The 288,358-nt window shown below is 37.2% G+C and overlaps 3 protein-coding genes, 1 non-coding gene and 1 pseudogene across 4 annotated transcripts; 4 read left to right on the top strand and 1 right to left on the bottom strand.

Moving 5' to 3' along the window:
- Positions 1-11,734: 11,734 nt before the first annotated feature.
- On the top strand, positions 11,735-42,051 carry GORASP2 (golgi reassembly stacking protein 2). The gene is made up of 10 exons (XM_019727409.2): positions 11,735-11,980; positions 28,856-28,936; positions 30,012-30,215; positions 30,674-30,760; positions 31,505-31,635; positions 35,098-35,230; positions 36,909-37,032; positions 37,973-38,059; positions 39,358-39,468; positions 40,918-42,051. The coding sequence occupies exons 1-10, from the start codon at positions 11,918-11,920 to the stop codon at positions 41,256-41,258; spliced, it is 1,362 nt and encodes a 453-aa protein (XP_019582968.1). The 5' UTR covers positions 11,735-11,917; the 3' UTR covers positions 41,259-42,051.
- A 13,432-nt stretch (positions 42,052-55,483) lies between these two features.
- Positions 55,484-180,662, bottom strand: TLK1 (tousled like kinase 1). Its single transcript, XM_019727410.2, has 21 exons — positions 179,767-180,662; positions 140,725-140,843; positions 128,236-128,307; positions 112,100-112,175; positions 109,099-109,145; positions 106,915-107,010; positions 105,450-105,539; positions 103,544-103,636; positions 99,656-99,766; positions 99,405-99,541; positions 96,164-96,352; positions 85,416-85,482; positions 74,728-74,825; positions 73,045-73,126; positions 68,352-68,443; positions 68,178-68,267; positions 67,852-68,021; positions 67,430-67,565; positions 63,578-63,689; positions 62,501-62,608; positions 55,484-57,277 (listed from the first exon to the last, which is right to left on the bottom strand). The coding sequence occupies exons 1-21, from the start codon at positions 179,903-179,905 to the stop codon at positions 57,101-57,103; spliced, it is 2,301 nt and encodes a 766-aa protein (XP_019582969.1). The 5' UTR covers positions 179,906-180,662; the 3' UTR covers positions 55,484-57,100.
- Positions 104,211-104,576, top strand: LOC109445214 (cytochrome c oxidase subunit 6B1). The gene has a single exon (XM_019727413.2). The coding sequence runs from the start codon at positions 104,211-104,213 to the stop codon at positions 104,463-104,465; it is 255 nt and encodes an 84-aa protein (XP_019582972.2). The 3' UTR covers positions 104,466-104,576.
- LOC141568167 (U6 spliceosomal RNA) lies at positions 114,583-114,689 on the top strand. Its single transcript, XR_012491208.1, has one exon. It is a non-coding gene; the product is annotated as a U6 spliceosomal RNA (small nuclear RNA).
- LOC109445247 (mitochondrial import inner membrane translocase subunit Tim23B) lies at positions 132,262-132,956 on the top strand (annotated as a pseudogene).
- Positions 180,663-288,358: the final 107,696 nt, after the last annotated feature.

Consider the following 288,358-nt stretch of genomic DNA (forward strand, 5'->3'; position numbering starts at 1 on the left):
TTGAACTTACTTTGAAAGATGAACAGTAGTTCATTAAAGAAAGAACCAGTAAGGCATTTTCTCAGCAGGGTACAGTGAGAGCAAAGGCACTGAGGCATGAGACCAGATGAAACTTTCTGGACATCACAAAAACCTGAGGACAGCTCAAGCTAAGATGGTATGTGTAAACTGTCTCCATCATCACTGAATTCTGACATTTATGGGTTTACAGGCGGGATGGTTGGTCCTATGTGTCTGTACCACTTTGCATTCCCACCAGCAATGTTTGAGCATTTCATGTTACACTGCATCCTTGTGAGTACTTGGTATTGTCAGCTCCTTTTATTTTAGCTACTCTCATAGTTGTGTAGTGGTATCTCATTGCAGCCTTAGTTTTCGTTTCTCTAAAGCTAATATTAAGCATTATCTCATGTCCATATTTGCCATCTCTACATCTTTTTGCATTTGTGTGTGAAATAACTGTTTATTTAAGCCTGTTGTCTATTTTAAAAATTTGGCTGTTTTCTTATTACTGAATTATGAGAGTCCTTTATATATTGTATATATATTTATTAGATACGTGTTTTGCAAATATTTTCTTCAAGTATGTGGCTTTTCTTTTTCTTAATAAGTATCTTTTAAAGAGCCAAAATTTTAAACTTTGATGAAGTGTTATGTACCAATTTGTCTTTTATGGTTTATATTTTTTGTGTCCTATATAAAAGAAAATCTTTGCTTATGTTTTCTTCTAGAAGTTTAAAATTTGTAAGTTTCATTTTAGGTTGAGATTCTTTTTTTCTATGTTTCTTTTTTTTATGTATATATGGATGTCCAATTATTCCAACACCATTTGATGAAAAGATTATCCTTTCTCCATTGAATTGTCTGAGCACCTTTGTCAAAAATCAATTAACCTTACCAAATGATCTTACATATATGGAATCTAAAGAACAAAATAAATGAACAAACAAATCAGAAACAGACTCATAGATACAGAGAACAAACAGATGGTTGCCAGATGGGAGGGAGGTTGGGGAGCTGGGTGAAAAAGGTGAAGGGATTAAGAAGTACAAATTGGTAGCTACATAATAGTCATGGAGATGTAAAGTACAGTACGGGGAATATAGTCAATAATATTGTAAAATTTATGTATAGTGTAAGGCAGGCACTAGACTTATTTGGGGGGCATCATGTCATAAATTATATAAATGTCTAACCACTAGCTATACACCTAATATAAATTATTATTGAATAAATAATTTTTAAAAATATAACTAACCTAAAAAAAATCAATTAACCTTATACATGAGCCTATCTATTCTGTACCATTTATCTGTGTGTCTATACTGTAGCCAATACCAGCACTGACTTGATTACTAAAGCCTTCTATTAAGTGCTTCATGCTGCTTTCACTATACGATGGCAGAGTTGAGTAATTGCTATCAAGGTATAGGACACAAAAATATTTGCTATCTGGCCTTCTACAGAAAAAGTTTGCTATCCTTAATCTGGTTCATATAGAAAAATGAGCAAGCAGAACAGAAGGAAAATTCTGAAAAGAAAGAATGCTGAAAAGTGACTAGTTCTACCAGCTATTGAAATATATTGTAAAACTATTCAGTTATGAAATGTGGCACTGGATCATGAACAGACAATGGGACACAAAATAGAAAGACCATGAGTAGAATCAAATACATATAAGAATTTAGTATTTGGTAAAGATGGTATTTCAAATGATATTTCTTCTGGGGAAAGTTGGATATTTCACTAAACAGTTTTAGAATAACTGGGTAACTATTGGGGAAATAATTAGGCTGGGTCTATACTTACTACTCACAACAAACTAAATTACATCAATTGATTCTAACAGTGAGGTCCCTAGTCTACCCTTCTCCACACAGGACTGTGAAAACATGACAAACCCTCCAAGCTGCCTCCAGTGTTCTCTTGCATAGCCCTGGGCTGGATTCTCCAGCTTGGCCAGAGAGGAGAGGGTGTAAATGCAGGTACAACCTTTTAGTTCCACTTACATTGCAGAGGAGGCAGGATGGTGTAGCCAAAGGGCATGAACTTGGGAATCATTGGGTCTGGATTTGAACTCTGATTATGCCATTTACTAGCTGTAGAGTCTTGGACAAATCACTTAACTTCTCTGCATCTCAGTTTCCACAAAAATGTAATTAATATCTACCTTGCGTTAACAAAGTTGTTTTGACATTTTATAGGCACTAAGGCAAGTTCAAAGTTTTCCTGTAATAATATCACTCTCACTTACTTAACATTTCAACATACTTTCTTAAGAAAGGACTTGAATCACAGTTATCAAATGGAGATTTTGCATAATCCTAGATAGGTCCCAGGTGCATGTCGTCCAAGTGAATATAATTTAAGTGTCCTAATCGGAATGTTTGTGTTCCCCCTCAAATTTATATGCGGAAATCCTAACCCTCAAAGACGATGGTATTAGGAGGTGGGTGGGGCCTTTGGGAGGAGCTTAAACCATGAGGGTGGCACACTCCTGCATGGTATTAGTGTCATAAAAGAGGCTCCAGAGAGATCCTTGCCCTTCCCATCATGTGAGGACACAGCAAAAAGGTGCCAGCTATAAACCAGGAAGAGGGCCCTCACCAAAAGGCGACCGAGATGGTGCCTTGGTCTTAGACTTCCACCCTCAAAAACTGGGAGAAATACATTTCCATTTTTTATATAAGCTACCCAGTCTCTGGTATTTTGTTATAGCAGCCAAAATGCACTAAGATTGAAAATTGATACCAACAAGTAGGGGTGCTGCTGTAACAAATACCTGAAAATGTGGAAGTAGCTTTGGAACTGGGTCATGGGCAGAGACTGGCAGAGTTATGAGGTGCGTGCTAGTAAAAGCCTATGTTGCTCTGCACAGACCGTTAAAGGAGAGTCTCCTGAGGGCTCAGAAGGAGGAGCGCTATAGAGAAAGGCTCATCTTAGAAAATACCTAAGTGGGATGAATAGAATGTTGTTAAAAATATGGACAGCAAAGGCCATTCTGATGAGGTCTCAGAAGAAATGAGGAACATGGTATTGGAAATGGGAGGAAAGGCAATTCTTGGTATAAAGTGGCAGAAAACTTGGCTGAATTTCGAATACCAGTGCCGGGCTCTTCTGCTACCCCCAGGTGCAGCTTGGAGGGCACAGGTGCTAAACCTTGGTGACCTCCATGTGGCATGCAGAGGGCACAAACCATGGCTGTCTCTCTGTAGATTTTAAAGGGTGCCCAGGCAGAGGGTAGCCATGGGGGTGGGGTCACCACACAGAGCCCACACTAGGGCAATGCCCAGCTGAGCCTTGGGGCTGGCCCCCCACCCCTGTGTGTGAGTCCAGCCCTTGAGAGCTACAGAGAGGCCTGTGCCCGGTGCTTTAATAACATGCTTTACATTGTCCCATGGTACAGAGCAGGGGCAAGGAGAAATAGATTGCCTGGGATGGCAAGATAGGTTCCTCTCTATCAGCCAGGACCCTGTGAAGCTCCACCAACTTCTTCCACATTCTGAGGAAGTATAATTTGATGCAGCTCATGAGTTTCCATGTCTCCACAATAACAAAGAAAAAAAAATCATGCAAATAAAGCAGATATTAAGAGGTCAGTATTGTTCTTACTACACTTATTTTACTACTGGCCCTGCCAGCACCTTTCATCTTCAAAGGACTCACAGGTAATAATTAACCTAAGCACTCATTTCCTAAGGTTAGACGCCCACTAAGTTGCTAGAAGGACTCAGCTGCTAGGAGACAGTTGAAAGAAGTAGACCTGGGAAAGCTGTCTAAGCAGGTTCTTTTATCTGCAAAAAACAGATAGGCGAGCTACCTTGAGTAATAAAGGTTTTAGTTAAAAATACACATGATGATAAAGGCGATGAAAATGTCAGAGAAATGCAAGAGCATTAGTACATTTGGGGCCTTACTACAGTAGTCCCCCCTTATCTGCGGCTTCACTTTCCATGGTTTCAGTTATTTGTAATCAACTGTGGTCTGAAAATATTAAATGGAAAATTTCAGAAATAAACAATTCATAAGTTTTAAATTGCACACCATTCTGAGTAATGTGATGAAATCTTGCTCCATCCCACTTGGGATGTGGATCTTCCCTTTGTCCAGCATGTCCACACTGGACATGCTGCCCATGAGACACCTATGTAATTAACCTTTATCATAGGTATGTACATATAGAAAAAACATTTTATATATATATGGTTTGGTGCTACCTGTGGCTTCAGGCATCCACTGGGATCTTGGAACATATCCTGTGGATAGGGTAGAGGCACTACTATATAGAGTTTGTTTGCTGGGAAGATCGCACCCAGCTCTAGAGAGTCTCTTTGACAAAGATGCAAAGACAAGTCATGGAGAAAGGATAGTCTTTTCAACACGTGGTGCTGGGACAATTGGATGCCCATATGCAGAAGAAATGAGCCTCAACATACACCTTACATCTTATACAAAAATTAACTGAAAATGGATCATAGACCTAAATGTAAAATGTGACACTATAAAACTTCTAGAAGAAAACATAGGAGAAAATCTGTGTGACCTTGAATTTGGTGATAAGTTGTTAGATACAATACCAAAAGCACAATACATGAACAAATTGATAAATTGGACTTTATAAAAATTAAAAAATGTTTGCTCTGTGATTGACATGGTTAAGAGAACAAAAAGAGAAGCCAAAAGCTGGGTGTATGTCACATATTTGGTAAAGATTCATATCCAAGACATATAAAGAACACCTAAAACTCAACCATATGAAAATAAATAACACAATTTAAAAATGGACAAAATATCTGAATGGACACTTCATCAAGGAAGCTATACGGATGGCAGATAAGCATATGAAAAGATATTTGACAGCATTTGTCATTGGAGAAATTCAAGTTAAACCACAAGATACCACTACGTACCTAACAGAATGATTAAAATCCAGAAACTGACAACACCAAATGCTGGTGAGAATGCAGAGCAATAGGAATGCACATGCATTGCTGGTGGGAATGCGACATAGTGCAGCCTCTTGGGAAGACAGTTTGGCACCTTCTTACAAAGTTAAACATAAACTTACCATACCACCCAACAAATCCACTCTTAGGTATTTGCCCACATGAATTAAAAATGTATGTTCATACAAAACCTATATATGAATATTTATAGCAGCTTTATTGATACTCACCACAAACTGGAAGAAACCAAGATGTCCTTTAACAGGTAAATGGAAGAACAAACTATAGTGCATCCATACAATGGAATACTGTTTAGTAATAAAAAGGAATGAGCTACTGGGCCATACGACATGCATGAATCTTAAGTGCATTTTGCTAAGTGAAAGAAACTAGACCCAAAAGTCTACCTATTGTGTAATTTCATTCAGATGACATTCTGGGAAAGGCAAAACTATAAGGATGGAAAACAGATTAGTGGTTGCCAGGGGTGCAAAGAAGGGGGAGTGGTTTATCACAAAGGGGACACACAAGGGAACTTTTAGAGTGATGGAAATATTTTGTATGATAAGGTGGTGGATACATGCATTTGTAAAAACCCAAAGAACTGTATATCACAAAGAATGAATTATAATGTGTGCAAATTAAAAGAAAATCAACCGGGATGTCAGGGATCCCAGGATGAAATGCACTAATCTAACTGTATTGCACAGGTGAAGATTACCATATATCTTCACGTTACTGAAGAAGGTGTGGAGGAAAAAAAGGAGCCAACCCAAGTAACTTTGGAAAATAGTGTTTTAACTCAAAACTGTAAAGCTAAATATAAAATACTGTACATAAATATGGTGCTCCCATTAGTAAATTTGCTTCTCACAAGTGTACATGTTAACACTCCTGAAACTATTTTGTATATATACTAGGTTGAAAAAAATAAGGAAGGAAATGGTAGATAATGGAACTAGGTTTCTCACTGTCAGAGAAAGAAGTGACATCTAATCAAAGGGAAAATGCTAGATGAATACTGTGGTGCTCAATTAGAGTTGGAGACAGTATAAGCTCATATTTAGTTTAATATATATACAGATGGAGAGATACAGAAGTAATTATAGATGTGTGTATACATAGATCAATATATATTCACATGTTTCCTAGCTCTGTCTGCTGAGAAGGCCTGAAGGCAATACACTTCAGTAGCAATGAGTACACTCAGCACCCTGTTCTTGGTTTCTAAATACCATTCTCCAAATAAAGGAATCAGGGCTCCTGGGAGAGTGGCTGATGCAGGGGCCGGTACAGGAAAAATACTGGAACATTTTGTAGAGCCAAAAAGTACAAAAATGCTCAAATAACAAAAAAATGCACAACAATGTGAATGTACTTAATACCACTGAACTGTACACTTAGAAATGGTTATGATGGTAAATTTTAAGTTATGTGTTTTTACCATACATACACAAAAAAAGATGAGAGCCAAACAGGGCACACAGAAGTCAACCTGCAAGAGGTCCCAGTCGGCAAAACTGGAAAGATTTGACATTTTGCATTCCCACCAGCAATGAATAATGTAGTATTAGGTTATAATTAAAGTACAAAGCAAATACACATGAGTCCATACCGATATATATAAAATGATTAAATAAATATGGAGGAAAGAGGCAAAATTTCTCCTCCAGGAAGTGGAGCGTCAGGGTGAGCTTGACGTAGTGACTTGATTCCAGGGGAAAGGGAAAAATAGTCACTTTACTGTTAAAGCAGACAGCATCTTAACAAAGTGATCAAGGTTAACATCCCCAGCAAGGAGTCATGTTACTCGTATGTACTCCTGATATGATGTAATGACAAGAGCCCTTTACCTCTGTGGTCTTTCTCCCCAAGACTCACAAGCCCATTCTAATCATGAGAAAAATATTAGATACACCCAAATGCAAGTGTATCCTGCAAAATACCTCACAGTGCTATTTGAAACCATCAAGGTTGTGAAAACCAGGAAATTCTGAGACACTGTCACAAACCAGAGAAGACTAAGGCGATAGGACAACTAACTGCCATCTAGGATCCTGGATTGGATCCTGGAACAGAAAAAAAACATTAGTGGAAAAACTTGTGAAATTTGCATAAAGCTTAGAGTTTAGTTAACACCCATGTACAAATGTTGGTTTCTTGGTTTCAACAAATGTACCACGGTGATGTAAGATATTAGGAGAAACTGGGTGAAGGACATATGGGAATTCTTGGTGCTATCTGTAACTTTTCTGTAAATCTAAAATTATTCCAGAATAAACATTTTGTTTAAAGGAAAACACTAAATAAAAGTTTGACAATAAAGGTGATGGGAACTTCACAGAAATGGTACCATGCTAAGGGTCCAGCTGCCTGCCTCTTGAAAAAATTAAGAGACAAGGTTTGTGGAAAGAAAAGCAGGTTTATTCAGAATGCTGGCATTCCGGGCGGATGGCAGACTCCTGTCCAAAGGCCATCTCCCGGTTCCTAGACTCGGCAGAAGGTGTTCTAGATACACAAGAAGAAGAACAAAGGAAATGGGGAGCTGGTCTGGCAGGTCTGAGAGCTGACACGCTTTCTGGGGTCAGGTCTTTTAAGATAATGTTATCTCTGGACTCGGCCACTGCACCCTGGGGCTTTATGCGTCACCAGTAAAAACTGCAAGGGAGTTGCAACATGGATTCCGGTGTCCAAGCATCTGAGGATTAAGAAATTGCTCTTTTCAGATTAGGATTCTGCTGATTAAATGGATTAACAAAGTATGTGTAGCCTTAAGTAAAGGAACAAAACAGAGTTCTTAATCATTGAGGGAGAAACAAAAAACAGCTGAATATCAGGGTAGATCAAACTGCAAACTAGCTAAGTCTAACTACATTATTGATTCCCCAAGTTTCGCCCTTACAGAAACACCGGAACATCGGCACAAATTGAGCCTATGGCTGAGGGAGGATCCCTCTCAGCTCTAGAGCTTCTCATTGGTTACCTGATTGCCCACAAATTGCAGGGCTTCATTGGGCATCGCTCCAGTGTGGTAGTTCTCAAATTTTGTGTGCATCAGAATGACCTGGAAATTAATAAAGACTTCTAGGACCCCGGCTCATTGAAGTAAAGTAGCTCTTGGACTTCTGCATTTTCACAATGTTCCCTGATTATTCTGATACTTATCCGAGCTTGAGAACCACTGCTCTAGTGCTTTTCTATTAACATTATCATTCATTCAACAACCATTCATTAAACAACTATTCTATGCCAGCCCATTATCAGTACTACTAAGTATACAGTGATGGACACACAGGCAAAGATATCATGGAGCTAACATTCCAATATGCAAATAAATATACACTAACTGACTCTCTTCTTGTATTTCCCAGTTCCATGTCCCCATAGAGAAAATCTGATTGGCCTAGCTAGTCACCATCGTCTTGTTTGTTTTGGGGAACTGGGGGCAGAGCTCTTCTTAACAGGCCACTTAATAGGTTATTCGTTAGTGTAGGTATTAGTGGACAGAAGGTCAGGGGTTCCCCTCTACTCCAGTCTGCTGTGGCCTGTGTTCCATGGGACACTGACTCCTCCTGATGTTTGCCCCCTGAGCAAAACAAGCTAGGTCAGGAAGAGACCCATGGATGAGGGAGGCCCTGCTGGCTGACTATGCAGAGTGGCTATCATGCAAAGGCAGCAGGAATCAAACTTTCCCAGGGCAGTCTGGAGGCAAAAATGTTAGGCTGCACTACCGTGTTTCCCCGAAAATAAGACCTCATCGGACAATCAGCTCTAATGTGTCTTTTGGAGCAAAAATTAATATAAGACCCGGTCTTATATTAAAATAAGACCCTTATATTATAATATTTTATATTATATTATTATATTATATAAGACCCGGTCCTATATTATAGTAAAATAAGCCCCTGATATACTATATTATATTATATTATATTATATTATATTATATTATATTATATTATATTATAAAGACTCGGTCTTATTTTACTATAATTTTTTTCTCCAATGGACATATTAGAGCTGATTATCCAGCTAGGTCTTATTTTCAGGGAAACATGGTAGCTGTTACGATACAAATGACCCTATCATTTACACTCATTTATGGGAACTCAGAGTTCCCAGGACACAGAAAATTGTGTCTCAGATGCTTCTTCCAGAAAAGTAGATTTCTTCTGGTTTGATATTTTTAGTCTGTAAATATTTGCTCTTGCTGGGTTTTATTTTCCTGCTGCCTGTGATGTTTCAAAATACCAACTTGCCTGCAGCAGATTCCTACTTGAATGGAGACTGACTTAGACAGTAATCTCCCATGTCTTCCCCTCCATCATGTTATATTTGTTTATATTAGCTTTGACAACATTCTTGAGATTTTATTCTCTGTCCTCAAGCACATTCCCTAAAAGAGGAAAACTGGCACCATAAAAACTGGAGCAATGGTTATCACAGTTTTTTAGTCCCAAATCAGGTGAGCCTTGTACATCATCTACGAATTGCCACTAAAGAGATAACACAGGTTTTGATGAGGCACAAATAGGAGCAGCAGAAGTAACTTACTAACTGATCCTGAAAAGAAAAGGCTTTGAAGCTATTCATTACACACACTCAATTCAAATCGACAAACATTACTACTATGTTCCCAACACTCAGTCAGGAACTGGAGATCTAAAGATGAAAAGATCCTCACCCTGAATGAAGGGACCAGAAAGAGTGCGAGATAGGCCTGTGAGGATGATGATGTTACCAGAAAAGAACTATTTTAGGAACTCGGAATGAGGAGAGTCGTTCTGAATTTAGGGATACATAACTAATATTTGAGATGGGCATTAAGGGACAGTTAAAATTTTTCTAAGAAAAATGTAGGAAAGCATTCCAGATGTCTGGATTAGCATAAATAAAGTCAAGAAGGTAAGAAAGTAAATGGTATGTATGGGGAATAGCAGACAGTACAAACTCTAGGTTAACTAAACTCTAAACTTTATTCAAATTTCACAAGTTTTTCCTCTACTTGTGTGGTCAGAACACAGTACAGTTCTAAAGAAGGGCAGGATTTGCTCATGGACAGCCAACGGCCTGCAACCTGGGTTCTGCAAACAAAAATTTTGACCACTGAACACAGCAACAGCTTATTACACAATAAGCTGAACACAGCAACAGCTTATTACACTACCATGAAGAGAAGTATAATTGCCAAGCAGAACAAAACATTATCATCAAATCAAGTTCTTATATTTATTCCTTTGCATTAAATTAACTTGTTGAGTTAGCGGCCCGGTGCTCTGCTACGTAAGTATTAGGAACACAGAGTTGACTCCACTGCAGTCCCTGTCCTTGAGGAGTCTAATAACTGGAGATTTGATTCCTGTATTTATGCATTTGTTAGGCCTCCTAAAACCTGATACTGGCTTATTGACAGCACAGAAAGGTAAATACTTTTTTATATTTAAATTTTAAATACTGTATTGTTATAGAAGCAGTCGATGAGCACTAAAGAATATAGCGTCAACAAAAACAAAAAATAAAACATCTCTGTCACTACCCAGAGATCACTACTCTAACCCTTGGTTCATATCCTCCCACATCTTCCTATACATACATACGTATTAATATGTATTTTAATTTACGAAAATGTTTTTATGTTTAGAGACATTCTATCTTGTAAACTATTTTTTTGTCAATAATTTCCACTTTTCCATGTCAATAAATGCTTTTCTTCTACTACTCAGTACATATTCAAATTTCCCAAATTGAGCCAACAATGTCCTTTACAGCTAATTTCTCCAAATCAGCCCCCAACTCAAGACCTTACTTTGCATCTCGTGGTTATGTCCTTTATATATCTTTTCATTCAGTATAGTCCCTTTCTTATTATTCTAACTTGATGAAAAGAACTGGCCAGTTGTTCTGAAGGACAGTCTAACTCGTGTTTGCCTGGTTGCTTTCTTGCCTGTCAGTTTCCTTGTTGCTCTGTCCTCTGTATTCCTGTAACCTGGAAGATCTAACTGAAGATGTGACCGAAACAAGTTAAACATTTTGGGCTAGAATACTTCATGGGTGATAATATATATTTCATGTTGCTTCACATCAGAACATGCATATTCTGATATCTATTTGATCCACCATAGGTGATAGTCAAATTGAACCTGGGGCAATGGACGTAATTGGGGGTTTTAGAGGGAACGGGGCAAAAGGAGGCAACAACGGAGTAGGAAAAGTGTGACTACAACTTGGCTACCTAAAGGAAATGGGGAATCCAGCAGCAGGCCGTGGAACGCCCAGGGCATCCAACTGTACTGATCTTGTTCTATTAGGGAAGGTAAAAAAAACAACACACACACCCCCGCCCCCTCCGTGGGTCCTCCATGACTCTTTGGGGAAGCTGTTTTATAAAGAGAAATTCCACTTTATAAAACTGAGCTGAGCAAACGCGTCTCCAATCTACGGAGAGCCACTGTCACACTCCTCTGTACAACCTGGGACAAGACCCCGAGAATTGGGGATAAGTTCAGTGTGTTTGCGTCCGCCTCCACTTTTTTCAACAGCAGCTCTTTTCTTGCCTCTGGCCACCAGGGGGCGCTATAACCAAGCAACCGCTCTTTCGGGCTAGCGGGAACGAATCTAGATGAATCTTGTCCAACCTAGGACCCCGTAGCAAGGTGCCGAAGCCGGATGAACCGTATTTCTGCTCTCTCGCGAGCAATAGTGGGCCCCTCCCCGCTATCCGCCTCCGCCCCTTCCACCCCACCCGCGCATGCTCAGGCCCCTCCCCGTGGTTCGCGGCAGGTGGCGCTGTCTGCGGCGTCGCAGCGGCCCTGGCAGCAGCGGAGACGATCTCCCGGCGGGCAGTGCGGCCCGGCTCTCCGGCGGCAGCGAGTGCCACGTCCCAAGTGCTACGCGGAGGAGCGGAGCGGGCGGTACGCGGGGGGCGGGGAGCTGCGCGGAGCCCGGTTCGGCCACACTGATCGCCCGCCGCCATGGGCTCTTCGCAGAGCGTCGAGATCCCAGGCGGGGGCACGGAAGGCTACCACGTCCTGCGGGTAAGAGCTCCGACGGCGACCCGAGAACGGTCGGATGGAGGCGGGGCCTGGCCACCGGGAGGCCGCCGGAGGCCCCCGACGGGCCCTTTCCCGAGGCTGCCAGGCCTGACCCCGCGAAGGAGCGGCGACCGTGGGCTCTGCTTTGGCCGAGGCCGGCTCGGGAGGCCGCTTGGATCCCCGCTCCCAGGGTGGCCTCGGGGCCCGGGGTTCCCGGCTTTGGGAGGACGGGCTGGAGCCGGAGACGGCATCCCGCGACTTCGCCGGGGGGCTGCCCAGGCAAGAGAGGGACATCCTTGGCTGCTTTTTTTCCCTCGCGATGTTCTCCGCCCGGTTCCCTTAATTGTTAGCTTCCAAAGTTAGGAAAGGCTTGGGGACAAAGTCTGCAAAGAAGTGATGGTGAAGGTATCCTTTGAGTTTTTCCGAGAAGAGGAAGCCTGGAACCTGCAGACAAGAGGCCGGGGGGTGGGGGGTGGGGGTGCCACGGCAGGTGTTCACTCACCTGGGCGCTGTCTGAATGTCCGGAAAGGCCAATTAGGCAAACAAAACAAAATGGCCTTAAAGTAGGTTTGACGGACTTAACATTTACTGGAATGGGACAGTTTTTCCTCTCGTGTAGCTCCTAACCTTTCAAATCCTCCTCTTCAACATTTCCTGGTGGGGGGGAACTTCCGTTCTGTTCTAAAAGTATTCAGGGTGTGGTGGGGATTAAGGTCTAGAGCCGCAGTGATAAAAAGAGGTGATGGAGAAGAATGTTTAAAAATATCCAGATAAATAAAGGGGAAAAAAACCTCAGGCATCAGGAGGCAGAGAAACAGTATTTCAAAAGGCGTTAGCTAAGTCCCTGCGTATGGACAGCCTGGGTTGAACAAAACATGTGGTCCTTTCCTCATGGAACTAGGAGTCTTTAAAAGTAGCATTGATGGTTGTGTGCTGTGACACCTACGTGTGTGGTAACATGGTTGACTGTCAACAGAGTGGCCCCAATCTTGAGTGCCATTTCAGAACGTAATAGAGTGTCACTAGATATTAGCTTCTCACAGGCCAGAGCATTTTCACTGAAAGGGAGAAAGTGCACTTCGTGCTGCTACAATCATTTTCTGCCTTAGGTCCCATGTTTTAGGAGAGACAAGCTCTTAAACTAAATTACCCAGATAGCTGTGCAATAGGGCTGTGATCGATCACCTTTTGGATCTTCAGGATTATCATGTCTGGTTGCCTCTCTACTAAAAATCCCTCTTGAAGCCACACTCTTGGCTGGAAAGGATGACTCTCCGGGAAAATAAAGGGAATCTATAAATCATATTACCTTCCTGTTTCCTTCAGCTAAGCCAGCCCCCAGGTACCACACTGATGGGGGAAATGGAAAAAGTGTCAGATCCCAGATGTGAAGTGAAAGCGGCAGTACTTTTCTCTCTATTACCGTGTTTCCCTGAAAATAAGACCTAGCCGGACAGTCAGCTCTAATGCGTCTTTTGGAGCAAAAATTAGTGTAAGAGCCAGTGTTATGTTATGTTATGTTGTATAAGACCCGGTCTTATTTTACTTATTTTATAGTAAAATAAGACCGGGTCTTATATTAATTTTTGCTCCAAAAGACTCATTGGAGCTGATTGTCTGGCTAGGTCTTATTTTTGGGGAAATACGGTATCTGGCTTGATTTTTGAGTTCTCTGCTCTGGGGTATGTTACCCAGGATTACCAGTTGATTCTTATAGGGACTGATTTTGGCCATAAATCTTTGGGGATTCATGATATTTTTGTAATACATGCACTCAGTGAAACAGTGTTAATGAGTTTAAGAAGTCTTCTAGAAAGCTGTACACATCAAAAGGATTCCAATTCAGTGACTTCTGTTAATGACTACTTTTGCAGTTAGGCAACAAGCTAAAGTGTATTTTCTTTCCATAGGTGCACCTCAGTAAATCAGCGCTTATATTAATACATAATCTGATTTTTAGAAGCACTAGGGACAGCCTTACTTTCCAGTCTGCGTCTGGAGCATAAATATAGCAAAAGATGAAGTAATTCTTTTGTTTGACTTTTATTAGATAGAGCTTTAAAATAGTAATGATCATCTAGTTTAGGAGGATTTTTAAAATGTATCTGAGTTTCTAACCCACTCTGCCCCCATTCTGTAATTGGTTTTGTCTTTGTTCTTAAAGAAGGAAGTACATATTAAATCTCAATAGATAAAAATATCTTCCTTTCATTTATTATTACCTAAACGTACAGCGGTGTCTTCTACTGCTGGCTTACTGAGCTTGTAAACCAGAGTTAATATGACAGGATAACATTGGAATAAAATCACCCATGTTTAACCATTCTAGAATGATTTCATTAGAAGTTTATTTTCTTTTATAATTCCCTGGCCATTTCCTTGTCTGTAATGAAAACTTGTATGACTGGGTTTTGAAATACCAAGTATAGTGACAACCATATTCACTGCTGTTTTATTATTGTTATTTCAAAGTCCCTACAATTCAGATAGGTTGCACTTTACATTTTTTTCCATTTTTCCATATCCATTGTTAGAGTCTGCTTAAAAAAAAATCTTTAGGGACAACCTTGAAATGGTTCCAGATTTTCTGCTATGAGCAGTGTGCTTTCCCCTTTGTGTTTTATATGTTTGTGTATTAATGCACATTTTTAATTTTGTGATCATTTTCTATACCCAATTCCCCACTCAGGAAATAACCACCATAGGTAGTTTCTTATGTATCCTTTCAAAAATGTTTTATGCAGATAAAATAATCTACCCCCGTCTTTCACTCTCTTCTCTCTTGTTTGTTTGTTTCCTTTTTTAACTATTGAGATCAGATGATACATACTGTTACACACCTTGGTCTTCTCCTTTGATAACCCATCCTGGCAGTCTTTCCATAGCAGCACATAGCGCTCTGCCTCTTGTTTCACTTTGCTTCCAATAGTCTGTTGTGCCATAGTTTGGTTAAGCAGCACCTCCTGGCGTTGGACATTTAATTTTTCTAATCTTGCTGTTACAAGTACATTTCTACAACCTTACATCCCACCTTTTGTTTTCACTTAAAATACACATTTTTTCCCAAATTACTGAATTTCAATTTTGTCTATTTATATAAACATTGATCTTTAGTAAATTAATACATTGTTTTCTGATTATCAGCACGTGTTCATTAGAGATCATTTGGATAAATTCAAAAAGTATAACAAAGAATCAAAATTACCTGTAATCCTACCAAGTAAAGGTATTACTGTTGAAGTATTTTCCCTGGTGTTTTTCCTGTGCCTAACATTGCCCCTTAGCCATGTTTCACAAAAGAATTTGAATGATATGACATATTCAAGTACAGTATGGTCAAAAGTTACCATAAGATGTTAGCTTTATGACCTAAATATGTACTAGCTGAGGAATTGTTAAATAAATCCAGGCCTAACTACAGATTCGAATACTCTGCATTCAGTGAAAATTGTGTTTCAAAACACTCTGTGGACATAATTATGCCTCTCCGTGTATGTCCATGTATGTTTGAGTGCCCAGGAAAATAAAATGGAAAGGTAATAAGCCAGGATATTAGAAAGATTATTGGTGGGTGGTGGCATATTTATATTCCTTTTAAACTTGAATGTATTTTTTACAGTGATCATGAACATTTATATATTCACAAAAATATAGTTATAAAAAGTTATTTCTAAAAAGTGGACTCCTAATGGAAGATTTTTTAGTTTGTTAAGTCTTTTAAAAATAACGTATTTTAGATTCCCTTTTGCAGTGGGTCCAAGTCCATGTTTACCATGAATACCACTTTTATTCCCGTTCTGTAATTCTAACATAGACAGGAAAAATGTTATTCAAGGCTTCTAGTTTTGTTAGCAGCTACTGTGAGTTGCTACAATTCAAGTATATCAAATACAGAATTCTTGCCTAGATTTTCCACTGATTATCAAGTGAATCCAACAGGGCCATTTTCAAAATTATATTTTTGGAGTTTCTCATGGATGCCCACTATGAGATCTATTTCTAATCTAAATTAAAGTATTCAAATTAATTCCATTGTACACTTAATACTTTTTGAGATTAGGCTGTCTGAGGATATTCTGAAACCAGTGTTCATACCAATCTGGAGACATGGAAAATGTCATGTTCACTATTTCTTATAATTTCCTCCAACAGAGATTTTGAGGTGATAGATTTTTGTGGGAAAGGACATTGAGATGAAATGTGTCTCCAGTGTGATAACAGGCTTTTATCTCCTGAGCCATTTGCTGCAGACTGGGCAGTGTTAGTTACTCTCCTTACAGGAGAAAGTGACAGTAAGTGAAATTATTTCCATAGAAAACAGAATACCTAGACCATATCTCTTATTATGTATATCTGCTCTTTTAAAATAATGCTTCACTAATCTACATGAAATCCTGTAGGATTTCAACTTAGTATTTATTTTGAGAAAGTGAATTCCCAATACTTGACAGTCATATTTTTTATCCTACTAACACAGTGTTTCTCAAACTTTTAAAACTCATGCTTCCATTTGAAAAACACAAAAATTTCACTACTACCCCCTTCTCTTCTCACTCATTTTGAAAACAATGGGTGAAAAGAAAACTTTTTTTTATGTGTTTTTCCAAATAAAAACTTATAATTGACAAAGCTTTATAAATACCACCTAAAGATTCTGACCTGCTCCCAAAATTAATCTCTTCTAATAAAAGGCTGTGGAGTTTAAGAAACATCCTTGAAATTGCTTTTAAATGTAGGAGTCAGAATATTTCAGTTTATTAACACCATAGAATACAAAGTATGTGAACCTTAGGACACTTTTAGGTATTGTAAGTACCATCAGAAATAAACGTTTCCTGATATGTTATAAATAGGCCTTGAACAAATACAAACTTCCATATTTTTGTGACGAAGTGTGTTTTACTATATGGAGTGTCGTCTTCAGTCTCCTTATTTGGGGGGACCAGCTGGCGGTATGGTTTCTGTCGCTGGTCCCCTAGTGTGCGCAGCACTGGCGCAAGTGCCTCCTGGGTCAGATGGTGACAGGGTTTTAAAAATAATTCCCCTGAAATTTTCATAGGAATTGAACTTCAAATAACCACTAATATCAGTACATTGATTTTGCTGGTTTTAATATTCTACTAAAAGGATTATATTATTTTGATTCACTAATAAAATATTAGTTAACCTAAACGAGAAAACATTCATAAAGGTTTGATATGTCCTTGGAATCTGATTATAGATTGCTTTGGGAGGTGGGATTGATTATCAAGTAATATGGTTTTTTTTATCCCCACCCCCACCCCCACCCCGAACAACATAGTATGCAAAACCAAAGTAGTTACTTTGAGAGACTGTACACATCCCTCTTGGCACTGCAAATAACTGACGGCAGCATGAAGAGAATGATGCTGGGGTTTTTTGTTTGTTTCTTTAAAGCACCAGTGAGAGATCATTCAGGCACGTTATCAGCAATAAGGAGCTTTGTCAGCTTGCGGGCATGAATGTATTGAGAGACGATCAGACCACCAGAGACCACTTTGGGACCACTGGATTCTAGTCTCAGCTCCATCCCTTCATTGTGTTTCCTTGGACAAACCTTTGAACTTCATTCTTTTTATCGAAAAGGGGGGCTAATAATAGTGCCGCCTCCACCTTTTTTACTAAAACCCATATTAGATACTACATATCAAATATTTTGGAAAAAGTTGAGCACATTAACTTTCTTGATTGAAACTGCTGCCCACCTCATTGCTTATCCTGAGGAATAAATGAGATATTGCATGTAAAGCACTTAGCATAGGCTCTGGAATGTGATAAAAATTCAATAAATGTTAGCTGATACCTTTATTATTAGTATTTGTACTATTGTGTCATCCATTAAAAACCACTATCATAGTGGCAATACTAGTTAAAATATACTTGTAAACATTTTAAGAATATTTCCATTTAATCCATCATTCAGTAGCTACTTTTTGTCCACGTGCTTAACCCTGTACTTTGCTGCTGTTTAAAACAAGTTTTGGATCAGCTCTGACCCATTCATTTTATAAATGTGCCTGCTAATTTTTAAGGATCCTCATTTTTAAGGAAATCTTATGTGTTTTTTAAAAAGTGAGTACCAGTGTTCTTTTTTTCATTGCTTTGCCACGGTGTGACTAAACACCTAAATTAAAATGACTAATACAAGAGTCTGTGTTATTAAAATGGTCTTGTTGGGTTTGATCTACACCATAGAATCTATAGATAGCAACAGTTAGACTTATTTCATGGTGAGTCGTTAAATCTTAGGGACTATCTAGTCAGCCTCCTCACTTTACAGCTAACGAAAGGGAGCACAGAGATTATTGCCCAAGGTTACCCAGCAAGTTTTCTTTCCCTGAGAAACAAATACCTAAGTTGGTATTTGAAGAGTATAAAATGAGGTGACAGGTTGTCAAAGTCTTTGCTTCTTTTGGAGCAGACTTCAGTTTCTTTCAACATTGATTTACTAATATACAAATCTTTTTCTAGGAAGCTACTATGTAATGATGGGTTTTTATTTCCTTTTAGTTACCATTAGAATTTCATTTCAAATTGCTTCATATGTTACAAGTTACATCATATGTTCAGTGTCAAGAGAACATGCTCTTTTGAGTTATTTTGGTAGAACATGTGAGGAGAATGTTTTAGCAGGTGAGGCTTGAATTCTTCTAGTCTACTGCATAATTATTTACCACATATTTGTGGTCAAGTCCCAGGTAGGAAACTGGACCTTTTTAGATGTAGAAGAGCTCCCACACTCTAAAAGTGTGTTTCTTATCTTTGAAGGATTTAGAATTTATTTTATTACCTCACATTCCCAAATCTTTTCCCATTGTTTCAGTCACCTAAACACACTCATATAACACGAGGCTTTATGTGTATATTTAAAGTGAGTCCTTTAGGTGTTACTTGTATTGAATTTTGTAGTCTTATTTAAGATCTCTACTGTTTTAAAAGCATTACAAAAGTGAGAGTGTTAATATTAAACTGAGAGCTAGAGGAGATGATGGTGTAGACAGAAAGTCAAAGGGACATTATCTGTCTTTTACGGGTGAAGAATGAATTGGTGGTGCAGTAATAGAGAGGAGAGAATTCCATTGAGTCAATTTTATGGAAACATCTCCATGGTCAGAAAACTTAAGGAACATAATTCACATACCAGCCAGAAACTTGGATAAGTTTATCTTTGTATATCACCTTATAAAATACCTAGTCTGGCGATATCCTGTGTTCTGAAAGAAAGCTTGTGGTCTCCTTTTTTGTTACTTCAAGGTAGCAGTTCTGTATTCATTCCTCAGCTGGAAGTACACAAGTAAATGGACCAATGCAATTGGGAAAATGCCTTCTTCCCTGCCTCCCCCCACTCCACCGAAACTTCTTTCCTTCCGCCCTGCTGTCCCTCTCTCCCCTAAGTCAAGATATAAAAGAGAGAGAGGGCTTCATGGGAAATGACCCAAACCTAGTATAAAGTGCTACTATACTTTTAATTCCAGAAGAAGAAATGGATGCTTCACTGTTTCGAAAACAACCAATATAGAACTATTAGGTCTGTGCACAAAGAAAATTTCAGGCTAAATCTGGTAAAACTTTTTAATGATCCAGAATCAGGTGAGGGAAAAGTCAAGAGTTTAATTACTCTTATTACCTGGAATTTGAATGGACAAAACAGTTAATGGTATCTTATAGGGTATTTTTTTCAAACTTTGTTACAGCTCAAAGTAAACATATATTTGCATTGCAACTGGTATGTACTACTACATTTCATGAAAAATACTGACCCTTATTAAGACATGAATTTTTTATATTTGTCTATTCTGATTTTTTTCTATTTTGACATTGGTCTATTCTATCATAATCTACTAAATTGATTATTTCAGAACCCACTGAAACTTCCCAGAGTAGTTGAATGACTCCACTTTGGGGATTAATTTATGTATAGTTAGTGATTCAAAAATCCAGCTTCTAATCATTGGTGCTAATTTACGTAATGGGGGTGCATGCCCTTTCACTGTGCAGTTTCTATCATAAATTCATTTTTTGCTTCTTGAGGAGTAAAAAATGTCTAGCAAGTTTCATCTTGCTGTTTTTTCAAGAATGCTTTTGAAAGAAGTATTTCTTTCATGTTGTGATTTTTATTTTGGTAAGATAACTTCAAAATGTAAAATTTGAACTCTTGTGTCAGTAACTGTGTTCAAAATTTCATCCACCTACTCATGATTTGGTAACATTTCTTTTTGTAATTATCATTTCTTTTTGTAAGCATCATTGCTCTTAGTATTTTCAGCTGTTTCATTATGTTTCCTAATTGTTCAAAGTAAATCATGTGGCCTGAGGAAAATTGGAAAAAGTGCAATTTCAACATGCTTGTTAGAACTCTCAGGGAAAGGGTTTGCAAAGAATCAAAAAAATGTTTTAATGGAGTGTTTACTGCTTTAAATATCAAAACTGTGTTATATGAAAATCCATTTTTAAAATGTATTGTGTGCTTCTCCAGCATCATAGGTAAGTTCTGAATATATTTTTAACCTCTTCATGTCTTAATTGTTATGATGACTGTCAATTAATGTGCCATATTGGAATACAAGTCACATAGTTATCACCTAGACCTGTGCTATCCAGCATGGTAGCCTCTAGCCACATATGGCTATTTAAACTTAGATGTCAATTATTAAAATTTAAATGAAATTAAAAATTCTGTTCCTCAGTCACACAAGCCACATTTCAAATGCATCATAGTGACGTGTGGCTAGTGATTACTGTTTTGGACAGCACACATGCAGATTTCCATCATCACAAAAAGTTCCGTAAATAATGGCAAAGACTTTTTCCAATTTTTGTATTCCATACAACAAGACAGTCACAATTACACTTTTTATATAAGTACACAGTAAATACTCACTAGGTGGAATTTGGTAAGTGGCTCAAGACTATTGCTTTTTTCTTTTGATTTTTGACACTTTTATTTTTTCTTTTCTGCTAGCTATCTTTTTTTTTTTTTCTTTTCTGTTTTTCTTATAATTAAGTGGCAGTGGCATCTATTTCCTCTTTCAGTTCTTTTGGCTATTACCCTGCCTCTTGGTGGCTTGAAAATCAAATAGTCAAACTATGTAAAATAAATGTGAGTAGAATCTAAGAGTGATCTTCAAGTTTTCTTGTGAAGAAGAATGATTGTAAGGTATATAAATATCTAATCATTATGTCATATACCTGATACTAATATAATGTATGTCAACTGTAATTGAAAAATATAAAAAAAGAATGAGCAAGTAAGTTACTTTGTAACTTTTACATTGCCTGCTCGGAGTCCTTTTAGACTTAATTGTTTTCAAATTGTGTTCCTTATAGGTGAGGTGTTGGGTATGTTCTTAGATTGTAGTAATTTCATTTCTATTTTTTGGATAGAGGGAGCATGTCTTAAAACGTTTTACATTAAAATGCACGTAAGTGTACAGCTTAATGCATTTTCACAAACAGCACACTTGTGTAACCAGCATCCCATCTCCTTCCATTCACACCCCAGAAACTCCCCAGCCCCCCCCCCCCCCCAGAGTAAATACTATCTGATTTCTAATGGCATAGATTAGTTTGGCCTGTTCTTACACTTTATGTACATGGAAGCATGAGATATACTCATTTGTGTTTGGCTTCTTTTGCTTGTGAGATTTTTATTGCTTGTGAGACTTACCCATGTTGTGTATTGCTGTAGATCTTTCATTAATATATGTTATGTCATTGAGAGCATATATGAAAATTTATTATGTTGATGAACATTATGTAGTTTTTAGTTTGGGGCTATTACAAATAGTGCCACTAAACATTACACTGTATACATCGTAGAGAACATGTATACCCATTTCTATTTGGTATACTAACGAACAGAATATTTGGTCAAAGGCGTGCATATTTCAACATTAATAGATATTACCAAAAAGTTTACTAATTTACATTCCCACCAGCAGGTTTCTGGTTGTTTCGTATCCTCATTAACAGTATTTTCCATCTTTTTCATTTTGGCCATTCTGATAGGTGTGTAGTGGTATTGCAGTGTGGTTTCAATTTGCATTTCTTTGATAATTATTGAAGTTGAGCACATTTTCATATTTATTGGCCACTTCAGTATCCCCTTTTGTTTAGTGTCTGCTTAAATCTTTTCCACATTTCTTTATTAAGTTATCCTTTTTTAGCAGTTTTATTGAGATTTAATTTACATACCATTAAATCTAACTTTTTAAAGTATACAGTTCAATGACTTGTTAGTATATTATTAACAGAGTTGTGCATCCTTCACCAGTGTCTAATTCCAGAACCTTTTTTTCATCCCAGAAAGAAACTCAGTACTCATTAGCAGCTACTCCCCATTCCCCCAGCCCAGACCCTGGCAACTACGAATCTTTCTGTTTCTATTGATTTGCCTTTTCTGAACATTTAAAATGGAATCATACAATATGTGGTCTTTGTGACTGGCTTCTTTCACTTATTAAAATGTTTTTCAAGGTTCATGCATGTTGTAACACGTTTCAGTACTTCATTTATTTTATTGCCAAATAATATTCTGTTCTGTGGGTGTACCACGATTTGTTTATCCATCATCTGAGGAACATCAGCCGAGTTTCCATTTTCTGGCTATTACGAGTAATGCAGCTGTGAAATCTGTGTATACAAGTTTTTATGTGGACGTGTTTTTATTTCTCTTGGTTATATACCTAGGAATGGAATTGCTGGGTCATATGATAACTGTGTTTAACATTTTGAGAATCTGCCAAACTTTTCCACAGCAGCTCCAACATTTTACATTCCCACCATCAATGTATGAGGGTTCCAGTTTCTCCACATTCTTGCCACCCTGTTACTATCTTTTTTTTTTTTTTTAAGATTTTATTGGGGAAGGGGAACAGGACTTTATTGGGGAACAGTGTGTACTTCCAGGCCTTTTTTCCAAGTCAAGTTGTTGTCCTTTCAGTCTTAGTTGTGGAGGGCACAGCTCAGCTCCAGGTCCAGTTGCCGTTGTTAGTTATAGGGGGCGCAGCCCACCATCCCTTGCGGGAGTCGAGTTGTCCAACCGGCAACCTTGTGGTTGAGAGCCCGCCCTCCAACCAACTGAGCCATCTGGCGACCTGGGAGCTGAGCGGCAGCTCGTTGACTTCAGTCTAGTTGCGGAGGGCGCAGCTCGCTGGCCCATGTGGGAATCGAACTGGCTGCCCCATTGCCCAGAGCTCACGCTCTAACCAACTGAGCTACCCGTCCGCCCGTTACTGTCTTTTTTGTGTTAGCTGTTCTTGTAGATACGAAGTGGCATCTCATTGTGGTTTTACTGTCTATCTTAATGATTTGCAGTATTCTAAATTTGTTCTGAATACAATTCCTTTGTTGAATAGGTATTGTACTTTTTCACTCTCTTGTCTTTTGATGAGCAGAAGTTTGTAGTTTTAGTATAGTTTATCTTATCATTTTTTAAGTTTATGGTTAGTACTTTTTATGTCCTGTTTAAGAAGTCTTTTCGTACTTGAAGACCTCAAAGATATTCTGTGTTTTCCTCTGTAAGTTTTAATTTGCCTTTGATATTTAGACCTGCAATCGATCTAGAATTGATTTTTGAGAGACAACACTTAAAACAATGATTTCTCACCTCCTAGCTGGCTGACATTTTAGGTCCTTTTTTTTTCAGGAGTAAGAGATAGTTAATACATAGTTGGAAAAATAATGCAGTGTTCAGGAATTAGATGGTTATAACGATTTGCCCTCAGGTGGTGATTGCAGAGTTAGGATGATGAGCTTAAGATTTGTAGGACTCTTATCATATGTCAGAGATTTAGCTAAGCATTTCATAAACTTAAACTCATTCAGTCTCTACAATATTCTTGTCAAATAGATAACATTATCGCTTACAGATGAAAAACTGAAACCCAGAAAGGTAAGTAAACTTTCCCAAGCTCACACTACTATTAAGTAGGCAAAACCATGACGCAAAACCAAGTAACTCTTTCTCTAAAATTCTATCTTTTCACTGTACATTTTTTCAAAATCTTGTAATGTCTTAATTATTAAACTTTCTGTCTTAACCTGTTCATCTTAAATTGCTCTACTATTTGGCCCAATAATAAATGTTAAGTAGCCTATGTAGCCAGGTGCACGCCGCGCGTGCGTGTGTGTGTGTGTGTGTGTGTGTGTGTGTGTGTTTTAAGATGGTTTAAAGGAAGCAAATGATGAAGCAACAATCCAGAGATCTCATAGGGGACAGAAAATATTGAAGTGGTAATCTGATGCTTGAGAGATTAGGTGCCTGAGAGATTCTTGTCAGTGGATTATATTGCTCGAGAAACTTACCTGTGTGGATGTTTAATTTGTTGTGTTGTAGATCTTATTTTCCATACTATGAAATGTAGAAAATTTCCTTTTAAATGTATTAGGGTCAAAGGAAGCATTTCCCTAGGGCTCCCTCTACTGGCTTCCTAACTTCTCTTCCTAATGAAGAGACCTAGTTGCTAGAATTGTGCTGGTACTAACGATATAAATACATTTAGGAAAGAAATTAATTTCAAGGTCCATTAGAAACAGGAGATTGATGTTTGTAGCAAATGACAATGGAAAAATAGGATTAGAGAAAGATTATTTAAGTTTACTTTAGAACTCAAAGTTTGTTATTGAATCTTTTTTGAGTTACTGGGAAGAATATATCTAATGGTATTAGAAACTTTACATTTCAAACAGATGGTGGTAAAAACTTTATACTCGGAGGGTGGCATGATGAGGATTGGCATGTGAGATCAACTAAGTTGGTGATGACATTACAAAAGCACTGTCTTTAGTCCTTTTTTAACTAAAAGGTAACCTTTTGGCAGCCTCACTGGAGAATTCTGAAATTGATCAATGGACTAACTGGTTTCTAAATAAAATGGTCGTTTGGAAACAGATTCAGAGATTAGACAAGGACACTATTAAATAAGAAATTTCACTCTGAGGGAGCTCCTCGGGTCTATGTTAATTGTCCTCTTTTCACACCTGAGGCACTTTACACCTAATTGATAGACAACTAATAGGCATTTCACACCTACCATGTTTCCCCAAAAATAAGACCTAGCCGGACCTTCAGCTCTAATACGTCTTTTGGAGCAAAAATTAATATAAGACCCGGTCTTATTTTAATATAAGGCAGGTCTTTATAACATAATGTAATACCCGGTATAATATAATGTAATGTAATGTAATGTAATGTAATATAATACTGGGTCTTATATTAACTTTTGCTCCAAAAGACACATTAGAGCTGATGGTCCGGCTAGGTCTTGTTTTCGGGGAAACGTGGTAGTAGATTCTGACTCTTTTTCAACTGACTGTGACTTGTCCTCACTTTTCTTCTCATAATAGCTCCAGGCAGCCACCTTTTTCCTTCCAGAGCTGCCACTTGAGAAGAAATCTTACCTGCTATTTTAGGTTCTAGACATTTTACTTGATGATATATGTAATATCTGCCATTTAAGAAAACAGAAACTAAACAAGCGTGTACTGATTATTTTTTATTAGATTTAACACTTTTAAGTTCCTTTGATATTTAACTTTAATTTACAAAAATTAATTTACAAATTTGCAGGAAATTTTTCATAAAGCAAGATCAAACAGTTTTTTTTTAATTAACATTTTTAAAATTAGTTTCAGGTGTACAAGACAATGTAATAGACGTTTATCATTTATATCCCTCACACAGTGGTAACCCCCCTCCCCCCACCCACTACCCCTCTGACATCACACACAGCCATCACATTTCCACTGTCTGTATTCTTAACTCTGTGCTCCGCTTCTTGTAACTGTATATACATATATATATAATTGTAGTTGACATTCATTATTGTTCAGCTTCAGCTTCAGGTGTACAGTGCAGTGATCAGGCATCTACATCTTCCCTGAGGTGGTCTCTCTAACGAGACAAGTGTCCATCGGATACATGCTGAAAACTGCTGATTCATACAAAATGTTACATATAATTTCAGGAGCTGCAGTGTTCCCTGAAGCCACCGACTGACCTCTTGGATTAGAGGATTTCTGATTTTGAAAATCTATAATTTTGTATTTCTATTCCCCAGCACCGTGTTGTCTAGCTGTATTATATTATGAGCCTCATTTTTCAGACTCCTCCTTTTGAGTTTTTACTCATTTCAGCTTTCAGGTATCCTTCTTTATCTCCTCGTCCATCTTCATCTTTGCAAGTTTGTGTGTGTGTGTGTGTGTGTGTGTGTGTGTGTATGAAGCTTCGACAATCAGAATCTTTCCCTTAGAACTTTGTACCTCCATTTAGTCCTTACCTGTTTGGTCTTGTGTTACACTTATTAGGTTGGTGCAAAAGTAACTGCGGTTTTTGCAATTTTTTAACCTTTTAAACCGCAATTACTTCTGCACCAACCTAATGTTAGAGGACTGTATACCCTCTGGCTCCCCTTTCTCTTCTTTCCTGTTCCTCAACAGATTGTAAATATTTTGACATCAACAGCTATGTTCCGATATTATTACTTTTATAATTGAATTGTGTCTTGCTAGTAGTATTTATGGAATAAATGCTAATTTTAATTTGTCGCTCAGTAGTAATAATTAACTGCTATGTCATGTGCTAAATGCTGGGAGGATTGCCCCACTTCCTACCTCCAAAAAGTGAAAAGTGGTGTGAAATAAAACCATCGAGGAAAAACTTCACATAGAAGATGAACTTAAAGACAAAAGAATCCAAAAAAATGAGAGTTTAAGAGGCCTCCGGGACAACATCAAGCATACCAACTTCTGCATTATAGGGGTGCCAGAAGGAGAAGAGAGAAAGCAAGGAATTGAAAACCTGTTTGAAGAAATAATGATGGAAAACCTCCCTAACCTGGTGAAGGAAATAGATATACAAGCCCAGGAAGTGCCAAGTCCCAAACAAGATGAACCCAAAGAAGCCCACACCAAGACACATAATTAAAATGCCAAAGGTTGAAGACAAAGACATACTCTTAAAAGCAGCAAGAGAAAGGTAGTTAGTTACCTACAGTGGAAATCCCATAAGGCTATCAGCTGATTTTTTAACAGAAACTTTGCAGGCCAGAAGAGAGTGGCACGAAATATTCAAAGTGATGAAGAGCAAGGACCTACAACCCAGATTACCCTACCCAGCAAAGCTATCGTTTAGAATCGAAGGACAGATAAAGAGCTTGCCAGACGAGAAAAAGCTAAAGGAGTTCATCACCACCAAACCAGTATTACAGGGAATGCTAGAGCGACTCTTAAGATGAAAAATATAAAATATATGAATAATAAAATGGCAATAACTACATACCTATCAACAGTTACTTTCAATGTAAATGGATTAAATGATCTGATCAAAAGAGAGGGGCTGAATGGATAAGAAAACAAGACCCTTACATATGCTGCCTATAAGAGACTTCAGATTGAAAGACACAGACTGAAAGTAAAGGGTTGGGAAAAGATATTTTATGAAAATAGAAACAAACAAAAAAGCTGGGGTAGCACTACTTATACCAGACAAAATAGACTTTGAAACAAAGCCTATAATGAAACAAAGAAGGACCTAGTGATCCCACTTCTGGGTATTTATCTGAAGAAACCTAAAATGCTACTTCAAGGGGACATGCTCATCCGTATATTCATTGCAACATTGTTGACAGTGGCCAAGATATGAAGGCAACCTGGGTGTCCCTGAATGGATAAATGGGTAAAGAAGTGGTGGTACATTTATACCATGGAATATTACTCAGCCATAAAAAATGAAATCTTGCCATGTGTGACAACATGGATGGACCGAGAGGGTATTGTGCTGAGTGTAGTAAGTTAGCGAAAGACAGATGTCATATAATTTCACTTACAAGTGGACTCTAAGCAAAATAAATGAAACAGAAACAAACTCATAGATACAGAGAACACTTTGATGGTTGCCAGATGGGAGGGGGTTTTGGGGATGGGTGAAAAAGGGGTCAGGATTAAGAAGTACAAATAGGTTGTTACACAGTTGTCTTGGGGATGTAGGGTATAGCATAAGGAACATAGTCAATAATATGGTAATAACGAGGTATGGTGTCAGATGGGTACTAGATTTATCAGGGTGATAGATGGGAGAGGGGTTGGGGGCAGGGTGAAAAAGATGAAGGGATTAAGAAATACAAATTGATAGTTATAGTCATGGGGATATAAAGAAAAACATAGGGAATATAATCAATAATATGGGAATAACTAAGTATAACGCCAAGTGGGTACTAGTCAGGGGGGGATCACTTCATAAATTATGTAAATAACCACTATCCTGTACACCTGAAATTAATATAAAATAATATTGAATGTTAATTGTAATTGAAAATTTTAAAAAGTGGAGGAAGGATAAAGGGCAATAAGAGGTTCAAAGTTCCAGGTTTAAAACAAGTCTTGGGGATATAATATACAACATAAGAAATATAGTGAATAATATGTGGTAGTGTAGTATGGTGTCAGATGGTTGCTGGATTTATCATGGTGATCACTTCTTTATCACAGGGAATGTAATTAGTAATATGGTGATAACTATAGTACTGTTGAATAACTATGATGTACACCTGAAACTAATATAATTTATGTTAGCTATGTTTTAATACAAATCTTTAAAAAATAATAAAGGTTAAGAAAAAGTTTTTAAAAAAACAATAAAAAATGTAAATAAATAAGATGAACTTGAATGAGTAGAATTTAGGAAGCTGCAAGGGTACTATCTGGGAGAGATGAAGAGAAATGAGAGAACGAGTCTGTATCTATTTCTTTATCAATGAAATTAATCTATTTTTACAGAAAGGAGATAGGTATTAAAATTTTACTTATGATTTTTAATTAAGCTTTACATTTTTTATTTTGGCATTTTTGTTTTTACAGGTACAAGAAAATTCCCCAGGGCATAGAGCGGGACTGGAGCCGTTCTTTGATTTTATTGTTTCTATTAATGGTTCAAGATTGGTAAGTTCAGCTATTTGTAGCTTTGGCTATAGTGTTTTGTCATCTTTTGAAAATGGAATTTTTCAGATTATCTGGGATGGGTGTTTACTCATTAGCCACATACAATATGATAACAGTTTATAAAAATAATCGTGTTAGTAAACATACGAAAATGTCAAATACAGAATACTATACCTCCCTCTCCATTGGTTATTTTATGGGAATAAAATCACTGGAGACTTACTTTATAGGTTAAATATTTAAGTTTTTTAAGCAGAAATAAATAATTAAGATGAAAAAGTTTGCCTAGACTTTTGTAGGTTATTGACAAATGGATTAGTAAAGCTTCTCAAATAATTTGTCAGTTTTCTTGGAGCTAAGTTCCATGATATACAAATAATGTTATCAGAACCATACAGAGAGATGTTCCCAAAGTGCAGAATTAAAACCACTTTTTATAAGTTGCTTTCGGTTTACCTATAGTAAGGTCCTATAGGAAGGAAATTATATAATTTCAGCAAAGGAAATTGTTACAACAATGGCTATTTGGTTGACTTATTTTTTTCACAACAATCTTAAGTTTTTGTTTATGACTTATCAACAATCTCCTACATTTTGGCCTTTATTCACTTCTGTAATGAAATATTTAACAAACAGCTTCCATTTTCTTTTCCTGTCAGTTCCTAATAAATAAATAAAATGTATATTTAGGAGTAGAATCCAAAATGAAACTTCAACACCAGCAAATGTTTTAGATTTTAAAATCCATGTCATTCCAACTCTGTTAGTAATATGATTTACGGAGTATTTTGGGTTTTTCACGGAAGCCCAAGATCAATTTATGTTGGGTTGCAAATTCCACAGTCTGTAATTGGCTATCAGCAAAAAGTCCAAAGTTGTTGTTAACGTAAGAGTTGTTCTTAATTTCTCAACACTCTTTTGCTGGGAGGAACATTTGAATGTTAATGAAACCTTTGCCTGTTGAATGTTTTGTGTTGATTATTAATGTTACTCCAACAGGGCCATAGGATGCGTAAGCTAAGACAGTTAACATTAAATTTTTATTTATTAAGAAAAAATAATTTTGTGTTCACAGAATAAAGACAATGATACCCTTAAGGATCTACTGAAAGCAAATGTTGAAAAGCCTGTAAAAATGCTTATCTACAGTAGTAAAACACTGGAGCTGCGCGAGACCTCGGTCACACCAAGTAACATGTGGGGTGGCCAGGGCTTGTTGGGAGTGAGCATTCGTTTCTGCAGCTTTGATGGGGCCAATGAAAACGTTTGGCATGTGTTGGTAGGTATCAACTGGTAGCTGTTACTTGGAGTTTAAGAAACCGTGTGGAAAGGTGTTTTAACAGTGATTGATTGCTTCCAGTTTGGTGAGATTGTAGGGGTAGTAATATTTTTAGTTCCTGAAAATCAGAATTCATTGCTTTTAAAATAAGGATTAATTTTTAAAAAAACATGAGGAAGAGGAGCAAATACAGATGCCTAAGAACTATTTTTCTAATGATTTATCCATTAGAAGGAGATATGTTAAAGCAGATAGCTACAGAAATATTTTAAATATTTATTAAATGTTACATAATTTTTATGCTTGGGAAATTTAAAAATTTATATTCTGTAGTTTCTGACATCTCTAAAAAGACAGAAATATAGGAGTTTTTATCCACTATAATTAAGGACTATGAACTATAAAATTTGGAAGACTATTTTCTATACATTAATTTTGGGGTGTTTTTGTGTCCTTAGGAAGTGGAATCAAATTCTCCTGCGGCACTGGCAGGTCTTAGACCTCACAGTGATTATATCATTGGAGCAGATACTGTCATGAATGAGGTAATTAGTGTGTTTATTAATAATGAAAATTACATAACATTTTTAAATCAATGTTTCAAGTAAAAGTATGTTTGCATACTTTACATTTAGAGTTGAAATTTAGGTCTTTGCTGTTCAAGATAGCTTATGCCTCGGGATGTTAAACATCTGGGAGGTGTCTTATTAGGTACAGCTGTGAGGAAGAACACATACCAGGTAACAGTTCTACAGAGTTTGTGTGTGGTTAATATCAATCTCTGTGTACCTCAGGACTAAATCAAATCCTCATTTTGGTTATTGATTTCATTTTCTCTTCCCTTTTTAAGGTAACAACATTGGCTCAGCTATGCTAGTCGCATCCTTTTCCTTGCCTGTTAATTAGTAGAAATGTATATTGCTAATCAAAAATGAGAGGAAAAAATAGGGTGCTCAGATAACCACCTCTTAATAATGGAAAGCAAAAGCAGAATATGTAGAATTTGGGTGAGAAAAGTTTTACTAAAATTGAGGACTAGGTCTCAATGGAACCGGATATAAGCCCTTGCACATAGTAGATAGGTAGCATATTAAATTAAACCTTGTTTGGAGTATTGGTTTTAACAGTAGTTTTTCTGTCTGGGGCAGGGACCAGAATCTGTGTGTGTGTTTTTGTTTGTTTTTTTAAGTTGTTTTTTTTTTTGAGTGATTATGATGTTAGCCATGTTTGAGACCCACTGTTTTAAAGTTCAGTAATGTGAAAATACTTTTCTCCTGTGATGCTTGCAGTCTGAGGATCTGTTCAGCCTTATTGAAACACATGAAGCAAAACCATTGAAACTTTATGTGTATAATACAGACACTGATAACTGTCGAGAAGTGATTATTACACCAAATTCTGCATGGGGTGGAGAAGGCAGGTAAGGTCATTTTTTAGACTGTTACAACTACTTAAACTTAGTTTTGTTGTAAATGTTGACTGTTTTTATTTCAAAACAAGTTAATGGTTTATTATAAGACTTTTCTTGAGAATAGAAAATAGCTGACCTAGAATATTGAACCTAGTAATTCACTTTTTAAAGCACACATTTAGGGAGCGTGGTATATACAAGGTCTAACAATTGAGTTCGGGAACTCATCCTAGAAAAAGTGCTACATACCTCATTGCTCAATATCACTATGGTCACCTTGAAAGTACCCTTGGGAAGCTATGTACCCATAGCAGCACCTAGTCCACCCTTCAAAGCAATTTTGGAACTTTTTATCTGGAATGGCCATCATATTACCCTTGATGTCCTGGATGTCATCAAAATGTCTTCCTTTCAATATTTCCTTTATTTTCTTTGGGGGCCAGATCAGGTGAGTAGGGAGGATGTTCCAGTACAGTTATTTGTTTACTGGCTAAAAACTCCCTCACACACAGTGCTGTGTGTGAGCTGGTGCATTGTCATGATGCAAGAGCCATGAATTGTTGGCGAAAAGTTCAGGTCATTTTCGTCTGACTTTTTCATGCAGCCTTTTCAGCATTTCCAAATAGTAAACTTGGTTAACTGTTTGTCTTGGTACAAATTCATAATGAATAATCCCTCTGATATCAAAAAAAGGTTAGCAACATCGTTGCAACAAGTTCGTGAACAATTTTAATTGTCTGACCTCATATACTATAGTCCTTTTCTTTATTGATATAAGAGATAAACAGCCTTTTTTGGTTTTGTTTTTCTAGTTTAATAAAATAGTTTTCAGTTTTTTATTTTCCCAATTCCCCTGCCTAGCAGTGGGACAGTACAGTGTAACTTTATGTAGCTACTGGGAAAATTTCTTAGCACTTTGTGGAAACCGTTGGCTTTCAGAAATAGACTGATTTCAACCAAAAGTTAGACAAAATTGCAACAATAAAAAAGCATTTCGAAAGAGGATCAAGCCAAGCAGATAAGCAGACTTTATAAAATCAGATTTTTGGGACTGTTCATTATGTCAGTTCTCTAATTTCAAAAAGCCAGACCATAGCAAAGCATGCTTATTTACATTGCTTCTTTAGGTCTTTCAGCTGTTGTTTAGATTGTACAAATTTTTCACTATTTTTGAAAGTTCTAACAGCAGCCTTTTTTAATTTAAGGAATTATTGAACATAAGGCATAATTATAGGAAAGCCTAGGGTTTGGAAACTTCCAAGTGATCTGAAAAAGTTCCAGCATTTGCTGGGGAAAGGATGACTTAGTTTGCTCACAGTGTCTTTACCCACACTGCCTGAGATTCTACAGCTGAACATATGTTACCACCAGAATGCTAAGTTGTTGCAATTTGAGAAAATGAGATAGAGGTGTCATCTTAAAAATCTGCCCTGTCTGGGGCAGTACTTGATCTAGTTATCACTGTCCAGGTTTATAATCACACAGAAATACGATCCTCTCGAGGCATTTCAGAGGGACTGTCTCATGCAAACTAAATTTGCAAAGAAGCTGTTGTATTCATTAGAATGACAAATTTTCAGTTTACAGAAGAAAATACCCCTTCTCCAGGTAGAACGCTGAGGTCAGATTAGTAGCACAAGAGTGCTTGGTGAACATGGAATCAAAGTGCGAGGAAGAGATTCTGTGGATGGTGAAGTCATCACTAATTCTTTCAGTTTTAATTACACTGACGAAATACCACTGCATTGTTCTTGGAGCCCTTCTTTTCTAGACTCTCGTAATTACTTCTTTTCTTTGGAAGACATTTTTCCTTTTGACATGGTTTAGTACCGTTGATCAGTCATTGCATTAGACAGGCCCATCCTGACCATATTCCTGAGTCTACCCTCACTTGGCATATGTCTGCCTCGGGTTTTCATTGGTTCCTCAGAGGCTGACCACATTTCATTCATTACAGCACATTTCTCTTAGTTTCATTCTTTGGCTAGCTTTAAGTTTGCAGAGGGTCTTGCTGTTGCCTCAGTGTTGTCTCTTCCACCACTTAGTTATTTTGATGAATAAGCACCTCATTTTAAAATGCAGCTACCTCTGAAAGGCTAACATTGATCACTATAAATTATTTAATCTTAACTGACTTTCTCCAAATTTATGAGATCCAGTTCCATGAGAATTGCAATTTTGTCAATAGAAGGGAGGAAACATGAGAGAAGAGGAAACAAGTAATTTTGTAAAGTGAAGCATCATTGTGAAATCAGAATTGGATAAGGAAGAGCTGAATTTGGCCACTGCCTGGTCTCCCAGCTTTGGGTGGTAGTAGTACCCATGGAAATAATAAGTGCCTTAGCAGGGGAGAGGCACAGAGACATCTGTGCATGGCCTGCTCAGAAAGTGTCAAGTCCTTTGGGAAATAACGATCATGGTAGAAACACACTTAGAACCTGATTGTGCAGGGCCTTAAATACTGTGGTCAGGAATTTGGATCTGCTTTGCGCAGTGGGACTGTGAAACTGTATCATGGCGGTTGTTTGCTTACAAATGGTAAAAACCAACTCACTGTCATAAGCAGACATGAATTGATTGCTGTGGAATCTTTCATACAATCAAAGAAACAGCTAAAGAATCAGACTTGGAAAGGCCAGGACTCCGAACACCTACCTCTAGGGATTTAGAGAAGAAGGACTAATTGGCAATTTCATCAGTATTCTACTGAAGGGATGTGTCGTTTTTGTTTTTTCTGTCACTCCCAAGATTTGTAGCCATGGGCAAGAAAGGTGGATTGGCCTGGCTTAGCTCATTAGCTGCTCCTTGGTTTGGTGGAGACAGGCCCCTGATTGACAGTCTCACTAGCACTACACACACTGTTATAGAAGTAATTCTCCAAAGGAAAGAAGGAAACGTGAAGATTGGGAGGCCAACAGGCTATGGAAAGAAGCAATGTGATCAGGTCTTATTAAAAAGATGGATTCTGGTGGCAGTAGGAGGATGAATTAGGAAGAATCTGGATTAATTTGGATTGATTTGTGTCAGGTTCTCAAATAGAACTACGGGATGTATAAATGACTTCACTATAACAAAGTGTTTGGAGCTCTTCAATGGAAACACTGTATGTCATTCGTTCCGCAAATAGTTATTATTAAGTGGCTACCATGTGACAGGAACTGTCAAGGCAGTAAATAAAACAAGGCCTCTGCCCTTAAGGACCTTAACATTTTATTGGGGGAGACAGAAAATAAGCAAATAAACATGCAGTGTGTTGGATGGTGATAAATGCTTGAAGAAAAAATTAAGACAAGTAAGGGTTGTGTCTATGGTGGAGGGAAGGATGCTGTTTCATAAAACAGTGGTCAGAGGAGACCCCTGATAAGATGACATTATTTAAAGAATGGAAATTTGTTTTTATATTTCAAAACCGCAACAAAATGCAAGCTGTGATTGATGACAGTAACTTTAAATATATATATATTTTCATAGCCTAGGATGTGGCATTGGATATGGTTATTTGCATCGAATACCTACACGCCCCTTTGAAGAAGGAAAGAAAATCTCTCTTCCCGGACAGATGACTGGCACACCTATTACTCCTCTTAAAGATGGGTTTACGGAGGTAAGATGGTGACCTGATTATATCACAAGGTTTTGACCAAAATGAGTCAAGTGTTGTTGTGTGTGGTAGTAGCACTGATTGAGGTAGGGCAGATGATGAGGTAAATGTTGACTGTGTTGAATGTGAAGTTCCTATAGGATATCCAGCTGGATATCCTGTGGGTCTAGATTTCAGGACAGAAAACACGGCTAGAGATCCAGATGATCAGCAGAGAGGATCATTTAACCAGTGAGTACTGATAACAGTTGTCAAGGAATCGGACCTGGCTGGGTCGGAGGACTGAGGTCGGAACCGTGAACATTCCTTGTATTTAAATAGATGGGCAGAAAAAGGGGATCCAGCAAAGGAAGCTCAGAAGTCCACGGGGAGAACAAAGCTTCAAGAAAAAGGGCATAGTCAGCTATGGGAGGTACTGCAGAGAGTCAGTGAGAGGAGTGAAACAAACCTGTCCTGTGCTAGAGCAATTTCAGAGACTTGACAGGACGCAGACTTACAGGAGGTTAGGGTGAATGGTGACTGATAAGGTGATCATAGCTGGTGCTTACTATTTCAAGAAACTTGACTGGAAAAGCAAAGAATGCTAGGTGTGTGGGGACTATTAACAGGATCAAAGTAAAGCTTTTTAAGGAATAAGATATTTATGCACAGGATTATAGGCTTTTAACATGTTTTCTGTGTAGGCCTCACAGGACAGTTAACGCTTGTCTGCATGACTAAATAAAAACCAAACATGCAAAAAGAAAAAGATACAGTTGTAAAGAAAGGGCTGCTACCACTCTCATTTTATGGTACACAGTTTGGCCATCCCCGATTCTAGAGGAACTATGGAGAAATGTAACCTCTACTCCCTCCCCGTCGCCACCTTTGGCTCATGGCCAGAGGCAGCGTAGTTATACGTTCAGACTCCTATGACCGTATCTGCAGCCCCTAACCGGATGAGCCTCTCTGGGCAGTCTGAGAAGACCAGCAGGTGAAATGGCAGCGAGAGAAAAGGGCCAGAATGCAAATTATGTTGGAATGTGCCAGAGGGCACTGGAGTTGGCAGAAGTTGGAGTATTCAGAGGTGAAACCACTCATCCACCACCCATCTGTAAAATCCACATAGACTCATTGATTTTCCCTCATTGGAAGGTAAAGGTCTGGCTGCCATATTCATTCATTGATGAGAAAGGATAAGATGGACTTAGGAGGTCAGATATCTTGAGAAACTTCTAAGGGATTTACATGGTATTAAGACTTCCATGTAATTTCTTCCATGAGCAGTGAAAGTTAAAAACAAAAACTCGCTGAGAATTCAGAGATGAGAATTCAGAGAAGAGGAAAGCGGTGGTCTTATGAGTTGACTAAAATGATTTGGGGATGGCCAGGAAGGAGGAGGAGGAGGAGGGAGTAGAATCTCCTCCTAGGGTGGAAGTAGCTAGAACAGTGTGAAACAGGGTAGATGCCATGTGTCGAGAGACTGGAAGTGGCAGGATGGGGAAATTGTTTACAGTGCTACCTGGTCCTTGGCATGTATCAACATTAGGAAGGAGTGTGTCTGAAGGCAGAAGTGCCAAGTGAAAACTTTGACAGCTGGTATATGATCAAGAAAAGTATCTGCAGGACTGTTGAGAGTCTGTATTTATATTTTCTTGTAAGTAAACTTGAGTAATTTTTTTTTCCTTTCTTTTTTTGGAAGGTCCAGCTGTCCTCAGTTAATCCCCCATCTTTGTCAACACCAGGAACTACAGAAATTGAACAGGGTCTGTCTGGACTTTCTATTAGCGCAGCTCCGCCAGCTGTCAGTAATGTTCTCAGTACAGGTATATAGAAAAATATATTCTGAGTCTATTTGTTTTAAATGATACTCTTTTCTATCTCAAGCTGTAGAATTTAAAAAATTAATGCCAGTATACCTTGAAAACTAATTTGCTCTGCACTGGCAGGCCGTGTCTGTGAAAGTTAGTACTAAATTACACACAGCCAGCATTCAAACCTCTTCCCAATGCACTTTAGACCTTGGGGCTTCTCTTAATATTGTACAAGTTGTAGAGTCAGGACTCGACCTTTAAATGCTGTTTACTTGCTCTGTTTACTCAACCCATGTGTGCATATCCCTTAGGTAGTACACACGGGTACAAAAGTGAGCAGGATGCCATTCCTTTCCTAGGGGCTCAGTCTTGCTCTGGGGACGTGCGTCTATTTCCTTCCTTTTTTTATTCCTTGTTCTACGTAATATACATAGTCCTTTTTCTTTTTTTTTAATAGCTTTATCAAGATCTAATTCACATACCATGGAATTCACCCATTTACAATACACAATTCATTGTTTTTCTTTTAAATATATTTGCAGAGTTGTGTAATCCTCACCTCAGTTAATTTTTGTTCTTAGTTCATGAGCCCAATAGTCATTGACTAGAATTCTTCTGTCCCGTTTCCCAATATCTAAAACAGTTTGCTAATCTAGCCCTACTTAGGTCAAGTATACACTCTCTTCCAGGGGCCTTAGCTGGGTGGCTTTGCCGAGCCTCCCACCCTCGGCCCAGACCCTGCTAACCAGTCCATTAAGGGCCCTGGGCAGAGTAGCTGGACCAGCTCGGACGCACAGTGGCGTGGCCAGGAACCAGACCACATGAAGTCCCACTGAATGAAGACCTGACCATGGGGGAGGGAAGGGGACTGAACACTGTTTTAGTATCATCTGTTCATTCTTTGTCAACTGAATTTGTGAGACATTTTTTAAAGACTGTGCTTTTATTCTAGGTGTACCGACAATACCGTTATTGCCGCCACAAGTAAACCAGTCCTTCACTTCTGTGCCATCAATGAATCCAGCGACTACATTACCAGGTGAGCAGCAGAAGACTAGAGATGTTCGTTATAATGATAGCGTTACTGATATTTTGCATCTTAAAAAAACTACGACGAAAGTCTGACATCTGTGTGGTAACTTTTGCCTTTTAATCTAATTTTATCTCTGCTGCAACTTTGTGATAAATGAGAGCAAATGTCAACAAGCTGTTAGTCACCATCTAGTTAGCTGCTGAGCCTTGGGCTCCCTACCTACCCCCAGCCAGCGCACCCACACCCTGCGCTCACCCCCACCCTCGTGCAGCATGAGGCAGGAATAAGGAATATGTAGAAGAACAGCTTCTTTTCTTTGGGGCTTTCTAAGTTGTTTATGTGAATACATAGTGTCCTGGAAGAGAGTAGTCCTGATTGGAGTTTTCAGTAGCTCTAACTTTAAGTTAGATTTTAGTTTATTTCTCTTACTGTTCTCAGGGAAGACCAAGGCCCTTTATCCAGTAGATAACGATCAAATATTATGTCAGTGATCAAATATATTTGCATTGTGAGAGCCTTTAATTATATGGCTAAAGATGTCATTACACAAACGATAAGCCGTTAACCCATTAACCAAACACACAGAATGATAACGCAAGTATTATAAAATGTCAACATTTTGGGAATTTGAGTGAAGGTACTGTTCCCCGAAAATAGACCTAGCCGGACAATCAGCTCTAATGCATCTTTTGGAGCAAAAATTAATATAAGACCAGGTCTTATTTTACTATACTATAAGACCTGGTCAATATAATATAATATATAATGTAATGTAATGTAATATAATATATCAGATCTTATATTAATTTTTGCCCCAAAAGACGCATTAGAACTGATTGTCCATCTAGGTCTTATTTTGGGGGGAAATATGGTATATATGGGGATTCTTTATACCAACTGCTTTTTGTAACTCTAAGTCTGAAATTATTTCAGAATTAAAAAATAAAAACCAGAGAGACTATAAACCTCAACCATCAAAGAAATACTCATTTCCTTTCACTATCATACTTGCTGAGCTAAATCAGCCTTCTCTGAAACACTCAGGCCCGATCATTCCTACTCTCGGGTTTAGAAGTATTTGTTTCAACCCTTACCCACTTAGACATCTGATCACTTAGATATAGAAAGACATTGTGCTGAAGTGAGATTTTGTTGTTGTTAATGTTGCTACTGTGTTACCTGCCACACAGTAAGTGGACTTCCAGTTTTCTCACTTGGCAGCGGGTAGTATTTTTGTCATTCCACAAAGATTGAATGTGTTCCGCAGGGGAAATGGTTTACCTCCATTTTTGCCTTCTCTTCAGGTCTGATGCCTTTACCAGCAGGACTCCCTAACCTGCCCGCTCTCCCCAACCTCAACCTCACTGCGCCGCACGTCTTGCCCAGTGTCAGCCTTCCGGAACTCGTGAATGCGGGTATGTTGCCCATCGTGCCTTCCTAGGATCTGTCTAATGAAAGCTTTATCCAGGAAAGCCAATCCTCTATCTCAGTTTTTTTCTGGAAAAGGCAGATCAGTTTAATAAATTTCAGCTGCTTCAAATAAATATTAATCTTTTTTCTTTAAAAAACTTAAAAAGGAAGAGGACGAAGTATACCTTTGCGATTCTCCTCTACCTGGCCGCCTCTCCTCCCCCTTTCTCTTCTCCCTGCATCCTCACAGCTCAAACACCATAAAGGCCAGTTGTAGGAATAAAGACCCATTGTGTCGCGTGGCACTGCTGTAGCTAAATTGAATGGAAAGTGTACGGCTCCCCCAGTGCAGGTGAATGAGCTCCTGTGATTCTCCTTGTTTGAGGCTCTGCCACCCATGGTGTCCATCTTACGTAGCCCAGGCCCAGAAACTTAAGCTGTGAAACTACTACCGTTGCTCATCTGTCTGGGCTTGTTATTTAATAGATATTCTCCATTATTAGCAAATATTATTATAATGAAAACTAGGGAGATTTTAGCGGAAATAGTTAAGTTAGCAGATGTTCAAAGTGTTTACACTCAGATTTCAGGCACTGATGCAAATGAGGCAGCAGAGTCTGCTCTTCGAGTTAATGATTACCCAGGTCCCTTTGACTCTGAGATGGCCACATGTCAGGGCTGACTTTTAATTGCTGCTGTGAACTCTAACGTTCACTGTCTCAGCGCTCCCTTTGTCTTTTGTGCCCTGTATTCTTGACTTCTTTATCCTTTGCCCAGATTGAGGGTTTCACCAGCCCAGTGCTTGCCCTGAACCTGTTATACAATCTGCCTTTCCTTTGTTTCTTAAAAAAGTAAAACTCTTTCCCTTTATTCTACATTTTAAGATCATCACAATAAACCCACCAAGTATAATATAAATAGTTATCAATCACAGGGCTTGAGCAGAGGCCGGGTACTTATGGGAGGCTGACGCCGGACTACGTGACAAGCCCCTCCCTCCCACAGCTTTCCCAGGAGGGCTGACTTCTGTGTCTCTTGCTGTCTGTCCCGAGGGCAGCCCTAGCCCAGCTTGCAGCTTCCCTGGGTGAGCAGGAAGGCTCCTGTCCGACACTCAGTGGAGCTGCACTGTCCATCCCCATTGGGAGACTCAGTGCTTCCCAGCACTGCCTGCCAGGTGAGGCGCAGTCCATCCCCACTGGGAGAATCAGTGCCTGAGGCACGGCCTGTGCACCTAGGAGCCTGGAAGCTGGAACCTTTCCTTTGGGCCAGCTGGTCTTACAGTGACCATTTAATTCTGTCCTGGCCTCCAACTGAGGATAAGCAGAGGTGGTGATGTGTTTTCTCTCCTTGGCTTCAGTTTCCTTAATGAAATACAAATAAAAATAGACATGTGACAATGACTACTTCTCTTTTAGTGCTGGGAGGATATGTGATCTATGCCATTTTTGTCCTAGGTTTGCCACCTCTTCCTTCCTTGCCTCCCCGAAACTTACCCGGCATCGCACCTCTCCCCATGCCGTCCGAGTTCCTCCCATCATTCCCTTTGGTCCCAGAGGTGTCCTCTGCAGCAGGTACCGGGGAGCTGCTGCCCTCCCTCCCCCCCACCGGCAGCCTACCCTCCGACTCTGTCACGACCACTGCAAGAGCCGACACCGCCTCCGCACTCACTGTGGATATGATGCTCCCACCTTCCAAGGCGCCCACCGCCGCTGAGGACAGAGCCAGCGAATCTGCCCCAGCCGGCGAGAAGCCTGTGTCTGCGGTAACAGCGGCAAAGGCCTCGGAGTCACCTTAACTGGGAACCACCGTTGCAGTTGGCGTGGTGTGCCGATTTCACCACAGGAGCCAATCTGGAAATGAAAACTAGCATTAATTTCATCCTAGTTTGTACTGTATCTGTAGGCATCCTGTAAATAATTTTAAGGGGAAAACGAAGCAAGAGGACCGGGCCTGTATCCTGCTAAGTCAGGGCAGGCTCGTAGGCCGAGGAGGAAGATGTCGCAAAGTGCTTGTATTTTAAAACAACCAAAAAGAACTGTCCGGGTGGCTGGCTGCCAGGTGTCCACTGCCGTTCTTGGGAGTGTGCCTCTTTGGGAAGGGTGGCGACAGGGCGTCTGCAGTCTCCCTGTCCCCCTGCTGCTCCTCTGTAAGAAAGCGACATGTTTTATGCCTAGTACTCATACACCACATTTCTTGTATTTTGTAAATTGTTTGAGATAATGCGGACCACCTCCCTAACCCCTGAAAGGAAAAGATATTTTCTTTTGGTCTCTATGAGTCACCTCTCTATTAAGGTTTACACGAAATTTCCAACTAAAGATGTTTGTTAAAGTTACACAATGTGCACTATTAATTGAACATCTTTTTATTCAGCCTATATATAGATCCTTGTTTCGAGCTCTCCAAATGACTCAGACAACATTTTGTAACTGCTGCTGTTGCTTTATACGTCCACCATCAAATGGCATTTAAAAAGAAATAAAGGAGACGCTGCGGTTTTAAACCAGAAGGTGGCACTTTGTGGCTACTTAAATTATGATAGCTCTACTGGGAAAGAGTAGATACAGCAATAAACGACAGTCATTTGACTTTTCTTCTTGTGATCCATTTAAATTGCAACTCCTAATTGCCGTGTGTGCACTTTTTACTCTCCCGGATGTCGCATATCTCTAATGTAATTTTTTGTGTCTTAATGTTTGCTTTCTCCTAACTTTTCTACGAGATAAGTGAAATTGATCTATTGAATGAAATTAAATGCGTATTATATCTCTGTTTTGTAACTAAGACGAAAGAGGCTCATCCGTTGCTGACCTGGTGCTGGCATGAGCATCGCTAAGAGAGCAGCACACGTGACTGGCCACCAGCGCTCAGCTGGAAACGAGTGACCAGCAAGGACCCAGAGCCTCCAGTAGGAGGCCCCGCGCCAGCTGATTTTAGATCATAACCATTTCTGGGCCAGGTTTATACTTAAAGCGAAATGACACAAGAAGGCTCCAGATCTAAACAAACATAGTTTCTTCTGTTTGCGTTGTAAATATTTCTCAAATAATTCTCTCAGTTAAAAATCCTATTTTTTGAAAAGGAGCTTATAACAGGTAGGGAAAATATTCACAAATATATTTAAATGTAATTTTTCCAGGACAGGAACAGTTGAGCAAGTTGTTACTACTTTCGAAAAGATGCTCGTGTGTGTGTGTGTGTGTGTGTAGGAGCTAGATAACCTTAGTGGAAAGCAAGTAATAAGATTTAAAAAACGATTTTTTATAACAGCCAAAGCAATGAGTCTTACTCTTCTGAGATGACAGTTCTCATTTGAAAATGATGACAGCCTTGGGCCATCGTCTTCCCAGGATTATGGCCATACGCACATGTATTAGGTGGGTGCAAAACTCACTGTGGTTTAAAAAGTTAAAAATTGCAAAAATCACAATTATGTTTGCACCAACCTAATAAAACACTAAGCTCTGAGGAGAGAGGGATTCTTAGCACTCACAAGATGGACAGATGGACATGGACTCAGCCTAGCTTGGATCACTGGGTCTTCCTGAGATGGAAAACACTTCTTTTAGATATTCTCTGCTTCTTTCAGAACAACCACCTTGGAGTTTATAGACAGAAGTAGATCCTGTACCAGGGCCCAGAAATGTAATGTAAAAGAGTGTTCCTACCAAGATGCCACTCACTGTGGCCTCGTAGGGGGAACAGCCTGGGGGTCCGGCCTCAGGTCACTCCAGGATAAGTGCTCTAACCATGAAGAAGAGCTCCGCTGCCAGCCCGTGAGTTGAGGGTCACATACAAACAGAATTACCTTTAAACCCTCTTATCACTCGGCGTGGGCTCAAGTTCACACAAGATAGGTATGAGGCAATGATGGGGGAGGTCATTAGTTTGGAATAGGCTCAGTTATCACAAAAATTCTCAATAGTGGCTTAAATAAGAATATTTATCTCCCACGTTCAGGTACTTAGAAGTAGCCCGGCTGAGGCAGCCCTGGCACTGCAATGTCAGAGACCTCAGCTCCCATCTTGTAGTTCTAGGTGTGGTTTTCATTTCCAGGGTCACCACGTGGACCCAGATGGCAATTGGAGTCACAGTCATACCATTATCGTTCCAGCCAGAAGTGGAAGGCATGCCCCCTTTGGGGACAATTCAGAGAAGTGGCACACAGCACTTTGGTTTACATCCTCTGGCCAGTGGAGTCACGTGGCCACTTCTAGCTGAAAGGCTAAGAAATGAACCCACCACGTGCCCAGCCATTAGAAGGAAGAAGAGCAATACCTAGTGTGGCCCACCATTTCCCCAAGCTCTAATGGGGCCAGGGCACTGGGGGGGGGGGGGGGGGGGACAGGGAAGTTTCTGAGAGATGACATTTGACAGCAAGAATTATACAGGCATACACCTGAAACTAATATATTGAATGTCAACTATAAAATACATATATATGGACGTGACCAGTGACAGAGGTGTGCTGGCAGCTGCGGAAGGCTGGGACAGAGTTTATACCTATTAAAAGAGCAGCTGAGGACTGAGAAGTGCAGCAAAGCTACCCCTCATAGGTGCCCTCTGGCCACTCTAGTTCAAATAAAACTAGAGAAAACACACTTACTTCATCCACTGGTGGAAGTGGCCCCCAGGGACTTTCAGTGTTACCAGAGTTGAGTTTCCTGGCAACTGATAGAAACAGGCCCCTCCCTGCTCAAAGACCACTGGGCCTTGAGATAATAACTGGCCAGGGTTAGTAAGTGCTCACTGGTCTTGGGGTGAATAATGAAGCAAGGAGTGACCTACTCTGTGCAAAGCCCTTTGCAGAACAATCTGCCCCGTCAACAAGATGTACCGAGTTGGCTTCCCAGCAGACGTGGTTCCTTTGATCTGCCCTGTGTATATTAAACTGAATTCATTGCCGACGTTTGAAAAGCAGAATGTCTCCCATAAATCCAGATTTATGGTTTCTCTTGAGTCTCAAGATCTGGCAACACTGGATCCTCAGTCCCACAGGGAAACAAGTGCCCCCTTGAGCCTACACCCTCCAGTTTGCCACAGTCCCCACCTGGCCCACTGGTTTTAACCACCTGCCTGGCACACAGGCATCTGAATTTGCAGTGTCTCGAGTATTATCCTGATAGGGATGCTTGGGAAACTGGGTCTTCAAAAAGTTGGAGCATCGAGAGCCCAGGAGATCCAGGATCAGAAAACAAGATCTGTCATGGATTTCCTTATTTGGGATCCATAAATCATGGTGAGATGGGCACTGAGGTTGATAAATTTGAAGCAGTCCCTGACTATAAACCTGGTGAACAAATGGGTCTCTGGACAATGACTGGGATGGCGACAGGGTTTGGGTTTCACCAGCCTCCTCCTCAAGTCATTGCTGTGACCCCAAACCCATTAGTTATTTACCTTAACAACCAACTCTATTGAAATTTATCATCAGTTATCTGTCTTAGGGACCAAGGAGTACGTAATAAGAAGTCCTGAATCCCTGAAGGACTTTCTTGTCCTGTCATTCAGCGTCTCTGGTTCCACTACCCGCATATGAACGCAGGATATGGTGAGGCCAAAATGGAGCACCCACAGAGCCATGGATAGGGAGCCACTATTTTCTCGCTGGCAGCTGGGTTGGAGACACAGGAAGCAGGAGCCACACTATCCACAATCCACCGTCTGCTTCTCTGCCAACCAACCCACCCACCCACCAACCAACCCAACCATTTGCTAACTGCAATCCACTGCCTGCTTCTCTGCCAACCAACCAACGCAGTTATATCAGTGGCCAGTGGCTAACTGGTTACAGCTGATGGCCATTTGATCACAGCTGATGGCCATCTACTACCTGAGCCAGCACCTTTCCATGTGAGGCCGAGAGACTGGAAACTGCTCTCTGGGACTCTGTCCCCACACCCTCCACTCTATATGGCCTCAAACCCTGGTAAGAGGGAACCAACTCATATTTGCCCAGCTCTGGCCAGGCTGGGCTGGTTTGACACTGGAACTAGTCAGTCTGCCGGAAGTTGTGCTTCTTTGAGAAGCACTTGAGTTAGGGTGGTTGGGGATGGGAACTTCTGGTTTCATCTCTTACACATGATTGTGTATTGCCAGAATTTTTAAAAACATATTTGAATTATTTTTTACTCAATAAAACCAATAGAATTATTTCCATGTCGGGGGAAAATGGGAGACTTACAGGGTCAGGACTACTTAGCCTGGAGGGGGCGGGAGGAGGTGCTGGCGGTCTCCAGCAACACTTAAAAACAGCGTATGACTGGTCATATACACAGGAGGCTCTCTACTAAGAAATCCCTAATCATGGCCATAGCTTAGAATTATCAGTGCTGTTTGCCTCAATAAACTGCGGATCAGTCACAATACAAGTCCACGTTGTGTTTGTAAATCAGTTCGGCCTGAAGTGTGCTGTGTGTTTCAGACAGCTCTGCTGAGCGGAGAGGCCTGGAGACATGATGGCAAGAGTCCACACAGTCTGAAGGCATTGCTTTGGCATTCGGATCTCCAGAAATAATGTTAGCTGTCAGGTACATGAAGTACACACAGCTCTAACATTATTTCATTTTAAGATCAGCAGCTGAACAACCTGTGCTCTTTTGGGCAATGGGGAGCATGAGTGTGAGAGCAAACTCCATCTGTCTTGATAGGTTGCTGAATAACAGCAAGAAGAAATCGGCTTCTGTTGCATGAGTCCAGGGGCTCAGACAGAGCTCATTTTCATTTTAATAAACAAGGCATTTACCCACCTCGGTCTCTGCCAAGTTTTTGTTTTTCTTTTCTTGGAATGATCAGCAATGAAAAGGGCATGAAATCTTAGAGACAATGAAATTCATTTTTCCAAATTCAGATCTCTACTAAGCAAATAGTGTAACCTGAGGGGGGGAAAACCCCATTGGGGTCTTTGCATCCTGATGTTGCTGTGTTTCAGAGGCGACAGGTGTTTCAGAGGCGACAGGTGAGGAGGGACTGCGGTTGGAACGTGGAAAGAGGCAGAGAGAGAAAGAGGAGGGGCCCCTGGGCGTGTGCAGGTTCTGGACTAGATACCATGATCTCATGTTCCCGAATATGGTACTCGGAGGAAAATTTGTTTTCTAATTTAATACCTATGTATTTATTTTAACATGCATTGGGGGAAAAATAGAGTTGCCTCAACGAGGCTAAAGTTGCTTCCTTTGCAAATAAACTTCAGTGAGAAAAAGGAATCAATTTAAAGAGAAGTATTAGTTGACAGCAGGTGCCAAGCACCGAGGTGGGCGAGTTTTTCTGTTAATTCTCCCTGGCATCGCAATAGGTTACACCGATATCTCCAATTAACAGATAAGAAACCACCTGCAGTTCACGCAGCAGGAGAGCTTTGGGCCAGAGGCTGACTCCAGGCACATCTGTCGGGTCCCAAGCCTCAGTTCTGTACCCATATGACGGGCGGCTGCAGTGCCCAACGCTGACTGTCACCCCGGGACTCCTGTTCTCTCCACCAGGAGAAGGAAGGGAACCGGGGCAGGTAGGGCTCCCGAGCGGGGCCCGCAGTGCGTGCTGCGGCCACCAGGTGGCACCGCGAGCCCGGGAAAGCTGAGCCCATCGGAGGCCGCGGGGTCTCCGGGCCGGCCTCGCAGGGCCCCTGGGCGGGGCTGGGGCGTCGTTGGGGCGGCCCCAAGGATGGGGACGCTTTTTGTTCTTTGGAAAAGAGCTTTGGGACTTAGTCCCCTGCTTCCCTTGCACCGCAGGCGTGTAGCTGAGTGGGGATGCAGAAAAGCCTGGGTTCATCCACCAGAAGGAGTACCTTTTCAACACAATTTTAAAGTAAACATATCAACCTGAGGATTGTTAAGATAAAGATGAAAAGCCCTTCAGGTGAATCCTTCAGATACTTCAGGAAACATCATGAGTATAAGTACCTGGTGAGGAAGGTTCAGGGGTCTTGCTTCCCACCGCTCCCAGCCCCAACCCTCCTTGCACCCCCTCCCTTGGCTCCCCAAGGCTTCCCCCCCGAAGTTGGAGCCTAGCTGTGATGTCACGTCTCCTACCGCCCAACAACCGCTCGGTGGGCGGACCAGACTCCGGGCCTGGCCCTGGGCTGGGCCCTCCCTTCTCTCTGCATCCTCCCCTCAGCTGCTTCACAGACACAACCAAGCGCAACTAAGTGGGGCACCTGGGTTTGGCCCCAGGTGCCTCTGAACCCAAAGGCTTTCCACCACACTGCTTGTAAATTAGCAATTTAGTAACCAGTGTGAGGCGTATAAGGAACAGAAGAGCGCAGAAGCAGGACGCTTTCCCACTGAGGAGGTCGGGGAAGGCTCTGCTTTGAAGGATGGATAGAGACTCCCTCAGGCTGTCAAAGTGGAAGGACACTGTAGACAGAAGGAACAGCTACAATGACATGAAAGTATGGCGCACACAATGTGTCCTGAAAGTACGAAATGCTCTGGGAGTCTCGAATATGGAGGGTGAATATGGAGCGGTGGGAGTTGCAGCTGAAGGGGAAAAGGCCAGATCATGAAAGGTCTTGGAGGCCACGCCACGGAGTCTCAGACCATCATGGGGAGTTGATAAAGGGGTTTTTGTTTTGTTTGGGGCAGGGGAGTAAAGAGCTTGCCCTTTGTAAAAGATCAGTGATTTGAAAATCCTCCCTTTTAGCAAGGAGACAGCTTTTTGAAAATACAATATATGAAACACAGACTTAAAAAACCAGATCCAGGTGGAGCGGCTGGCAGCTGCCCTCTGACCAGGAGGGAAGGCGCGGCATCCCCGAGGAAGGCCATCCGGTCAACTCAGAGCTGACAGACCTCATCCCCCAAGAACCCTAAATCCAGACAAAGGATGTGATGCCCCAGGTCTCCCACCGCCCAACCCACTTCATCACCCACACAAGACCCTGCTCTTGACGGGACAGTGGAGCCCCTTCAGGTCCTCCCGGTCTTTAGGGGTCTGGGAAGAACCCAGCGCCGGATGCGGTGTGACCTCTGCCTCTTCCCTCTCCAGCCAAGGCAGCCCTTTCCGCCTGGGGCTTGGTAAAGCAACTCATGCACCAGTGCTATTCAACCCTGGTTGCTTTTTAAAAAATACTGATTCCTATGGATCAGGGAAAGCAGCTTGGGGGGCCTTGGAGATCATGTCCCTCAAAGTGAAGAAAGTGAAATCCATTAAGTGACTCTCCCTCAGGCCCATAGCTAAGGGAGTGGTAGAACGGGACCCAGTACCCAGTTCTATGAATTAGGAACCGTTCATCGTTCTTTCAACGGGGCCACAACCTATGCCACGTGGGCTGGGGTGGGTGGAGCAGCTCACAGCCAGACCGGTGAGGCAGCTGGAGGGCAGGCAGAGGTCAGTGCCAGGGCCTGTGAGCGCTGGGAAGGGATCCCCTTAATACGCACCAAAGCTAAGAGCACCCTTGCTTATATTAGAATTTAAAATGTCTGAGTTTCCTTTTTGCCAACAATAAGACAGTGCAGTCATCTGTGCAGGTCTCTTAGTTGTGATAAGAACCCAACTTGAACCATAATCTAATGGTGGCCATTTAATGGCAGGCTCCTGGAGGAGTTTCTTTGGTTGGAGGGGACCCGTGCGCCTGGGCTGCAGCTCTCCTGGCACTGGAGTAGTTTGGCTCCTGTGAACCCTGTGGAGTGGATGGCTCAGGTGAGAAAGGGCTGCAATGTGACATTTGAGGAGGGGAGCCCCGCCCCCCGGGGGTTATACCCATTTGTCTTTGCGCCTTGGTGGCAGGGACCATGGTTTTACTGTGTCTGCGGCACATAGCACATGCTTAGCTCACAGCAGGCACTTAACATCTGCTGAATGAGTGACCATCAGGACCTGTCCTCGTTGGGTTGCAGTCTAGCCATGGGACCCAGATGAGAGTGTGTCAGTGTGGTGGATGTGCTCCTTGCGGTGGTGGGTCCCATCCCTCCACGTCCCTCTCTAGCCCACGGCCCTCTACAGGGATTTGAGGCTGGAGGGACAGAATGGGGGAGGGGAGGAGTGGAGAAAGGACCTCATTCCTCCTCCCCGCAGAGCAACAGCTGTAGGTGGGGACAAGAGCGCGTGCCCTAGGGTGACTAAAGGGCAAAGGCTGCTCACACCTGCCTCTGATACCCAGTCAAAGGCCCTGTGTTCTCTTGTTCATGGTTCCTGGTCTAGGCGGTGGCGGGGGGTGGGGGGGTGGGGTGTGTTAAAAACAATAGGGTTTTGGATTAGGGGGCCTACCTCTCTTGCTCAAGAGTAAATGATTAGTAAGTTAGGGGGAGGAATTGAGTCTAAAGAGAGTTTTATTTGGTAGGATCTCGCGTTCAGAAGTCCTGTTCAGAGACTCAGTCCTGAACTTACAGATTGGGACAACTAACAGTTCTCAACACTGAGAAAAAATGAAATACTTGAAATACCTGAGCATGTCAGAAACTAGCAACTCTTTGCTTTGTCTTAGGAAAACAGAACGGTATCTGGGGAGAACTGCATGTGATAAAACATTGGCAAAAGTATTCATAAAGTATGGTAGTATCAATAATATAATCATCTAGGGGTTTAAGAAGTTCATACATGTAATAAAAATGGCAAGAATTATTTCAGAACCTCGTTAGAGAATTACCAAGGAAGGATTTTTAGCTTAAGTGCTCTCCTATTTTTCAGGGCTAGCATTTGTCCAAGTTTCTCTTTTGAAGAGTCAAGGAGAACGGACAGGGTTAAAGTCGATGAGCGTCTTCAGATCGGAATTCCCTAAATACCTGGAGGGTTTCCAGCTATTATTGCCAATGTTCTCAGTGCGTCTCCGGGTTACGTTTGTGCGTCTGATAATGGGGGGTGGGGTGGGGGGGTGATAATAATGACTATGTCGTATTATTTCATCTCCAAAGTGAGGAGTTTTTACAGAATGATTTTAGTTTTTTCTTGAACAGCATAGACCTTTGACGTTCTCTAGCTCTTTTTATTTTTCAGTAGCACGTATCACAGTGTCTTACCACAACGTAATTTCATTTATCTGTGTGATTCTCTAACTGTTGTCTGTCTCCTCTATTGGACTCTGTGCTCCCAAAGGACACTTTCCTGCTTCCTTCTGTATCTGTGGAACCTAGAAGAGTGTCTGGCATAGAATACATGCTCTGTAAATTTTTGTTGGCTGAATAAAAGGGACATTGAGGGATTTTTATACTAGATAACCCATCTTACAGTATCCCTGGCTGTGTTATCTAAATGCTCAAAAAACATATAAAGGATGGACTTTTTATTTAGCAGCCTATAGATTTTAAATAACCTTTTCCCATTTTGAAAATCCTTCTTGATTTACTTGAATTTATTCGTAAGTAAAACCACTTAGATATGTTGACCTCTTGTCCGATTTTCCCACCAAACTTTTACTTGAAGAAAATAACATAATATATATCAGACACTTTTGTCTATATTTGCAGATTAAGGTGAAGGAAATTAGGGTGAAGTAATTTTGAGATATAATTGACATATCATATTACATTAGTTTCAGGTATACAGCATAACGATTTGATGTTTGTATACATTGCAAAATAATCACCCCAGTAAGCCTAGTTAACATTTGTCATTAAAAAAATGCTCCAGCCAGTCTTTTGGAGAATTTAGTACATTTACACTTAATTACTGATAGGTATGTACTAACCGTTTTATTTTCCATTTTGTAGTTCTTCCCTTGCTCGCTTCCATTGTGATTTGATGATTTGATGTCTTGTGCTTAGATTCCTTTCTCTTTCTCTTTGTATATCTACTATAGGTTTTTCTCTGTGGTTACCATGAGGGAAGCTCAATTTCTTATAAAGCTTTTTACTAACATGTACGTATGTATTCTATATGTCTGGGAAGGAAGCTCAAGGAATAAAATTTTAAAATATTCCTGAAGTTAAAATCATAAGGTAACATTTTATCATAAATTGTTACATTAGCCCATAGACCACCATGGTGTTAATATTCATGGCTTGAACATATTCTTGGGATCCAAATAGCATCCCTAAAATGAAGAAAAAAGGGTAGACTGTTGCTCAGTCTGCAGTCCACAATGGTTAGCTGCCTTGTCATTGAAAGTGCATGTACTGGAGAGTGGAGACATTTATGGAGCTTATCACGTGGTTGGTGACCGGCACAGCTCATATTAAGTAATGAATATGAGTTAAAATAGTCTCTTCAGTGGTTGATAGATGGCTGCTGCCCCAAATCACGAGCACCTCATCCCAACTACTCCTACCCCTTCATCAGCGGTGTCCCACAGTGACCCCCTATCTTGGGTCAAAATCGGGGTGTCTTGACCCTCTCTTCTGCAGGACGGCCAGCATTTGTCCTGACTGATCAGATCCCATGCCATCAGTTGGAGAAACTTCTGAACGCACTCCTGGTGCTGGGTGCCTGAAAGGCAGGTACTATTAATAGAGTTTATAGATGTGGGCGGTAAGCCAAGAGGTTAGTGACTTTTCTCTAAGGTCAGAAAATTATTAAGTAACAAAACTGGAAAATGAAGACAGGTGTAACTTCAAAACCCATGCTTTCCCCTTTTAATCCTTCCTCTGAATACCTCCCTAAAAGGAAGTGATGAATTTGGTCCTCGTAGAGATGTTCTAGGATGCTGTATGAATGGCATGGTTTGAAATAACCAACATGACGAATACTAAATTAGCCCTACTCATTCTTTGGATCAAGTCATTTTAGTATCTAAGTTCATCTGTTATATTCTAGAGATAATACCTCTGATCACATCAATGGTATTTAATCCAAATATACCACATACTCCACTGACAGTGGGGTGTTGCTCGTAACATCTGTTGTTTGGCTCATGGAAACAGCCTAAGGTCCTTCAGATGGACATGGGGCACATACTTAAATAAAAATGTAAACTTAATTATTTGGGAGATTTTTTAAACCAACGAACAGTCCCTTGAAGTCAGGATTACTCATTTGTGACCCGGTGCCGAGGCGCCACACATGGGTAGTCTCAGCAGATGTGGAAGACTTTTAGAGATCAAGTTCAGGGGGCCATAGGGACAACTACTGAAGTTTCCCTAAAGATCCAGGGCCTCTTTTGAGAAAGTTATGGACTTAATAGTCAGTTTTACACATTTTTATTAGCTACCTACTGGTACCACTGCAGGAAGACAGGATGTACATCATACCGCCTGTGCTCGCGAAAGTGGGCCAAGAATCAGGATGGTGAACAGATCTCTAAGTCAGGCAGAACCGGATCTGATCTTTGACTCACAAAACGCAATGAAAAACCAATGTGAAAATGGGAAAAGGTTTGTGACCCACTCTCCCTGACCTAGAATGAGTGTGGGACCTTTGACAGGGTCTCACAGCCAAGGCATGGCTCAGACACTCCTCATCGTTCTTTAGATTTGCTCTTTAATGGTAGCAATTATGTTTACATCTACTCAGTTTTGTGTCCCCTTTGAAAAATGATTTAACACACTATAAACAAGGTTTATACTAAAGAGGCAAGACGTCAGCATGTTGAGAACCCTGCACCTTAGTTCTGATGCCACCACTTACTCATTATGTGGCTTTATCCAGTTTCTTCTCTTCTCCAAATATTTCTTTTTTTCTGTAAAACTATAATACTGCCTATTCTACCCCAAATGGCTGTTACTAGCAAGAAAACAATACGGCAGACTTGTCTCTGATGAAATAGCATAAACCGTCAGGGTGTGATCCTTGTGGTGACGACCGTTGACACGAAGAGTTACCATTTTTTGTTTTCAAATTGTTGCACCTTACTTTCCATTTTCAGGTAATCTAATCATTGTTTGAAATTTGAGTCTGGCAATGTTCTCATAAAACTGCTATTTCTTAAAAGAAATTTAATTATCACAGGAAGCAAAGCATACTGCATCATGTATGAGGTTAAAAGCAATGGAATAATCACTGAGTCGTAAAGAACGGTAAGAGCAGCTGATTAAATGTGGCAACACAATGCGCTCGGAATAGTTCTAAGTGCTTTATATACGTGAATCATTTATTCCTCACAACCACTCTGTATGGTACTATTATTCTCATTTTCAGACGAGGAACCTGAAACACAGGTAATAAATGGCAGTTGACATTTGAAGCCAAAGAATCTGCTTCCAAAATATGAGTTTTTAACCAGTATATTGTACTGCCTTTCTTAAAACAGTCATACGTATGCAGTTAATCTACATGCCTAATATTTTGAGGATTTCTAGGTGAAAACTATGCATTTCCTAAAAATAATTCTATTAAGTTCTCTGGTTCTATGTAAATTTTTGAAGTTGGTTTACACACATTTACTCAAATCTTTTCCACTCAAAAAGTAAAGAATTCCCAGGGGTGGGGTGGGGGGGTAGGGTCTTCAAAAAAGGGGGAGGAAAGGGAAAGTAGGGGAAGGTAGAGATATATATGTGCTGGGAAATAAAGCTAATTCAAATCGACAAATTATATAAATTCTAGAGCTATTGTAGAGTTCCTGAAACCCAGGAACAAAAATTCTAATAATTTAAAATCTAGCTGATAAAGCACTTTTTGAAATGCCTTCAGAACATTAAATTTTAGTATATTTGGGAGGAAATTTAAAATCTAAAGTGGGATTAGAGAAAGACTGGTATATGTGACTTTAAAGGTATAAAGCTGTCTTTTTCACACACAAATCAAACAGCTATGTTATTAAATTCTAAGAGAAAACTGACACTCTAAATGGACAGTCTGCATTACCACTAAAACATAGGTGGTAACATCTGATGATAATACTATTGCATTTAATAAGTAACATTGAACAGCAAAACACAAATATACTCTTCAAATGTTTCACTGAACCTTTCCACCATTTTGGCTTCATGTAATGAGATATTTGTAGAAGTATTTGTTTATATTTCATGTACCATTTAAACTGAAAGAGTTCTTTTTTTAGGAGAAGAGGATGGTGGCCAGTAAGGAAAAAAACAGGTTATTTTTGAAAGACCACCAAATATCTACCCAATTCCTGACTTACAAATTATTAGGGTGCTTTCTACACTTACTTCCTCTCAACATGCACACACTAAAGCTATTTTACATTAGAGAAAGATTTTAAAATTATATGCAAAAACTGCCTTTTACTGGGCCTCATCAGTGCTGACTTTTATAAGGAGTCAGACCGGCAAGAGAGCCAAAGAAGACCTCAGCTATTATTGTCTTATGGATATAAGACATGCTTTAATTCGGAGTGAATTCAGGAAACCAGAAACAATTTAAGCTTCAAAAGGTATTAGCGCCAAGGCTTACCAGAGTGACTGATATTATGCAGTGATAGATACCAATTTCCCATGTGAGGACAACAGTAAATTATTCAATTTGGCTCAATTAGCCATCTTCTACCTGCTGGGTTACTGGCATATTGTCCAAAATCTATAGCATTTGTTTGGAAAAACTTGAGGAAGAGAAGGCCTGTGAGTTTACTCCTTTCCTACACCTCTTTGATTCTAAATGATTACCTACACCCAGGTCAGAGAAGCAGTTTCACTTTTATGGCTTATTTTCTTTACTTTTTTGCTTTTTGACGCTAGCAGTCACTTTCATTCATTTGAAAAGAATAGGGTAGAGCAGTAGTCTCAGTCTGCACTATTTATTCAAAGCAATCTCAGATTTATATGTCCACTTAATATCTCACCAAAATTTTAAATAAAGCTGGGCATTTTCTTTTAATGCAGGTCTTCAAATAAGAGTTATTACATGAACATAGTACTTTGATTCAGGGACATGAAAACAACAAAATAGAAAGATTTGTGGGTAGCACCTAAAGCACTCGGGCAATGTGAACATTTCATTACCATGTCAGTATTTTTTATAGTGTTTCCATCTTAATCTCCAGGGGAAGCAGGCACAGCCCTTAACCCACTCCTGATAGTGCTAAGTGGTACCCAGGATTAACCTTGATGATGGTTATTAGGTTTACTTTAACAGCTTGAAACACTTTATACTTGTCTTGAAGTATACTTAAAGAATTTATTTAGCTGATTCTTAAGGAACCAAGTCAGAGGCGATATCCTAAATCTTAAAAGCTTCCTTCGAATATAATTTTCAGTCTTTAAATTTTAACTGTAATTGTTTATTACTGTTTTGGCTATATCCTCTACAATTTCAGCAGCATCTTAAAGAGACAATGTGTGTATGTACAATGAAAAAACAAAACGTTTTGCAACATCAGAAGTAAGAGCCACAGTTTAACTGTACAATATTAAGGAGAATCTGTGGTATGTATAGCCTCCTTTTTCGGCAAAGTGGACAACTTACATGTAAGTATCAGCATTATGAATGTAACAATAAAGAAATAATTCTTACAGAAGTAAAATACAGCATCCTGAAAAATAATGGTTTCTACCATACAAGGCAGTTAGAAAATGTTCACATTTTAACAAATCTATACAAACCACAAGAAACTTGTTTATGGGACCATCATCCCACCTTGCTGATAAGAACCTTCTAGAAATGTAGAATAACCATGAACAATTTATAAATCTAGTCTCTATGTGCTCCACAGCCCTAGAACCCAAGAAACTGATTTAGAGAATGCTGTATGTCCAACATGGGTCATTTTTACATGCCTTGATTGTTAATGAATGCCTGCTTTTAATATGTCTCTGTGATGTACAGTCAATTTGCACCTTTAAGGAGGTCATTTGATTTTTTTTTTTTTTTAGCAAAGAAGCAACATTTAGCAGCAATTAAAGCGCCTTCAAGACTTAAAAAAAATACAATATCCAATTAGAAAAGCCATATTTTTAAACATTTGTACAAGAATAAGCTGCTGAAAACCTGGTAATTGAAATACGACATATGTACAACAATTTACAACAGAGCTAGAAGGGAATTTATCATTATCCTGCATAGAACTGGTCTGCATTTGGTTACATACTGTCACTTGTTTTAATGAACAAGGCCTGGTAACAAAATGAAAATATTTGTTAACAATTCTAACATGTTGAAAACACTGGAGATATTACGATTTAGTGAATTCAACTGATTTCAAAATAAGCAGCTCATTTTGTCAAAGGTGTAAAGTAACTAGGAATAAAGGCTCTCCCTTTAACGTAACCAGTGAAAAAGAGGACATGTGATTTCGAGGTACAATATGGTAAAAGCCAGAACAGGCAAATGACAAAGTCTAACTTTGTCCAAAGCTCCTAACTCGCACATTCTATTACTATACAAACACAACTGGCACTGCCATTCAGTTCTTACTTTGGTTTCAGCAGACTGACTGCCGAATGCTGAAGAATGTATCCAGGCACTATAGTTCTTGTGTTAGAAATATGTCTCATTTTTTCCAAGTGTTTTTAAATAATGAAAAACTACCCTTCATATTAGAACTCTCTAGTAACAACCAAACGTATTTAAGTATTATAAACGTTATGTACAGTGTTCCCCCAAACAAACAACAAATTATTTTTCTATCTTAACGTGGTATTCCTGTCTCTGTGCAACAGGCAGTCATCCTTCACTGCTCAACATTATGGTCAGAAGTGAACATTTATTCTTGTCCATGATCCACTCTCATACAAATGACGCTACGAAGAACTTCAGTTTACAAACAGTTCTCAACCATGTCCTGTGTAAAAAAGAAAATGAAAACACTCAAATTCTTTCAAACTCAAGTGTGCATCTGGAAGCAATCAAAGGTATCATGCCCATTTGGGAGGAAAGTCAGTAAGTAATTATGCTGGAAGAAGGGGGTGTCGGGGATGCTGTCAGCCCAGCCATGTGTAAGTTCCCTGAAGAATTGGATCTTCTCATGTGTGGGAGAAGGTATGGGTCATTTGCCAGTTGGTGCACATCAAATCGATCTTCTTTCCGGTATGCCAAACAGCGTCTTATAAAGGCCTTAAAAAAACAAACAAGGCAGCAATTAAAATCTTTTCCCCTTCTAAATATCAATCAACTTAATACCATAGAAGGATGGACACATCAAAGACAATAGATTTCTTTTTACTGGAAGTTCAAATCTTACAAACAAATTTTTTTCTGTAGCAATAAAATTCTCACCCCAAATTCCACTCCCAACTCACAGCCCCTAGTGGTTCACTGTACAGTCTAAATTATTATTGCTACCATTTAAACTTGTTACAGGAAAGCTATACTTTTTCAAAAAAATGTATTGAGGTAAAATATCTGTAACAAATGAACATGTTAACCCTTTGAGTATACAATTCAGCGACATTAAGTACATCCACTCTGTCCCGCAACGTCACATCCGTCTCCAGAACCTTTTCGTCTTCCCAGACTGAAACTCTGTACCCATTAAACAATAACTTCCCATTGCTCCCTCCCCAGCCTTTGGTAACCACTATTCTATATTTGTTATGATTTGGCTAGTCTAGGTACCTATATAAGATACCTAGAATATAAAATAAGTGGAATCATATAATATTTGTCTTTTGGTATCTGGCTTATTTCACTTAGAATAATGTTTAAGAGTCACCCACGTTGCAGCATGCATCAATTTCATTCCTTTTTAAGGCTGAATAATATTCAACTGCATGTATATACCACATCTTATCCATTCATCTGCTGATAGACTGACACTTGGTTTTCACCTTTTTGCTATTGTGAACAATGCTGTTATGAACACTGGTGTATACATATTTGTTGGAGTCTCTTTTCATTGCCAATGGATTCTGTTGCTGTGCAGCTTTTTCATTTGACATAGTGCCACTTGTTAGTTTTTGTTGCCTTTGTTTTAGGTGTCAAATCCAAAAAATACTCGCCAAGACCAATGTCAAGAGCTTACTGCCTAGGTTTTCTTCTAGGAGTTTTATGGTTTCAGGTCTTTACACCTTCAAGTCTTCCATCCATTTTGAATTAATGTTTGTGTGTGGTCCAGTTTCATTATTTTGCATCTATCTGTCCTGTTTTCCTAACACTATTTATTGAAAAGACTGTCTTGGGTGGGAGATGAGGGTAAAGGGGATCAAATATATGGTGATGGAAGGAGAACTGACTCTGGGTGGTGAACACACAATGGGATTTATAGATGATGTATTACAGAATTGTACACCTGAAATCTATGTAATTTTACTAACAATTGTCACCCCAATAAATAAATAAATAAAAAAGACTGTCTTTACCCCATTGTATTTTCTTGGCTCCTTTGTTCATAAAATAATTGACCATTTAAGCGTGGGTTTATTCCTGGCCTCTTGATTCTGTTCCATTGATCTATGCGTCTTGTTTTTATGCCAATACTATTTTGATTGCTATGGTTTGTAATATAGTTTGAAATCAGGGAGCATGATGCCTCCAACTTTGTTCTTTCTCAAGATTGCTGTGGATATTTGGGGTCTTTTGTGGTTCTGTACAAAATTTAGGATTGTTTGTTCTAGTTCTTTGAAAAAAAATGCCTTTGGAATTTTGGTAGGGATTATATTGAATCTGTAGGCTGCTTTGGGTAGTATAGACATTTTAATATTAATTCTTCCAATCCGTGAGCATGACTCTCTTTCCACATTTCTTTACTTCCTTTTATTAAAGTCTTGTAAGTTTTCAGTATACAGGTCTTTCACTTCCTTGGTTAAATTATTCCCAGTATTTTATTCTTTTTGATGCAACTATAAATGGGACTATTTTGTTAATTTCTCTTTCTGATAGTTTGTTATTTACTGAATTCACTGATTAGTTCTAACAGTTTTGGTGGTGTCTTTGGGGTTTCTATATACAGTTGACCCTTGAACAGTGCACGGGTTGGGGAGCTGACCACCAGTGCAGTCAAAATCCACATACAACTTAAATCGGCCTTCCACGTATGTGATTGCCCCTGGCCACTTGACCCTTGAATAACACGGGTTTGAAGTACGTGGGTCAAAGAAAAATTCTGTGTCTAAGTGGACTGGAGAAGTTTGAACCTGAGTTGCTCAAGGGTCAACTGTATAATATCATTTCATCTCTAAATACTGAGAGTTTTATTTCTTCCTTTCTGATTTGGATGCCTTTTATTTCTTTTTTGCCTAATTACTCTGGCTAGGATTTCTGACATTATGTTGAATATGGGAGCTGCATTTATACTTAGAAAATTCTGGATCCCTTTTTTCTAGAATTTTTCTTCTGCTAAAATAATCCTCTCACCCTCTATCAGTTTAGTTTGGCTAAAGGGAATGCCATTTTTAGCCATAATATTTTTTTTCTTATTGAGCATAAGGAATTTTAGATGAAGGGAACACTGAAGAACACTTCTATTGGGGTTTTTGTTTCTTAGGTTAAGACTGTGCATCAGTACACTTTCGAAAAAGCTAAATAATGGAATATAATCACTATCATTTTTCCTTCTCAAACTGGTATTATGTATCTTCTTGAGAATAGCTTCTTATAAAAAAATCTACTGAATTACAACATTTACAAAATATATAAATCCTAAGTGTACAGTAAAAAAGTGAATATATCTATGTAACTGGCGACCAGATCAAGAAAAAAAACTTTACCAGAAACTCCTAAGTCTCTTCACACCCCTTCCAGACATGGGCTCTGCCTACAACCCACCTGTATCTTAACTTTTAACACCAGAGTTCAATTTTGCTTGTTTTGACCTTTATGTAAATATACCCCTTTATCTAGCTTCTTTCACTCAATATTATATTTGAGAAATTCATCCACTTTTTGTAAAATAAAACATTCTCAAGGGGTAATTCATAATTCTTTCCATTTCTTACTGCTGACACTAGAAGTAACTTCAGCTTGTCTTGAGATTCATAACTGCCACATAAATTCATGAATTAAACCATTTGCAGGAAAATTATAACTAAGATACATACTTTATAATGTGATTAAACTTCAATTTAAAGTTAGCTGTTGCGCATTCTGCTTTGAAATTCATTGGAAGTAATTTTTTCTCTAAAAACGAATCTAGCTCTTATCATTGTACCACGGTTAGCTTACTAGTATTTATCAAGTCTTTCTGATCCCTTAGGTCTTATCTTTTTAAATCTTTAACAAATAAAAATTTCAGAGACCACTCTAAATATGATTTAAGATACAGAAAAAAAATCAGGAGTGATTGACATGTTGAAGGCGGAGATTGAAAGGAAAAGCCATCACCAGCAAGATTCAGAAGCACACAAGGAGTAAGTGTGCTTCCGATGGCCACACCGAGCTGCAGAGGCACCCGGCGTTCTACAGGGACAAGAGGTTAGAAACCAAACAAGCAATAATGTGACCTCCTCCTCTCCACGTTCCAAAATGGTGACTGTGGCTCCTATAAAGGGCCGAAGGACAGAACCAGATAGATGGTAGATGCGACTGTCTTTTGGCACACTGCATTCACTCCTGGCCACTTTTGTCAGTATTAAAACATAAATGGATCTTCCGCTGACTAAATTTATTTAGTTCCTATTCCCACTGATGCTGTATGTAGAAACAGAAGACAAATTTAGATATTAGCACTGTCAAGATCTTTTTAAAGGAGCCATAATTACCTTATGAAAATAACTCATTATGCTTTAAAATAAGAATGCCAGTTATCTTTTCAATTGTCAAAATCTTCTCAAAGTCATTCAAATAATTTGCAAAAAGCCAATAAAGATGTAATGGATAAAATGAAATATGGAACAGTTCCAATAAACAACATACTTACTGAGATTATCCCAAAAGCAGAACATTTTCAATTCTGAAGGCCGTTCTGACCTCAGCCAGGGCCATGTAGCAGTGCTTCTCTGTACTCTAAGAATATGGAAAACTACATAATGCTTATTTATGAATTATTATTAAGGCCTAGACTATTCCTATCAGGAAAATGAAATGCGAATTTCATGGGGTTTGTCTTAGGAATTTCACCGGGTTTAAAAAGAACACTCCCACAGGGAGGTCACAAAGAAATAAATTTTGTGATGAGAGCATAACAAAGCAGGAGTGAAAATACAAATGTGAAAGGCCAACAGGAAGAGGGAAGATAACAAGCACCATAAAAGTTCTGCTACTAATTAGAAATAGCTATTTCATGTTATCATGTAGACATGGATTACAACTATAGGAAGCCATTTGTTACGGAGTCACAGACTCCTACATGCACGCAGAGCTGAAGAAGAGGTCAGGCTTTCTCAAAAACTACTGTAGGGCAGCATAACATCAAGCAGCGCTGCTACTTACTAGCTGGTACGACTCTGGACAAGATACTTTTGCTATGGCTTGGCTGGTTTCCTATTTTATAAAATGGGAATAACAGAAATACCTACACCCTCATAAGGATGTTAAAAGATAATGTATATCAAGTATCAATACAATGCTTTTATTTCTTACACAGCTGACCCTTGAACAATTTGGGGGGTTAGGGGCACCATCCCCCCCTGCAGTTGAAAATCCAACTTCTGTGCAAAGCCAATTAAGACACATTTGTGTGTTATATATTGTAGTCTTAGAATAAAGCTAGAGAAAATGTTAAGAAAATCATATGGAAGAGAAATACGTACATACATTTTATGTATTCATGACATACCTTTCTCTTAAATTTTTTCAATATTTCTAGGCTACATGTTTGGGACTAACTGACAATGTATTCCCAGAGAAGTCCCTTAAGTTCTCTTTCCACACTGATGAAGGGACAGGATGGGATGGGAAGCAGATAATATCTGTGGTAGTTTGTAGTTCTGACTTCAGTATAAAGAGAGGCTTGGGGTTCCTCTGCAAGTTTTTTCAAATTGTTGTAAATCTCCAAAATATTTTCTAACATATTGAAAAAAAATCCATGTGTAAGTAGACCCGTGCAGTTCAAACCCATGTTGTTCAAGGGTCAACTATATATTTAAATATTAACTGGTAAACTGATATATAAAACAAAGGTAATGATGGGCCCAAATCCTGTGATTTTCCCCCTAATTTTCAAAGCAAGCTGGAGTGAACAAAGAATCAGAGATTATATTTGGGTCCTTAAAAGATGAAAACTATCACAACCAAAGAAAGGCCTAAGCAACTCTTTTTTCCAGAGACAATTACCAGTCCCCACTGGACAGATTTTCCTGCAGCAGCAATCCCTTTTATTTTACTGACTAATAAGTAATTACTTTGTTTAAGCACAATTTATAACATAAAATTTCACAAAACTTATTTATATAAATTTAATACCTTTGCTTCACTGCTTACAACCGGTTTTACAGGGAACTGGACTTCTGTGGCTTTCAATATTGTATTTTCTTGAAGAATGTCTTGTTGCGATTGATTGTGACCAAATGGCTTTAAAAAAAAATGAATAAAATGTTGAGAAATTTATCTCACAAAAACTTTAAACAGAGATATTATCAGTGAATTTCCAAGATATAAATGATTTGTGTTCTAAAAAATCTAGTCCTCAGTTGTATGGAAGTTTGGATACATTATCATAGCAACAAGGTAATAATTGGTAGCAGGCCAGAAAGCCTTTCTACTCAATCCTTGGAGTAGCTGAAACATTGTGAATGAGCAGTAGAAACAACGTTGTTACAATATACGTAATTAAGATAAAATAAAATAAAAACATAAGAAATTTAAAAATTTATTCTGAATATTTAAAAAAATGAAGTTTGATTTAGAGAAGAGATGAAGAAGTGGAAATGTGAAAAGACCGAAGAATAAACTACTTGGAGCACAATACGCTAACTTAAATGAAACAGCTCCGGGTTTCGTCCTAACTGGCAGTGTATTCCCAGAGAAGTCCCTTAAGTTCTCTTTCCACACTGATGAAGGGACTTGATGGGATGGGGAGTAGATAATATCTATGGTAGTTTGTAGTTCTGACTTTAGTATAAAGAGAGGCTTGGGGAAAATGAAGACTAAGTTTAGTGGAATTTCCCTGAGGAAGTACAGGGGGAAACTATGCCCAGGCCAAACTGTGTGTGTGGTGGGGTAGAGAATGTGAGGAATTGGAGAGAAAGGAGGATAATGAAAAGAGTTTTGACTCCAGTGTTCTTAACAGTAGAGAATGTCAGCACTGTTGACAGATAGTTACTTCTTTTCCTTAAGTTAAAAAAAAAAAGGCAAAAAGCAGGTCAAATAAATTGTTATGACATTAAAACAATTCTGATCCATGGAAATTTTAGAAAGAAACCTGGATTGTCTTGCAAGAATCTGAATTGACCTTTAACTTCAAGTTAATGAAACTTTGTATTTAAGAGGGGAAATTTCAACTTATCTATATACACCTGAATCTGGTGTACTTGAACTTACCTTTCTACCGTAAAGACACTGAAAGAAGATGACTCCAACTGACCACACGTCAACCTTGTTGGAAATCTTTGGTGGTTCTTTTCCAACTACAAAACACTCAGGAGGTAAATACCTATAGTTTTTTGGGGAGAAAAAATTGTTCATAGGATACTATTAACAATCTATAATTTAAAACCTTCTAAATGTAAAATCTCAGAACCCCAATTTTATGCATACATAAACCTTAGGATTTCATCAATGAAAATCACCAATCAAACTGTGAAGCATTTACATCTGGTATCATTTGACTCTAGAGCCAAAAGATACAACTTTGTGATAAAGTATGCAACACACACACATACACAGACACACGGGGGGGGGGGGGGGCGGCAAAACAAATGTATACACATGACTTGTATTCATCTTTTGTTATAGATATATATTGAGTATTACAACTGTAATACAGTTTTTTCCTTTCTTAAAACGTGTATACATTTTTTGGCACCCTCTGTATATCTAAACTGTACTATATATGTATATTGTCTACAGAAATAAAAAATTATCCTTAGAAATTACAATGTTCTAATTTGAGTACTAATAACAGAAGAAATGCTCTCTCATCCCCACCCCCTCACCAGCATTCAAACTGTAGGCAGGTCTTTTCCTAAAACACATGTCTGCTTAGGTGGTTCTTTTGCTTAAGGAACCTCACCATAACTCACTGCCAAGGTTAAGACCCCCTATCTCTTGTTTGTAACACAAGACCCATCCTAATCTAGTTCCAATTTAAATATCCAACATTTGCACTCACTCTTCTCCCCCACCCCCTCAAACTGGCTAGGCAAAGCCAATTCACCTGGTTCCCCACACTGCTCTTTTGTCCCCAATGCTTTTGAATATGACAATCTCTAGTACCGCCCTACCCACTCCAGCTCACTTAGAAAGCACCTTTTCTTCTTTACAACCCACCCAACCTCTATTAGCCTTCTCCGCTTCCCTCTAGGCAGAGCGTTGCTTCTTCCCCTTGTAACCTACCACCAGATGTTATGGTACCTCTATTACAGCATTAAGATAAAATCATACTAGACTAGGAGTAGCTCAAGGAGCTCTTAGTCACTGTGCAGAGTTCAAATAATAGCAGCATCTGCAATTAGTCAGTATTTAAAACTACTGTTTTTTATTTGTAAGTGCTATTTATAAGTTCATAATTTTAGATAAAGTAAAGGTAGAAATAAATTTGTCACCTTAGGCTATAAGGAAAAAGATACACCAGGAATGCAAGTACCTTATACCTCAAACATTTAGATAAACTGAAAATCCTGAAAAGGAGTAATACAGCTAACTGGGCATCTACTCTTTTTTTTTTTTTTTTCCTTTAGTTTCATACTCACTATGCTGAAATCATTTGTATCACTAGGATGCTGACAGATCTCTTAAATTATTTGTGATGTTAACCCTTTCCTACAGCCCAACTCAAGTAAAATGCCAGATTTGTTTTACAAATAAAAGTGTATTTTGTGTAGCTTAATGTCTATGTAACTGAAACAAGAATACCTCTTAAACACTATGCTATACCATCTCTTGAGGCAAAAGGATATACCAAAAGGAACAGATACCAAAGGTATTTTTTAAAAATGTATTTATTTATTTATAATTTTAAAAAAAACTTTTATTGGGGGCCGGCCCGGTGGCTCAGGCTGTTGGAGCTCCATGCTCCTAACTCCGAAGGCTGCCGGTTCGATTCCCACATGGGCCAGTGGGCTCTCAACCACAAGGCTGCCAGTTCAGTTCCTCGAGTCCCGCAGGGGATGGTGGGCTCTGCCCCCTGCAACTAGGGTTGAGCACAGCACCTTGAGCTGAGCTGCCGCTGAGCTCCTGGATGGCTCAGTTGGTTGGAGCGGGTCCTCTCAACCACAAGGTTGCGGGTTCGACTCCTGCAGGGGATGGTGGGCTGTGCCCCCTGCAACTGGCAGCGGCAACTGGACCTGGAGCTGAGCTGCGCCCTCCACAACTGGGACTGAGGGGACAACAACTTGACTTGGAAAATAAAGGGTCCTGGAAGTACACACTGTTCCCCAATAAAGTCCTGTTCCCCTTCCCCAATAAAATCTTTAAAAAAAACCAAAACTTTTATTTAAGTTTGTTTTTCCAGGACCCACCAGCTCCAAGACAAGTAGCTGTCTCAATCTAGTTGTGGAGGGTGCAGCTCACAGTGGCCCATGTGGGGATCAAACTGGCAACTTGTTGTTAAGAGCACCGCGCTCTAACCTACTGAGGTAACTGGCCGCCCAATACCAAAGGTATTTGGGAAGAAAAATGTCGATCAGTATTTATTTAGTAGACAATTACATTTGAGACCTGGGAGGGATAAAACTGATTTTCTTCTAAGTGATACTGACAAACAGTTTAAGCTTCCGGGGATGCAAAGTAATTTATAAAAGCACCATAGACAGGTATTCTATAAGTTTGTACAGGATATCCCAGTTTACCAAATACATAACCAAAAAACTAGTATGACTGTAGAAAACGAACCATTTTTGGAATGGTTTCTATGGGAAATATATTCCAGGTTCCTACAGGGAAATGCCACGACTGTATCTCTTTCCTGCACAGCTCAGCTCCCTAAGCATAAGCTTCCCTGTCTCCTGCTCACCTGACAGAGGTAGATCCCCTCGCCCTGCCCTGCCCTATTGAAGCCAGAGTGAGAGGGAAACAATATAGTGGGAGTCTCTGCAGGGGAAGAATGATGTATTATTTAGAACACGGTTTTTAAGCTGTCTTCCAGAGTCCAGGGATCTACCAAGAAGCCTTGTTCTTATTGGTTTTATTTATTAAAATTCTAAGACTTTGTTGTGAAAAAAGGAGGCTTGTTGTTAAAAAAAAAAAGTCTAAACACTACTGATTGAAGATACTGACTTTTAGGGGGCTATTAGTCTGAATGACAATTTTCTTTAAAAATGAAAAAGAAATTCATGACATTATCTTATGTATACTCCTAGAAAATGCCACAAGCAGAATTTGAAACTTTATAATGGTTTTAAAAGAATACATGAACATGACCAATCCCTGTTTATGAAAAGTACAGTCCACACAGACCTGTGGTATCTTATGGAACTGGCCTAACTGTGTGAAGACTGTTCTGGAATCCCTAACGTCACATTTATGTTTGTAGTCACCATCCTGTTCAATGAAGTTAAGTACAGTTACTTCTCTTCCAAATAAAATTTCATTCCTTTTGCTCAGCTACTTTATTCTGAACACTAAGATTGTTTTGAAATTTTATAGTCTATGTTCTCCACTTTGGTGAATTTGACAAGAAGTGTGACAATTTACACTGAAGTAGTTCTTGTCCACACCTAGGTAACTCTGAAGGCAATAACATTCATTTAGACTTACGTCTGTGAATCTATATTTCTATCTAGAGTTGTATCTATATGTATGAAGCCAATAAAAGGTATTTTTGAGAGGCAAGTCTAAAGGCCAAGAATATGCCAAGTACCTCTCCCACCCATGATCAACAAAACATCCATCTCCACAAAATCTCTACAGAGAGGACTTTGTGCTTATTGCTTGTAATAATTAAGATGCTATATTGATATAAGTATTATTTGCATGATAAACGTCACTCTAACATCATAGAAGAAAATCCTCAAATTCTCCATGTTGGGCGTTTCTGGGTAGGTACTGAAGTTACTTGCTAATGCCCTGTTTCCCTCTAGTTAAGACCAGAGGAGAAAAGAGGACTGGCGAGAGTAGACTTCATATTAATCCCTCACCACGACAATTTCAAAGGTATGTGAAAGAAAAACTAAACTCTCAAAAAAGCCTTGTCACTAATTTAGACAATTTTCATATATTTCATAATACATTTACCAGTAAGTGCCTGCCCCTTGGGAAGTTAGGTCCATTCCATCTACACCATAGCTATCATCATCCATAATCTTGGACAGACCAAAATCAGTGATCTTGATTTCTCCACATGCTGTTCCATCTACCAGAAGGATGTTTCCTAAAAACAAAATATAAGGTTCTTTTAGTGGTACATAGGTGAAAAACATTATCTTTACTACCTAAGCTAACTTTTGGGAAGTCAATATATATTTAAATTTTTAAATATAATTAAAATGTAATTTTAAAAGGTGATTATTACAAAAACACTTTAAAATCTACTAGTATTCCATTAACTTTAAAAAACTAAACCAAAAAGCATATTCTTAGGTAACTTAATAAATACGACTTTTAAAAACTGTACTCTTTAGAGTGTAAGAATTATTTAGACACATTTTGCTAATTACCTGGCTTAAGATCATAATGTATAATAGGGGGTTTGATTTCATTGAGATATCTTAGTGCATTTACAATTTGCATTACAATAGACCTAGCTTCTTTCTCTGTCATTAATTTATGTTGCTTCAGATAGAAATCCAAGTCATTGCCTTCACAATATTCTAACACTGTACAAAACCTAGAATGGAGAAAAGAAAAAAATTAGACATAAAATACTGTCCAATAATTCAGAATCACAATGGAAAAATGAAGATACTTATACTATCACAACAGAATAGGAAAAGCAAAAGCAAACATATCTTTATTTAAAAACTAAATCCTTATATTTACTTACGTATCTGTATCCAAGGAGAAATAATCATAGAGTTTAACTATTCTGGGGTGATCCAGTTCTTTATGTATTCTATACTCTCTGCAAGCATGTCTGCGGGAAGAGAGAGTATATTAATTCCCCATGACCCTTAAATGTATTTTCAATTGATAAAAACCATGAAGTATTAATATTTACTTGTGGTAGTTTTCCTTTTTTTCATCCCTCCAGGTTTTATTAAGCTGATGGATCTTCACAGCAGCATATCTTTGTTCATAAAGGTCAAAAGCCTAGGATTAAGTCATAGAAGAATTAGGACCAAAGACCACTGAACAGCTAAAGAGATCTAAACAAAAATTTTGGTGATAATTTTTGCAATAGGGAATTAGAATATATACTACAATTTTCAGTGACCATCTCTGCTAAAGTTGTATATAGTTCAATGACACATTATCAGAAACAAGATACAAATTCCATGGTGCTAAGTCAGAGAAAACTTTAAAGTCAATTTCACATTCAAATTTTATAAATGCTAATATACTGAAATCAAGATAAAATAATAAAGTTATTTTTTGTTTTTAATATAAACTTGCCCCTCTATTCTGGCAGTAGCAGTAAGTAACCAGGAAAACAGATGGCTCTAATGCTTTTTTTGTGGGTTGGTTTAAGCAAACCTTTTTTCTCTAGCTTTTCCTAGCAATTCCCCACTTCGTTGAAAATTAACAAGTTCCTAACAATTTCCCAACTGTTTTAAAAAATTCTAAGTTTTGACTGTGAGACTGTTCAAACAGAACATAACCATTAACCATGTATCATTATCACACCTAATGACATCAATAATTCCTAACCTCATCTAATATACAACCTGCCTTCGATTTTCCTTGATTGTCTCAAAAACAGTGTTTTATACCGGTTCATTTAAATCACCAGCCTATTTCTTAAATAACAAAATAAAGAATGAACAGGATTCTTTTAAGGCTTCAAGTGATTTTTAACCTTTAAAAAAAAAAAAGGAAGTCATTAAAAAGAGATTTAATAATTTAGGTTCTACTGTGATTTATATACAAAGTGCCCCTTTAAGAAAACTTAAACGCTTATACATTTATTAGAAAGAAGGTCCCCAGTCTCCATTCTCCCCACCAATTTAACCTAAAAAATAAGCAGTAGGTATAAACTGCTGGTCACAAAATTATAAAAGCATGAGATCAGAAATAATATAGGATGGAGTAATGAAGAATATTAATTTTGGAGTCAGATAAACTTATCAGCTGCATGACTTTGTGCTGATATTCTGTCTCAGCCTCAGTCTCATTTATAAAGCTTGGGTTGTGATTGAACTATATGTAATTTTAGCAGAGATGATCACCAAAAATTGTCGTGTATATTCTACACTAGAGGATTAAATGGGGTGAAACATACACAGTGTTTAGAATAACACATGACTCATAGTAAATATCCAATAAACATTCTATTATTAAGCATTGGGTTTAAAGAAATAGAAAATAATTTTAAAAGTTCATGTGAGAGAAAGAAAAAGAGCATAAAATATAAAATTCAAAGGCAATCATAATAAAGGATAACAGATGAAAATAAAAATTCAAGTATACTAATAAAAAGTTATTATCAATGATATTGATTATAATAATTATAAATTGACATATCTTTCTCCCAAGATTGGGAGAATTGAAAGAATACCTTTCAATAAAGCTAACACGGTACTCACTAAGCAACTGATTCAGTATTTTCCACCTTGATATAAATAAAAGTCTATACATTTTGGCTTACAACCTGTTGCTTTGTTTCTCAATGGACCTGGGAACCAGGAAAGGGCTTTATGAGGGTTGGAGTGAGTCGTTAGTATTTAGGTCAGTACTGAAGGTCCAAGTCATTTGGCCCCAATCTGCATTTTCTAATTTCTATAAGCCTTTCTTCAAAAAGAAAAAGCTGCTTTTAGCCCCTATCTGTGGGGCTAAAAACAGTGGAAGTACTATTGGGTAGTGGCAAAGGGTTGTTGTGATTAGTGGGCTCGGAAACTGGGCAACTCTCCGGCTGAGCTATTAGGGTCTTTTTTACCTTGTGATCTGGGTAAGCCTACTTCAACCATTACAGTGCATGAGATGATCTACGATTAGAATCAGAGATACAGAAACTGGAAGAGCGTTCACTCATCACTCCTGATGGGTGAGGCCCATGATGCTGATTGCTTATCCAAGTTCAAACAAAAACAAAACATAGTTCATGGTTGAACCAGAATCAGAATTGATGTTCTCTGAATTGGAATTCCGTAATTTTTAATTTTTCCCAGTCAGAATAATCCAGGATGTCTTTAGTAAACCCCAAAGGCACAGTCCTTGTCTGACTGAACAGAGAGAACTTCTAATAATAATCTGATGAGCTTACATTTACGAAGCACCAATGTTCTACGTGATTTACTGGTGACAGCTCATTTAATCATTACCAGTATCCTATGATGCAGGTACTGTTACTAGTCCCAGATGAAGACAGTGAGGCAGAGGATAGTAAGTAATAAGCCCAAGTTTATACAGTTAGTTAACAGCAGTCAGAATTAGTCAGGATTCAAACCCAGCCAATTTGGCTTCAGAACCCAACCTCTTAACCGCCAACTACACTAATATATAACGAAGCACAAAGTATCACAAGGGGCTTATAAAAGGCAGACCAACAGGGAAGGCTTCTTTAGGAACTGAAGTTTAAGGGAGAGTCTGACCTTAATCCTAACTAAGAGCAAATAGGAAGTGGCTGGGCTTATAAGCAGGGGCATGAGATGATCAGATTGCACATTACAAAAAGGCTCCTACCGCTGCAGCATACATTAAGTGACCTGGGGAAACTTAGTGCCCAAAGGAAGGTGATCAGCTAGGAGGCTCGGGCAGCGATGCAAATGAGACAAGGAGGCCCTAACAGGAAGGGTCATTGTGGGATTTAGGAGAGTTTAACGACATTAATAACAGCGGGCACCATGGTGATGTGCTGGGGGAAGGGAATTAAGGGAAAGGTCAGGTGAAGGATGGCTTTTATGTTTTTCACTTGAGGGACTGGGCAGGTGAATAGCGATGCTATGTACTGAAGTAGGGAGCAGTGTGAGAAGAAGGGGTTTTGTTTTGGAGAAGAGGAAAATAACTTCTAATTCAGATATAGGTTTGCAGGGCCTATGAAGCACCCACTTAAGGTGAACAGACTAAGTCATGTACATCAACAGGCATGGAGCTCAGAAGGAAAGTATGCGACCCACACACATCTGAGGGTGAAATCAAATAGATGATAACTCCGGGAATGGGAGGGCATATATTTGAAAAGGAGAATACAGAATAAGAGACCTTAGGAACTACAATATTATTAAAGGTTGGGCAGAAAGATACAATGTAAAGTGGAAAAAAAGTAAAGTATGAAACATTGAACATGGTGAGTGTGGGAACAGAGCTAGGAGTGCAGTTTCCAGGCTCTCGGCCTCACGTGGAAAGGTGTTGGCTCAGGTAGTAAATGGCCATCAACTGTGATTGGATGGCCATCAGCTGTGTCTAGTTGGCCGTCAGCTGTAACCAGTGAGCCATGGGCCACTAACATAACTGCTGTGGCTTCGCTAGCAGAAAATGGGGGCTAGCAAGAAGATGGTGGCTGAGCCTGCAAGAGCGATTGCAGTTAGCACAGCAGATTGCAGTTAGCAAGTGGGGTTGGTTGGTTGGCAGAGAAGCGGACGACAGGTTGCAGATCGTGTGGCTCCTGCTGCCTGTGTCTCCAACCCAGCTGCCAGTGCAACCATAGTGGTGTGACTCCCCTATCCATGGCTCCATAGATGTTCCTGTTTGGCCTCACCATATCCTGCGTTCTTGTGTGGGGAGCAGGACTAGAGACCCCGCCTGAAACCCTGCATGACAGTGAGTAAAAATGTCTACACTTACACATACACATTTGAGAAACACTGGCCTTAAAATGGGTAGAAATTTGAGTAAATTCAGGACATGTAACACTTCTGACATATACAGTGTACAGTCTTCCCACAAATGTGTGATATTAAGTGACTCTCTGCCTATCTTGATTCCAATGGCTGTTATTATTTGGATCGAACTGGCTAATGGTAACTAGGTACCAAATGCCAGCAGGGCTGGGCAGATGCCAAGGACAGTCCTTAGATTCTAGAGATAAGACAACATAAGCCACCAGAGACTCTTTTGTAATGAGAGTCAGGACAGAAAATCTGTCAAAACAATCATAAAATCAATAAACAAAAGACAAGTACTTCTTAACCAAACACAGGTACCCCCCACTTTTGATAGTTTGTGTTACGCCCCTTTGCTTTTACAAAAGACCTACATTTGTACTGTTTTCGCTAACTGAAAGAAATCTAAAGAGGATTTTCGCTTCTACGAAAAAAGGCAAAAAGCGTACACAGCACTCAGTGTTTGCTCTGCAGCAAGGTATTACAGAGGCAGCGCACATCCCGCGCAGCAAGAAGGGCCCCACCAAGCTCCGGCCCCGGCACCACACTCAGCATCTCAGCCTCCAGCCGCCATAGCTGTGAACTGTGCCTGGGAGCAGCTGTGCTTTACTTTGATTTACTTTGTGCATCTGTTAGCAAGATATGTCCTAAGGTATCAGAAAAGCCTAAGAGAGTTCGTAAGGGTGTTACACTTAACATAAAACTGGATGTAATTAAGCGTATTTGGTGTGATTTGGTAGGTTAATTTTTGGGGCTGGGAACAGTTGAAAAAATTTCCATATAAATTAATGGTAACTGCTTCTTAGCTTTATGCTACTTGGGCTCATGAAAGCTTTCACAGGAAAGCTTTCTTTTGGATAGCAGGGGAAACCTGCACTCCTGTATCTTTGCTATACACATTTCATGTGAAGAACAGAAAAAGATTTACATTACCTTATACACTTCACTAAAGCCACCTCTACCAAGCAGATGAAGTAATAAATATCTTTCATTTAACGTTGGGTGATCTTTGAACCTTAAGGGTGGGGAAAAAAACACTCAGGCACATGAAAACACACACAAAAAGGTTCCCTCCACAATAAAATTCTACTCTCTTATGTCTACTCCTAGCTATTTCTTACTCAACTGCTAATTTCGAATTCTGTCCCATACTTCTGACCAATTATAGCACTGTGATATAGACCTAACAACTACTGTGTTGCCAAGAGCTTTATGAAAACCCCTATCTACTCAGCAGGAGTGATTTCCCTTGCAAAACTGTACTTTTATATTAGGAGTTATGGTTAATCAAAACTTTACAGTATTGACATGATTAAAAATAATTATATTTATAAACTGGCCTTCAACCACGATTAAATTTTACTGTTTTTGACTTCTACAAATAAAATTTAATTCCTAATTAAAAAAAAAAAATTAAAAAAAAAACACCACTCACAGACAATACTATTACATATCCAAAAAAATGTTTGAACATAATTTTCAGAATAACAAATTAATTAGTTCTGTTCTGTTCTACTAGAATTTTCATCTGGTACAATTTAGGTTATTCCATAACTACATTATTTTATCACCTTATACACTGGAATGATCTGTATATGTATGAATTATACAGACCCAGATTATCACAAATAGGCCTTTTAAGTAAGATATTAATATTTCACAGCTGAAGGTGGCCACTTTCAATTCTGATATTCTCATTAGGTCACAAAGCTGTAAATTACATTAAAGATAAAGTGTAAAAAGACACGCTTTCTCTCTTCTACATCGATTAAACCCAAGCAGTGCCTTGCTTAATTTCTATCTTTTCATAAAGCTCCCACCAGCCCACAAATATTTTCCCTTCTTTGAATTTCTTTAACATTTAATATCTATAGCACTCGTTTTTATAACGAGGGATTAAGGACAGAGACTGTAACTTCAACTTTTCCAATTCTTGTCGTTTTGCATAATGCTGAATACATGGCTTACTGAAATCCCTTTAGTTGAAATAATTTCTCCTTCACTATTGTCACATTAACCTTGGTATTCTGTCAACAACTGTTAATGGCATGCCAGGCACTGGTCTAGGCTCTGGGGATGCAGCAAAAATGTAACTAGTCCCTCTTCTCATGTAGCTTATATTCTAGTGGGAAGACACAGGTAAGTAACTGAAATATAAACTTATAATCAGATAATGATAAATGCTACGAAATAAAGCAAGGTAAGGACACTGAGAGGGAACGGTGTGAGGTAAGGACTGCTACTTTAGGTAGGGTCGCTGAGGGATGCTCTCTCTAATGACCACTTGGGGGGAAATAAGGAGTAAGCCACTCAGGTACTTAGAGGAACATTTCAGGCAGAGGCACTGGCCAGCACAAAATTTCTGAGATGGGACTGTGCTAGACAAGTTCAAGGGGGCCAGCATGTCTATGACATATAAGTGAGGGGAGAATGAGAGAGATGGGGTGGTGAGCTGGCCAGACAAGACCAGGAAACACCTTCTGAGCCGTGCAAGGACTCTCTGGATCTTTTTCTAAGTGTGACAAGAAGCCCCTCAACAGGGAATCTTTTGTTTATGCTCTGCACAGAGGAGAAAGACTTTTATCATGTAAAACTGAAATACAAATAATGACTTACTGTGAATTATCTTCATTATTTATTCTTTTGAGCTCTCGAATGTGAAGATTTCTGACTCTTTCCAAACGTTCAAGTTCTGCCTGGATTTCTGCCTCTTCCTGAAAGTGAAGAGAGGGGACTATAACAAGCTCAATTTATTTGTGATATAAAAAAGATATTTTTACCCATGTATCAATTTTTTACAGTGACAAGAAGAATAGTGTATTATAAAGTACCACTGAGTTAAAAGACCAAAGTGTTCTTCTTTTCAATGCCTGAAAGATAGAAAAAGATCAGGAAAAAGCCTATTTCAAGAAACCATCCTCCACATAAAAATCTATATGTAATGAGATGCTGAATTTTATTCTGTACTATAAGAAATCTATTTTTATAATGTCTAAACTGAAAATGACTGCAAGGTAGTCTGAAACTGACTTAAAACACAAAATGAGCTGAAAGTTTTATTTCTGGCATAAATTTTAATTCTAAGCGGAAATAATTTACTACTTTGGAACAAATGAAATGAAGATATTTTAGAATAGCTAAAAGAAGAAGGAAGGAGGAAGACAAAACTGATTATTCCTAGACCTTGCAACATCTGGAAAACACACACACACACACACACATAAACACACACACACACACACATAAACACACACACACACACACACACACTTATAATATGACCACTCACTGGATAAATCCCACTATAATCTTAAAGAGACTCTAAAACTTTTATGGACAGCTGTGACAGATCCTTAGGTATCAGAGCAGATCTAGGCAAATCCTAAAGAAATTTAACATTCATTTAATATAAAAATTTTGATAAATATTTTCAGGTCTCAAAATGTAATTCTTACACATGTAGGAAGCTACTAAACATTTGATAGGCTGGTGGAATTTTAAATAATCTGATGAAATTATGAAATGCCTATTAGAATACCAGCCAAAATACTTGTTTTAACTTTATGTAAAATTGTGGTATGGGTCCTATTTCAAAAGTGAATTTATAGAAATTAAATTTTATTGAGTCATAAATTTATAATTATGAGATTCAACTAGATTGTTGATATACATAATTATATTTGTTTTATAATTGTTGGTAATCTTTAGATGTTTATATAATGGTAGTAACCAATATCACAAAAGAAATACTTATTTAAAAAAGTAAAATGTATATCTGCATCAGTTAAAGCAAGCATTCTTTTTCCCTCCACAAAACATGACAAATATGCCCTATAAAATCTTACAAGACAAAAGCACAGACAAGCTGCATTTCAGTTTGAACTGTAAAGTTTACAGGAAAAAAAACAAAATGTCAGAAGCACTACGGGAAAAAAAAGCTGGATCCTAGTTACTTAAGAAGAAATGTCAAGGGAAATAACTATAACCAAATCTTACATACAGACAAAAATCCTCCATCGTTAGTGAAATATATTTACAAACTCCATATTGTAATTTAGTATTTATTCCACAATATCTTCGACCTTAAAACAAAGTGACACACCCTGGGGGAAAGATAATTCTGCAACTCGTAAAATCTCTCTCAAAGCCCACCAAGAAAAAGTATACATACTGTTATGGACTGTAGGTATGTATTCGCCCCAAATTCATGTTTAAGCCCTAAACCCCAACGAGATGGGATATGGAGATGGGGCATTTGGTAGGTCATGAAGGTGGGGCCCTCGTGATGGGGTTAGTGGCTCTGTAAGAAGGACAAGAGAAAGCTCCCTCCCCCTACACCCACTTTCTCTGTGGAGGAGCACAGGGGAAAAGGCCATGGTGAGGAGCTGAGAAGGCAATCTACAAACCAGGAAGAGTCTCACCAGAAACTGAACCCTGCCAGACCTTGATCTTGATCTTCTAGCCTCCAGAAAAATAAATTGGCGTTGTTTAAGCCACCCATTCTATAGCATTTTGTTATGATAGCCCGAGCAGAGCAGATCAATACATATACTTTTAGGTGCAAATGCTAGGGCAACACTGCCTAGAACCCTCTCCTTACAGAAAAGGGCACGGCTCAGTTTTGGTCTGGCTTCAGGGTACAATAGTCTGGATACAGTTGTCTCAGTAACTAATTTATCTTTAGTGCAGATCATTTCCAAACATCTATCCTGTAGGCTACACCTCCTTGCCTGAGATTGACATTAACTTATGGGCCATCCTCAGAATAGTTTTCAGAGAGTTAGGGAGAAGCAAAGATGACTTGGTTCTAAATTTAGGTTCAACTGACCTAAATTCATTCAAGAATGGAATTCTCAAATGCAAGGCAAAACTAGACCAGATCACTAAAAATCAAAGAGAGAATCCAACCCGCTAGATCTTGCTTAGTAAGAACACCAAGTTTCAATCCTCTAGTCACCCACTAGCTGAGCAGCTGACACACAGAAGGTCTAGAAGAAATGAAGAAACAATCTCTGGAAAGGAACTGGAACTGGAAATTACGGTGTAGAAGGCACATGAGTAAGAACAGATGGTATTCAAGAAAGGTAGGTTGGGTGATCACGCACAATAAAAGGACATGGCTCCTTTCTGTTTAAACAATTTAACAGCACACACTGTAGCTATTTTAACAGTATTTTTAAATAAGCTCCAATTGTCTCCATTATATTTTAAAAACCAAGTCACACCAGTATACAACAACAGATCTTGGTATTGCCTCATTGTTTAAACAACCTGCAAAGCACACCACCTTCCAAAATTTTTAACTTAAAATTTGTATGAGAGGTAAATTTCACAGCAATTTAACCAGAACAGTTTGTCCACCAGAGTTTAGCATAGAAATGCTTTCTATTTGTAATTAAAGTCTCTTCTGGAAACTTAATATCCCTTTGGCTCAACATTCTAAGGCAAAAGTTAGTTACAGCAATGTATAATTTCTGTAAAATGCCAGATTAAAACTGCGAGGCAGATATGGGGTATTTCTGAGCATTTCCCATAATGACAATTTTTAAAAAACAGGTGGGTGTTGTAGGCATTAAGCTATACAGCTTTCAGAGAGTTATAAAATGCATTTTCACATGTAAAACTGATACATTTCCTGTAAAAATTAAACATAGTAGTTTAAACTTCTTTAGCAAATCTTGAATGTACGTTACATGTTATCCCCACAAAAATAAACTCTTATTTCCAAGAGCTGCCTTTATATAAAGCCAAGATAAGATAAGAAGAACTTTGATACGACATTCTCAGCTTGCCTGTAATCGATGAGGATTGATAAAAGAAATTCTATGTGGTATATTAGGAAGACGGTGGAAGCAGAGAAACGCCTATCATTTTGAATAGTCTATTCAACTCCATAACAACATTATTTGGTCTAGGAAAAGTAGTTCAGAATGAGGTTTTGAAAAGTTTAACACCAAATTCATTTTAGTAACGATCAACAGCAATCCCTCAAAAGTTAGCATCTCTAGGTTTTAATTTCAAATTAAGTTTTAATTTCATGAACTATTTATAATGTCATTCTTAAAAGTTCATCACCAGGAAAGTGAAAGCTGAAATTAACAAAAGCCACTACTAAAAACTAATGGAAACGTCAGTTCAGAAAAGGAGAAAATTATAAACAATTTACTTCAAATTTATCTTTATTATATGTCCCCAGATTATTTCTATGATACGCTTTCACATATCTTAAATATGGGATATGAACCATTAGAAGTATGAACCAACCAACCAACCAAAAAACACCTAGAGAGCAGGTCTAACTTTGTAGAAATTAGTTTTGAAACTACGTGCCCACAATCTTCTGTTTTTGCTTGAGCATGATCGTGTAGATTGAAGACTGGGGTAAGAGGAGGAGAAGGGACTAAAATTACGAAATTCCTGGGTGGTTTCTTTCCTAACTATATAAATGCTCCCTCCACTCCCATTCCCAACCACTGAGCTGGTTATTATTGGCAGGAGCTACTTTAGCTCCCTCAGGTGTGTTTAACTGGCTCAGATAATTATTTTAGAACCTTAATGTTCTCCCCTCTCTGCACTTCATTTCCTTTTCGGGGGGCAGGAGGGTTGTAGTGATGGAGGTGGTGTTTTATTCTCTCTTCAAATGCATAAATACTCGTACATACATTAAAACCCCTAATGGAGAATAACTGTTAAAATGGGCAGGTTTTGATTCTCAGATCCCCCACTGTATTAAAATAAAACCTTACCTTACCAGCAGCAAATAAATATAACAGTTCAACTGACTGGTAAAATTTAACTATTTAGCACTTCTTGAAACAGCAATTACAGCAGCTGTATGGGGTGAGGGAATGTGAAATTCCTTGACATTAACACTACCCAAGGTGCTGACACCTGCCTGATCAAATACCATGTTTCCCCGAAAATAAGACCTACCCCGAAAATAAGCCCCAGTTAAGATCTCAGCCAGATGGACGCATTTAGTACGTTATGACGATGTTCCAGAAGAACATGGCATGACTGTATCTGAATAAATGTCAATTGTTGTATATGAAAAAATACGACATCCCCTGAAAATATGCCCTAATGCGTCTTTTGGAGCAAAAATTAATATAAGACCCGGTCTTATTTTTGGGGAAATACAGTACAGGTCCAATGCCTGACTACAGTGTATAGTAGCCCTTCTCCCGGCTTTCTGCTTCCCTTTAACCTGTTTCAGGATTTTGGTAGATTCCAAGGATTTTTTTTTTTTTTTAAGTATGAAAAGATTTAATTTTCAACACAATAATGGAAAAAGCCTAGTTTTCTCGACTCCCTTAAAACATACGCACATAAATGGAGTTACAGTTCTGATTGGGAAGGGCTGGTGGCCAAGCAACGGTTTTCTCCTTTTTTGGGAAAACAGTGATCTCCAGACTGAACTCACAAACCTAAATAAAACCCTGCTCTAACTAATGGCTAATATGACTCCTGAGATTCTTTCCAAATTTCCATTGCCTATACAACAACTGGATTACTATTAAACACCACGCAAATAAAACACATTTCACCTTTAAATTTTCCTTTTGGTAAGTGAACATCATCTACTACCGAGTTAAGATGTATGATTATAAATAAGGAAACACAGAGCCAGGAGTATGTTTACAGGTCCATAATGAGAGTAGGAGGTAAAATATAAACATGGGGAGTTTTTCTATCTAGTTAGTTCCATGTTCTCTCAGCACAGTCATCTTGTATAGAACACTATTCATCTTTAAATGGGAAGTAGTAGTAAGGACAAAATGTCAAGTTCAGAATTCCAACACTCTTCTTAGCACTGTTCTTGCCCACACGTGCCACGTCAGGAACCTCTAACGTTCTTCACGGGCTTAATCGTGCCTTTTCCTAGTACAGTGCATTTTTACCACACTTCCCCTGAAAACTATTGCCTACACAAGTAGCATCTTGTGTTATGTTCTAGAGAAACATAATGTACAATACGGTTGGCTTTAACTGACAGAAGAATTCCCCAAAGATTTCTTCTAGTCATAGCCGTGAATATAAAAGTGTACACACAGATTTAAAGATTAAGCCCTCTAGCATTACATTGTTCACTATTTTTGTATTTTTATTCAAACCTAAAAAGTGACAAGAAATGTCACATACGCAAACTTATTCTTTGTGGTCATACTAAGGTTTTGATAAATCAGATGACAATGGTATTCTAGAAAGAAAGACTAAAGGAGGTATTAAACTTCAAGAATACTTGGGGGTCAATTCACCTAAAACCAATGCCCTGTATTCTCCACTGTTCAAAAGGCTTGTAGACAATCCATTGTCTTCCATTTCAACTAGTTGCATGGTCCACTGTGAAGGAGTGAGAAAAGAGCTGTGTGCTTGTTCTTGACCTGTAAAGATTTCATCATGGAAGATTAATACTGATGCTGCTGCTGCCTGTTACTGGTTGTTTCTCTTTGCAGGTGCCAATATCGGTCAGAGAACAGGATTTCTGTGGCTGAGTTGTTGCTATACTGTTATCTCTTCAGAACGGAGGCACAAGGAGAGATGAATGCCACATCGCAAGGAGCAAAGGAGAGAGAGAGAAAGAAATGGTGTCAGGTGGCATGTTGGATGCGATTTTTGTTTTAGTAGAGACTGAGATGACTGCAAATTGTTTAGCTGATTCCTTCGGTCTGCAAAGACACATTTGTGTTGGTGCTGATGATTCTTGACTAATCCTGTTTCAATTACAAATTGGTTATGTTTTTCAAAAAAAAAAACCAAACCTACACCTTCTAGCACTTATATTTAGGGCTTATAAATCTCTCTCTCTCGCTCTCTGTTTCTCTCTCTCACACACACACCCAACACCCCAAAACACATACACTGGAGCCAATCTCTACTACACTACTTAATATCCCAAACTGAGATGTCAAATCTTCTACATGCATTTTCTCCAATTAATCAAATATTTAAAATCTAGAAGATGACAAACTTAATTAGAAACTAAAGAGCAACACATATCCACATGCTGTTCACATCACAAACTTGAGTAAACAGCAGTGGCAAGACATAGTTATTAGTCCTAATAACTTTAAAATTTTTTATTTCTTCTTCATTTGGGGTATTTTTGGTAACTTGTACCTTTAAAATAATATTATGACTACAAAGAGAATTTATTACAAGAAAAATGGTTTTTCAGGGATTAAAAAACTTATTTGTGTTAATTCAGTAACAATCCGTGGAAGGCACACCCACATAGTCTTGAATTCCAGAATAATGATCTGAAATATATAAATAACAACCTAGCAGAACTCCTCAAATCAAAGATAAACTGCTTTCCCATAACTGTAATTTATCAAAGACTGGAATTAAAAAGGATCAACCATAAAAGCTAACTGGTATATGGTTTGTTACTTTCCTTAAATCCACAGATTCCACATGTGGCACAGGTACATAAATAGGATAGAGCAGTTTGCCTCAAAGGAATAGTGTTTTAAAGGCAGGAAATTACTCCCATTGCAAATATAAGCTTTTAATAACTGATAACTGGGAAGGGTGTACATAATTACAAGTAGCAAAAGTTTTAGGAGTCACTTTGTATAGTCTCCATATATTTTATTATTATCATTTTTTTCTGTTTTAGTCTGTTAAATTCTTAAGATATACATAAAAGGCAAAATTATTTTAGAATATTTACACTTTTTACAAAAAAATGTGTTTTCTGTTGACCTCTAAAAATAAATTAAGAGTGAAAAACAATATACCAGCTAAAAATGAAATATTCAAGCTGACACAACAGTTACTACAGAATACCCAAGGAAAGTAATATGTGAGAGAAAGAGAGTATGTGTGTGAAAAACTTAACTGCTTTATCTGCAATGAAAATGAAATAGCATGAGTCTGGGGGGGGAAAAAAGCAAACATCCCCACTACTCTAAAAGAATTAATTCTTCTGAATACTAAGAATCAACTTGCTGTCCATCTACAACAAAAGAATGTAGGAATAAAGCGCATGGGCATTGCCACTGAAATAGAAGAAAAAGTTCAAGAGAAAAGGTTGGCTTTGCTGGTTACTAGCTGTTATTAATTTAGACAAAGCATATACAGATCTTAGCATTTAAAGTTAACATTATGGTCACTCTAGAATAGTTAAAATTTCAAAGTTCATAAAATGTAATATTATATAATTCTCTTGAAATGGGGGCTTGAATTATGCTTGTATAAGGCAGAGTGTAGAAATAAATCACTTAGTGAATGAGTAAGCAATGATTTCATAAACTGATAACCATAAATACTAAAGAATTCTTGATACATTTAAAAAGTGATACTACACGGTGATTTTCATAATCTCAGAAGACAAAACTAATAAGCCTTAGGTAAGTTTAAATTTACTATTTGGTGGTAACCAGAAATATCTATTTATTTTAGCCACAGCCTTACTTTTGGAAGTTTCTACTTAACTCTCATTTGCTACTCTATCACATTAACAGTTTTGAATTTATATTTCTAAGCCTACAGAATAGCACAGAATGCGAACTAAACTTTAGTAAATACACATTTCATATTTCAGTTTACCTAGTAAGTATTATCTTTATGAAATAAAACACATGACATAAATTATTGATTTCAAATCAAAAGTAAATAGTCCTTCTAGTTCTGTATGTCCAAATGGCCTGGGCTTCTTCAAGGAAGGAAGTTTTCTCCTCTGTGCCAACAAATTTAATCTAATAATTCTGTTTACTTTGAAGAGTTTTTGGTAAAGGGAGAATGGAAGCAAGAGTTGCCCTGGCCAATGCACCTGTATGTGGGGGGCTCCAAAGCTAAACCCTAAGCTGACACGCCACAGGTTAATTCCTGTGCAGGTTACATGGACATCAAATATTCACAGATCAGATCCTGCCTATGGCAGAAGCTATATAGTTACAAATTGGGGTACAGTTCATGTCCGCTTAATAAACCCAGGAGTGTATGGAGCTCATAAGACAGAAGTGATAACATCTTTTCTCTTACCTCAAAACTGTTCTGTGTTTAAAATGTCCAATCTACCTCTTTTTTAGAAAACAGACCTATTTTAAGGACCTGTTTTTCAACTGTGCTTTAGAATGCCAAATAACTTATTTTTAAAACATGTAACAATGCTTATTTTTTAACTGTACAATTCAAAAACTAAAACCCAGTGGTAAGCAGGCAACTGCTTTTATTTGTGTTCTAAGGTGACACTACTTACTCAATTTTGTTCTTATATGTACTACTAGCAACTTTCTTTATAATGCATTCAATTCTTCTCACCCAAAATAGTCTCTCAGAAGAAAATGTGAGAATTCAAAACATAAAGAGTATGTTTCAGCATTATTAGTTCATCCAATCTCCCAAAATATTCCATGATGGAGGTCAAAGAACTGTTGTAAATTGGTTAAGAAGAAGATAAAGTTAGAAATCTAAAACTGCTCAGTAAGTAAATCTGATTTAAGCTGGAAGAAAAAATTAAAACAGGAAAAAGATTATGGAGGGGACAATTATTAGAAAGAATGAGTAAATACAAAAAATGGAGAAGCAAACACTGGGAAAGAGGATAATATGGAGGTAAGAAAAGAAGGTGCAGCATTCTAGAACAGTTTACACCTATTTATATAATACCTAGACATTTACATATACCTTATTTTAGAAAACAGAAGTGTTTCAGAGAAATGGAATATATTCAAAGTACCAGGAACACTTTAAAATAAACCAAGAGAAGACCACCAACCAACTAAAAACAAAAACAAACCCTCCTCAGAAGACTTTTAAAAAGTGAAGTATTTTTTTCTAATACAAATAGCTATTCCTAATTTAACTGCTTTATAGTTTCAGATTTTATATAACAGGTTTTTACAAAATAAGACATGTCAACTCTCATCATTAGAAAGAGTAATTAAAAATTTATTATTATATGTGAAAATAATAACCCTCCAAGTTGAAGCTCTAAGTATATACTCTAAGATCTAAGTATATACTTAGTGTCCCATTATCATGAAAGGTTGATTAGAAAAATAATTTATAAATCTTTATATGGGACATCAAGCATAGGTCTCTATGTATGAATTGATTATCAAAATAGCTTCAGGTGGGCACTCAAATACTTGTACTCAGTCTGTACTACAAAATCCCCTCTTCCTTCTGTAGTCCCATTACAATTCCATGTGTTACAGAGAATAGACTGAAACTGTCTACTGTATCTCAAAGAACAGGGGAAAGTCAATAACTACAACAGAACAGAGTAGAAGAACTGAAAAAAAGAAAAGAGAATAAATTTACTGTTCAAATAGCTTAGGTTGAAACTTTTCTGAGCAGGGGCACAGACAGATATGGCACAGTAGAGAACACTAATGCAAATTATGTATATACACATACATATACACTATTTATAACTTTTTTCTGTTCCCTGTAATTAAATGGCAGGAGTCTGAAGCATGTTGATAGCATTGCAAAAACAAAACAGTGTACAGTGTGATAGCAGGGGCTACCAGAATGCGTTTCTCTGTCCTACCTCTTCCTATCCCAGGAGACCACTTCAGAGATATTATCTTCAATTAGTTCACTAACTCAATTTTAATTATTATTCAGCCTATTTAAAAAATTAAGTAATCCGACAAGCAGACCATAATAAAATACTGGATAAAAGAAAATGAATTTTATATCAGTCAGTAAAATTGAGGGGACAGATCTATTATTTCTTTGAAATGATTTGAAAAATATGGACTATAGAAACAATGAACTGATTAGAATTTCAGAGATTACAAACAAGTACAAAGCCATACATTATAAAATTTTACTATAATAACACATAGCAACATTTTTCTAAGTTATATCACTTTACACTATTACTGATGAATAGGCTCTTCTAACTTTAACAATGTACATATTTTAACTGAAACATTTAATCAAGCATTCAACAGCTTAAAAGTTAAGCCAAAGAAAATTTGTTATTAATTTATAATTATTTCAATTTATTATGAAATGGACAGAAACAATATGGAATTTTACATTTCATCTTAAAAGTGAAGCATTTTTTACAAAAAGGTAGTTAAGACCCTGGAGATCTTGCCAGGAATCCCTCCTCTACTACAGGGATGGCATCTCAATGTTTGTAAGTTGCCCCAGGTAAAGGAATATTATTTAATATACTCAACATAAAAAGGCAAATTTAATGCACCTCGTTTGTTTTGTCTAAAGTTTTTAATTTAGGTGCTTTCCCTCTTAAATTCTGATTTCTTCAATAAGAGACTTATAACACAACTCTCCACAACCTCTGGAAACAAAGAGAATCCAACAGATGCTTCACATACCTTTTTGAGATATCCTAGTCTAAGTTTGAAAATTTCTTCTTGTTCATGATATTCTGCCAAAGTCAACCTGTCAAAAATAAAATTGTAATTCTAGATATTAAGATTAATATTTCTTATTAACAGCTATGTAAAATAAGATAAAATTAATCAAATGGAAATACTAAAATGTTGACAGCTTTCAGCCCAAAAATCCTTTAAGATACTCTTCAGAATACATCTAATACTTATACTTGTAAATAGAACAATTAATTAATACACACACGCACATACACACATTTTTGTTAACTTCTCCATTTGGTTTTCAAGCATTAATAAGCAAAGTAGCAGATAGTACTATATACCAGGCAATAATTCTTACACTTTTAAGATCATGGCTCTCTAAAAACAATTTAAAGGCATTTATAAACACTCTATCCAGAAAATTTCACATATAAATAATTTTGGGGTTCACAGATCTCAGTTTAAGAATTTTTATTCCAGGGTCTTCTTTCATCAAATAGAAGGCAAACCCCAAAATAGCAAAAGAGACATTTTTCACATTTCTCTCCATTTCCCTATCAGGAAATACTTGACATGTGTTAGCTTTTTAGATATCTCTGTTTTCTATTTCCATTAATAAAAAACGTTTTTGGATAAGATGTACAATATTTAGATGATATGAATTGGGGACAATCTTCTTTTAAAAAAAACGTGATTTTCCTGCAAACTAAAAAGAGCTAAGCTAGGATAATGTTAATTTTAATGGCTTTTAATCACCACATCAATTAGTTGTAGGATGTCCACATCCTAATCCCTGGGACATGTGAATATGTTAAGTTTTACAGCAAAGGCGACTTAAGGTAACAGATAGAGTAAGGTAGCCAATCAGCTGATCTTAAAGTAGGGAGTTATTCTGAAGTATCCTTGTGGGCCCAACGTAATCACAAGAGTCCTTAAATGAAGAGAAGAGCAGACAAGTCAGAATCAGAGTGATATGACACGAGAAAGGTCGACTGGCTGCTGCTGGCTTGCAGACAGAAGGGATCGTTAACCAAGGAATGTGGGCAGCTTCTAGAAAGGCAAGGAAATGGGTTCTCCTCTAAAGCCATAAGAAGTAAAACAGCCTTGATGACACCTCAATGAGATGACAGCTCAATGAACCCACTTCAGATTTGTAATCTCCAAAACTGTAAGATAAACAATTTGTGCTATTTTAAGCTACTGAATTTGTGGTAATCTGTTACAGCAGTACAATAGAAAACTACAACAGATCTTAGTACCTGGAAGTGGTTCCTGCAATAAACAACCTAAAAATGTGGAAATGGCATTGGTATTGAGTGGTGGATAAGAGGCTAGGAGAATTTTGAGGAGCATGATTTTAAATTTAACAAAGCTTAGACTCCTTGAACAGATTGTTAGCAGAAATGTGGATGTTAACAACTCTGCTACTGAGGACTCAAGGAATTCCAAAGTACAGCAAAAAACATACCCCTTTAGAGAAGACTTAAGTTGTCAAGGACTGTTGACAGAAATATAGACAGCATAGGCGCTGTGGGTGAGACTCAGAAGGAAATAAGAAACATGTTATTCCTAAGGAAAAAGAGCAATGCTGGAGGTATACACTCCCTGACTTCAGCTTGTACTACAGGGCAACAATAATCAAAACAGTATGGTATTGGCAGAAAAACAGACACACAGAGACCAATGGAATAGAATTGAGAACACAGAAATAAATCCCCATAAATATGAACAGATAATTTTTGACAAAGAAGCCAAGAACATACAATGGAAAAAAGCCTCTTGAATAAATGGTGCTGGGAGAATTGGAAAGCGAAAGAATGAAACTGGACTGCTATCTGTCACCATGTACCAAAATTAATTCAAAATGGATCAAAGACCTAAATATAAGACCTAAAACAATATACTGCATAGAAGAAAACATAGGTACTAAACTTATGGACCTTGGGTTCAAAGAGCATTTTATGAATTTGACTCCAAAGGCAAGGGAAGTAAAAGCTAAAATAAATGAATGGGACTATATCTAACTTAAAAGCTTCTGCACAGCAAAAGAAACCATCAACAAAATAAAGAGGCAACCAACTGAACGGGAGAAGATTTTTGTAAACAGCACCTCCGATAAGGGGCTAATATCCAAAATATATAAGGAACTCATACAACTCAACAACAAAAAACCAAACAATCCAATTAAAAAATGGGCAGAGGACCTGAAGAGACATTTCTCCAAAGAGGACATCAAATGGCCAATAGACATATGAAAAAATGCTCAACATCACTAATCATCAGAGAAATGCAGATGAAAACCACAATGAGATATCACCTCACCCCAGTTAGAATGGCAATCATCAACAAGAAAAATAACAAGTGTTGGAGAGGCTGTGGAGAAAAAGGAATCCTCACACACTGATGGTGGGAATGCAGACTGGTGCAGCCGCTATGGAAGGCAGTGTAGAGGTTCCTCAAAAAACTATGAATAGAATTACCATATGACCCAGCAATCCCTCTCCTGGGTATCTACCCAAAAAATCTGAAAACATTTATCCATAAAGATATATAAGCTCCGATATTCATTGCAGCTTTATTTACGGTGGCCAAGACATGGAAACAACCAAAGTGGTCCTTCGATGGATGAATGGATAAAGAAGTTGTGGTATATATACACAATGGAATGCTATTCGGCCATAAGAAAAGATGAAATAGTACCATTTGTGACAACATGGATGGATCTTGAGATTATAATGCTAAGTCAAATAAGTCAGACAGAAAAAGCAGAGAACCATACAATTTCACTGATATGTGGTATATAAAACTGAAAACAACAAGAGAACAAGACAACAAATGAAGAAACAAAAACTCATAGACACAGACAATAATTCACTGGTTACCAGAGGGTAAGGGGGGAGGGGGTGGTAGATGAGGTTAAAGGGGCTCAACTATATGGTGATGGAAAGGAACTGACTCTGGGTGGTGAACACACAATGTGATATATAGATGATGTGTTACAGAATTGTACACCTGAAACCTATGTAACTTTACTAATAATTGTCACCCCAATAAACTTTAATTTAAAAAAAAGAAAAAAAAAAAGAAAATTGAAGGAATGGGTATCTTTGTCATTATGGAAGATAGTTTTAGCAGAACTGCATCCTGCCGTTATGCAGAAAGCCAAACTTATGAGAAATGAATTTAAATATTTAGCTTAGGGGATTTTCCAAACAAAGTGTTGTTAAAAGCATAGACTGTTTTCTTCTTGCTGTTTATATTAAAATATGAGAAGAGAGAGATAAATTAAGGGAAGAAATATTCAACAAAAAGAAACCAGGACGACTTAATAGTTTAAGAAATTCTCATCCTAGCCAGAGTGCAAAATACACTAAAAATGAGATTCACTGTCAGAAAAGCTATTCTTAAAAAAAACGGGGTGAGGGGGCGAGAGGAAGAGGGAGCAGCTGGACAACTTTTTGCTAATACCCCAGAAAGATCAGAATATTCAGTCACATAAATGGTCTTTGAAAAGAAGAAGTGTGTGACTCAATGGATCCCCCTCAGCCTTCTCAGCAGAAGCTTAAACATAGCAATGGGATTATCTAGAAATGATTGTGGAGGATCCTCTTGTCTAATGAATTGAATCCTTGTTTTATATATGGGAGATCCACGTGATTCTTGACAATGTTATACCAGCAGAAACACTGCCAGTTTGGATTTAAAAGGACAGAGAGAGTATTAAATGAAAGGCCATCAGATCCCCAAAATAATGCAAACAAGAAACGGGCTGATAAAAGCTACTCAGCTACAAATGCAAATTAACCTTCATCAAAAAGACTCAGAGTTGTTGACAAAATGTTGAGCCCAGGAGGTAGAGCCCCGAGCCACAAATAATTATTACCAGATCTTGAAACCAAATGGAGCTTGCCTGGATGGATTTCAAAACTGCTAGGGATCACTGACTCTTTCAATTTTTTCTGTTTGAATAGGAATGTCTGTAACTGTTATTTGCCATACTTTTTTTTTTGGTCTGTCCCCACAATTGTATTTTGGAAAGAGGTTACCTTCTTTCTTGAGGTTCACAGATTAAGAGAAATTGTCTCAGGGTGCAGTGAGATTTAGAACGTTTGAGCTGTGAGATTTAGATGAGATTTTGGACGTTGAGCTGACACTGTAATGGGGTTGAGACTTTTGGGGATGGTGGGGTAGGATTAAATATATTTTGAATTTGGGAAGGATGTGAATTTTGGGTCAGAAGGCAGACTGTGATAGGCAGAATAATGGCTTCTCAAAGATGCCACATCTCAATCCTCAGACTATGCGAATATCTTACCTTACATTGCAAAGTATTAAATGAGAGTAAAGGTTCCTAGTTAGCTGACCTTAAAATAAGGTGGTTATCCTGGATAATACAGCTTAAATAAGCACACAGAACAAAGAAAAACATTTTTACCTGAAGGAAACTGGAAAAAAGTACAGAAGCAGTAACATTTGAGTTTGGTTAAAGAGGAGAAACAGAAGGAAGCCAGGAAGAAGAAATGGCACATATGGGGGCATGGTAACTCAAGAGCATAGCATGTAGAGACGCAAGCATAAAGAAAACTGAATGCATAGTATAAATTAAGGAAGTTATCTACTACTGTTTGCTAAGAGGTTTAATCACAGGTCAATGCTGAATTTTATCTGTTTCTTATTTTGACATCTGTTAGGATGATCATGTCTTTCTCTTTATGTGGAAAATTACATTGATATTTCTAATGTTAAACCAACCTTCCATACCTAAAATAAATCCAACTTGGGTTTGATAGGTTATCATTTTATATATTATATTGTGGGTTACATTTACTTTTATAAGTGAAATTAGCCAATAACTTTCCTTCCTTGTACGGTCTTTCTTAATTTTGACACCAAGATTTTGTTGGCCTCATAAAATAAGCTGGAAATATTTCTGCCTTAGCATTCTTCAAAAAAGTTTTTAAAAGACTGGTACTACTTCTTCCTTAATTGGTTGGTAGAATTCATAGATGAAGTCATCTGTACCTGGAGTTTTCTTTGATCAAAGATTTTAATTACAGATTCAATTTCCTTAATAGCTATAGAACTATTTGAATTTTATTTCTTCTCATGTTAATTTTGTTAAGTTGTATTTTTCTAGAAATTTATTCATTTCACAAAAATTTAAAATTTAAGCCATTTATAATATTTTGTTTTCCTTTAAATAACTGTAGACTTGTAAGTAATATTTTTTTCATTCCTGATAATGGCTGCCTTCTCTTTTTTCAGTTTACTAGTTTATTTATTTATTTTTGAACACACATGCCTTTTTTAGGATTGGTTAATTCTCTGTATTGTATGTTTGCTTGCTGTATCATTAATTACTATTCTTATCTTTCCCCTCTTCCTTCTTGGGTTAGTTCTGCTGCTAATCTCCTAACTCACTGACATAGATGCTTAGTTTATAAAGTTTTCGTTTTTCTTCTTTTCCTAGATAGTAGTATACAGGCTATAAATTTCCCTCTAGATACGTTTCAGATTTATCTCACAAATTTTGCTATGTAGCACTTGCACTATCATTCGTCTAAAAATATTTTTCATTTCCATCTAGACTTTTCCACTATCTTTTTTGTTACTGATTTCTAATTTAATTTCACTGTGATCACAGAACATACTCTATATGATTCCAATCCTTTAAGTTTCACCCTGAGTTCTACCAAACATTTAAGGATGAAACAATCCCAGTCTTATGCAAACTCTTTCAATCCTTTGAAATTTGTTGAAACTTGTTTTATGACCTAACATGGTCAATTTTTTATAAGTCCATGCTCAAAAAAACATATATTCTGCAGATATTAGCGGATGTTCCATTAGGTCAAGTTTGTCAAGTTCACTGGAATTTTCTATATTCATACTGTGTGTTCTGTTTTGTATTGTTTCATTTTTATCTACATGTTCTATTACTAAGAAATGTACGCGCTGAAATCTCCTATTATGATTTGTGGATCTGTTTATATCTCCTTAAAGTACTGTCAATTTTTAATTTATCTTGAGGACATGTTATTATGTGCATACAAATTTAGAATTATTATTATATGTTCCTGGTGATTTAAACCTTTTGTAGTTAGTTATGCAATAACCACTCTATTTCTTATAAATATATAGATAAAATCCAAACAATTTAAAATATATTTAACATGATGTCAAAATCTTGATTAAAATGTATTAATGTACAGTTAATGCAAGGATGACTTAAGACATTATCTGTAGATAATATTAGCTATGCATTATTATTATTAGCTATATATTTAACTACTAGTGCTTCTAGTAGTTAAAAAATTAGTTAAGAGCCAGGAACCATGCAAGTACTTTATATGTGTTACCTCACATCATTCTTTCAAAATCATGATGTACATACTTTCATTAAGTGAAGAAACCAAGGCTCAAAGAGGTAAAATAGCTTAATAACAACCTGAAAGAATCAAGCTTAGACTCCACATCTGACTACAGAGCTTCAAGTTCTAATCACTATAGTAGTAACTTCATTTTCTATGTTAATTTATTGATAGAAAATAACTAAGGATTCGTGAGCCCTATTATAATTATACTAGATATTCTGCACACAAGGCAAAGCCTAATTTCCACTAAACAGTGATTCAAAAGGAGTTTTTAGAAGATAGTTGCAGAGTATGGCTGCTAAAATCAAACTATAATATACCGTGTTTCCCCGAAAATAAGACCTAGCCGAACCATCAGCTCTAATGTGTCTTTTGTAGCAAAAATTAATATGAGACCTGGTCTTATTTTAATATAAGACCGGGACGAACAGAACAGGAACAGGAACAGAACAATATAAAATACTGGGTCTTATATGAATTTTTGCTCCAAAAGTCACATTAGAGCTGATGGTCTAGCTAGGTCTTATTTTTGGGTACACACAATATATGAATCAAAGTGCTTTTTGTGGCTTTTCCCCCTATTTAAATCTGCATCTGTATAAGAATGCAATCAAATTACTATATAGTGTCAATTCATTTGCCACTCCAAGAACACATGGCAGTATAACTTCAGAGTTAGTTCTAAGTCAACATATGCAATAAAATGGGATAGAAATGAGACAAGTCTATGATTATTAAACTACAGTTCTAGCTGTTAGCATCTTGGAAGACAAACAGGAAGCAAAACACCTGTAACAAACGGAAAAATGGTGTGTTGAGGAGAAAATGAAATCAATCAAATACTTATGTATTGTAATTTAGTATTTGCTGACTACTTCCCATGTGCGGGCAACTGTTCCAAATATTGAGAATATGTATACATATAAAATAGTGAGATAAATGCTACAATATAGATGAGAATGTACAAAAGGCTGTGGGCACCTGAGGGGGCGGGAGGAAGCCGCCAGGAAGAAAAAATGTTAGAGAGTGCTTCTTATTAAAATTGGCATTTCAGCCAAGTGTTAAGAGATGAATAGGAAATGAGGTGAAGAAAGGCAAGGAACCAGATTCACAAAGGCCCAGAAATAGTCTATTTAGAGAACTGGAAGAGTTTACCACAGGGGACACAGGGCAAATGGTGGGGAATGAGGCTAAAGAGGGAAGTATGCCTTTAAAGAATCTTCCTGAGAGAAGAATTTTATCTTGAAGGCCAGTGAAGGAAACATGAAACTTACATGATGAAACACATAAGAAAACAGTCATCTAGGTTATACAGAGAAAGGGAAACATCTAAGATGTTTCATTAACTGTGTCATTAACTGAGTGAATGGTAACGCTGTGTGATGAAGAGACAGATGGCACTATGGCAACACTGCAAAGTGCTGAGTAAGTCCTATCCTTCACGGGTCAAGAACAAGTTTTCAAGAGGAGGAACTATCTAGTATGGGATTTGAAAGATGGACAGAAATTAAGACAGTGGGTTGGAGTTTGAAAGTTGATGATGAGGAGTAGGCACTAATCAATGGCAAATGATGGCTAGAGAGGTCGGAAGATGCTAGACCCAACGTGCTTTATAAGCCATTTTAAGACTTTAGGATTCTATCATTCAAACAGAGAACTATGGTAGGGTTCTAAGAGAATGAAAAGATCATAATTTTATTTTGGAGAAAATGACTGACTGCAATGTGAACTGGACTGGAGGAAAAGACAAAGTTGAAAGGGGTGGGTGTATGTGTAAAAATAACCCAAGTAGGAGATGGTAGTAATGTGAGTTAGAATGGTATCAGTGGGGACCTACACACGTGGGTACATTTGATATATAAAAGAATTGGGGATCTACTGCATTCACCTACCCACTGACCCTTAAGAAACAAATTTACTAAATTTTTAAAAAATATCAATGGTCAAATGCTTTAATTCCAATTTATAATAGCCCCCCAAACTTAGGAAAGGCTTGAAGAAGTAGACTGTAGATGGATTTTGAGAGATGAGATTATCTCTATTTATTAATGGAAAATAATAAAAATGAATTATGAAAAATAAATGGAAGCTTGCTCTAAAATGTTAACGATGACAACCAGAATTCTGGCATGTGGAACTGAAAGACTAGTACTACCATTTACTAATAGAGAGGACATGAGAAAACGAGGGGTGTGGAGGGGAGAGGGTAAGGGGTCAGGAAGGAGGATGAAAGGAGGGGGAGAGAGACTGAAATGGGAAAGATAACAGTAAATACAGTTTTTATTTTGTGTTGTGTTTTTAGTAAATACAGTTTTGAACAGGCTGCACAGGTTCCTGTGAGGTATTTAAGAACCAATATCAACTAAGCAAGGACATGACAGTCACGACTCAGATATAAATATTTGACACTCAAAAGAGAAAAGTGGACTGGAAATAGAAGTTTGGAAGTCAGCAGCATATACAAGTTAACTGAAACCCTGAAACTAGTTAATACTCAAGGAGAAGATGTAGAATGTAAGAAACATGACGGTCTAGGACAGATCCTTAAATGACACCTACATTTTACAAATGGTAGAGTAAATGATGCCCAAAGAAGAGACCAAGAAGATGTGGGCACGTAAGTTAAAATGAAAATGAGGAGAACAAGGTATTTCAAAAATTAAGGCAAGAATGAGTCTTTTGGGGAAAAATAAGAAGTCAACAACATTCAATGCTGCCAAGATAAAGACTCGAATGTCTATGGAATTTAACATCAAGGAGATAGTTAATTTTCAGTTAAGAAAGGAGAGAGTGGAAGGCAAGGCAGAAGATGTCATATGGAGAGGACAGAACATGGAGACTAGAGAGATTTATAACTCAGGGAGAGTTTGTTTGTTTTGTTTTCTAAAAGGAAGGAACGAGCAGAGAGTAAAAAGTTGAAGACAGAAGATAAAGAAGGGATCAACAGAAGAGGTCCCTGATATAGCCGGGGATGGGATTCAAAGCATAGATGAAACATTATCTTTCAAGAAAGGAGAAAAAGAATAGACCCATATAAAACAGAGGATGTATGTGTATTTTCTACTCACATAAACTTATGTAAGTTGTAGAAGAGAAAAAATAAGCTTGGATACATCTGTATGGAAGTCCCCTTATCCAGGGGGATACATTCCAAGATTCCCAGTGGATGCCTGAAACCACAGATAAAATACTAGACCCTATATAGATACCTATATCTACTATGCTTTTTCCTATACATACATACTTATGATAAAGTTTAATTTATAAATTAGGCACAGTGAGAGATTAACAACAATAACTAATAATAAAATAGAACAATTATAACAATATACTGTAATAAAAGTTATGTGAATGCGGTCCCTCTCTCTCTCTCTCTCAAAATACCTTATTAGAATGTACTCACCTTTTCACTTAAAGGAAGCATTTCTGGCTTCTCTTTGGCATATCTGAATTGCCAATATCACCACTCTTAGGTTTGGGGCCATTATTAAGTAAAATAAGGGTTAGTTGAACACAAGCACTGTGACACCCCAATAGTCAACCTGAATAACCAAGACAGCTAGTATGTGACTAACGGGCAGCAGCATATAGAGTGGATGCACCAACAAAGGGATGATGCACGTCCTGGGCAGGACGGAGTGGGACGGTTTGAGACTTCTCACGCTACTCAGAATGGCATGCAATTTAAAACTTATAAATTGCTTATTTCTGGAATTTTCCATTTAATGTATTTGGACTATGGTTGACCATGGGTAACTGAAGTCTCGAAAAGCAAAATGCGGATATGGCGGGACTACTGCACACCGAAATTTTAACAACGGTGTTCTCTGTGGTATCGGATCATGATCTGTATTGTTTTATTATGTTCTTCCATATTTTCTATGATAAGCATGTAACTATTTTTTAAAATGTCTTTGTCCCTCGAATTATAAAGAGTAATACATCTTAAAGCAGAAAATTTAGAAAACAAAACCTGAAAGGGGAAAAACAATACCTAAAATCTACCAATGTATTGCTTTCATAGGTTGAGAAAATATGTGGCAGTTACATTACTTAACATTCTTTTAGAAAAAGGAACATTAATAATTGACTCTATCATTCAGACATGGAAGAAAGAGTGGAGTTCAGTCTCCTCTTAGTTACCTAAGTCTCTGTTTTAAAAGAAGATGAATAAACCTCCACTTAAAACAGTAAAAATCAAACATTTGGGGCTTATTATTAATTTAGAGGTAAATTTTCAATACTGCCTTCCTTCCTGGCCATAACTATTTCTATTACCTAAGTATTAGTTTAATTATAAATAATATCCATTACTAACATTCATGTTCACTGGCAATAATTTTAAAAAAAGAAAAATTAAAAATGTAGGCTTACAGTTGTGGTAAATTTGGTCTAAGAAAGGGATCATTTTCTGCTCCATTGACTGCTTTGTTTTTCCTTTGTTTTGGTTCAGAATTGGTAGAGGGTGCCTGAGAATTATTAGCTGTGGGAGGTTTGCGTTTGGCTAGAAGTTTCCTTTGCCTTTCAATTTCTTCCCTTTGCTGATTCACCCATTCTTGTTGCCTATATAAAGATAAACATGAAAAACCATATTAACTCTCCATTACTTTTCAGTTAAAACATGAAAATACATTAATAAACATGAAACGTCATATAATATAAATTTGTAACCTTTTGGTCCCATCCTTGGGAACCAACTCATACTTACTGTCCAGGTCTCATTTGAAACATTTATTTCTAAATGAGGTATTAACCCGCACAGTAGGAAAAAATGTGTTACCATATATATATTCTCATGGTACCTTACAGCTCCCCACCTCCTTCTTTCTAACAAATATTCCTGTAGATACTCGATCAGAATGTGTCTGGTTGGACTACATCACTCCATGAGAACAGAGACTACATCCATTTTTATATCCTATTGTATTCAATAAATATTTGTTGAAGTAAATGTGTTATTTTAAAAAAAAAGAACTAGCAGAAATTAAGTATGGGGCAGATTTTATATATGCATCTCACTCATCACTTAGCGCTTGCAGAAAAACTTACAAAAGACAAATATGAATTCAATAAAGTATTATTTTCTAAATTCATCTGTTAAAAAGAAATTTGGGGAATGGGCAAGTGATGTTTTGAAATGAAACAAAAATTGATCTAAATATTAAAAATTTAGGAACAAAGAAATTTTGACAATTTAAAGAAAGGAAACAAGAAAATTAGCATTTGAAATTGCTTTGAAAAAATGGGCAATTAATAAAAATAAAAATATTACTGCTACCCATTCAAGAACCTAAAGCTTATTAATTCTAGAAACTAATAGATACGATGTCTCGATGTCTATTATAAGATATAGTCTGGAGATATCAGCAATTAGACCAGAACATTAAGTAGGTAACAGTCAAACTTTTTAAAACCATCCCATCATACACCTTAAACTTATTCTAACAGTAACCATATTCACCTCGCATGCTAAGAAAAAAATTTTTAAACTCTACATGATTATACTAGTATTTAGAACAAATCAAATGTTTCAATTCCTTGCTCCCCCACCCCTATTCAAACCAGAACTACAGAACTTCTACTCTGCTGATGCAGAATTGCCTTTACAAATATAATTCCTCTTCCTATGGTTCTAGCCAGGTAGGAGTACAATACGGTAGGAGTAAAAGAATCAAGAACCACCTAGGTAGAAGAGTAAAAAGGTCAAGAAAAATCTCAAGAATAGCAAAGCAAGAACAAGACTTTAATCCAGTTTACATTTGGAAGTGGAAATAAATACTTTCGATTTATTAAAAAGTTAATTTTTAAAGCTAGTTTAGAGTACAACCAAGATGTTAATATAAATAAAAAACAGCAATAACCCCTATGATTAAAATCCTAATGGAAAGTAAAGAAATACTAGAATGAATGTATAGCTAATACTTGGTTATTCAGGAATGACCACAGAATTTAGAGCCTATTGACTTAATATTACTAATTTTTTTTAATTTCTCTTCTCATCCTCCAACTACTTTGGTTTTGTCACTGATATACAGCTTGACATAAAATACATATATGTAACAAGATACAGTAGACCCTCAATAAATTCTTATTAGTGATAAGAAATGCAAGAATTATTTTTTTAAACTAGATTACCAGTTTATTATAAAAGGATGTAACTCAGGAACAGCCAGATGGCAGAGATTCACAGGGTAAGGCATGGGGAAAGATCTCCGAGCTTCCATGTTCTGTAAGTGTTCCACTCTCCCTGAATCTCCACATGTTCTAACAACCTAGAAGTCCCAATTTGGCTCTTTTTTAACAGTTCCAAGGGGAAATTTTAACTACTGGCGGAGTTTAGATTTATGTTTAATTTACATCTAAGGTTACGTTATGTAATATAGCCTTCTCTTATTGTTTACCAGGACAACTGTAGGTCTGGGTTTAGTAGCAGAGGTTCTTCCTCATAAAACACTCAAAAATTATGGTTTCTATCTCAAATGTATCCTCCTACTCTCCACTTTTACTGTCAATATTTTAGCTCAAAACTAATCGCCTTTCTTTTGGACACCTCTCCATCTGAACCGTCAACAATTTATCCTCTTTCCAATATTATTCCACCATTACCATCAGCATTATCGTTCTAAAAATTGTAACCATACACATTACATCCAAGCCTTTAATAGCTCCCCATTATCCACAGAATTAAAACCCAGACTCCCTAGCATCAAAGGACACTATCTTTCACGATGGTGTACCTAACACCCAGAACAACTGTGGGGAACAAAAGCTGAATAAATCAACAGAGATACTGAGAAGGCCATTCTGTGACAAGTCCTGGGCAGCAGTGTTTGAAACAGCAGTTTATGTGCTACTGTGTGAAACAATGCTTTGTCTCTATTTTCCATTTAACTGGATTAACTCTAGAAAGTTAACGTAGATGCTGACACTTGCTTTTCAGGTTTAAAAATTTTTTTTTTCCTGCAAAAAAAGAAGCAGCACAGATCTGAAAAAAGGAGCAGCACCAATCCTGGCTCCTTAACACAAACAGTCAACCTATCCTTACCTACCACCACCAGGTCTCAAGGAAAATTCAGTAACAACGATTTCTTTGTTTAAAAGTTTACCTCAGCAATGCTAAAGCCACATGTTCTGTTTAAGTGATTTATAAGTTATTGTATCTCTGGCAGAAGAAAAAAAAAAGCCTGTTTTTTTCCATAGGAAAAGAGCAGGCAAGTGCTGAATATTAACACTTCAGTAAGAACTAGGTAATAAGATAAACTAAGTAGAAAAATTCCACCATATATATCTATATCGGTATCTATCTATCTCATCCAATGAAAATTAAATTTTCAACAATTTTCCTCCTAAATCATCCATAAAGCTAGGTCAGTTTATATTTTGGAAAGTCATATTTAGAATAATACAACATACTGTATAGATGAATCTCAACTAGTCAAGAAGTCTGCTAAAGCTAAAATTATTTTTGTTTTATGTTCCTTTCAAATGTACTAAGTTCTGTGATCTCAAAGAGTAATAAGGAATAGATGCAGAACATAATTTTAAATCTATAATCATTGGAAGTAATGAAAACCCAAAGGAATACTACACTTTTTAAAATATAAGAATGACTAACTTCACAAGATTCTGAAATGCAAAACCATCTGTCCATTGTTCAGTAAATGAAGCACCATGTCTAACTGTTGTGAAGTGCCCAAGGCGTAATCTGTCTTGCATACTCTTCTCTCGGCTTGACAGTTTTTCTTGAGTACTCTGAAAAAAGGAGGAAAAATTGTCACTCGATTATAGTTATTTACATTTTAAAAGCATACAAGGTAAAGGGGGCTAGTAAAAGGGAAAGTAAAATTTATCAAATTTTTAACTTACCTTTTCAATAAGCAGTTTCTTGCTCATTGATATGCACTTATTTAATCGTTCTTTGTATTTTTCAAGTAATTTTTGTTGTTCATCTATTTGCCGTCTGAGATCACAGTTAGCCTATAACAGTAAGTAGAAAATGCAAAAGTCGAGAATTTGTGTATATGAAACACTTAGAAATATTTTTTAACATTTTGAATAACTTACATAAAGAAAAAGGATTAATAAGATTTAGTATTTGAGTATGATACTAAAAAAAATTTTTTAAACATCTACTTACCAGGGGATAATACTGCTACTGTGTTTCCCTGTAAATAAGACCTAGCCGTACAATCAGCTCTAATGCGTCTTTTGGAGCAAAAATTAATATAAGACTGGGTCTTATATTATAGTAAACTAAAACCAGGTAGTATCATTGTATTGTATTATATTGTATTGTTTTATATTATATTATATTATATATTATATTATACCGGGTCTTATATTATAGTAAAATAAGACCAAGTCTTATGTTAATTTTTGCTCCAAAAGATGCATTAGAGCTGATTGTCCGGCTCAGTCTTATTTTCGGGGAAATAGGGTAAATGCTGCTTAAATGTGCAGTGGAAAGTACATAGAATTTGTATCCATACTCCATGGATTCAAATCCACACTCTAAGTTATCTAGTTCAGCTTTCTTATTTCTAAAATAGGGCCAATGCCATCTTCCTCACTTAAAAATAACTGAAATATAGTATATAAAGTATCTGACATTTAAAAATGAATGTGAATCTTTCCCATCTTTTGTAACTAATATTCTCTGTTCAACTAGAGGATGACACTGTAGATGTCTATCCAATAGCTAATCATTCCCACCATCTTTTCGGCACAATATACAACTTTGCTGACTTTGTAGGCTGCCATATGCTCCGGGAAGGGGCCTCTCTCTAAGCTCAGGAGATGAGTCTGATTTCTTAAGTAAAATGAGAATAACCTGGAGGGCTTGTTGGAACACAGTTAGCTGGGACCCACCCGCAGGGTCTGAGTCAGTAGATCTGAGGTAGAGTCAGTCTTAAAATGTATTTCTTGTAATTTCCCCAGTAACACTGATGCTTCTGGTCTGGAGATCCTACTTTGAGAACCACAGGTCTAGGCCAGTCATGGTCAAAGCCAAAAGACAGTGGCATAATAAAAAATGCTAGGAGAAAATAACTGCCAACCTAAAATTTATACACGTAATAAAGTTGTTCTTCAAGAAAAAGGGTGAAACAAAGACACTTTCAGAGGAATACAAATGGAATTTAGCACCAACAGATCCTCATCAGTAGGTACAATTCAAACAAAACTCCAAGTGTGTGTGTGTGTGTGTGTGTGTGTGTGTGTGTGTGTAACTTGAAAAACTGATTCTAACGTTTCTCTCTTACTGCAAAGGGCCAAATATAGCCAAAAAGAAATGGATATTTATTCAACCACATATCAAGATTTAATACAAAGCTACAGTAATTATGACCACCCAAATCTATTTTCTCCTTCTTCCTTAAAAATGAAAAACCAGTATTTCATTTTGGATTGGTAAGTGCCTAGCTTAAAGATACATTTCCCAGCTTCATTTGTAGCGAAGGATCGTCAGTGAGATATAAGCAGAAGTTGTTCAATGGGATTCCCAAGAAGACTGCATACAGAATTGTTGTGCTTTTTTTGTTATTCCCTTACTCTTCCTGTTTTCTGCTTAGGAACATAGCTATAACTGTGACTCTAATAAATATTTTGTATCTTGATATGACCTTCAAGATGGAAACCATACACTAAGGATGACAGAGTAAGAAAATGAAAGGAGACAAGATCCCAAATGACACGGAGGAGCCATCACACCTGGCTTCCGTTCTTCTCTCAAAAAATAACATTGCATTTCATTTAAAATATTGTTGTTTATGTTCTCTGTTACGAACAGCCAAAGACAACTACTAAATTATAAAAAAAAAAAAAAAAAAATGCTGTGAAACCAGCAGATTCGAATATACAAATAGAACACAGAGCATAGCAGAGAACACAGAGCATAACAGAGAACACAGAACTAGATCCACACTTGTATATGGAAACTAGATGATATGATGGAATTGGCAGTAAAGAGTGGACTTGAAATTAAATGGGCTGGACAACTGGTTATCTTTATAGAAAAATTAAAACGAAAGCCTACTTCACACCATACGCCAAAACGAAGATTACAGATAACAACTAATATTGAAAAACAAGACTATAAAACTTCTGAAAGAAAATACAGAAGAACATCTTTATGATCTTAGAGATAAAAAGAATTCTTTTGGTATACCTTTGATAATAATTTGGTACAAATAAAACATAAACTATAAAAAGATATATTTAATCATATAAAAATTTTAAATGCATCTAAGCATCAAAAGACAGCATGAAGAAATGAAAAGACAATTCACACATTGGGAAAAATCAATATATATTGATTATCAGGCAAAAACCTGACATCAATTTAAAAATTTTTAAATTTTAATAAGAAAATGAGCAAAAAACACGATCGGTTATTTCACAGAAGAAACACAAATAGTTAACAAATATTTTAAAAGATGTTCAAAAAATAACTAGGGAATGAATAATTAAAGATACTTTTTGTTACATCTATCAAATTGGCCAAAAAAATATTTAAATCTGCTTATAAGACTTGGCAAAGGTAACGAGCAATGAGATTATTTCCTGCCCACTGCTGTTGGGCATATAAACCAATGCAACTATTTTGGGAAAAATCTGACGTTATAAAGTACAGTTGAGGATGGGCACACCCTGTACTCCTAAGCATATACCATAGAGAAATCTTTTGCCCTAGAAAACATGTACGAGAATGATCACAGCAGAACTGTGCATATTAGCAAAGAGTAGAAGCTAAACGTCTACCAAAAGCAGAAAAGATAACTTATGGTAAATCCATATAATGTCTTGCTATATAGCAGTGAAATGAACAAACATGACAATCCCACATATAATGTTTAGTGAAAATGAGCAGGGCAAAAGGGCACATCCAGTATAATTTTGCTTATATAATGTCCAAAACCAAACTCAAATATGTTAAGAATGTATAGATATATGTAATAAAAAAGAAACACGAAGACATAATAAATACAAAACTTAGAATAGTGGCCAATTAAAGGGATGGGAGAGACAGAATGTGATGGAATCAGGACAGGCACACTGGATGCTTCAAAGGTATGAGTCATTGTGGTAGGATCATGGATGTTGGTTTTACAGAGTTTCTATACCAATAGTTCTCAATGCTGGCTTAAATTAGAATCATCTTGAAAAGCTTTTACAAGTAAAACTACCAATGCCCAAGCCCTACATCACATCAATTTAATCAGAACTTCTCAAGGTGGAGTTCTGGCATCAGTACTTTTAATAATGTGTCTCCTACCCTTTCCATCATCCAGTGATTCTAATGAGCAGCAAAGGAGTGAAAACCACTGTTTTATACTTTACTCACATTACAAGTATATTTTTGGATGTGTCTTTTTATAAAGTTTTCATTAAAAATCTCACAGGATTGCAGCAGTTACTTCACCTTGTATAATATCAAATGTCAATTAGGTTTATAACAAAATCAATTAACTTTAAAACTCATGTGAAATGGATCTGTCATATAATAGTTGATCAAATAAAAATAAATTTAACTTCCCTCTATTTCTCCAACTGTTCCTCAGTTCACATTTTAAAGAGCTAGTAAAATAATTTTTACTTTAAAGTTGGTATTTTCAATCATGTACTTATACAACCAGGAAAGGCTTACTTTTCTTTCAGGTATGGAATTTTTTACAATGCTAACTAAGTACTTTCTTAACAAAATTTTACTATTGCCAAGTTAGTCAACCTTTTTCCCCTCCATGACTTACTACTTACCCTGAGCAAGTCATCTATACGACCTTCCTTCTTCTCCAGGTCCTGGTTTTTATTACTTTCTAATGCTGCTAATTTCAGCATTGTGAGATCAGTCTAAATGAAAGAAAGCTATTTTATTATCATACACACACACACACACACGTATATATCATTGCATGCAAACATAAAATTAGATTTTGCTCTGATTCTAAAAAGCAAAGAAAATATTTGAGTTTGTATATATATGTAAAGGGTATCCCAAGAAGTCTCAGTGCAGTTTTAAGTTTTAATCAGAAGTGTAAGTGCTACAAACTTACAAAGAAACATTTACATATCAATTATTTAAAATTTTAGAATATTGATATGTTTGTCATTAAAATTCAATATACCCACTGCTTTTTGCTATCAACCCTATCTGATTTTTGGACATGGCAAAAACTTTTATGAGCTATTCAGACTGAAAGCAATGTACTTATAATCCTAACCTAAAGATCATCCAAAGAACGAAGTTTTGATGCATGTAGAATAGCTTAAACATGACCTAACAGAAAAAGTCTCATGGCAATAAATCACGTAACTGAGGTGGCCAAGCAAAAACATCTACTCTCCCACTCCCCAGTCTGAGACAGTGTCATCCAAAAAATGTCACATATACACTGAGCTGGGAGCTGCTTCAGGAGTCAGCAATATGGCAGAAGACATCAAGACCAAAATCAAGAACCAGACTGCCCCTTGTGACAGCCGCTTCCCCAGCCAGAACCAGACCAGGAACTGCTGGCAGAACCTGGACTTCCATCGCTGTGAGAAGGCAATGGCCTCTAAAGGGGGTAATGTCTCTATGTGCGAATGGTACCGGCTTGTGTACAAGTCCCTCTGCCCCATATCCTGGGTGTCGGTCTGGAACGACCATTGGGCAGAAAGCACGTTTCCTGAGAAAATCTAATCTGGCTCCATCCCGCTTCTCCTCTGTCCTCCATCCTTCTCCCAAGGAAGTGAAGAGGGATCTGGGTACATCCCACCCTGGGATCCTGAATCATGGCGTACCTAGTAATACTTGTTGGGAAAAGTCTAAGACCATGTATATTTAAAAGAGCTGGATGATTGGGCAAGAAGCAAGGGTGGAAATAGTGCCTGGACCAGTAAGAGGGGCTTCAGAGTAATTTTTTTGTTTTCTTTTCTTTTTAATTTTTATTTTATCAAACTTTGACCACCTCCTCTGCGCCAGACAATAGAGTAATTACACAAAATAGCCTTAAGCCCTTATATGTGCTAAAATTTATCTGTGTGTTTCCTTAATTATCTGTATATTTTTTAAAACTTTTCTTATGCAATTTTTGAGCCACATGAAAATAGTATGATAAAAACTCATATGTACCCATCAAAAAAGCCACACAAAAAAACAGCCACATGTAAAAAGTTAAAATGAAGAATTCAGTACTCAAAATTAATAAAATTAAACAAATGTAACAAGGTATCTGATTAATTCAATTTTCAAATAATTTTTCTAAGTGTATACCATATGTGAATATACAAAAATATAGACACCCAAAACGAACTGCTTTAATGTCCACTTATAAAAATATAACAGCTTCATGAAGACATTGATTATATGTACTTGGATGTTAAGTTAAAAAAGAATCAGTAAACAGAGCTGACATGTTACGGTTATTTTGCTTATTTAATTTGCTTAAAACATCTATATATTTAACCAGTGTGTAATAAAGAACTAGATGATAGTAAATTGGGTGTTGCAATGTCTCACCCCCTACAAATTTTGTTGTTGTTTAGTAATTAGCTTTCTTGATGTATAATTTAATTTATGACTATATCTAAAACAAAGAGAAGACATCTTAGTTGTTTAGTTTTTGTACAAAGTTGGTCACTGGTTTCTTAGAAGTCCTACAAAGAAATTTTAATTGCTGTTTACCTGAGAAATTTTAAAGGATAACTGCTTTGGTTGTATAATAGGGTGGTCCCCAAAAGCTAACGCAGTAGGAGAAGGGCTATTAGGTCGAACCTTTAAAAAAAAAAAAAAATCACAATGTTTACATTAGCAAGAAAAAAAATAGGCTTCTGCTTAGCAACAACTATTTAACATTTCTTAAGTTTTTATTAGAATTATAAACTGAATTAAAATATAACTGACTTTAAAACTGTCAATTACCATGTATTCAATAAGCATTCACTGAGTATCTCCCTAAATAAGGCCCAGTGAGAGACAACCATATATTCCTTGCCCTCAAGAAGCTTCCATTCTAATGCCATAAAAGAAATTTTAATGCTTTCAATCTGTTAAATAAAAGCAAGGCCAACAAATTATTTTAAAACAAATTAAAAATAGATTATTATGGTTCAAAAAGTAAAACTGAAAAGATCTTACTATAGAACCCTTAGTACTGGGGAAAATAAAGCATGCCCATCTGTAGTATAATATCAATTTACTGATGAGTTGCATGGTTTATCTAGACATTAATTTTAAAATACATTCAATGACAGTAATAGATTACATCACTATATCAATGTTATCACTACAACTCAGTTATTGTTGCCTATTACGCTTTACTTTGTATATAGCAATATGATGCGCCCCAAGGTACAAAATGAATTAAAAAACTAACTAATTATATGTCTACAGACAAGGACCAGAAAGGTACACTGCAAGCAAAAACAGGATACTTGAATAAATAAAAGATACTCTGACTTTTAAAAATCTTTAATTCATCTTTAAATTACTGAAAGCCAATATTGTTTTTCTGGTTAGCCACTGAACTTTCACATAACGAAAGTAAAGAAAAAAATAAAATTCAATATACAAAACAATGCATATAAAAGAACTAGGTCTTAAAACATTAGAGACAAACCGAAAAGTTGTAAGATAATTTTCAGATCCAAGATCCTTCTCCTATACTGAAATAAATAATCCAAGGCTGATGGCTGCTTATCTTTTCCTTAAGGATTCACAGACTGGAATTATGCTATCATTTTAGTGGTTAATTCATAATAAAGTAAGAAATTAGAAATCAGTAACTGAATACAGAATGATACACGAATATTCATATTAGTCCCACAGGCTTCACACTATTCTTTTACAGAAATAGTACTTCTGGATATAATTCAGGAAAACTTTAACTTAAGAATCTCACTTTCAGAAATAAAGTTCTAACAGCAACAGATCATTAAAAAGAATTCAACTTACCTCACACAATTTTTTAAAAAAATAAACACACACACATACACATACATACATACATACATATATACATATATACATATATATATATATATATATATATATATATATATATATATCTTCTCAATAAAGACAACATATTATAAAAGTTATTCAGTAAACATAACTTCCCAGACATAAGACTATGTACAAAGAAACTTACCGATGAGGAAGGAGTGGAATGTGAATGTGAATTCTGAGGAGAACGGATCACAGGAGGTATGCCTCTTACTGGACTTGAGCCATTTCCACCTTGGTACTGAGGGAAAAAAGACAACATCACTATTAAAACAGGTTTCGGTAAATGTTATTTCAGACATGGCATTAAGAATTTAGGGGCAGCCGGATGGCTCAGTTGGTTAGAGCGTGAGCGCTCTTAACAGTGTTTTGCTAGTTTGATTCCCACATGGGCCAGTTGGCTGCACCCTCCACAACTAGATTGAAGACAATGAGCTGCCATTGAGCTGCCGGAGGGACGGCTGGATGGCTCAGTTGGTTAGGGCACAAGCTCTGAATAACAAAGTTGCCGGTTCAATTCCCACATGGGATGGTGGGCTGTGCCCCCTGCAGCTAAAGACTGAAAAATGGCAACTGGACTTGGAGCTGAGCTGCGTCCTCTACAACTAGATTGAAGGACAATGACTTGGAGCTGATGGGCCCTGGAGAAACACACTGTTCCCCAATAAAAAAAATTTTTTTAAAAGAATTAATTTAAATATATCTTGTTTTAAATGAAATTCAGTCGTCATTTAAATGGGCCAAGAAAAAGCAAAACTAAGGCCAGTCACAGCTAAGTCCAAAATGACTTAAGACAGAATACTGATCACAAGAACATGACAAGACTATGTCTTGCACAGACCCTGGTTTCTCGAACCTTCTGACTATATATAATTTGTTATTGTGGCAGACTCAAAGACAAATAAATTTCCCAAAAGCAATGAACATACCTTATTTTTCCTTCACATTTTAGCATAAATTAAAGTCTAAGACTCAACAATAACTTTAAGAGTTGTAGTTATAGCATTGATACAATATTATATAACATTGTTTGTTGAACCAAAGAACTTTAACATGTTTACATGCAGATGTTAGTGAACCTAATCCACCATCTTAAAACAGAATCATCATTTTCAAGATATGTTAAATATCTAAATGTTCATAGCACTATGTAAAAGAATTCTACAGACTAAGTCCCTCCCCTTTAATATCACAAAATCTAATAAAAATTGAGCATTTCTTATATGCGTGACATGCATTACAGTGCATGACTTAGCTTCATATGAAGGGAAGCCACCTAAGCTGTTCCATAGCTACCTGTCTCATTTCTCATGTTTCTGTATCAAGAACAGGAGGAGAACACAATATGCTGTGACTGGCTTCCTCTCAGGGTATTAGGCATGAACGGCAGGGACGGGGACTTCCCAGTGTGTTCATTAAACAACTTGTGCAACCTTAGGAACTTTGTCTAATTTTTTTTTACACTATAGTGCCCAGCATAACACCTGGCACGTAGTATGCATTCAAGAGATTTGAGATTTATTGATTTGAATTGATCCTATCTTTAGCAAAGATTCATAGTATTAACACTAAGGGACTCACCTCCATTAAAGACCACTAGGTACCTTGTGATCAGCAACAGTTTTACCTTAGATTCTATAAACCCAAAACACAATGGAGGATAGAAAAAAAAAATCTTTTTTAAATGCAGCTCTTCCCTTAATCAGCAAATTCTATGCTCACTCTCAAGTAAATATAAATATTTTTCAACTGAGTAGATCATGTTTGTTGGTTTAATAATCATATTAATGTTTTATAATGTGGAATTGGTAGCCAAAAGTATTTCTGTGTAGAAGCAAGGAAACATTTCAGGATTGGGTAAATTTACCACTGCTTATTCTTTTGAGGGACTCTTAGATTGACACTCTATCATTATTTAATCTCCATCCAAAGGGCTCAGATGTTGCTGTGGTGCAGTAAAGCCTGTGTTGACAGTAGAAAGAATTCTGAACTAGAAGATGTTAGACTTCAAGTTCTACTCTTTGTTCTTCCATTTAGAATTTGTCTTTAGGTAGGCTACTTTATATTTCTGGTCCTTAGTTTCCAATTCTGTAAATACCTACTTTGCTTATATCCCAGGTTGTTACATGCAAATATGTGAGAAAGTACTTTGAAAAGTATGGTGTGCCATACCAATGTAAAAGTAAATTTTAATGTTTCTAGGAAAATAAGACATCACATAATACTGAAGCTCTGCTCTAATCAAAAGTTGACCTTGTGCTCCAAAGAAATTATTTCATCCCATAGCAGAATTATATCAAGAACTGGAGACATGCCTCAATGAACTTACTTCAAAATAGTCACTAATTTTGTGGCCACGTCCCCCAATACTTTTTCCTGAAATATAAAATTAAAAAATTTTATAGGTTAAAAAAACAAATTTTATAGATTTAAAATCAGTCATGACTTTCAACATCAATTTTTTTAAAGTCTCAATTATTTAAAAATCAAATAAATTACATTAAAGGATCTCCCATTTTAAAAACTATTCATATTGCTTAATGTCTCCTATTTCATTAAAGCAAACCAATGAACAAAAAAAGAAAAGACAAGAGGAAGCAGCATAATTGATAAACCAATTCATACCTATAAATAATAATAAAAAAACTTTGGTTAACACAAACAATAACAAACTGACATTAACATGCTTTAACATGAATGCTATTTTTTAAAAATGTTTTCATTTTCTAAAAAAGTATTTCCAAATTAACAAGCTATTTTTTTAATAAACTAGATTTTATATATTGTTCATATATGACCATATTGATAAAGTGATCCAAATCATTACAGATCACCGTTCTTTAATTTAAAAAGTTTTGCCTTGAAACAGACTCTTCACCAGTTTTTTAAATACTGAATTAAGAAGTTGCTACTAAGAAATATAGTTTTTAGGGATACTTTCTTGGATGAGAGTTATCCATCCTTCATTGGGTGTATTCAACTCTACAGGATACACGATTTCTTCAAGTTTCAAAAGAAAAACTAACGATACAATGAGTCAAAAGTTTTGGATAATAAAAAGATATACATTTATCAGTTCAGTACTGACATATTCATCCATTCATTTTATTCAATAAATATTTCTTGAGTGGTTACTATGTGCCAGGCATTACTGAAATGAACAAACAATATATTTAAAAGTTCAACAACTTTAAATTCCTTCTTGGAACAAGGTAGGGAGATTTTTTAAAAAAACTAAATAAGTACTCAGGACTATAAACGCTACCTAGAAATTTTAAACAATTCTGTACAGGTTTGTTCAGAGGTTAGAGAAGACTGTAAAGGTTTTATACCAAAGGAATTTCCCTTCTGCCTATAACAACTTTCTTGCAGATTCTGAAGAGGTGCTATTTTTAAATGAACATAGAGATGTTTTTGCCTATCCAGAAGCTATTTCCCCAACTGAACCGAAATTTTGTTCTGCTACCATCCCCTCCCGTAACTTTGAGGGAAGTTGACTCCTATCCCACATCCATTACTAACTAGTTCCCCTTCTGATAAGAAGTCCAATTTTGTTCAGGTATCATCCCTTTTCCACAAAGCCTGTATTTCTAAAGGGAACTTGAACAAATTTTCAATTTCAGAGATGGGCCTGATTTTTGTAAGGGTAATAATATCTTTGTTGGACATAAGTGGTTTTAGAATGGACACGTGACCCAATTTTGGCCAACATGATGACAGGAGAGGTTTGCTCTGTACTTGAAGACACTTACTTCAAAGACAGAGGGGAAAAAAAGAAACACAGAAAGCTAGTCCCTCTCTGGAAGCAAATATTAGGTTGGTGCAAAAATAACTGAGGTTTTTGCAATTATTTTTAACCTTTTAAACCGCAATCACTGTGTTTCCCCGAAAATAAGACCTAGCCGGACAATCAGCTCTAATGTGTCTTTTGGAGCAAAAATTAATATAAGACCCAGTTTTATTTTACTATAATATAAGACCAGGTCTTATATAATATGTTATGATATATGATATATGATGTGGTATGATATGATATAATATAATATAATACCCGGTCTTATTTTACTATAAGATAGGGTATGATATAATATAATACCGGTCTTATATTAATTTTTGCTCCAAAAGACGTATTAGAGCTGATTGTCCAACTAGGTCTTATTTTGGGGGAAACACATTACTTCTGCTCCAACCTAGTATAAGAGAGGAAGCTGAAATGAGTAAATCCAATTAAAACTGAAGAATCAGCCTAAAACCATAAGAAAATCAGATAATTCTGTAGATTGCAGACCACCACCCCCAAAAAAAAAGTAAAGAAATAGATTGGATCAACCAACCCAGAAGTCCCACCGTATTTTGGGACCTGCTTTTAAGTGAGTTTTTAAATCTAAAGTTGAAACTATCATAATTAATGTATCGTGCATTAAGTAAAGCTCCAAGACGACTCACCAAAACTTAGGGGAAATACACTAAGACCAAAAAGGAGCTCAGAGCAGAATGAGATACAAAATACCACACACTTAAGGAAAGGTGCTAGAATGACTTCTTCCTTCCTTCCAGAAAGACAATTGCTGCAAATACATTCCTTAATGCCAGTGCCACATGTAAATACTAGTAAAAGTCATGGGTTCGTGGCCCTAGATCTTAAAGACTGGCCCCAAAACATGTAATACATGTATAAAATCATCATTATATATGATTTAAGATCCCCATTTATTATATTTAACTTTGAGTGGCCAAATTAAATGACAACACTATTTTGTTGTCCATTATAAGAAGTTTTATAGTCTAATAAAAATAATTTTCTTAGATCATATGACAAAAGGTAGGTATGCAAAAAAGGATGAAAAACAGGTATGAAAAGAGAAAGATGGTGCTTTAATAGAAGTCTCTCAATTATTTTTATATAGTCTTTTTAAAAATATAATAAAAGGGATGAGTAAACTTGGGTACTTGTTTTAAAGTGAGATCTAAAGTTCTTAATACTGTAATGCATACAAAGAGAGAAAAATGAAAGACATAAGGTAATGCTTGCCAGGTTTGTCTAATTCTCAAATATAAATAAATAATTAAATAGATAGATAAATAAAATGTCAAAAAGCCTACCAACAGTTAACTACACACTACCTGTGATAAAAAAAAGATTCCAATTTCATACTATTTCTTATGCACAGCACATTCCTAAACTATTATTAAATGCAGAAATTACATAATAGCTATAGAAATCACAAAAACATGCAATTACTTATAATTAAACTATTAACTGACTAAAAATCAGAATAATTAATTGTAAATGCCTATGTGGGTCTGAGGAAGATTTTTGTTTCGCTTACCCTGACTACTTTCATTCTGGTTTTCTGCTTTTCTCTTTCTTCCTCTAGATGATTCCGATTGTTTCTTCTCCGGTGTCTACAGAAAGTAAAGTTAACAGAATTTTAAATTACAGTTTTAACATACAAAATTATTATAGTCAGTATAAAATCATTTTTACTTTCAAAGTAAAATAAATACTGTTTTGTTCAATAGTGCTCATGCAATATAAATGTGTAGTTACTTACATACATTTTAAAAATAAAATTTCCTACTCTATAAATTTTAAAAGTTTGAAGTACAGACCTTGTACACATTAGTTGAAATTCACACAGAATGTGATTTGCAATAAATGAAAAATCTGAGAGTAACTAGCCTTTAAAAGATGCACTTTAAATCAACTTCCTGGAGAGGGCAAAACAACAAAGAAACTTACGTTTTTCCTATTAATTTTCTACTATTCACACATATGTAGTCTATAAAAGCAAACATGGATAGGAAAAAAAAAGCAGAACACAAACCCTGATATATATAATCCCTACTGACAGGACTATTCATCTAAATGCTTAACAATTATTATCCAATAACAATTATAATAAATTCATAGATTATGCCCTAGATTAAGCATCACCAAACTATAGCCCACTGACCAATCTGGTTGGACACCTGTGTTCGTAGAGTCCATAATCTAAGTATGACCTTTACATTCTTAAATGATTGAAAATTTTAAAAATCAAAACAAAAATATTTTGAGGTATGAAAATTATAAGAAATTCAAATTTCAGTGTCCATAAATAAAGTTTTATTGGACACAGTCACACTCATTCATTTATGTATTGTCTGTGGTTGCTTTCATATTATAACAGCAGAGTTGAGTTGTTCCAACAGAGACCACATGGCCCACAAAGCCTAAAATATCTAGTCTGCCCTTTACAGAAAAAGTGAGCAGACCCCTGGACCTACATGATGGCTTATTTTAAAATTAAAGGTCTGTTCTTTTAACTGATAGCCAGTATTTTTATCAGGCTAAAATAACAAGTAATTTTTGTAGAGTCTGACAAACTGCTACTGTGCTTAGACAAAATTAAAACCAACACAAGGCAATGGCAAACTCTAGAAGCTTGGCGAGTATGTCTGGTGCCAGAACAAAGAATATTTGAATGAATGAAACCAAGACAATTTAAATAAATCTGTAAAGGCAATGAAGTCCCCAAACAAGGAAGGGACTTGATCCATATTTTTATGTCCCTGAGTATTTCTATGATGAAATACTATGAATGACAATACATAACCTAACTCACATTGAGCATCTGTGGTTCCTCTAAGTATGATTTTGGAGATTTTAAGTTCTCTCACCTCCATTCTGCCAACAAGGTAACAGATTCACAGAGATTAAAATCAATGCTACCAGTCTCTGAATTCTTTAAAGACAGGAGTTATACCTTCTCCCCACCTCACCCTCCCGCCCCCCACGCTTAGCACATAGTTATTACTTGATAAACACATCATTATTAAATAATTTACTCAAGGTAATCAGGATTCAAAACCAATTCTGTATATTTCCAAGGCCTAAATGCTTTTTTTTCTCTGACCTGCTATATGCCCTACATCAATAACTGAATGAATCAACTATACAAAAATATTTCCAAATTTTGTTAAGTTCATAAAATTCATTATGTCCAATAATTTGCCTATGTGTTTTCACATCACAAACCAGAGATCTTAAAAGAAATCCACTTTAACCGGCAATGTACCAGCAATTTAGGGTAAATAGTTCATTAGTTTAGTTTCATTGTCAAAATTACCAAATTCAAAGAAACAATAAGCAATCTTCTATTTTCCTCAGAATAAAAATATCACTAAATTAAAAAGTCTAAGTTAACATTTTTATAAAGAACCCTAAAATCTATCTTAAAACAAACGAGGATTCCCAAATTATAATTTATTCCTATCTTTCCCAACTTAATCTATGTAAAAAAAAATAATTTAAGGTCAAGAAGGTATGACTTTTCAGAAGTTTTATGCTAGACTCAATTTTAAGCACGGCAGGCTCCCATATGAACTCCATCTTAAATCTTGACTAGCTACTTTTGAATAAACAAACAAAAACACGAAATAATGTAATTCTGAAAGGTATACTGGAAACATTTTCTACCTAGAAAACTAAGGAAAAGATAATCTTGTTAGTAGTTACAAATTATTTCTAAAGCACATTACAAGGAACACTGGATCGTGATTGACTGAGAGGCTACATTTTAAATGGAGGGGACAGTGAGGTGGTGCACCTGGGGTGAACAAAGTTAAATTTATTTACTGCAGAGTTTCACAGAGCCACTGAAATGCTAATATTCACTGGCTATCTCCAAAAACGGAGTGAGATGTAAGGATATATTTAAAAATTCTCAAACTTATTTGGAATAACACTCATTAAATACTTGACTGAATATACCCTTCAAGATATTTAAGGTGTTTTTTTCTGTGTGTGTGTTTTTTAAAGACCTAGACAGTGCTTACTTCGGAAGCCCATATACTAAAATTGGAACGATACAGAGAAGATTAGCATGGCCCCTGCACAAGGATAACCCACAAATTCAGGAAGCATTCCATATTTTTGAAGTCACAGGGATGTAATGTACAGCACAGGAAATATAATCAATAATATCATAATAACTATGCACAGTGACAGATGATTACTAGTTTATTGTAGGGATCACTTTGTAAGGTATGTGAACGTCTAATCACTATGTTGTACCTGAAACTAATGTAACATTGTATGCCAATTGCAATTTAAAATTAATAATAATAATAAAAAAGACTACTTGGCAAAAAGGTTTTTTTTCCTGAGGCAAAATTTCCCTAAATTTAAAATTTTTCTGGAATGGAGAAGTGGCACAGTTCTTTGGGGGAAATGCCATTTTGCTTGAAAACAAACAAAAAAACATCAAATGCATAATGATTATAGTAAAGAAAAAAAGGCAACAGGTTTACCTCCTTTAAACCTGAGAATACTTTGAGGAAGAAGGGAAAAAAGTATGACTAGATTAGCCTATAAATAAAAGTCTCCATTATAAACAAACACACCATTTCGTCCCTTCTCGTGACCTTAATCGTTTTCACCTATGTCCTAGTATGACAACCTGATCTTTAATTTCATTCTCAACTCATAGATTACAGGGTTGTTCTGTCAGACCAAACGGACTGTAATTTCCTTAAAAAATCAAGTATCACAGGTTTCTGAAGAAATGCAGACTAGGAATCAAACTCTGGGTCCCTTATTTACTGTATATACCTCTCAGCATTTTATTTAACCCAAGACTCAATTTTCTCATCAATTTTAAATGTGGTAATCCAGGCATAGGGGGACTGTAGGTATGAAATGAGAAGCATACCACAAACATACCCAGTACAGCATCTGGAACCGAGTATGTATGTACTCTATAAATGTCAGCGAGCACCCAATAAATTCTCTTATCCTATTACTCTAAATATCCGGGTACCTTTATGTTTCAAAACTTCAATCATGTGTCACCTGTTAAATGGTTAGGAGCGCCTACCCTAATAATTTACAAATAACGTGTAGGGCTTGTAAAATAAGCACACTTCCTCTTTGAGGCCTCATTTAACTCTATTCTCGACTACAAGCCGTAGAACCTGTCTGTAGTCTAGGCCCTAAGTATTACATAAGTAACCCTCAGGCAAATGTGCAGTAAACAGTTTTTTGGTTTTGATTTAAATATCCGAGCAACACCTTTATTAAACAACAAAAAACTCTCAATGAAGCCTACTGCTGCCAATTCTCCTGACTCATTCATTTGTAAATGGACCTATTTGGAGATTTAGAACCTTGGCGATTTAGGATATGCAGAAACTCACCAAATATTTAATTTCTAAAATGGATCATCACTGAGGAAAAGTTCAGAATACTACCTGAGATTTTCAAAACCATACTCCAGAGATACCTTGGGGGAGAGAAGGTTGTGCCTCAAGTTATTAAAGGTGGGGGACAAGGGAAAGAAGGAGCAGGTGGCTGAGTTATGGCTCTAGCCTACCAGAGACACATCCTCTCCCACCTCCACCCCCTGTACCTGCAAACACAGGATTTCCTATCATTTTCATATTGAGATTCTATATTAGACTTACTCTGAAGAAAGTTTGATGGCTTAAAAAACGTTTGAAAATCCCCTGATCTTGACCACCGATTTCCTACAAAACCCAAACGACATCAACCAGGCTGCTTTTGTGTTTGCAGAAGATGTAAAATTTGCATACACTGAGCACTTTATACAGAACACTTTATACCTTATTACTGCTCTCACTAATGATGTCACTTCTTTTTTTTCTTCTCTACATATTTTCTCAACTATTGCACTATAATTGACCACAATAGGAAGGATTAATATGGAAGGCAAAATAATATGATTTGGCTTTAAAGTAAAGATGGAAAGACTACAGAAATGATTAAAAGTCAAAGAATTCCGACATACAAGTTGAACAGTGGTTAGGAGAAAATGATGAGAGACTGGTACTCTTTAAAATCAATTTAGCTTTATAAATGCTAATTTGTAATCATACCAAAACCTGAACGATTACTCTGGCATTTAAATGTTCCAAGATATTACTGTGAATTTACACAGTATTTTCTAGCCGTTGAAAGTACATTCAAAAACCAAAGACAAGTCTAAAGGACTCAAGAGATAACAGTGACATGACATAATTAAACTAATGTTCCAATTTCATTTGGCATGTAAGCCCAGTGATTATTAAACAAACTTTTCATATTTAATCATGTGCCTTGGTTTATCTTAAAATAAAAACAAACGTGTCTTTCTTCAATGCAAATAAGACCAAATATAAGAAAACAAAACAGAAATCTGAACATGGTTACAGAATGAGGGAGATAAATCAATATGGATTGTTTCATGAAAATAGATTAATTACCTCCACAAGCCTCCAACTAGACAGACTAAACTGTTGGCATAAATTCATTATTGAAAATTGTAACAGTATGTGAAAAGATACTATAACATCAAGAAAAGAAAAAGGAGTGTATATTAAAATTTATTCTTCACCTCTTCTTTAAGTAGAGTTCTTCAGCCCTGACTGAACAGACAACAAAAAGTCCAGTATCATGATCTCTAATAAAATCATTATACTTAGTAGACACAGATATAGTTTATTTCTGTTAAATGAGAAAATGCTTTAAAATAGACAGAAAGTTACTTTAATATTAAACAATATCCCTAACAAAATATTCAACCCTCAAACTTGTCAGACTGATTTTTTCTGATCAATTCATTTAGCTAAAGGTTAGCTTCAAAAATACAACTCATTGGCTATTCCAATGATGCATATAGTTACTCAGGTATCAAATTCAAGGTGAACAAATGGCATGACAAATCTTTTTGCTTGCAGCTGGAAAGAACAATATTCAATTTTTATCCACACTTCTAGGCACAATTTATTGAACTAGATGTGAGACAGGAAAATGCTGGAAAAATCTTTACTTCAATGGCACGTATCAAAACAGCCTGGAATGAGAACGGAAAATCTGGAGCCTTATAAGAATAGTCAATGTAAAATAGATGTTCTGTTCAAGAATATCAAATGTACTGCTTCTTCCAACCTTTTGCTATAAAAACTAGGTTAGAATTATGCACTATAAGAACACTGAAATTGTGATAATTTCCTTGCTGTTCTGTATCCAATTTATATTTAGATAAAAACTATCATGAAATATGTACGTCCTAATTCAAGGATGATTTTGAGCTGGGAAGACGTGAAATTCACAGAGCCTGTCTCTGCCCAAGAGTCAAAACTTTAATTTGAGAACTATTATCTGGAAATGTTTGCTTGAATCTTTAACACCTAAAAGAAGATCACGGTTATATTGCTGATTTCAATATTTAGTGTAAAAAAATGTTTATGTATGCAACATTTTGGGATCCTATCTCTGAGTAAGAGCATTTCCTTGCTGTTCAAAGTAAATCCAATCAATACCAGCAAATCTGAGTGTAGCCTAATTTCTGCTATATTGCCTTTATTATTTAATAATATGTAATATCAAAGATGGTAAAGAGCCAATAAGACAAAACTGGGCAACCACCCAACTAAAATGCATGCTGTCTTAGAGGTAACTTAAAGCGTGCCAGCTCCTATTTTTAAAAGCGTGGAAGATTTTTACTCCCTTCACAAATATGCAGCTCCCACAACCTATCAGTACGTAAATACAATACTAAAAAAAATCTTACTCTCAATTTTTAAAACTACTTTCCTTGCCACCCTTACAGTCTGACTTCTTAAGCTCCTATCACCTGGACACATTTTAATTTGCATTCACATATATTTAAAAGGAACATATGTACTAAGTCTTCAATATTGATAAAATGCAGTACTGTTTGCCATTTTCTTATTGTTTATGTAACATAACTATTTCTCAGCATTTTCTCTTCTCTGGCTTTCCCTTTAAGGTTTTATTTGTTAAATAGCATAAACCATAAAATTTAAAAAGTTGGACTTTCTCCTTTATTCATATAATCTGGTAAGTTGTTTTCAAATCATACAACCAGAATAAAAGAGCCACACAGAGCAACCGCTGTTGGAGGAAAAAACAAATTTTGAAGATAACTTATTCTAGAAATGATGGCATTTTGAAAGTACTAATAATAGTACAATTTAGAACAGTGATTTCGTAACTTTTCTTCCATTATGACACTCATGATACAGTAACATGCTCCTGTACAATATCCCTATAGACATTTCCTTGAACGTGAATCCCTAGAGGTCCTCATACAATTATTGCTTTGGGAGAGACACTTTTAAGTGTAAATGCTGTATCACAAAAGGCACGTTTAAACATTTAAAGATATTGTCAAATTGCACTTTCAAAGGCAATATCAATCTATACATACACTGACATTGTATAAGAATACCCACCAATCTAAGCTCTATGTGATGTGTTTTAAAAAAAAGGTATTTCATTGTTGTTTTCGCTATAGCAATACTACATTTATAACCAGAAAAAGGGGTTTTATTTTTCAAAAGAAATTGTTCTATCATTTATCTAATAGCACAGATTCTCAATGTTGACTATATATCAAAATCACTTTCAAAAATTTATTTAAAGTTCATGATGAAATCCCCTTTCCAAATTTAACCATCTCTGGAAAGACACCAAAGAAATTCTTATTTTTGAAAAGTTCTTATTTTTGAAAAATGATGCTGATGTACCATCAGGATTAGCAATGGTCAATCTACATATAAGATAATAATAAGTCATGTGTTTCCTGCATATTCCCCTTTAGAGAATGTCTAAATTTAGGAAGTTATTCTTTATGTAATCTTCCATTAAGAATTAAAGACCAAAATTGTGACATGTAGCAGACATATATCTCATTAGGATATAAGAAGTGTAATTGGTTGTCATGGTTACTCGGTTATCCTAGAAAATGAGAATCTTAAAGAAAACTCGTAAAATAATCACTATGTTCTGCTGACATAAGGATACATCTAATATTTTAAAAACTCTACCATAAGACATTGAAACCAAATCTCTCAGAAATGTCAGCTTGTGCTGAATGCCCTTAAAATTCAGTCTAAAAGCAATACTTATCAGACAAAACATTTGTGAAGTGCTATAAGTCCAGGCATACCTTGGATTGGCAAATTTGATGATTACTATAAATCACCTTACATCTAAATATTTCCAAAACAGAATACCATTGTTTTAAAAAGACTACTAGGGTCATTTGTCTAACTAATTAAGTTATACACCGTCTTAGTTACACAGAGAGAGCATTACACAGGAGTTAAGGAGCATTGCTTTGAAATAAAAGACTTTGGAATTAGACTTTTGACTCTTGTTAACTTATTATCTGTGGGAAAATTAATCTTCTTGGGCTTGTTTCCATACTTAGAGATGTGAAACTTACATAGCTGTAATCTAGCTCCCCAGATAATGTGTTAAAACTATTTTCCCTCCTTCATTAATGGAGTGGTTGTCAAGCCGAGGAGATCTGCCCCTGCCCCCAGAGTATCTGGCAATCTCTGGAGAACACTGGTGGTTGCCACAACTGTGGGCTTCAGACATCTGATGTGTTAGACAGGGAGGCTACCACACATCCTACATTGCTCAGGACAACCTCCCTCACCCCCAAAAATTATCTGGCCCCAAATATCAATGCTGTTAAGGTTTAGAAACCTTGCTTTGATGAATACATCAGAATCATTTGTACTGACACAAAAACTACCAAGCTACAACTGAAGTGAAGTTAAATATATTTATTCAACAAATATTTACTGACCCCCCTACTATGGTCAAGCAGTATACCAAGTTTCACTTTAAAGTATGTCTTCATTCTAAAAATGACCTGGCATTTTCCTCTTCCTATCTTTTCATCAATCAGCTTAGAACTTTCCTGCTCTAAAAACAACCAACCACCCATACTAAATGCACTTTTATAAAGGGAAACATTTAACAGCTGTATGTTTGCTTGATAAATAAATGGCTTAGTGAATTATTTCAAGATTTCATGATTTATAAGAAATTGCAAGATTATCTAGGCAGAATGTATGAGAATTTCCCAGCAGAAAGTCTGCGTACTTTTACTTTGATAAAGCTTCCCAGATGGTTCTGACACATAGTCCTCCATCTTTATAAAAACAGAGGCACAGAGTCAGTATCAGACCCACATTTGGTTTCAAGTTCACTTTTCCTTCCGGGAGACTAAGGACATATATGAGTATATTCAGCCAGAATAGAGCCACTTTCTTTGCTGTGAACCCTATCATATGGCTTTGGAGTAAGACACACTAACTTATAGCTGAATGTAGTTCCTGTAAGAGCATGTCCTTTAATGTATGGTGTTAGCATTAAATACAGTTTTCTCTTTGAAATAAAAGAAAAATTTACAAAGTAATTCCAGGTTTTTCACAGGAACTTTTAAATCCTGTAATTTATAAATTTGATTATTAGTTTTAATAAGGGAGAGAGAAAAAACCCCACAAATTTATTCTCCTACTGAGACAATGTCTTTATTAGTGTTACAAAATACACAATTCTGCATGCACACCCACAGTACCCACCTTCAAGACAATGTTACTGTACATACTGTACACTGTATATAACAATACTGTTACATACAATGTCTCAGCAAAACAAATGACGTAATAGTACTTACTAAGATTATGGTTTGGCCCACCTAACAGCAAGAAGTGAGAAAATACTACCGGCTGGAAGATAAGTAAAGAAGACGACACAGGAACCCATCAAATAGAACACTACAAAGACCATTTATCAAGCTAAAACATTTTAGAAAATAATGCAGGCAGCAGGATACAAAGGATATTTCTTAAAAATGACTAGGTGTCTAACAATCTTGAGAAGCTGAACAGATACAAACAGAACAAAGTCAAAAACAAGGTAATTCATTCGGAGGGGAATAGGCATAAAAATGTAATTTTTGATGATTCTTAAACTATATATCATTAAATTCGGTTTTCAAGTTTTTTCTTTCTTAGTGGGAACTCAAATTAAGACATTAAAGAAAAGATCTGTATGGGATTTAACAAATATATACAGACAAGTAAAACTTCAATGAATTTTTAAAAATCAATCTAAAACCTAAAATTTATGGCCAGTTAATACCTCTATTTTCAAATAAAATCATAACTTCCAATCAATCCTGGGTACCTAAGTGTTCACTGAGGAAACATTCAAACTGAACACAATTATTAATAGGGCAAAAAGGAAACAGGAAAAAGTAGAGATGGGTATGTATATAAAAATAAGGTAAAAACAGGAAATACCCATCACTCTCCTAATCCAGCTGATTTACTAAGAATAGAAGACAACCCATTTAATCAATTTATGCATGTTTACAAGCAATTTTAAAATACCTTATTCAAAAAATAAGATTCTACATTTAAAAAACCTATTAAATAACTATAAACAGTATGAAGTTCTAGAAATAGAAATAATGCCTCCCTGAAGCCAGGTCCAAGTTAGGTTTAGGTCTAATTGCCTACTACTTTTAATTTCTACTTCTTCCAAAATATGAAAATAAAAAAGCAAACACAATGTGGCCCTTTAAAAAAAGAACAGAACAAAAGCATTAATGCTTCAAAGTGTCTGCAATACTGTAACTTCAACTTAACTGAGGGGAAAAAGAAAAAACTAAGTTCCCAGACTACTTCTAGAAACTTAATTCAAATGAGAAAGCTAATCATAGATCTTCTTTCATAAAAGGGCCTTCATTACTCATCGTTAGAGGTAAATTAAGACAATCAAGCCATCATATCTATATTACATTCTTCTTTCATTACAATCGTTACAATTCTGAAAGTTGGACTAAGTTTAAATGTCTAGATGCAACAATTGTCCCAGCTTCCACATCTGAACTTAAAATCCTTAATCTTAAATAGCCCAAAAATCCCCCAATGCACTTGGATCAAAAATAAACTAATTTAATGCTAATGTGCTAAGGAGAGGGTCATAGAGAGCTAAAGAATTGATAATTACCCAGGAGGAAGGGAAACAAATACTTTGGTTCGTGAAAGAGATAGAATATATTTTAAATTGCTCAATTCTAATTCAGGTTACATAGAAGATGAATATTAAAGATTAAATGGAGGCAAAAAACAATAATCTGTCACGTGTATGCGTCTGCTTTACAAACATTATTATGTAGTAAGCACATATGTATAAATATACTTAAATGTGTTTCTCCAACATTAAAGATGATATAATTCAACGATGTTTATATCCAGTCTTATAATCAGACACAAATACTCCACTTCAGTGAGAAATAAAAGAAAGCAGAGAAATATATTCTAGGATCTCCAAAAGGAGAGGCAGGGAGGAGGAACGTTTATAGTATTAATATTCACTATAAATCCCAAATGAGCTACAAGATACCTACCTAATTTATCTTAGCAGGCTGGGGTAAGGTAGGATGGGGACAGCAATTACAGAACTTAGAGAAAGTAGAGAAGATCTTTGTGTTTAGACATGGGAAGGGTCCTGCAAGAACTACAAATGGGTGGATCAAGGCATGGATTCCTTCTTTTGTCATCACAAAATAATCTGGACGTTTAGCCAGCAGATAAGGCATACAGACCATGTTTCTAACTCCTTCAGGTACTCTAAAACATTTAAATAAAGGATGAGTGACCCCCTCCCCCACTCCTTTTCCTGATCCTCCCATAAAATTTGTTATCCTTCTCTTCACACCCACAACCTATTCATGATTCTTTCCGTCAGCTAATAACCTCTATTTTCACTGTGAAGTAGGAGAAAGCTTGTTAGGTGTGGAAGTTCACCCCTCAGGAGAAAGGACGCTCCTGGTCAGTTATGCCCACAGCTAACCCTGCCCAGCAGGGTCTGGATCTCACTATGCATACAGCCTCCAGGAAAACGTGCTGAGTTTCAGTTCTATTTTCTCCTCACTCTTCAGCACTTTCTTTGTTCCATCATAGCTCTGCTATGACCCTTTCTTCTTTATTAACACGTAAGATGTCAAGCCTGTTAGACTCTAGAAACCGTTTCATTCAGAGTCAAGATTCTGCCAAGAGTAGTCAATACTTGCTGTCACTATTTCCTCACTTTCCAATGGTTCCTTAACTTACTATAATCTGGCATCTTGCTCCCATTAATCTGCTAAAACGAAGCCTAAGTGACAAATTCTTAGTCACTTTTTACAGTCATTATCTTAAATGACTTCTGTGACATTTAATTCTATTCATTATTCTTCTCCTTCACTTTGTTTTTCTTCCTACTATCTATCCACTTCCTTTCTCCAGCACACCCACCCTGCCTACTAACATTTCTTAGTGTTACACAAACTATCAGGATGAGTTCAGTTTTTAAACTGTGCAGTTTTTAAACTTGTGGGTCTTAGCACCCTTCTACAAACTACTCAGGGCCCCAAAGAGCTGTTATTTATGTGGGATATAACTTTTGGTATTTACCATTTTAGAATTTAAAACTAAACAACTTTTAAACACCAGAATACACAAGTACATAATCCATAAATCATCAGTGATGATATCATGTGTCATAGAGCCTCTGGGTATCTTCATGGTAAGCTCATGAGAAAATGAAAAATTTTGAAAGCCAAATATGTCTTAGCATTATGGCAAAAAAGGCAAATAATGTCTCAGCACTATTATAAAAATTGTTTTGAATTTGTGGACCCCCTGAAAGAGTCTCAGGAACTCTCAGGAATCCTCAGATCACCCAGTCCTTTCACACCTAATGCCAGACACTGCTAAGTCTTCATCTCTAGCCTGACCCCTTCTTTCCTGAGTTATCACCTAAAGTTAGATACCTCACAGTGATCCTAGCACTTCCCTTTCCTTCTTTTCCCCACATTCAGTCATCAAACCCTACTGATCCTACTTTTTATATCTAGTGGAAGTTGAGAGCTTGCTGGAGAAATGCAAACCCCCACTGGAGACCTACAGACATACGAACCCACGGTAATTCACCTGCACATGGTTATGAGAAGCTTGGGTCTCGGTGGTGACAGCATCAATACCCAAAGTTAAAGAATCTGTAGGAGGAGGCAGAGCCCAAACAGCAAACTTGAGAACACTATAATTAGAACCCCTCCCACTTGAAGCTTTTCTTCCTAATATTAAACTTTGGAGGGCTGGAGTTTGCAAAGGCACAGTAATCCTGAAATCAATAATCTTCCCAATCTAGGTTTCCCTCCAATCCTGTCCTCTACACTGCCACCTGGGAGGCGCCTTCATCCTCTACTTCGTCTTTTGTTTCCCCTGCTTCAGTGGCTCTCCACAACCTACATACAAGTCCAAATTCCTTACTATGAAATACAGGTGCTGTTAAACCCTGAGCCCTGCTTACCTTTTACCATTCCTGCATATCCTCCCGTATTACACTGCAAGTTTGCAAACCAGCTGAATCACCTAGGTAGGCAGCATGGCATTTTCCTTAAGCTCCTCGGGTGATCTAAAGTCCAACTGGGCATGAGAATCACTGCCCTACGTCTTGAACAAAACTACCTGCCACGCTTCTCTGTGAGAGCAAAGCATATCGCAGTCCCTCTGCCTGCCTGCCTGCCTGCTCACACTTTGCCCTTGTCCTCTGGGATGAATTCACGGCTTTTCTTAACAACTATCATTTCTTCTTTGAAGAAAGACCTCTTTGTTTCCCTCCCCACTTCCCCACTGCAGGCAGATAAAATTAGGGATCCATGTTCTTTGATCCCATAGTACCTTGTGCTTCCATCTATGCTAGCATAGCCCACACAGTTTATGAAACAGTCTGTCCTACTAGACACTGATCTTATACGAAGGCAGGGATAGTTTCCTATTCATCTTTATATTCTCTGTGCTTGGGCACAGAGGTTAGAAAATAATAGATAAGTAATAAATGCTTAATGAAAACACAGTGAATTTCTGGAGCCTGTTGAATAAACCTAGAGTGTTGTGAAATAAAGCAAAAACAATACCAGCACCTTCTTACCTACTAGGCAATTGCATTAACAAAAGGAAAAAACATTTTGTTCTACAAATTTACATTCACAAATAAAAGGTTTATATATTTCATATATAAACTGAAATAAAAACTTTCAGTTGAAGTAGATTCAATGAGCCCAACAGAAAATATCAGGTGCTTTTCAGTTTTAGTAGTAAAAGACAGACGAAAACAGGAGGGTTCTGGGTATCTGCAAAGATTATTGGGTAGGAGGATAGAGTAGAGGAAAGGGATATTAGTAATCTAATCTTTATAAATACTAAGAGGGTCTCAACAGATAATGTCCAATTGATGAAACAAAATAGCAAGATACGCACATTACTTATATTAAAATGTGGAAATAAATACCAGGAAGAACAGCTAAAAGAATAGAAAGTAGGCTGTCATAAGGGTGGGTGGTAGAGAACTGCTTTCTTTCTTTTTCCTTTTTTTTTTTTTTTAACTAAACCTGGTATTACTATTTGTTCATAAAAACAACAAAAAAAAGCTATTGTTTTTTTAAAAAGTAATGATCAGGAAATGGGTTACCAAAAGAATAAAATGACATCAGAAAACAATGGAATACTACATAAACTTTACTTCTAGGGGTACTGGGGAAAAAAGAAGTACTACTATCTTGCAATTTATTGTTTACTCCCAACAACTTGACTTAATGAGCTATGAATACCTGTATCTTGATGTGTATGAAATTTCACCCCAAGGGAATTCATTAATTAAAGTATCTAGTTTAGAAATAAAACCTGGGAATCATTTTCCAGATACTTAGCTTCTTAAAATGGAAAGACAAAAATAAATAAATAAATAAATAAATACCGCTTTTTTAAATCTTGAGGAAATGGATAATATGTAGTCATTTCCAAAATACTGTGTCACTCATTTATTAAACTTCCAGATATAGAACTCAGAATAGCAAAAGACAAAAGATTTTTAAGGTTTTCTATTACTGCCCCAAACGTCAAAATTTCTATACAAATAAAGCTAAGTACAATCAATGGTGAACCAAATTGTATTTCACTGCAAATGCCACTATGGTCTTAAAAGAAAAAACAAAACAAAACAAAACATTTTTAACTAAAAATATAGCCCAAAGTGATCCTCTGAATTCTTTACAGGGAAGTGGTATTTTCTTATAGATTGATTCTTTTGAAAAGAAGCCAAAGACTGCATCTATAAAGAACATAGAAATATATGTAATAGCTGATCTAACTTCTACTATGTTTTACTATTTTTAAAAAAATCTATCAAAAACACCAGATGTGGTGAACAGAAAAGAGAAATACCTAAAATTACTTTATTGCTCTTCGTAACATAAAAGCCTATGAAAGAGGAGGCATGTGAAATTACTACATAGACCCAAATCTGGAAATATCAAGATATATTTGAAAGTCCAGGAAACATAAAGTGAAAATTCTTGATGTAGTTTTTGAAAAACTGTACTTTGACTAGATCTAAACCTACAATTTTGAAGGACTCAGTACAAGTGTGTGAATTTAATAAAAAACTAAACTGTGATCATCTGGTGCTACAGGGGCTACTAACGCTTACCTCACGGGAACCTACTGCAGATAAAGTCCCGGCACTTGCACAGTCCTTTCAGCTGCCTGCCAGTTGTCTCTGTGGAAGGGAAAGCCTGATGAGTGAAAGCCCTATGCCACACTCCTCTGGAGTGTCAGGGAGCCTGCACAGAACTGCACAAACTGTCTACCCTACAGATTCCTAGATACTTTCAGTAACACGGGGCTTTACAAAGATGCCCCTTTTGATATTCCCTTTCCACTGAACACCAAAACTAAATGGCTAAGAGCTACTGAGTGCTAACAACCTACTGGTATTTACCAAGGTGATATATCTACACTAACCCAAATAGAAAAAAGACTAAAATGGATCAGGTAGAAATAAGTTCACTTTGACAGGGAGAAAACACACACACACACACACACACACACACACGACAGAACTCTGTAATTCAAGAAGAGACGATATTAAAAGCTACATCCACAAAAAGTAAAGTTGCAGCATCAACAAGTGAATGCTAAAACCCAAAGAAATTCCTGTCTGTACATTTTAAAACGATGCCATCAAGTACATCATGCTCAGTGTGAACTATACAATGGATCCAAATGCCTACTTACAAAATCCTATGTGTTTTCTTAGTAGGATAAGTGGGTGGGAGAGGAGGGGTTTTTCAGATATTTCTAAATATGAAAAGTGAAAACCAACAGCATGAAATTCCACAAGAAATTTCAAAAAGAGAAAAAAAATTATATCTGTACCTCAGAAAGTAAACATACCCTTACTTAGGACCAAACTGGTAAGTATAACAAGAAATAGTAGAAAACTGTGAAACACATTACAAAAACCACCTTCATCTCCTAGAATTATGAATGGCTAGTAACTGTCTTCCATTGAAAACATCTATACCACTAATGTACAAGTTCAGCTACATAACCAAAGAAAATATATATTTTCTTTCTAACGCCAAATACAGTCTTCAATTTGAATGCTGTGCTTCATAAGGCAGAATAAAATGCTCCTACAAGAAACTTAAAAAGTAGTAACCTTTGGCACAAGGATTGATGAAGACAAAAACCTATTTAGTTTAAAAAAAAAAGTTAATTCCATCTTTTACTTTAATAGCACCATATTTAAAATAAAGTTACTTACCTCTGATTCTTTGTCACTTAAAGATCCCAAACTTCCAAAACTGTGATTAGAACTTTCATTATTTGTTGAAGCCTGTTAAAGATTTTTAAAAGGGAAAAATTAGAAGTAATTTTAAATGAAGCATATTACAATGTAAATAATCTATCTTCAGAAATGAAAATAAAGTATGATTTCTTTTAAGCAAGAAAGTCAAACGAAGTAAAAATAATACCAACTTATTAACACTATAAATATTGGAAAGTTTTATCAACTCAGTAAAGTTCTGCTGTATTTCAGGAACTGATTTGTGTTAGCTGATTTTAGAATACTAAATTCAGAAGCAAAGGAATCGGGCTATGGTTAGAATAAGAATATCCCTAAAACTACCACCTAATGCATACAAACTAATGTTTCCTTTAACTGAAAGTATTGTGTTCCTTAATTCCCTTCACAATCTTATCAAATTCCATCATATCCCACCCACACACCCATTTGCCTCTCTTCATCTTAATAAACTGGACAATCTTTGTTTTTTTGTTTGTTTTGCCTTAATCTTTTAAGAAAATTTTTTTACCATTTTGACTATTTTAATTGCTCTGCTCAAGAGTTTCTACAATTCTTTTACAATGTTTTCAACTGTGACAAACAGAAATAAGGTGTTATTCTTCAGGATGACATTTGCTGTTTCTAATATGTTTCTATGATGCTTACTATTTTTGTGGACTTTTTGGGATAATCGGTATGGGACTTTTTGGGATCAGAAGACATCTGATCAACGACTTCCAGGAATGTTTAGACCAGAGGATGACAGGGTATGGTATATATGCCAAAGATGACAGACGAATGAACTTCATGTTCAGGCAGGCCCAGCTGATATTCCTGTTTCCCTTCAATTTGTAAGAGTAGCTGCTGATCCTACTATTAAAAGGTTGCATATAATTACCCAAAAAGTTGGGATATAATTACCCTTAGACCAATTTCCAAACTGATGACTCTGAGCTATTGCATACATGTCCAGTCCTATGCCTGATACTGTAAAGGTTGTTTTCAACACAAATAGCACTTGGACTGATTAGATTCAATCACTATTTAGAGGATGTTATAATCTAATTAGGGCAAGATGATCAAACTTGAAACAAAGAACACTATAAACAGCAATTAAGCAGTGGTAAACTAGAAAGATTCAGGGACAACTGAGGCAATGGCAATGCTTTTGAGCATCCCTAAATCACCACATAAAAACATAAACCCCAAATCCACAGACAACATTTACAACAAAAATAGGTGACAAAGAACCCCACCCCCCCACCAAGTAGGAGGTGGGAACAGATCACCAACAACCACAGAACCTTCATGGCATGAGAGGGCGCAATAGGAAATAGGGTGTCAGACAGATATGAGAACAGAGACTCCCAAAACAGCAAATGCAAATTGACCGGAAGGTCCATTTGAGTACAGAAACTACATCTGGAAGGGTTTCTGCCATTTCCAACAGTGACTAAGTGCAGGGGTCCATGGTGAAGTCTGAGGAAGTTGGTGCCATCGAGCGCCCGTGAACTCTTGAAACTGATCCTTCACTAAGGGTGTTACAATAAGGATAAACTACTGGGTGTGGAATCAAAATCGAGCACAATAAGTATAATAAAGAAAAAGTAAAGAGAATATCAAAATAAAAGTGAGGAAGGCAGCAAAGCCTAGAAATCTCAGAAAACAAATACCACACTTTTGAAGAGTACCCAAAAACAACAGCAGAGGGAGCACTATAAGAAAAGCCACCCTAAACAAACCAAAAAAAAAAAAAAAGGCAACGGATAATGATGTAGGTAAATCCCATGAAGTTATTATAAGAAAAAATAGAGCAAGCTACAGAATAAGATCCTGATAATAAAAGCATACATAATATCCTGATAATAAAAGCATACCAGAAACACATACACATTTCACAAAATAGGTGAAAATTGTAACCTACTATTTGGAACTAAGCTAAAAGACATTACAAAAATGACTCAAGACATGAAAGAACATAAATCAGATTTCAAAAAACTCAAAAATAAGGTAACAGAACTCAGGAAAGCATTAGAAATTGAAAAAAAGTTTCAAAAATAAAGATTAAGCCTGAATGATAAGAGAAAACACATCAAACAGATAAAGTGTTAAGAGAACTAGAAGGTAAAAAGGAGGAACACTTTTGAAATCAAAAGAAATGAAAGGATGAAAAGGATTTGAGGGAAAGCAACGACTATGGAAGGAAGAAAGATCCAACACTTAGGTAATAGAAGCCTTTAAAGAGTACTGCCATGAGAAAACAAACAGTAGAAACTATAATTCAAGAAATCTTCCTAGAAATTGTTTAAAAATTGAAACCACTGCCTGAAAGAGCACAACATACACCTAAGAATGTCACCCAGAAGGCCAACATCCAATTTTTCAAAGGCAACACTTTATGCAAGAAGAAAATGCAGTAATGTGTTTAAGATATTCCAGAAAATATGAATAAAGTGTTTTATATTCAATAAAACTGATTTTTAACATATAGAAGGCTTAGATAAACTGTTATCAAAATTCCAGAAATCAAGAAATACTGCTCACATGAGCCCTTCCCAAAGAATACAGAGAACAAGCTGTAGATAATCAAAATGAATAGAGTTTCAACCTAAGAACTGATGGCAAGCAATAATATTACTTGTTGATAAAGGCTAAATGAGAAATAAAAGGAAGAAAGTATGAAGTTTAATAGCTAAAGTTGTTAATAATACAATGTTTTAAAAACTGGGGGGATGGTTTAATAGAAAACATAAGCAAACATTTTTTTAACTTTTCAGTCATCACTTTGGTCATTGTGATAGCACAACTATTGTTATTTTGAAATAAAATAACTGTGGGTGGGGGATATAGAAAGAAATAGATAATTGTGATATTCTAATTCTATCATCTGCTTTACGTACTTGAGAATCACAATTCTTGGTATAGAAGAAAGAAGATACAGACATAAATAAAAACCTTATAGTTCTGATTTGAATTGGTAGTATCAATATAAATTCATTGGATATTTTTACCTTTTAAAACAATTTTAAAAAATACAAATTCTGCTACGAGTAATAACAGAATACCTCTTATCAGACCAATGTTCCCATAGATAACTAAAAATTCTAGAAAAAAATATAAAGAACAACTACCTGAAAGTATATGAGCAACCAAAAGTCAGCAGATTATGGTAAGAGATAACATTTGGAAGAAAGGAATAGAACTGGGTGGGTTTCCTGTTTTTACAGCTTTTGACTGAGGGAAGTATGCTAGTGTGAGTTGCACAGAGTAGCTGAAACTTGGATCAAAACATGCAGTCTTACTGGCTTGAAAACCCAGAGTTTGGAACTACCACAACAGCTGGAAAGTAAGAAGGCTTATGGTAGAAAATAAAGCACCACAAAGACAGTTGCAAATTCTGCCTATTTCCTCTACCCATGTCTCTGGCCGGTCACTGATCTGTTCCAAGAGTGGAACAGACTCTAAGTAGTCCAGACAAGGCTAAAACAACTGTAAAGAGATGTCCGCAGTAGGGAGACATAGTTTACATTTCAGTCTAGCCAAGTTAATTCTTTGCTAATACACATAACCAAAAAAGATCAACACTCTCCAGAAAAACACTACACCATACTGTATCATTCACAGTGTGCACGATATAAACAAAATTTCTAAACTTATGAAGAAACAAGAAAATGTGACCCATACTCAAGAGAAAAGACAGTCAATAGAGACCAACCACAAGATAACACAGATATTAGAATTAGCAACGATTTTAACGCAGCTACTGTTAAGTACGCTCACGACGACAATGGAAAATATACTTGTAATAAATGCATGAATTGGAAATTTCAGCAGAAAAATAAAAATATAAAAAAGCCAGGTGAAAATTCCAAAACTGAAAAATTCGCTCTCTAAAATAAAATCCACTGGACAGGCATAACATCAGAATGGACAAAAGTACTAAAGATCGAAAGAAATTATTCAGGGCCCGGGCGCCCAGAAGGTCAGCACGTGAAGGAGTGCATGGTAACCTGGGTCTCCCCGCTGTTACTGAGGAGCAGAGGCCACACAGACGAGCCCGGCCTGAGCAGCAGATGGGAGGGTTGCTGCAACACCACGGAGCGCGGCAGGGGAAGTGGCAACAAAACCACAGGCGAGTCGGCCAGCTTTTATGGAGCCATGGAGCTGGTTACTCACATGTGGATTTGGCCGGCATCCTGCTGACTAGTATGAACCCTGTTTCCTTATTGACATATGGATCCCTGACATCTCGTGCAGGACACAGATGAGTTTATTTTACCAAGTGGAGCTAATAAAACCTGGGGCAGATCTGACTTGGTCTTCTTTACCACTGGAGGATGTTGTATGACAGGGGCTGCATGTGGGGCAATGAATAGACTGGGGCAATGAATAGTCTAAGGCTAGGATTGAAGTAAACCCAGAACATGGACTGGTCCAAACAAAGAAACATACAGATTTTGAACATGGTGACGAGGCAAGGGGCATTTTGGGTTAATATACTAGGTCCTCAGACTTTGCTCCATAGTGCATTTGGTATCACTGAGAAAACACGAGGTGCCAAAGATGACCTCAATACAGCAGAAGCTGGAACCATGACGGGCACGGGATCAACACTAGCTTCTCTGCCCTATACAGTGAGAGTCCATGAAAGGCTCCCTGAGCCAGTCACTCAGACGATTTTGCCAACTTGTGAATAGACTGTACTTTAATAGTCATCCAGGTCTATTTATATAAGTCAGTCTGGAGTTATTCTCTCTTGTACCTACAATTAGTTGGAAAAACTGTGGAGATTCCAATTTGTTGTGACAAAGATCATGGATGGTGGGCAGGACTGGCTCTCCTCCCAGCCATTAATGAGCCGAAGCCAAAATCCTTTGGCGACTGAGTAATGTGGTTCTCCTCTTTGAGGATCTTACACCTGCTCTCTCTCCTACTCCTGACCTGGAAAACCACTTACTCCCATAATCCAGGTCATGATGTCAATACTGTATCACCATGTTTGTTCATTTAATGACCCAAATCTCTAATATTGCCCTGTGTTACCAATAAACGGTGAACACAGGGAAAAAAGAAATTAAATTAAATAGAGAGAAAAATTAGTTGCCAGACACTGTTAAGCATTCTAATACACATGTATTGGGAGTCACAGGAGAGAAAAAGGAACAGAAAAAAAATCTGAAGAATTACTAGTCAGAAAGTCCCCAAATTTGGTGGAAGACGTAAATTTACAGATTAAAGAAGTTCACTAATTCCTCCAAACAGAATAAGTATAAAGAAAATCATACTTAGGTAACATCAACCATTGATAAAGAGAAAAAAATCTTACTACCATGAGACATCACCTCATTACCCATCAGAATGGCTATTATCAAAAAGACATAAATAACAAGAGTTGACAAGGACATAGAGAAAAGGAAACCCCTTGAGCTGATTAATTCACACTCACTAAAATAAGAAAGAATCATAACACTGAATGTGGTAAGGATGTGGAACAATTAAAATTCTTACATCCATTGCTGGTTACAGTAGGAAATGGTACAAACACTTTGGAAAACTATCAGTTTCTAATGAAGTTAAAACATACACCTACCCTCCCTATTCCACTCCTAAGTATTTTCCCAAGAGAAATGAAACATTTATCCACAAAAAGATTTGTACAAAAATATCTATGGCACCTTTATTTGTAACAGGCAAAAACTGAAAACATCCAAATATCACTTTACAAATAGATAACAAATTGTGGCATATCCATACCACAAAAAAGAATGAACTGCTGAACAGCAACAACATGGATATCTCTCAAAAATATTATGTTAAATGAAAGAAGCCAGATACAAAAGAGTACACTGCATGATTCCATTTAAATGAATTCAAACACAGGCAAAACTAATCTGTAGTGACCGAAATCAGACAGGGGTTCAGGAAAGGGGTTTGAGAAGTGGGCAATGACTGGAAAGGGGCAGAAGAAAACTTCGGAGGGATGAAAATTGTTCTATTCTTTGTCTTGTGTGGTATTTACACCACATAAACAATTCCCAAATCTAAGATAAGGAATATACAAAGTTTACAGTAGCTTTGTTTGTAATTCTCAAAATATTAGAAACAACCCAAAAGTTTCTCATTTAGGAGAAATGGTGGACACCAACGAATCTCTCCATTTGAAAGGCCCATATTCTCTTTTGTAATTAATAACCAATCTATAAGGTAAAACTTTGAGACCTTGTTCTCCACAACATTTTACTAAATGGTTCTAGCATCCATTGACGATCCCGGCCTTAATCAATAATCATACTGAGGAATATGAAATGCTAATTTTTTGATTCTACATTCCTCTACATCAGTTGACTAACATTCTTCTAAGAGACTACCACATAACAAGCATAACCTAGCTTGGTTCCTAAGTATTAAAAAGAAGTATGGTTATATGTGGAATCAAAAGAACAGAATAAACAAACAACACAGAAACAGACTCATAGATACAGAGAACAAACTGATAGCTGCCAGATAGGAGGGGGGTTGGGGGGCTGAGTGAAAAAGATGAAGGGATTAAGAAGTACAAATTGGTAGTTACAAAATAGTCACGGGGATGTAAAGTACAACATAGGGAATATAGTCAATAATATTATAATAACTACATATATAGTGCCAGGTGGGTGTTAAACTAATTAGGGGAACCACTTGTAAATTATATAAATGTCTAACCACTATGCTATACACCTGAAACTAATATAAAATAATACTGAATGTCAACTGTAATTGAAAAACAAAAAGTGTGGTATATTTATACAATGAAATATTATTTAGCAATAAAAAGTGACAAACTATTGATAACATACAACAACATAGAAAAATCTCAAATGAATGCATTATGTTAAGTTAAAAGAAGTCACACTCAAAAGGCTGCATGTTACAATACTTATTCCATTTATATGACATTCTTTGGCAAATCTACAAGAACAGAAAACAGATCAGTGGTTGCCAGGGGCAACCTAGAGGAGTTGACTACAAAAGGGCATGGGTAATACTTTGGGGACTATTTTATATCTTAATTTGTGGTGGAGGTTACACAATTATATATATTTGTCAAAACTTATAGCAGAATTATGTAATAAACAGCGCTAATTTCATTATATGTAAATTATACCTTAGTAAAAACCATGGGGAGATCACATAACTGAACACTTAAAATCTATACATTTTATTGTGTATTAATTATGTCTCTATTTAAATAAAGTAATTATTCAACTCAATAGCTGGAAGGAGAGCCACAGAGCAAACCCAAAGTAACAAGTAAATTATGAAGACAAAAATGAATGGGAAAGAAAACAGTGAGATAGATTAAAACCAAAATCTATTTCTTTGAAATAGTGGTTAGTTGGAGCTCTGGCAAGAATGTACAGAAAAGGAAAATATGAAAGAATGAAAAGAAAGGAAATAACAAAGGCGGTTTTTAAAAGTATTATAACTATACACTTAAGTTTGAAAAGCCTAAATGAAATGGATTAACAAACTAAGTAATATTAAAGAAATCAAATGGTAGTAAAACACCTCCCTTCCCAACAAACCCCAGGCCAAGATAGTTTTAAGGGTAAATGCCTAACCATCTTCCCATGAACATTTCCTATTATATACAGGATGTTGATAATACAGTGAAAGGGGAAGCAGTTCACTTTATGGGGCTCATGATACTGATTCATACTTATAAAACAGGTAAGGTAGGGTGATGAAAGTGTTCTGTATCTTGAGATGGGTATGGATTACTACGAGTATACACACTTGTCAAAACTCACTAAACTGCTACTCTTCAGGTCTGTACATCTATTTCTTCTATAAGCATTTATGTATAAATCCTAAATAAAATAGTTATACATTATATCCAGTAAATGTATTTTTAAAAATAGTATATCGGGCGGACAGGTGGTTCAGTTGGTTTGAGTGTGAGCTCTGGGTAACAGGGCTGCGGGTTCGATTCCCACATAGGTCAACGAGCCGCGCCCTCCACAACTAGAATAACGACAACGAGCTGCAGCTGAGTTGCCGCTGATCTCCAGGGCAGCCGGATGCCTCAGGTGGTTGGAGCGTGAGGTTCCACCCAACCACAGGGTTTCTGGTTTGACTCCCGCAAGGGATGGTGGGCTGCACCATTCCCCCCAACTAAGATTGAAAGGACAACAACTTGACTTGGATGGAGCTGATGGGTCCTGGAAAAAACACACTACTGTTCCCCAATAAAAGAAAGTCCTGGAAATACACAGTTCCCCAATAAAGTCCTGTTCCCCTTTCCCGATAATATCTTAAAACAACAACAACAGTATATCATAACCAAGTAGGGTTTATCCCAGAAATGCATATAAGGTTCAACATTTAAAATTATTAATATAATTCACATTAGTAATCCAAAGGAGAAAAATTTTATGATTCTTTTTAACCAAGAACAAAAAATGACTTTCACATAGTTCAACACTTATAATTTTTAAACAAACAAACTTACAAACAAACAGTTCTTAACTAACCAGGAATAGAAAAGCTCTTCTTTAATTTAGCCATGGTTATATATACAAAACCTAGTATATAGCAAACGTTACACTTAATGGAGAAACTTTAGATGATTCCTGTTGAACAAGACATAGTACTGAAGGTCATGACCAATATAAGGGAAAAGTATATATATACATGAGGTGTAGGAAATAAAACTATCATTTTTGGAAGACAATTATTTCTTTTGGAGAAACTTAGGAGAGAATCAACAAACTACTACAACCAATAAAAGAGACCAACAGCAAGACTGTTGCATACAAGACAGAACCAACCTATAAAAATCAAAAACCTCCTAGGTTGGGCCGGCCCAGTGGCCCAGGCAGTTAGAGCTCATGCTCCTAACTCCTAAGGCTGCCGGTTCGATTCCCACAAGGGCCAATGGGCTCTCAACCACAAGGCTGCCAGTTCGACTCCCGCAAGGGATGATGGGCTGCGCCCCCTGCAAATAAGACTAAAAGGACAACAACTTGAAGCTGAACAGCACCCTTCACAACTAAGATTGAAAGGACAACAACTTGACTTGGAAAAAAGTCCTGGAAGTACACACTGTTCCCCAATAAAGTCCTGTTCCCCTTCCCCAATAAAATCTTTAAAAACAAAACAAAACAAAAAAACCTCCTAGGTTAGCAATAACCAATTAGAAAATATCATAAAAATCCTTTGGCAACATTTTAAAGTATCCAGGAATTAGCCAAAAATAAAAAAATAAAAACTAGCCAAAAATTCTTAAGAACTCTGTAAAAATTGAACAAAATGGAGAGACATTTCATGTACCTGGGCGGGACAACCTAATCTTGTAAAGATTCGGTACTCCATAGATTAATCTATAAATTCAATGCATTCAGTATAAAAATTCCATTTGAATCATATGAGGAAAAAAGATACAAATAAGCTATTACAGAAAAAAGAATCCCCAAACACTAACAAGCAAATGAAGAGATGCTCAAATGTTATGAGAGAATAAAGACCCATAAATAACTAAGTCACCCTTACAAAGGATTAAAGAAGAGACTTGCTCTACCATATAAAAAAGACATACCAAAATACAACAGTATTTTTTTTTCTATGTGATACTAGCACAAGAACACAGACCACTGGAACATTAAGAGAAATTTCACAGACAGATCCGTACATATACATGGCAACTTAATATATGATAACGATGGCACCACAAATCAGTAGAAAAACATAAATGATGTAAGAAGCATCATTGAGAAAACTGGCTCAGTAGGTGGAGAAAAACAAAACTGGATCCCTATCAGTATTATATAAAAGGTGAGGCCTAGCTGAACTAAAGAGCAACTATGACAGTGAAACCATAAAATTAATAGAAGAAACTGCAGAATATTTTGTGGACTTGGTTTGGGCAAGAAGTTTTAACTCTTAGAACTCCATCAGGGTCCACTGGACCCAATTTTAGTTTTTGAGCTTCTTTTTCAAGCAGTTCTATTTGTAAAGACTGACATTTTAGGACTTATTCTTTCTTAGAGATCATCCAAAGAGTAAAAATAAAATTTACCTTAAAAAAATAAGATGCGTTCTGTCTTGCAATTAATTACCAGATGTCCACAGGATCCTTCTGTAAACCTTTAATACATTATGGGATCTTATTGATCTCATTTTTCCTATATTTTGTTACTAAATCATCCAGAAATTACTTCATCATTACTTATAATTATTCCCAACTATGTTAAAATGAACAAACAAAAACCACTAAAATAAAAAGAAAATGGAAGTGTGATGGTATGACAGGCAGCAGAATGGCTCACAATGATGCCTGAGCCTAATCCCCAGAATCTGTGACTATAACCTTTTATGGCAAAAGGGTCTTTGCAGATGGATTAAAGGTTAAGTACTTGAATTGTAGAAATTACACCAGATTATCCAGATTGGTGCAGGCCCAATCTACTTACATGAGTATATAAAAGTGAAGAACCTTTCTTGGCTGTGGTTAGAGGGAGATTAACTTCCACCAGAGAAGAGTAAGAAAGATGCAATACTGCTGGTTTTGAAGACGGAGGACCACCAGCTAAAGAATGCAGGCAGCCTCTAGAAGCTGGAAAAGGCAAGGAAAAAGGTGCTCTTCTAGAGTGTCCAGTAAGGAATACAGCCCTGCAGCAGACACCTTGATTTTAACACAATGAGACCAGAGTAAGACTTCTGACCCTACAGAACTATAATAAATTTGTGTTCTTTTAAGCAACTTTGTGGTCATTTATTACGGTAGAAATATAAAAACAATCCAGATTTAACGACCTAAATAGATGATGCAATAGTGAAATAAATTATCACCTTTCAATTATCTTCTTGCCTTGCCAAAGTACTGTACCATCTTTCAAGAATGTATAAAAAACTAGAGATACCTGCTTTGTAGTATGATTTTAAGCTTTCACTGACTCCAACTGAGAATTAAGAAATATCCATCGTCCAACCAAGATGGTAAAGAGAAGAAAACGACGGAGGAAGACATTTTATAATTATCAGAAAATAAATACAAAGAGACATTTCAGCACCTCTAGACTATAAAACTGATGGTGACACTATTAGTCAAACATAGTCATCAAATGACATTATCCTAGACACATTTTCTCAAAGTCAAAAATCAATAAATTGGACAATATATTTACAAGGAAAAAGGGGAAACATGGTATTCTTATCAGTTAGTCATTCAACTGAAGGACTTCGTCATAGAATATTCTGCAACAAGAATCTGGACCATCTTATTGTGCTCAAAGGATTCATGACAATATCCTTTATCTTTATGTACAAAGATTTACTTGATATGAAGAGGTTTCTTTCAGTATGTTTAAATTATTAAAATTTCTAATAAAGCTGATTTTCATTATACCTTTATTCCTACTGCTATAAATCAGTGGTAAAATAACTTAAAAATAGCAAAAAGGTCTATTTGACCCAGATGGTTAATGACGATGTATTTTTTTTAGCATACCAAGCGTTAGTCAAAACTTCAGAAGTAGACAATCAGGCAAAAAACAGGTGAGTATGATTACAACAAAATTAAAGAATCCTGTACAATGATGGACACCACGAACAAAGTTAATAGACATAAGAAATGGGAGACGTTATTTGCACTGCATACAACCGACATGGAATTAACATGTGGAATATACAGAGAACATGGAAAAATCAGTTTGGAAAAAAAAATGAATCTTGATCAAAATACAGGCAAAGAATTAGAACAATTTATAAGACTCTCCAAAAGCTAACAAGCATACGAAGAAGTGCTCAAAATAACTGGTGGTACAAATAAAACAATGAGATATTATTTTATAACTGAAAGACTCTCAAGAATAAAAAGTCTGAGTAACGCCAAGTGTTTCTAGGATGTGGGGATACAGACATACTCTGCACTCTGCTCAAAGTGCAAATTAGCTTTGTACAACTGTTCTGAGTAGCAATCTTGCACTATTTATTCAGCTTAAGTCTAAACATATCCTATGACCTAGTAATTCTGCTCTTGGAAAAGTATCCTAAATAACTGCTCACAAAGGTCCGTAAGAGAACAAGTACAGGAAATTCACTGCAGTGTGAGGTAGAAGGGAACTGAAGACAGCGTGATGTCTACCACTGAAAAGCCTAACAGCTGCACCATTGAGTGTTATGAAGCAGTGGCTACCGGTAGGTAGGAACATACACAGACAGGAACACGGGTGATGGGACAAGGAAAACACAGAGGACAGGAAAGGTAAAAATTATGTAAAGGGAGAAAGGCAGCACCATCTACCACATTCCTTTTTACCCCTGAACCTAATCAGGTTTACAAGCACTGAATTTTTTTCCTATACATTATAAAAATTATAGTAGTATTTTACTGTTGAGCACGTATGTAGGGTTCCTTTACAAACTATACTTTAGAACACTTCATACAAGGAAAAACTGTCAAATAACTGTTAGAATGTTACTCACTTTCGCTCCAACACTGCAACTGCCAGTGCTCCCAGTGCTCCCGCTCGCGACTCCTGTAAATCTAGCTTCCAGTAACTCTTGTCTTCTTGGATCCAGACTATGAAGCTCATCCATTGCACCTATTAAGAAAACACACACACACACACATATATGTCTTTATATACAAACACAAAATACATGTGTTTAGTTGAGATGTCAATATAAACTTAATGAATAAATTCCACAAACAGATGAAAGTAAGAGACTTCATGGTATTTATAATGTCCACACTCAATTACCAAAAATGACTTACAGTGGATTTCCACCACTTTTGACAGCAATCCATACTAAGAAATATATTTTCCACCCAACTCAGTACACAGATACATACATATTTTATGTGTATAAATACTTCTTACTGCATGCAGTGCACACCAATATTTTCTAGTCTATTATAATCCATTAAAAAACATTGGTTGTTAAACTATTAAATTGATTTCATGAGACATTAATGGACCATGGGTCCACAGTTTGAAAAATGCCACTCTAAAAGTATAATTTCCTTATTTTAACCTTGTACACTTTGGCACTGACATTACTACTTAATTATTTTGTTTATATATACACTTTATCTGACTCCATTTTATACTAGGAAGGATTATTTTATCACTGTCACATTCCCAAAGATTTTTTTGTACAACTTACAGCTTTGGTAGTTTTCAGTTTCTATGAGAGCGATGAAAAACACACACAAATACATTAAACAGAGCATTGAGGTAACCTCCGTTATTTAAAAATCACCTTGAGAATTAAGGGAGAAAAATTAGCACCCTTATATAATTGCTACTATGCAAACTAAAGCACCACAAATTTTAGCTAAACTTCAATTAAACTTTTAAAAATTCTTTTATCCCGGGGTCAAATATATGGTGATGGAAAGAGAACTGACTCTGGGTGGTGAACACACAACGTGATATACAGATGATGTAATACAGAATTGTACACTCAAAACCTATGTGTTTATACTAACCATTGTCACCCCAATAAATTTTAATTTAAAAACAAAATTATTTTATCCATGTCTGCTAATTCTCTGCTGACATAAATGAATGATTCTCAAGGGGAACAAGGATGGTATGATCAAAATCTAGAATCACATGTGGAACATTTTCAAACAGCAGTAGACCCCTTCCACGCACCGACATTCCTCTTGCAAAGGCTAAGAACTATTACTGCAGACCTCATTTAAAGTTTCCTTCATTACCTTTAATCTTCATCTGGACAGAGGACTGGAAGGATAATGGCCATTCTTCCTTCCGTGTTTACTTGCATCCCTGAACCTGACTACAGCTTCCTGTACTGTATCTTCCCTTTCATCTCAAAGAGGTAACCACCTTTAAAAAGCTGAAGCTTTTGATTCTTGATTTTGAACCCATTCCTTCTTGATATCCAAGGGATTTTGCATTTGCCTGAATCCCATCTCTTGCATTTTTCTCTTCCTTTCCTCCTTTTGCCTTCATTTATACATGTTTTTTAAAAACCACTTTAGATTGAATTCCATGCTATTAATATCATCATTTAAGTCCTTCCTTAAACTGGAGATTTATAGGTATATTCTTCTTAGGTCCCTGGAATCTGGTTTCTATTATAAGTACAATCCTGACAATGTACTTTCAAGTATCACCATTGCTTCTAACTTTTTTCTGATGCTGCTATTAGATCAGAAATTGTGTAGTGTTCCTTTCTTGGGAATCACCCCTCTACCCCCCACCCCCCCAAAGACCCACTATCACTTCTTGGTTTTTAAAATATAGTTCTAGTTTTCAGAATTCAACCATGTCTTTTCTGTTTCTCTTCTTCTCTGTTAAATATGAATACTCCCAAGAGTCAATCCATATAGCCTTCTGTTCTCTTTTCCTACTCCCTCTGGCTTTCAACTGATGCTTCGCAAACGAAACCTAGTATATGTCAAGTCAGTGAAGTCTTCAGCTCGGCACTGTAAATAAAGAAGCAGTAAGATAGGCTGGCCTCAAAGAGCTTACAACTCAGAGCTTCTGCTGTATAAAAACTCCCAATTCTACCCTGGCACAGGATTATTTTGAAAATATTAAATCACACTTTAAAAATAGTATATAGGTGCTTTAAATATTCTTGTACATTATTTTGTAAAGAAATGTTTCGTTTAAGTAAATACCTACAAGTGGAATTGATGGGTCATAGGGATATTGCATATAAACTATTTAAAAAACTGCTAAAAGCCTCCAAAGTAGTTGTACTATTTTACACTCCTATGTGCTTACCAATACTTGATGCTGACTTTTTTTAATCTTTCTTATAGCAGTGTGAAGTGCTATCCAGCTTTGATTTTGCTTTGCACGTTCTAGATTACTAGTGATGTCAGCACCTTTTCATGAGCTTACTGGCAATTTGTGCATCTCTATTGTTGATGCTGTGGGAAGGGGCCACATACTAAACCTCACAAGCTCAGGGGAGACCCACATGGCAGGACCTACAAACTCAGAGACTGAAATTAAACACATAGGATGGTCTGCACATACAAATTCCTAACTAAAAGTGGGTCATACTGGGTAGTCACATCCTGGGCCTGTAGTTTTCTTGACAAAGGTCAATCTTTACCTTAAGTGAGCCTGTCTATTGTCTTTTTGCATCCAAGATAACATACCTGTGTAATGTCACAGTAATCTTTTCCAGACCCCTCAGGGCACAACAGCTGCACCAGAACAGGAGACCACAGAACCCTTCATTGATATCTTGTTCTCCAAATACCATCTCTATGTGCTGCAAACGTTAACTATCCTGTACCCACCAATGTAAAACAAGTACGTATCTGTTTTATTTTTCATCCAACCCCAGAGATTTCCTGCTTTGCTTTCTCCCGCCCCGTTAATCTACCACCAATAGATTTCATGGAACCCTCCTTATGTCTCCTACTTTGATTCTAAAGTATAAAATAAGCTGTAAAACTGCCATTCTTAGGAACATTTTCTTAATACACTGAGATTTTGCTTCGCAGCAATTGTCAGTTTGGCTCAAATAAACTCATTACAATTCTCTACGGGTTTGAACATTTCTTAAATGGACAATGTTGTTAAGAATATTTTCAAGTCTGCTGCCCAATATTTTATTAGCTTGTTACTGATATGTACTAATTATTTATGTGTTGATTATTTATGTCAGATAATAGATAGATGATAAATAGATAACAACATTTCTCTAAGTCTTTACATTTCCCCCCATTTTCTTTATGGTGTTTTGACAAGAAGAAGCGTTTAATTTTGGTGAAGTGAAAATTACCTAATTTTTCTATTTATGGGTATTATTTTTCTATTCTAAGAAAAGTTTGCATGCCTCAAAGTAAAAAAATAAATATATTATCTTTGTAAGTTTTATGTTTCTCAGTTGAGGTCCATGATTCATCCTAAATTAATATTTGTGTGTGGTATGAGGTCAAGGATTTTATTTCCCATGTATTTTTCCTATTTTATTACCATCATTCATTACAAAATAAAAAAGCAAAATTCTGTTTCACCAAGTCTTGGTGACTTTGTCAAAGTAAAATATAATAATAAGTATATGATTACTGGTATAAAGACAGATACATATACCAATGGAATAAAAAAGAGAGCCCAGAAATAAATCTTCACGTACATGGTCAAATGATCTTCAACAAGAATGTCAAGACCATTCAACGAGGAAAGGACAGTCTTTTCAACAATGGTGTTGGGAAAACTGGATACTGGGAAAACTAAATATCCACATCCAAAAATATTAAATTAGACCCTTACCTTAATGCCACATATAAAAATTAACTCAAAATGGATCAAATATCTAAACATAAAACCCAAAACTATAAAAATCCTAATTAGAAAACACAGGGGAAAAGTTCCAGGTCACTGGATTTGGCAATGATTTCTTGGATTTTGAAACCAAAGGCACAGGCAATAAAAGAAAAAATAGATAAACTGGAGTTCATCGCAATTAAAAACTTCTACGCATCAAAGGACACTATCAAGAAAGCAAAAGGATAGGCCACAGGATGGGAGAAAATATCTGCAAATCATGTATCTCATAAGGGATTGATATCCAGATGTATAAAGAAATGCTGGGGGTGGCCGGTTAGCTCAGTTGGTTAGAGTGTGGTGCTGATAACACCAAGGATGCTGGTTCGATCCCCACATGGGCCACTGTGAGCTGCTCCCTCCTTAAAAAAAGAAAAAAGAAAAAAGAAATCCTACAACACCACCACCACCAACAACAAAAATTTTAAAATAGGCAAAGGGCATTAGAATAAACATTTCCCCAAAGAAGACAGACAACTGGCCAAAAAGCACATGGAAAGAGTCAGTATCATTAATCATTAGGAAAATACAAATCAAAACTACAATGAGATACCACTTCATACCCATTAGGATGGTTATTAACCAAACGAATAGAAAATAACAAGTGTTGGCTAGGATGTGGAGACACTGGAACCTTTTTAATGCTGGAATGTGAACTGGTAGTGCTACAGTAAAAAAATGGTATGGCAGTTCCTCAAAAAAATTAAACAGAATTACCCGTATGTTCTAGAAGGTCCACCTCTGAGTACATACCCAATAGAAGTGAAAGCAAGGACTCAAACAGATATTTGCAGGTTTTTTTTTCTTTTTTAAATTTATTGGGGTGACAATTGTTTGTAAAATTACATAGATTTCAGGTGTACAATTCTGTATTACATCATCTATAAATCCCATTGTGTGTTCACCACCCAGAGTCAGTTCTCCTTCCATCACCATATATTTGATCCCCTTTACCCTCATCTCCCACCACCGCCCTTACTCTCTGGTAACCACTAGACTATTGTCTGTGTCTATGAGTTTCTGTTTCTCATTTTCAAACAGATATTTGTACATCCATACTGATAGCAGCATTATTCACAAAAGCCAAAAAAGCTGCAAGCAACTTAACTGTCAACCAACAAATAACTGGATAAGCAAAATATGGTAAATACATAAAATAGAATATTATTCAGTGTTGAAAATGAAGAAAATTTTGACATAGGCTGCAACACAGATGAACTTTGAAGACGCTGTATTCTGCTAAGTGAAACAAACCAGACACAAAAAGACAAATACATACTGTATGATTCCACTAATATGAGGTTTCTAGAGTAGTCAAATTCAGAGACAGAAGGTAGAGTGGTGGTTGCCAGGAGTTGAAGGGCGTGGTGGAATGGAGAGTTTGTGTTTAATGCATAGAGTTTCAGGTGGGGAAGACAGAAAAATTCTGCGATGGGTGGTGGTGATGGCAGTACAACAATGTGAATATACTTAATGCTACTGAACCATACACCTAAAAATAGTTAAAATGGTAAATTTTATATGATGTGCATTTTACCACAATTTATAAAACTAGTTTTTAAAAATGAAAAATAAATTGGACTTCACCAAATTTTAACTTTGCTAGTTCAAAATACCTGGTTATAAAAATGAAAAGGCAAACAACAGACTGGGAGAAAATGTTTGCATGCCAGGTATGTGCTGGATGTCCCCGCTTTGGCTTGGTAACCAGTTGACTGCCCACTGGAATTTAGCAAGAAGATGAGGACACCGGTCCCTACTCTGACCTGGACTGACTAATGCTATGGTACTTTGTTTCTCATTGTTTTGTTTCTTAGATGGATAGCTTCCTCTAGGACTTCAGCCCTCTCCCATGAGGTCCTAAAGGAAGCAATATACTCAAAGCAAAAAACAGACAGACAAAAACACTCACAAAACAATTCGTTTCTAACTGAAAATCCTTACTAGGGTTGCCAAGCTCACTGCAGTGCTTAATACCTTCTAAAAAGTTTTTGTGATATTTTAAGATGCAATACATGAAACAGTCCCTGGTATAACTCCCGGAACATAATGGATGCTTACCAAATATTAGTGTTCCTGTCTAAGAACCTAACCTTGAACCTTACTTCGCGAAATGCAGTTCATTGACCAGCAGCACCTGTTATCACCTCAGCTGCTTAGAAGAAACGCAAAACCTTCAGTCCCATTCCAGCCCTACTGAACCAGAATCTGCATTTTAACCACATCCTCAGCCAATTCCTACATGCATTCATATTTGTAAAGCACTGCTATAGAAAAGTCCACAAAATTATTCTGTAAAGGGTTAAATCATAAGTAGTTTAGCCTTTGCAGGCCAATACGCCAAAAGAAAATGTAGATGCTTATATGAGAGAAAAACTTTTTACTGAAAAAGTTCAAGATACAATGACAGTATAATATTTTATAATATGTAAGTCTGATTCCCACATGGGCCAATGAGCTGCACCCTCCACAAGTAGACTGAAGACAACAAGCTGCCGCTGAGCTGTTGGAGGGGTGGCCGGATGGATCAGTTGCTTAGAGCGCAACCTCTCAACAAGGTTGCAGGTTCGATTCCCACATGGGATGGTGGGCTGTGCCCCCTGCAACTAAAGATTGAAAACGGCGACTGGACTTGGAGCTGAGCGGCCCTGGAGAAACACTGTCCCCCAAAGGTCCCCAATAAAATTAAAATAAAAAGAATGAAATTTGGGGGGTAACTTAATTCAAGTTGCCTAGCTGATAATGCTGATCAAATTTTATGTGTTTATATTTGAAAATACCTTTTCTGACACAGATACTGACAAATACTGACATCAATCCACAAGCACATGATTTTAATTGAGCATATTCATTACTTCAAAGGCAGTTATAAAAGTCTATTAGATTCTTCTGATATTTGCCTTTCAGTCTGTCATTATATTGCAGATTTATCACTTCCAATTGAAGGTTAGATAGAAGTTCCTCAAGTGCACAATTAAATGGATTTTGAAATATGGAAACTTTTTGCAATTGCATCAATATCTGGAAAAATACTGCTGGAACTGTATAGTTTGAGGTTGGAAAATATATTCATGCAAGTTCATGTGGGAATGAAGATCTCACTTTGACAGCATGAGATGTGTGTAAAGCAGCTTGATGTTATTTGTGATTCAAACAACAGTTGCCACTGACTTTACTGTAGCTATGTAAGCACTATTTTGCCTTGTAATTTTAGGTTAAATTCATTTAAAAACATCTCCAAGTCTGCAGAAAAGTCAATTTGTACTTTATAATAATAGTTTGATGGCCATCTTCTTGGTTCAGAAAAATTTCAATCTCAGTCCTGAGCTGAAAAATTTGCAATAAAATATTACCACTGCTAGGCCAGTCAGGATATTCAGCTTCTATTCCTAAAAAAATGTATGGAGTTGATGCTAGTTAAGCCCATGAGAGCAAATAAAGTTCACCACTGACAACACTGATTCAATAACATAATAAATTCAAATATTTTCTGCAAAATGCATGCTGATGAATAATACCATGAATTACCATAGGTTTTGAACACCTCATTTTTATAAGCTTTGTGAATCTGTCCAAATAAGCCTCTTTCTGTTCTACACATATTTTCACCACCATCAGTTGTAGCACATCTTAGCAGATTCCACTTCAGATTGTACTTTGTGTTTTCTCAACTTTGAAAATATTCTTGCCTATAGGTGTTCTACACAGACTATTCACAGAGGCTAATTTTTTTGCCACTTCAAACTTGGAATTGACACCTTGAACAAACAATAACTGAGTAGTATCAATAACACCTGTCAACTCAAGAGCCACCGATAACCACTCTATATCACTTGCCTTGTTTTGTAATTGACTTCAAATGCCCTCAACTCTTAAATCAACTGTTTTTGTCAAAAATAGTCTAAAGCAAGTTTATTATTGCTGAACACATTTCTTTAACTGATGCAATCAAACATAATTTAATTAACTCACAATCAGTATATGGCTTTCCTCACCTGGCTAACAAAGGAGCCTCTCAAAACTTATTTTAGTGGCAGCCTCATTTTAAATTTGTAGTTTTACAAAGAAATTTTGGTGATGAGATATGCCATTTTAAATTGACTGTTGCTTTAAGAAAATTGAGAGTTTGGAATACTGTGGTGTATGTTTAGTCTAGTAATGTCAACATATAAAGTATTCTATCACAGTATCACTGCATAATAAGAACAATGTTTTGCTTATGTAATTCAATAAGAAAACAATACTGCACTAAGCCTTAAAAGCATGCCACTCAGAGTCCATTTTTCTCTTTTCTTGTTTTGACATGATGGATATGCACTGGTATAAAAAAACAAAATAATTATTGCAGACTGGCAATACACATGACACTCAAACACTATGAAGTTATAACTGCAGCTCTGAAATTTATAGTGAACCAAAGGCAGTACGAAATGATGAGAATGGTCACAACTACTCAGCTCTGCCATTATAATGCAAAAGCAGCTGTATTCCAATAAAACTTTATTTCTGGGCACTAAAATTTGAATTTCCTATCTCACAAAGTATTATTCTTCTTTCAGTTTTTTTTTTTTCCCCATGCAAAAATAGGTAGTTTGCTGACTCCTACTGTAGTTAACACATTTCAAAGATTTTACTCTTTTATGGAATCAAACTGTCATTTCTGACACCAATTACAGGAGGTGAGATTTCCTAAAGAATATGTAATTTCACCATAATCCTTTAAATTCTTTATTATACAATATGTGTGTACACTTTGAAAAAGAAATTAGAAAAGCCACTATAAAGACCATACATACCATCCTTCAAGGGTAATACCCCATCTCAAAATACAACCATCTGTCTCCTAATTATACTACCACGCTACTACTCTTACATAACTATTCCCCAAAATCTACTGTAAACCCAAAACTTCATCAGTCACATCCTATCCTATGAAGAAAATTTCTAGGGAAACATAAATGAAGACCACAATTTGACTCATGAGAGCAGTTTGTCATGGCCCCTTCTAATAAACATTTTCTCTCTCCCTCTTTCACACACACAGACACTCACTCAAAAACTCACTCAATAAATGTTAATTATGAAAGCATGGCCTCCCAAGGTGGGCAACCTAAAAAAGGATGCATGTATTTGGACATATTATTAGTTCTGGTTAGTCACCACTACTTTATATTATATATAACCTATAACCTAGCTATATATGTTTCCTAGTTATATATAACTTATATAATGTAGGTTAGTCAATGTTACTTTTTTATGATATGAATCAGTTTTTCATTATATCATTTTTTAATTACCGTTAAGTCTTCATCTTCCTTGGCAGACAGTAAAAAAAAAAAAAAAAGAAGTATCAAAATAACTAGAACATATGCTTTCAAAAAGATATCACCAGTTACCAAAAAGTAAAAGAAATACGTTTGTTCACTAAGACCTTTCTAACAGCAGATTAACTGCTGCTAAGCAATCACCTCACATTTTTAAATTTAAAACTTCCTGAAGTCTGAAAATATCTTAACTCATTCCAGATTTTAATTGTACTTTTCATATTACATCTGATAAGCTGATTTATACAAAACAGTTAAGGTTTCTGTTCTATTAATACTTTTCACATTATACCTGATAAGGCAGAGAACTATGATTAAAAACAGAAATACCATAATCAAGTTAGAAATTATTTCAACAAGGTAAAATATTCCATTAAAATCATTCCTCTTCATTAGTTTTTTAGTGCATTTAAAAATACACAAAATGAAAAGAATAAGAGGTCTACACTGTTCAATACTCTAGAATTATTTCTGACTGTTGCCTTTAAACATCCAGTTTTACATGGTTAATAAACAGAACATATCTATTTTCAGATACATCATTTTCTACCATGTATTTAGTGAACACAGAATCACTTTTGTTGACTACATTATATTCCAACATTTATTCCACAGTTTGATTTCCTATTTAAAACCAAATATTCTCATTTTTTGGTAGGTAAACGAACATGTTAAATGAGCTATCACAAAAACAGCCCAATATCGTGATTTTCCAATAACTTTTCTCCCCCATGAAACTAATTAAAACATCTCCTACATTTTTTTCCTAATGACTTGGTGGATATTAACATTTGTAAATTTAATCCATTTAGAATTCAATTGAATATATCTAGACTATTTTCCAAAGGAACATGCCATACAATTTCTTACAAATGCAACCTTTCCCCACTGATGTTAAATACCCTCTCCTGTCATCTATCACATTCCCATATAAACATGGGGCTCTTTCTGTGCTTTGTTCTGCTTCACTCAACTACCTATTCCAGACAGAGAGAGAGAATCCATTCATGTACACATACAAATATATATGTATTGTACATACACACACACACCAAATATTTCACCTAGAATGACTGACAGGAGTAAGCATAGAAAGCCAGGTCCCTGAATCTAGCCTACACGTTCAGTAACATAAGCCCGTGGTAAAGAGAAAATAGGTCTGACCAAGAATCCCTCCAAGTCAGATTAATACCTCAACTTATTATTTAGTCATTTTAAATACTTTTGCTGCAGCCCTTACAGCAAAGGATTCGACACATTGAGACCAAAGTATCCATAAAAGAAATACAGCTTGCACAAGAGGTAAAGCATGGAGACTCTGGTTATTGCTTCTTTCTTAGAAAATAAAAGTAGTTTAATTTTCTTCATATAAATAAAAAGTGTCTAACAGCTAATTTTTCTATCATCAAAAATAAACATACACACAGATAGGTTAAGTCATGTAAGTATGGCCAAGTTCTAACCTCTTCATGTTTCAGTTTCCTCATAGTATATAAAAAGGAGATAATAAAAGTACATACCTTAGAGTTAGCATAAAATAAGTTTATTTGAAGTTTTGAACTAAATCTGTCACTTAGTAGGGATTCGATAACTATAAGCACATATGTATGCTAAAATGCAAGTGCTCAACAAACACTAGCATATATAATATACGTAATATGAGCTTCCTTTCAGCTTTCTCCCTGAGGTTAGTAGAACAGCGCCTACTTCAATGCCTAATTTCTTTATATTAATGTAGTAGTAACATAAATCCTCTTCCTCTAACTTCAGGCTTATAGTAATTTGCTTTTTTAAAATCAATCAATCTCTCTATATATACAGAGGGTGCCAAAAAAATGTATACACATTCTAGGAAAGGAAAAAACTGTATTAAAATTGTAATACAATGAATGATGCTAGCATTCATTTGATTAACACCTTCTTTTGAGCGAACCTCATACTACACATTGCTACAATTCAACTTCAAAAAGTAATAGATAGCATATCTTAAAATGTGTACATGTTTTTGGCACCCCCGGTATATATATACACAAATTCACGTGTATATACCGGGAGTGCCAAAAAAATGTATACAAGTGGACACTTTGGTCAACGTTGCTCAAGCAATAGTTCGCCAGAAGTGTCTGGACGCTGATGGTAACCACTTTGAGCACCTCTTGTAATTGCAGAAATCAAATGTGACTTGTAGTCACCTTTTGTTATCGGTATGTATTACAATTTTAATAGATTTTTCCTTTCTTAAAATGTGTATCCATTTTTTGGCACCCTTTGTATGTACAAGGTATGATCATAAAATATAGTGAATGTTTAAATTTTAAAAAATTTATGACAGTAACACACATTGCCATTAATCCCCCTCAGAATACTCCCCCCCTGCTTCGAACACACTTATCCCATCATTCTTGCCCCTTTCTGAAGCAGTTCTGGAAGTCCTCTTTCGTGAATGTCTTTAGTTGCACTGTCATGGCTGCCTCAATGTTCTGAATCATTCGACTCGGGAAGAGCCAGAAGTCACATGGTACCTGATCTGGTGAATAAGGTGGATGAGGACACACTGCAATGTTTTTATTTGACAGAAAGTGCCGTATACCAGAAGTGATGTGTGACACAGAGCCTTTCCATTGTGATCACAAAATACAGTGAATGCTGCTGCCGAGTGCCATCCAAAAAGGCAGGGATCCTCAATACAGGAAGTGGTGCATCAAACCTTAGTAACAGTGTGTGACAAGTTTTAATTTGTTCAGTGCAGTTAGTCAGGTGTGAGCTATGGTTGAGAGAAGGTGTGTTTTCAAGTGTGCCGTAAACCATCCTCCATCATGACAAGGTTCCGTGTCACACATCACTTCTGGTATACGGCAATTTCTGTCAAATAAAAACATTACGGTGTGTCCTCATCTACCTTATTTACCGGATCTGGCACCGTGTGACTTCTGGCTCTTCCCCAAAGTCAAAATGACCATGAAAGGTAAACATTTTGAATAGATTCAGGACATCGAGGCAGCTACAACAACGCAACTGAAGACACTCACAAGAGGACTTCCAGAACTGCTTCAGAAAGTGGCAAGAACGATGGGATAAGTGTGTTCGAAGTGAGGGAGAGTGTTTTGAGGGGGATTAATGGCAATGTGTCTTTTACTGTAATAAAAAATTTTTTTATTTAAACAGTCACCATATTGTTTGATCACACCTCATATACAGATACACACATACATGTATTTTTACACTAGGCTATTTTTCTATTTTAACATATAGTTCTCATTTTTAAGACAAGGAAGTTAAGACTGAGAGGTTAAGTTATACTGTCTTTTATTAGAATTTATATCCACTCAACTAGTATCTTTGTCCCAAAAGAACAGTTCAAAAGAAAGGGGAGAATGCAAGAACACACACAGAGAGAGTGAGTCCTTTAACATATAAGAAGAAATGTTCTCCAGGAAAGCTCCAAAATATGAATTTGGTAAAACCTGACCTAGTAATTACCTCCTGCTCACTAACAGAGTCAACTGGTATCCTGTCCCTAACACCTAAGTACTAATTACTTAAGAATCTTTTTTAGTTTCATGACCTTTCCCATTATTAATGTAATACATGCTTGCTGAAATAAACAGGATAGAAATACAAAAGTTAAAAGTCTCAATACACCCATCTCCCCGAATCCCACTCCTCAGAGGTAACCACTGGATAAACATTAAAAAGGACGGTGATGATTTACTGCCCCACAGTTGTCCTTCTTGGTCTGTTCTTCTATCAATAGTACAGGGTGAAAGGAGGGCTACAGAACAGTTTCTGTTACAGTCCATCTACAGCAGGGAAGTAAATCTCTGACCAGAAAGGAAGCTGCATGTACTGTATGTAAGAAGTCCAAGTTGAGCATTATGCACCTATTAATGATATACTATCTAAAACAATGTATTATAATAAATAAAAATAGTCTAAATGTTTATAGAGTGATTTCAACTTAAGTATTATTTTACCAGCATCTACTCTATGCTATCCTCAGTGAGACACCTAAAATGGATTTCTGTGGACATTTACTGTAGCAATATCACTTTAGGGCTAAGAGCATGAGCTCTGATGCCAGACTGAGTTCAAATCCCAGCTGTGCCACTTAATGACCTCCTCATCCATAAAATCCTGGTAATAACAGTCTACCTAACAGGATTGTTACGTGAATTAAATGAGAAAATACTTGTAAGCCCATAGCAATCCTGGAATATATAGCATCAATAATTTTTACTTACTATTATTGAGTCCCAGAAAAATAAGCAAGTTGCCCCAAATCACATGCCAAATAAGAGATATAAGAGAAAGCAACAAAAGGTTACTAGCAGACAGAGCATTCTAATTTACTCACTTTAGATTTCTTTAACCTAAACCTTCAAATAGGAAGAAAAAAATAAAGTTTTTAAATTAATAAATCCACAAGATTTCCAACAGAATAGACTACTCTGCTTAGGAATCCTACCTGCTGTGAACACCCACGTGTTTAGCACAAATTAACCTGTTTGGTAAAAGTAAGAACAATCTTTAACCATTCCTCCCAACTCTACATTGCTATAAAAGTCCAGAGAATAGTGCCAGCCCGGTGGCTCAGGTGGTTGGAGCTAGGGTTTCCAGGCAGGATTTCCCACCTGCTCTCAGGAATTTTTTCCGCTTTCCCATTCCCAAATCCCGAGAAAAGTTGGTCGGGAAATTGGGAAAATCGGCTCCTTGAATCCAGTAATACCCACAATGGGAAATAAACGTACCACTCACAGTGTCTCTTAGACATTTTTCTCTTTATCGCTAGGATTTCCAGGGGGTAATTCCCGCCCGTTCTTGGGAATTTTTTCGCTTTTCCATTTTCATATCCTAAGAAAAGTTGGTCAGGAAATTGGGAAAATTGACTCCTTGAACCCAGGTGGTTGGTAGTATTGGCCGTCACTTTGTGGAAATGATTCATCATGGAGAACAGAAAACAGTTTAAATCCTGGAATTCGGGAAAGGGAAAGGGAAAAAAATTCCTGAGAATGGGTGGGAATTCCCGCCTGGAAACCCTAGTTGGAGCGCTGCGCTCCTAACGCCGAGGTCACCATTCGATTCCCACATGGGCCAGCGAGCTGTGCCCTCTACAGCTAAGATTGTGAACAACAGCTCTCCCTGGAGGGGGGCTGCCGTGAGGGTGAGTGGCTGGCAGCCATCATGAGTGGCCGGTGAGAGCTGCTGTGAGTGGCTGACCGGTGACCAACTGCCTCAGCTGGGGAAGCGCAAGGCTCAATACCAGCATGGGCCAGGGAGCTGTGTCCTACACAAGACTGAGAAACAACGGCTTGAACTGGAGTGGGGGGAGGAGGCGGAAGATGGGAGAAAAAAAATTCCAGAGAATACCAAAAGTTTAGGTTCCAGACATATAAATTAGTGCATAAGCCCATAAAGATTATAATGTTCCTCTAGAAAGACACATTTCAACGACCAAATCATCCCCCAAAAAATAACCCCAAATTTTTTAATTTTAGTAATAATTTCTATTACCTGCAACCTTAATAGACAAGCCAATCTGTAACTAGATAAATATATAATACAAGTTAGGTAAATCAACTTGAACAAGGATGAGAAATTACGACTTTTTACCTGATTGGACTTCATGAAATATGTTCAACCATTTTTAATCCAATAAATTGGTTCCTATGGTTTAACCTAATAGTCAATAATCAGAATAGCCTATGGTATAATCAATCCCCAAACCTTTACAAATGATTATGACTGTCATTTTTTACAGTGTTACAGTGTTCAGTGATTCAAAGAAATTGTGGGTCACATCATTCTCATACGTTTTTTATTTGTGTGTTAATCTCAAAGTTGCCAAAAACAGAGTGACAGCTGCAAAGTTTTATTAAGTACATACCTTATAAGGTTGGCCCTCAAATTTACACCATAGTATTCCAGCAAACCTATACAATGATTTAAAAAGTCTGACTTACACCGAGTTTTCTTTTGATTATAGCTATTTTTCTGACTTAACATTTCTTTCCCAATGCCAATTTATTTAATTATATATTTTTTAAAGGGCATGTGCTTTTACAAAATAGTAACAAGAAAGAAGCAAATTCATTTCTTTCCCCTGTTATCCTTGGTCATGAATCCAAAATTACGAAGTTAAGAAAAATGCAAAAATGCTATAGATTAGAGCCTAAAAAATCCCACCCATATATACAGTCCCACTACTCAAAGATAACCAATGTCAAAAATTCAGGTTTATTTTCTTCCCATCTTTTTTCTGTATACTTCTTATTCAATATCTTTGAATGCTAGTAGTTCCTGGCATTCAAAGATGTTTCCATGTTTACAATTTCAATCATTTGCAAAGACCCTGAAAGTTGATGACAAAATAAAATTACCATTTGTTGCAGTGCTGCTAAATTAGAGAAACTTATACTCCATCCAATTCTCAGTTTGGGTTTGTTTTTCCTTCTCTGTAGTCATATATCCAGAAACTCATATAATTACTTTTTAACCTAACCCCCCACCAAAAAAACTATTTAAAAATATTCCCCCAAAATAAACCCAATTAATAATATCAAATGATAAGAATGACAGTACAGTTCTGTATCATAAAAAAACAAGCTTCAGATATTCATGTTTTTATATAGTAAGTTCATTCACTGCATGTTCTATGTTGCTACCCTAATAACACTACAATGTACATTTTAGTGAAATGTATTTAAACTTCCTTATAAACAACTTTTGTGTTAAAACTGATGATTATTGAAGTTGTGTGATGGGTACCTTAGGGTTCACTGAAATATTCACTCCAATAAATTTAATTTTCTCTGTAATAGTTAACATTTTATATTTTCTTATATTTCTGTAAGGAAATTTGTGTTTTAAGAGCATTCATAAATTTCAGAACTAAGAAAGCTGTCCGGCAGCCATCACTACTGTCAACATTCTACACTAATGACTATTTCGTATCCTATATTCTTCCAATTATACAATAGCAATTTTCCACATTATGATGTGTTTTCATGAACATTATTTTCATGGCTACCTAACATTCCCTTACATGAATGTACGGTAATATACTTATTCTCCTACCATTGGTAATTTAAGTGGTTTCTAATTTCTTGCTGTTAAACACAGAGCTGTAACAAACATTTTTCTACCTAAAATGCCGTATTTGAATTTAGGATTATTTCCTTACAAAAATGACTCCCAAAGCATGGTAAGAAAACGACAGGTAAATATTTATTTATGTCTCCGCAGACCACCCCAGCCATCTCCATCCAGGGTCAATAGGTAACTGTGCGGAAAACTTGAACACAGCAGGCCTGCCAGCAAAGAAATCCCCACCTTGCCCGAACTGTACGGGTGGCTCACAGCGCCTATACTGTTTGTGCAAACAATGTGGTATATGGTACCCCAATAAACACCTTGAGTGCAGAGTCTCTAGCGGATTTGTGTGCTCCATGTATCCCCTCCGTTGAGGGAGAGAACATAAGGAAGCCTACACAGGCTCTTCCTATGCCTTTGTCCCTTACGATCTGGCTGTGTATCTTCACTATTTCACTGTAATGTATCTCAGCCATGAATACAACTATATGCTGAGCCTATTAGTCTTTGTATCAGATCTCTGAATATGGGGTGGCCTTGGGGACACCTGACACAGTACCTACTAGACCACTCTAAGACAGGCTGACAGAACACCTGGTCACTAGTGAGGCGCCATGTTCATAGTCTTAGGCAGGAAATAGCATTTACCCTGCTATTCAAGGTTATGGAGGACCCCAGGTAAGTTCATTTCACATTAGCTCCTTCTTCTGCCAAGACAGGCAATTGCTTCTTAGTTATGAAACTCCCTGGCAGGCGTGGTCATTCTGAGTCTGCAACTGGATGAATGAGCCAGCACGTCTCCTGTCGCTAGAACATAAGCTCCAAAAGAACTGGAATTTTGGGGCATTTATTTGTTCACTGAGATAGCAAGGTGCCTAAAAGAATGCTAAACACATAGAAGACTCTCAAGAAATATTTGCTGACGGAATAAACAGTTATTTTCAGGCATCCCCAAATTCTCGAATTAAAGAAAAACATAAGTAAAAAACATAAAGAAATTTATATTTCAGCTCTACCACTTCGGAACTGTCAACCTCAGTTTCCTCATTCGTAAAATAAAATAACCGTCTAACTTATTTACTGGTGTGAACATGAATACAATACTATGTATGGTAAACTCCTCCTGGTAAATACCCAATAACATGACAGACCTTATTTAGAAAAACCAAAGAATTATAATTTCCTATAGCTCAATCTGTAAACCTACATAATGATAAAAACTTTTTAATACAAACTGAGCTACTTTAGTTACTTGAAATACCGTAACTTCTGTATTTCTGCCTAATTATAGATTCCAAAGTGGATTCATGGAGACCAGTTAGTGGTCACTACAGTTATCCAGGTAAGAGAAAACAATAGCTTGGACTAGAGCACTAGCAGATCAGAAAGGTATCTAGAGGACAAAAAAATAACAGGACTTGATGACAGACTGAATTTGAAAAGTAAGGGAGGGCGGCCAGGTGGCTCAGGTGGTTGGAGCGCTATGCTCATAACACTGAGATCACCGGTTCAATTCCCACATGGTTCAGTGAGCTGTGCCCTCTACAACTAGACTAAGAACAACGGCTTGACCAAGAGGTGAGCTGCCGTGAGTTGCCATGAATGGCCAGTGGCCAGCGTGAGCTGCCATGAGCTGGCGGCCGCCTGGTTCAGCTGGTTAGAGCGCAATGCTCATAGCATCAAGGTCACCGGTTCATTTCCATATTGTCTACGGCGGCACTTGCACTACACAAGGGCAGAGATCAATTGCAACAGAGACCATATGGCCCACAAAGCCTAAAATATTTACTAGCATGACCTTTAAAGAAGAGTTTGCCAACTCATGCTCTACACCTAATTCCAAAATAAGGAATAGGTGCAAAGCAGAAATAAAATAAAGCAAATAAGCATAAATTTAAAAATGTGATTCAGTGATTTTTTTTAAACATAAAAAAACCAGTCTTTCATATTTTATTTTATTTTATTTTATTTCTACCAAGACATCTACATACGGGCACCAGCACATACACACATGCTTTATTTTTAATACCTGAACTACCTGGAGTAAGCCTCAATCTTAGGGTGAACTTTCATTAGTTATTAAGCTTTTTGGGTACATTTAATAAATGTAAGATTTATACAACTACTTAATCACACAACTTTGTCTTCTCAAATAACTGGGCTAAAGTCATTTTTACTTAACACAAATTTAGAAAGGTATCCTAAATAAAAGTTAAAATATGCAACAAACTTGTTGAGAACTCATGATAATTAATGTAAAGTCTACATTACTGTTATCATTTTCTTGCTAAAAGCAAGCTCACCGAGTTAGGGGTTAGGATTGTAATTTCTCGTGTTAGCTTTCAAACATAACTAACCATGCCTCTGTTTTAGCCAGTAATTTGTTAATAAAAGTTCTATCATGGAAGATTAGCACCATTCTAGGCCTCAAGTTATTCTATAGTTTTTCATTTAAAAAGAAATACCCCAAACACAATTTAAAAAAGAAAAGAAACAAGAAAATAACACAACTGAAAATAAAACAAAACATGGAACAAGACCCAAAGGGGTCTAGATAATAAAGTCATCAGACACAAACTTTTTTCCTCTTCTCCCAAGTCTCTTTTTCCTCCTCTCCCTCAGTTTCTTTCTTTTGTTTAAATTGTCAGTTGGTTATGTACAGAGTAAATAGGGCCAATTTGTGGAGCAGTTAGCCATCTGGAATTGCAGGTTTAAACTGAAGCAGAAATACCTTTGCCTTTCATGCCTTGATGATTACTATAATTTTTTTAAATATTTTTTTTTGCAACTATGCCAAATATTAAGACTGAGAACTTTGACGGAGAATCTGAAACTAAAAAGTAAAAGAACCTAAACTAAGAACTCAGTAGATGAGTTTGATGCATATTAGACACAGCTTAAGAGAATTAATGAACTAGGAGATAATTCAGAAAATTACATCTTTAAAAATGTACACAATAAAAAGATGAAAATACAGAAAAGGGAGTAAGAAACATAGGTAAGAAGGTCTAGTGTGTGTATAACTGGAGTCCCAGAAGGAGACAAGGCGACAAAATAGGAACACTATTTGAACTGATAGGGGCTGAGAATTTCCCAAAACTTATGAACGTCCTCAACATTGCTGTCCAACAAAACTTCCTACAATGATGAAAATGTTCTCCATCTGACTAAGGAAGCCAATAACTACATGTGGCTACTGATAACTTGAAATGTGAGAAACTGAATTTTTAACTTTTTAAATGATAATTAAATAGACACATATAGCTAGTGGCATTGAATAATGCAGACCCAAGTCACAGATCCAAGAAGTCCTACAAACACCAAGTAGAACAAAAGAAAAGCACACTTAGACACTGCATAGTAAACCTGCTTGAAAACCAAAAATAAACCCCCAAAACCTAAAAAGCAACCAAAGGCTGTTACAAGCTAGATTACCAAAGGAACAATAATAAGACCAACAGGTGACTTCCGAACAGAAGCAATGCAAATTAGGTTTCAGTGTGATAACATGCAATATGCTGAATGAAAATAACTGTCTATTTAGATTCCAATGTCCAGACCAAAAAAAAAAGTTTCCAGAATAAAAATGGAAGAAAAAAAATTCTGACAAGCATTAACAGGAAATTCCTCGCCAGACAGGCCCCGATTAAATAGTATTTAATTAAAATAGTAATTTAATTAAAACAGTACCTAATAAAAATAAAGGGGTACTCTTCAGGCAGACAGAAAATCAGCTGAGCTTTTAAAAAAGGTAAATATATAAGTATAAATGTAACATTACAAAACACTAATAATAGCTTGTGAATGGTTAAAATATTGTATATAACTAAACTATGCAGTAACAGCATATAATTCAGTAGAGGGAAATGTACAGTTAACGTTTTCTAAAGTTGTTGCACTGACCAGGCAGAGAAAAAAGTCCTGACTTATTTTACACTTCAACAAGTCAAGGAGACATACTTTAATTTCTAGAATGACTACTTTAAAAAAAAAATCTAAAAGAAGATAAAAGAAAGTTCAAATAAACTGGGTAAATAGGAATCATTTATCAGGAACATCAATTTAAACTCAAATACATCATAAGTATATTAAATGTAAATTTACTAAATGTTCCAATAAAAACACAAACGTGGTCAAACTAGTTTTTTTTAAAGAATATCTGCTACTTACAAGAGACAGGCAACCTATAAAAAATAGTTAAAAGTAAAAGATACACCATGCAAACACTTAGCAACTGAGAATTAATGTTGTCTGTCTTAACGCTAAAGTACACCACTAGGCGAAATGCACTACTAGAGGTAAAGAGGGACATTTCATGATGATAAAAGGCTTGATTTACCAGGTAGAAACAAAAATTCTTAATTTGTAAGCACCTATAACATATTCAAACTATCTAATAAAACACAAAATGATAGAACCTACACAGAGAAACAGACAAATCTACAATCATTTTGGGACATCTTAACAATCTTTCACTGAATAACAACAAACAAAAATGATAACAATTGTACAAAGAAACAAACTTGACATAACTGATATACATAACATACCACATCTAACTAACTGTAGCCGACAAATTTTTTTTTGTAGTATACAAGGAATATTTACCAAGAAAGACCATATGTTGGGTCATAAAGCAACTCTCAAATTTTAAGAAACTAAAATCTTACAGATTTAGTTCTTATTACAGTGGAGTTAAGTTAGAAATAAGTAACAAAAAGCCCTTTAGAAATACTTCATGTTTAAAAATTAAGCAGTATAGGGCTAGCCCAGTGGCTCAGGCAGTTGGAGCTCCATGCTCCTAACTCCTAAGGCTGCCGGTTCGATTCCCTTCGACTCCTCGACTCCTGCAAGGGATGGTGGGCAGCGCCCCCTGCAACTAACAAAGGTAACTGGGCCTGAAGCTGAGCTGCGCCCTCCACAACTAAGACTGAAAGGACAACAACTTGACTTGGAAAAAGACCTGGAAGTACACACTGTTCCCCAATAAAGTCCTGTTCCCCGTCCCCAATAAAATCTTAAAAAAAAAAAAAAATTAAGCAGTATATTTCTAAATAATCCATGGATCAAAGAGAAATCATGGAAATTAAAGAATGTTTGAGCTGAATGAAATATGCACACACACACAAATATATACACGGACATACACTCACATACCAAAACCTGCAAGGGGGAAACAAAATTATACACTTTAAAAATGGTTAATTGTATGTTATATAAATTTCACCTCATTTAAAAAAGAAAAAGAAAAACAATTGAGAAAAGAAGCCAAATCCATGCTTAGGGAACTTTATAACTTTGAATACATATTGGGTGGGTGGAGGCTGAAAATCCAGAGCTAAGTATTTGTCACAAAAATCTAGGGAAAAAAACAACTGCAAATGAAACCCAAAGAAAATCAAAAAAGGAAATAATAAAAATCTGAACAAAAATTAGTCAAATAGAAAACAAACATGAAATAGAATGAATGAGCAAAGCCAAAAGTTGGTTCCATGAAAAGACTAATAAACTGGTAAGATAGATCAAAAAAAAAAAAAGACACATCGATAATGATTAGCTGGAATGAAAGAGAACATCACTAAAGATCCTAGACACAGAAAAATTACAAGGGGATATTATTTACAATTTTATGCAGACACATTTGAAATTTTAGATAAAATGGAGAATTCCCAGAAAACGCAATTTACCAAAACTGAAAACTGAAACTCTAAAGAGTACTATGACATCATAGAAATTGAAGCCATTACTTAAAAACTTCTTCATAGCGAAAACTCCAGGCCTAGAAAGCTTCCTCAGTGAATTCTACCAAATATTTAAAGAAGCTCTAACACTCTTCTTACCTAAATTCTTTCAGATGATGGTAAAAGAAAAAGCACTTCCCAACTCATTTTTCTGAAGTCAGTGTTACCTTGATATAAAACCTGACAAAAACATTATGAGAAAGTTACAGACCTACCTCATTCATGAATGTAGGTGCAAAAATACTAAATGAGAGATCATCTCAAGTAATTTGTATAAAAAGAATAGCAGCTCACAATTAAATTGGGTTTAGTCCAGGAACATAGGTTGGCTTAATACTCAAAGAGCAATAAAATAATTCACCACTTTAAAAAACAATCAGAAGAAAAGTTAAATGATTACCTAAGTAGATGAAGAAAAAGCATTTGATAAAATTCAATATTCATTCATGATGTGAACAAAACATAGATAACTAGTAATAGAAAGGAATTTCCTTGATCTGAGAAAGGATAGATCCAAAATGCCTGTACACTAAACTGTGAAATACTGAAAAATTCTCCTCCACTTCTAAAATGAATTTCTCCTATGTATAACCAATCTATTCAACATGGTTCTGGAGGTCGTAATCACTGCAATAAGGCTAGAAAAACAAATTAAAAGTGTAAGAATTAGAAAAGATGAAATGAAATTATCATTCACAGGCCATATATTTATAGAAAATGAATGTAGCTGAGCTGAATTATCAGAATTACAAGCAAGGCTGCTGATTACCAAGTCAATGCAAAAATAAACTGAATTTCTACGTATCAGCAATAAATAGAAAATAAAAGGTAAAAAGACACCATTTACAATAACAAAAAATAATAAAACATCTACAAGTGTTAACAACTGTGAAAGATTACTGGAGAAAACTATAAAATACTGAAATGATAAAGGGATAAAACTGTTTATGTGGATTGCAAGACTCATTATTGTAAAAATATGATCAACAGATTCAGTGCAATCTTAATCAAACCCCAATAGATTAATTGGTTTGTTGGTTTTTGGTATTTTGTTTGTAGAACTTAGCCAAACATAGCCAAGGCAATCTTGAAGAAAATCAATCAAGTGTGTATTAATTTTCTATTGCTGTCCTAACAAGTTACCACAAACTTGGCAGTTTAAAACACCCATTTGTTATTTCCAGCTTCTGTGGGACAGAAATCTCAGCATACCTAGCATGGCTCAGCTGGTTCTCTGCTTAGAGTCTCCCAAGGATGAAATCAAGGTATCAGCCAGGCTATGTTCCTGTCTAGACACTCTAGGAGAGAATCTGTTTCCAGGTTCATTTAGGATATTGGCAAAATTCAGTTCTAAGCAGTTGTAGGACTGTCCCCATTTCCTTACTGTCCAGCAAGGGGGGTTTGGTCTCAGCTTCCAGAGGGCACCAACACGCCCCGGCTCATGGCCCCCTTTCGAAGACAGCAACAACAGGTCAAGTCCTTTCCATTCTTGAGTCAAATCCCTCTGACCTCTCCTTCTGCCCCATCTCTCTTCTGCTTCCTTCTCTGCCTTCTTTCTCTTCTGTCTCTTTGTTTAAAGGGTTTGTATAATTACACTAGGCCTAAATAATCCACGATATTCTCACTGTTTTGAAGTCTGCTAATTACATATGCAAAATCCCTTCACAGCACTACCTAGATTAGTATTCAATTGAATAATCAGGGGACAGAAATCTTGCAAGAACATCTTTAGAAGGCCACCTACCAAAAAAGCTACAGTAATTAAGACAGTATGGTACTGGCCTAAGAATAGACAAACGAATGATATAGAACACAGCGCCTAGAAACAGACTTGTTTCTGGGTACAGATACTTGATTGGCAAAAAAAAAAAAAAGGTAGCACTGCAAAACAGTGGGAAAGAACAATTCTTTTCAGTAAATGGTACTGGGACATCAGAATAACCTGATGGAAATGAAACTCACTGCCATCTCACAATATAGAAAAATATCAACTTTAAGAGGATTATAAATCTAAATATAAAAAGCATAACAAAGTTTCTGAAAAATAATACAGGAGAGTGGGACTTCAGAAATAGTGACATGAAGAGCTCAGTGGACTATCTCTCCAATGAAACAATCATTTAACTGGTAAAAAAAAAATTTTTTTTAAACCATTTAATGTCTCTAGAAACTGTCTTAAGGACATACAGTAATAGGAGAAACATTTATTCAAGAAAACATACTAAACTGAGGTATGAACAACAAGCATCTATGACATTTGAGCCATGAGCCACTCCCATTCACATCCCACAACTCAGGGTGACAGAAATGCTGCCCCCGATGGGTGCTGCAGGAGGTCCCCTACCCAGGTCTAGCAGCACAGTTTCACCCTGGGATGGGAAGGCTGCTGGCTCCGCTCCCCACGTGTCCCAGCCCCGAGCTCCATTCTGCAGAAACTCTATGCTGGGCAGGCATGGATGAGAAGACCAGGAGGCCCTGCTTATAAGGCAGAAGCTCTACTCCAGGTACAGACCAGAAATACTGGGTCCCAGCTCTGAAGGCAGAGTTCTTTACCAGAAGGGGCAAGCTGAGAACGGGGCTACGGTCTTCACCCAGTGCTCCTAAGAGGGAGGTATCACTTCAAGAGAAGTGATCTGATCTCCTGCCTCTGTCCCTAACTCCACTGAAGCAAGGCAGATGGTCTTCTCAGGGGAAAAGGCAGGCTTTTAGAACAGAAAGCTCTGTTCTCCACCTAAGGGAACTGACTTTATTTGGAATAGGAAGTTCATTCCTAAGGGCACTGTCCAAAACTACGGAGACTTTGGGGGTGTGCTAAAAAGGGTCTCACAGTTCCAGATAGTAGTAGCAACAAGCAAAGGCACAGACCCTGTAGAAGTTTAACAGAAAAAGGCAATTAAGAACACCCTTTAAGCACAGTCTCAAAGACTGGCAACACTTAGCTTCTGCAGAGACCTGACTCAATACAACCAGAGTGTGGAGCAATTTATGCCCCAGGATGTTGATGAAAACAACAGAGCAATCAGCTAGCAATTCGTGGAGGCTGACAGTGGGTGTAACAGCAAGAGACGCAAGCAAAAGCTGGGATACCAGAGACTGGGAAAGAAACAAAGAGAACAGGGCCAAAACCAAAGTCCTCTCTGGTGGTCAGGGAGACTGAGCACATAGCTTTGAGAGGGCCCAGATGTGGGAGTTAGCAGACAGAGTTCAAATCAGCTATTATAAATATGCTCAAATAACTAAAGAAAACCGTTTAAAGAATTAAACGTATTGTGACAATATCTCATCAAATAGAGAATATCAATGAAAAGATAAGAATTATACAAAATAGGGGCGGCCGGATGGCTCAGTTGGTTAGAGTATGAGCTCTGAGCAACAGGGTTGCCGGTTCGATTCCCACGTGGGCCAGTGAGCTGCGCCCTCCACATCTAGTAGACTGAAGACAACGAGCGGCTGCTGAGCTTCCAGAGGGGCAGCCAGATGGCTCAGTTGGTTAGAGCGCAAGCTCTTAACAAGGTTGCCAGTTCAATTCCCACATGGGATGGTGGGCTGTGCCCCCTGCAACTAAAGATTGAAAATGGCGACTGGACTTGGAGCTGAGCTGCATCCTCCACAAATAGATGGAAGGACAACGACTTGGAGCTGAGGGGCCCTGGAGAAACACACTGTCCCCCAACATTCCCCAATAAAATTTATTTTAAAAAGAAGAATTATACAAAATAATCAAATGAAAATTCTGTAGTTGAAATGTACAATCACTGAAATGAAAAATTCACTACAGGGGCTGAACAGTGACTGGAGCTGTCAGAAGGGTCAGAAGCAGTCCTTCTGTCTACACCAGAGTAATCTGAATCTACATAAGAAAACATGAGTTTACGGAAACAGAGCATAATTGCATATTTCTTCCTTCTTCTCTTAACTGATTTGAGAAGCAATTGTATGCAATTGTATAGTTGAGCCTATAACATATAGAAATGTAATACGTATATTTGACAATAACAGCACAAAGAAGGCAGGTGGAGACCAACTTTATTGGAATAAGGAAATGATATCAGATGGTAAATCAAGTCTATAGGAGGAAATGAAGAGAACCAAAAATGATAACTAAGGTTAGTACGAAAATTATAGATATGTGTATTTTCCTTTTTTATCTCAATTTCTTTAAAAGACACAAAGTTAGATACAGTAATAATTATAATTATAACAATGTATTTTGGGATTTGTAACATATAACAATATGTATATGTATATGTATAACAAAAAAGGGGAGAATGGAGTAGAGCCATACAGGAGTAAAGTTTCTATATATCGCTGTAATTAAATTAGTATAAATCTGAAGTAGATTCTGATAAGATGTATAATGTAAACCCTAGAGCAATCACTAAGAAAATAACTTAAAAAATAGTTTAAAAGTCACTAAAGGAATTGTCGTGCGGGGCGTCTGGCAGGAACTCAGCTCACGCTCCCCACACAAGAACACAGGATATGGTGAGGCCAAAAAGGAACACCCACGGAGCCATAGATGGGGGAGTCATACCACTATATTCTCGCTGGCGGCACTACAGTCTCACTGGAGACTGGATCCACACTGTCTGCAACCCGCCATCCTAACTGCAATCCGCGCTTACCAGCTCAGCCACCATCTATCTTCTTGCTAGCCCCCATTTTCTGCTAGCAAAGCCATGGCAGTTATATTAATGGCCAATGGCTACTGGTTACAGCTAACAGCCAACTAGCAACAGCTGATGACCATCTACTACCTGAGCCAGCACCCCTCCACGTGAGGCCGAGAGCCTGGAAACTGCTCTCTGGGGCTCTGTCCCCACACTAATTAAAATGTTACACTAGAAAATATTCAATGCAAAGAAAGCAGTAAAAGAGGTACTACAGGAGGACAAAAAGATATGACATATAGAAAACAAAAGTAAAATGGTAGACATAAATCCAACCATATCAGTAACATTAAATGTGAATGGATTAAACAATACAATCAAGAGGCCCAGACTGTATGACTGGATTAAAAAAGAACAAGATCCAATAAATACTGTCTACAGAAGACATACTTTAGATTCAAAGACACAAATAAGATGAAAGTAAATGGATGGAAAAAGACACCATGCCAACAGCAATCATAAAAGAACTGGAGTAGATATACTAAGACAATCTCTAAAATGTTTAAGGAACATTTTATAACAATTAATGGGCCAATCCATCTGTAAGTTATAAAAATTATAAATACATATGCACCTTATAACAGAGCCTCAAAATATATAAAGCAAAATAGACTGAATCAAAGGGAGAAATAGTCCAACAACAGTTGGAAGACTGCAATACTCCATTTTCAATAACGAACAGAACTAGGCAGATTAACAAGGAAATAGAAAAACTTAAGCACTATAAACCAATTAGACCTAACAGACATCTAGAGAATACTCTATCCAACAGGATATTCTTCTAAAGCACAAATGGAACATTCTCCAGGACAGACTATGTGCAAGGACACAAAACAAGCATCAACAAATCGAAAACATACAAAGTATGTTCTCTGATCACAACAGAATTAAATTAGAAATCAATTACGGAAAAAGAAATTTGGGAAATTTGTAAATTAGCAAACTCCTAAATCACCAATAGATCAAAAGACGAAATCAAAAGGAAAATTAGAAAACTCTTGAGATCAATAAAACTAAAACAACATATCAAAACTTACGTGCTAAACTAGTTTAGTTCTCAGAGGGAAATTTATAGCTGTAAATGCCTATATTAAAAGAGAAAATATAGGGGCTGGCCCGGTGGCTCAGGTGGTTAGAGCTCCATGCTCCTAACTCCGAAGGCTGCCAGTTCGACTCCCACATGGGCCAGTGTACTCTCAACCCACACGGGCCGGTGAGAAACAACTTAACCTGGAACTGAGCTCCGCCCTCTGCAACTAGATTGAAAATGATGACTTGACATGGAGCTAATGGGTCCTGGAAAAACACACTGTTCCCCAGTATTCCCCAATAAAAATTTAGAAGAAAAAAAAAGTAATTCAAAGGAAAAATAATTATATGTATAATAAATGCCATAATATTATACAGTGAAAAGAAATGAGACTAAAATTATGATTAAATTTTGGTATAGATATCAACTAAATGAATTAGTATACATTCATTTAAAAGATAATTGTGAATAATGTGCTATGTGGAAACATGTACAAGTGAGGGAATAAAACCTAAATGTTACTTTTCAATGACTCTCTAATATGAGCTGGTTTTTCTGTCCCTGCTTTTCTTCTAAAGTTCACAAATGCGCACACACACACACACACACACACAACAGCAAGTAACTTGCCCAAGGTCGCATAACTCAGAAGTGATGGAGAAAGAATACAAATGGAGATGAGGTCCATCCCCACTGCCTACATACCCACTAGTAAGTGCGCACGAAGCATTCTCCGTGGTACAAATAAGAACACACACAAACACAACGCAGGCCCCTTTTACAATTTTAAATGCTTTAAAGTATATTTTTGCATAACAAAGATAAAGCATAAACACTGCTAATCCAAATCTAGTGATTGGTGCTTGCTTAAATGTTATAAGCACGTCTCATAAACTTGATCAATTCTCAAGCCATAAAAAATTACAAGAACTAAAATGACGAAAGTAGCAATTTAGAACATCATTTGAAATCTGCTCCTGTCAAACATAACTCTGCTAGACTTCTTCAACAGGCCAGGGAGACAATCCATGCTCTGCAAGGGACCTTTATCCAGATAGTACGAGTTCCCTACTCTTGCCATCTAAACAAAGAAAAAACTTAAATTGTAAAGCATCATTATATCTACACATAATAGTAATCATTAACACATACTGACTGGCTAATGGGTCACAAATTTCTCATTTAATTCTCACAACCTTGTGAAGCAGTGTAGGATTACTATCCCTTCCTACAATCAAGACAAACTATGGATGAGGCATTGAGGGTAAGTTACTACAGTAAGTGGCGAAACCCAAACTGGAACCCAGGTCTAAGAAACGTGCTTCTAACTGTTAATTACATTAAGTTATGTTACACTAACTTTCTATATAATAATGCTTTTAACATATGGTATCAATATCCAAATGCTGTCAATTAGCTCAGAAAAGTAGGGAAACACTGAGAGGCAAGAGAATAGGAGCCAGCAGCTTGCAGGATGCTGCCACTTATCATTAGCCTTTTAGTTTTGCTGTTGTTTAACACTATAAAATAATTTTTTTTAATAGTGAAAGAATTGCCCAGAGGAAATATAATAAAGGATTGGGTTTTTGGATCAGTTACATGTTCAGCGTTAGGTTTGAACTCTTTGGTTAAGTGGAAAGCACTATGTTAATATTTAAGCCCAGTAATTCCTAGGATGAGTTGAACCCTGCCTAGGTCAAAAATACGTGCCTGTGTCATGCATTGCTGGTATATGAGCTGAGTACAGTCTTTCAAATAATTTGGCAGCATTTATCAAAAGCCCTAAAATTGCTTTATATTTTTTGCCCTGATAATTCCATCATTGGAAATCACCTTTAAAAAAAAAAGTGAAAAAAGCTTTTACTCAAAGATATTCATTATGTCATTACCTATAATAGACAAAAATTAAATTAAAAATAAAAAGATATAACCTAAATAACTACCTATTGTAGTAGTTTTTTTGTTCCACGTGATCCCTACCTTAGGAAACGACCACTCACCTAATCTGTGCGATCTTAAAGGGATTGTCAGTCGTGGCTTTCTGTTGGTACCCCACCTCACCCTCCCCACAGCCATCGTGGCTACCTTGCCACACTTCATCACCCAGGTCCCAATGGTTGGTTTAGGAATTAACAATTGGAATACAGCAACATAAACCCAGAGCTGACATGTGTACATCAGAAAGGAGAAGCTGTCTTTCAAGTGTAATTGCTGAGCTAAAAGCTATGTGCGTGGGGCTCTAGAAGCAAGAGGCCAGAAGAGCCCAGAGATGGAGACAAAGAGGCTCAATGACATTAGTTGAGATCTTGGATTTAAGATGTTTCCAAAACCATTCCATCGTCTTCCATACATACAATTCCCAGTTATGTGAACCAATAAAGTACCTTTTTAATTACCAAAACTTATATTAAGTTTTTATCACAGGTAAGTAAAAGAATCAGGACTAACACACTAGAAGAACAGCTAAGCAAATGATAGTACATCCATTCAATAGAATAACGTTGACAGAACAGTGTTAAGAGCATGTACTAAGGAGCCTAGTCTGAATCCTGACTTTGCTACACATTCTCTACGTGTCCTCAGGTAAATTACTTAACCTCTCTGTGCCTCAATTTCCATGTCTGTAAAATAGAGATATAGTAGTACTTATTTCATGATTGTTAAAAGTAAATGAGTTGGGCCGGCCCGGTGGCTCAGGCAGTTAGAGCTCCGTGCTCCTAACTCCGAAGGCTGCCGGTTGGATTCCCACATGGGCCAGCGGACTCTCAACCACAAGGTTGCCGGTTGGACTCCCACAAAGGATGGTGGGCTGCACCCCCTGCAACTAGCAACGGCAACTGGACCTGGACCTGGAGCGAGCTACGCCCTCCACAACTAAGATTGAAAGTATAACAACTTGACTTGAAAAAAAGTCCTGGAAGTACACACTGTTCCCCAATAAAGTCCTGTTCCCCTTTCCCAATAAAATTAAAAAAAAAAAAAAAGTAAAAGAGTTATTATTTACAAAGTGCCTTGAACAGGGCCTAACATTAATACATTAATACATGCATGTGTTTTTTAAATAAGTTAAAAAAGCAACATACAAAGTTGACTACACCATATAATTACAGTGATGTTTTTAATAATCTGTACACAGAAAAAGGAGAAAGTATATTTTTTAAGAAGCAAGCACACACATTTCATCAGAAAGAAAAAAAATGAAACACGAGCTGCCTCACCACAGACAGAATGTATCTGACTGGCTTCACACAAACCCCTATGACCTTCCTCAGTTGCAGTATATTCATCTCAGGAAGCACAAACATAGTGTCAAATGTGGACTCATGAACTCACACAAGGCATCACACTTAACCAGAATTTACCAGGTTAAAGCTCTAGAATTTAAACCTAGAAGTTGTCACTTTCTCCAGATAAATTAGTTTCCAAGGAAAGGCACAAATTTGTAAGTACAACCAATTCTTAATCCACATAAATGAAGAACAAATATTACAAGTTATCCCCTCAAACCACTCATAGTTGGCTTTGTAATGTATCTTTGTAGAATATAGCATTTTCACAATTACATACAGACATAACTTGTCTTCTTGAGATCCACAAAATTTCAGACCTAACAATAAAGCCACACTGAGACCATTTAATGGCTCTAGAGCCCCAGACACGTAACCTTTAGCTCAGCAATTACACTAGAAAGACAACTTCTCTTTTCTGAAATCCACATGTCAGTTCTGGGTTGATGCTGCTGTATTCTAATTGTTAATTCTTAAACCAACCATTGGAACCGGGGCGATGATTTATTTCACATCCTAGTATCTGGTTCAGCACTGCATATCTTTCCACACCATGCTTTGAATTCCTATCAACCCATTCAAATTCTCTGATTCTCATTAGATTTACTAAATAATACATTATACCAAGGGATTTGTTTTATATGCAAGAGTAACTAAAATTGCTTTTTAAAAATACTTCTTACATGAGCTTAAAGATTGAGCTTCAAGCCTCCTTTCCCTGCCCACATTAAATACTAGTAAGAGTCAAAGATCTGCCACTAAGGCATCTCCCTTTTGTTCAGAGCCTCATGCACCAGGTTATAAAGCTCCACAAATAAGTGGGCTCCTCCTATAGCAACACTGGAAAATTCTTTGTTCAAATTCTAATGTTATTTGTTATGGCTACAGTGGGCTTATGAGGCCAAAATATTAAGATAAATGACATTCCGATTTAGATTATTAAACATGAAAATAAGATTTTTCATTAGTGTACCTCTAACATTACCATGAAAGCACTAAACACATCTGAGAAAATGAAATGTAAGTAAGGTTTGAACAGCTGGTACAACTTTCCAAATTGGGTTGTTTGGTTTCAGGTTTTCTGTGGTTTTTTAAACATCTTATCTTCATACATGTATAAAACTCATGTAAAAAAAATTAACAAAAGTTTAAAGGTAAACTGAATGAGCCTAAAAGACCGATTAGTAAATTAAAATTTGCTAAGGAAAACCAACTGAAAAATTACCCAAAACCAAATTTCCATATTTTAGGCAATATATCCTAGTAGTTAAAAGTGCAGACTTGGTACCAATCTCAGCACTAACCTTTACTACTCATATCACACTGGGCAAGCTTCTTTAAGGCTCTTTCAGTTTCCTCATCTGTAAAATGAGAATCATTGCATATACTTCAGAGACCTATGAAAACTAAATGAATTAACATGTGCAAACAATAAGCTTCAGCTAATATTGTTACTGCTATCTATATCACTCTCTAAAACATAACGTGTCTAAGAATTACTAAAATAAGCATCTTCCTGGGTCTGAAATATGTGCATATTAACATATGCACATATTTTAAAGAAAACTTGAAAGAAACTTAACTATCCTTTAAAGAAAACTTAACTATCCTTCAACAAAACTTTTTTTGTGTGCCAAATCGATAGATGGCATCCTACCTACTATGCACTGAGAATGCAGAAATGAATAAAACACAGTCTCTGAATTCAAGACCTTTGTGTCTAGTAGGCAACATAAATAAAACTATAGTAAAAGCTAGCAAGATGGAGGTGCTATGAAACAGACAATCCTATAGGACACTAATATACAGGCACCTAACTCAGGGGCAAACATTCCAGAAATAATTTGAGAAGCAATCCCCTAGTTATTTCACTTAAGAGAACCACACTGTTATGTAACTTACATAGTTTTTAATATATTCATAAGTGTCTTAGAATGTAGATGATTAAAAAAACAAGGTCACCCACCACACTACTTACCATGCTCATAAATTTAAAAATCTTTTGTTAATAATGAAGATGACTATCTTCTCTTAAAAAACCAAATCATAACCTTGAAAAGGTCACACTGCTTCTTCAAAAACATTTCTTTCACCAATAAATAAAAAGCTACAAACTCTCCTCCAGTTAATTCTGTTAGGACTAATGTCAAAAGAATAGTATTTTTGAGCTGGTAGAGACCTCTGAGAGCCTCAAATCCAACCCCCTCATTTTACAGATGAAAAGAAGCTACAAAGTATAACAGGAAAAGCACTAAGTCGAGAGTGAGAAAACTGAATTGTAGTCCCAACTCCCTTACAGTAAAAGCCTAGGCAAATTATCTAAGTTTCCTCATCTGTAAAATGAGAAGTTTGGACTCAACCGCTTCCAGGGTCCCTTTCAGCTCTGTAATTCCCATTTTATGAAATGGAAACAGAGATAAGAAACTTGCCCAAGGTCACACAGCTAGTTAATGGCAAAGTAAGGCTTCCAATTACATACAATCAACGCACTTTCTCATTTGTACCATACTGTTTCTCCTACTTTGTTATACTATTCCCTAAATTAGTCTAAGATTTTTGGAAATTATTAATAAGTATGCTGTATTAAGGATTTTATAACACTAAGTGACTTATTCCTATGGCTCTTCTATAGAAAATGAGCTTTAAATCCAAGTGGAACAAGTACATGAAGTCTCAAGCTGTGTGTCACTTACTGCACTTAGTAAGTTGACCTCAAGAAAGTTATGGGAATTTATGCTTAACTTTCCACCAGCTAAAATCTAACCTTTCAATCCAATTCACAGGAGATTATGTTCCATATAAAATTAAAATATGAATTGTTATAGGTAATGATAAATATTACATGTATAATTCTCTGAATAAGATGAGAATCAAAATTTGTCATTTTATTTTCTGTCCAGATTATATATACGTAATGTGCATTTTTAAATTCAGGAGAGATCAATTTAAATACTTTTCCTTCATGTGCCCTCTTTCCAGACTCCCTAGCTTTAAAACCATTAGAACAGATTAAGCATATTACTTCTGGAATCACATAAACAATTACAAATAAAAGACTACAGAGTGTTGATAGTTTCTCTTTCAAAATTGAAAATTAGCCCCCCACAGTATTCTAAAATTGTGTCCAAATATATTACAACTCTACTAAACTGTATCATAGGCAGCATTTGATTCCCTAAAATACCTTCAAAGCTTATTATATTTCACTGGGAATTTAGCAAGATTTCGGGAAGACTGATAGTGTTGATTCCAAAAAATACAAGAAAATCCTCAGAGAAAGAGCACAATAAAAATGCAAAATAGTAACAAAGTCAACAATAGCTTCATATTACTGACAAGAGAATCTTCAAAAACCTTCATGAATATATATATAAGTACAGTTTAGCGATTTTTCAAAAAAAAAAAATCACAGAACGTATACATTTTTAAATTGGATGGGACCATAAGTAACTTAATCCAAGAGCACCCCAAATAAGAATCTACACAATTTATCTCTGCCTCCCCCCAAAATGTCTGTCACCTGCTTTAAATTCTTATAGCTAAATAGTAATACTTCAAGAGGCAATTCCTTCCATTGTGGGGTAAGTCTAGTTGCTATACAGTTCTTGCAGTCTTGTCAAAAAATTATACCGAATTCAATTTATGCCTTCTAACTTCCATCTGCTGCTCTACCTTCTAAAATAGCAGAATTTATTCTTTCTTCTATTTATGTTTTTTAAGTACCTGAAGACAGCTATCATGTTTCCCACCCTTTAAGTAGTGGTTTCTTTAGGCTAACTGTATGGTCCACAGATTTCTCGTGGGCCCTGGAGACAATTCTAGAATATAATGTATTTCCATATTGCAAGTAACCTTTAAAAAAACCTGCCACTTGTCAAATTTTGGTGTAATATCAAAAAATATATCCTTCTCAAAAAGCTATTAAAATACTTATTCTTTTCCAAGTACCTATCTACATGAAACTGGATTTTCTTCACATACCTCAATCAAAACAATCACAAGACTGAAAGCAGAAGCAAAAATCCAGCTGTCTTCTAGTTAGTAGCCAGAGTTAAAGTGATTTTGTAAAATATAATACAAAACCCACTAGTCTCACTAAAGTTTTTGTTTTAGAATAGTCTTCATCTAAAAATTTGTTAACATGTAACCAGTCTATTATTATTTTTAGATAAATATATTTGAAATTATTTCATTCCAAGATAGTAAATATCAATAGACATAACCCATATAAAATCTCTTCAGAGTCTTCAATAATTTTTAAGAGAGTAAAGGGGTCCTGAGACCAAAATCCTAAAACAAGCCTATTTCTCAGGGGCAGATTCCCAGACCTCTATCCTGGGTTTCTTTCTTTCCCTTTCTCTCCCTTTCTCTCTCCCTCTAATATGTAAATGTGCCTCTGAAATCATTTCTATCTTGATACCTGGGGCTTCATATATGTAATTCCTGTTAGCATTAGTGAAATCTGAGACTATAGCTTCAGGATAAATACATAGCCCTAAAGAAAATTAACACAGTTGTTTTTTTTTTCCTTTTTCTTTTTTTTTTTCCAGGATTAACACAGTTTTAACTTACATGCTAATTGGTCAAAAAGAAATATACCTGCCTACTGCACATATATATATTCATGAACTAGAATCCTTAAACATACAACGCTATCTATCCTCTTATAGCTAGTGACTTCAAGAAATTAAATGGCCATCTGGTACTCTTTTATTTTTAAACATCTCCCTACCGGTGTTACTAAATCATCTGGAGTCAAATACTCTAATTCTTCTATCTAAGGGTTGCAGTCTGTAAACATGGAAATAGAGAAAGCAACACTTTAATTACACTGTGATACTCTTTTTAACCAAACTATTTTTACTATTTACATAAAAATAAAGCAATTTATATCTGGTAAGATAAAACCACAGAAAATACAAGTCTTTTGTATAATCATTAATTTAATTCACTTATAACCCATTTGAAAGTACCCATGTACCATGGGGGGGGGGGGCAGGAGGGGGGGAATCTGCTCACCTAAGCAATATGACACTGTTTTTTAGGCTTAACAAAGCAAAACTGACCTTTATTTGAAAATGTACTTAATTTCTTAACTTCCCACCTCCTTAATTGCTTGATTATTAGAAGATAAAAATGGGACAGGGACCACAGGTAAGATCCAACATGAAATCTATAGCTACATTGTGAGAAACTCTCAGAGAAGTTCAAGACTGATAAAGAAAAAGTTTTGGGACTCCCAAGATAAATAGTCGTCAATACTATATAATACAAATCCCTAAATTCTAATAAATTCCTAAATCTTATAATATTTAATTGTATTTTATTTGTAATTAAGCAAAATTATATTCATATGATAATGAGAATAGGATGAGAAAGGGAGGAAGAAAGTCAAAATATGGAGCATTAAAAATAATTAGCTCATAATCTTAGTTTCGGTTTCAAATATATCAAAACTTCAAAATAATTAATTTTTTCAGATACTTACAGCACATCTTTAAAAATAGCCCATTTTCAAAGTTAAGTTTTCTTAAAAGTTCATCACATATAACCATTATATGTGGAAACATACATGTGTGTCTCTTTTAAATTTAAAATTTCCTATTATATAGTAAATTGGCCCAATTTTTCAAGGAACAAGGTTGTTCTCTTTCTTGATACATACAGTCAAGTTCCATTTATATTAATAGTTCTTACTAGCAGTCACCAGAAGTCGAACACTCTCTCAATTAACATCAATTTACATAACATACTAAATGTATACCTGGAAAATATGCTAAACACTTGTTAAAATAAAAACTGAGATCCCACTCAAAAGAAAATGTCTCCATCTTGATACCTGTGGCTATTAGTGAAATCTGAGACTATAGCTTCAAGATAAATATATAACCCTAGGGACAATTAACGTAATTTTAACTTACATGCTGGTTGGTCAAAAAGACTGTGGCCTTACAGGTACTTGGGGTGAAGAATTACTTTCACAAAAGCATGTACTGTTATTTCATTAATTAACAGAGAGACTCACTAGTTTAGGTTTCATAAAAATCAATTGTAATCTAAACTGCTGGAAAAATTCTGGTTATTTGGAAGTTGAAGCTAAATTATTCCAACCCCTCAAAAATTTCAAACATCAGGAAAAGTGCAAAATAGAAGTTTTTTAAACTGAAGTTGAAGTAAACTCCAAAATTTACAATCTAAGTTTTGCAGCCCCCAAATTACTAATACGGATTAGATGTTACAGATGAACAATTAAATACTACATCCTCGGTGTGTAGCATGGCACCTGTCTCACAGAAATGGCTCAATAAATGCATTTGAAAAAAAAATAAATGGAGGGATGGATGGATGGATGGATGGATGGATGGATGGAAGAAAGGTACAGCCTTAAAAAACAGGAGTCTTTGCCAAAACCATCACTTACTATCACTTGTTACACTATCATTCATAACACTATCATTAAGCATCTTAATGAAACTACAGACAAAAGTAAAAGCATGCTGAAAGCGCCAACTGCTCTATTTACAAAATAAATTTTAAAACATTCATTTACAAATTTTCCAGTGCAAAAAACAAAATCACCAAATGGGCTAAATTTGAGTTAATCAATAAATAAAACTTTTATATTCTAATAATCAGAACTCAGCGTCGGGGTGAGATGGGAAAGGGGAAAATGTCTGTCAATGTATTTAGCATGTTTAATGGATGCCATAAATCAAACCTTTCCATGAATTTTCTAGAGCAAATTCATGCCAATCTTTGAGCCTATTGTCACTTTCACACATGCTCACAGGAACAAAATGACAAAGAATGCTATGCCGGAACCAGTGGATTGAGGGCACAAAACACTTAATTAACAATTGTCAAGGCTCTAAGTAGTAAAAATTGACAGATATTTTCAAACTAAATTAATCCCACGATTCCTACATAAATCAAAGCTCCTGGTTTCTTTAAATGATTTACTAGACTATAGGACTTCCAGACGTCTTTTTTTTTTTTTTTTTTTTTGAGACGGTGGCTACAATCTCGTGTGACACAACTGGGAGTGAGCCCAAATGCTGATAAATGCCGCTCAACGTGTTCCAGACAAAAGAGCGTTAAACGCGATTCCACGCACATTTATTCTTCCCCAAATGTGCGTTCTCCGAAATATCGTTTTATGTGGTATACTTAAAGTTAAACACATACAGCAAGTTGAAATTTTAGTAAAAAGCACTCTGGTGTCTTACTAGCTGTGTAACTGCTACATCTGGTGGCAGCACACTTACATGCAAGAAACCAGAAAACTTAGAAAACAATTGTAACCGATCTGGTGCGTGTTTGCAGTAAACCTTTAAGCGGGTATTTCCCACAAAACCCACGACCCTGTCAGAGAACAGCAGCCTACTTGCAGGAGAGATAATGCACACACACACACACAGGAGGTGATGCCGAAGGAAAGTTGCCACCATCTGAAGAGGTGGTTTAAAAAGCCTGCACGCGAATCAGTCTATCCGTTAAATTGCTCTAGGGAGCTAAGCAAGGGATCCAAGTCGGTTTTGATCATTTTAGCGGCTCTCCCCGAAGGGCAGAGACCCTGCAACCGAGGGGCATCCTTCAGGTCCCGGGCAGCAAAGCTTGCAGAGCAGGGACCGCCTCTATGGGAGGAGTACGCGAGGGAAGGGGAGGGGGCTCGAGGATGAATGCTTCAACGGGAGGGAAAACCCACCAGAGACCGGAGGCCAGGAGGTTAAGAGTACTGAGTGTACTAGCAAATGGAGCAGAAAGGGGCTCGCGTCCGGGGGGAGTTTCTCCACCCTAGCAGGACTGGCTCCTAAGAACCCCAGGCGAGTCTGTGCCCTCGCCTCGCCCCGTCCCCTCCAGCGCGCACCCCGTCTCCCGTGTCCTCCGCCACCCGCGAACCACCACCCACAGCCAGCGCACCACCTCCCCGCAGACGGGCGGCCTCGCGCCTACCTCGCCACCATCCCCCACCCCGGGGTCGCGGGGAAGAGACCCAGGGGTCGCGGGGTCCCCAGCGCGCGAGGGGAGGCCCGCGAGCGGGCGCTGGCGCGACGGCGCTTACCTTCCCTGGGCCTCCCGGATGGCGGCGTGTGATTCAGCAGGGACCTGGCCGCCGCCGCCGAGCCCGGGGTTGGAGACGTGGAGAGCTGGGACCAAGATGGCGGCCCCTCCAAACTTCCACTGCTACTTTGGACACTCATCAAGCTACTTTCTGGGAACCCAACTCCCCCCCTGCGACGGCAGCGGCGGCAACGGCACCGGCACCCGCCTCCGTCATGGCGGGGGCCGCGCTGAGGGCGAGCAAGAGAGCGAGGGCAGGGAGGGGAGAGTCAAGGGGATGGGGGAGGAAGCCGAGAAGGGGGGAGGTGGGGAGGGAAGAGGTGAGGGGAGGAGGAGAGGGGGGAGAAGCGAGGGAGCAGGCTGGCGCGCCGGGGAAGAGGCGGAGGGAAGGAGAGAGGTGGCTGAGGCGTCGAGGGGGCGTCCGCCGGTGCCGGGGTCGGGGCGCGGGCGGAGCGCGGGCTGCGCCGGCCGAGGAGACTTCCGCGGGCGGAACCTGCCGGCACCTCTGCAGTGCGTCGGCCCCCGGCGTCGCCCGGGTGGCAGCGGCGGCGGCAGGCGGTGGGTGGCGGCTGAGGCAGCGGGGTAACCTCTGCATCAGTTACAGGCGGCGGCGGCGGCGTCACGCGCCGCCTGTGCAAACACTATCGCGAGGCTCCTGCGCCTCCGGTAGAGGCGGCGGCGGCGGCGGCCGCGGGAGCAGGCATGGGGGAGGGACCTGCCAGGGGTTGGGGGCGGGGGGTGGGGAGGGAGGTGACGCGGGCGCCCCTGGCGCACCCGCGGATCGCGGCGCGGGAGCTTCGGGCCGGCGGACTCGCGTGCGCGGGAGTGGCCTCCCGCGCCGGCCAGAGGGAGACGCGCCCCGGCCGCGCCGCTCGGGCTCCTGCTCCGCTGCCACCTGACTCCCCCTCTGCCGCGGAAGCGCGCGCCTGGCTCCTGCCCCACACCCAGCCTGGGGAGATTGCTGCTGCTCGCTGCGCGGTCGTTTCTCACGAGTTCGATGCGATCATTTCTCAAAATGGAACTGAAAAGTTGAGAGTTGCTTCTTTCCTAGCCATCTGTACCATGCAAAAAAAAACCTGTGTGCGTCTCCCAGTCTGTAGAATGGGAGTGATTACAGAGTAAAAGCTAAGAAAATACGTCGGAAGTGGAGTGTGGAAATAAAACTTTATGAATGTTTCCTTTAAAAAGAATCTTCGACGGTGTTGTGCACTGTATGTGTGGTATAGCAATTCTTTATTTTGAAACAGTGAGTGGAAAACCTAAATAGAAAACTTTGCTTACTGATTTCACATATTTAGGGAAACTATGCAGCGTTCATCTTGTAGAAGAGGGTATGGTTTCCAGAAAGTTCCAATTTCTTTGCAGTGCCGCTGCTGCGTCCTGACTACAAAATTCCAAAGGAAAATACAGTATTTGCTACAATTTATAGATACAGTGTAGTTTTCTACACACCCACATACGTACAGACACATAAGTGATTGGACGTCTTGTATATAAAAGAGCCGTCTAATAAGGAAAAATACAAAGTTATTACTCTCTAAAAAACCAAGTTGAATAGAACACTAAAATGATGATACAGGGCAACTGTACAGACATGAGGAAATGGCATGATTAACGGGGGGACAAAAATGTCATTTCTATTTTTTATTTTTATGACTTTGCATTTCTCACAGTAATGTTTTGTTCAGATAAACCATCATATTAGCCTAGAAACTTGGTTGTCAGTTATCTCCAGAAGTAATTTTAGTTTTCTTGAGCTTCAGATTCTTCAGTGAGTTTCTAGTCTTGTTCTGCTTTTCAAACTTAATAGGTAGATCTCACTTCAGTGAGATATGATTGACATACAATAAATTGCACATTTTAAATGTACAATTTGATAAATTTTGACATATATGTACTCCTGAAACCATTTCTACAATCAAGACAGTGAGTGTATCCATCAGCCTCCAAAGTTTCCTTTACCCCTTTGAGGTGGTTCTTCCATTCCATCCCCCCCCCCACCCCCCAAGTAACCACAGGTCTGGTTTGTATCACTTAGATTAGTTTCATTTTTCCAGAATTTTAGATAAATAGAATCATACAGTTTGTACTCTTTTGTCTGGCTTCTTTTACTCAACATAATCATTTTGAGATTCATCTACATTGCTATATTTATCAATAGTTCATTTCTTTTGATTGCTGAGTATTCCAGTGTATGAATATACCACACTTTGTTTATCCATTTACCTGTTGAACATTTGCATTGTTTCCACTTTTTGGCTTATTACATGCTTTCCTTTCTCATGGATACATATCTAGGGCCTTACCATTAGATTTATATACCAAAGTATGGGCACACTCCAATGAGGAAACGTCCTATAACAACATGTAGGTAAATGTATGCTATTTCTGTATTTTAAAAGAGCTTAGCTGATGGTGGTGAAAAAAGCATAAGACAGAAGGAAAGTCAAGAGACCTGGGTTTTAGTCTCAGCAGGTAACAATCCTTGATTCAATCTCCTCATCTTTGAAAAAGACGTTAGAATCACTAGGTGATCTCTAAAGCTCTTAACCAATTCCAAGACTTTATACAGAGCTCCGCTCCTCTCAAGAGAAATAAAAAACCCAACCAAAGAGATTGAGGTTATCTTTCTCCCAACTCTCTCCAGAGCTTCTTGTTACCTTTATACCAACCTGGGTAACACTATGCAGACTAACTCCTTTTATTTTAAGTGGTAACTAGAGGATCACAGCATATACTTAATTCAATTACTTTAGCTATGTTTTTGTTATGAGTGCTGCCAAGGAAGGACATTTAAATGATTGATTCCTGCTTTCTTGCAGCTTAGGATGAAGATAGTCAACAGACTTACTTATAAAGAGGCTACTGCCAGCAACAGGGAACTAATTAAATAAACTGTGGCTTAGCCTGAAAATGGAATGTCATGACATCATTTAAAATCATGTCTTCAAAGAACACTGAAAAAAGATAAAATTTTCATACAGTAATAAGTGAAAAAGTGGGTATGATCCCAATTTGTAAGTATACATAACAAATGACTAAAAGGATACACCCAAAAACGTTAATAAAGGCTAGCCTAGGGTTGTGAAATTACATCATTACTCTTTTCCCCCTTTATGCTTTTTCAAACTTTATGAGTCATGTATTAAGTAACTTAAGTTTAAAAAGGGCCTGAATACAAATGTGTAAATACATAATTTTATAAAATGATTATGATTAATGAAAACGTTTAAGTGCTAAGTAGAGGCTCCCCCACACCTTGCACATCAGTTAGTACATAAGCATTCAAAAAACGTTTGATAGACAGGTAGAGCGGATGGCTAGGGGGATAGCTTGCACAATAGGAAAAGTTACTGAAAGTCAGGCGAGTCCTGATTCGGAGAAGAAAGGAGCAACTGCCACTCTGTGAGGGAGCAGAAATCTCAAGAAAAGGAAGAGAAGATAATTAGAAAGGGGTTTGTGGCAAGCTTTCTTGGAGAAATATTCCCGGGGGGAAGCCAGCATGAAAACACAGGAGTGAACTGAGTAAATGATAGGAGAGTGCAGTAAATCCACCTAGAAAAAATCGGAAAGAGGGTGGACGGTTGGTTCAGTGGTTAGAGTGCAGTGCTAATAACACCAAGGTCGCGGGTTCAATTCCCATATGGGCCGTGAGCTGCGCCCCCCCCCCCCCCAACTAGATTAAAAACAATGACTTGACATGATGCTGATGGGTCCTGGAAAAACACACTGTTCTCCAATATTCCCCAATAAAAATTAAAAAAAAAAAAGAATTAGGAAGAGATGGGAGAATGTTCTTTCTGTGAATTGAGTGTTCCATGAGGACAGGGATTTAAGCCCCTAGTACCGTGTGTGGCAGAGATCAAGGGCTCTGTCAATGTGGAATGAATGAATGATGAGGAACAATGAGCTGGGATAAAGGTGAGGGCGCAATGCAGAAGAGGTCTTCCAGGGTCTCCTGAGAGAAGGTCATATACAAAAGGGAGAATCTGGATGCTGTTCTGTAGACTGATCATAATTTACAGCTATGTTTATTAAACTCTTTTCTATTTGTATACCATAGTAAAAATACTTACAAAACATCCAATATTATAGATAATAATAAATGCATTTTATAGCTCTTAACATTTGATTCTTTCTTAATTTGATGAAATAATGCCCAAGCCCCTTTCCCCCAAACCAACCAGAAATGAGCCCAGAGACTGGATGGTCTCCTTTCTAAGGACTTGGGGGCAGGGGGCAGGGGCAGATTATGTACATCTCTCGTAACTCAGAGTTCAATGATGTCACATCCGTAGCTTGAATTGGCCATGGTAAGAGTATTTACAACTCCAAAGTCAGCAAAAACTACAAATAAGGGCTTCCTCACCAGCATACCACTGTTCTCACAGTACATAGATCATTGCCTTACTGTCATTTGTTTCCTAACAAATGTTTCCTAAACAGCTTGGCTAAAAGCTTAGGGAGGGCAAGGACCTTATCTGTCTATTACATATATTCCCAACATCTAGCAAGTGCATGGCATGCTGTTGGTGCCAAATATATATTTGTTGAGTCAATCAATTACCCACATAGCTAGTTAGCAAGCAATGGAGTTCCCTGAACCAAGTACTTGAGTTCCCTGAACTTACCTGCTGGTAAACAATTGGGTTGGCCACTCTAGCAGAGGAAGAAAGGGCCAAATAATTTACGACCCCTCACACTTACCCTTCATTGCCCAATGTTTGTGATTTGGTAAAGTTTATTATCCTTGTTAGAGTTGCCAGATGAAATATAAATTTTACATGAGCCATACTTATACTAAAAAAATTACCTGTTGTTTATGTGAAATTCAAATTTCACTGAGCGTCCTATATTTTTATTTGCTAAATCTGGCAATCCTAGCCCTTTTGAACTAAGCCAAAAATAATTAATGAGGTATTACCTAGTAAAATTGAAGATACTATAACCTGGCAATTCAATTACAAAGAATGAGTATATATATAATAGAGGAATTCTTATCTGTGCCAGAAGGTAAGAACAAGTATGTTCATAGCACTACTGGGTATAGCAGCCCAAAACAAAACCAACCAAATGTCCACCAACAAGAGAGTGGATAAATAAACTAGAGTTATGTATATCCACACAATAGGATATTATACAATCAAAATGCTCACAAGCATAATACTAATGTAAAAACAAATTAAAGAAGAATGAAGTCAGTTTGATTCCATTCATAACATATTCAAAACCATTCAAAACTATGTTGAATAACTATAGTGTACATCTGAAACTGATATAAAGTATGTTAGCCATATTTTTAATAAAAACATTTTTAAAAACCTAAATAATATATTGTTCAGGACTATATACGTGGCAAAATGATAAAGAACAACAAAAAAAAAAGGAATGAGAAGCCAAAGTCAGAGCAGTTACTTCCATCAGGAAGAATGAGGGATGTGATCGTGAAGGACACACGGGGGCTTCAAAAGCATCAATAAATGCACTACTTGTTACATTGGGTGGGAATATGGAGGTATGTTTGTCTTATTCTTTTTCTTTAAATTATATGTATACATTATATCTGCTCTTATATGTATGAAATATTACATTATATATGTTTAGGAAATCAGGAGTTCTGGGTCTTTTAATGAGAGTGAACTGAGATGCTACCCTATTTCTTCTGCCTGGACTCATGCCCCAGATTTGATTTCCTTCTTTGTTGAAATGTATGCACATAGGTTGGCACTCTAATGATGCCTACCCACCATCACAACATGTCACTTCAATAGTCTTTTTGATAGATGCTTAGACAAGTGACTCCATTGCATTAGATTATGAAGAATTCTCATTTCACTGAGTTTGTTCTATCCGCCTTGCCCAATTCACAAAGCCACTGCTTGAAGATTTAGGTTTCCAAATTCCTGTAGACATAGTTCCAGTGTTTTGTGCACAATAAGCTATACTTCCTCTGCAATGGAAATGGTTGTCAACTCATTTGGGGAGGTAGGGGAAAGGGCTGGAAGCCATGGTCTATACATAGAAACTGGAATTATTGGATTCTCAAAACTGATTCATTTTGCCTGAGGTTAAAAAATTATAATTAACTTTAGAACAATACTACCTCCCCCAAAGTGCCCTAGAAGCTGTCCTCCAAGATATGCGTATTATGAAATGTTTACAAAAACAAAGTACAAGCAAACAGTGCTCATATAGTACATTTAAAATCAACAATGTACCTTTTAACAAAGCAGTCTACTTGGAAAAGTGACTAAGAAAACAAATCAAACCTGTTGTAATATAGTGTTACACTTCATTCACTTTAAGTTTTACTGATTAAACCAAAATATAAGAACAAAGATTCCCAAAACCTTAGGCTAGACTTTGTTTCTGGAATAGGAATTTTTTGTAGGCAAAGGAATTTGTTTCTTGTTCATAAAAATTAATACCAAACATCCTTGATTTTTGACAAAATCTTTCCAAGTGCATAGTTTAAAGACTTTCAAAATCACTTAATGCTTTCCCAGCAAATATAAAGTAAATGCTAAATCTTTCTTAATTAGATACATGGCAAAAATAAGTAGAGACATATATAACATATAACCTCATACATATTTAGAAACTTTGAAACAATACAGAAATGTCAAATATCGAGGAGAATTTCTTCCCCTTCCCCTTCCCGCCCCACACCCCAAATAAGTCAAAATGCCACCAGGAAGCCAGAGGGAATTTTCTGAGATGCGAGGAATATTCTGTTCTTTAATCCAGGTGCTGGTTAGAAGTGTGTGTTCAGTTTGTGAAAATTCATCAAACTGTATACTTAGAATAAAAAGTTAGAAAATTTTTTTTTACGAAAAACAAACTGACATTTGTGATTATAAGTATTTATACACACATTTAAGGGAAAATAAATTTGCTGCTTAATGAGAAAATGAAAAGGAGTATTTTTTTTTAAGGAAAATGTTAATGTAAGGGGAAATGAATGGTGGTTTCTTATGGGAAGAAGAGAAGAAAACAGTATCTTAAAATCAATAAACATACAATGATATTTCTATAACTGACACTATGAGAAGGTCCTTAAGTAAATATTTATCTACTTAACTATTGGTCACTACAGGCACTTAGTAAAGAAAGTTGTTTGGGAATGCTTTACAACCTGTATATCCTTCAGTTTTGATTACAGTTATGGACTGATAGACATTCATTTCAGGAAATACTTGTTGAGCCCTAATCTGGATAAAGCAATTTGCTGGTGCTGTGAGAGCGCAGAGGTGAGTCAGACATGGAGCTTAGGGGTGATGAGCAAAGAACAGTCAGGCAAATGACCACCATCAAAGAAGAAAATGATCCACGTCAGAAGTGAAGTATAGATAAATGGGACAATGTAGAGGCAAGAGAGATCACATTTAAGGCTTCCTAAATGAGGAACAATTTCAGCTGGGCCTTCAAGTGCATCAAAGTGATCTAAATTATTATTACCTTTTCAAGATTCAAAACATCCATCGGAGTCTGGATCTATTCCATACACCAACTAATGACTCTATTCTATTTTTTATTATAATTTCAGTTTCACAGAGTCTTGAGCTCCTAGTTCAATTTTTACTTCCCCCCCTTTACCCCCTTGTTTAGAGGCCTCAACTGACTTTGCAATCCCGCCTAGAACAGCATCTTTTAATTTACCATAGGCTTCTCCTTGCGCTATGGGTTGGGATGGGATGGAGGAAGACAGGGACACTAGTAACAAAAAAATAATTTTCCTTAGTGAAACTAAGTCACCGACTACACAACATGCAGAAAAGAAACCTTCTAATTAAGTTTAAGAAAGCATTAACTTTATTGATCTACCAAAAAGCATATCAGGAACAGTCTCCCATGGATTTGACACAATTTGATGAATCATAAAATCATGAATCACTGAATCAGAAAAAGAGCTCGTGATTTGAAAGATAGGGGTTTGGGAGAGTTGGTGATATCTAAAACAGACTTTAGCTATAGATATAAGTTGATATAAACACTAATAATGAGAGATGAATTGAGGCTGTCTAAAATACTAATAGAACTATAGTAACAATAAAATCATATTGACATTTTATTTATAATGACGTGATTTCTTTTGGAAAGCAATTTAGCAACATGGATCAAGAGACCAGTAAAAAATTTATTTCTTTTGACTTGTTAATTTCATTATGGGACTCTATCCTAAGGAAATAATCCTAAATTAGGGGGGAAAAAGTGTATTTTCTCCTTTTGCACAAAGATAATTCTATTCAACATTATTTATGATAATAAAAAACTGAAAATAAACTGAATGTATAATAATAAAAATGTGGTAATAACTTATGGCTCATCTACTTTATAGAATATAATAAGGTCATTAAAATGATTATGAAAACTTTTTAATAACCAAAAAACACTGGTTTGCTCATAAGATATTTCAATGAATAAAGCAGCATATAAAAATTATGTATACACTATAGTATATATGTATGTAACGTGTATAGTAAAAAGATTGAAAAGAAATATATTAAAATATTAACAGTGGCTGTCTTGGTGTAGTAATATGTCAGGTTTTTTTGTTGTTGCTGGCCTTTGTACTTTTGGATGTTGTTCAAATGTTTTATAGGAATAGTAACTACTTTATCAGAAAAAAACTGTATTTTTTTTCAAATGACTGGGTTTACTATCCCAGATTCTATTAATGAAGACCAACAAAAGGAAGATTAATAGGGGATAGGGAAAGAAAAAATGTTTGGTGCCTCCTTTTTCATAGGGTTTCCAAAGGTTATTGTTTGGCTTTTTATTGGTAAAATTAAACAAATGTAGGTTTTAAAAGTATTTGTGGAACACTCTAAGAGACCCCCTAGCAGAACCAGAGGGAGTGTCTATCTTCAAATATCACAGTAGAAAAGAAGAGCAAACAAAATCAAGTCTGCAGAGCAACTGACAAAATTGAAAAGAAACAGCATTCACATTTGAAAACAAAGGCACAAAAACATGGCAGTAGCCTAAGCATGGTAAGTTTAGTTATTAAATTTAGATTCCCTATTAATAGAAAAAGTCTCTCAGATTGTGTTAAAAATTAAAATCCAATATTTTTCGGCATATAAAAATACATTAAAATAAAACAACACAAAAGACTAGAAGGAAAAGGATGGGTAAAATTGTAGTAAGCAAGCTTGCAATAAATTAGAGATAGCATTGTTAAGTTAAAATAGAGTTCAAGGCAAGAAATCTTAAATATGAAAATATAAGAAATAAAGCTATTAAAAGAAAACATAGGGAATATCTCTGTGACCTACATGTAGACAAAAGTATCTTAAACAAGACATAAAATGTGCTAGCCATAAAGAAGAAATTTGACAGACTGAACTATATTAAGATTAAGAACTGATCACCAAAAGACTTGATTTAAGTTTGTGAAAGCAAACAGAAGGGTATTTGCAATACATATATCTGTTAAAGGACTCATATTCAGAATATGTAAAACAACAATAACAAAAACCTCCTACAAATCAATAATGAAATGACAAACAATGCAGTAAAAAAGTGGACAAAAAACTTGAACAGTTACTTCAAAGAGACTATCCAAATGGCCAAAAAACATATGAAAAAGATATAAAACAGCTTTAGTTAACAAAGAAATGCAAACTAAAGCCAAATGAGAGACCACTCACCAGAAAGGCTAAAATGAAAATGACAAAATGTCAATATCCCACCAATGTATGGAATACCTTTGGAAAACTGAGGACAATAACTACGAAAGCTGAACACACATGTTTTAGGATCAATCAATTTCATTTTTAAGTATATTCCCAACAGAAATGCATACATACATTCATCAAAGGACATGTATAAGAACGTTCGTAAAGCAGCACTCTTCATAATAGCCCCAGACCAGAAATTACCCAAATGCCAGAATAAATACACTGTGGAACATTAATAAATACACTGTGCAACAGACTACGAGAATTAATGAATCACAGCCTACCACAGTGGCACGGATGAATTGTACGAACATAATGTTGAACAAAAGAAGATAGCTATGAAAGATAACATACTATATGATTCCTTTTATATAAGGTTCAAAAAAAAAAAAAAAGCAAAACCATTCTATAGTGTTAAAAATTAGGACAATGGTTACCCTTGGGGGTGTATGAGGGAGACTTCTGAGATGCAGATAATGTTGTTTCTTGATTTAGGTTCAGGTTACATAGTGTGTTTATTTTGAAAATTCATCAAGTTGTACGCTTAGATTTGTACACTTTGGTGCATGTATATTTTACTTCAATAAAATGTTTAATGAACATAATAAAAATATATACATGCCACAGATACATAAAACCAAAGTATGGCAATTGTCTAGTTAAACTTGCATTCCCACACATTGTTGGTATCAAAGATAAACTGGTACAACCAATTTGGAAACTAATTTTGATATTATACATGTATGACACATTAACTATTGTGTTTCCCCGAAAATAAGACCTAGCCAGACCATCAGCACTAATGCATTTTTGGAGCAAAAATTAACATAAGACCCAGTCTTATTTTAATACAATATAAGACCCGGTCTTACATAATATAATATATAATATAATATAATACAATACAATACAATACCGGGTCTTATATTAATTTTTGCTCCAAAAAACGCATTAGAGCTGATGGTCCGGCTAGGTCTTATTTTCGGGGAAACAGTAAGAACAGGGATAGGAATTCCATTATCCAAAATAAAGATCTCAGAGTCGTTGTTGTTTTCCCCCACTCTGTATTCTCTATAGACCCATCACTTAACAGTTCCCTAAATCCACACTGTCTCCTAAAGAACCTTTTGAATTCATATCCATCCATCCATCCATCCATCCATCCATCCATCCATCCATCCATCGCCATTATCTTTACCATTTCACACCTAGATTATTGCAAAAGCTTTCTAACTAGTTTTCCTGCCTTCAGTTTCAGCCCCTTCAGTTCAGCTGCTGTGGTGATATTTGTAATACCAAATCTGAGCATGCTTTTCCACTTTAAAATTCTTCTGTGGCTCCTCAGAAGTGACTGAATAAAGTTCAAACTCTCTAGCACAGCCTATGTGATTCTTTTTTATCTTTTTAAATCTTGTTATCACCTGCCTGTCTTTCCAGTTTTATATCTGGTTACTCCCTCATGGGAATCCCACACTCCAGCCACACCAAAGTTATTACAGTGGCCAAACAGGTTATACACTGCTTCACTTCCCTTGCTTTCTTCCAGTTCAGAATTCCCTTCTTTCCCTGGCCCATGATCCAAGATTCAGTTCAAGCCTTTCCTTGACTGAGAAACCTTGAGGATCACATTTTTACATAGTTGTGATCATGAGGTACACCTAATTTTTCATCTTGTTTTTATCACTAACATTAAAACATGAGCAATTTCCTAGTTTGTTTCATAATCATCATTTAACATGCAATATTAAGTTCTCTATTTTCTCTGATCCCACACTATCCTGCATATAACCTTTATTAATCACTTATCACTTTATTTTGTAAATTTTTTTAAGTGCTCACCGCCCCAATTAGGCCCTGAATTACTTGAGGGCAGAGATTTTTGTTGTTTTTGTTTCTATATCCCCCGTACAGAGTCAACTGCAGAGTAGGAATTCACTCAATGAATGTGAATGAATGACTAAATAATAGTAGTTGTGTAAGTGCAATAAAATATGGGTAATACATTTTTTCTTTGCTCAATTGTCCAAACTTTCTGTGGCTGCTTTTTCATTTAGATTTACCATCTTAACAAAAAACAAAAACAATTTAGAATACGATTTTTAGTAATATTACATTACCTTTACCATTTAAAATTATTTTTGATTTATCAAATGTGTTACGACTCCAAGTCTTGCTTAACGTTTATAGATACAATGAAGAAAGACAGAAAGAGCACTTATCTCCCATTCTGTTTGTAACACATTTCACCACGCCTCATTAACAGTTAACTCTCCTCCTTATCTTACTAGCCCTTCTAGCAGTACTTGACTCAGCTGATTGCTCCCTCCTCCTTGAACCTCTGTCTTTATTTGACCTCAGGGACACTATCTTGGTTTCCCTCCTACCTTTATGGCTTCTTTTGATCAGTCTGTTGCTGGACCCTCTGGCTCCTCTTCTGATCCACTAAGTATTGGAGCCCACCAAGGCGCAGTCCTGATGCCCTGCTTCTCTCTTCCTACAATCAGCTACCTCACTCCCTTCACCCTGGTTCTTAACCCTGGCTACACATTAGAATCACCTGAGAAGCTTTTCAAATGAAATACCAAATATAGGCTCCTTTTGTATCAGAGCCTCTGGAGCCAGAGCCAGGATTCCATAGGTTTTAAAGTACGCTCAGGGATTCTAACATGGGACCAGTGTTGAGGATCACATCGGGTGGGTTGAAATACCATCTCCATGCAGATAACCATAGTAAGTGTAGTTAACATCCATCACCTCAAAGAGTTACAAGAAAGAAAGAAGGAAAGAAAGAGAAAAAAGAGTTTATCTTTGTGATGAGAACTTTTAAGATCTACTCTCTTAGCAACTTTCATATATACCGTACAGCCGTGTTAACTATAGTCATCATGCTATACATTAATCCCCAGTACTTATTTATCTTATAACCCAAAATATGTACCTTTAGACTCCCTTCATCCAATACCCTCACCCCTGCCCCCCACCCATCAATGGCCAATGTATTTTACACTGTATGAAATATGGTATTGGTCATTCAGTAAATAACATAATGGGCTGGGGCCACTGAATAAACATATTAATAATAATAATAAATGTTAATATACCTGAGACAAAAAAAGTATATCCTGGTTACCATATACATAGAGGAAACACACCATAGAAACAAGAGATTTTCATTGATGCGATGAGGGCAGAAAGCCCTGAGTTGCACCTCAAACACTGCTGTGGGAGCCCTTGGCATGGAGAACCCTATGTGTCTTCAGTGTAGAGGGGAGTCACTGAAACAAGAAACCAAATTTGAAACACAACTGTTCGTCAAAGAAATATCCAAGATACTGACAAAGGTTTGTCCAGAACCTGTCTCTTCTCAACTACCAAAGTGATGCAAATACAACCATTTTTAGGCTCAGTCCCCCAAAGGTTATAGGAGCATCTCCTACCAAGGGTATGCTGTATTTTTCAAACAAAAACATTTTTATGTTAATAGTACCAATGTTTTATTAGTAAGCATTTTTTTTAATGCTTGCTATTTGCCAGGCACCATGTAGACTGTTTACATTAATTTGATCCTAACAATAAACTCTACGACAATAGACATTATTGTTATCCTTAGTTTACAAATGAGAAAGCTGAGGCTTAGAAGGATTAGAGAGCTTGTCCAAAGCCATGTAGGCATTAAGGAAAGAAACCAGAATTGGAACCCAGGTCTATTTGACGCCAAAGTCCATGCTTTCAACTGCTCTGCATACTGCATCTGAGGATTCAACCAAACTCAGGTGGAAAAGACAAAAAAAAAACAACAAAAACACGTTACACTGTTGACATATTATGTAGAGTTAGGCCTACAATGGTTGTGTCTGTACTGAACATGTACACACTTTTTTTTTCTTTTCATTATTCCCTAAACAATACAGGCTAACAACTGTTTACATAGCATTTACATTGTATTAGTTATTATAAGTAATCTGGATGTGATTTAAAGTATATGGGAGGAGGTGTCTAGGTTATATGCAAATACTATGCCATTTTATATAAGGGACTTGAGCATCCATAGATTTTGGTATCCACGGGGGTGCTGGAACCAATCCCCTACAGATACCAAGGGACAGCTGTATTTCCATTTCCACAGACTATGCTTTTTAATTGCTGGATGGAATGTCATGTCATGGAGCTTCAGATTACAGATTGGATCTAAAAGGAAGTGTGCTCCTCAGTTTCTCACCCTTTCCTACTTCTTAACCATCTTTCTTCATCTTGACTGTCAATTTAAGGGAAACAGACTTGAGTTCACATATACCTTGTGACAACAAAAATTATAGAACAGACAAAACAACAGTAGAAAGACGACTCCAAATCTGACAATCAAAGTAACTGAGACATGTTTAAGCAAAGCAGCAGCTGAAACGAACTGAGACTCAGTGAGCTTTATAAAAAAAACTATAGAGAAGCTTAAGATCTTACTTGTTTAAATAGTCAAACAGAACTGCCGTAATATATATTGCTTTATTCTTTTTGTTAAATATTTTATAGATTTATTAAACTGAAGAAATATATGTGAGTTTAGGCTTTGTACCACTTCCTTGGTTTGAGGTCTCAATTTAACTTAACATTATCAAAACACTTTAATTTTCAAGTATTATGGCCTTTTACACTGATGACTATTAAATTTTATATATACCTTTTATTGCATTGGATAATTCAATGCATTTTCAGTGCTGTAATTTTGAATGACTCCAAGTTTCTGAGGTAGCTTGTACCTACTCTAGTTACAGCTTTTTATAGCCTCATCTAATGATGGATTTGAAGACTATTCTAATATTTATTGTTACACCAGAATGGGTCTCATATTCCGTGTAAGAAGATCTAGAATGGCAATTACCAACTGTATAGGGAAATTGGCAATGTTACTGTGATGACAAGTACAGTTGTAGTGGTATGACCGATTTATTCATTTCTTTCATAGTTGTAATGAGTCATCCGTGTCTCTTATTCTAAATTATAGGGCGCCCTTTAATTCTCAAAACAAATGAGCATACATGATGACATTTTTTTCTTTCTAACTCTCAGTTCAAAGACTTAATTTTTTATAATCTAGTAGTTAAGAGAATCAGACAGATGTACTAGTTGGAATTCTGCATAAGGGAAGAGAAGTTTAGAGAAGGTGTGGATTCTACCACTGCCCTCACCTTGTCCTCTAGACATCTTTCAGAGGCTTTGAAGCATGGCCAGGCTCTTTGTTGCTATGAGTCTAACATTTAAGCAGCTAGTCTCTTTCATTCCTTTTATGAAAAAAGAAGGAGGAAGAGAAGGAGGAGAAGAGGAAGCAAGTTTTGGTTTGACAATCAAGCAGACCATATTTGTTCTATACATCAATTTCATTATTTTACAAATGAGGAATTGTTAAAGGAGTCATTAAAGAACAGTCATCTTAGAAGGCAGGAGAGCATATCCACCTTTCAGGTCTCAGTGTCTTAATAGATGGTGTTTCTCATAGAAATTCAGATGCCGAGCTGATGAGAAAGAAAACCTCAGCACATTATTAGTTGTTTTATCCATATCTTTCTTCTTGAGTATGGATAATCGAAACGACAGATTGGCAACATAATAGTGCTGCAAACTAAGAAGACAAATTGTTTTCTCCTATGATTCTTAGAAACAGAGGAGGAACTGTCTGAGCTGAGAGTATTGCAACATTTTTTAACTTGTTGCTTCAGTAGCACACAGGGTTTTTCTATATTGGCTTAAAAATGAATAACTGTCATTTAGACAAAGATTTGAAACAAATTTCGTCATGTGAATTCTGCAAATGAGTCAGTCACTTGACATGTTAGAAGTATGTGGGCATAAAAACAATACTAAGAGGAAGCACTTTTGACTTCAACATAAAGTTCTAGGTTAGAAGATACCCCTCATGAGATATAAAACTACAGGCCTAACAAAAAATGTTGAAAAGTTCAGAGATAATTAACTCTGATAATGATGACTGAGGAGTTATATTTATGACAAGAAACGGATTCATTCTGTAAGAAAACTGGAGCACAATAAAGTTTTATTTAGATTATGAACAAGAGCAACAAAGGTCTGCATTTGTTCTGATCTTTCAACAGAAACTGAAAAAGTTAATGTCTCATAAACAAAATTGTGGCTCAAATAAAATATGGTGTCTTTTATGACTGGGAAATAAAACATCAAAGTTGGTGGTATAAAACTCTCACTTCCAGGACCCAAAAATTATAGACTCTCGAGAGAAGGCAATGTTGAGTTGATTATTGACTTCAATTAGTATGAATTATTCCACGTGGTTAAGCAAGGAGGTGTCCATATAAGGACTCTGAAGCATTAGCGAGCATCTGAGAAATTCAAGGTGAAAAACCAAGCCAACAATTAAACCCACGTGCTCTAATGTCTTTGTGTGTTTCCAGAGCTGATCCTACACAGTGTTATCATCAAGGTTATAAGTCCTCATCTCTCTCCATTTCTTCATAATCTGTCAGCTGCCTCTGGCTTCACTTTCTAATTTATCCCGCCAGACCTCACAATTCATCCCTTCAATCCCACTCTTGCCAAGACAATCAACTTCCTTACTCCTTTGAAAGCTCTTACACATGGATGTCTGAAGAGAAAATAAAAAATTACCAGACTATTAAAATTAATGTTAGTAATGGATATCTCTGGGGATAGGGCTATAAGGGAAATTTCATTTTCTGTACTGATACATGTAGAAGAATGATGGAATTAGAAAACCACTTTTGGCAGTAAGCATAGTAATAATTCAGGGAAGAGGCATCAGTGGATGCTAAATACTAAAGGGTGAAAATGGGATAAAGAACAGAATTTTACATAGTCGCAAAGTACATCCTTAAAATACTAATTAGCTACAGAAAGATGGAAGAGTAATTTTTCAGTTGAGAAACCTGGCAGATACCATCTGTCAACATAAGAAACGTCCAAACCTGTGGAGAATTTTTATAAGAGTTTATTTGAGCCAAACTGATGACAAATGCCAGGAAGCAAGATCTCGAATGCTCTGGAGAATGACAGTTTGTAGTTTCTTTTACGCATTTGGAATTAAAGAGGCATCTAAGGAAGATTACCTAAGGGTGGGAGAAAGCAAGGTAGGGATTGGATTACAGGGTGATTAACAAGATTATGTGCTCCCTTGAGGGTGGTTACGCCTCTGAGGGGATCTGAAAAAGAGGATTACTTCTGGCATTCCAAAGGTGTGCTAACCTAGATGCACAAGAACAAGGGACAGTGCTGGTTTAAACACATTTCATTAAAAAAAAAAAATTATAGTCCTGGGACCTGACTACCCACCATGACCTGCCCAGTTGGGAATTTCTATAGAATCACTTTCTTGTCCAGAGAGCTTTAATCCAAGAGTAATTTATTCTTTGTTGATAGTGTGAGATGGGAATCCAAAGCAACATTTTCCACCCATGATAGGCAGAACAATGGTCTGGCAGAGATGTCCACACCCTAAACTCCCAGAGTCTATCTATGTTACTTTACATGGCAAAAGAGATTTTGCAGATGTGAATAAGATTATGAAATTTAAAATGAGAAGATTGTTCTGGATGATCTGAGTCTAATGACATGAGTCCTTAAAAGTGTTGAACCCTTCTTGGCTGTTGTCAGAGGGAAATGTGACTATAGGAGGATGGTTAGAGAAATGCAATGTTGCTGGCTTTGGGGATGGAAGAGGAATGAGGGTGGCTTCTAGAACTGGAAAAGGTAAAGAAATAGATTCTCATCTCCAGCTTCCAGGAAGAAATGCAGTCCTGCTGACACCTTGGTTTTAGCCCACTGCGACCCATGTCAGACTTATGACCTACCAAACTGTTAGATAACAATTTTGTATTGTTTAAGTCACCAGGTTTTCGGTGTTTTGTTAATTAGAAAACTAATATACCCCTCTAACCAGCACTTTTTTTTATTAAGTATTCCATCCTGTTCCTACTAAAGTAAAATGCCATCTTTATTATATATATAATTCCCATGCACATGCAGCTTTCTGAAATCTCTATTTTGATCCATTGATCAGAATGGATCTCTTTTCCATTTTCTATAACCATATTATTTTAATTACTGTTACTTTATAAAGTTGGGTGTTTTTTTTAATGTCTTGAATCCTTCCTCTCCTATTAAACCCCATTCCTACCTCTTTATTGAGAACCTCATCATTTCTCTCCTCTTTCCTAGCATCTTAGACACTCTCTGTCTCCACAGCATAATCCTTCAGCTCATTTTGGCTTTATTGATGGAGTGATTTAAAATGCAAGTGTAATCAGATATCTACCATGTAAGTCCTTCATCTTCAATACAAAGTCCTAATTCCTTGGTATGGCACAAAAAAGTGATATGAAATGATGCTAACTATTCTACCAGTGTCATCTCCTGCCTCTCCCGCTACTGTCAACTCCAGACCCCAAAGAACCTGGAGTTCACAGAGAGCACCACACTTTCAATCTTTTGTATATTTGGGTATGTTTCTCTTCAGCCTATAATACCTTCCATTCCTCCTCCAAGCCAATCAGCACCATACACTTATAACTCAGATGAAGCATCAACTTCCCTTCGTAGCTTCCCTTTGCCCATTCCTCACTGTTAGATTGAGCTAATACCCTTCTTTTGCACAACCATAATAGCAAAAAAATTTCCTCTTCTAGCACGCACTTATATATTTTCACTGCAGTTGTTGGTTTACTTGCCTCCATCCCTCACTAGAGCATGAAATCCTTAAAGGCAGGAGCTGCCTTTCATTACTGTGTCTACAGTACTTAACAGGGTGCTAACAACCTTGTAATAATAAGAAGAATAAGAAAAATAATAAAATCATTCAGCTTTTCATAATTCAGTAATTACTAAGTGTCAGATCATAATTTTGTGTTCTGTGAAACTGTTTTCAACTAAAAATAATATTGTCCAGCTTGTTCACTCATCTTATTCATGAGGCTTGGCTATAAGTGACTTTGGGACATTTCCAAAAGAAGAAAGTTTTTTATGTTGAATAAATTCAAAAGACATGACTCAGGCTCTAAAAGTAATCTAGAAGAGAATTTCTAAAATATTTTGATTGGGAATGGTATTATTTGATTATTTTGATAGGCAGAACCCCTATTTGAATGCCTGTGAGAACTGCAAGGCGCAGTTCGGTGCCTGCCTCTCCTCTGTGACCCCATAGCAATGAACAGACATCTGGCATAGCACATATTATGTCATATGGAAGTGACGTATTTAAGTATCTCTTTTCCATTATCAGTGGTTTTTAACAAGGGGATACTATAGCTCCCTCCCCTGTAGGAGTGTTTGGGACAATTTTTAATTGTCATAATGATAAGGGGAGAGGTGCCCCTCTCCTTTAGTGGTTAGGAGGCAGAGATGCTAAATATCCTACAGTGTGTAGGACAGTCCTGTATAACAAAGAATTATCCTGCCTAAATGTTCATTGTGACTCCATTAAGAAGTTGACTTTATTTACCTTTAATTTCCAGTTGGCTAGGAGAGTCCTAGCACTAAAAGCCACTCTGAACTGAAACTGCAAAGGCAGGAACACCTCGTTGTGGTTTGTAGGTTATGTGGGCTTAAATAATCAGTCCATTTCTTTGTAATCACCTTTCATAGTTAATTCTATATTTCTTTCTTATACTATAATGAAAAATGAGTAATGAAATGAAGTCATCAAGTCAGATTTTTTTTTTTGCCTGTTTTTTGGTTGGTCCAGGTAAGGTTAATTCCAATTTAAAAAAGGAAGAAAAAAAAAACAACAGTTTATCTTCAGTACTTTCTTCCATCAATCCACTTATCTCTAAGATTCTCTTTCATATTTTGGCATCTTTCTTCAGGAAGCTCTCAAGTTTGGCACCATCTAGGAAATAGACATTCTGGCCTTGAATGTGCACACTTGATATGCCATTCTTTCAGGATTCAAGATCGTAATTGTTTGAACTGATAAAACAGGTGGCTCCCAGATAATATGGTTTCTACATTATCTCTAAATTTTCTTCTAGTTTTAACGTTCTATGATTCAATGCCATTAAAAGTATGATATTCTAACAAGTCCTTCCTAAATATACTTATGACTCTAAACTATTAATGAGCGTTTACAGTTTGTATCACTGCCATGAGTTGAAGTACAAGAAAGAATTTTAGGAAGACCATTTCAGACAAGTGGGCGATATTTTTTGAGCTGTTGGATTTTGGATTCCTCTAATCATGACTTTTAGGAAACTAGCTCTCCACCATTCCCTAGGTCCATTACTAGTTTTAAAACAACATTGTTTATTGTCTGCATCTGCTTGAATGTCAACTTTATAAGAGCAAGAACCATGTCAGCTTTGATTGTACTGCATCCCCAGTGCACAGAACTCTACCTGCTCTATAGAGGTGCTCATTAAATATTTGTTGAATAAATGAATAATAAGTAACTTACTATAAAAAGATCTAATCATTTACCAGTAAAATAATAGAATGATATATTCACAACAAAAGGAAATTTCATGTTGAAGGGAGACTGATGACATATTGTGAACTCTGGACTGAATTGCAAAGTCATGGAGGGCAAGGAGCAGGAACCCACATGCATAACATGAAATATAAAAACAGATATCTCTGAATTAAAAGGAACACTTAAGAATGGTGCAAAGGTCAAGAGAAACTCATTCATCCCTTATGTCTGATATAAGTGAAGAATATCTGGTAGGCTCTCAGCAAAAATCAGATCAATTATATAGTATTACCTTAAAAAGTCCAAAGTCCATTAGCTTAAGCAATAATCCTAGGCACACTTAAAATCTTATTTTACAGAATCCTAATATGCCATTAAAAGCAAGCAAAATATCTCATGGGAGTAATGATATACAAATGACATACAAAGAACTTACATTTGCATCATTTGTGTTTAATTGGAATCAGTAATTATTTCCATTTTACAAAGGACAACATACAGATATATGAAATATAAGTCAATCAGGAAAATCATCTTAAATCAATACCACATCCTAAGTGAAATTTCCATGCAACCAGACTTTAGTGAGGGACTTTAAATAAATGTGAAAAATCAACTCAAACATTGATAGTATAGTTTTAAGACTTCAAAAATACACTTATTTTAAAATTTCAGTAAGAAGTATAGGAAAAACTTGTGAAAACAACTTGCATTTTTCATTGCAAAGTCCTACGGAGGGTTGCAAAAGAAATTCTATCTCCTAGCTCCATAATTCAAAATCATTATCATAGGAAGTGTTTTCATTTTGTGATTATTCAGTAGCAAAAAACAGAGAAATAACCAATTTTTTTCATGTACCAAGAAATCTGAAGGGAGATAGTGACATCAGGCCAAGAGCCTTCTATCTTTTTATACTTCCATCTTAGCATATGTTTTTTGCCCTCATGTCATTTGTGGTCACAAGATGGCTGCTCCACCTCTGGCATTGCATGTGAGTTCCGAGCAGGAAGAAAGTGACAAACAAAGGGCAAAAAGCAAAAACTTGGTAAGAGATTTATTAGAAGCCTCCATTCAGTGACTTTTCCTTCAGATTTCAGTGACCAGAACTTGTCTCACATGGCCACCCCAAGCTGCAAGGAGAGCTGTGAAATGTACTGTTTTGCCAGCACTTTACCACACTTTCAGTTTCTGTAGGATACATGCATAGTAGACCATGCCATGTTGATGTAGTGTTGAATATTCAACTGGGAGGCACCGGGTGTGAAAGGGTAGGAGCCTCAGAGGCAAATTTATCCTGACACAAATGAAACTGAAATTTCAGCTTCCCTTACTTACAAGGACCCTTCCAAGGCCCTAGGAGATGTCCTGGAAATATGTTCACAAGGTCATATGTTTTGGTAAAACTTGCACAATTAAAATATTTTAATTGCAATTAATTAATACCACTGTTCTTTTCCACTCTGACTTTCCCCCTCTCCTGACACAAGGTGAATGTCGCTGGTCTGGCCATGGGTTTTGGGAGATCAAGCTAAGTGGAAGCTAAGTTGAAGATACATTCAGATTGGACTTAGTAGGATACATTAAGGAGGTTCACAGCTGAGTTATTGCCAGACTTTGAAATACTCTTGCTCCTCACTGTCCTAACTCATCTGGCACCATGATGTGAAGGTACAGGGCTCAATATAAATGTCACTCATTAATAAGAAGCTATAATAGCACATTGGTGACCACCTGTTCAGTGAGTGTCTTCAACTCATAGTAGTTATGTTAGTCACTGACAAGAAAACTTGAGATATTCTGAAATCTCATGTAGGAAATAAACTAGGTAAAAATTTTCCAACATTTGACAATAATCCTAAAATTTTACATGACATCTCCAATAAGCTAAGATGTTACAATAAACTTTTCTAAATTATAAATAATTTTTTAAAAATTCAAACTTCTTAGAGGAAAGCCTGGATTGTCTTTTAATTCTATGTAAAATGTTATTTCAAAAATTGAAAACTCCATATGAAGAGGCAAACAACAAGCATGCAGCAAAAACTAATTGAAAAAATAGAGGTTATGTCAGGCAGTGAATCAGATTTATGTTATTTTCTGGGTTTTGTGATATTCATGGTATTTGTCAATCTAATTTTTGTGTGATTCCTTTTCTCATTTTAAATAGTCACTTTCGTCCTTAATTTTATATTTGTTCTATTAACAACTTCTCCCTACCTCCAAATTGGGTAAATTTCCAGCCCCACACAATCTGGATCGGCCCTTGGGCCTCAGAAACCCAATGAGTGTCCTAACAAAAAGCAATCCCTGAAGCCTTCCAGATTTACCTCTACATCCACTGGGAGAAGAAAGTGTAAGGAAAGTGCTGTTCTCCTCTCAAATAATTAGTGGTGGCCAGAGATGCCCACTTGAAGTGTCCTTTCCAGTGAGCTATACCCTGAGTTCATTTAGTTTTTCCGGAGAAAGATCATAGTCAGCCATTTCACACTAGCCACGACAGGGCCACAGCAAGAAGAAAAGAGGAAATGAGTTTTAAATTCTCTTAGTTTTCCCACTGAAAACTAACCCCCTTTGCCCCATTGTATCTTTAAAGACTCCTTTTGGTCATTGGTCCATATTGGCAGTCTTTCTACCTGGACGTAAGAGGTTTATCCATCATGGCCAGCACACTTCCCTAAGGGTGTCCTGTGAAACATCAATCTCGCAAATCTGGGCTTCTTTGGTATAATCAATTGGGGTAATGCTGCTTACTAGAATCTTCTCCGAAGATTCCCAGTGCACACTAGCATCTTCAAAGCTTTGAGAAGTATACAAGTGCGTTGACTTTGATGCCACATTTCTCAGTCTAATGTGACCATAGGATCCTTTTACCTCAGAATGCATCTTGAGAATTTTTGCTCTAAACAGACGTACAAACATGTTATTATTATTGTATTCATAATACAGCACAAGCCTTCAAAGGGCATTTGGATTTTAAAGAGCTCTTGGGAACAAAAGAAACCAATCTGTAACATGGGAATGTAAGGTGTCGTGATCAAAAGTTTAAAGATAGTTTAAGACAATGTGAGGGGACCATTGTACAACAAATTCCAGCATCTTGATGACTGTTGTCCTCACCATTCATAAGGCAGGTCTTGAGCCTGTTTACAAAAAAGAGGATTATAATGGAGGATATTATTTGTTACTTGATTATGTTTCCGTGCTATTATTCTCAGATTTGGAATTAGTTGCCTAACAGATTATTAACACTTTAACATATGCACTTTTTCACTTTTCAGTTACAGAATCTGTGGAATGACTAAGGTATAAAGCCTTGGTGAATAACAAATCCAGTTTAAACTGCTATAAGAAATCTTGTTTAACTTTGCTCTTTAAAACATCCTGCTCAGGTATAAATGTGTATAGTATTGGGAACCACACATTTGTTAAAAGAAGGAAATTGGTAAGCACCATCAGATGTTAAAAGAAATCAACCGCATGGGGCCAGTCAGTAGCCATGCTTAGAAATATCAGTACTGGAGTGAATGAAAGACCTACTCTAGGAGGGGTAGATCACTACCAGTAGGGCGTCATAAACCTGACCAACACCCTTGAGTCTTACATGACATGAAATGGTGACTTTTAATTTTTTGTTTGGGTTTATTATTTATGTATTGCTTTAATAATGCAATTGCCCCGGTCTTGGTATATCTGGATCTTTTTTCCCCTCTTGTGCTAAAAGCAAATGGCTCACGTGCCAATGCATAGAGATCTCTCCATTGACGAAATGTATTTCTCTAGTTTCTCTTCATATTAATCTGCAAACACAATGTTCAGGAAGTGTTGGAAAATAAGGCTTTGCCATCAGAGTCACCACATATGGTTGTGTAGGTTGTGGGCTGTACAACCTGCACAAATATACCCAGCAGCCCTGTGCTGCAATCTTCCATACTTGCAACACAGGGCTGCTGGATATAAGAAATAAGGTGACTGAAGAAGGCTGTATAAAGGAATCTGAAGAAATCTTGTGATTTTTTTTTTCATACATGAAACAAAATTGATCACTTATTATGTAACTTTAAGTGACACACTGTTTATTACGGAATAAAGTAAATATTTCTGGTTGAGAAAAAAGTTCAGTGAAATAAAATTAGAAGAAAACCATTGTAATTATTTTCCAGTAAGAGAAAAATACCAATTTTTTTAACATTAGAAAATAAGAGGCTGGGGGTGGGGGGTTGAAACGTGAGGTTCTTGGCAACCACCATATGATCATTATCCTGCTCATTCTCTGCTCCTTTTCTAACACATCCCTTTCCTCAAACAGTTCAAAATGCAGAATGTCTGCATCTGGCAAGTAGGAGTCAGCAGCAAAATTTCCCTGAGATGCATTTTCATATATCTGCTGTCAGTAGAGAGACTGCAGTAGTGAAATTCTTCTAGCTCTCAACATTAAATACATGAAACATTCTTCACAATCCCAAACAACCTTTTCTCAACAAGATGTCAGACACTAAGAAGAAAACAGTACCTGAGCAAGATCTAGTTAAATATATACCTTTTTCTAAGGGGGGTGTAATTAAATATATCCTCATCTTTTGCTCCTGAGATTATATATTGTCCCTGGATGAGCAACATTGTTCACTTTGAAAGATGCTGTTTTTTTAGACCGCTTTTTGGCTGAGTATGTGGATAAACACCTAAAAATGATTGCTATCGTAAGATTTTCTGTTGAGATGCCAATTAGCTCAAAGGCATAGCTGCTGTAAGAGAGATGTGGTGGGACGATTTCATTTTATTTCACTATAATGTGGATAATTGTCTCCTGCTTATTAGAAAACAGCATATCCACAGGGATTTTTTTTAATGCTCTCAAAAAACTGATATATGTATGCCAATATTATATGTGTGCGTGCGTGTGTGTGTGTTCATATATCACATATGGCAGTCAAGTAACTGTCAATTTGTGTGTGTGTGTGTGTGTGTGTGTGTGTGAGAGAGAGAGAGAGAGAGAGAGAGAGAGAGAGAGAGAGAACTTGTGTGTGTGTATCTCCCTCAGCTGCATTGACAGAGGTTGTAGAGCAAAAAAAGGGGAATGGATTTCTTCTCTGTAGGGTAAGCTAGGGCATCCTTTAAAAAAGACTAAGCAAGCTTGCAGTTGAAATGAAATGAAGGAAGGAGTCCTGAGGCCCTTATCAGCCTGGTTGTAAAAGAGACTTCACAATGAGCTGGAAAGGAAAGTTTAAGACCAGGATTGGGGGTGGGGGTGGATTCTGTCTGATCAAACTTTTAAACATCAGTGAGAAAAATACCCAATTCTACCTGTATGATTAGAGCTCCGAAAACTTACTCGGTGAGGTTATTTTCCTATTTTATTTTTTTTTTATTAGTTTCAGGTGTACAAAACAATGTAATAGACATTTACACTTCTCAAAGTGATTACTCCCTCCCCCAATCTACTACCCCTCAGACATTGCATATAGGTGTTACAGTTCCACTGACTCTGTTCCCTATGCTATATTCCACATCCTGTAACCATATATATATATATTAAATTATAGTTGACATTCATTTAATATTTTGCTTTGTGAGAACTTATTTTCATAGTCTCTTTCAAAGTAGTGGGCATACGACTAGAATCTGCATTTCAAGTAAATCATCATTTTGGCCGAAATGTTCCTTTTCTCCTGGAAGCAGGAGACCCTACTTGCAGGGAAAGTATCTAGGAAGAAAAAACAGACTCAGAGTAGTAAACTTTGAAATCTATACTATTACAAAGTAATAATATTGTTGTAATAGTGTTATAAGGTGTTTAATTTTATGATTTAATGTTAGAAAAAATTAAGAAGATATATGATAAATGTCTAGGTTTTTAGCAAAATACTCACACTCTAGATCTTCTTATACTTAACTGGTAATCTCTGAAGATGAGGAGATTTCTTATTTTAAAATTGTAGGAAAAAAACATTTATGGAAAAGGAAACTGGTTAAATAACATTTCCTTTAAATAACATGTGTTTTAGACTTCGTGATAACAGTACAGAATGACAGGCACAAATACAAAGCATTGAATAGATTTAATGTAGTGTTTTTAAAGTTATCAATGGACAACGTGCATCAGAATTACTGGGAGAACTTGCTAAAATGCAGATTCCTGGGCCCCATCCCAAACTTTTTAAATTGGGGTAGATGAAAACTCCAGAATCTGCATTTCAACTAACACCCACACATGACTTCCAAGACGACTAAGACATGAGAACCACTACACAAAGTTTCCTGTGGCTAGAATAGACTTGTGCCCATTTTTGTATCCTCAGAACCTAACATGCTGCCTGGCCCAGAGCAGATGTTCAATAAATGTTTACGTAAGCAATGCGTATAGGGGAGACGGTCTTTCTGCCCTGAATCACAGCTTAAGTCCAGTTGTTTACCTAAGGAAAGTATTCATCTATGTTCTATAGTTACCAAGGGAAAATAAGTACAGAGAAAAAAGTAAAAGACAAAGAACATGGGCTGGCCAAGTGGAAATACATTATAAATGTAGCTGATGTGTATATTTAATGTGTGCTATAAATGCATAAGCTCAATTAATGTGCCATAAATGTGTCAGCCCAATTAACTAAAGCATGAAACTTTTCTTCTCAGAGAAGAAATAGCACCATTTAAGCAATAGCAATGGATCAACATAGCCCCAAAATCTCAATTGCAAAAATTATGTAAAATATTTGCATCTTATGGGGTAGTAGAATAATTTTCAACATTAAAAAAATAGCATTTTTAAAACCACAATGGAAAAATCTTAGAATGAATGTGCCAGTATAGACGGCTGAAGTGGGTTTGGATAAGATATATAAAAGGGCTGTTATAACTATTCAATTAGCAGGTTGTGAGAGCAGCTGGGTTGGGTCAAGTTGGTGGTTGGGTTGGCAGTGATGAGAATGGGAAGTTAGATCAGTATCCAAAAATGCCTCAGAATATAGGTCTGATTAACTGAAGGATGAAAGTGAGGAATGATTACAAAATGGTCTTTAAAACGCTGCGTAATCAGAAAAATCTGACCCTAATAAATTTATCCTCCCATCTACAAAAGCAAACGTTTAATTGTTTCAGTTCTTTACTGATTATAATTTAAGGTCTTTCTTATGTATTTACCTGTTGATAAATTTTAAAGTAAATGTATAGTATATTTCTGCATTTAAGTACTTTATTTAACAGATTAAAACGAACAACGCATGGCTCTGACATAACCAGAATCAACTTTTTTGGTAATATGAATTTTTAAAAAAATAAAAATCAAGTCCTATCCATCCAATAGGTTTCTAGTAAAAGAGCCATGTACCCAAAATTAATTTTTCAAAAGAATGAAAGGATTGTTTCCCAAAAGGTTATCTATAACTAAGCTGTGTGTTACTTGGAAGTATTTCTTAGTAGTGTTATAATTGGGATATGCATGTGTATTTTTTAGGTTAGTTTTCTAGGCTAGCCCACTCAACCCCATTTATACTATCTGTCTTCCTTACCCTAATTTCATCACAAAAGCCTGTGCATTCATAGAGTAAGTTTGTAGTTAATTTGAAATCCATTTCACCAATGATTGTTAATTAATTATTATTTAATTGCCATCTTATTGTTTACAGATATACACATGATATTTCATCATTAATCATTATTGAACATTCTTTGAAATCACTACTGGAGAGCCACTATTTGGTTGGTAAAAGCCACAATATCAACACTAACCCTGCCTGGCCTCACTTTAGAGCATTTGAGAGGACAACTGGGCCATATATACAACCATTCAATTGGGAAATCCCTAAAATCACTATACACCCATTAGAATGGCCAAATCCAGAACACTGACAACACCAAATGCTGATGAGGATGTGGAGCAACAGGAACTCCCATTCATTGCTGATGGAAACGCAAAATGGTACAACTACTTGGGAACAGAGTGTGGCAGTTTCTTACAAAATTAAACATCCTCTTACCATACAATCCAGCAAGTGTGATCCTTGGTGCTTACTTATTCAAATGACTTGAAAATGTATGTTCACATAAAAGCAACTTTACTTAAAGTTTCCAAAACTTGAAAGCAACCAAGATGTCATTCAGTAGACGACTAGATAAAGAAACTGTGGCACATCCAGACAATTGAATATTATTCAGCCCTAAAAAAAAATGACCTATCAATTCATTAAAAGATATGGAAGAACCTTAAATGCATATTATTATGTGAGAGAATCCAGTCTGAAAAGGCTACATACTGTATGATTCCAACAATATGACAGTCTGGAAAAAGCAAAACCATGGAGACAGTAAAAAGATCAGTGGTTGCCAGTGGTCAGGTGAGAGGGAGGGATAAACAGGCAGAACACAAAGGATTTTTAGGGCAGTGAAATGACTCTGTATAACACTAAAACAGCAGATACATGTCATTATACGTTTGTCCACACACAAAGAATGTACAACACAAAGAATGAACCTTGATGTAAACTATGGACTTTGGGTGACTGTCATGTGTCAAGGTAGATTCATCAATTGTAACAAACATACCACTCTGGTGGAGGAATTATTGATAATGTGGGAGGTTGTGCAAGCATGGGGACAAAGAGTATATGGAAATTTTCTGTACTTTCTGCTCAGTTTTCCTGTGAACTTAAAACTGCTCTAAAAAAATCCTATTTTTAAAAAGGGAAAGTGGGAGAGGTATTCTGATGACCAATGATTTAGATTTAAATTACCTTGGATGACACAACTACAGGTCAACTAAATTGACAGCCCAGGCTCTCTAACCTGGTCTGTGGCAGTCTTTTTTCTTCTTTGCTTTCTTTCTTCCTTCCCCCGCCCCTTTTTTTTTTTCACTTTTGGCTCTTGTAAAATTACCGGAAGAGTATAATCCTGGGAAAGTATAGAAATTAGTATTATTGCAAACTTAGGAAGGTATAAGGAAAAGTATACAGAAATTTTTAAAAAACTGAATTTATTATGTGGCTATTTTAAAATAGTAAGTATAAGTTTTTACCACTGCTGTTTACATTTAAATATTCTAAATAATTCTTCATATTATCATTTAAATATTCTAAATAATTCTTCATATTATATTAAATGTGTAATTAAATTTTAAATCACCGAAGAGATTTTCATTAACAAGGTTAAAATCATTGTTTAAATGCTTAAAGAAAACTGATTTTCTAAGTTTTGTTTATTAGCTAAGGTAGAGCAGTAATTACATTACAGGCGTGGAGAGTGGTCCTCTCCCTGCTTAAAAGCCCATGAGACTTCATAAACCCCCCAAATAGACAGAACAGATCAAAAGCCCTAAAAAATGTAAGTAGTACTCCTGGAATCACATAATCAACTTTGAGAAATTTACTTTCAGGAAATCGTTAAAATGTGAGCAAATCGTGCAGCTATGAGGATGTTCATCTTAGTGTTGCTAAATGTAGCAAAGGCAGAAACAACTTAAATGTTCAAAATTGAGGCATTTGATATTGATAAGCACCTAAAAATTTGCAACTCATCCTACGACGGACACTGTGAAGAGTTAGTGACTATCCACTGCTGGCTCTCGCACGCGCAGTGCTGCAGCCTCTATGCAGGGCGATTGGCAGTGTATGTCTATCAAAATCACAAATGCATTTTGACTTAGCAATCTCGGTCCTAGGAATTTATCTTAGCAATACACCTGGACTTGTAGGAGACGACATATGTATAAGTTTATTCTCGCCCCGTCCTACCCTGTTTGTTATAGAAAAAGATGAGAAATAACCTTCCATTGAGGACACTGGTTAAATAAACTATGGTTCATCCACACAATTGTGCATTTTGTGGCTGTAGGGAAGAACTGTTTTGCGGTGATAAACTGTTTTGATTTTTGAACTATATGAATATATTTCTTATTAAAAAAATGAACTTAAAAATAGGGGAATTGTTAAATTATGGTTCTGCATGATAGAATTCTAGATAATGAATAAACCTGATGTCGTAGGTGTGTAAACACATGGAGAACTGTTCAAAACATATAATAAATAAGAAAATGAATAATGTATGATCCTATGATTTAAGGAATTATATGTACTTCTTTAGTATAGCTTCCTAAAAGTAGAATAACTCAGTGAAGTGTCCTTTTTAAAATGTATTATTGGAGTCCTAAACCCCAATACCTCAAAATATTACTGTAATTGGAGGTAGTGTTTTTAAAGAGGTAATTACTTTAAAATGGGGTCATCAGAGTGGGCTCCAATCCAATCTGAGTGATGTCCTCTTGTAAGAAGAGGAAATTTGAACACAGATTTGTATAAAGGGAACACCATGTAAAACCACAGAAAGAAGATAGTCATCTATAATCCAAAGAGAGGCTTCAGAAGAAATCAGCACTGCTGACACCTTCATCTTAGACTTCTAGCCTCTAAAATTGTGAGAAAACACATTTCTGTTGTGCAAGCCTCCCAGTCTGTGATACTTTGTTACACAGCCCTAGGAAACTATTACACTATTGATCCACATTCTAAAAAAATTTAGGCGCTTGCACCTACCAGTGATATATGAGAATACCTGTTTCATACCGTCTACTAGCTAATTAGGTTAAGTCAAATTACGGCATCATGTCCCAATCTGCATTTCTTTACATTTTCCTTATGTTAAAATGTAGTACTGTTCTGAATTTGAATGTCATTATACTGCCATGATTAGCGAACCAACTGATTATTCTTAGATGAATAAAGCTGAGCTGGAGCGTGGTGACTAAAGTGTGTATTTATAGTGCTCCTCTGAAGGAGAAATAATGTTATAATGCCACCCACACCTTCATGGTCAGTATTGCTTCCTTTGTGTGTAACAGTCCTAGCTGGGGCTGCTTCCCACCTCCCCTTGCTACCTCTCAGGTCTCACCGTCACTGCTGTTTTCCCAGCTTTAACCCCAGTTCTCCCGGAGACCACACTTAGGCAAGTACGTGGGACAAGCAAGTGTTTCACATAAATCATCAGAAAAATAACCATAGCGAGTACATCTAATGAGCTGAACAAGCACAGTGAACAAAAACAATTTCCCTGTGTGAAAACAAAGCAAAACAAATGAACAAAAAGCACCCAGTCTTAAAGTTCAGGGATACCTTAAACTCCGACGTTTTTTGCATTGTAGGGCAATATTGTTATGTCTGAACCGTCTAGTGACTAAACTAGGATCCTTTAGAAGGGAGAACTTGTTGGCTAATTAAATTAGGGCAAGGTTAGTCCATGGAGAATGCTATGAATGTGAAGAGGAAAGCTAGGAAATAGGAAATAGCCTCCTCTGACTGTTACCAGTAGGAGAAAGGAAGCTGCATTTGAACCTGAATACATCCCAGGGGCTGAGAGTAACGACCCAGCAAGTATATACAGCTGGGTGTACCAGGGAGAGCAGTATGAGCTGCCAGCCCAGAAGGCACTTCTCAAAACACATCTCCTTTATCTCATATGATGTTTGCCGTGACCTCCTTTGAGCACATGAAAACCTTACTTCTGGTTAACTTCTCTACTTCCTGCCCACGTTACATTCTTAGAAACTAAAAAGCACTCTGAAGAGAGATGCTCAACCGTTCAGAGAACTCGAATCTTACATCGTTGTCAGGTCCTGTAACACAGACGATATTGCTATAGAACCTCCCATGCAAGAAAGACTTAAACAAATATTGTTTTAACAAGTATTAGTAATTTAAACAAGTATTAGTTACCTGGCTTACTTTCCATAACAGATTTTGGTTGTAGGAAGCCTTTTGATTTTTACCACAGTCATTTCACTTGTCTGTCATGGTAAGTCCACTTCCTCTTCCTTTTCTTGCATAATTAAACTCATCTAAGATGCCACAGTGTGGTTACCCCATATTTTGATACATCTGAAATATAATACACAAAGCTACTTCATTGCTGTGTACACCAATGTTTAATTTTTCAATGCTCTTTTCCACTGACCAACCCTCAGTCCATTGATAAATATATCTGACGATGGATGCTCCTGCTGCTTTCCCTCTCAGTTTAAAGCCTGTCTAACAAGTCTGGCCAGTTTAGAACACCAGAAATTGATTAGCATCTGCATAAGTGCAACCTGGCCACTCTAGCATTTGTGTTTCATCATAGAAAAACATTCCTTGTTCCCACCCCCAAACTCTACTCCTCCTTATGCTGTCTTATTGCCACTTGAAACTAACATCCCCAAATTTCCTAAGATCTCTTGGGTTGATATTAATTTTATATCTTGTAATAAGTCCCTGACGTTTGATTTCATCATATCTTTCTTGCCTGGTTAAGTTAATATATTCCCCCAAGCAAATAAGAGACATCTTATTAGATTTCCTTTATCAATATCTGTGTGGTCTAAGAGTGCAGGATTCTGAATGAGGAGACAGAAGATTTAAATTCCAGCACCAGCTCCTTTAATAACTGGTTATGTGACCTTGGAAAAGCAATTTAGGTCCTCTGTACCTCTAGCATGTTGTTTCCCAACTGTAATAAATATTATAAATCCATTCTGTTCTCATCATTTTTATCATCAAAGAACATTTATCAAATGCAAGTAGGCATTTATCAAATGATGGCACATTGCGGGGGAAGGCCGGCAGTCAGGTCCCGTGTTAGTCAGTCAGGGGTCAAAAGCAGAGCATTTGAGCCTCTTATGTGGCTTTGTTCATTCGAACTCCATATGAGCATTTGCTCACAAACTTTTATTGCTCTTTGGGGAAATAAGAGGAAAATACACAGTCAAAATTTTTTTGTTTTTAAAGCCAAATGTATTTAATATTTTTAAAAATTGGTCCTGTATCTTCAGATTACACCTAATTATTTTTGGTGTAAAAATATTGTTTCTCTTATGAAATTACGGTCATAGTAGATGTTACTTTCTAACATTGTCCTCACCGAAACAAAAATAAAAATTTGCTTTTTAAAAATGTTTAATCTTCAAAAGGTTTTACTAGTAGGTGCATTCCAAGTCTGAGCTTCATGAGATTATGGAGTTCTCCACTGGGTCATATCTCCCTTGAGGAGGAGTTTGGGTCCCACCTCTAGTGGCCATCGTCCTCTTCCAGACTCTGTGGTGTGTAGTTTTAGAATGTTCTGAGCTGGTCGTCTCTGGGCAAGCTGGGACCTAGTGTCTGCACTGCCTTTTAGTGTCCACGTCATGTGGGTAAGTCCTGTAATCCCTCTGTCCTCAGGTTCCTCATCAGTAAAAAGGCATCAAGAGATATCAGTCATTCACCTTTTATCTTAATGGGTGACAAAAACTCTCTTTGATCTAACTCTTGTCCCATTCCTCTAAGTCCTTGAGTATTATCTTAGTTTTAGCAGGAATCCTGCTGGGTCAGTTTAGCAGAAAATCCCCAACCCTTGACATCAAACTCTTCATCACTTATCCTCAAAATCTTATCACCTGGCCTGCCTTCAGCAAGAATCCTGTTGAGTAGGTCTAGCAGGAATCCCATTAGTTTCATCTAGTAGATTTCCATACACTGATCCCCACCCGGCTGTTTGGCTATAAATCTCCACTTGTCCTTGTTGTATTCGGAGTTGAGTCGGATCTCTCTCCTCTATTACAAACCTCATTGCAGTAGACCCCTTGGATAAAGTCTTTCTTTTAAGAAGCCATGATTTACTTTTTATTTAACACGGAACTCCCAAGAATGACATGTGCACCTGCATAGCTGTCTGCGCTCCATTACCTGGGCAGCAGTTGTGTACAACTTTACCCCTTCCACTCTCTCGTAACAAAGCACTCCGGAATGCCAGGTGAGTTAAACAAATGTTATTTTCACAGTCGTTATCAAACTGGAGTGAGCATGAGAATAGCCTCCGGTGCTTATTAATCACAGGTTGCCAGACCCCACCCCAGAGCTCTGATTCAAGAGGTCTGGGGTAGGACTTAAAATTTTGCATTTCTGTTAAATTCTCAAATGCTGCTGGTGCCATTGGTGTTTTAAGTCATTAAATTGTGGGGTAATGTGTAACATTGTGATATGGGAGAAGAAACCAAGCCCCACCCAAATGACACTTCACTGACAAAAACCCTATTTCTACTCATGCATTTGAATAAAATGATATGCTTTTTAAAATTCCACAGAAAATATTAATCTTATAATGATGTTATTTTTGGACAATAAGAAATGGATTTGAGTGGCACACAACATTCTATATTCCCAGGCGCACAAAGGAAAAAGTGTGTAGTTTTGTTGTAATTACTCTCTCTCTTCTTATACTGTTGCTATTGCTTACCCAGTATTCATTGTCCTGTAGTAATAGTGCCTCATTTTTCCTCTAGGGAACTGCACGAGAAGAACATAAAAGAATAAGAGAACAAACAAACAAACAAAAGGAGCCAGATTTGAAGGCAGAACTGACTGGAAAAATAAATAAAACCCATGGGTGTTCTGCGTATGACTTCTATAATCTGTATAAATCAAACATTTAAAGCAGTACCTAGTTGTGTGTGTGTGTGATGCCAACCCACTCCTCTCCTAAATCTCATAAATCCCGTGGAGGAAAAAGATGACCTGTTGCTGTTAAGCTGTTAAAAAAAAAACCCAAAGCTTTCTATTGCTTAACAATTAGGTATAGATTAATTTAAAGCATTCTGCAATATGGCCCAATCTATCTTTCCATTCTTCTCTCCCTCTGTGTGGCTGAGACATTGTATTTGTCAGGTTAGGCTACTATAACAAGATGCTATAGATTGAGTGGCTTAAACAGCAGAAATAATTTTCTTATGGTTCTAGAGGCTGGAATTCCAAGATCAAGGTCCCAATACAGTTGTTTGGTGAAGCCTCTCTTCCTGGCTTGTAGCTGTCTCAGTGTATCTTCACATGGCCTCTTTTCTGTGCACACCCCCCACACACACACACACACACACACATAGAGAGAGAGAGAAAGAGAGCTCTTTGGTGCCTCTTCCGCTTCTCATAAGGAACCAGTCCTATCAGTTTAGGGCCCCACCACTATGACTGACTTAATTAACTCCTTAAAGGTTCTATCTCTAGATATAGTCATATTGGGAGTTAGGGCATCAACATATGAATTTGAAGGGGACACAATTCAGTTCACAACAGACATTTACTACTCACTAAACATTCATGTGCTCCCTGACATTTTCCAGACCCCTTACAGTCAGCCAGGGTCAGGTGACTAGTCTTGTAAACTGCTGTTGTTAGCAAAAGATACATGTATCATTTCTGATCTAAACTTTTAAAAGCCAGTGCATGGCCCTTCAGTTCTCTCTCTTTTTCTCTTCATGACCTAGAAGACATATATTCTAAATGATGCAGCTATAAGATGACATAGCCTCCATTAGCCTGGATCCTTGAACGGCTATCTTGGAGCCCTACCCCCAGTCAAATTGCACTGGACATGTATTACGAATTAGAAAAAAATATTTGTGATGTTAAGCCTTCTAAATTTCAGGGTAAATTCATAATGAAGCAAACCTTGCATTTCCTGACTAATTGTTAAACCTTATCCTTTGACCATAGTGAACTACTAAATAAATTGAAAGATATCCCATGTTCATGAATCTGAAGTCTTAATATTGTTAAGCAACAATGTTACCCAAACTGACGTACTGATGCAATAGAATCCCCATAATATCCCACTGGTTTTTTTGCAGGATTTGACAAGCCAATCCTAAAATTTATATCAAAATGCAAGTGATGCAGAATAGCCAAAACAACCTTGAAAAAGAGAACAAAATTTGAAGATTCACATTTTTCAATTTTAAAACTTAGTACAAAGTTACAATAATCAAGATAGTGTGGTACTCGCATAAGGATAAACATATATATCAATGGAACGGAATTGAGAATCCAGAAATAAACATCATTTTCAGTCAATTGACTTTTAGCAAAGTTTCCAAGATAATTAAATAAAGAATAATCTTTTCAACAAACGGTTCTAGGAAAACTAAGTATTCACATGCAAAAGAATGAATTTGGACCCCTAACTCACACTATATACAAAAATCAGCTCAAAATGAATCAAAGGTCTAAATGCAAGAACTAAACATGACACCAAAAACACAGTGCAAAAGAAATAAATAGATAAATTGGACATCATCAAAATGAAAACTTTTCACGCTTTAAAGGACACCATCAAGGAAGTGAGAAGCAACCCACAGATTGAGAGAAAATATTTGCAAATCATATATCTGATAAGGGTCTTGTATGCAGAATATACAAAAAACTCTTACAACTCAACAATGAAAAGAAAAATAGCCCAATTTAAAAATGGGCAAGAGATCTGAACAGACACTTCTCCAAAGAAGATCTACAAATAGCCAACAAGCACATTAAAGATGCTTAACATCATTAGTCATTAGGGAAATGCAAATAAAACCCACAGTGTGATACCACTTTCTACCCACTAGGATGGCTATAAGAAAGAAAACAAAAATAACAAGTGTTAGAGAGGATGTAGAGAAATTGGAACATTTGTACATTGACCCTGAGAATGTGCATGTTGCTGCTGCTTCAGAAAACAGCCTGGCCCTTCTTTAAAAAGTTAAACATAGAGTTACTATGACCTAAACTTTCCAGTCCTAGCTGTATTCCCCAGAGAATTGAAAACATATACGCGTATCTACAAAAAAACTTGTATGTGGATGTTCATACATTCTTATTTATAATAGCCAGAAAGTTGAAACAATCCAAGTGTCCAGCAATTGTTGAGTGCATATGTGTTCTTAATGCTTCATTGTTTTCTGAAATGATCGTTCCCTGACCCAAACCTAGAATCAGCCATTTCTCAGAAGAGTCCTGATTTCTTTCAGCACTGGTGAATGGAATTTAGAAACCAAGATCTGGGCACCAGGGGTGTTCATTGTTCCGGGGCTATAGTTGCTTTGAAGCATTATCAGTGGAGAGAGCTGGGGTTTCTGGTATTAGTTTTTTAAAAAGGTATCATAACTTATAAATGTTTAAGATACTCACCTACCCACCCCCTATAATCTCCTGTGAATATTTATAAATTTCCTACGGTGGAATCCCACATACTAGAACCCAAAGGAAACAAACTGCATGGTAACCTATGGAAAATGGTGGAACATGTACAGAGAATGAGAAATAAGCTTTTGTTATTATAGGACATTGAAATTTGGGGTCATTTTTTACAACCACATAATCTAATGTATTTTGACTGTTAGTTACAGTAATTATGCATAAAGTACTGGGTTAGATACAAAGAGTCATTTTAACATAAAGTAGCAAGAAGTATTAGGAAATTAAAATCTTGTTTGCTTTCCCATAAATCAGTAAGGCATCAAAAGAGCAGAAGACCTTCCAGAAATTCCAAAGTGGCCAAATTTCTTAAAAGGCATCTGGTACTCATGTCTAACATAATAAGGGTTGAAAACCCTGGAGAAATGTGTTGACAAGGACTATGTTTTCCATATAAAAATCACTTCACTAGAACATGAGGTCTCTGTGTCACTGTACAGATTTATGAAGAAAACAGAATTCTTAATAGAGCCTTGGGCATCTGCTCCTATCATGGAGGGAAACACTCCCAGTACAAGTAGACAACATTTGCCTAGAACCTGCTATTATTACACTCCGTGCATATGGTAGCTAAAAACTCATTAGTTCTATAATTCTGGCTGAAGTTGGCAAGCCACCTCCAGAAATATTTCATACAAGCAAAGTGACAGATGGCAATTTCCTTTGTTATAGGATGAGCTGGTTAGGGTAGTGGTCACACACACAAAACTCATCCAGATAAGAGCAAAACTACTCTTATATAAAGTAATTTATCTGCAGCTTCTGATAAGTTAATCTTCATGTGGTTGACCTCATTTTTCTCATCCAAGAGTACATTAGTGGCCAGGTTTATATAATTTCTTTCAAATAAGATTAGCAAATATATTTCAGTGCCCACTATGAGGTAGATATGTAATTATTTTGGAGCAGCAAAAAAAGAGGGTAGTCATTTTGTTTTACTTTCCCTCTCACAACTGTTTGTTTTCCTCTCCAGCATACCGTCCTTATCCTCTTCTTTTAGTAAATATGTCCCAATAATACCACTACCCCTCCATGTGCTTCAGGTAAGAGCTGTCCACCACCGCCATCCCAGTCTCTAGTGAGGAATATATGACCCAAACCTGTTCAATCAGAATACTATACCTCATGCCCTCATGATTGGTTCAGAGGTGGACATGTGACCCAACTTGGACCTATGAGAGTTTTCCTTCAGTTTTGCATTGGAACTATTAAGAAAGAGATACTCTCTTTCCAATGAATAGACTATAAGCCTGGAGTTGCTTTTGAAATCTTTGCTACCACTTCAGGAGAGCCTGGCTGATAATGCAGCCATACAGAGGAAAGCAGAACTAAGACATTCCTGGCTTCGTCTTTTGTGTACCTGGATCCAAACAATCTTGAAGCCACTATACACTGGGCTTTTTCATTTACGTGAGGCAGTACATTTCCTTTTTTGTTGTTTAAGCCAGTTGGATTTCTTTCATTTGCAATCATACAAATTCTGACTAATGCACTCGTTCTTATAGGACAAACAGCCAGAAAAATATCACAGTACTCCCTGGTCTTATCTTTATGAAGTAGTTATGAAGCCAGAAACACAACACAAATACAATTTCTTCCCAATATTCTAATACATTTTCCCAAAAGATCTGAACGCATTTACAAACTTCAGAGAACAATACTCTGGAGGTTATAAGGCACCTTGGAAGAACACCTATCTAAGTTTTGTTAGTAGAGTTAAAAATATCATTGACCTTTTCCTGAGAATAAGCTATGCGCCAAGAACTGTATGAGTCATTTTATAGCTTTACCTTATTTTATATTCATAACTCTTTTATTAGGTTGGTATTATTATTCCCACTTTACTGACAGGGGAGTTGAGGCTCAAATATATTAATTTTTCCTGAGGTGATTCAGAGCACAAGTGACAGCTTCAGCCTTTAAACGCATGTCTTTCTAGCTCAAAATCTGTGTTCTTCTAAGCAACATTGCCTGTCTCTCTTCTTGTGTCAATATTATTTCAACACTGACCTTTCTGTCGATGCTGGCCTGCTCACTTCTGCCGATTGGCCCCCCTCTTCCTGGTGTCCTAGCTGCAAAGACCAGAAATGGATACCTGACCTGGGCAAGCTAATTAGACCCACTTACCTGGAAATTTAAATATGAGACACAGAGGAAATTTCACTCAGTGGTAGATTCCTGAGCTGAAGAGCCATATATGTTACCTGTAAGACACATATTTCCAGCTTAAAGAACAATATGATCTTATAGTTTTCATTTTTCCAATAATTTACTCAAGTTCTCACATGTTCTTTTCCAGGACATCCCCTGTGAGGAGACTCTCAGGGGCTTTCTTGGTGCAAAAGAATCCACCCTGTCAAACCTCAAAAAGAGAGAACTAGAAATCTGATTAGTTCACTAGCAATGTAATCTGGTCCCTGCCACGCAGTATCACCGTTCAGTGTCGGTCTTGTGCAGGCTGATGGATGCTTGTCTGTCTTCATTAGCCCGGGGTCTCAGGCTTAGCCCCTGAGATCAGCTGTCTTCACTTTCATCCGTGCATTCAACACAATGCCAGGAGAGCTGGGTCTCACAGAGAATCCAGCTGTCGGAATTCTGTGTTTAGTTCAGGTCACCACCTTGAACTCACCCTTCCGTTTCGGTGCCATCTCTTTTGAAAACTGTAGTGCTCTGCTCTGCCAGAGGATAGGACCATTTTGGATGATGCTGGTAGGTTAGTGGACTTCAATTCTAAGGGAAAAGGGGTAGTGTCTTTGTTCTTCTGTCCCAAGAAATCCTTTTCTCATGAGAAAGCATACTAATAGTCCTTATATTTACATAAGTCAGTGGGGTTGGGGTGTGTGTGTGTGTGTGTGTGTGTGTGTAATTCCTTCCATAATAATGAAACTCTGTTCCTGGTTTAGTTATTGTCTCCATCTAAGAACACAGATGCCTCGAAAACAATTTCTAAAATTGTACCTCACCAGCTACTCTGTGCCATGTTGGGTCAGAGGCATGATGAGTTAATTAGGAGGGGAAGCTGAATGATTACAGAGAATCTTCTTCCCTTTGTTAGGTTCTACCCATGTTAATAAGGTGCCACTTCTGTTTAGAAGTTTATGCTGCAGGTCAAGTTTATATTCCAGGAAAATGCAACTTAACAGTACAAACAGACTAACAAAAGGTAATTATTTTCAAAATGATTAATATAAAAAATTAATATACATTCATAGAAGTGCACCACCCAACTCTTTATCCATTAACTGCCACAAAACACATTAAATAACCCTTCATTGCTTTGCATAAATGATTTTTTAAAAATACAAGACTTTGTGTAATTATTCTTGAAAACATTGATTCTGGGTTTAATGCAAGACTTTTTGAACATGCCATGGAGAACACCAAAAGCAAGGACTGCAAAACCTTTTCGGTGTTGGCTGTCTGTAAACCAGGAAGAGGGCCCTCCCTCACTGGGGAACAGAATTAGCATCTTGATCTTAGACTTCCCAGCCTCCAAAATTGTGAGAAATAAATGCCTGTTGTTTAAGCCAAAACAAAAACAAAATACATTTTTGGTCAAGTGGCCAGAGTTAGACAAAGGAGAAAATGAAACACAGAACTAATTTTATTCTCCACTATCAAGTCTGCATGTACATCTGGAGCCAAAGCAGCTGGAAGACACGAAGGAACATTTTATCATAGCCTTGATGGGCCTCCCCTTCATATATCTAGATCTATCTGTCTGTCTGTCTGTCTGTCTGTCTGTCTGTCTGTCTGTCTTCTGTCTGTCTATCTACCTACCTACCTATCTATCATCTATCTAATCTGGTGGGACTGATCCTCAACCTGTGGGATCTGACACTGTATTTCCAGGTACGTATGTAGCGTCAGAATTGAGTGAAATTGTAGAGCACCCACTTGGTGTCACAGAAAATTGCTTGGTGGGTGAAAACCCCCACACATATGATGACCAGAAGTGTCAGAAGTAAAGTATTTTGTGTGAGTAATAATGACACACAGGTGGAGAACTGTAGGTTTTTCCAATATAGGCTGCCATTAGAAACTACCACAAACTTGACTCCTTAAAACAATAAAAAAATATTCTCTCAAAGTTCTGGATGCCAGAAGTCCAAAATCAAGATGTCAGGAGGGTTAGTTCTTTCTGGAGGAGACTCTGAAGGAGAATCTTTTCCATTCCCCTATCATAACCTCTGGTGGCTGCTAGCAATCCTTGGAGTTTCTCTGTGTGTCTTCTTCTTCCTTTGTCTTCTCTTCCCCAGACACTTATCATTGGATATAGGACCTGCCCTAATTTAGATGTTCTCATGTCAAGATCCTTACCTTAATTACATCTACAAAGATTCTTTTTCCAAATAGGGTCATATTCATAGGCTTTTGGTGGAACATATCTTTGGGGTTGAACATACTAAATCCACTACAGCGATTTACTTTAACCATTACAAATATTTTGACACTGATATCATTGAAATTCCTTCCTCAATCCTATTCTAACTATTTCACTTCATCTTCAGAAGTAACGACTGTCCTAAGTGTCACTGCCATATGTTCTAATACTTTTATTACCTGTGTATCCATAAAGAATGTGCAGTTGTTTGTAGACACTATCTCTATAAGTTTAAAAGATTACTATAAAGGATATCATCCTGTACATTTTCTTTTACAGCTTATTTTTTCACTGCAAATTAATATTTTAAGATTTATCTATGCTGAAACAGGTAGTTCTGATTGATTTGTTTTGGCTACAGTATGAATACTCCATAATTTATCCATTGCTCTATTGAATATCTGCATTGTAAGAAATTTAGTCATTTATGATTTGGGCTATTATAAACTTTGTGACCACCCCAGGATGTAGCTTCCTGTCCTTATGTGGGAAGATTTCTTTAGTGTTGATACCTCGAAATGGAGCCAATAATTTTTCTTTTCTTTTCTTCTTTATTTATTTTGTTTGTTTCCTATATTTTTTTCTATTCTCTGGAAGAGAATAAGGTGTAAACTGTAGTTTCTTGAAGGTTTGCTAACACTAGGCTATAAATTATCTGGGCCTTATTCTGTTTGGGGGATAGACTATTTTTTTTCCATGATAAATTCAAATTTTTTAATGATTATAAGTAGATTAAAGTTTTTAAATTCCCTTGTTAGTTAATTTTGGTCATTTATATTTATCTGGTTGATTATATTTTCAAATGTTTGGGCTTATGGTTGTTTAGAATAACATAAAATTGTGGTTTTGTAAGGTCAAAAAATTGAATATTGACAATTTCATATGACTTGACATAATAATTTCTTGTGGATTTAAATTTTCCTTCTTTATCTGTAATTATGAGCCCCTTTCATTTCTAATATCGTTATTTATATCTCCTTTATATATTTGGTTTATCAGCAAACATTTCTCTATTAGTCTTTCAAAACATAAGATAGTAGCTATTTTTCATTCTTTTAATTTTATGAATTTCTACTCTTGTTTTTATTTCTTCTTGCTACCATCTTGCTACCTTTGAATTCACCCTGTTGCTCTTTTTCCATCTTCTTGAACTGAACATTGAGCTCATGGATCTTTACTATTTCTATTATATTCAAGGCTATACTCTCCTGGATTTATCCACATTTTAATTAGTGGTATTTTCATTGTCATTTGGGTCTACATATTTTAAATTTCTATCTTAATTTTTTCTTTGGAAAGTAAATTACCAAAAATGTATGTTTTATTTTCTACAATTCATGAGCGTTTATTTTCTATCTTTTAATAATTTATTATACATTTTATTGAATTTTGTTCAGAGAAAACATCAATTTTTTGGTATTTCTCTTATAGACTAATATATAATTCATTTTTGAAAGCATTTATGTGTGCTTCAAAAGAATTAAGATGGTAATAATTCAAAATAATTCAAAAGAATAATCTTGATAATAGAGTACATATTATTTTTATATAAAGGTGATGATTGTGTGGTTCAAATTTTCTACAGGCTTACTGATTTTTTTTTACTCTGATCTATCAGTTTTGGATATCTGTATTATCATCTTCCACCATGATTCTAGATTTATACATTTTCTTGCAATCCTGTTCATTTTTGGTTTTTTATAGCTTGAGGTTTGGTTATAAGGCATATACAAGGATGGCAGTTAATTTCTCTTAGCACTTTTAAGACATTAATTCCTTTGGCCTCTGACTTCTATTTTGTTGCCTATCCAAAGATGGCCCAGTGTAGGCAATCAGTCTTTCCTTTCTGTTTGTTTTTTAAAGGATTTTTCCCCTTGTGTTTAATACTCTGCTATTCTGCTGCAATGTTTCTAGGTAGATTACCCTACTCAGAAATCTTATAGAGCCCCAGGGTCCTACAGATGCTGCTAGTCAGCACTAATACCCCAGGACCAATATCCTGGTTTAGTCTTACCCTGTGCTATGAGCAATTTCTGGATCTTATTTCTCTGGCTTTGAGTTTTTGCTTCATTTCCAGAATTAATTGTTTTATTTCTCTTATTTTTTAATTTACTTCTTCCATTAAAAAGTAATTAATAATAGTTACCTGGCATTTCTATGTGTTTATAGTGGGAAGAGCTACTTTGTGAACTCTGTTGTCAATGCTGATGCATTGGAAGGGTCCAGAATCCTCTATACTTATGAGATCATGAAGAAGAAATGAAGAGTCAGCTGCTTTCCACTGAGAACCCAGCATTAAAAATCAAAGAATAATATTCTCTTCCAGCCAAATCCCTATGAGACTTAAAATCAGTACAACCAAAAAATGTGACAACTTGTAGACAAACATGTTGTATGAAAGTGAGTGATGCCATTGTGAAAGGACACGTTATTCATATTTACAGGGGAGGAACTGAGGCTCAGCAGTAAGTAACTTGCCCAAAGTTACAATGACAACAGTGAGTGAGAGAACCAAGATGTCACGGTATGATTCTGAGACCAAAGAGCATCCCTACTACGTAGCCTCTTAGGAAATTGTAATCTTTATAACAAAAAGAGACATTTTAAAAGGTAAAAACTGAAGAATCAGAATACACATATTTAAGGACTATATTGTGTAGTACAGAAAAAACTATAAAAAGAAGATATCAATGTGAGGTTTATATATCCCTTCATTCCTGTTGAGAAAAACCAAATAGCTGCATGTCAGTTGAATGCATTTCTTACAGCTAGAATTACCTGTCGAGTACAGTTTTGGAAGAGCTCAGCAGACGGCATTCCAAATGAGAGATGTCCACATGGGCTGTGAAGGGCGTAATGGATTTCAAATATCTATGTCTGTCTCTCTGGCAAACGACATTGCTTTGACAAGGTGGCTTTTTGTGCCCCCAAAGGGCATATTCACTCGTAAAGAGAGACACATCTGCCTTACATGGATTAGATCTAAATCTGTGTAGACATCAGATTGTGTGTGGTAGGTGACCCAATGATATCGTGTGACTATAAGGTTAGTGATACTTTAGCTGATTTTATTACCCCTAATATTCCCATTGCTATTTCTTCATAAGATAAAAAGATCTGATTTTCCAAGGAAATAAGCTATTTCCTGATGTAACGCTGATGAGAAGTGAGGTTTTGGATTTTAATCCTATGCTTTTGGCTGGACGTAACAGAAAATCCAACTGAAAGTGGCCTAAACAGTAAGGAATTTCTTTTTCCTTATAGCGATTCTAGAGATAGAGTGATTTCCATGTTGGTTAATTTAGGAGCTCAATAGCATCATCAAAGATTCTGGCTCTTTTCTTGTGTTCTGCTTCTGTCCCCAGTGATTTGGTTTTCGTCTCCTTGTTTGTCTCATAAAGGTTTCAAGGTGGCGTCCTCCTCTCCAGGTATCTTCCCCTCATACAGCAATGTTGAGACTTTTAAAAAGTACAGTTTTCCCTCCCAATTAGAGGACAACCTCTCTTAGAAGCTGCCTCTCACCCCAGAAAAGTTTTTCTCAGGTATCATTTGCCTCACACACTCATTCCTAAACAATTATTGGGGGGGAAAGGGGGGTGGGAATTTCCACAATGGGTTTCCTAACAGACTTACTCTTCAGGGCTGGGGCTGGGTTCTCCTCTGAGGACATGTCCATGATAAGGGTGAACCAAATCAGGGTTTCATTTGTAAGCAATATGGGAGTGACTGTGTCTATTGAAAGGCAACAAACATATGTGCTACACTTAAGTCCTGTTGGACGGGGGAAATGTGCTAACAATTATTACTTTAATCAATTAGTCGAAGAAGGGGGATTATCATTATTTAGCCACTATTTTGGACCAGAAATACTTTATCTTTTTCAGTTCATGAAGTTTGAGCCAATACTTTAATATGCTAGTTTTGTTTGCTCAGAACCGCATCCCGCCCTTTTTTTTTTTTGAAAATCAAAATTCTTACCACTCCAAACAAGTGAATCTTTTGGGCACTGCTAACCACTGCACCCACTTCTCTGGCCAAAGAACTGAGCATGTGATCCAAGATGGGCCAAATTACAGTCTATCTCTCTGGTCACAGTGATTTGTCTATGATGGGCCCGTGGCCCAAGCAAAGTCAAAAAATTTTCTCAAGATTTTTCAAACTGGACGTGAAAGAAAATAATACATTTTTTAAAGGCATAGAATGGGATTCAAACAGAATTATAAAGCATGGACACAAATGCAGCCATGATTTTTGATGCACACTTATAGATGGCCTAAAATAATGAGGCCATGTGCAGAAAAACAGAAGCAAGATAGAGAGTGGAAGGAGGGCGAGAGAAAGAAAGAAGAACAGAGAGAGAGACTTGGTACATTTCATTTGATTCCCTGAACCCCTCATTTCTGCTCTGTTTGAGATTTTGTGTTTTGAACCAATACATTTTTTTGGTTTAAGATCATTTGAGTTAGATTACTCTTAATTGTTTCAAGAAGAGTCTTAACTAAAGTGAGTATTTTCATTATCTAAACTATCTAGTTCAGGATTAACATTCAAATTGTACAACAGAGGCACTGTATCAGTCAAGGTCCAATCAGCAGGCAGAAATCACACAGTAATTTGAACAGAGGAAGTTTAATATGAAGAATTATTAACCATAACAGAGGATTGGAGTAATGATGGAATGGGTAGTTAGAAGTAAAAAGAAGTCTTAGTTTTAGGAATAGCAGCTGTAAGGAACAGCCAATAATCCTGGGGCTGAGATAGAATAATCATGGAACAGTCCCCCAAGCTCTTCCAGGCTGAGAGCTGAACCCCTGGTTGAAGTGGGTGTGGCATGTGAGTCACTGAATGTCAAAAAAGTCTCTGTGGTTCCAAAAGTCTCTAGGGGAACATGCTAGAAATGCACCTTGTGGGTGGGGGGTAAGCTGTTAAAGGGTATGTGTCTTCGTGGAGGTATTCTACTACAAATATGCCTAAGTGGAATGCCAAGGGAAGCTGCTGGCTGCTGGGTACTGCTGACCGCAATGCACTGCAACAGCATAATTTTGGAGAAAACTCATGTATTACTGGTTGCTAGAGAAGCCATCTATACTGCAGGAGCCTGCTGCAAGACACAAAGAAACCAGGAAGGAAAGCAAATTCTTCCTGTAAGTTTTCTCCAGCAACCCCTTCTGAAAAAGCTTAATGTTTTATCAAATTGGCAAAGGAAAAATATATAAAGGGCCCATTATTTTTGCAGCACAGGCAATGAATAGTGAATTTGGATCTGAGAGACAACAAGTTGAGAACTAGCAAAGGTATCCTACTGGAATGTCTAGATATCTCACAATGTGTTGAGTCAGGGGTCCAAGAATAAAGATGGCTTATTTGATATATCCTTGATGAACACAGATATAAAAATTCTCAACAAAATATTAGCAAACTGGATTCAACAATGCATTAAAAGGATTATACACCATGACCAAGTGGGATTCAGCCCAGGGATACAAGGAGGTTTCATCATCTGTAAATTAATCAATGTGATACACCACATTAAAAAAATGAAGGATAAAAATCATATGATCAGCTCAATATGAAGAAAAAGCATTTGCAAAATTAAACATCCTTTATGATAAAAGCTTCGAACTAAGTGGGTATAGAAGGAATATATCTCAACATAATAAAGGCTATATATGATAAATCCACAGCTAACATCATACTCAGTGGTAAAGTTGAAAGCTTTTCCTCTAGGTTCAGGAACAAGACAAGGATGCTCACTCTCAAAATTTCTATTCAAGATAGTATTGGAAGTCCTAGCCACAGCAATCAGACAAGAAAAAGAAATAAAAGGCATCCAAATCAGAAAGGAAGAAGTAAAACTCTCACTATTTCCAGATGACATGATACTATATAGAGAAAACCCTAAAGAGTCCACCAAAAAACTGTTAGAATTAATAAATGAATTCAGTAAAGTTGCAGGATACAAAATCAATATATAGAAATTTGTTGTGTTTTTCTACACCAACAATGAGCAATCAAAATGAGAAATTAAGGAAACAATCCCATTTACAATTGTACCAAAAAGCATAAAATACCTAGGAATAAATTTAACACGAAAAGTGAAAGACTTATACTCTGAAAACTATAAGACATTGAAGAAAGAAATTGAAGAGGATACAAATAAATGGAAGGATATACCATGCTCATGGGCTGTAAGGATTAATATTGTTAAATATCCTTACTACCTAAAGCAACATGCAGATTCAATGCAAATCCTATTAAAATGTCAATGGTATTCTTCTCACAACTAGAACAACTAATTCTAAAATTTATGTGGAACCACAAAAGACTCTGACTAGCCAAAGAAACCTTGAGAAAGAACAAATTTGGAGGCATCATGCGCCCCGATTTCAAACTATACTACAAAGCTACAATAAAGAAAACACTATGGTATTGACATAAAAACAGATATACAAAAGGTCTGACAATTAAGTTTGCGAACTTTCTATGTGCGCTTACTGTGTTTCCCTGAAAATAAGACCTAGCCAGACAATCAGCTCTAATGTGTTTTTTGGAGCAAAAATTAATATAAGACACAGTATTTATTATGTTATGTTATGTTATGTTATATATTATATTATATTATATTATATTATATTATATTATATTATATTATATTATATTATATTGACCTGGTCTTATATTAATTTTTGCTCCAAAAGACTCATTAGAGCTGATGGTCCGGCTAGGTCTTATTTTTCGGGAAACACGGTACATTGGCAGAACTGTACAAAGAGCTCAGTAAGTTCCATAACCATGGTGTACCAATGTCTCACAGCTATGCTCGTGTCAACGTGTGGCAGTGTCTTGCTGGTGGTGTTCATTATTGTTGTTGCATGATTTTGTGTGCCGTTGCGAGAATGTCTGAGCTTGAATTAGAGCAATGAACAAAAATTAAATTTCTTGTTATACTTGGCAAGAGTGTAAGTGAAATCAGAAACATGTTAGTCTGAGTTTATGGGGATAATGCTATGAAGAAAACGGCTGTGTACAACTGGATTAAACATTTTTCTGAGGTGAGAGAATGCGTCACTAATGAAGAGACAGTCAGGGAGGCCAGTAACACGCAGTGCTGATGAAAACATTGCAAACATTTGTCAAATTGTGCGTCAAAATTGTTGGCTGACTGCAAGAAGCATAGCAGACCAAGTAAACATCGATAGAAAAACAGTTGGGAAAATCTTAACTGAAAATCTTGGCATGAGAAAGGCGTGTGCAAAAATGGTCCTGAAGGAGCTCTTGCATCATGACAATGCACCAGCTCACACAGCACTGTCTGTGAGAGAGTTTTTAGCCAGTAAACAAATAACTGTATTAGAACACCCTCCCTACTCACATGATCTGGCCCCCAATGACTTCTTCTTGTGTCCAAAGTTAAAGAAATATTGAAAGGAAGACATTTTGATGACATTCAGGACATTAAGGGTAATATGACGACAGCTCTGACGGACATTCCAGTAAAAGAGTTCCAAAATTGCTTTGAAGGGTGGACTAGGCATGGGCGTCGATGCATATCTTCCCCAGGGTACTTCGAAGGTGACCATAGTGATATTCAGCAATGAGGTATATAGCTCTTTTTCTAGGATGAGTTCACAAACTTAATTGACAGAGCTTGTATAGTTCAACAGGATAGAATAGAGAGTCCAGAAATAAATCTTGGTTTATATGGTCAATTAGTCGAGGACAAAGGAAGCAAAGATATACAATGGTAAATACATTCACTTCAAGAAGTGGTGTTGGGAAAACTGTACAGATAACATGCAAAAAAATGAAATTGGACCACTTTCTTACACAATATACAAAAATAAAGTAAAAATGGATTAAAAACTTAAATTTAAGACCTGAAATCATAAAACTGCTAGAATAAAACGTAGGCAGTAAAATCTTTGATATTGGTCTTAGTAATATCTTTTTGGATCTGTCTCCTTACACAAGGGCAACAAAAGAAGAAATAAACAAATGGGACGACATCAAACTAAAATATTTTTGCTGCGCAAAGGAACCATCAATGAAGTGAAACGAAACCTACTGAATGGGAGAAGATATTTGCAAATGATACATCTGATAAGGGGGTGACATCCACAATTTATAAAGAACTCATTCAACTTAACACACACACAAAAAAATCACACCCCAAAACAAAAAATCCCATTCAAAAATAGAAGACTTGAATAGTCATTTCTCCAAAGAGGACATAAAGATAGCCAACAGACATGGAAAAGCTGCTCAGCATCCTCAGAGAAATGCAAATTAAAACCACAATGAGATATCACCTCACACCGGTCAGAATAGCTATTATCAATAAATCAACAAACAACAAATATTGTTGAAGAAATGGAGAAAAGGGAACCCTTGTGCACTGTCAGTGGGATTGCAAACTGGTACAGCCACTGTGGAAAATAGTATGGAGTTTCCTCAAAAAATTAAAAACAGAGCTGCTATACAACCCAGCAATTCCACTTCTGGGTATTTATCCAAAGAAAACTAAAACAGTAATTCAAAAAGCTATATGCACCCCTATGTTCATTGCAGCATTATTTGCAATAGCCAAGATATGGAAGCTACCTAGGTGTCCATCTAAAGATAAATGGATACAGAAGCGGTGATATATATTTATATATATATATTTAATGGAATATTAGTAAGGTATAAAAAAGAATAAAATCTTGCCATTTTCAACAACTTAAATAGACCTAGAGGATATTATGCTAAGTGAAACAAGTCAGACAGGAAAAGACAAAAATACCATATGACTTCACTTGTATGTCGAATCTAAAAAAACAAAACAAATGAATAAACAAAACAGACCCATAGATATAGAGAATAAGCTGATGGTTGTCAAAAGGTAGAGGTTGAGGGGGGGCCTAAAAAAAAAAAAGAAGAAAGAAATCCTTTTCATTCCTTTTCATGCAAAAGTCACAGGAATTTGTTAGTCAAAAAAAAAAAAAAAAAAAAGGAAATAAAGGAAGGAAGGGGAGAAAGAGAGAAGAAAAAGAAAGAGGAAGATTGCCTTACTTGACCAAACACAACTTTAGGAGTGTTTCAGGACACCTGTTCTTCAAGCAATTTCTTTCACCAATCAAAAACTAGACCCAGGGTCAGTCAGCTTACTTTATGGTTGTTTTATAAACAAACAGAACTCCAAAAGAAGATTGTGCCATAGCAAAGCTCATGTTGGATATCCTATCTCCTGCCCTGAAATGTTGGCTGTATAGTTTGTCACAATCATTTGGTAACTTTGTTAGACTAGGACTTAGAAAAAAACATTCTACTTTACAGGAATTCTACATAATGGAAAAAGTGCAGTTTTTGGAGTTGGACAGCGAATTTGAAGCTCCATTTGACTCCTTATTAGCTGTGTGTCCTTATGCAGGATACTTAACCATTCCCTTCCCTATTTATTTCATCTATAAACTCATGATAATAATAGTCTCTTCCCAAAGGTTGTTTTGAGGATTGAGTGAATTAATATGCTCAATTGCTTAGAACAATTCCATGTCTCATCGTAAGTGGTTGATAAATGGTAGCTATTGTTATTAAAATCAGACCCTGGAAAATACAACCACCAGAGGGCTATAAAAGAAGACAGGGTTAAATTATTTGCAAATCCAAACCCTCCTGTGAGCTCATTCTTGATATTTTTCTCTACCAAAAGACGTCTTCTAAGTGGGTAAAATAAAGACAGAGTAGAGAATAAAGATAGAAGGAGACAGAGAGAGAGAGAGAGAAAGAGAGTGAGACAGAGAGAGACAGAGAATGGGTCCCATTCATCCAGTGCTTTCTCACTCCCTGAGAACCAAGTGACCAATTTCTGCTCTATTTTCCCATGCTCCTGATTGGGCTCTACTTAATTGAAGAACCCAACATTCTTTGATTTCTATAGTGAAGGCTAGGTCAGCAGCAAGAGGGGTCTCTGTCCTCTTCCACTGACACTTTCTCAGAGGAGAGAGAAGTTCGGTTCTGATTTTATTACGTAGCAGATGATTGATAATGTGAACAGTCATTGTGTCAGTTTAAATCATGCCCTCTATCCTGAGCCTGAACACAAATTTGCAAAAGAGTCTTCTCATTACTGTGCTCAGAAGGACCCTCCCCATGAAGCTTTTCCTTCTATTCATGTACCCCCAAATGCACCACTGGAACTGGGGGGGAAAGAGTCTGGGAAAGGGAAGGCCTACGGCAGTGGGGTCAGGGGCCCATTTGCTGACTTAAAATAAGGAAGTGACTGTGAGTTCCAGGTGGCAGAACAAAGACCCGCGAGTAGGCGTGAGAGGCAAATTTTGGCTGACTATCTATAAGGTAAAATTTCCAATACAGTCATTCTAAAACAAGATAGGCGAGCATATAAGCAGCGATTTCTCCAAAGTAGACATGTTCAGGTGCACACAATGTATCCTGGAGACCAGGTGGCTGCCTTGGTGGGGAATGGATGAGGCGACCTCTAGACTTCCTATGATTCCATAGCACTTGAGGGAACCAAGGGACAGCTATGCTCTGACAGTCCTTTAGAGAACTACTTGATAATGGTAACTTGTTCAAAGGCTCAAGCATAAACCAATTCTTCTTTGGGCATCCTGACTAACCAGGCATTGTCAAGGCTTTCCATTATTCAATCCTCTCAGCCAGTCAATATGAATTACTATTCTGCTTTTACAAAGTAAGAAACTGAGGTTCAGAGAGTTTAAGTTACCAGTCTTATTTAGAATACAGTCTTATCTATCTTCAAAGGCTATATTCTTAACCATTTTACTAAACTGAAACACTGATTACAAACGTGTCAACATATTTTAGAGGCCATGCAACATCAAGCAAATTGAAATGTAGTCAAACAGGCTTAGAGAGATACTTTCGTTCCTAACTATGTCATTTAACAGCCAGTCCTTAACAAAATCTTGATTTTTCTCTTCTACATTTCAGGAAAAACTTTTTCCCCTCAAGTTTTAAAGCTTCTAGGCCTGTGGCATGCTATAAATACATGACTCTTTAAAAGTCATCGCAAACATCACAGGGTTTCTCCTTTTGTGTGTGTTAATTCAGAATTTTGAATTGTATGCCTGCCATGTCTTTAATATCATCATGCTTTCTCTGCTAGCTTGTTTTCTTGCTCTTTCTTCTTTCTGTTCAGAAAAAAATCATGTTCTTGTAGGGGAGGAAAAAATTTCCCTTCTACCCTTCTAGGTTCTGTGGCTGGTCTAAGAATTAAACTGACATAAAATAGATTAACAGGAGGGAAAAAAATCACACCAATTTTAATTATGTACATTTGCACAGGGGCCACACAAAGATATAAGACTGAAAAACCAGCTAGATAATTAAAATTTATACCATCCCGAGCTAAGGAAAAAGATAGGGGTTCTGAGTTTCTAGATGGTGCGGGTGGGGGGTGGGTCGTTAAGGGAAGATAAGAGGATGAAATGCATGGTAAATAAAGGATGCCTTGTTATGCAGATAAATCTTTCAGGTGAAGAAAAGTTATCTCTGGTAGTTAACTCTCTTCCTAGTTCAGGCACCCATTCTAATGGGAATTTCCTTTAAAAATGGAGATTTCCCCTACAAATGGGGAAATTTATATTCTCTTTTAAGCAGTTAAAGGGGTGGTAAAGAGCTTTTCCTGAGTCTGCTGGCAATTGATGCCTTCAGCTCAAAATAATCTGTATCCCCAGAGAAGATTTTTGCAAACAGTGCCTCCGATAAGGGGCTAATATCCAAAATATATAAGGAACTCATGCAATTCAACAACAACAAAAAACAAACAACCCAACTGAAAAATGGGCAGAGGACCTGAAGAGACATTTCACCAAAGAGGACATACAAATGGCCAATAGACATATGAAAAAATGCTCAACATCACTAATCATCAGAGAAATGCAAATAAAAACCACAATGAGATATCACCTCACCCCAGTTAGAATGGCTATTATCAAGACAAATAGTAACATGCTGGAAAGGCTGTGGAGAAAAAGGAACCCTCATATACTGTTGGTGGGAATGCAGACTGGTGCAGCCACTATGGAAGGCAGTGTGGAGGTTCCACAAAAAATTACGAATAGAATTACCCTATGACCCAGCAATCCCTTTCCTGGGTATCTACCCAAAAAAATCTGAAAACATTTATCCATAAAGACACATGCGCTCCAATGTTCATTGCAGCTTTATTTACAGTGGCCAAGACATGGAAACAACCAAAATGTCCTTCGATAGATGAATGGATAAAGAAGTTGTATATATACACAATGGAATACTATTCGGCGGTAAGAAAAGATGAAATAGTACCATTTGTGACAACATGGATGGATCTTGAGATTATAATGCTAAGTGACATAAGTCAGAACGAAAAAGCAGAGAACCATATGATTTCACTGATATGTGGTATATAAACCAAAAACAACAAAAGAAAAAGACAAACAAATGAGAAACAAAAACTCATAGACACAGACAATAGTTTAGTAGTTACCAGAAGGTAAGGGGGGAGAGGTGGTAGATGAGGGTAAAGGGGATCAAATATATGGTGATGGAAGGAGAACTGACTCTGGGTGGTGAGCACACAATGGGATTTATAGATGATGTAATACAGAATTGTTCACCTGAAATCTATGTAACTTTACTAACAATTGTCACCCCAATAAACTTTAATTAAAAAAAACCCTATATCCCAAAGTGTCATATTTTGGGGTGGCATGTTTGAACGCCTTCATTCGCCTCCTTTTTTTTTTCTTCTCTACCACACTGTCCAAAGTCTGTGTCTCACCACTTTGTTTCCTTTCAACCAAACAGGAAAAATTTACTCTAGTAACCAAGTTACTAATTCACTCAATTAACTTTCACCTTCATTACTTCTCAATTAGCTTTGTGACTTCTCTGCTAAACGCTGACGTTTTACAATTTGCTTTGGCCAACCTGAATCTTCAAAGAAACTTTTTGTTTAATTAAAACACTTTACACACTTCTTACCAGAACAGAGGTATTTAAAAATAAGCTATTCCATGATAAAGTTATAGGTATAGGTAGTCTATGCACCTCATTTGATTTATATTTTCAAAAATGGTGATATTAATAAACATGATATAAGTTGAAACTGATTTTCCCCTTGCAAGTCATAGAAAGGAGATAAAGCATCTGACTAAGGGCCTGAAGCCAATGATTTAATGAATGCTAGGAATTCATTAAAATGAAAGAAGTGAGAAACTGGAAAGAACCTTAAAAATCATCTAGAGACTCCATTTCTTCTATTTTACAAATATGGAACAGCAACTTCACACTCCACAGTCAATAAATTATATATTTAATGCTGAATAGTGTATAGTTTTCAAAAATATGTGTAATCCAAATAGTAATTAATCACATACAACTTCAACTTTCATGATAACAACATATGAACATACTATAAAAAGTATTTTTAAATATTCTTCATATTTTGTTCCTTATATTTATTGCAGCAAAGCAAAAATTAAAGGATCATTACACCTTATGCCAAGGAACTGAAAATAATTTTTAAAGGAAATTTTGGGAAAACTTTTTAGGAAAGTAACTTTGGGGACTATTTTGGGGAAAGTTTTGGGGTACAGGCTCAGGAAAGTTTGTTGCATTTTCTAACTTCCTAGATTTATAAATAAAATTAATGGTGTTGGATTGTTGTATAATAAAAATACGTATTTGGTTTTGTTGACGTAAGAAACATTCAAACCTCTCGAGAATTTTTGTGAATTTATTTGAGCCAAACTGACTACAATTGCAGGAAGCAAAATCTCAATGGATTGAGAAAATGCTCTAGAGGATGGCAGTTTTGCAGCTTATTTTATACATTAGAATTAAAGGAGGAGATGTAAGAAGAGTTACATGAAATTCATTGGTGGTAGATTAAGGGGGCGGGGAAAAGCAAAGCGGGAAATCTGGGATTGGATGAAAAGTAAAATGGAGAGACATACTTCTTTTACATTGGTGGGTACAGGATAGTTAATAACTAACATTTGCAGCACATAGAGATGGTATGCAGGGAACAAGACAACAGTGAGGGGTTCTGTGGTCTTGCACTCTGGTACAGTGTGTTGTGCCCTAAGGGGTCTGGAAAAGGAGATTGCACTGACATTTCAAAGGTATTTTATCTTAGATGGAAAAAGACAATAGACAGGCTCACTTAAGATACTTGAATAAATCTTTATCATTTATTTCTAGCAAATTCTCCGGAAGTCAGACAGAAGTGCAAGTACCCTGGAGACCTGGAGCTTGCAAATGGCATCGGAAGTGGAGGCACTTTTGTGGGACTGAGCTCTTAACCTGTGGGATCTGCACCAACTCTGGGTAGTTAGTGTCAGAATGGAATGGAATTGCTGGGTATTCAGTTGGTGTAGAAAAATTGGAGAATTGGTATTGAAACAATGTATTTGTTGTGGGAAAGAAACTATACATTAGGTGTCAGAAAAAAACATATATGGACTAAATGTCCACCCCCCCAAAATTCATAGGTTAAAATCCTAACCTGGAGTGTGATATTAGTAGGTGGGGTCTTTGGGAGGTAATTATGTCATGAGGGTGCTGCCCTCATGAATGGGATTAGTGCCCTTATAAGAGGATGAAGGGACCAGAGGATGGTCCCTTCCTCTTTACTTTTCACCATGTGAGGATGCTATGAGAAGTCGGCAGTCTGCAAACTGGATGAGAGTCCTTACCAGAACCTAACCATGCTGGTACTCTGATCTCAGACCCCAGCCTCCAGACTGTGAGAAATAAATTTCTGTTTTTTATAAACCACTCAGTGTGTGCTACTTGGTTATAGAAATCACTAAGACACGATCCATTTCCCCCTAATTGGTAAGATGATTCCATATTATTGCATTTGTTAACGCTACATTGAACTGTTTCCTTATCTGTCTGACCTACTAGACTGTAAGCATTTGGAAGATCAAAATGGTCCCTAAATGATCTGCTTTCCAAAGGCTGTAACTTTAGGTTTTACGGGCCTGAAGCTTATAGGGAGGGGAGGATTCTTGAAAAGTATACAAAATTAGATATGAAGAAATCACAACAAAGTACAAATATAAAAAGCTGATAAATACCATGAAATCTATAAAAGTGAAATATTTTAAATTATTAACTACCTGATACATCTCCATAATATATTTTTTCCTACTTTTTTGACTCATACTCTTTGATTACCTTTTTCCTTATGACAACAATTTATAAGATAATTTTTCTGTAATGATTAGAAAGATAGCTCATTCTTTTTTCTGGCATAGTTAATCACCATATTTTATATTATTGATAATTTAGAGAAGTTTCTTTCAGTTTCCCAACTCACTATTGATGTCATAAATTTCTAAGCATGTTGTCTTATTCGAGAAAGTCTCTACCAAGTTTCTTTCATAATATGTGGGCTATAATATTTCATGGCATTTCAAGTTATGTTGTGCAGTGACTAATCTTAAATATTCTTGGAATTGACCATACTTATATTAACCAGTGTATCACCAGTGGTCCTGCGTCTTCACCTCATAGCAGCAGGTAAGGTGGCACATTGAAGCATAAGATGGCCAGCAATAACTTAACTATTTCCAGAAATGACTGCCAACCCCATAACCTTATCCCACTACACCCACATAAAATATATTCCTAACATAACCTCCCTTAGATGAATATCTGAAATTACCATGGACTCTCCAAGGCAATGAGACAGGGAAAATATGATAGAAGAGATGTCAGATTGCAAAGAGACAAGTCAAACAATTGTGGTTTAAATATTTTACTTTTGCAAATTTTGCAAAAACATACGACCACGTGAATATATTGCCAGGCACCTCTTGAAAGAGGTCCGTGAACTTGTTAGTCCATGACAGTGTAAGTCCCTGAAGATCAAGCTTTTTTTGGATTCACATCAAATTCCCCTCTTCCTAGCACAGTGCCAGACACAAAATAGGTACCTAACAACAACTTGAAGAGTGCATGAAAGGAGAGTTCATCTGTGTGTGTGCAGCCTGTCAAAGGGCGGTAATGGTAACATGCGCAGGAAGGAGTAAGGAAATGTTTGAGCTAATTATTCTAAGTCAGGGACTACCTGAGCTTTCCTTTTAAACATTTGTTTCAATGTAGTAAAATAAATAAAAAGTTCCTCTGGTTAAAAACAGTGAAGTGATGCATAAGGTATATAAGTGTCTAATCGCTGTGCTGTCCACCTACAGCTAATATAATATTGTATGTCAGCTGTAATTGAAAAATAAATTTAAAAATAACAAAACATTTTAAAAAACAAAACAAACAAAAAAACCAATGAAGTGATTAAATTGTAACAGCTCTAGAAATAACTTTGGCGGCACACACCTCATAGATTCTTGCTGCATAAAAGCAAAGAGAGGGCTGGCAAATCCACTGGGTGAAAAGAGGACCTTCTAGCTCGCTGCTGCCTGGATTTAAGTATCCCTCTCATCCGTCAGTCTACCACCCTGGTGAATATCTCCATAATTTGGGGCATTCTTTAACACTTTGATATGATAAGTTCTTTCTCATCTTCAGATCAGGGCTTAAGTTTTACATTCATCAAATAAAAATGTGAAAAGAAACTTAAAAACTTAATTGGCACTCTGAGGCGCCATCAGGAGAATGCGTTCACAAACTGTTTAGGGAACATTTCTGATCATGAAAATAACCAACTTTTCCAAAGTCTGAGAGAATAAGAGTTCATTTAAAAACACACCCCATTCTAATAATTTGGGCCACTTATATCCTGGCACAAAAATGAACTGTTTGTTAATATTACGGAATAGGGTGGAGGTATATAATACCGTGTGGATTATTTTTTTCTTATAACCCCCATTCTGGGTTGTGCCCCAAGTTGTGATTTATGAGGGCAAATAACACATATGACATACAAAAAATGTGTTAATCAACTGTTTATGCCATCGGTAAGGCTACTGGTCAACAGCAGGCTATTAGTAGTTAAGTTTGGGAGAGTCAAAAGTTATACTCAGATTTTTCATTGCATGGTGAATTGATGCCCCGAACACCTGCATTGTTTCAGGGTCAACTGTACATTGCAGAGAATCTTTTTTTCCCCCAGGGGTGGTGGTGGCATCAGCAGCAACATCAAGTTGGGGGCGATGTTAGTGCCATGATCTTGGCTATTTTCTGCCCTCCTTCTTCTCACCATTTCCCAAGCCTGTTATTGTGTTATTGGCAATTGTGGGAGTTACTCAATGTGGTTTCAAGAAATTTCTTTCTCGCATGCTCCCTTTAATTTTTTTTTCTTTCTTAAATCAGCCATAATTAGTTTCTGTTGTGTGAAACTTGTGACCAAATTGTAGCTCTGCCACTTTGGTCACAAGTAAATAGCTGTTTTAGGTGGTTTGAAGGGCACTTTGAAATTTTGAGTAGTTCTTTTTAAGCATTTAAATAGGACTCTGTCCCGTATTTTAAACTTTAAAAAAAGTGTTGACATCTGTTATGATCATTGAGTCTCATAGTAACACTGAAATAATTGGGGCGCATATTATGAATCTACTTTTACAGCTTAGGAAACTGAGGTACAGAGAGCCAAAGTGCTCTGTCCAAGTAACAAAGCCCATTTAATGACAAAATTGAGAAGGTTGAAATCCAGTCCTAGATCTTTCCCTTCTTTCTTTAACACATCTATATTAGGAAAGCAAAGAAAAGCAGAGAGAAAGGCATAGAATCAGAACTCAATTCATAGAAAGAGCAAAAAGGTAAAGACCAGCATTAAAATGAGTTGAGGCAGCTGCTTTTGTCAAGGCACCCCGACACTTGGAAAATAGGACCTGAAGGCAGCCGAAAGGGGCTTTCAAGTCCCTCACTTGTTTCCCCGGCTGAAAAGGCAAATCAAGGGAGTCCTCCTTTTTCTATGGCCAGCCTAGACTGTGACCCTTTGTGAAGGGCAGTGACAAGATAATCAATCATCAATTCTCTCTGTTTAAAAGTGACCTCTTGTAAGGTTATCTTAAGGGGAGCAATTACCACTAAAAACACAGTCATGGAGTAGTAATCAGAGAGGCTTTCTCTAGTCCAATTCCCAAAGGAGATATTTGTACTGAATAACACACTTAAAACAAACCTACTCTGCAGAATACATTTCAGTTTCCACATAATGCTTCTGCTTTATATAAGAACTGAACTCCGTGAACAGTAACTTGAACAGTCATAGCTCCCAGGATATCAACCCCAAAACAGTAATGTGCATTTAATGAGAACTTCAAGGAACGTTCCTTAATTTGGAAGAGGTGCTGTCTATAGGCAATGATTGTAGTTATTGCAGGCAACCGCTGCGAGTTCAGCTGTTGTGTTAAAAATAAAAGGTTGGATTCCATCTTGGAGTTTCACACAGATTATGTTCTATTCACACTGACAAATGACGGAATGCTTTGGGAAGTTATTCTTTTGTGTACGTAGCTTTAATTCCGGTTTTTGTCTAGATTCAGTTAAAAAATGTTTGGCTGATCATTTGTATCCTTTATTTACCCAGCCTCAGATAATAATGAACTGCAGATTGAGCTCAGTGCAGATAGCAACGGCTGTCTCTCTGGTCGTCTGTGGAAGGCTGGGGAATAAGTCTAGTAAAAAGGAAGGTGTACTCTTTTCTTTTTAATAAGCTTTTTATTTTAAAACAGTTTTAGATTTGTAGAATTATTGTGAATAGTACAGAGAGTTCCCATGTACCCCACACCAGTTTCCCTTTTGTTGGCGTCTTAACTAGTACATTTTTTACAATTAACGAACTAATATTGATGTATTATTATAAATCAATGTCTGTAGTTCATTCAGATTTCCTCAGTTTTTCCCTAATGTCCTTTCTCTGTTTCATGATCCCATACAGGATATTACTTTATATTTAGTTGTCATGTCTCCTTAGTCTCCTCTTGGCTCTGATAGTTCCTCAGTCTTTCCTTGTTTTGATGACCTTTTGAGGAGTACATGTCAGGTATTTTGTAGAACGTTCCTCAAATGGGATTTGTCTGATGTTTTTCTTATGATTTGACTGGGGTTATGGGTTTGGGGGAGGAAGACCACTAAGGTAAAGTACCATCGTCATCACATCATATTAAGGCTACATACTATTAACATGATTTATCACTGTTGATGTTTGCAAAGTCCACTTTTGTTCTCACTTTAGGTAGCTTCTTCCGGGTAACAGTGACTTGCTTTCTCTTCTGATGATTTAATTGTTATAATTTCAAAAGTAAAATTGACGAGCTAATAGTCAAAGGTAGACCAAGTTCCTAATGCAGGAAGCAATTCTATAAATTCCAGACCTGCAACCGAGGAGATTGCAGAGAGAGCCTTGTCTAAGCCTCTGCTTTCTCATTGTTCCCCTGACAAATCAAATCACCTCAGACTGATGAGACTCTTCTCACATCAGAATATAAACCAGGTAATACTGTCAGGAAAGGACAAGAGAAATTGCCAATTGTGTCAATCATTTTGTCCAGTATATTTTTATACAGCTTTGGTTTGGCTAAATATAGTTGTAATCCATTTCTGTTGCTAAGCATCATATTTTTATTAGGCAAGTTACTCTATCTGAAAATACAAACAGAGACTGAGTGGCTTAAACAACAGAGATTAATTTTTTCACACTTCTGGAGAATAGAAGTCCAAGATCAAGGTGCCACTGCGGCCAGTTCTGATGAGTGCTCTTTTTCCTTGGGTTGCAGATGGTTGCATTCTTGCTATGCCCTTCCATGACAGAAACAAAGGAATAGCAAGCTCTCTGGTATCTCTTATTATAAGGACCTTAATTCAGGCCCTACCCTCATGATTCCATCTAAATCTAATTACACCCAAAGCCCCATTTCTAAACATCATCACTGGGGGTTAGTGCTTCAACATATGAACTTTGAGGGGGACACAATTCAGTCCAAAGTAACTATCTCTTTACAGAAAAGTTTTGCTAATCCTCGTAGTAAAGGATATTACTGTGTTTCCCTGAAAATAAGACTTAGCCAGACAATCGGTTCTAATGCATCTTTTGGAGCAAAAATTAATATAAGATCCGGTCTTGTTTTACTATAATATAAGACTGGGTCTTATATTAATTTTTGCTCCAAAAGACGCATTAGAGCCGATTGTCTGGCTAGGTCTTATTTTCGGGGAAACAGGGTAGAACACACAACTGTCCAAGAAGGCTAGAGAACCATGCTACACACAGAAAATTCACAAAATCACATTATAAATTGTTTCAGGGCGACTCAACTCCTACTACCCCAAGAAGCTGCTAATATTCGCAATACCAGATATTGGATGAGACTGCTTGGTACGGCTGTCTCTGTAAACTGAAATGTGGTACTTTGTGTCTCAACAGAGTTGATTCAGCCAGTGCCTGCTACTTGCACACATGCTTTTGATTCAAAGTCTGGTGTGGGTAAATCTGATTGGCAGAACCCAAATCACATGTACGTGTTACCTACAGCTACAAGGGAGACTGAGACAAGTGTCTGGTTTCTGCAGTGATGGGGATGTGGAACCAAGAATGTGGGGGATTCCTTAAATATATAACGGTACATCTAATATCAAGTCACAGTGTTAAAATGACTTGTTCCTGCATCATTTCTCCTCTACCATTTCCCCTGAGAATTGTTACCTCTTGAATGAACTCTTTTTGTCTTTGGGAAATATCCCCAGGTGGCATTCCAATATTTGACATGCCCTCCTGTATCCAGAGATTGTTTTTGACACAAAGGGAAATGGAGACAAGTGGGGTTCAATGATTAGGAACCTCTCTGCTGCGGCATGGTATGCTCTGTTTCTCCTTCCTTCCCTTGCTAAATTTCCTGCATCAGGGGTCAGCTTCTTTCAGTCTTCTCACTTTGGATTTAGAATTTGCCTCCTTTCTTGGGGCCAGAATTTACTTTGATTCCCTTTGACCACAACAACATGGAAATTTGGGGACAGCTAGAAAGAAAATTTTCAAAGGGTTTCTTCACATTCTGTTTCTTCTCTAAAATTGCATGTCAGGGGAACTTCCACTTTTCGCCAAGATGGTATAACAGATACCAGTTTGCCTTTGGGCTCGGAACTACCAAATCTTCCCCCTTCCAGCAAAACAAACAAACAAATACACAAAACACCCCTGTGGAATATAGAAAACAATGGCTTTAGAAAAACTGGACATCAGGCGTTGAATGATACAAGATGAGCCCTATGATTAGCCGAACTTATTACCTTGAGAGAGTTTCTAGGTAACAGTGAAAAGAGGTGAACCTGGGAGGAATATGGCAGATTCTCTGTGTTGAGGAGAGCAAGCTGAGAGCCCTGAGCAATGAAGATGGTAGAGTTCCAGGGAGGAGAGAACTCCAGAGAGAGGGCACTCTGGAAATCTGCAGAAAGTCCCATGTGAGCATTCAGCAGAGTATTCATCAGCTCATGCAAGCAAGGACACTGTCCCCAACTGGAGAAAGAGAAGTCTTAGGATTTGAAAGAACAGTGCCCAGTGGTAACACAGGACCAGGAATACTGCTTCTTCCCACCAGCTAGACTGGTAACCTCAAAATTCACGGGGCATTTAGGAGAGTACTAGGTAAGATCTTGGTGGGGAATTGAATCAACTGACAAATTTTAAAAGCAACATGTAAAATGCTCAATCTGTTTCTAAGTAATTTAACTGCATCCCAGAACAAAGCTCAAGAATATTTATTTATAAAAATACAAAAATATCCAGCATTCAATAGAGTAAAATTCACAATATTTGCATCCAGTAAACACTTACCAGGCATGCAAAGAAGCAGGAAAACACAACCCAGAATAAGGCGAAAAATTAACCAATTGAAACTGATATAAAACTGACACAGATAGAGGAATTAGTGACAAAGACATTAAAATAGTTATTATACTCAAGATGTTAAAAAAAAACAAGCAGAGACATGTGGAGAAAAAAATCAAATTTCTATAGCTAAAAACGATATCAGAGATAAAAATTACACTGATGGGTATAATGGCAGAAGATAAATGAGTTTGAACATATGAGGTCAGACAATTAAGTTCACGAACTCATCCTAGGAAGAGCTACAAACCTCATGGCTGAATATCACTACGGTCACCTTCGAAGTACTCCCCATGGGAAGCTATGCACTGACCGCCCTTCAAAGCAATTTTGGAGTTTTTTTCTGGAATGGCCATCAGAGCTGTTGTTGTATTACCCTTGATGTCCTGAATGTCATCAAAATGTCTTCCTTTCAATATTTTCTTTATCTTTGGGTAAATAAAGAAGTCACTGGGGGCCAGACCAGGTGAGTAGGGAGGATGTTCCAATACAGTTATTTGTTTACTGCAAACTCCCTCACAGACCGTGTCGTGTGAGCTAGTGCATTGTCATGATTACAGGAGCCATGAATTGTTAGCAAAAAGTTCAGGTCGACTTTTTCATGCAGACTTTTCAGCACTTCCAAATAGTAAACTTGGTTAACTGTTTGTCCAGTTGGTAGAAATTCATAATGAATAATCCCTGTGATAAAAAAGGTTAGCAATATCATTGCAACAAGTTTGTGAACTTAATTGTCAGACCTCATATAACAATAGAAATGATCAAAAAATGAAACAGAGAGAAAAGAGGATATTAAAAAGACAGAAAGAACATCTGTGAGCTGTGGAACATCAAGCATCCTAATAAACATGTAATTGGTGTCCCCCAATGGGGGAAGGACAGAAAAACTATTTTAAGAAATGATAGCTGAAAATATCCCAATTTTGATGAAACCTATAAATCCAAGAAACTCAATGAATTTGAAGCACAAGAAACATGATAAATAGCACACTAAAGTACATCAGAACCAAATTGTTCAAAAGCAGCGATAAAGAGAAAATCTTAAAAGCAGCCAAAGAAAAAAGACATTATGTACATAAATTCAAAGATAAGGATGACAGAAAATTCCTCAAAGGAAACAATGCAAGGATAAGACAGTGAAGCACATTCTTTAAATTACTGAAAGGAAAATGTCACCCAGAAATTTATACCCAGTGAAAATGTATTTCAAAGAGGAAGGTGGTATAAAGACTTTTTCAGATTTACAAAAACTGAAGGAATTCAATAATAGACTTGCACTGTAAGAAATGTTAAAGGAAACCTTTCGGGCAGAAGAAAACTAACACCAGATGGAAATATGGATATACAAAGAATGAAGAGCAACGAAAATGGTAACTACATAGGGAAATATGCAAGATTTGTTTTTCTTATAATTTGAATACCTTTAAAAGATAATTTATGGTTTAAACAAAAGTAACAATGTATTGTGGGCATTATAACATGCATGAGGAAAACAATAGCACACATGTTGGGGGGCAGAAGTGGAAGTATACCACTATAAAATTCTTTTTTAAAATTAATTAATTAATTTTTTTATTAGTTTAATGTGTACTAATAGTACTTGAAATGATATAATGTCACTTGAAAGTAGACTGTAATAAGATACATGTAATAAAAATATATACTAACAATCCTAAAACAGCTACTAAAACAACAAAACAAAGAGTTATAGTTAATAAGTCATCAAAGAAGATAAAATGGAATTCTAAAATATACTCATTTAATCCAAAAGAAGACCAAAACAAAGAAGCAATCAAGAATATGTGGGTCAAATAGAAAACAAATAGCAAGATGATAGATTTAAATCTAACCATGACAATCACATTAAATGTAAATGGACTAAACACCCTAATTAAAAGGCAGAGATTGTCAGGTTGAATAAAAAAGCAAGATTGTACATTATGCTGCTTAAAAGAAATCAACTTTACATATAATAGACACAAATAGGTTAAAAGAAAAAGCATGGAAAAATATATACCATGTTAATACTAGTCAAAGAAAGCTGGAGTGGCTATATAAATAAAAGAAAAAGTAGATTTCAGATCAAAGAATATTACCAAAGATAAAGAAGGTAATTTCATAATGATAAAGGTGTCAATTCATCAATAGCACAAGATGATGAGCTACAAGGAGAAACTGACAATTACATTGAGAGAGTTCAATACTACTCTTTCAATAATTGATAGAACAATTGACAGCAAATAGAGATGACTTGTACAACATTAGCAACAAAGACCTAATTGGTATCAAAAAACATCAGCAAAATACCCTTTCTTTTTAATTGCATACAAAATATTTACCAAGATAGAGCTTGGCATAAAGGTCTATATAACAAGTCTCAATAAACTTAATAATTTAAATATATTTTCTCTACCACAATGGAATTATATTAGAAATAAAAAAGTTCCCAAATATTTTGAAATTAAATAACATCATTCTAAGTATGGGTCAGAAAAGAGGAGTCAAAAGAGAAATTAGAAAGTATTTTGACTTGATATAACAACATATCAAAATTTGCACAATACTGCTAAAGAAATGCTTAAAAGCTAATTTATGACTCTAAATGCTGAAAGGACCCAAATTAATGACTTCGTTTTCCACCTTAAGAAACTAGGGGAAAAATGAGCAACTGAAACTCAAAGTAGGCAGAAAAAAATAATAATAATAAACCCAGAGTGGAAATGAATGAACTAGGACATAGAAAACCAATAGAGAAAATCATTGAACCAAAAGTTGGTTTATTATCTTTATTTGGAAATAGTCTTTTGCAAACCGGATTTGCTTATGTCTGATAAAGGACTTGCATTCAGAATACACAAAATAACTCTCAAAACTCAATAATGTGAAAACAAGCAACCCAATAAGAAAAACGGGCAAGAGATTTGAGCAGACATGGATGACAAATAAGCATGTGAAGCATATGTAAAGATGGTCAGCATCATTAGTCATTAGGAAAATGCAAATTAATACCACATTTAAATGCCATTATACACCTATTGAATGGCTAAAATTAAAATGACTGATCATACCAAGTGCTGACAAGGAAGTAGAGAAACTTGAAGTAGAGCAACCTGAACTCTTATATGCTTTTGGTGGGAATACAACATGGTATAATCACTTTGTAAAACAATTTGACAATTTCTTAAAAAGTTAAGCATACATCTACCACACGATCCAGACATTCACCCTAAGTATTTCCCTAAAATAAAGCACATATCTATATAGACTTGTATAAAAATGTTCATAGCATCTCCATTTGTAATAGCCCCAAACTGGAAACAACCCAAATGTCCATCTATAGGTGACTAGATGAACAAACTGTGGTATGTGTACCCAATGGAACACTCCACAGCAATAAAAAGGAGTGAACTATTGATACATTTAACAACGTGGATAAATTCCCAAATAATTACACTGAGCCAAAAAGCCAGACAAAAAAAGAGTACATACTCTTTGAGTTTATATATGTAACATCCTAGAATATGCAAACCAATGTATTGTGATAAAAAACAGATTGGTGGTTTCCTGGTGGATGAGGAAATGGGGAGGTACAAGACGAAGGGATTACACAAGGGCACGAGGACACTTTTGGGAGTAACATATATTTAAATTATCTTGATTGTGGTGATGATTTCATGGGTATATACATATGTTAAAACTTATCAAAACTATAGATTTCAACCACATGTTATTTATTGTATGTCAATTATACCTCAATAAAAAATTGAGATTTAAAAAAATAAATGCCAGTTATTTTAAAAATCAGTGTTAGGCATTACCCGTACTGTGTCTGGCCTCCTGACGCTAAAGCTGATTTTTCAGTCATCATAATGGTTCAGGCCAAGAAATTGTAGTTCTTTGTGGAGTTTTGCCTGTTCTCTTACAGCCAAGGTTTTGCAAGCCATCCAAGTTGATAGGAAGGGGTGGGGGCCATAGTGTTGAGCTTTTTTATTTTTTCAAGGAGGAACTTAAAGACCCTTTGGGTCTTCCAATTACTATTCTCTTATCTCATTTGAGTCACTGTGGGTAGATTTCTTTGTTTCATTTTATAGAAACATAAAGAGCCAGCATGATTCCTAAACAAAGTAGAGTATCTGCAGATGTTCTTGTCCCTTGACAAGATATAAAGCCTATCTTTGGAGCAAGGACAAAGAGATTCACATGTGCCTTGCCTAAGAACAATAGACAAATATAGCGGCCTGTAAATTCCATCTGCTTCCTATGAGAAGAAAGAATTTTTACAATGAGGTGTCAGAGGGTCTTCAGGATCCATGAAGGGGATTTTCCTAAGAGGATCCCATAACAACCTTCCTGTGTATTCAAGCCAATATGCTCCACCTCCTAGGGAAGTCCATGTTGTCTCTAATTGTGGAACAAAAGGCTTTGTCTTATTAAAGGAATTGGAGGCAGGTGAAAAATCTAAAGTATTTTGATTGATGAAGAGTGAAGTTTACAAACTTCCCTGGCCATGATGAAATCACTTGTGTAGGGAAGAAACAAAAGTACTCTCAGCTACCATATTCCAGAAATCCTTACCCTTCCTGAGGCATTCAGTGACTGAAGCAGATAAATTGCTTGCAGAAGATAGTAAGGACCAACACAAACAAATAAAAACCCCAAAACAACAACAACAACAACAATAAACAGGTTCAACTTTGAAGGCCATATTTCTCCATTCTTTCTTTTCTGGGTTTGTGGGCGTATGTTTGCATAGTAAGGGGTACCCCGCTCCTCCCTTCCCAAGCAGAATCTCTGAAACCTCCCTGCCTCCCTGGCTCCAGGGCCTCTACCCCAGCAGACCAAGAGGCAGTCTATTCTGCAATGAGAGGCTCCCAGCCAACAAATTTCCTCTCCTCAGGATGATTCTAGATAGCTTTCTAGTCTTCTACTCAGGTGGAGTTTGTGAAGGGAATTCTTGCTGATGAGTTAGGACTGCAGACCCTACTTCTAGCAAATTTTCCTGCCTGGGAATTAAGCTTTGGCCTCAGTCAGCTGCATGGGGACAGGATGGATTTTGCATTTCCAGGTTCCCAAGAGATGTGTTCCTGCTTCATAAGAGTGTGAAACTAAGGCTCAGTTGTATGGCTGGGGAGATGTGGGAAAAGTAATGTGGGCATTTTGAGTTATGCCGGAAAATTACTATGGAACTCTAAGGAGAGCCTCAAAAGTGAATAAAAATAAAAGTGGTTTTCTAGTAATGTAATCTCTCCTCATAGGAAACATCTCAGAGAATATTTTCTAACAAAGGTAAGATCTGAATTAGGCTATTTTATTCTTTAGGCCTCAGTCACCAGTCCCAGAAATTTTCTGAGTACAGGAAAATGTTGGGTGGACATAAAACATTAAAAAAAAAAAAAACATATAGATTAACCTTGAGGGAAACCCAACTCTACATTTTGTACCCCCTCGAAAAGTATCTAGAAAATCAGTTTGAACAAAAATGAACCCAAAATTTGAGAAATAAATATATAAACATGAAAAGCATTCAATAAAACAAGGGAGTAAAATGAAAGTAATTTTTCATCTAATCTCTGTCCCTTGTTCCTCTGTTCTCCTCCAGGGAGCATGGTTAACTATGACATAATCTATAAATAATCCATACATGTTACTGACATAAGCATTATAGATACGTGTATACATATGGACATGCACACAGCAGATAAAAAGACAGATAGATATAGATATCTCATATTTCTTTTTCGTTATTGTGGATTTCTTCATACAGACAAAAGAATATAATGGACAAAGATGATGACTAACATGATTGTTGCTGTATGAGTCATGGTCCTGGAAACGGATGCCGTGCTTAAACTGGAAAACTGAGGACAGTTTAAGAAAATGACTATTTACAAAGTTGTAGGCAGGCTTAGGGAAACCAATACAGCATAATGCAGTACTCAACGGTTTACCTAAGTTTTGTGGAGGCTAAAGCATATTCAATTTTTAAAACCTTCTTTAAGAATAAGAATGCAAAATTGGTGACGCAAAAGTAGGTACAAAAATGAATATAGAATGAGAAAGAAAGCATATCAAATCACACATTTATAAAACTACAAATACCACAGATGTCACAAAATCTAGATAATTTCATCATATCACTATTAAATTGATTACATCTCTTTAATACTTTTTTCCCTACTTTTTTTTCTCTTTTTTCCTACGTGCTCTTTGATCACTACTTCATATAGCATTGACATCCTTCTCCACAGACAGAATAGAAAGCTAAGTGCTTTTCCTCCAGCATAATCCCTTTCTGGATTCTCTCATCTGACTCACTGGTCCATGGGTTCTTGCCTACAAGAGAATGAGAACAGTCCACGGTCACAAAAGGAAAAACAAATGATAGCACATGCCCTGCTCCTGCCCAGCACTGGTCAGAGGCACCATTTTTTACAATGTAAGGGTCAGGGCAGTTTACAAAGCAAAGGAGATTCTCAGTCCATCTTCCACAGGGGAGAATGGTTCCGTCACTGCCTCATGCCAAGTACTGCAGTGGCTCCTCATCCCTTCAGGATAAAATCTAAACTTCCCACGTGACAACTGAGGCTCTTCATCCTCCGATTCCTTCTTATCAGCGTGGCTTCATCTGTCGCCACCTTCCTTCCACCACCTCCTCCTATTTCTCACAGTTTATACTCCCGTAACACTCAGCTATCTCTAGTTCCAGAACATGCTATACTGAGTCCCATCCCTTAGCCTTTGCACATGATGTTCTCTCTGCTTGAAATACTCTCCCCAGGTTGTCCACCTGGCAAACCCACCCCGTGCCCTCAAGCCACAGATGAAATGCTATTCCCTCTGTAAAGCTTTCTTGGACTCCCTCAGACACACTTCCGGTTTTCTTCTCCTTTGTCGCAGTTCCATTGACAGAATGATCTCACTCTACTGCAACTGTTTGTAGACTTAAGTCCTCACCAGACTGTAACTGCCTGGAGATCACAGACCGAGACTTCTCCTGGTATCCCAGGCACCCCAGCACAGGGCTTGGCACACAGTAGGCACTCAATAAGTGTGTTTTCAATGAATGAGCATTGAGCAAATGTCTTTATGCCTAACACTGTGCTAAAAAGTTATCTCATTTTGTGCCTATAACAACCCTATGAACAAGGACCATTATCTGTATTTTACAGTGAAGAAACTGAAGCTCGATGCGTTTAAATAATTTGCCCATAGCTATTTCAACCCGGTTCTGATGCCAAAAATGTGTGCTGTTTACTACACTACGCTGCTCCTCTAGGCAGGTAAATTGTGCAGTTTCAGTAGCACTTAAGCTGGCTGCATACGGCATGCTGATCCAATTTTTTCTGAAATAGTACCGCTCTTCATTCTCTCAGATATCAAAACCCCATTATGTTTCTGCCCCATTCACTTTTTTCCAAGGTCACAAGTGATCTCTTTGCTGCCTGCCAAACCTAATGACCATTTTTCTCTTACCTTTTTGGATTCTCAATAGCTTTCCACAAAGTTGACCACTCCTTTTGTTCTAGAAATAATTTTCTCTCTCAGCTTTTGTGACAAACCATTGTCTCATTTTTTTCTTGCCTTCCTGGATACTCGGTCTCAGTTCCCTCTTCTGGCCCTTCCTCCTCGTTGCTACCTCTAAATGCTGGGCTTCCTCAGAATGAGGTCTTGAGCTAGCTCCTCTTCCCCCACCTACCTGCTGCCCTAGGTGAACTCGCCTAGTCCTAGGATAGTAAATAGGATCCATATTCTGCTGGCCAATTGCATATCTCCAGCCCAATTGTCTGCTTACATCCATGTGTCCAACTAACTACTTGATATCTCTACTTGATTGTTTCATGGGCGTGCCATCAATTTTCATTGCCATCTCTTAATTTATCCCTTCAAAGATGTTCCTCTCCCAGTGTTTAAGTTACTATTGCTATGTGACAAACCACTTCAAATCGTAACAGGTCAGGAATTCGGACAGGGCACAGCAGGAATGACTTATCTGTACTCCGAGATTCCTTGGAGCCTCACCTGGGATGACTCACAGACTGGGGCTGACTTAACAATAGGAGGCTGGAGTTATCTGGAGACATCTTCATTCATGCATCTAATGGTTGATAACTGGCTGTCAACTGGGACCTCAGCTGGGGCTGTTGACTGGAACATGTATTTATGGTACTTTCATGTGACCTAGGTTCCTTCATAGCAGGGCAGCCTCGGGGTAGGTGGACTGCTTACACGGTTGATTGAGCAATATCTGTAGCAGAGTTGATTGTAGCAGACAAGGCAGAAGCTGCATGGCCTTTCATGGTCTAAATTCAGAAGTCCCGGGTTCATTTCTACCATTATGCTACTAGTAGTAGTGACAAGCCTGCCCCGACTCAGGGGGAAGGGATGTGGGTATGTACTATTTCTCAGTGGGATGAATAGACATCCTTGGTACAAGTTCCCATCACCTTGCAACTCCTGCTGGTCTCACTGCTTCCATGTCTGTACCTTTCCAACATGTCTCCCATATAACAGCCAAAGCAATCTACACAAAATGTCACATTTTTTTTCCTCATGGTTGAAAGCCATTAATCACTTCCCAGAGCACTCAGAAGGAAATCCTAATTCCTTATTTCTCTCCAACCTCCCTTGACCCATCATGCCACACTAGATGCATACTCCTCTTTTCTACTTTATGGCCTTTGCACTTGTTTTCCCCTTTGCTTGAAACATTCTTTCCTTCCGTATTGCTGTGGTTTCCATATGGCTGTTTCTTATGCATAAAGACTGGGCTCTATGTGACCGGGCCACTCTAACTAAAGTGACTTATATTCACGTTAGTGACCTTTTTATTCACTCTCTCATCACCCTATGTATTTTCTTCGGAGCCCATTTACAATCTATAAGAAAAATAGTTACTTGTATACTGGTTTATGTGGGGACTCCTCCATTAGAATGAAAACTCCATTGGGTCTCATTACTTTATCCCCAGCACCCACCACAGCGTCTGGCACATAGAAGATGCTGAGAAAATCTCTGTTGAATATGATAAATAGATGATCTGTTCATCCAATACAGAAAAAGAAGAGATATTTCCTCCTGCGTGTCTCTTTAGCCAAGACAAAAATAATTCCCTTAAGAAATCCTCCCCCAGGAGAGCCCAGGTCTAATTCCCAGCCTTCTTGAGATTCCTGATCTCAATGCAGGGCGTGGTGCACATCTGGAATGGATCTCACACTCTGTCCCTGGAGGAGGCAAGCTTGTCAAATGATCAAAGCAATCTATCACTTGCACTCTCTTAAAGCAAGTGACGTCATGAAGCCACTCTGGTTTCTGGAGCTCAGAGAGGTCTGTGATGGGTTTCCCAGGATCCTATTTTCATTCAGGCAGCCATCTGCAAACAACACTGACCATCCATTTTTATGTTATCATTTCTGCAAACATCTTGCTATTCAAACATTCAAAGACACAGACACAGACACAGTGGTTTCCAAACACTTTGGATTCGTTACAACCCTACATTTGTGCTTTTTAGTCACATTCACCTAAGAGCTATGGGCATCTATTTGATTTTCCTGAACTAAAGAGAATCACAATGAAGTGATTTTGGAAGCATTTCTGAGACTTTTGCCAATTTCTCTAAGCTTGGTAAACAGCCTCAGGTGTTTACCACTACAAGTCACTCATCTAAAAGCCTCTTGACAATCTCATTAGTACTGAAGGTTGGTTACCATTTCGTTTGGCCTTATCAAGTTTTTTTTTTCTTTTCTTTTCTTTTCTCTTTGATTCACACTGATCTTCAGCCAAGGAAATGTACTCACAGCTTCCTTTCAAGGAAGATTTTGCTTTTATTGTTTTCACGGCACTTCTTTTTCTTATTTTTTTTCTTACCTTATTATGATAGCTTGCCATGTTCCCTCTATCTATTTTATTCTTAAGATGGTATTTAAGCCCTTTACAACCTGCTACCTTTAGCAAAATGGAAGCTTATTTGTCTCTTCCCTTTGAAACTCAGGAAGTATTTGTCAAGTGTGACGTTTAAAAAAAAAAAAACAACCAACAAACCAACTGTATCTTTTTGGCAAAGACATACTGCTGCATTTGTGAACCCCCTCTCCAGTACTTTTCCTGGGACTGACAGTTTTTTGGTCTGTTTCACTGGCTGCTGTAACATGTTCCCTCATACTGTCTCATTCCCAATGGTTTGGTAAGACGCCTGCGATGAATGAGTCATGGTGAATTGGAATCTAGAGTTGACACTTGGAGCCCTCCACACTCTCCCTCTACCCTTGTACAGGCCATCTCACATCTTTTACCTGTTATAAAAAGCCAGGTAACATACTCTAAAACTTATTCATCTGTCTACAAGTGGAGACTGTGAAACCTTTGTGAGTGTAAAACATTGCTGCCATGTCTGGAATTTTCTCTGCTATCCCTTTCCCCTTGGACAGTTTACAATTGAACTTTTCTGATATTTAAAGGACAGTTCTCTGGTTAGGAAAAAGAGAGAGTGAATGTTAATAAGCAACATGTTAATCAATTCTCTCAAACTTTACCCAAAGCACTCAACTATTTGTTTGCTAAGAAGAAATCTACAAACTCTTTTCAGATGGAAATCCTTTAGACTGGTGCCTTACAAACCAACCTTGAGAACAATTTAATGTGACTGCGCTTTTATTGTTTTCCTTCCTTCAAAGAAAGACAAAGATTTACTACATCTGATACTTTGTCTCTCCTCAATTGATTTTTTAAAAAGACAAGGTCTTTTTGAGCACTTTATTTTTTCCTAAGTATTCTGAAAAGTATTCTGTTTTGCAGTGCTCTTCATAATGTTCCATCTGTTCTGATTTTTCAGTTATTTTTTTAAAATCTCCTCAGAAAATTCAATGAAAAAAGGTAAAGCCTTTATTGCCAAATTTTTGTTTCTCTTCTTTCTGGGAAAGAGCCAGTTTGAGTTTAAAAATAGACCTGAGAAATGTCTACAGCTTGAGAATCATTCAACCCATTAATATTTGCTCTAGAATAATAAGGAGATTTGATACATCTGAACTAAGACGATTCCCATATTTGTCACCATTTCAGATCAAATAAAACAGCACAGCCTTCTCTCCAAGCCACTCCATTATGTTAACCACCTTCTCTCTATTTTTAATTTATTCTGAAAAAAGTAAAGTCAATTTAGGTCATTCTAAGGGTCCCATGTCAAACCTTTATCAACTGATGCTATTTATTATTAATTTCCAAAAGAGTTACTATGTTCCTAACACCAGATACACACTGGGATAAAAATATTGGGACAATAAAAAAGAAAGACTTAATTTTTAAGTGGAATAGTTTTCCAAGGAAGGCATACAGACTGCCAACAGATATAAGAAAATGTGCTCAACTTCACAAGCTATTAGGAAATGCAGATCAAAACCACAATGAAATACCACCTCATACCTGTTACAATGGCTATTATCAATAAACAAGAAATAACAAATGTTGGAGAGGATGTAGAGAAAAGGAAACCCTTGTATGCTGCTGATGACTATGTAAATTGGTACAGCTACTATGGAAAACAGTACAGAGATTCCTCAAAAAATTAAGAATAGAGCCACCATATGACCCAGCAATCCCTCTTCCGGGTATCTACCCAAAAATATTGAGAACACTTATTTGTAAAGATATATATATCCCTATGTTCACTGCAGCATTATTCACAATAGCAAAGACATGGAAACAACATAAGTGTCCTTTGACCAATGATTAGATAAAGGAGACATGGTACATATATAAAATGGAATACTCAGCAATAAAAATGATGAAATATTGCCATTTGCGACAACATGGATGGATCTTGAGAGTACAACGCTAAGTGAAATAAGTCAGATGGGAAAACACAAGAACCACATGATTTCACTCATATGTGAGATGTAAAACAAAAGCAACAAATGAACAAACAAAACAAATAAACTCATAGACATAGCCAACAGAATGGTGGTGACCAGAGGGGAAGGGTGCTGAGGGGAGGACAAAGAGGGTAAAGGAGGTCAAATACATAGTGACAGAAGGAGACTAGACTTCGTGTTGTGAGCACACAATAGAGTATACAAATGTTGGATTATAAAGTTGTACACCTGAAATTTATATAATGTAATTAATCAATGTTACTCCTGCCGTGGCCCGTGCAGCCAGGAGGGCTCGGCCTGAGGGGAAGGGCGAGGAGATTGAAAAAAGACGCGGAGACAGGAAAGCTGGGATCGGGAGGTCCACCGTCCACGGATGGCAGAGCAGTGGCAGTCTTTATTTCACACACAGTTTACATACAGTCTTAGAATAATTGTCTACACAAACAATTATTATCAGAACAAGCAGGTATTATTAGAACATTTTGTTTTGCGTATTGCCCAGTTTGTATGTCTGTGGCTGCATGAGTGTTATCTTGTTCTTCCGGGGAAGATTGCTGAGGTGAGGCTTCCCATGGGAATGACTTTGCAGGCTGCAAGGCACTTGTCAGCTCACAGCCCGCTCCCTACAACTCCAATAAATTTAATTAAAATTTTTTTAAAGTTAAAAAAATTATTATTGAGGTATAACTGACATACAATAAAATTCTCAGAATTTAAGTGTACAATCAATGAATTCTCATAAGTATATACATTTATTAACTACCTTCACAATTAAGGCACAATGCATTTCCATAATACATTCTCTTCCTATCTTTGGCACCAGGCAACCACTGATCTGCTTTCAGTAACTCTGGTTTTGACTTTTCTAGAATATTACATAAATGCAATCACACAGTGTGTGGTCTTTCACGTCTGCCTTCTTTTACTTAGCATAAGACTTTTTGGATTCACCCATGTTGTTGTGTGCTTCAATCGTACATCCCTTTTTATTGCTGAGTAGTATTCCATTGTATGGATATAGTTCATGTTGTCTATCCATTCACACAACATTTGGGTAATTCCCATTTTTGACCATTATTAATAAAGCTGTTAGGAACATTCAAGTATAAGACCTTGGGTGAAATATGTTTTCATTTCTCTTGGGTGACTATCTAGGGGTGGGATTTCTGAGTCTGATGGTAAGTGTATGTTTACTTTTAGAAGAAACAGCCAAACTGTCTTCCAAAATGGATGTACCATGCTGTATTCCCACCAGCAATGTACAAACAATGTGGTTGTTCCACATCCTTGCCAACACTTGGTATTGCCAGCATTTTTTACTTTAACCATTTTAGCACTTGTGTAGTGGCTCTTCATTGCCATTTTAATTTGCATTTCCCAAATGCCTAATGGTATTGAACATCTTTTCAAGAACTTATTTGCTATGTTCTTCTTTGGTGAGACATCTATTCAAATCTTTTGCCTATTTAAAAAAAAATTCTATTACTGAGGTTTGTTTTTTATTCTGGATACAAGCCCTTTATCAGACATATGTTTTCAAAATGCTTACTTCTAAAAGAATGACTTGATTTAGCTAAAAATCAGAGGATTTCTAATAAGCTTATAAATCCCAAAGTGTGGGATGTCAAATTAGAGTTCTAGATACTAATGCACTGATACTTTTATATGGCCTCAGGGACAATGTAAAAAGACCTCTGTAATAGGATGATTTTGATCCTTTGCCCTAGAAACAGTTTATCTATACCTACAAAATCAATTCTAAAGGAGCCATGGGTAAATTTCCCATATAAACTCTTTGCAGAGTGGAGTAAATATTCCCCTTCCCCACAGTGGGGATGGATTTGAATTATGGCAACTTTAATGCTTAGAGAAATAGAGTGTACTCTAGGAAGAGGGGCAACCAAGATTACTCTATCCAGCAAAGCTATCATTTAGAATCGTAGGACAGATAAAAAGTTTCCCAGACAAGAAAAAGCTGAAGGAGTTCATCACCACCAAACCAGTATTACAAGAAATGTTAGAGGGACTTCTTTAAAAAGAAGAGGAAGAAGAAAACAGAGGAGATCAAAAATATGAATAATAAAATGGCAATAACTACACATCTATCATTAATCACTTTAAGTGTAAATGGATTAAATGCTCCAATCAAAAGATAGAGGATAAGGAAACACCCTTAGTATTCTAACTACAAGAGACTCACTTCAGATTAAAAGACACACAGACTGAATGTAAAGGGACGGGAAAAAAGATATTTCATGAAAATCAAAACCAACCAACCAACCAAGAACAACAACAACAACAACAACAACAACAAATCTGAGGTAGCAATACTTATAGCAGACAAAATAGACTTTAAAACAAAGGTTACAAGATACAATACCACTTCTGGGTATTTATCCAAAGAAATCAAAACTGCTACTTCAAGGGGACGTTCATTGCAGCATTGTTCACAATGGCCAAGATGTGAAGGCAGCCTGGGTGTCTGACGATGGAAGAATGGATAAAGAGGAGGTGGTACATATATACAATGGAATATTGTTAGGCCATGGATGGGATTGGGTTCTTACAGCGGCATGGATGGACCTGGAGGTTATTGTGCTGAGTGGGGAGTATATCAGACAGAAAAAGACAGATGCAGTGTGATTTCACTTAATTATATGTGGAACCTAAAGAACAAAATAAACAAACAAATAAAACAGAAACAAACTCATAGATACAGAGAACATTTTGATGGTTGCCAGATTGCAGGGGTTTGGAGGGGAATGAGAAAGGGATTAAGAAGTACAAATTTGTACTTACAAAATAGTCATGGGGATGTAAAGTAAAGCATAGAGAATATAGTCAATAATATGGTAATAACTATGCATAGTGCCAGGTGGGTACTAGACTAGTCAGGGGGATCATTTAAATTATATAAATATCCAACCACTATGCTGTACACCTGAAACTTCTATAAAATGATATTAAATGTCAAGATAAATAAATAAATACAATGCTAAATAAATAAAATGGTTAGATGTAAGGTGTGTGTGTGTGTGTGTGTGTGTGTGTGTGTGTGTTTTAAGTGTGTTTTTACAGGACCCATCAGCTCCAAGTCAAGTAGTTGTTTCAGTCTAGTTGTGGAGGGCATAGCTCACAGTGTCCCATGTGGGGATTGAACAGGCAACCTTGGTATTAAGAGCAATGTGCTCTAACCAACTGAACTAACCGGCCGTCCCTAAATGTAAGTTTTATGTTGTATATATTTTATCACAATAAAACAAGAAAGTAACTTAAGTTTCAGTATGTAGCCATGATACTGAGAAATTGGATTTACTCTCCTATTTTATATTGAGAAACAAGGCAAAATATGAAGTAATGGTTTTTAGACATTGGACCATGAAACCTCGGACAATAATCCCTCAGAGAAAAGTCATGAATGAGGTGAGCCCCATGATTGCCCTACTTTAGTGCCTAGAGTTTCCAGGCTATAGCACAGGAAAAGCCCAAACAGAGCCCAGCAATCTCCCTGAATTGAGTAGCCAGAGATGAGAATTTCGAGTGGCCGAGGTAGACTGAATTCACAAGGTAGAGTGCCAGAAAGGAGAGAGTGACACACAGAGAGAGGAAGGACTCCAGAAAACTAGGGTTCCTTTTCAGCCTAAAGCATGAACCAAACTGATGAAGGAAGAATCTACCTAAATAAGGGGGAAATCCATTGGAAAGGAGCCGACAGTCAATCCTCAAACATTACACAGGGCCAAGAATAATTCATGTTCCCAGCAGCAAGAAAGGAAAAACCTTGTGTCATCGAGAACAGTGCTCAGAAGGGTATTATTTTGGTATGGCCAAACTCATAACCCTAGTCTAATTGTAAGAAACAAAAAATCAGATAAAATCCAATAGAGGGGCATCCTACAATGTACCTAACCAGAGCAGTAGCACCCTCTTATTCATTGTTTCATTTTCCATGGTTTCAGTCACCTGTGGTTAACTGCAGTCCGAAAATATTAAGTGTAAAATTCTAGAAATAAACAATTCATAAGTTTTAAATTGTGTGTCATTCTGAGTAGTGTGATGAAATCTCAAGCCCTCTTGCTTTGTTCGCCTGGGACATGAATCATCCCTTTGTCCAGCATAACCTCATGTTATACACTACCTGTCAGTCACTTAGTATCCATTTCAGTTATCAAATTTACTGTTGAAGTATCACAGCACCTGTGTTCAAGTAACCCTTATTTTACTTAATGATACAACATTCACAGAACTTTTATTCTATTTTATTAGTTATTGTTGTTTATCTCTTCCTGTGCCTAATTTACAAATTAAACTTTATCATAGGTATTATGTATAACAAAAAACATAGTATATGTAGAGTTTGGTACTAGGGTTAGGCATCCACTGGAGGTCTTGAATTGTATCCCTGTGAATAAAGGGGGACTACTATACTCCTGAAAACTTTCAAGGTCATCAAAAATAAGGAAATTCCAAGAAACTGTCACAGCCAAGAGGAACCTAAGGAGACATGACAACTAAATGTAATGTGGTGTACTGAATGGCATCCTGAAACAGAAAAAGGCTAGTAGGGGACTAAAGAAATCTGAATAAACTATGGACTTTAGCTAATAATAATGCATCAATATTGATTCACTAATTGCACAATTATACCACACTGATGCAGGATGTTTGAACCAGGGGAAGCTGGATGTACGGAGGGGAATGAGTGGGGTGGCTTATATGGGAACGCTCTGTACTATTGTATTAGTCATCTGGGGCTGTCAGAACAAAGAAACTACAGACTGGGTGGCTTAAACCACAGACATGTATCTTCTCACAGTTCTGGAGGTGAGAAGTCCAAGATCAAGGTGTCTTCAGGGTTGGTTTCTGGTGAGTGCGCTCTCTCTTCCTGGTTTGTAGACAGCTGTCTTCTCACTGTGTCCTCACTTGGTCTTTCCTCTGTGCATGCGTGTGGAGAGAGATTGACTTCTGGTGTCTCTTCCTCTTCTTATAAGGACACTGTGCTATTGGATTAGGACCTCATCCTCATATACTCGTTTAACCTTAATTACCTTCCTAGAAGCTCTGTCTCCAAGTACAGTCAGATTGGGGGTGAGAGCTTCAACAGTTTTTTGGCAGGGAGGAGCATAACTCAGTTCATAAAAGAGAAGAGATGGGAGGACAAAAACATTTTTGAATAATGGCTGAAAAATTTCCATATCTGATGAACACTTTAAACCCATAGATCCAAGAAACTCAACAGACTCAAGCACGAGAAACAAAAAGAGAACTACATCAAAGCACATCATAATCAAATTGTTCCAAACCAGTGAAAAGAGAAAAATGTTAGAAGCAGACAGAAAAAAAAAGATGTATTACATACAAACAAATATAAGAATGACAGTAGGCCAGTAACCTTCTTATCAGAAAAATGCAAACCAGAAGATAGCTAAGCAACATCTTTAAAGTACTGACAGAAAAAAAACAAGAAACAAAAAACTGTCGTCCTACAATTTTATACCCAGTGAAAACATCTTTAAAAGCGAAAGGCCAAATAGACTTCTTCAGCCATACAAAAGCTGAAAAGATTTTCACCAGCATGTCTGCACTACAACGACTATTAAAGGAAGTCCTTCGGGAAAAAGGAAAATGATACCAAATGGAAATCTGGATTACACAAAGGAAAGAAGAGCACCAGAAATTATAGCTATATGGGTAGATAAGACATTTTTGGGTTATTTTTAAAAATTTCTTTAAAATATAATTGATTGTTTAAAGTAATAATAATAATATATTGTGGGACTATAATAAGTAATTATAATAAAAGTAAATTCAGAGGGATGCTATGGGAACAACCTGAAGCTGTGGCATAGGGAGAGCTGCAAGAGTTCTAACTAAAACTGCTTATTCCCTCGGAGAGCTTACAAAATAAACCATTTTTCACTCTTTTAGTATTCTTTTGATCACAAAGCAATATGATTATGCTTCATCTGCTCTTGTTACCACTTATTATAACCTTAGTATAGTGATATCTAGGCTCATAATTCCTCTGGGAATAGATAACATTTTTATATAATAAAGTCTGTCTGGGAAAACTGGAGCAGCTCAAAGTCCTGTCTTTACTGATTTCAAAAACAGCCATTTAAAATAAACTCAGGTTTAGATTCTGATACAACTTGATAAGATTCACCTTTTTGGATAAATTAGGAAGGTGAGGTACACATATTTCCTTAAAAGTTAGAGGCAGACAGTTGATTAGGGAAATTATCTCTGGACACAGCTACCTCTATGCCCTTTCTCACCCAACTTGAGCTAGAGGGACAGAGGCAAAAAATGGACACAATAGGCTGGGATGAGGGCTTGGGTTTGTAAAATGGTCTGGATATTTCCTTATTCCCACATATACCTTTCCTGGAAGTATCACCTTGGGTCACTTTTTTATAGCCTTGTCTTATTTGTCTTTTCCCCAAGAACACGAGTCTTGTTTCCCCAAGTAGAAGGCAGACTCCTTGATGGTAGGGGCCCACTTGTACCTCTCTGAAAGTACAGCAACTAGTCCGTGGTAGGTGTGGCAAAATGAATAAGGAGGAAAAATGCTTTATATCTATGTAAGAATAAATGAGTTAGATGTGATTTTCTGAAGGGATCACGCCTCCAGGTTGGAGAGGGGCTGGAAAGAAGTCAGTTACCACTTGGAACCTGTTTGGGTTTTTTTGTTTGTTTTTGGTTTTTTTTTTTCATCTTTATTGAAGTATAATTGACAAACAAAATCATAAGCTATTTAAAGTATACATCATGATGATTTGATAAGTGTACACATTGTGAAAGGATATAATACACTGTTAAGTAAAACAAGCAGGTAACAAGAGAGTGTAATGTGTGGAAAGATGTTCATCTAGCTCAGTGGTGTGATTTTAGATTTTGTTTTTCTTGTTTGCTCTTTTGTATGTTCTGCTTTCTTTACAAAATACAAGTTTTATTTATAAAACTAGCAAAAAAAATATACAAGTATTTTTTAAGTTGAACGAAATTCTGGATTCTCATCGAGAATTTCAATATTCAAGAGACTTTTCAAAAGTTTTACCTGTCTTCAATGGCTCCGGAGTGTTCTTACCTAAGAGAGGTAGTGGACACATTCCCTTCGATGGAAGATTAAACCACTCTTCTAACAACCCAGGCAGTTCTTGAAAAAACAAGGCTAAGGAATCCTCAAGAAACCAACAGAAGCCTCAGGAACACTAGAAACAGCCTAATGGTCCAACTTTATGGGACTTTAAAAGTAAATTATGGTATCTCCAGATAACTGAAATATTTGCAGCCGTTAAAATCTATGGATTATGAAAGTATTTACTAACATGGGGAAAATGCTCAAATTTTAATATTAAATTTAAAAAGTTATATGTGGTGTTATGCTATTTGAAAAGAATATTATATAATTTAATATCCAAAAGGAAATTATTAATAAACCCAAATATTAATAAACAGTATCCCTGAGTGATAAAAATATGAATATTTTTGGCTTCTCTACCACTTTCCCTATTTTCAAAAATCCCTACCATAACTTACTTTTCTAATTAGAACACATACAATGTTATTATTATAATTATTTTTAAAGAAGTTGGCTGATAGAACTGGAGAGTGTTCATAGCACAGGTTCTGAAGCAGACAGCCTGAGGGTAAATCCTGGTTCTGCCTGCCCAGCAATCCAGTCCCTCTCTGTGCCTCAATTTCCTTATATTAAAACAGAGATAATGATTGTGCCCACATCATAGGGTGATTGTAAGATTAAATGTATTCATTTATAATAAAGTGCTTAACATAGTACCTGGCATATAAGCACCCCCAAAATTATTCTATTATTACTATTATTAATATTGTAGATTTAAAGTTCCAGCCTCCTACATATTTATAAGTTCAGCTATTTCAATAAAACTGTTTTCTGAATATAATCATAGACCTCCAAGACTCAGTGGGGCCTGCATACAATATTTATTGTAAAAAAAACACAACAAACAAACAAACAAACCGAAAAAACCCCTAACCATTTCCTTGAGGATTAGGTGTTTAGCTTGCTGAATTAAGCAATGGAGAGCAAATGAGTCAGAGACGAGCCTGTGTCTTCTTTTCCTTTCTTTATGGCTTTAATGCTGCAGATGTAATCACTGAGTTTTACCTGTTTATTCAAGGACTAAAAGGATCAAGGAATCCTCCAACTTTTGCTTTGGAGAGCTCCAGATTTAGAGCTGTATCTCCACCTCTGAGTTCGGTTCAATCCTGTGATCCAAAATTGTGGGAAGAGATTTCATGCCCAAGATCACCCAGCTAATAAGAGGCAGATCTGGGATTTGAACTTAATGTCAATCTGCCTTCCCACTTAGGGTTTAACTCATATCTTATAATACCTTCCATTTGAAAGAAGAAAAGCTTCGAAGAGGCCATTTTTTTTTTAACCATCAAAACCCAATAGTGGGACATGGAGAGAATCAGTTTGTTTCCCACTCCTCATTCCTAAACGTCATCAACACAGAACACATCACCATCCAGCATGACATCCGTGCAAAGATAATCTCCCGACTCTAAAACAGAGCCTGGAACGAAGGGACCTACTTTCTTCATAAAACAGAATGAGTTATAAAGGAGGCCCCATGTGCACCATCAACCGGGCTACAAATCTGTGTCCCAGTGTCATTATCTCAGAGAACTCAATATTGTCAGTTGAGGCAACGACTCTAAGTGAATGCTTGGGAAGGGAAGGGTAACTTGGTGCTGTGAGAGCCTGGAGTTTCCCTAGTTCCTGCAGCACTTAATCTGTGCTGTCAATCCCTATCTATCTGTCAGTCTTCTGTACCCTTGCATACCTAGTAGTGATCTCTTTCACATGTCTCATTCCTGCTTAAAAACTAGAACGCTACCGCTTCTGTGAAGCCTGCCCCTCCCCTCTGGGGATAGCTAACCATTCTCTCCCCTACTGAGTTTACCAGCTGTGGGCCTGTTCCTTCATCACATTGCTTCTCACACTGTGTATTCTTGTTCTCTGTCTAGTCACACCCCAGTTAACCCTTTGAAATCAAAGCTTACAGCTTTTTCTTTTAGGGTTGATGGGAGAATAAACTGAGATGATATAAATAAAATGATAGACAGTATCTCGTACACAGCAAGTGCTCAATAAATGTTCTCCCACTTTGTTGGTTCTCCCACTTGTAGACCCAGTACTCAGTGCAATTACTTCAAGGTCACGGTTACTAAACAGATTTTTCTTGAATAAACGAAAGAGTAAATTAATACATACATTCCACATCCTGCCTTAAGGGCAGGTGTCACATCTTATACTGATCTATACCTCCTGGAGTATCTTCTATCTTTTATTTGTATCCTATATACAGAAATATCTGTAACTAGACTAGTCACATGACTGGGTACAGTAAATAAATAACTTGATTGATTTTATCTTGTTGCAAAGGCTATTGATCGATTGAACACTTACCTCTGGGACAGTTACAGGAAGCATGTCTTCTAGCATTTGTTTCATCTTGAATAGAGAGAGATTGCTAGGGGTCTTGTAGATGGAGCTTTCAGCCTCTCTAATAAAACTTTAGATTAACCCACTTGCCAAGGAGAGGGCTGTTTTCCTTTCTTTTTATAAAGTTAACTCATATAAACTCCAGAAGAATAAGAGCTCTGAAAGTGAGAACCCTGATGAAATCCCAGTATTTACTGATATGATCCTAAGTAAGGCCTGGAAAGTCTCATGTATTTTCATATCCCCAGGGCCAGCCTAGTGTTTAATGCATTTGAGGTACTCCAAAAGCATTTATTCAATAAATGAAGTCCCTTTTAAGGAAATAAAGAGGAGGAAAGTGATGAACTCTAACAGTATAATTCTGTGATGGCCTGTGACTTTCAAGCCACAGTACAGAGGAGAGATGAGAAAGTACTAATTCACGTATTGAGACAGCAAGCATTACTTTTGAAAAAGAATTTCTCCATTTGTTATACAGCATTGAGGCCCTACTGTATAATAGGTGATTTCAGTGCCACTGTATTGAATCCTGACAACAAATCTTGAAAGCCTTTGCTCTTTCCATAACTGTCACCTGCTACTCTGTAACGTAATCTTTTAAGGCATCCAGAGAAAATAGTAAACTTCTTTATACCATGAAGAACAGAGGTGCAGGAAAATGAAGTTAATGTGCCTACAGCTAATAAGACTGGCCGAGGCAGGGCTAGAACTCAAGGCGTTGGTTCCTAGCCATCCTTTCTCTTGGCTGGTCTTCATGAAGGCCAAGACAAGGGGCGGCCCACTTCTTTTCCCATCAAAGTCCAGGGAGCCTGGCCTGGAGAGAGTCAGTTAAGAAAGTTACATCCAAAAATGTTTGCCTAGAAATGAAAAGACAACCTGACGCTTGAAAAAGGTAATATTCCCCCAATACATGGGTGCACATTTTGGGGTCACCTTCTTATTACACCAGAACCTAATGTTTTGAGATAGGGCTACTCATGTGGTGAAGTCTAACTGCACAGCTGCAACCGGACAGTAGCTACTTCTTTACACAATTGCTTTTCTTCTAATCATATCACTTCAGATGATTATGAGCCTTGAACTTTTCGATGAAGGGATACATGTTCAATTAAACATCTTAAGGTAATACAGAATACACACACACACACACACACACACACACACACATATACAAATAGACTTTTTTCTTCTTTCTCCTTATTCATTTTATTTTTCATACCAAATAAAATGTCTAAGCATATCCTACTGCTAATATAAGTTGGTAGCTATGGCAACTCATATCTATTTGTTAAGTACCCAACTGGGTATGGCCCTATGCTAGGTATAGTGTAAAATGAGTTAAAAAAATAAGTAAATGTTCACAATACTCTATACAGCATTAAAGAGGCCATGTAAAAGTAGACAAACATATAGCAAGCCCACAGGCAATCAAATAAACCTGTGATTATCTGATACACTGGGCGATGAAGCATTTATAGCTATATAGGTATATACAGCCCATCTCAACGTCATTCCTTGCTTGCTTTCAGGCTTCCTATCCTTCCTTCCTTCCTTCCTTCCTTCCATTTAAATCTGAGTATTTTGCCTGTTAATATTTTCAAAGCATCAATATTTGAGTGGAGACAAACCAGAGCCTATTCTGGTTACATCCATTTCAGGAATCCCCAAACCTAAGCTTCTGCCAGTAGCTTGCAGAAAAGCCATACAAACCACTCCTAGAAGGGAAAGAAGTCATCAACCTCAGCAGCAGCTCATGTGCTGAGAAGCCCCAACAAAGGCTATCATATGTGGTCATAACAGCCACATAGACATATATGCCTTTTGCAGGTGACATACTGGTCCCTGCATCCTCACACTGTGTCTGGTGCATGCCCTGGCAAAGCTCACCCTGAGACGCCATGGAGTACTGGAGTCAGGTTTTCCTTGGCTATTGATCCTCTTCTCATTTCCACTCGTAATAACTCCACATCATACAGTAAAATACATACTTGGCAAAGTAAGAAAGAAATCAAGTCTGAATGCCAGAGGTGGCTTCTGTCATCAGAAGCATCTGTGTTTGTCTCTTGCCCTTCTCGCTCCTCCTTAGTGTGCTTTTGCTTTCCACTAATTTTTCCATCTTATACATCTTTTATTGTTTTCTAAATATAGACGTGCTAAAACCTCAGTGGAAAGACCATCTATTGAAACAAGAGTGATAGCAAGTAATGTGCCCAGTAGGCAAACTGCAAAACAAATAGAGGGTGCACTCAGCACTTTTGCTTCTGCTGCACAAAAGGACCCAAATAAGGCTCCTGGAAACATGGGTTGAGTAATCAAGTCCTTTTCCTGGATGTACAACAGCACAGCTTTGGGAGATAACAAATTCAGCTCGTGTAATTGTACACCCATCTAGAAGAGCAAAAGGAAGTACAAAAAAGAGAGAAAAGGAGAGCAGGCCAAACATTTAACTGCTTGCCCTCCTTCTGCACCTGCCATGACTTGCAAGCATAATTTTGTGTCCCAGCTGGCCACTCGTCCTGAATTCTGAGACCCCAAGACACCCATTGCCCTTGGAATTAAAGAATTACAAATGGAATTTTTGCACCTGCAAATTAAAAAAAAAAAGAAGAAAAAAAATAGATTGTGAGAGGACTTAGAAAAGATCCTTTGAAGCATTTCTACCACTCTTGTCAGGCTGTGTTTTCTGCCCTTGGTGAATGCTAACCAGGCATGTGAGTAAGGACTCCTGAGGACCATTTAGCTGTTTCACTGAAATTAATTTTGGTTCCCACAGATTAACCATAAAGACATGCATCGGCTGCAGGTGTGCCAAAGCCAGCGTTAAGAGCAAGCCCAGCAAATTTTGAGGAGACAGTTAACGACTCCTGCAAAATTAATTTAAATTGAAATAAGATAAGAACATATGGAAAGAATCAATCTTCCCTATTTTGAGTGAATATTATTTTAGCATGCAGAGATTTCTGACAGAATTTTCTTCATTTCCCTTAAGGGTTCGGGTGTACTCACACCCTAAGTCTCCTTGCAAAAGAGATTTTTTTCTCAAGGAAAGAGGAGATAGGTGTTTCATAAATCTTTTTCCTTGTCTAATGGTGAAACACATACATCTGGGCTCCGTAGACACTGATCAAAGCCCTTCCAGAAAACACCACAATGTTTTTGGGGGTAATTATGCTGTCCGAGGGCTGGGACACTGGCTCTGGCTTCCATTGAGAATGAGATCTGGGCCCATTTATTCTGCATTGATGTCCACATGAATTGGACAGTTTATAGAATTTAAATGTGAAATAAGGAGAAAGCACAGAGGCAGTGGCAATAGAAAGGAAATATAAAAGAAAACTATTTCTCAAGTGTTTGGAAGGAAATGACTACATTAACACAAATCCCACAGCCACATGTTCACACGCTTGTACTCCCACTTCACGTGCAAAGCCATTTCCAAAGTCCGGCTCCAGTTTCTCTGGAGGGGAATAAAACAGAGGTGGGCACACCCATTTTAAAGGAAGGGTTCCAGGACAGGGCTTACACCAGTGTCATCTCTTTTCCTCTATAGACTTTCTTCTAATACTATTTATAGTTTATTTACCGAACTTGCTTATACCTCATACTGGAAAATACTGAAGATGACGTTATTGACATAAATCTCCATCCACATCGACTACAGATATTTACTGAGATCTATTCATTCCTTATTCAACAAATGTGGGTTAAGGTTCTGTTCTGTACTGTGTTAGGCAGGGGAGAGGAGGATACAGAGGAGAACAAAGACTAGTCTCTATTCTTGAGCACCACACAAATTCGGGATGAAGCCAACACGTAAACCCCTACGTTTAAATACACCAACATTGTTCATGAAAAAAACGATCTACTGATTTTTCCTTCTTTTTTTTACTTTGGATTTATTTTCACATATCTTTATCGGACATCTATTATGTGCCAGACAGTATGCTAGGAATTGAGGATATAAATTTGGATACAAAAATCCAAAGAAGAATTTCAAAACAACATTCCACAATTCTAGAGACAGCAGGAAAGTAGTCAGAAGACATCTATTTGTAATATCTGTGCCAATGGAGGTGGAGCAGAGAATTCAGAAAATTAAAAAAAAGAAAAAATCATTCCTATGTGGCTTTGGAAGAGATCCTAAATTTTGTGGAGAGCAAGAGACTAGGGAGTGGTAAGGAACTAGTGACTGTCTAATTCCACGTTCCTCAGACTAACGTTACAACTAATCCCAGTTCCCTGAGCATTCATGAGCAGAGGGTGGGGGCCTCATGGGGAAGATTAAATATCCAGATTCCAGTAGTCAAGATTCAAATGTGAATCATATAAAGTCCACATAAGAGATCATCTGGAATTGGCTGTATAAACAATAAAATGTAGAGAAAGAAAGGGACATGAGAGAGCCAGAAAAGGAAGTCCTCAAGAGAAAAAGAAAGTTGGAAGAGAGTAAAATGAAAGACAAAATCAGATAGTGTTAACAGACCAAAATAGCAACACTCTTCTTCCAACCCTGCCAACCAGAATCCTGGTGTAAGCACTTAACCATTTGCTGCAATCAGTTTGCGTGCTCCGTCTTCCTGGCTCATGCCTGGGGGGCTGTGCCTGTGTACCGGTCACCTGTGTCTCCACACCTCGGCACAGTGCCTGGCCTGAGTGAGCCTTCGGTGAGTGTTGACTGAACAGATAAGAAAGTGAATCAAGTGAAGGAGAGGACAGAAATAAACATGCACATGTGTTCTGTATACAGGAGGCGTTAGCTGCGACCCATCAGTTTGGGTATGTGTATCTTCATTTTCATCCATCTTAAAGTAGCTTCTGATTTCTTCTTTGACCCACTGGTTATTTAGGCACGTGGTGTTTAAATTCCACATATCTGTGAACTTCCCAGATTTTCCACAGGGAAATGAAGGTGTTAAACTGCCTCAGTGGAGGGGGCCCAAGAAAAACACCATTTGGAGAGAGTACAAGGACACAGATTAGAATAAACGCAAGGTTTCTGGGTGACTTCCGCTCAGGATGAACTCATCTAGTACAGAAACCTGCCCTCCAACTCTCCGGCCAGATGTGCTCAGCAAGTCCATATTCTTCCAAATTAGAGGTGAGAAATATATGTCCCATCACACACGTTTGCAGACACAGAAAGGGGTGGCACAGCAGAATCAGGATTCTGGGCAGACCACAGAGCATCGTGGGTAGCAGCTTACGTTCAAATTCCTATTCTGCCATAGTTTTGGCTGTAACGATCTTTGAAAAGGTACTTAATTTCTCTAGGTGTCAATTTCCTCATTTGTAAAATGGGGATACTAGTAGTACCGATCCCATATGTGGTGATAATAATAATTCATACAAAACACAGAACCATAGGAAGCTTTCAATAACTGTTAGCCAGTACTGTTGGCACTTGGGGCCTGGAGTGTGAAGACTTTAACATCAAATACGCTGCTGCCCGCCTGGGCCCCTATTGAGTAAAAGAACTGGAGCCGTACTTCCTGGGTTTGAATCCTGACTTTCTTATGGAATAGCTATGTGACCGTTACCAGATTACTTAACTGCCCTGTGTCTCCGTGTCCTTATCTTTAACAGGGGGTCAGAAGGTTATCGTGAGTAGATAATATATGTAAAGCTCTAACCCACGCTAAGCAGGAATCCAGTCCCTGCAATGATAAAGTTTACATTTTTGTTAAGGAACAGACAAGCAATGAAGAGACAATTAGACGAAACAGTTACAAATTGTGATAAGTGCTATGATGACAATAAAATAAGGGGATGGGGAGAAGAACCTAATTAAGGAACTAGGTGGTGAGGGAAACCTTTCCTGAGGAATAAACATTTGAGCTGAGCGCTAAAGGAGAAAAGGGTAAGAAGGACGAGGAACGTCCTAATCTCAACCTTGCCAAGAACTGAAGGAAAAACTTCCAGGCGTACGGAGCAGAAGATGCAATGGCCAGGAGTGCAATTCAGGTTGAAGTTCTAAGAATATCTGCAACTGTAACATTCCTTAACAGAGACGTATCATGTTTACAGACATATGAGAAGAAGTGCTAGAACATGAGGAGACATGGGAATATGTGCCAAATACACGTGCCTGAACCTTGCCTGGCATTTCACTGAGCTGTGCACACGTGCTACAGTGGTATACTAACGGGTGCAATTTTATGTAAGGGGACATGTGTAGACCTGACTTTTTATAAAAGACAAATGCAGACCTACACCTCCCTAATTAATGATGTATTTAAGACACTCAGTAAAAGTACAGCAGAGGCAGAGGGACTCTTATTTTTAGGCTTGCACAAAACCAGTTTTACCTGGCAGCACAAGTTGATGGTGACTTGTTTCCAACGTGTTCAAAATTTCGATATGTAACACATTTGGGTGTGCATGTTGTGTTTTAGCAGAGTATTTTAAACAGAACTATCTATATCTATCTATATATTTATATGAAAGGTCAGACAATTAAGTTCACAAACTTTCCACCATGTAAGTGCATTGTGGAAAGTTCATGAACTTAATTGGCTGACCTTCATATTTATATATCTATATCTGTATCTATATCTATAATCTATTTAAAACACAGGAAGAAATAAGTGTCTGTGGAAACCCTAAAGTAATTTCACTAAACTCTTAATGTCATACCAGAACAGTTTTTGAAAAGCACTGCTGCTAAAAGACCCCACGTGGGAAAAAATGTATTACTGTCCTCCATTCTCTCGTCATGGGTCAGTTTTATTTCATTTATTCATTTAACACATTAATTGAGCGCTGTGCTGCTTATTCATCTCCTGCTCCCTTCCTGCTCTGATCTATTCTCCCCGCTTAGTGCCCTGGGAAGTGGGAGGTGACCCCTAAGGCCTGCATTATTCAGGACCCCTTGTCCTCAGGCTTTTGGTTCCCTACAGCCAGTAGGAGCATAGCAGATCAAAGCTGGGTCCTCTCCCTGCTCAGTTCCATGGTTCTGGCTGTGACTGAGTCCCTTTATAACTTGAGCTCCTGCTAGTTAGGAGATCCAATAAATGCACCCCCAGCACTCACCAGCTCTCGTAACATTGTTCCCTCCCCTTTATTTTTGGCGGAGTGTTAACTGCTCCCTTCTGTTGCTAGTCTCTTGGTGCTTCAGCCTCCTTTGTGATTTCTTTATCCTGCTCACACTTCTGTAAGTTGTCCCTTCATGAACATCTCTTCAAAATCCAAATCAAGTATATCTTCTTTTTCCTGCTAAGAAGACCCTGACTTGAACAAGACTCTGTTATGTTCCAGACCAATTCTGTCCGATAAAAATATAATGGGAGTCACGTATCTAATTTAAAACTTTCTAGTGGTAAAAAGAAAGAGATAAAATTAATTATAATAGTATTTTTTAACTCATCCAAAATATTATCATTTTAATGTTCAATCAATATAAAAATGTGTTAATGAGATATTACATTCTTATTCACATATCAAAATATGACATGTATTTTACACTGTAGCACATCTCAGTCTGAGCTAGCCACACTGCAAATGCTCAATGGCCACATGTAGCGGGTGGCTTTTGTACTGGACTGTGCAGTTCTAGATACTGTTTTAGGGCTGGAGAGATAGAGATGAAAGACACTATCCCTACCATCATGGAATTGATGGTCCAGTAAGAAAGTTGGACAAGCAGACCATCACAAAACAACATACCTAGTAAATGCATAATTAGTGCTATGTACAAGATACCATGGAACTAGAGCTTTTTCTACCCCTGGGATTTAGCGATAGGAGATAATAGGCAACATTTGAGTGGCTCCTGAATGCTGATTAGGATTCTGCCAAGAAAACACGAGTGGGGAGAGGGCAATGCAGATAGGGAATCCTCACCTTTCCATCTTGCCTGGCTACATTCGCTCTTCTCTGATTCTATATCCAAGATGGACATGCTGACCATCTAGGGTGCACTTGGATCTCCCTAGTTATTCTGGGCCAGGTGTGGCTAGATCTCTGCAGTCTTAGCACAGGCTCTGGGATGACAAGTTTTAAAATGAAACTCAACTAGGAAATAACGGGAGGGTGCTGGTGAGATACGTGTGTGAGGAGAACGCCTATAAACGGACACGTTGAGAGAACCTGGATCCATTCTCCTAAGGTAACATAAATCTGGCCACTGATTGGCTTAGTTGGCTCAGTTTCTGGGCACAGAGGCCAGTTTTATTTTCTTCACCTCATCTGTTTCTTTTGCTGTTCAATACGCATGGTCACTGGACAGATATTAAAACTCATTGTTCCTAACTTTTGGAGATGCTTCTTTTGTTGTTGTTGTTGCTTTTCATCTCTTGTCATTACATGAGCTTCACTGTTCTAGTGGGTCTGAGGACTTACGGCCAACATCAACATTAGCCCAAGTCTGTGTCGCGTAGGAAAATCCTGCGGCCTTTAGCCAAATATGTCTGTCTTTTCCCATTCCAAAATGAAGACTCCCTAAAGGACAACTCAAGAAGGTCTTATTTCCTGTCTGAGAGGCACTGCTGGTTCTCTGCCCACTGAAGGGAGGATATAACTTACGTGACATTAAGGAATGGGCACATGTTTCTTGCCTCAACTTCTCAACCTACTCCATTAGAGATTTTTGGAAGACTCACCTGACTTTCCTGAATCCCCCAACTTCTGTTTTCTAGCATAAAAGTGTTTCACACATATAACAATAACAAAACAGAACAGCCACCTTTCAAGCTGACGGCCTCATGCAAGATTCCTCTGATCCTTAGAAAGTAATAAAGTACCCTACGGATTTCTTTTCAGTGACTCCATAGTGCTTACTAGCTGGTGAGGCTTTTTAAGGATACCCAAACAGCGATGAGAGAGGAAAGGAGGATAACTATTCTTAGATCCTAAAAAAGAAGTATGCACTTAACTCAGGCAAACATTCTGGCGCCTTTCTGTATGAGCACAGCTCTGATTTCCAAGAGGTTGGAGAGCTATGGCTGTTTACATCCTTTGTCTACAACGTCAGATGGTATACACTGTATACACTTATTTTCCTTGTCTCCTTCTTAAATCAACCATAAATCATTTTCAATGCCAAGCTTTCCACAAAAATTCCCTGTGGTTTCTTTCAGTCTCTCACTCCAACTATCGCATTGCAATTCCCATTGGCAATTATGTCAGCATCTGTTCTCCATACCAGCACTATTTGCAAATACTTTGAGACCAAGTCCTTGATTACTACTCAAAAGTTCAATTTCTGTTTTCTCAGAGCCAAAACACATACTGTAGTATCCAGTTTAAATAGTTTCCAATCCTCATCTGGGTCGCGGCCTTCTTCCGTTCCTCTCATTACACATATTGTTATTTTTTGTATTGCTCTTTATCCTTTCATTCACTGGATGATGATTAACTTTGGTCTCGAACACTGCTAATTGCCCTCTGAGCTGCGCTTCATTCCCTCCTTGAGGATTCTTCCGTCCATGATGTTGTGAACTCTATGGGTTCTTTTACTCCCATAGGCAATTTATTGATGCCACCTTTTGGTTCTTTCTCTGCATGGTCAAAGTTAGACCTCTGTATGCTAGGAATCAGGCAATGATTGCATACAAAGAATCAATTACTCTTAAAGAGAAAGTTCCATGGCTTTCTTTCGTCTCTCTGGTTTAAAACATCCACAGTTTTGTTTGAAATGCGTGCGTGTGCATGTGTGTGTGTACATGGTTTGTTTTTGTTTTTGTAAGTGACTGTATGCGTGTAGTTTGATTTTGCTTTTGGTTTTCTTTGTTGTTTTTCTAAATGACTTGGTTGAACACTTCTTCAGCAGAGCTGGGCACACCATTCTCAGCACTGTCTGCAATCAACATCTTTGTGAGCTGCCCCCCCTTTGGCATAGACACCGTGTTTCTGGACTTGTGAGAAAATACGTACGCATATGCTCCTGTGTGCGTGGGTACACACATACATATGCAAAACTAATATAGAAATGAAAATAACAAACTGGGTAAAATACCAAACCCAGCAGACCAAAAAAGTCACATCTAAGTTATATAAAGAGCTCTTATAAGTTAATCAAAGATATGTATGCATTTATACAAGCACTAGAAGAAAACATAAATCATAAAGAAAATCACTAATATCCTATTAGGTAACTAATACCAATGCTACTACTAACTCTAATTTTAACATTTTTTGGAAGGTTCTCCCTGTGTCAGATACTAGTCTATATGCTCTACATTTAGAAATCTATTTAATCCTTACAATAACTTTATAGATGGGTATTATTATTCTGTTTACAGAGGAGAAAAAGGAGTCATGGAGAGGTTACGCGACTCACCCATGGTTGCCCACCCAGATAGACGGAAATGAGCACAGCGAGACAATTCACAGAAGAGAAAATGCATTCATAAAGGACAAAATGTTCAAGATTGCCAGTAATCAAAGAAATGGGCATTAAGACATTAAGTAGCATTTCATACTACACCTTTAGTGAGGCTGTAGTTAAAGTGTCACTCTCAGATATCATGGCAACAAGGTAAATCAGTGTAAACTTTTAGGAAAGCTGTTTATCAATACTTACCAACAACCATAGAGCGGCTCCCTTGAACTCAGTAATCACACCCCTAGAATTTATTTTAAGAAAGTTATTCAAAATAAGAGTTACATGAATAAAAAGTTTGCTGCAGTATTCTTTATGTTGTCGAATATTGAAAGCAATCTAAATTTCCAAATATAGGAAATTCTTAAACTATGGTACATCAATGAAATATTACGTAGCCATTTAAACCATAATTATGAGTGATAACAGTAATATTAAAATGTTAAATGAAGTCAAGTGAAGTGAGCCAAATATAAAATTTTATGTGTTTTATGGTTCACTTATGTAAAATTATGTGTACATATAATTAAGGATCAAAATGAAACATAAAATGAAAACACTTGAGGTATTAGGATGGCACAATTTTAAGTCCATTTTTTCTTTCTTTCTTTTTTTAATCTTAAGTCCCACGACCACTGTTTATTATAAAGGTGAACCCTGACAGGTTTATCCGTAGGATTTCTGGACCAGGACCCCCACACATTTTGGATTTGCAGGAATGGGGCTCAGCTACCAGCAGGGTCCGGTCATACTGAAGGACGATCTTTGATCTCCTTCCTAGAAGCCTCATCCACGAATTTCTGGTAATAGGCCGCCAGGGCTTTGGATGTGGACTGACAGGTTGCCTAAATCTGAGCCACATGACTACCACCCTTCGCGTGGACGTGGATGTCCACACTGGCAAATCACTCCTTGCCCAGAAGCAGAGCAGGTTTCAGTGGCTTGTACTGCAGCGAGTGCCGCTCCATCATCTCCAGGGGCCGTCCACTGACCTTGATGAGGCCGTGGCCCGGTTTGCAGTGTGCCAAGGCCATGCCATCCTCCTGCGTTCAGATCTGCAGAGTGTCGAGGACCCTTGGAAGGCGTGGCTGCTGGTGTAGACAACCATGTTTTTCTATTTTTAATTGTCTTTATTTCTGTTGTCTTCCATATGGTGGCAAAACCAGGAGTTAGAAAAAAGAATATGCTGATGCTGTTTTTGCCTTTTGGTAATACATAACTTAGCTGTGAATTCATAGAATCATTGATTTTTAGAGCAGGAAGGGATCTTATTGGATTCTTGGTACGATTTCCTAATTTTACAAATAGATACTCTGAGGCAGAAAATGTTTGACTTGCTCAATGACACATATTTAATTAGGAGCCAGAAATCATGACCCAAAAACAACTCACAATCATTTAGGGTATATTCGTTGCAGAGAAATTAAGTTGTCAGAACCCTATCTTGAAATATATCATAGCAATAAAAACGACTGTGTTAGCCCAATTCTACTTTTTTATCTGCATTAGCAATTGCCTCCTTTCACCATTTGAAATAAGCTTTATGCCAAAACAAGAGCCCTAATTCTTAACTGAATAGTACACATCATGCATATTTTTGGCATTTCAAAAAATGTCAAAATATTTATATAAAGAAGATGTATATTTCAATAACAATGAGAAAGCTGTTAGCCGTTTTCTTGTGATGTTAACAGCAGGAACTCAGTTAAGATTTGATAAATCAATTAAATCGAATTTCACTTGCAAGCATTTTAAAACAATGTTTTCTAACACTGACTAAAAAAAGTCTATTTATACCTCTTAAAAACTAGTTTCTGGGCTAGAAATGTAGACTATGGATGAATACATGTTTCTATAAGCCTTGCAGAGGGCCCTCATCTACTCACTGTGACCACAAAAGAAGAGCATGTCTTCAGGAAAAGTGAGATCTACCTGGCAGGTGAAATTCTAACTCTTCAACCCATTAGATTTTGATAGATTCTGGCTGGGCTCTCTGAAAGGACAGATGAAAACAGAAAACAAGGGAAGAGGCTAAAGAACTTTTGGAATTTGCACATTGGTGTGAGGAGACCAAAGTTGTCCCAGTTTTTTTCTTTTTGGGGGTGGGGAGGGGGGCGGCCTTACGTCAAGCCCACCCACGAGGCTGATTTGCAAGGAGTGTGTTAAAGGGCAACTTGAGGCCACTACTGGGCAGAGTGGCTTTACCACAGTGAGTCTCTGGGGGCGTCAACCTGAAGGGGACCAAAGTTTTGCCACCGTGAAGTGCCTTTTGGGATACTGATTTTAAGCTGGTGATTAAGAAACAAAAGACACAGAAGAACCTTGGACCCTTCCCCCCTTTCCTGCCTAAGAGATTCAGATGGAAAAGCCTGCTTCAGGAAGGAAACCTTAGGATATGCTCCTTAGCGGAATTTTAATTGAGTATGCCGTGTGGGAGGGCTCTAGCAGAGGTCTGGTAGCCAGATCACCCGCTGTGTCCCACTGAAGCAAGGCTCTGACTGCCATGTATATTCACTCTTCCTCAATTGCCTGTAAATTGCCTTCTTCCTTTGAAATCCCATCACTGCCCACCTCCTCTTTACTCCTTCGTCCAAAATGACAAATATACCCAATTTTACCTCACTGTCTTTGGAATTTTCATGATTATGTGAATTCCCCATGCACGCATAGTAAAATTTTATTTCCTCCTGTTAATCTGTCTCTGCTAATTCATCAGCCTAGCTAGAGGAATTTAGGAGGTGGGAGGAAAAGTATTCTATTTTTTAGCCCCCACAAACTAAACCGCACCAGCAGCCAAAGTGACCGTGATGGCAGCTCCCCCCATACCCTGTACCTGATCCGTCGGTGGCAGCAGGAAGCAGCCCTGGCACAGGAACACGGTCCTCTCACCGGCCTGGGTGCATAGCCCCGGATGCCATTTACTAGAAGGGAGCTGTTGGCACACACTCTAAGAACTGAGGACACAGAAAATAAGAGAAAAAATGAGGAATAAAAGAGGACGACTTTTAAGGAGGAATCGCTTATTACATTAAATCTGCAGTTTCCAGTTAATACTCATGTATTTAGGTTAAGAAGCCTATTTAAATTTAACGATCTGACTCTGCTTTTTGCAACTCTAAACCAGTTCAAAATTCATGGAATTCTCTGTGATATTTTCCTTTAAGTCACACGCTTACTCAGTGGTTCTCCACCCTGGCTACACATCAAAATCTCCGAGAATAAAAAACAAACACATACCAATGCCCACTGCTCCTGCGGATGAACTCGGAATCTGGTGGTAGGCCTGGGATGCCATCAGAGCTTCCCAGCTGCTTCTAATGAACAGCACAGGTAGAGACCCACTGCTCCAATGAGAGCAATTAAAAACTTTCTAGAACTGTTCTAGTTTTAATGTGCATATGAGTTACAGGGGGACCTTGTTAAAAATGCAGATCCTGATTTGATAAGTCTGGGGTAGGACCTGTGATTCTGAATTTCTAACAACTTCCCTGGATGATGCTGATGCTTCTAGCCTGCAAACCACCTTCGAGAACAGAAGGGATCTATGGAAATTAAGATAGGTGGTTAATTCCAGAATAGAATAAACAACTAACAAAACAATGAATTTTTTTTATAGAAAAGGGCAAAACAGAAAGCATGTGTAAGCCTCTTTTATACAGCCAAATCTTTTAACTTGGTTACTTAAGTCTCAATATTTTTGAAAGTTAAGGAAATACTGGAATTGGTAGCATGAACCTTTCTCGCCTCCTACCTCACAGGTTTGCTTTATGTGACTTCCCGTTATGTCATATTTGTTCAGAAGAGTCTGCTGGGAGTGACACCCCCTAGGACCAAGCTTAAGGTAGCAATTGGAGGGGACATTTGGATTGAAATAGCACAGAAGCCGAGGTAATAGGTAAGATGAGTATGAACTCTGAAGGGAGATGCAAGATCAGAAAAAGGTAAATGAATACTTTGGTCACAAGGCAGGGGGCTGGAGAGCTGGAAAAAAATATGGTTCCAAACATTCCAAACCAACTAAGGCCCTCAACAAATGCTAGGGTTATTTTCTATTTTGCCAGCACACTGCGTGGGAGAGTCAAGTGTAATACCTTCGCTTCAGGCCCTCTCCACTTACCCATCACTCCCAAACATAAGAGTTGATGGAAGGGTTGAAAATTTCCAGGTTTGCTTGGTAAAGGGTTTTGATGATCCATACTTACCCCAGGGGTGGGGGTTTATAAGATGGTACTGTGTGATAGGAGCCTGGGAGCTCTTGGACTTAAGCTGTCTCTCCTAGGGCTGGCAGATGAGAGTATGCAAAGTGGTACGCTGAGTGCAAATGGGCTGGCTGGGTGGAGTGAGGAATGGAGGGACACAGCATAGTGTGTATAGAAAGTGGGCGGGAAGGGCAGAGAGCTAGAGATACAAGGCAGCAAGTTCAGGATTTTGGAAGGTCAGGTTGAACATAAGGGCTAGGTTTTTTCTTTTAATTATGGTAAAATACACCTAACATAACATTTACCATCTTGACCATTTTTAGTGTATAGCTCAGTGGCATTAAGTACATTCATTCATTCGCATTGTGGTGCTACCATCACCACCATCCATTCACAGAACTGTGTTTCATCTTGCAAAATGAAAACTCTGTACCTGTTAAACAATAACTTCCCATTCTGCCTGTCCTCCAGCCCCTGGCAACCGCCATTCAACTTTCTGTCTCTATGAATTTGACTGTTCTAGGTACTTCAAATAAGTGGACTCATACTTGTTTTTTTGTGATTGGCTTATTTCATTTAGTGTGATGTCCTCAAGGTTCATCCATGTTGTAGCATGTGTCATAATGTCCTTCCTTTTTAAGGCTGAATCTGATTCAGCCTTAAAACATACATAGGCTGATGATGCATGGGCTGGGGCCTCGTAGCATTATAAGGAGGAGTCTTGCACATTTCTTGAAGGCAGCCCAAATCTCATTTCAACTGTGACTGTTTGGATGGGTTGTGGTTATGCTGAATGGTGCTGTGAGGTACTGTGGGTGGCAGCCCTAAATGCTGTGACAGGAGGTGGTACGTGTAGAGGTGTGAGCAGCATTTTTAAAAGCGACCTTGAACACCAGAGGGTATGTGGTACAAAGACTACAACTTGAGGACTTGTTTCACGTGCTTTGTTTGGCTTCTAGGTAGCACATGACCAGATTTATTCGTGAAGGACCTTGAAAAAGGTCTAGCAATGAAGATGCCAATTGATGTGACGGGGTTGGGTTGACTATGTAGTCAAATGTTGCTAGACAGCTGGAGTCAATAGATTTCAGTGGGAGATACTACATCTCAGTGGATGCCAAATGGGCATCCACTCTAAGTTGCAGGCATCTAAAAAGCAAGGGCCAAGTCTTACTCATTCCAATATTCTATGTCCAGCACATTTTCTGGTACATAGTAGATGCTTAATAAATGTTTGAACTGACTTGAACATAAGCCAAGGAAACTGCAGTAGCTTTCTGAAATAAGAAAACTCAAGTCTTCATAGTTAGGAGCAGTTACTTATTGTAAGTTTAAATAGTCAATATTGCAGGAAAAGTCCATTTCTCCTCCTCTCTTCAAAAGAGATGAAGACTTAATCACCATGCTTTGTAAAAAGAAAAATCTATTAGTAATGATATTAGTGACCACTTATTAAGCACCAATCACCTCCACACATCATGCCTTGCACTTGGTGTGCATTATATTTAGTCCTTGCGACAATCTTCAGGTAAGAATATCATTTCCAGTTTACAGTTGAGGATGCTAAGGCTCAGAGATATTCAGTGTCTTGCTTAAGGTCACACAATCAGCATTAGTGAATCTAGGACATATATCCAAATGGGTCCCACGTTTCTTCTCTGAGAACCATTTTTTTTTTTTTTTTACCATTTTCTACCTGGGAACTATCATTCTCATCTTCTAGTGTGCTCTTCTAGGTAAATGAACCCATTTTCTGCAGCCTCTAATTATGGCCCTTAGAAACAAACTATTAATAATCGTTTGTCTGGCTCTGGCCTTTCCTCAAGTTCTCCATGTTCTTTGAATTTGGCATCTACCCAACCTTTAAAATACCACTCAGTGGGGGGAAAATCACAAGTTTTGACTTACCAAAATAATAGAATCGTGTCCCTTTCCATTGTAAGTCAGCATAGAAACTATTTTGTACTTATTCACATATTCACAAAAAGTCAAAATTTTAAAAGTGAACAAATAAAGGGAACAATAACCACCAGGAGTCCTGGTGAGAGCTCCGTGGTGAGGCGTTTCATGTGCTTAATGCAGCCAATTGCATGAAAAGGATACCAGGGAGAAGCACCGAGCACTGGACCAAATCTTTTCTAGGTGCAAGAGCCCAGGTCTTAGCACTGTACATCCTGAAGTGCAGAGAGACCACAGGGTTCAAAAGGCAAAGCAGGACAAAAGCTATGAATTTTTATGTGTTTTCAGTCTCCCTATGGTCTAGAGATTAGAGCAGCTCGAGGTGTGGGCTGTGGGCAGGTGCTGGTCTATGGACTGTTTCATTCCCAGTCTGATAGGTTAAGTAAAGAAACTGAGTACATTTATATTGGTTGAATCTAATAAAACCCTTGGACTTGTATATTGTCTGTCTTACCTTTTCCTGTTCATCTCTTCCTTCCCAAAACCTAGAGTAGTGCCTGATGTGTAGCTGGTATGCGCTGGCTGGCTAGGAGGTAATGAGATTGTGGGGCAGAGACCAGGAAACACAATGCCAGGAACTAGAGTACATTTTTTTTCCCCCAGAGAAATTCATCTTTATTGTGTTTTCCAAAAGTATTGGTCTGTGACAGGTTGGAAATGGGCAAAACAAAACGAAAAGCAACAACTCTCCTTTCACCTCAGAGATAGTTTGAGAAGCACTGGTCTAGAGTCAGCTATTCATTCTGCGAGTGTGGGGGAGGAACAAACTTTCCTCCACCCTCCAGGTTCTTCTGGCTGGTCTAATAACCAAAAGTACATGAGACAGATTAGCAAGAGAAAATAACCAAATTTAATACATACATCTGTATGGGAACTCCACATACATGAGAGAGTCAGAGACCCCCACATGAAAGAGAGTTTCAGAAACAGAAAGAGAACATGGGTATGTAAGACATTCCGAGCTAGGGATGAGGTAATGCACCTTGGTGGCTTCAAAAGGTCATTGCAGGATGATAAGAAGAGCAGAACTTTAGTAAACAGAAGTTTGCCCTGCCCTATAGACAGGTCAAAAGAAGTTATCTCTGATTATCTCTTATGGGCAAGACCTCTAATTCAAATTTTTCTAGGTAGTTAAGGAGGGGGCAGAAGTTTCTCCTGAGCCTGCAGCTCAAGTTGCCTTTAGCTCAAAACAATCTGCTACCACAGAGGCACATCTTGGGGTGAGTTGTTCGGGACTCCCACATGAGTTAATGTAGAAATGGTGTTTAGCAGAGTTGCTAGGCTTCCTGGCCATTTATTTAGCAGTCTAGTAAAGATTGAAGTGTAGTACAGTTCCCAGAATAAGTCACTGGTTATAACTTTGAAAATTCATTTTGTTTGCAGTTCCCAGTATTCTAACCATGTACATGTGTCCACACATACCCTGCAGGTTCCATTCATCACTGAGGCAGATGCTTACAGAGCAGGGAAGCTGCCACACACTTATAGGTAAATGCTGAAGAACCACTGACTGTGTATCTCTCAGAGCAGACAATTCAGCAAGTGACAAAGGGACAAATTATTTTGTCCCTTTCCTCATTGTTGTAGCTTCAGTATATGTGGGGTATGCTTTACCCAGCACTTATAAAAGATTTAGGTAATTCCCACTCCTGTTTCCCGCCATGTGGAGGGACAGCACCTGGTCTTTAGACCTGCCCTACTCATTCCTGGGAGAGGTGAAGTGACTTATCTAATAAGTGAATTTGAGAGGTGAATTAGGCATGTTTAACCTAGTTCTCCTTCAGTCTCTTTGGGATGCAGCTATTCTGTAAAAAGCTGTACAGGGGCAGCCTCCTATGAGTAGAGTCATGGGCCTATTCAGCTATGGGTCTTGATTCTTGGGTTCGGTACCAGGATGGCAATTGTTTCCACATACCCTGAGCCATTTTCTCCAGTATCAGCTTTATCAGTAAACACACATTTTAATCTTCATCAGTTGACACCTTAGTTTCTCTCAGCTGGTTTAAAACTTGAGCAAGAAACATAGGACTGTTATTTACTAGGCCTCTCACACCTCACCAGATGGCAGTGATTGCACATTGCGGTCTTGTCTCATAGGCTATTCTGGACTATATTCTTCACTTGCCCTCCATTTATTTCCTTGCAGAGGGGCAGCAGATCTTCAGTGACTTGGTGACTCCATTATACCAATAACTTAATCTGTTCTGTTTTGCAAAATAGGAGCTAGACCTTCCTCTTTCACACTGGGGAATGAGGGTGATCTTCTGGCTTGGTCAGTGTCCCCTTCCACCTGCACCCCTCCTAAAGCTGTGCCCCATCTTTTCAGGTTTTTGAAGAGCAATAAACTCATACTTTGTGACATATCACGGTAGAAAACAAACACAAGGCTCTGGAATCAAAAGGAAGTATCATATAAAGGTGAGTCTTTGCTCTCCTAAGAAGTATCAAGAACAAAATGTCTTACTAGCCATTTCTGTTGTATAACTCAGGTGAGCAGAAAAGAAAGCTCTCGGCATGTGCAGCCTTTCTGTTCCAAAGGCTCAGTTAGGGAGGGCACTTTGGCTCTTCCTGAGCTAGGCCAAGGGGCATTTAAGCTTACAGTCCAGTTCTCTGAGATTCAGTTACAAGTCACTCTTGCTACAATCTTCTCTGACCTTGCATTTTTCTTTGGGTCACTGGAGCAGTGTTTGGCTAATCTGCCCGTGAACACTGCCTAGTTTTTCTAAGCCAGAGTGTGGCTAGCTTCTGCTGGTAGCCTTTCCTAGTGGCGCCCGTCTGTGCCTATCTGAGCTTCAGAGAAATGATTGACCCTGGATTCTTTGTCACCATACTGACATGGTACACTTGTAATAGAATAAAATAATCAGTCTTTCTGACTCCATCTTGCTTGAACCGCCTCAGTTTCCATAACATGTCCGGTTAACTTCTACTCAGTTTTGCACATAGATATGCTAATCATTAAAGGAATCTAACCTGAAGCCTATTAATTACTGAAACAATCTCCCTACTTGAAATTACCTCCCAGGTGATAAGGAAGGTATGTACAAAAATAATGATTGTTTATCAAAAGATTAATTCGGACATCGTGACTGGGACCACAGCAACCAGAGTTTGTTGACCAAAAGAAAAGAAGTTTCACCATCCACTTTGGACCCTTGTTGACGTCCAGGTGTCTGCGGTCATCCGTCACCTCCTGATCTCAACCTCTCCTGTTGGCCCTTCCCTTGATGTAAAAGAAGCCTGAATTCGGTACTTTCTCAAGATGGACTTTTTAGGACGCTCGTCCGCCATCTTCTCAGCTTGAGGGCTTTCCGAATAACGTCGCTTTCCTTGCCCCAACTCCTTGTCACTCAAATTATTGGCTGTTGTGTGGCAAGCAGTTCAAGCTTTCACTCGATTGCACACTTTGCAATTGGGCCTTGTCTGTGCCAATAGCTTTGCCTTTGTCTGCACCTCCTCTCCCCCAAATAAGGTATTTTATTCGCCACAGTACTTTATATTACAGATTAAGGCCTTAAAGAAAGACAACACCCACTCCTGACTTGGTTGTTTGTCAGTTAGTGTTTTCTATTTTTATCATTCAATTTTCCTAGTCCAAACATCTTTTAATGTAAAAATGCAGTAATACATAAAATTATAGGCTCTATGTTTAGAAAGCCTGTCTCTTTGGAAATTTACTGACCTCATAACAAATTATGAATAAATTCCCCAAGGTAGGATGAACCACGAGTAGCTTATATTCATATATAAACATAATTGTAGTATAGATACCGTTGCGTAACTAGAATACAATTTAATGTAAATGTGCCAAAGGGACGAAAGCACCAAGGATTTACAAAACTTACATGAAATAAGAACATGCTCAACTGAGTAATAACCCAGACTTCATTAACTCGGCAGTCTTGGGGACCTGCAACGTGAGGTAGTCCAAGCCACATTCCTTCGGTGTCCCAGCCCATCCTGTACCAGACAAGGCGACTGGCAATGGAATTGGAGTAGGAGTGAGCCCTGCACGTCGTATTGTAGGTGAAAAATGGCAAACAGGGAATTCATTATTCTTGCGTGTTTCCCTGTGCACAAGATCAGCTTCTGCGCTCACTTGGAGGAGAAACAACCCTATTAAAATATCTTTTAAAAAGTCAAAGCTAAACGACTATACATTAAAACTTTGAGGAATGGGGGGCGGGGGGTATTTACGAGGAAAGCGTCAGCTTGCTTATCCAGGCAATGAGCAGAACTTAATTCTCATTCCAGCATGGGGCTGCTGGGCACCCAGCTCCTTTCACTCTGGATAGAAAACAAATCCCCAAGTTGCTACTGAGCCAAATTTTAAAGGCCAGTCAGGAAATGAGCAGCACTCCTGAATGGGAAAGGCTAGATCAGTGCTTTTTTTTTCTAAAGTAAACAAAAGATCTGCAAAAGTATTTCCTTGCACTATTTGGCAACAGAAAGAAGCACCTGGAGAGTGAGTTAGAAAGAGAAGCACATAAGAAATGAGAGTAAAACAAGGACGGTTATAATGAAGCTTTGTTTCACTAATCTCCAGAGCCCAAGTGTTCTATTAGGAAACAAAGCTGCAAATGGAGTGATGCTCAGAAAGATTGGTTGATTAAGAATACATTCGTGGAAAGGAGAAATAGAATAAATACTTTTCTGGATCCTGCATTTCATCTTTCATTTGGGTTTTTAAAAAACCTTGAAACATATCTTCTAGAGAGTCAAAGTGGAATACATGCTTTAAAATAAATGAGGGCTATGAAGGAAGAAGTATGAGCAACGAGAAAAGCAATTATCCTTGGAGACAGAAATTTCCTTGCTTCAATGCAGCATGTGATGCTGGCAATTTCAGCCATTCTCTTTCAAGTGATTTGAGTTCCAAATGCTGCTTGAGGGGACACTGTCTCAGCTCACCTGAGGGAGTGGGGCATAACTAAAGATGTATGGAGAGCTATTCCATTCTTTTCGCTAAACATTCTGCTCAGCAGGACAGCCTCAGGAGAAAGACAAGTTACTCTTGGGAGGCCAGAGGTGAGAGAAATGAGGCAGCAATTGAATAGTGTTGCTTATGTTAAGTACATGACGGTTTAAAAAAAACAAAAAAAAACAACTAATACAATTGACTCAACAGTATCTCATTAATTTTAGGAATCACAATTTTAGCACTTTTACCCAATGAAAAAGTCTTTAAGACCCACAGGGTCATTGCTGTGCCCCAGCATTTTTGGGGAAACAACCAATAATCAATATATGAAGATTAACTGAGAACAAAATTAACTTCTGTCTTTTCTGCAATGAACTAGGTGGTGTCGCAGAAAGGATCAATGGGTTGAAAGCTGCCCAAGACTTTGTATAAGCATAACGCAACTCATACTTTTCCTAAACCAAAACAACATCGGCCCACGTGGGAGAGATGATGCTTAGAGCTTCTTAGGAGGAAATCAATGGCTCACCTAACTTGGGAGGTAACAACTAATAGAAAAGCATGTATTTTCTGGGACCCGGGCTCTACGTAGTGCCTGTCTGCTGGAGAAACGCAAAGATAAAAGATGCAAATCATTAGGACACCAAGGACCCAGCTCAGTGGATGCTATTTGTTAACTATATGAAGTCCTGATGCTCTTAAAGTGTTGATTGTTTTTCTCCTTATGTCATGTGAAGGGGAGCAGAATTTGTCCCCCGGAAACATGCCTCTTTGGCATAAGGATTATTTTAGGCTGATTATTTTTAAGAAACAGCAGACATAGGGAAAGCTCTGTACACTGAGTAGTAGTTACCCTTAAGAGACATTTACATATATAAGGGAAATCTCCCTTTGTAAAGTATCTCCCTCTCTGTACCAAGAGGAGGATGAGCCTAAATCTCTAGAAACTCTCATCAATGAAGAAGGCAAGGACTTCAGTCTGCATAACCTTACCCTTGTTTACTGTGGTTTTCTGGGTCACCTCCCACAACTGGTTCCCCAACTCCAACATCTTCTTTCATCGTTAGCTGGAGATGGAAGGTAAGGTGATGGCTTCAGCCATTTTGCAGTTACTCAGTTTTCCTGGGGTCTTTTCTTTGTATACAGGAGGTATATATGTTATTAAGCTTTTGTTTTTCTCCATTAATCTATCTTGTTATTACAGGAGTATCTTAGCCAAGAACCTAGAAGGGTAGAGGAAAAAAATATTTTTCTTCCCCCGCAAATGTTAATTACTTGCTTCTCGCTGTTCCATACTAAAGGTTAAGTGATTGTGAAACCACACGCACTGTAGAATCCAAGCAGCTGTTTTAGACTTTTGGACAAGTAGCAGTACCTTGCAGCTTGCCTCTGACGAGCTCCAGAGGCAGCTGAGGGTTGGCTGTCTTTGACCATCTGGAGGCTTTAATGTGCTCCATCCATTTCATGCCAACCTGGCTTGCTAGGGTCGGGGTCACTGTGCTCAGACATTTCAGGACGGTGCTCGAGGGAGCCGTGCTCTGCAGCCTCCTGGGCCCCTCCTGCAGGTGCACTTGCTTTTTCAGTTTGATGCTGTTTTTCTTACCCTCTGGAGGCACTCACAGCAGAACTATTATTACTTGCTAGTTACTGCATGTTGCTGATTCATACTCAGAGGAAAAAGAAATTTTGTCTTCAACACTGTTCCCTGTCACTTAAGGCATATGTTAACGAAAGACAGATTTTGGCATCCATTCTCCTCCATAGCTTTGCGGACATAATATCGATTTCATTATAAATGAAGATGCAACTGTTATTTTACTCCTATTTATATTTATAACTATACCAAAGCCATCCTGCTGGTACCTTTGTGCCTCTCAAATCCCAAACCATATTCCAAGAAATGCTCAATATATCATGCTTGAATTGGCATTAATGTACAATGTTTTAAATAAAGATGTTTTCACTCATATTTTATTATTGACACTTCCTGAATTCACATATTTTAGATTACACTAGAGTTGAATACTTTTGACATTTTAAGGACTTTTTCCCCCGCTTGCAGTACACACTAATTTTTTTTCTTTAAGTGAGGAGTATGCAAGTATTGGGTGCTGTACTTCCGGAAGGCAGCCAAGCGGAAGGTTGAAGCCTGGAGCCTGAAGTGGGTGGGGCAAGAGCAGAATTAAACATAACAGAATACTGAAAGGAACTGATTGGAAGCCTTTGCTTTGTCATTCCTCTCGGTTCCTTTTCTTCTCTCCCCAGTTTGTTACTGTGGACATGGGCAACCTTCTTATATCATAGACTCACAGACTGGATCTAGAATGAGCCACAATCTTGAAGGTTGTTGGGTGCAAACTCCCATCCGTTGCTGTATTTCTCCACTTAATTCAGAACCTCTTTCTTCTCCAGCAGCTTTTTCAGCAGCATTTGATCCTATCAATTAAAAGTGTGCCAATGAGAATAAAGGTTTTGGAATCAGACAGTTCTGGGTCCAAATTGTGGTTCTACCACCGACTAGTGCTGATATCCTGCGCAAGT

Source organism: Rhinolophus sinicus, linkage group LG01, assembly GCF_036562045.2.
Source record: "Rhinolophus sinicus isolate RSC01 linkage group LG01, ASM3656204v1, whole genome shotgun sequence".
In the NCBI taxonomy this organism is placed as follows: domain Eukaryota; kingdom Metazoa; phylum Chordata; class Mammalia; order Chiroptera; family Rhinolophidae; genus Rhinolophus; species Rhinolophus sinicus.

Coding starts and splice junctions, on each gene's coding strand:
- GORASP2 (XM_019727409.2), top strand. CDS start 11,918: ATGGGCTCTTCGCAGAGCGTCGAGATCCCAGGCGGGGGCACGGAAGGC. Junction 30,216..30,673: donor AAAACGTTTGGCATGTGTTG/GTAGGTATCAAC, acceptor TTGTGTCCTTAG/GAAGTGGAATCAAATTCTCC. Junction 35,231..36,908: donor TTAAAGATGGGTTTACGGAG/GTAAGATGGTGA, acceptor TTTTTTTGGAAG/GTCCAGCTGTCCTCAGTTAA.
- LOC109445214 (XM_019727413.2), top strand. CDS start 104,211: ATGGCAGAAGACATCAAGACCAAAATCAAGAACCAGACTGCCCCTTGT.
- TLK1 (XM_019727410.2), bottom strand. CDS start 179,905: ATGAGTGTCCAAAGTAGCAGTGGAAGTTTGGAGGGGCCGCCATCTTGG. Junction 140,844..179,766: donor ATCCGGGAGGCCCAGGGAAG/GTAAGCGCCGTC, acceptor TTTTCTTAATAG/GTGCAATGGATGAGCTTCAT. Junction 67,566..67,851: donor ACATTATGATCTTAAGCCAG/GTAATTAGCAAA, acceptor TTTTGTTTTTAG/GAAACATCCTTCTGGTAGAT.